The sequence below is a fragment of the Girardinichthys multiradiatus genome, chromosome 12 (assembly GCF_021462225.1).
Source record: "Girardinichthys multiradiatus isolate DD_20200921_A chromosome 12, DD_fGirMul_XY1, whole genome shotgun sequence".
In the NCBI taxonomy this organism is placed as follows: domain Eukaryota; kingdom Metazoa; phylum Chordata; class Actinopteri; order Cyprinodontiformes; family Goodeidae; genus Girardinichthys; species Girardinichthys multiradiatus.
In genome coordinates this window covers 14,200,851-14,427,634 of record NC_061805.1, presented here as the reverse complement: position 1 = coordinate 14,427,634, position 226,784 = coordinate 14,200,851, and the positions used below count along the sequence as shown (strand labels likewise).

Genomic DNA, 226,784 nt, shown 5'->3' with positions numbered 1-226,784 from the left:
GTTCTAAAACTTGATTGTATAATTTTAGTTTTATATTTTCTTTTTTCCTTTTCTGTGTAAACACCATTACTTTTGTTTTTTCTACTGAGAACTTAAATCCCCATTGATTTGCCCATTGACCTATTCTAATAATCTCATCCTGTATTTTCTTTTCAATAAGTTTGATATTACGACCCCTTTTCCATATAGCTCCATCATCTGCAAATAGTGAGCAACCGACTTCCTTACCAATATTTTTAAATACATCATTTATCATTATAGAAAACAATAACAGACTTATAATACTTCCTTGAGGAGTATCATTATCTTTTATATATTTACCTGACAATTCTTGACCAATTCTTACTTGTATTGTTCTATTTGATAAAAAATCTTTAATCCAGTTAAACATTTTTCCAGTAATACCCATTTTATTTAATTTAATTAATAATCCTTCAACCCACATCATGTCATAAGCTTTTTCTACGTCGAAAAATACAGCTACTACATTTTCTTTGTTTATTTGTGCTCTCCTAATTTCATATTCTAAACATAATGCAGAGTCATTTGTGCTCCTCCCTTTTCTAAACCCATTTTGATTTCTAGATATATATCCATTAATATTTAAATAATATGTTAATCTATTATTAATCATTTTTTCCATTATTTTACAAATATTTGATGTTAATGCAATCGGTCTATAATTTTCTGGTTTTGTGTTACCTTTTCCAGGTTTAACTATTGGAATAATTATTGCTTCCTTCCAGCTCTGTGGCAGCTCTCCCTCCTCCCAGACTTTATTGTATGATTCTAATATTTTGTCTTTTGCTTTGTCATTAAGATGTTCTATCATCGTATAGTACATTTGATCTTTTCCAGGTGATGTATTTTTTGTTTTCCTGGTTACAAAGTTCAATTCTCCTTGTGTAAATGGTTCATTTATTAATTTATTTGTATCTACATTATTTTCCATTAATTCTTTATATTTCATCTTTGTGATTTCCCTACCTTTCTTCCCCTCTTCACTAATATTATTTGAACTATGAATTTTACTAAATGTTTTAGCTAATATTTCTGCTTTTTCTTTATCTTCCGTTATAGTTGTATTATCTATGTTTAATATAGGATATCCATGTTCTTTTCTAATACCCTTCATTCTTTTAATCGTTTTCCAAATTTGATCAATTTTTGTTTCTCTCCCTACGGTATTACAAAGGTTTCTCCAATATTCTCTTTATGCATGTTTAATGATCTTTCTTACCTTTGACTGCTTTCTTTTGTACTCAATTAGATTCTGATAAATTGGGTTACTTTTTAACATTTTAAATGCTTTATTTCTTAATTTTATTACTTCACTACAATCTTTTGTCCACCATGGCACAATTGTTTTATCGTTCTTTCTTCCTCCTTTTTTTATTGATTCTTCTGCAGCCTGTAAGAATTTATATTTAAACTATTTATATCAATTGACTCATCTATTTCTTCCAATTTCTTTTGACTTAAATATTTAAATTTTTCCCAATCAGCCTTATTAAAGTTCCATCTTTTATATAATCCTGTATTCCTGTTATTTATTAATATTCCTGTTATGATTTTAATGGGGTCTCACGATCCACTGTTGTTTACGGTAGCTTATATTAGCGACACCGGTGTTTACCACCGAAAAAAAAAAAATGCCTGCGGCAATCCCAGCGTGCAATGCGGCGTGACGTCCATTCCCAAGCCCTATGAACAAAACGTGCTGAGCTGATTAAAAATTGTTTCTGTTATTTGTGATTTAGGAATTTTTAAAAACGCATTTTTAAACCGACGTGAAACTCTTAACAAAATAGCTGATAATATAAACTGAGTGAATTTATTCATAGAACATTTGCTTTGTGTAAAAGTGGGTAAGAAACAAATTAAGAATGCGGACCATGTCATTAATTATCAGATGTTCAAAATGCAGCATAACGCACTGGTGCAGATAATCCGAAGAGTTTATATTAAAGGAAATTGTACCTCCTGGTTGACTGGTGTAGAATTTACACCAGTGGATATCACAGGGAACACAAATGATCCCCCATATAACGAAACATACCCAGGAATTAATTTGATTAAACTACCTATGTCATTTCAGAGACATCAAATAGTGTGAAGTTTAGTATTTAAAAGCTGATTTGCAGGATTTCGACTCTAATAGAAAACAATTACATAAATGTAGGGCTTTCTTTTTGTGAAATGCGTACGTAAGCAATACTTCAATATTTGTGCAACTAAATAATTAAGACAAAAGCCTAAAGTAATTAAACTGTATTATAATGTAACATAATCTCCCTTTGGAGTTAATAAAGTCTTGTTGAACTGAATTGAATTAAATGGAATTGAATTTTGAAATTTCACTGGGAGGCGATCCCACAATTTATGACACTGTATGTGAAATACTGCCCAAAGTATCGGTATTTTTTTATATAAAATGTATATTCTGATAACTGCAAATTTAAAACATTCATTTTGCATAACGTGTTTTTTTATTTTATTTTTTATCTTTAGATGTTTTGCTGGGTCTCAATAATGTTCGAAATGCATACTAAACAGATGACCGCTAGAGGGCGATTATATACATGCCCTTCAAGAAATTCTTTCTTTCTTTCTTTTATGCTTTTCCTTTTATATTTGCTGAAATGCAAAATGATTTCAAACTCTATCATCTAAAATGCTTGATAGACTGATATCATTCTAAGGATTTGTGAGGTCAACCTGTAGCTTCCTCTGTGGGTTTTCATGAGAAACAGTAGACTGGTAACGTCCTCATTGACCCTTTCTGTTGCAGCCCATTATGCTCCATCGTAACTTATCCCTGCCTCATCTACCCAAACACACACCCCTCCCCATCTCTGCTGGCTGGCAATCACCATAATCAATTCTTTCAGTTAGCACTGTAGATGGGGAAAAAAAGCTTACGTCACAGTCATTATGGGCTCTATAAAAGCCAGAGTATTGCAGATTCACTGTGCAGACAACGAAGCTACATTCCCTGGCACAAAGCAGCATATTTCTATAACCATGACTTCTACTGGCTTTGACCCTTATCTACCTTCTACTTACAAGAGGAGAGTGGTTGTGCGCAATGCAGGATATGGAGCCAGAGAAGGAATTGGACCCAGGTCTGCTTACTCCATTTACTCAACCCCAATAACATCCTATGTATCTTCACGCAGAAGTTATTCAATACCCACCAGAGCTCCTTCAAGCTACTCCCCCATCCTTCCTACTGCAGCTGCCACTGAGCTGCGCCTTGAGCCAGCAGTCCAAGCTAGCTCTGAGTTGAAAAAGCTGAGGACCCAGGAGAAGGCTGAGCTTCAGGACCTCAATGATCGCTTTGCAAGCTTTATTGAGAGGGTCCATGAGCTGGAGCAGCAGAACAAGTTACTGGAGACGGAGCTGCTGCTGATTAGGCAGAAGCAGGCAGAGCCCTCTAATCTTCGGGCCCTATATGAAAATGAAATCTGCCAGCTCCGTGCTGCAGTTGAAGAGGCCCGCCATGAAAAGCAAGCAGCCCAGGACCACAGAAATGAGATGGAGGACGTGCTAAAGAACCTGGAGAAGCGCTATGAGGATGAAGTCCTTGGCAGGGAGGAAGCAGAGGGGCGGTTCATGGATGCCAGGAAAGGAGCAGATGAAGCCGTACCGGGCCAGGCTGAGCTTGAGAAAAGGGTTGGCAACCTCCTTGACGAGTTGGCCTTCCTGAAGCGCCTCTACGAGAGTGATATCGCTGAACTGCAGGCACAAATTCAATACAGTGTGGAGGTGGCAGTGGAGATGGAGGTCTCCAAGCCAAACCTCTCCTCTGCTCTCCGTGACATTCGGGGCCAGTACGAGACAATGGCACAACGCAACCTACAAGCAGCAGAAGATTGGTTCTGCAACAAGATGAGCGTAATGACTGTTGGCTCTACGCGCACTACAGAAAGCACACGCAGCGCCAAAGACAAAGCTGCAGAGTACCGTCGGCTGCTCAAAGACAGAACCCTGGAGACTGATGCCTGCCGGGAGATGATCCAGGCTCTGGAAAACCAGCTGCAGGAGGTGGAGGAGAAACAGAGTACTGAGATCTCTGCATTGCAGGTACACAATATTAACACAGAAAGAAGAAAAGTAGAGCAATTTGTAAACTGATTTTAGAAGTCAGGCTTTAGAGTGCTTTCTCTTTTTGCAGGACACAATAAGTCAACTGGAGGAGGAATTAAGGGCAAACAAGAACAACACGGCATGCTACCTAAAAGATTATCAAGACCTCTTGAATGTAAAGATGGCATTGGATATTGAGATTGCAGCATACAGGTAATTGCCCAACTCACAGTTGTCACAGAGTTTTATGCACTGCATTTTAACTGTGACCTAATGCTTTTTATTTTGTTTGCACTTCCTGTATCTTCCTTCTAGGAAGCTTTTGGAAGGAGAGGAGAGTCGCTTGAATGTGCCAAAACCAGGATCCTTTACAGTTTACTCTCAGACCATGGGTCCTGCTCCAGTGTATGGAAGAGTGCAGGTCTCTACGCAGTCTCTGTTGAGCTCTGCAGCTCCATACCTGCTGAGCTCTCGCTTGTATTCACCATTGCTTTGCACCGATGCCATAACTTCAAGCCAAGCCCAGCAGGCGGAGGCCAGCCCTCCTAAAGAGGAAGAGGAGGAGGGAGAACAGGTGGAAGAGGAGGATTGGGAGGAAGAAGAGAAGGAAATGGCTGATGAGAAGGAGGAGGAAGAAAAGGCTCAGGAGGAGGAGGAGGAGAGAGAGGAAGGGGTAGAGAAATCAGAAGAGGGAGCAGAGGAAGCAAAAGGAGAAGGTTAGAATTGCAATTTTACCTAACTGAAAATAAATAGAACATGTTTATTGTGCTCAACTGTTTCCTCACAGACGAAGGGGATCATGAAGATGAGGGCTAAGATGAAAAAGAGGAGGAAGAGGAAGAAGAAAGCCAACCTCAAGAGGAAGATGACACTGAGCAAAAAGAAGGTGATGAAGAGGCTGTAAAGGAGAAGGAAGAAGGTGGAAAAAAAACAAAAGAAAAGGTGGATACTGAAAAGATAACTGCAAAACCAACTGATAAGAAAGTTTAGACTGACGAGTCAAAGTGTTTTGGTGCTCAAAATGCAGAGATACCTCATTAAAAAGATGCAAACCTCATACACTTGGAGGTTTCGGTCATCGAGGCCTTTTTATGTTTTACTTGAGCCACTAACAGCATGTTTGCAGATGTTTACAGGGCGAAAGCTCGTAATGCAATTAATAAAGACAAGGGAAGTCAGAATAGACTTTGCTGTCTGCGAAATTGTTAGCAGGTGCTTTAACTGTCACCAAAATGTGTTTATCCAACTGTCTTTAGGAGCAATGTTCAGTTTAAAAATGCCTCACCTCAACTGCCCACTGAGTGCTTTGAGTCTCAAAATGTGCTGTATTAAACTCCAATAAAGCCTTGAAGCATTGTCAACCTGAAGGTGGCTCCACGTCTTTCATTTTACACTTACATAAACAATAAAGAGTCAATTCAAATCATCTTTGTCACACACAGAAAATTTATAACCACAAAATAATGCTCAATACCCAAGTTCTGTGACTCACAAACAAGGAAAACGATTTTGCATGTGTTTTTTTGGAGCTGCCTCCTCATTCCATGTTTCACACAACATGCCTCATTTTCAGCAGAGTGCTAATGGAAGTTAGTACGGAAAAAAGGAACGTAAATGGTAGGCAGGAGGCCTTAGCTTGCATCCACATTGATATATAGGCCCACAGTGGAAAGGGAGGGAGTGCTGGAGCAGACTAGCATAATCATCAAGTCAATCAATGCAGAAAAAAACACAGGCAGTAAAAAAACACAGGTTTATCAGACACTAATTTCCAGGTGTCAATATGTGACAAACAAAGCAACAAATTTCTGATAACTTGCACAATCAACGATTTATCATGTGTCAGTTAACAGGTGCATTTCTTCCGTCTTCATCTAAAGTCAGCAGATGGTTTCTGTGCTGACATATGTCATAGTGATCAGTGAGCTGACGGTAGTGTTTTTTCTACTGCTTCACCCACCACCCAACCCCCTTGTCCTCATCGCTGTCTATAAATCAGGTCGCTGAAACCTTTATGACTCAGCTTCTGCTGCACTGGAGAATCTGGCCAAGTGCCGATTTAAGCAGCGTGGCAAGATTTCATTATGAAAATGGAGAGAGAGGTGGAGGAGGAAGAAGCACTTAAACTTGACAGAGGACTGACTGTTTATCCTTCGTCAGTAAGATGGTGGAGAAGAGGGCATCTGAGGCATTTGCAGAGATTTTCACATACATAAACATAAAGATAACTTGATATTTCCCAAGTAAACCCAAGATTTATATTCACATTTGGACTATTCTGCTGTCCCTATTACCCAATTTAGATAAACATACATATGTGAGCATGAGTTTGAGCTTCTGATTGATGTTGGCTAAAGTTGCCTTTGATACCATCTTATCATTGTAACATGAACACAATCAAGGGTCTTGTAAAAATATTTAGCCCCCAGATACTTTCCCATTTTGTCAACTTACAATAACAAACTTCAGTGTATGTTGTCTAGACTTTATTTGAGGTGGAATTTCCTACGGCTCTTGAAGGCTTGATCACAAAAAAACATATGTGGGAGGAAGCATTTAGCAGGTCATGTCAGTTGTCGGCGCAGAGTTGAAGCCGAAGTACACTCTCAGTCAGTGTGGGGTCTCTTCAGCTTTAGTTACATGACAGGAAGAAAAAAAGAAACAGATAACCTGCTAAGAAGGTTAGAGTACAGGAGAAGATGCCAAGTTAAAGAAGTACACACAAACTGGAAGCTAACGCATCCAGAGTGAGTCCACAGCGAAGTGATTCAACAACGTGGACCACGCTAGGCTAGCTTTGCCTCCGTTTTGGGAATTGGTGAAGTCACTCCAACATGCTAGCCTTAAAATCCAGATTAACAGTGAGAAATGTATTTCTATTTCATCTCTTCAAGCACTGAAAGATCATACTTGCGCATGGACAGGTCCAGACATAATGTCAACGAAGTCACCTGTGACCTACCAGTGATTCACGAGTCTATATTGTCACCGGGAGCTCAGTCCCCTTCTTTCTTCTTGCACACAGGTTGATCGAGTGCAGGTCTGTTGTCTTCCGAGTTTGGTAAGCCTTGTTTGTAAATTTGTTTTGATTGACTCACTGGTGGCGTTTTCTGCTCGCATTGAGGCCTTTGGTCGCGTAATGTAAGCGTTGTGTACGGTGGCCGTGGGGTGCAAAACACTTTTACAAGTACCGAAACAAATTTACATTTCAGAAAACAAATTTACATTTCAGAAAACACTTTTACATTTCAGAAAACAAATTTACATTTCAGAAAACACTTACATTTCAGAAAATCAACCGGAAAGGGAATGTACCAACGCCGAGGCTGCATCCTTCGAAGGCCGTATTTGTAGGCCGATTACGTTTATTTGATCATCTTTTTAATTATTACCTTTTTATTCTCTTTAATTATTTAATTACCTTTATGCCACTGCAATGTACTTTTCCTATTATGTTTCTTTTTTTCATGTAAAGCACTTTAAATAGTGTTGCTTCTGAAATGTGCTATATAAATAAACTTGCCTTGCCTTGGGGCTGCTTCCTTACAACTCCTGCAGATGTGCCTCCCACTGTGCTCACAGGCTCAGGTGGCTTCGGGTTGTGCCTCAGTGCCTGCGGTCTCTGTCTTAGTGGGGAAACAGGTCCTACATCGAGGCCGGTGTTCCACTCAGCCCCCTCCTGTGTCTTGTACTATATCCTTGTCAGTGTGTGTGTTTTAACAAAGTACCATCTCCCTCCAGAAGTCGAACACTGATCTTCTGATATATGGTTTAATTATTAATCATTCTGTTGCCTTGCAGCAAGAAGGTCCTGGGTTCGATTCCCGTCCGGGGGTCTTTCTGCATGGAGTTTGCATGTTCTCCCCGTGCATGCGTGGGTTCTCACCGGGTACTCCGGCTTCCTCCCACAGTCCAAAGATATGCCTGTTAGGTTAATTGGTCACACTAAATTGCCCTTAGGTGTATGAATGAGTGTGTGCATGGTTGTTTGTGTGTTGCCCTGCGATGGACTGGCGACCTATCCAGGTTGTACCCTGCCTCTCGCCCATAGACTGCTGGAGATAGGCACCAGCTCCCCCGCGACCCACTATGGAATAAGCGGTAGAAAATGACTGACTGACTGACTATTAATCATTCTAGTTGGTTTCAAAAGTAATGTCAGCACAAAACAGCAGTCATGAATTCAGCATCTCGCACCACTGTTCAATTCAGTAGCTCTACGTCTACCACATTCACAGCAAAACCACTTCAGAATAGCCTCAGTGAACCATTTCAGGCCGAAGCTTGTGATGTAAGCATCACCAGCCACACCCAAGACCGATTGGGCATCACTAGTTGGGTGGGTCTGGACATCACACGCAAAGACATGACTTTGGTGCATCCCATCTACCGGGGCACATTTGACACAGAGCCTTTTCTTGGTGGGCAGGACCTGCTGAACAGGCTGGCCCCGCTCATTGACTGCCACAATGCCAACTTGAGGTGGAGGTGCCAAAACCACTGGGTGCAAACAGCAAACCATCCTTTGTGACCAACCAGGTTGCCAGCTTAGAGGAGCCCAAAGAACCACTCAGGCCCTCGTCAGAGCCGGTCATGGGCACCTCTGGGACACAGCTGCACCCAGCCACCCAGAAAACTCCTCCCCGCAGTCATGCATCGTTTCTTTTTTCTTTAAAGAACCCAGGTGTGAAAACTTACAACTCCAGAGTGGTGGAAGGTGTACACCTGGAAACCACGTTCATTCCAGAACTGCTTCTAGCATTCTGGCTAGGAAAATTATTAACCGGTAGAGAGCTGTATGACTGCTTGTGCCAAGAAGATCCGGTTTTAACTGAGGCACAACACAGCCACACACTCCTCTTATCAGACGGGCTCCGCCCTCTCCTTAAGACAGCCATAGTGTGCACCTCCAGTGTGCAGATTGGCATAAAACAGCTCTCCCATGCTTTCAGCATTGTTCCAACAGACCAAAGGGGGGTCACAATAACCTACGCCCATTACTGTAGGGGGCCATAGGAGCTACAAAGCCACACTCCACACCCTCCAACAGATGGCGTACTGCCAAGACACTCAGGTATCCATCCAAGGATGCTTAACCTGCTGCCAGTTTTTAGCCTTCCCAGCCTCTCAGTAAACCTCCGCTTCAACGAAGGGGGGTTGCATTACTTTGGTTCCACCTTCAGCAACTGGGTCGAACCAGCTCTAAAATTAGCAGGAGGTAACAAATTCCTCCTAACTGTGACATGCAGCTTCATTAAGTGGGTCGAAAGCTTGTCAGCACCAAATGACACCGTCATCCCAGCTGCTGCTCTTTTGCTGAACCAGATGAAGTTCTACATCGAACTCTCCTCCCCAAGAAAAGAGCTTGTCTCCATGTCCGGGAAAGGAGAATCCAGTGTGTAGGACCAGTTTATATAGGTGCATGTGTCAACACTCACACTAACATGCACTAACCACTAATAACTTTCTTCAACAGGAACTGTTAAAAATATAACTACCTTCCAGGACACAGTGTTAAACTGCAAGTTGCACACTATTTTTCCATTAACCCTCTGCATGCACTGCAGACCCTCACAGAAGTGATTAGGAATGATTTAATGGACACACACGTTGCCAGAGATTTCATGCAAAATCTTATTAGAGAGGTTTGTTCATCTGTAGACAGTTGCACCAGGGCACGAATACCTACTTGCCTTGTTCTGCTGGATTTAGTAGCAAAAATCCTAAAGTTCACCACAGCAGACACCTTGCAACCTCTAAAAACACACCTGACTGATAGCCTAAGTAGTGCAGTTCCATTTTTTTTTCTTTCCCCATCTAGATCGCTTAGAGACAGGAGTTATATTAAATCGCATCATCATTTGAAGGAGCTAATGTGTTTAAACTCAAACCTGTGTTAAACGTTGGTTTTTGTTAGGATAACACACTGCATAGTCGGTCACAAACCAGGATGGACCTCACCTTTATTTACCCATGGTTCATAGCCCTACCTATGCCAATGACACAGGCTGATTCCTGTGCTTGACTGGAATTTGATGACTAAGCTATGACCCCATTATTTGGTTATCTTGTTATTTTTGTTTCCTTTATTGTTGTTTCACTTTGTCCCAGGGTTAACAAAGCTGATGACCAAAATCATATACCGATCGAAGACCACGCTGACACCTGGCGAAGGTGAAAACCCACAGAGATTTTATTTCCAAGGAGAGGAGTTTCCCCTTGTGATTCAGTCAACTAAACGGTTCTTCATATTTTCCCCTTTTGGATGGATGAGAAGTTTACCGTTTTTCTTTTGAGTTGATCACGGACGCATGACCCCCTCATTTTTCTTCAGACCTAACCATCCTCAACTGGAGGAGAGAAGAAATCAACAAAGTAATTTGGTTCTTTTTATATTAAATTGGACAGGTGCATTCAGAGGTCTGGGCAGGATGAGGCATAGTTAAGGGGATTTAGAATCACCAGTAGTTAATCCAAGGTATCAACTTGTTGCATGCAATATTGATTGTTGTATGCTGGGCTGTTTTGATCTGCTGTGTGGCAAAATCGATCAGCAAGGTGCGTGTGTATGTTTTTGTATGGCTGATTCCAAATCAGCCAGGAGTTAAAAGTTGGACTTTTAAAGTTTTCCATTCAAAGCAGCTGCGGTCTGACCACTGTGTTGTTCCAGTTTTATTACAGGAGTTTTTCCACTGAGTTCCCACCTCCGAGTTTTATGTCTCTTTGTCCGAGATTCGGGGCAATCAGCTGATAGTGGCTAAGGGCGCAGCCCACCGTTTTACTAGCTGACCGCCGCAATCGAGCCATCACCACACCAGGAGGGATTCTCTTTCCAAGTTAACCCAAATTGCACGTTTTGTCCATAATACTGCTGGTTTCATCTTCATAGACACTCAAAGCACATGTATTTTCTTTTATTAATATAGTTAGGTAGTCATTTTTTTCCCCTTAGTGTAGAATAGTGCTTGTTAGTTAGGTGAAGGACCAGAATGGTGGTATATCAGAATTGTATGGCTTCAATAAATCTTCACATATATAATTAAGAGAAGTGTTTGTGTTTATTTCGTGGAGGAGTGATTTATCCGTCAACATAAGGTCAACGTTCCCCCACCTTCGGTGAAGTGGTTGATTAAACAGTGACATGGTTTTTGGTTAATAATTATTAATTATTAATGAGAATTTACTAATTGTAATTATTAAGGGCTTTGAGCCCATAATCACAACACCAGAGGACATCTCTGACTTCTATTCGGAAGTAATGATTTTGGTTAAGAAATTGTTTTTCGGAATTATGATTTTTAATTATAATTTTTTAATAAATATTAATTAATGAATAATCATAATCCTTATACTCCCATGAACCCTTGAGTACCCTGCAGAGGGTGTAGAGCTGGTCTAGTGTTCCACGGCCGGGACAAAAACCACACTGCTCCTCCTGAAGCTGAGGTTTGACTACAGGCCAGACTCTCCTCTCCAATACCCTGGCGTAGGCCTTACCAGGGAGGCTGAGACGTGTGATCCCCCTACAGTTGGAACACACCCTCCGGTCACCCTTTTTATGAAGGGGGACCACCACTCCAGTCTGCCAGTCCAGAGGCACTGTCCACAACCGCCACACAATGTTGAAGAGGCGTGTCAACTATGACACCCCCACAACGTCCAGAGACTTGAGGCACTCAGGGCAGATCTCATCCACCCCCAAAGCCCTGCCACCATGGAGCTTTTTAATCACCTCGGTGACTTCAGCCTGGGTGATGAAGAAAGAAAAAGTCCAACCCCGAGTCCCCAGCCTCGGCTTTCACCAGGGAATGCGTGACGGCAGGATTGAGAAGATCCTCGAAGTACTCCTTCCACCGCCCAATAATGTCCCCAGTCGAGGTCAACAGCTGTAAACAGTGTTGGCACTGCTTCCCCCTCCTGAGGCACCGGATGGTTGCTGGTCCAAACTCATTGTGGCATATAGGTGGCAACCACAAATTGATCAGGTAGGTAAATTATCTCTTTGAAATATTTCACTATAGAGTTACATACAGATTGCAGACTTGTTTTTCTCTTTCCACTCTCGACTATGTGCTTTGTTTAGATGGCAGATTGTCATCCATGGGGCTGTAGATGGGTATAGTTGGATGATTGTATTTCTGCAAGCTTCAAACAATAACTACAGCAGCACAGTGTTAAATATTTTCCTCCGAGCCATTGCCCGCTATGGTCCACCTTCAAGAGTCACATAATCAGAGAATCGAGAGACTATGGAGAGACCTGTAGCGAGGAATGACAAATGTGTACTATGATTTCTTTTATTTTCTGGAAAGTGAGGGCATCATCAATGTTGACAATGAACTGCACATTTGGGCTCCTAAATATGTTTATCTGCCTCAAATTAATTGAGACCTCCAACACTTCGTGGGCACCGGGAATCAACTTAGGTTGAGGACCGAGCATCACATGACTCCTCTGTAACATTTTGTAAGGGGTTGCCTATAACAGCAGAGACAGCAGTGGAGGACATCTTTGGAACTGCCCATGGTGGACAGAGCAGCACTACAAATGTTATGCCACCTGTGGAAGCTCCTGCCACAGCAGATTTGGAATCCTTCATATATTCTGCAGCACTCAGTGTCAGTGTTTGCTTCTGTAATCATCTCAATATTAATTTTAATGTTCTTAAAGTCAAAAGCAGAGAAAGAATACACAATAACTGAAGAGAGACATGCATAAATCTGTGTTGTAGCTGTAATACGTTTCTCCTCCACCAGATGGCACTCGCACTGTTTGCCGTTGTTTTTCTATGAACAATTACTGGAACGATTCTTAATCTATGAGTTGGCATGCATTAAGGACTGAATAAGAACCCTAAAATAGTCAAACGAAAAATTCATTATCACTGTTACTGCCTGTATTTCTTTCTTATTCTTCTTTATAGTACATGTCAAAGATATCTAGAGGGTAGTTTTTTGTGTCAGCTGACAGTTTTAGACATTAATTTCTCATGCAAGTAACAAAACAATGAAATTATATTTCTATCTCCTTTATAGAACACTTCTGTAAGCTTTTTCATAATTTATTTACAAGTGAAACAAAAATGAATATAATACAACTGAATCACCAAAAAGCTTATAGAAAATTTCTATCTGATTATTTAGTTTTTTATACAACTCATAAATGGTTCTGATAAAATGATCAACACTACTATCCGGTGTACACTAGCACAACTATTTCTTTCATTTGTCCCTAAAATGATGACAAAGTCCCCTATATCAATACCGGAATTATCATGTTTGTTATTATCTTGTTTCTGCTGTATTCCCTATAATCACTGTATTCTCCACCTAACCTGACAATGACTCAAAGGATTAAGATAAAAAAAAAAAGGTTATCTGTGCAACTGAACGCACTCTTGAGAATTCCTTAAAACCAATTTAGTCCTGATTTGTCTGCTTGCCATTGTTCATTACCAATAGGTTACACTGAGCCCTTCAAACAGCGCTGCAGTAAGGATGACACCTCATTTCTGAACAGCTGCAGAAGTGCAGAGTGGGAGCCTGGAGCATGTGATACAGGCTAATCAGTAATATTCACCCAGTAAAACATGAAGTAGAGGTTGACTCAGCATTTTCAGAGTCACAATGAAGCACAGAGAACAGAGGGACTTTCACCTCAGGTACTGGCCCAGATAACAATAAGAAACGCTCTCTGCACGCTTCTAGCTGGATTTGCATCATGACATCAAAATTATCTGGTTCTATAATCGGGTAAAAATCAAAGCATTTAATCCTAAAGTAGCTAACCCCATAAAAAGGTCCTTCAGATCACATCATCTCCTTGCTACAGCCACTCCTGTTCTACATGCAGACAGAAAACAGTGTTTCTCAAAAAAACCAAAAATAAATAAATAAGACATCTACTGGTGTCAGATATAGTAAAATGTAAAACTATGATTTGTAAAATGCTACAAAAATATTTTTGTAAATTAGTCCAATATAAATAAACATAATTGATTTTCATATTCTCTTGTTACTGTACATTTTTTAAGGCATAAAATGCAGTACTTTCAACCCATCCATATGTAATAGTCATAAATCACAAAATAATCTTATAAAGTTGTTATCTTGAATCACATTCAGCAATTGAAATAAACGGTCCCTGCAGTCTAAGGATTTTTCAGTCTGGTTCAGAGGAGTTTGATCATGAAAATAATAATAATAACTACAAGTAAAAAAATATTTAGTGCACTTTATATCTGACATCCATTTTTTCAGTCCCGACATGCTTGTCCAATTTGATTGTTAAAATTTTTTTTTCTTTGAAATACATAAATAAATTACAGTAATAAACATTGGGAATTAAAAAAAGGCAAAACAAAAAAACGTTATCTAACCAAAGTTGTTCATAGAAAAGTAACATTTCTTTTCAACACACTGTTCTGTATTTAATAACATTACAACCACCAAATGTCCACAAATAGCGTTTCTGTAGACCAGCACCAGTGCGAGCGCCATCTGGTGGAGGAGAAAACTATTACAGCTAAAACTCATTTTAAAATTGCATGTCGGTCTTCACTTGTTTCAATTATTGTGTATTTTTTTCTCTGCTTTTAAAGACAATAAAATTTATATTGAGATGATTACAGAAGCAAACACTGACATTGAGTGCCGCAGGATATATGAAATGCATCAGAAAAAAATATTAGATCTCTTTTCAGCACAGTCGATCTGTTATGAATTAGTGGTGTCTGCAGTTCTGATTTATAAAACAACGTGTTTGGCGTGACGTTTTAACCAGAAGTGTGACAAAAGCGGTATAGAAAATGAATGACATTTTAAAAGTCTAAAGATTTATGTCACTAGTTAATCTATTAGAAATAGACCTAAAATTAAATGTGATAACTGTTATGTATCACTATTCTTATGCAGAACAGTGATAACTGTTTTATATGTAAAGAATTAAAAATAATAATTACAAGTTGTTTTTCTCTGCTTTTATCTAGGTGCATTTAAAATACTTGATTAAGGCAGCTGGTCATTCTTTAACACTGAAAGTAATGTTTTTAAGCTTAGAATGATCTGCAGAGAAAGAATTATATCTCAACATTAAAGTCGCATATACATTTGTTTAAATGGTGAATCGGAGCAGAGGAGGCTGTTTTTCCTCTGCTATAATCAAACTGCTTTAACACACTTGAGGCAGCTGGTCATTCTAAAACACAGAAAATTGTCTTTTAAGTTTAGAATAATGAGACAAATAATTAGCTCTTACATTAGAGTCATATATAAGGTTGTTTAAATAGTGAAACTTAGCAGAACTCATTCAGAGAAAGCTGTTTTTCTCCGCTACATTCTGTTTTTAAAACACTTGATTAAGACAGCTGGTCATTTTAAAACACTGAAAGTAGCTAATGTTTTTAAGCTTAATGATGAGGGGACATAAAATGAGCTCCCTCATTAATTTGTATTGTTTTAAGCTTAGAATGGTCTGCATAAAAAGAATTAGCTCGCATAATATAGCTACACATTTAGTTGTTTAAACTTTGAATTTTTCATAGAGTTAACTATACAGGTCAATGGCTGTTTAGATTGGGTTTTACACCGTCTATTATTTGTGCACAATACACAGGAATAACACCTGACAATTATATCAGACTATTTGGTTTGGTCTGTAGGAGAGGGGTGGGGCGAAGTCAAACTGGGTCATTATAATGTCTTATGTTTCCTGGGAGTTGTTTGAATGTTAGGTTTAGCTTTTCTTCCAGAGTAGGGTTGAGTGGTCGGCCTCGGTTGGGGATAGTGTTCGTTTGGGTCTGGGCGGTTCCGGTACAGATAACGGTTCCTTGTTTTAGTTCTGGTTCCTGATGGTTCTCGGTTCCGTTTCTGTTTGGAGGAGGGGTGTCCATGGTTTTGGCAGGCGGGCTGACCGCAATTGTTATCCAGGTGGAGTGGTCTCGGCTTCTCAGTGGGTTTTGGTTTTGGCTCTGTGGGCTCTCTGCCTTTCATGGGCTTCAGTTTGGGTTTTCTCATCTACTGGAAGCTCTTTCTTGCTTTTTAAAAGTTTTGCATTAGAACAACCGTTTCAACAACAAGATGTTTTGAGGTAACTTCACACTGCATTTTCACAGAACATGCGAATTTCGAGTTTCAACTCATTTTTTAAATAATTAATTAATTTAGGTTAAGCATTGATTATTCAACAAAATTCTCAGCACCTTGACTGAATGAATCGTTTATTGCAGGACCATAAAGATCTCTCACTAAGAAATTTAAAAAAAAAGGACCTTTAATTTGAGCTCATTTACTCAGTTGGACAAACAATCTCACATTGGTAACTGCATTTTTATTAACATTTTCAGATAAATTAAAAGACAAAAAGATCTTTAATTTTTATACTTATATTTTCAGTATTGTTAAAATTGGTATTAAATGTCCCTGTATGGTTGTCTTGTTTTTTTCCACATAACTTTAGCAAAACCCTAATGTTGCAAACATTGACTGAGAACAAAACAAATGTGTAAAAAAGGCTGCAGATGTCACCTTGCAAAGAGTTTTGTCTCATTCTTGAAATCTTGTGTTACATGCGCTACACTTGTCTCTTTTTTCTGGCTTCCTTCACCAGCACAAATAACGTTTTAGTTCAGTTAGTGATTCTGGCTGTAGGAGTGAATGTGAGTGATTGTCTCTATGTTGGTCCGAGCCAAGGTTCACCCCAGCTCTTGCTGACAGGGTTCAGAAATATATTGGCTTTTCAAGTGTATGTCTGTGGGGATGTAGATTCTGTTAAAATCACAATATGCTTACATTTATTAGGATGATCTGCTGCAAATGTTGTGTGCTGTAACCACATCTTTGCAAGGCTGAGCATTTACAAAAGCCTGCGAGAGACAATTAAGTAGCTGCAGAGTATAGTCTACTGAATGCATTCACATACTCATCCAAATGCTGCAGTGTAGGTGCAGTTTAATCAATCCCAAGGTTTACTCACTATACGTTTTTGTACTTATTTACATTCTTAAAAGGGACCAGTAAATTAATTGTAATCGATTGCATGAATGGTCAGGGGCCAATAACACGCAAGCTGCACACAGACTGAACATTGGTCATTTGTCTGCAACATCTACCCACAGTGAGTTGCAGCATCATGAATCAAAGTATTTTTTTGCAATGTTTGGAGTACATTCAGGAGTCGAATACAGTAATGTCAGCAGTGATGTGGGGCATTTATTCAAGTGTTGGTGTCGGGGTCGAGGGTTTGGAGGTAGGACCAGAGCGCAGAACATGGCGAGGAGGCTGCATGGTGAGTAGATTTTAAGTTTAATGATTAGACGAAGACTTACAGACAAACAGGCAGAGTACTGAGTACAGGCAAGTAATCCATGGCGAACAGGCACAGGAGGCAAAACAGAAAACAAAGCACTAGGAGAAACTCGGGAAGATAACAGGGGAGTTTACGAGAGGAACCAGTGGGGAACAATGAAAACTAGAGAGCTTATAAACTGAGGGAAGTGGAGTGTGGACCAATGAGACAGCGAGGCAGGTAATCAGGGGAAACTTGTAACAAGTGTGGAACAGGCTGCAGAGAGGCTGAAGGAATGTGTCAGGTAAAACTAATGAGCAGGAGGAAAGCAGGGACATGAGGAACTGAGCAAAAACTAGACTAAATAACAAAACCAAGGGAAAACAGATCTATAGGAAAATGTAAACAAACACATGAACACAAGAATCAAGGAAGAATTAGCTTAGAAAAGTAAACTAACAAAAAACCCCAAATGGCAGATCATGGCAGTTGGAAGGGTTCATTGAATGTAAAGCTTCTGCCATTAGCAGCAGCTTTACAGTAACACCTGTAAACAGTTTGGGAAAAAGGAAATGAGGATCGGTCCCTGAAGACAAAGAGTGAAACTGTAATTAGGTGAAGTGTACCAACTTAGTTTTTCCTTACTGTAATAAGGCTAGCAGCAATTGGCTGAAGTTTAACTTGCAGGGGAAGCTGAAGACAGAAGGAAAGGCCTTGACTTATTTACACAATAGGTCAGGAAAGCAGAAAAGGCGCCCAGCAGCAAGGGCCTTTTTGTGGCTTGAAACTTAATTAGAAAACAAACTTTTTACAGTACCAATGTCCCTCCTTTGGTCTGTGGTTGTAGCCTCCTCTTTTTCTATTATTTTTATTGGGATGTTCTGCACCTGGTGCCAGACAGAGCTTCCAAATTATTATTGGAAACCAGTGTTAATGTAAAAACGGATCTGAATACTTTTGTAATTCCTAGCATTTCGGCAGCTTCTCTAACTCAACATTATCTCTTAAACATTCAGTTAATGAATAACAAAATGAATAACATAAAACCCGTTGCAGTATACAGATAAACTTTATTAGTATCAAAATCAACATTGTAATATATGCAATATTGTTAATCCTGATGATGCTGTTCATAATAAGCACATTTTTCTACCAGTACACTTGAATGCTGTTACCTTATTGCAACATTTATCACTCCTACTGTCTCTACAGTATGAGTAAAAAGGAAAACTATTGTAAATGTTATGCTCAGCTAGAAGTAGATGTAATTCAAAATAGACATTACATAACCACACTGATATTAAAATTTGTTTTATGATCTGAAACTTTTAAATGTGATGAAAAAGCAAAAGCAGAATAAATCTGTAAGGGAACAAATACTCCACACAGCACTGTTTGTACCAAATATTTATTTGTACCTGAGAGCTACGCTTCTAAATATTTTCTATGATAATAAATAAAAAATCCATATAAATTTCCAATGTTTGCACTTTTAAAAAAATCCTTCCCTGTCTTCCCTATTTTAGAAGAAAATGTCTGATGAACTTGTGTTGCCTGCTCCAGGCACCACACAATAAGGCTAGAGGGTAATCTGGAGAACCTGATGAACAGTTCATGGCTTTTCAAAACAAGCTCAAAATCGAAAACTGGACTTACGTAACAGGACTGAAAATAAGGTCCTGAAATGCAAATATTTTCTGCACTCTGGTTTCTTTTCCAATACTTGTTCACACCTGGAAAATGCAAAACTCAGAAACTTCCAAACTTTCCTAGACTTTTCAAAAGAAATGCAACAACGAGGTTTTTCCTGGAAGATAGATTTACAATTTTAAACTATAGTTCAAAGGAACTATAGTTTCAGATTTCTAGGGTTATTAGAAACTTTTATTTCAAACCAATGTTATTCTGAGTTTGCAAACAGTAGGTTATATACTTGTTTCAATTCAGAACACAAACCCTGGTCTCTGGGCTTTTAATTCTTTCATTTTAAGCACCTCACTAATACTGAAAATAGTTAACATTGAGTCTTCTTCACTCATTTGTAGCATTCACACCAAAGATTGCTGCCAGTCTGACTTGAGAGTGCTTGGTTATGGTGAATTCAGTAAAAAAGAGAAAACATTAGTTTTTTGAGTTTTAGCTGGCTTTTGACCAGTTGAGGGTAATCAAGCTGAAATTTGCCCATTACGGTGCATCTATAGTAAAAATGCTTTAAGAGGTCAACCAGACTAGAAAAGCTGTGTAAATAGCTGTATTAGACTAATGTGTTTCAATAATGTTCTTAACTTTGTGCAAGCCCTATTGGTGGCATATCTGTCATATTCTGTGATAGTGACTATGCAGCTGTCAAGTCATAGGACGCTGCCTCTCATTCTTTACTGCAGCAGCTCCTTTCAGAGAGCTGCAGTTTGTCACAATTCAGGACAAAGAGGGAACGTGTGTTCAATAAAATAGCTTCTTTGTGGAACAGACTAGATGCTTGTGATGATAACAGAAGAAACTACAATAAAACATAAAATGGGGAGTCAAAGAAAGGTTTAGCTGAGCCTGGCTCAATTACTGGATCTCCAGGATAGGAAGAGCAGTTTTCTTTTCTTTTTGCGGTCAGAAAACTGAGAAAGTACGCAATCATTTTGTAGGATCTGACCTTTTCTCAAACAAACACCAGAGGGAAAGCTTGTGCAGTTCTTGTTTGCACAGTATTGGTGCAAAACTAAGCTGCAGCAGAATGTAAAGGAGCAATGCAGTGAGCACACTGTTCTCTATGTCCCTGGGCTATGTTTCTGCTAAACAACCACAAGACTGTATTTACAAAACCAATATTCCCCAAATATATCACCGACTAATACAATGCTTCAAACAAATGAACATATTCAGACAGAAATATTATCAGACAGTGTATTGCCACAATAGAACAATTGAGAAAGCTTGTAAGATTACAATGACAAACCAGAAATGCACATATGCCTGTTTAGATCCAACACGGATCACAAAGAAAAAGCCAAATCTGTTTAGATAAATACAAATAAGCACAAACACTTTTCATGTCAATAGGTAAAAATAATGGAGTTTATAATAACAGCAAACACCAAATCTGAGTATGGAGACAAGAGAAAAGGCAGGTTTGTTCTGTTTCAGTATCTGGTACTGATTTAGTAACTGATAGATCATCATCATGTCGTATTTATTAGAGCACATAGAAAGAAACCATCTGATATCTTATCTCAGTGAGTCATTCCTCCTAAGAGTCCTTTCCACGAAATAAGGACTGCACCATGAGGTAACACATAAGCCAGAACAATGATCAGGCTCCTGGCGAGGTCTTTATAGGGAGTACTATGAAAAAAGTGGGCTTCCTATTACATGTGACCAGGGGTGAAAGTGAGCTGGTACGGTCCGGTACTGCATACCACTAAAAGATTCTAAGCGAAAGAGGGAAGAACGGCTGTCTGCTATGAAGCCGTCATCCAGAACCAGTTACGGCTGCAACAATTCACGAGCACACAAAGAAGAACAGATCCGCTACCAATAGGCAGTCTAAAACATGACTTAATCTGTTTATAAATATAGTTTTTTTCCCCCTCATTCCAATAGTTTCTGAACTGTTCTGCTTTCCTGGAGCCTCAATGCTCTTGCTTTGCTTCTCTCCCCTCGGAGCTCGAGGTTTTTGTGAACGGCCAGCCTTTAAAACGAGCACCGCTACGTTTAATGTCTGGCTGCTCGCTACAAATTACCCCAGTTAAAAGCAAAGGGAGAGAAACTAGTTGTGTTTCATGTTATTTTGCTGAATTACAACAACACAGTACAGCTCAAAAACACCGCTTATGACCAGAGATTTCACATACACTACGCGAGAGCGCATGCGCGCATACCCCCAAAACAGAGTGGTTGCCAAGGAGATCGGTGCATTCGATTTAATGGACTGGGAGATTTTACACAGGTGGTGCACAGACAAAAAACCGCCGCTTGCATTAGGACAGGACGAACAATAAATCACTTACCATCTACAGAAAACAACCGAACTGTCAAATTTTTAATTTAAAAGAAAAGACGGAAACTGAAGATGAAAAGTTATGAATTAGAAAATGGTTTATCATTGTTTCATACATGGCAGTTCTTTAACAATTGAAATATATATATATATATATATATATATATATATATATATATGTATATATATATATATATATATATATTCTACATTGTCAAGTGATTCTAATTTCTGCATATACAAACAGCCTACAGTAAAGTAAAATATATATATATATATATATATATATATATATATATATATATATATATATATATATATATATATGTATACCCCCAGTATGCCCCCAGTGCAACCCCTCCACCCCAGCTCCGCCCCTAAGTACCGGCAAGAATTTAAAACTACTTTCACCCCTGCATGTGACAGACCATGAGAAGTTCCCAATGATTTTTAGTAGTTTATTTTTGTCGTGGCTACATATCCTTGTACTGGATAGAGTGTGGTGGTGGCCTAAATTCTTTGTAATCGATAGATTTGTAAGTGTCTTCATTTGTTGCAGATACAGGTTAATGTTTCTCTGGGGCTAATGGCTAGTATGTGGGCTTTTACCATCTTAAAACATCAATCATCCATCAGAGAAGGTAGGTGGAGATTCTGCAATGAGAAACATAATACAGAAATTGACCTGTTCAAAAAGTCTGATATAAAGCAAGAAAATGTAAAAGTCTAAAAACAGTGTTTGCCTAAAATTATATATCAATTTATTTCAAAAATCCTGATCTATCCTTTTTGAACAAAACAAAAGTTGCCATAATGAAGTGCTTCTGGAAGGCACAGAAACATGTCACTTCCTATTTTATGTGACAAAAATATGTATTCACTGAAAAGCGCATTGGTTTCAAACTGGGATTCACCCTGTGTTTCCAGTTGGGCTAAACCAAACTACTCATAAGGTAAAAATATATTAACGTTTAATTCAAAGACAAACAAAGACATTACAAGGAGTGCTTCAGTTGGAAACTGAACCCAGATTGCAGAAATAACTTCACTTTGGGTGAATGTTTACCATACACTTGTTGAAGTTACAAGATATGTCGAGACATCCAGTAACTTCTCAGGGACATGTCAATAACATTGTGGTGATCAAAACAGACAGAAAAAATTTAGGTAAACTGTAAAGCATTTAGGGCCTGATCTTCAAAGATTCTAAATAGCAGGTGCTAATTTGTGTGTACTATAAATAAATTTCACATGCAATAAGTGGGCGCGTTGCTTGGGATTTTCAAAGATTGTGCGTCCAATGAATAACAGGTGTAAAACAGGTGTAGACTGCCCTATTTAAATGAGGAAATTGCGTGTGCTACTGGCTGGACAGGAGGAAAAGCAAACAGATCCTCTGCTGTGTTGCTAGAAATATGCAGGGATTGTTACGCTGCATCATTATAAATGATCCAGTTGCAGATTTTTTCCTTCTGTTCCATTTGCCCCTTGCTTTTCTGGACTGTTACAGTTAATTAACTTTTGTTGTGCAACTCACAGCAGGTTTGTCATCTGCCCTGACAAGATTATTTCTGTTATTTTGCTCAATGTAACTTGCAACAAATTGGCTAATCAATAATAACAATATTAGATAAAAATATGTCGGTTAATTAATAATTAATTCTTTTCGGAGACTCTCCGGGTTCTGTTGTTTTTTTGAGAGTATATATTTGAAGAGTTCAGAGTTTATTAAAAACAGCCACAATATTTAAGCCTGAATGTAATATTAGAAACAAAAAAATAGATTTTTGTAGGAGTTGGCAATCTGTATGTTATAGCTTGCTAATTTTAAAACATACTGTCACATAACTGTCCTGCAAAAAAGTTAAATCGAACATCTAGTATGTGAAAATAAAATTATTTTTTAATGATTTTAATAAATTCATTTGTTTGTTCTGCCAATATTGCAACAATACACTACGTGTTTGATTGTTTAAAATGTTTTTTGGTGACACAAAATAATTTTTTACTGCATAAACGAAACCTTCCCCTGGCATAATAAAACTGATCCAGCTCCAATTGCCCTGCAATGACATAAGGTTACTTTCAATCATACAATGTGTTTTGTTTAGTGACAAAGTTAAAGCATTCACTGTCTTTGTCACCACATGAAAAAGCTGCTTTAAAATGGTGATTTTTCACCTGCTAAGAAGGGATTTTAGCATCCAGTTTGCAAATGAAGGATTTAATCCGCCCTATAATGTCTTTAGTTCTTTCCAAATAATTATATTATCAACATCAAAGCACAGTGTGTCTTTTGCATGATGTGCGATTACAGGCTGTGCGCGCTTGATTAGTTATGTATCATTTCGCCATGATCAGGTATACAGATAATATTGTTATTGATACATTGAGGAGAAGAGTGTTAACATCCGAACCTGCTATCTGTGAGTTGCAGGCAAAGAGCTCAAAATGCCCCAGTGTGGTGCGATGAACCCTTCCTTCTTCCAGCTCAGTTGAACAGCACAGATCAGAAAGAGTCAAAAAATTAACATGACATGAATAGACAGTGAAAGTTAAAAGTCATCCTAGGCCATGACACAAACACTTATTGAATGCTGAAAAGGATGGATGTGAAGTCAGAAGCATTTATTGAGGAAACATACATCTTGTGTTAATTTATAACACAGAAACCCTTTCCTCTGAAACAAACATGTTCATTTATTTAAATCCAAATAATCTTCATTTCTCAACATTCTGCTAGACCAGAGAAAGAAGTCAAGGTAAAAGAAAATTTCAAGCTGCTTCCTTTCCTTACTTTTCTTTGTGAGGACATATTTGGTGTGAAGCTACAAACCTTGAGGGGAAGTGGAGGATTTATATAATGGAGTACACAGCCACCTCAGCGGCAGCTTAATACAAAGCAATGTAAATGTCACTCATCCTATATGACTCAATGCTTATTCAGTACACCAGCAGTTTTTAAATTATCCAATTACGTAGAAGTTTCAAATCAGCACTCTTGAACAGAACACAAAGGTAGCCTTATGCTGCAGCTTGTTCAAAGTTAGACTACTAATGCAGCCTTTGCGGTAACAAGGATTACAGCAGCCTTAGCCAGTATATAGCCAGTTTTATACAGTAGCATCTTTTAAAAGAAGCCATCTTTGTTGATTTTTGCAAACATGAAGTACTGGCACATTTTTTTTACAGTTAGAGCTACCAATCTGAGTTTTGCAGATATGTATTGATCAAATGCCCTGATGATGCATAATCAAGCTATTCTCCAGGAAAAATATGGTTTTTCATAATGTTTTACACAACGTTGTCAGAGGAAGGCAAAGGAAAGTTTTTGGTATTAAAGAAAGAGATAATTTTATATTATTTTCATACTGTTTCCTTTAGGTCATTTCCTTTTAAATATCTTTGTACTTTTTAGAAAAAATCTTTGCTGTGACTATACCACCAAAATACAGGAAAAGCAGAAAAGAAGTGGAGCATGTGCATAAAGCAGCGGTTAGACGAGAGATGGAGCTAAGACATCATTATTGTCGAAAGTGTTGCACTGATTATCTACATAAAATAGTAGTTGCTTTTTTAAGATTATTTCACAAGGAAATCGATTCCTGAAAAATATTGTTCCAAGACCCCTAACGGCTGCTTCCCATTTGAAAAATGGCCTAAATGCCAAAAAACGTTTGTGTGTTCAGAAATTCACACTGCTTCCATGATGACGATGGTGGGTAAATAAACAGCCTACTGTAGAATCACTAACGCAGAAGATAAAATAGCTAATTAACTACCTAATATCTATTTATAAGACTTCAAAAGGTTTCTTCACAAAGAGGAGAATGGTAGAAAATGCCAGATATTTGGTGCACTAAGCACATTTCCAGACATGTAGAGTAACTAAATAAATCAAATGGTGTTTGTTTGGTGTGTTTTATTTCTGTCTTCCACCACTCTGTAAGGACCGAGTTACTTCACTCCTTCACCAGTTTGTTTCTCTATGATGGAAGTCAGAGTTACTTTATTGCTACCAACTTCCATTTCATGTCTATGTGCTTACCATTGCAAATCTATTTATTTTTCAAAAATGTTATAATACACCTTTCTATTTATTGTGGTTCTAATCTTGTGAAAATGTTAGAAGGTATAGTTTTATTCAAACTATTTGACAGCTCGTGTGACAGATTGACCCCCCCCCCCCACACACACACACACACAAACACACCCTTCTACAACTTTCCAATTACATCACTTCTGACTTCTTGTTTCTGGTCAGAAGACATATATTAAAAATAATTAAGTGAAAAGCAAATGAATAATTAAGGAAATTGTTCAATTTAAAGCAAATGAATAATTAAAGAGTAGCTTAGTGCATTTAATTATAAACAGAAGCTTAAGCTTTTTTTTTTTTTTATCATCCTGTGTGTGTGTGTGTGTGTGTCTTGGAGCAAACCTCGAGCTTCAGCATACCGATCTTTATTTGATCTTTATCCATGTCAGAATTTCTCAGTTTGTCAACGATGCATTACTAGTTATACTTCTCTCTTTATTCAGTTTCTTGAACCCCTCCCTGATTAGAGATGTTTCACAGACCATCCCCCTTCTTTAAAAAAAACAATTCCTTCCAAAAAATACAAATATATAGTAGCTACACTTTTCGTTAAAGCTACACAACTTTCTCACCCCAGTTACCTTGGATATTTCTATGATTCCTTTCACCTGGCCTGTCAGGTTTAGGAGTTAATTTGCAAATTTTCGGTGTGAGCATGTCTCAGGGCTGGGGTTCTGGGACCCTCATCATCTTGTTTGTTCAATAAATGTTCTCTATCAATGCACATAATTGCCTTCATAAAATGGAGTTTAAACGAAAATTCAAAATGGAAGACTCACCATCACTTCCAGCTTCGTCTAATTACTCCTGTAATTATATTGAAATAAAAGACTCTATGTACTAATTAACTCTTTTCTAGAGCTAGAGGCAACTGTTGAGTATTAGAGTATAGAGTGATATATATGAACATACCACACTTTTCAGATGTTCAGAGTCTGAAAAAAACATATGCTTTCTCTTTTAATTCGTATTTCGTATCAGCTCTGTACCTCTTTCCGTTTTTCTATCAGCATAATATCGATAACATATATTATTTTTTCTGATCACACTGTGCTAGAAAGCTGAATTTCAAATACTGATCTTTATTCACCTCTGTGAGCTCCGCTTGCTTATTTTTAAAAATTATTTTATTATCAGTAGATTCTAAGTGTCAATCAAAGATTGACATCTTTAAAGAACAAACATTCTTATATTACCATCAAGTGATGTAGGAAAGAAACCTGCCTCAAACTAGTGAAATTCATAAAGAAAACACAACTGAGAGCGATTCCCTTGGACCACATTTTTTTGAAACACTTTTTTTTTTTTTTTCTTTTACTCTATAATTATATAACTATATACCTTATTCCATTTATCTTACCGGAAAAATACCAAAAGAATATACTGAAATTGGTGCTTGTTTGCTTGCCTTTATTGTGCCATTGCGATTTAACTTTTGTCTTATAAGTTTTCTGCGGTTCTTTAAAACTAACAAGTCAACCATTCTTTATACTAAATCCCATTACAGAGGATAACACCACATAGGTGGGTATGCAGTTTAGGTGAAATGTTAATTTAGTATGTTATTTATAATAGTAACAGGCATGAATTTTGCTTAATTCAACCTGTTTATATCCACACAGAAATGTTTTATTCTAATTCTAACTTAAATTTTTTGCATATGTGCAATTAAAACATGTTTGATTTACAACCAAGATGTAAGTTCCTACCCTAACTTTTAGGGCAGGAGCGAGAGAGATAGTAATGGTAAAAATACTAAGTCCACAGCTCATTGTATGCAGGCAAGTTACTGTCTTCTTCCTCATGTTACCCGGTGTATGGGGTTGTCTCCAAACGTGTCATTGTAAAGGAGGCTGTGGTTAAAGCTATAGGGGCAGATCTGGTTAATAGTTGAAGGGGACAGGTCTAATAGGTCAGTGACCTCTACCCAAGTGTTGACGGGTGGGGAAGAGCGTTGGAATCCGTTCCGATATTTTCCATCATCTTCTCTACCCAAGCGGCAAAATGGTATTGCTCTGCTATGCTAGTGGTAACATGACACCATAAAAAGTGTGCTTCCTTTACCATTTTTAACTCTCAAGAAGCCCTCCCATTTTGCTAGGCTGTAAAGAAGATATTGATCTTTATTTGTCTTGACTTGCTTCATCAGTGGTTACACTGAATAAAAATAATTAGTGAATGCAGCATCTTAACCCAGGTCTGTGAAAAGCTCAAGTAGCTGCACAGACAGAAAACAAAAAATTTAAATTGTTTGTGCTTCAGTTTTAACAAGAGATTTGCAAAATCACACGAAAAATTGATGCAACAAAAAGTAGCTTCAGGATTTCATATTGCAGTAATTTCTAAAGATTAACATTTCACCTAAACTGCATACCCACCAATTCATTCAAATACAGAAAACAACTTATGGACCAAAAACAATATGTGGTGTTATTCTCTCTAATGGGATTTAGTATAAACAGTGGTTGACTTCCTAGTTTTAAAGAAAAATTTAACCCCCCCCCCCACCAAAAATAAAAAAAGAAATGAATAAATGTAAATTATTACCCGTATTCTGAGTTGTGGGGTGGTTCAATTCAGTAACAAGACAATTCAGATTGCTTTTATGTGATGAAAACTTAGAAGACAAAAAGTAAATCGCAATGGCACAAATGTGGAGTGCTTGTTTAGGATTATGATGCATGCTCTCACTTCTGGGGAATTACTTTTCTTTTTGAATTTTACTAGTTTGAGGCAGGTTTCTTTTCTACATCACTTGATGGAAATTCAAGAATGTTTGTTCTTGCTCTTGTAACAAGAGCTCACTGAGGATCAGGGAAATTTAAAGAAGGAAACATTTGATTGACTACTGCAATGGGTTTTGGTAAAAGTAACAAGAAAAATAAGATCTAAAAAATCACTAACAAAGTGAGCATTGCATTTTACTATGTCTGCCTCAGAGAAATAATCAGATAACTGGCAAAAAAATGCTCCTCAGTTATCTTGTGAAACAAATGACAGTTGCAGCTTTAACCTAGCTAGGGCCTACAGTTTGTTTCAGTCAAAAACATAAATAATGTTTACTTGAAATCTCACTTAATTAGGCAAAGATCATAACATTTTATAATTGTACACATTTTTCTGTCCAACGTTAACAAATGATGAAGAAGGCAGCTGATCAGCAGTGTGCATGGGCAACGTTTAGCAGGGATGGGGGAGAGGTTGTCAGTTGACATTTCCCATAACTTTCAGGGAGTTTTTCTTTTTGAGCTCTCATAAAGTTTGAATAAAACTACCTTCTTAGATTTTTTTCATGTGGCAGGTGACTGAATATAATCCTGATCAAACCAAGATAATTATGAGCTACCTGATAATAGGAGATGTTTAGTTTTATTTGAATAATATAACCCCCATGTTATTAACACAGTGGACTGTGAGTGGACTACAGGAGGTTACTGTCAACAATTTGGAGCCTTTACAAAGATAAGGCGTGTATGAAGCGACCTGTGGTAAACGGCTCCTTTCTGTAGTTACAAAGGCCTGGGGTAAAGATACCAAACTGTGAATGGTGAAAGAGCGAAGCAGCTAGCAGTATTGAAAAACTTTTTTTTGAAGAATCACGAAATTCTTTCAAACTGCCTGCTGCATTAACTTCAAATTTAACCCAAAAAGACTGAATTTAAACTTCACCCTTAATCTTTAAAATATTTACACCTTCAACTGTTTTGACATGAATTTCATGAGTACATGAAACATCGAGAGGCTGTCAACACACTCATCGGTGTTCTAGCATTCTTTATGAGTGTGTATGTAGCAAAATTTAAACACCTAGAAATAATTACAGACAACATTTATTAGATATAATAATGTATCAATTTGTGATGTTATTAAAGCAACAGTAATAATGGTTGTTTCTTGTCAAAATAAAGTTATTAGCTAATGTTTTATATTTTTTACATTTTAGTTTTCATGTTTATGTTTGAATACTAAATACCATAGAAGGTAATATTTTTGCACAAGGGCATCATAAATAAATAAATCCCCGACGTAAACATAGGTCACCTGTCTTTTTTAACTAGAGCAAGAACATCTGTATCTTAAAATCTACAACACTGAAGGAAGGACAACTCTAAACAACCAGAGAGTGCTTTTTAAATCCTATAATCTTCCAGTAAAAAAGCCTGCAAATGCTTTAATAAGTGGTTAAACAACACAAGAAAGAAGAAACTAAGTATTGCCTTTACTAATAATTGCTACTTTGTGTGATTCAAGTTAAAATTTTAATAAATAAAAGTCCCAAATATGCTAATAAATATTTAAAATAAACTAAATACACAAATATGCATCACCTATTTAGTATGAAGTAAATTATCTACCTACACCTCTTCAGAGGCTACCAATGGAAACACACTTTGAACACACACATGCAATAAAAACAGACACAGGTAATAAAAAAGGCACCTGTTAGCCAGCATTTCAAGGATGAACAGCTAAAACTGTTTCACCGGCCTACGGCAAAATGTTATCAGGCAGCCAAACATATGTAAATGCAAACAGAAATCCTTTGAAGAAATGACCTGATGTTCCACTGAGAATGTGTGGTTTAAAAGGCCTTCTACGCATATCTACAGTTAGTGGTACAGTAAGTCTAATGGATTTAACCTGAGTTCATACAATCTGTTCGAAATACTAACACATTTATCTGAGGTTTTTATCTCCATAAAATCTTCAACTATTCTAATTTGTAAATCTAAATGTTTTGTATGAATAAAAGCTGATTTTTAACATAATGCTATTGACAGAAATCTTGAAACCTATTTCTAATATTTGTTTGATGACTTATTTACATATAAGCTCTGCTCCATTTTAAAAAGCTTTATCACCTGAAAAAAGAATAAAATATCATTCTTAGAAGTCTCCATCCTACAGAGCTGAATAGTTTTTGCTAAAAGCAAGGCAAGAGAAACAAAAGCTTTGCTCTAAAGTTTATAGGGAGATCTTTTTGTTCTCTGCTATCACTCTTTCAGCATCCACTCCCGATTCAAGTCGGACTCCCCGTCAGCATTGCTGACACATTTAGGCTAAGATGATGGCTCGCTTCCCCTCCTGTTTCATGTCCCCTTCCTTCTCTTTTCTTACAGAGATAGGCAAAAAGTGAAAATGGGTAAGGGTAAAACATGTACCCGCCAGCTGTTTCTACAAGGCCACACTGCCTCTTCAGAAGGTTCTGGATAAAAAAACAGACCCTACTGCACTGCTGCTGCTCCAGCTCTGCTGCAGAGCCAGAGTCCCACGGGCCACTCAAGAGGGCAGAGCCCCTTGATCCAAACAACTGGTCACTGTGCAACAGTAGGTTCAGACGCGCTTTAACCGGCCAGAAAGCCTGAAAGGAGCTGGGTGAAGTCACAACAGATCATCGTAGTCCAGTAGCTTAGAGTGCTGACGGCTTTTCCAAAGGCGGTACAGGCGGAAGTCGAAGTACATCTCAATCATCTCTTTGCCTGGAGGCACAGGACAGGAAACAGAAGGTAAGCTTACAATAGTGCACATGTGTAAGGGAAACCTGATCAGGATCACCCACAGTCAGGATAAGATTTCAATTTCAGATGATTTCAATATTTTTGTATTAAATGTTTTGCAAATATGCCTGGGCTGGTAACTGTTGCCAAAGCATAGTAGGGTTTTATTGGCAGAGGATGGTTTAACACAGGAGTCATCACGTGCACATGAGACCAAAATAAATATTAATTATAACAGAGAAAATAACAAGTGGGGCATCAGTGCTGTTTATCACTGGAACTCTTTTATTAAACGTTACCCAAAATCCTATGAGCTTGAATCAAAGCACTTCACTGGATGTTACTTCAACCAATCAGAATGGGCATTTCTGAACTTCAACATAATACAATTACGTTTAACACAATTGAGAGCATATTATTGTTCTAAAAGTCTAAAAGATCTATTATCTTAACAGGTTTGAGAAGTTTCCAATTTCAGTACCGCTAAGATTGTCCATCAGCGTTTACGTTTAAAGGTTTTCAGAGAGATGCCAAAGGGAATGCCACAGTGACCTGAGAAATGCAGTGCTGCCCCTCCTCCATCTGTTTTACACAATGCCAGCCAGCTGGCTGAAAGAGGGCTTGCATCTGTTTCCATTGCTGAGAAGAAAGTCAAATATGGCTGTTTGGAAATAATTACAATAGCACAAACATGGACAGTCATGGTGTTTAAACTAATGGGACTAATCACTCTACTGTAACACTGTTTAGAAATCTACAGTTATCAAGAATATCTTTTAAACAGCTGACAGCAGGCTTTACCCAGCCAGATAGCCCTTGTTAGACTTGTGTTACTCTAGAAAGGTAATTACTAGGTAAGAACTAACACTAAATTTAGCGTATGCCTGCTCTATATTTGATTCTGTGTGTAAAAATCAAGATAATATTTAAATGTTTTAGACAGATAATCAATATGGGATATTTTAGCATTGTTAGGAATAATATTATTCTTTTGAATAGAGTGGGGAGGAGAATTTGATCCATTGTTGATTTTCCAAATTTGCTCACAAAAGTAGGGACTCAAAATTCTTTTGGCAGTTTCACACAGAATATCAATAAACAAGTTAGAAAAATGCATCACATAAAAGTTCAAAATTGCATGTAAATTCAATGAGTGAAACAAGTACACACCAGTCCACAGGATCAGTTTGTAAACCTTTCACAACCATAGAGAGATTAAATAGCTGTCCAACAATAGTAGGCATTAGAGCTACAAAAGGCTTGAATGTGCTCAACGATCAACGAAAAGTTTCAGAAGAAAGGGGACAGTTACAGGAGTGATTATTGGAAAATGGAAGACATAAAATGGCCATCAGTAACCTTCAATCTGGAGCTCCATGCACTGTCTGAGCTCATGGGTTGAAAATGATCACGAGAGGGATGAGGGATCTGGTTACACTTAAATGGAAGGATCTTGTTAATGATCTTAAAGCAGTTCGACTCAGATCAAGGTCTAAGGTTTCCCAATGTGCATCTAAACTATTAAGAGAAGGCACAGTACAGACCAAATGTTTGGACACACCTCATTCAAAGAGTTTTCTTTATTTTCACGACTATGAATATTGTAGCTTCACACTGAAGGCATCAAAACTATGAATTAACACATGTGGAATTATATACTGAACAAAAAAGTATGAAACAACTGAAAATATGTCTTGTATTCTAGGTTCTTAAAAGTAGCCACCTTTTGCTTTGATTACTGCTCCACACACTCTTGGCAATCTGTTGATGAGCTTCAAGAGGTAGTCACCTGAAATGGTTTTCCAACAGTCTTGAAGGTGTTCCCAGAGATGCTTAGCACCCGTTGGCCCTTTTGCCTTCACTCACCCCAAACCATCTCCATTGGGTTCAGGTCCGGTGACTGTGGAGGCAAGGTCATCTGGCGCAGCACCCCATCACTCTCCTTCTTGGTCAAATAGCCCTTACACAGCCTGGAGGTGTGTTTGGGGTCATTGTCCTGTTGAAAAATAAATGATGGTCCAAAGATCTCAAACATGGACTCATCAGACCAAAGCACAGATTTCCACTGGTCTAATGTCCATTCCTTGTGTTCTTTGGCCCAAAAAAGTCTCTTCTGCTTGTTGCCTGTCCTCAGCAGTGGTTTCCTAGCAGCTATTTTACCACAAAGGCCTGATTCACACAGTCTCCTCTTAACAGTTGTTCTAGAGATGTGTCTGCTGGTAGAACTCTGTGTGGCATTGACCTGTTCTCTAATCTGAGCTGCTGTTAACCTGCGATTTCAGAGGCTGGTGACTCGGATGAACTTATCGTCTGCAGCAGAGGTGACTCCTGGTCGTCCTTTCCTGGGGCGGTCCTCATGTGAGCCAGTTTCTTTGTAGCACATGATGGTTTTGCAACTGCACTTGGGGACACTTTCAAAGTTTTCCCAATTGTTTGGACTGACTGACTTTCATTTCTTAAAGTAATGATGGCCACTCGTTTTTCTTTACTTAGCTGCTTTTTTCTTGCCATAATACAAATTCTAACAGTCTATTCAGTAGGACTATCAGCTGTGTACTGTATCCACCTCCTGCACAACACAACTGATGGTCCACATGTGTTATCATAGTTTTGATGCCTTCAGTGTGAAGCTACTATATTCATAGTCATGAAAATAAAGAAGACTCTTTGAATGAGAAAGTGTGTCCAAACTTTTGGTCTGCACTGTATGTTGATCAGGTTTGACCAGAATTTCACTATTTCATGTTATCTCAACCTATAACGTTTAAATGATGAGAAAACCTAAAGAAGATATCTCTACTAACAAGCATGGAGGTGGACTTATTATGCTTTGGGGCTGTTTTTCTGCTACTGGTGCATGGTGATATTATCACATTGAACAGGGTCATTTACTGTGAAATTTAGTATGAGAACACTGAAGATGGGTCTTGTAGGAATACACACTGCTAAGACAATGATGAAGTGGCCAATATAGCATATCTAGGTCATGGTGTGGTCTAGTAAGTATATGGACCTCAATTCAACGGGAAATCTGAAGAGGGAGCTAAGGCTTTAAGTTGCCAAGAAACAGCTAAGACATCTAAAGGATTTAGAGAGTTTCTGTAAAGGACTGGTTCATAATCTACAATTTTAATGCTGTGTTTTCTTGTAAAGGTTTCTCTACGAAGTTCTATGTCATGATTTAATGGGGGATCAAATCAAGACAGTTTCGGTTTCCATTTTTTTCATACTCCAATATAGTGGAAGTGTGGAATTTCAATAAGGGTTATGATACAGGTCAGTCGCACACCAGCACTGGTTGCAATTTGTTCTTAATATTAAGAACTCAACACAGCTGATCAAAAACACAAACAAAGTATTATCATTGAGAACCACAGGACAGGTTACAAAACCTTCCAAATATATAAACATTTTTATTTTGGTATTAAAATACCTCTGTAATAAAGACATATTTGTTGTAAAATGTGATGGAAATCATCATTGCAAGACATGTCTGGTGGCCATTTCCACAACATGAACGCAGTGATGCACATGGGATCAAGCTAATGAAAGCTTATTTAATGATTGTCAGCCCATTGATGAATGACTGGGCTGTCATCAGGGTTGCTGGAAGTAATTTGATTGTGGCAGGCAAGATCTGGGTCAGCTGGCTGCAGTGCATTGGTGTCATCAGTCATGAGCCATTTTTTAAACAGTCTGGACAAAATCTACACACTGATTTCTACATTAGAAGAGCTCACGTTGTGCAGTTTAACCACGCAGACCTTTAAAATAAAGTAAACAACCCCAGAATGGAAGTGATATATGTTTTGGTTCTTTGAACTGTTCTCTGATTGCTTTGCCAGTAGCACAGGCTACTGGAAAATGTAAAACATTAATGCTACAGTGATATATCATGAGAGTAGGATGTTTAAGTAGAAGCATGCAATGGTGATTTCCTCATCTCAATTTATTGAAACAAAAGCCATGGCAAACAAAACAAAAAAAACAATTACAGTTTCACAACGACATCTCATGCTGTTTACATGTAGATTTATTGTTTGCTGAGGCATGGCATCCCACTCTTTTTAAAGGGCAGCCCTCAGGTCATTGAGGTTCTGGGGCACAGAGTTACAGGTCCTTCTCAAAATATTAGCATATTGTGATAAAGTTCATTATTTTCCATAATGTCATGATGAAAAATTAACATTCATATATTTTAGATTCATTGCACACTAACTGAAATATTTCAGGTCTTTTATTGTCTTAATACGGATGATTTTGGCATACAGCTCATGAAAACCCAAAATTCCTATCTCAAAAATTAGCATATTTCATCCAACCAATAAAAGAAAAGTGTTTTTAATACAAAAAACGTCAACCTTCAAATAATCATGTACAGTTATGCACTCAATACTTGGTCGGGAATCCTTTGGCAGAAATGACTGCTTCAATGCGGCGTGGCATGGAGGCAATCAGCCTGTGGCACTGCTGAGGTCTTATGGAGGCCCAGGATGCTTCGATAGCGGCCTTTAGCTCATCCAGAGTGTTGGGTCTTGAGTCTCTCAACGTTCTCTTCACAATATCCCACAGATTCTCTATGGGGTTCAGGTCAGGACAGTTGGCAGGCCAATTGAGCCCAGTGATACCATGGTCAGTAAACCATTTACCAGTGGTTTTGGCACTGTGAGCAGGTGCCAGGTCGTGCTGAAAAATGAAATCTTCATCTCCATAAAGCTTTTCAGCAGATGGAAGCATGAAGTGCTCCAAAATCTCCTGATAGCTAGCTGCATTGACCCTGCCCTTGATAAAACACAGTGAACCAACACCAGCAGCTGACACGGCACCCCAGACCATCACTGACTGTGGGTACTTGACACTGGACTTCTGGCATTTTGGCATTTCCTTCTCCCCAGTCTTCCTCCAGACTCTGGCACCTTGATTTCCGAATGACATGCAGAATTTGCTTTCATCCGAAAAAAGTACTTTGGACCACTGAGCAACAGTCCAGTGCTGCTTCTCTGTAGCCCAGGTCAGGCGCTTCTGCCGCTGTTTCTGGTTCGAAAGTGGCTTGACCTGGGGAATGCGGCACCTGTAGCCCAGTTCCTGCACACGCCTGTGCACGGTGGCTCTGGATGTTTCTACTCCAGACTCAGTCCACTGCTTCCGCAGGTCCCCCAAGGTCTGGAATCGGCCCTTCTCCACAATCTTCCTCAGGGTCCGGTCACCTCTTCTCGTTGTGCAGCGTTTTCTGCCACACTTTTTCCTTCCCACAGACTTCCCACTGAGGTGCCTTGATACAGCACTCTGGGAACAGCCTATTCGTTCAGAAATTTCTTTCTGTGTCTTACCCTCTTGCTTGAGGGTGTCAATAGTGGCCTTCTGGACAGCAGTCAGGTCGGCAGTCTTACCCATGATTGGGGTTTTTAGTGATGAACCAGGCTGGGAGTTTTAAAGGCCTCAGGAATCTTTTGCAGGTGTTTAGAGTTAACTCGTTGATTCAGATGATTAGGTTCATAGCTCGTTTAGAGACCCTTTTAATGATATGCTAATTTTGTGAGATAGGAATTTTGGGTTTTCATGAGCTGTATGCCAAAATCATCTGTATTAAGACAATAAAAGACCTGAAATATTTCAGTTAGTGTGCAATGAATCTAAAATATATGAATGTTAAATTTTCATCATTACATTATGGAAAATGATTAACTTTATCACAATATGCTAATATTTTGAGAAGGACCTATATATCTCACAAACCGTGACAGTATGTTTCCGCCAACAATGGACCTCGCGAGGAGCATCAGGCTAGCTCCATGGACCTCTTTACTTTCCTGTCAAGAATTACATATTTTTTTCAAGAGCTAGTTTTATCTGGTGACAGAAACTGATACGAGATCCATAGATTTTGTTAAGTTGCGATAAAACTGTTTCCTATCTCCCCATGTATGCTGATGTAATGAGAAAGGTGTATTACGTGGGTTAAAATGGAATGAAATGAAGGGAACTTTGTGGAACAGCAAGTTCTGTCTAACTTTGAAGTATGTGTGTCATGTTTGATGCACTCCTGTTCTGAACAGTGAGTGTGTATTGGGATCAAGCATGTGGAAAACACAGTGTTCAACTGCGTCAGGTCTGGGTAAATTAGTTTTTTTGTGAAAACACAATGTTGTTTTCAATGTTTCTAGTATTTCCTTTATTTAGTGCTTTGAATCACCCTCCGAATGATATTACCGTACAAATAAACTTGCCATTTCTTGCCTAATGCTAGTTTTGGATCAATTTAGCGATAGGTAAACGTGCGGCATTCATGATGTGTGAGAGCTTCAGAACAGTCCAAAAGATCTAGCTTACCTGATGATCAGACAGTATATGATATTATCATAGTGTTTAGTGTTAATGTATAGTATGGGAATTCTGGAGCATTATTTTACTGTAGCATTGTGTTTTCATACATTACTGAAACACATAGCAGACATAATAGTGTAACCAGAGTATTATGAAACAACCACTGCACATTAAGTCAAGAGATAAGTTTGGGAATCACTGCAAGTTGCCGATCCACAGCGAGCATTAAAAGGATTTCTTTTTTCTTTTGTTTTTTAGTTCTTGATTATAATTTTAAAGAAAAATCTTTGTTAGAGAGTAACAGGTAATGTGCAGGAAGAGAAAAAGACACAAAGGAGGAGAACTACGCAAAGCGTAGTGGGTCAGTAGAAGATGGAGGCATGTACAGATGCGATAATGAAGTTTTATGAGCTAAATAATTAGCATGGCATCAATAAAAGTCAGAGAAATTTCTAATGAAGGACGCATGAAGAGTGTGGCATGGCACTCTTTTCATCACTAAGTAGCTTACTGACATTGATTAATGCTCTCTATAAACAGTCTAACAGGGTACTGCTGAAGTCTATAACACTAAATCAATAAAGTATGGCTTTTAATCTGTTCTTTTTACTGCGCACAACTCCTACAAAGCTCAAATGTACTAAGCAGTGTCTGTATATTTTATTTCTAAAGCTAGTGACTTCATGAGTTCCAAATGTACATGTGATGCTCTCACCCTGGGCAGACAGCTCTAGTGGGGACTTGAATTCAACAGACGAGGGTCTCATCAGCCTTTTTAAAGTCTGAATAAGCTGCAAGAAAGAGAAAGAGAAAAAAGGGGAGTTTAATAAAGAATATTTTCCTTCAAAGGACAGAAAACAGCAGAACCATCACTCAGGAAAAAAAAAAATGTTTGCTTTTTAAACATTTTTTAAAAGTGGAGTGTTTTTACTGTCAGTGTCAATAAGTTTTGAACAGTGATTAGCCTTAAAGGTTTAAAAGTCATAGAGAGAAATAGAAGACATTCAGTGATGTGAAGATTTACTGAACAGGAATTTGTAGCTAATGTTTTGCGAAGCTCTGACCTGCATATACTTTGGCCAAGTCTGATTTCTATTTCACAACAATATTTCAACCCATTTCAAAAAACTTCTTTTGAGCCTTCTTTCTCTTAGTCATTATTAGGGTCTCAATTCTAGAGTTGCGCCGCTCAAGGTGGCAGCAGGTTGGAATAGCTCTGTTATTTTTCATTTTGATTAATTCTTTTTAACAACTCAAATTCCTCTTGTGGTGGATAAAAATAGATTTTTTGAATGATTATCATCTCCGGTACCAGATGTGGTGCAGCTGAAAGGATTTCTGCTGATATAGAATAGAATAGATGTTACGGTTTGTGAGATATAGGACCCCAGAATGCAGACCAGAAGGCAGCATGACGGTAAGTGCAAAAGATTTAATAACAAAAAAAAAAAACTCACTCACTGCAGGAGGCAGGAACAAAACAAACGGACAGGCTAGACAGGCATGGCATGATTAAAAAACAAGACTTGAGCATGAAAACTAGACATGAGCATGAGAGCAAGACATGAGAATGAGACAAATGTTTCCGCAACGACTAACTGAACACGTGTGTATATATGGAGTGAAAACCAGGTGGAGCAGTGGAGACATATTAACTTGGACAGGTGAACCGAATAAACTTAATTGACAGACAGAACAAAACGTGGCTGCGTCAAAAACAAAGACTCTAATATACAAACAAAACCAAACTTGAACAAAACATGAACAAGACGACAAAACTAAAGCATGACCAGGAAAATAACAGAAGCATGATTCAAGATCTAAGAAGAATAATAACAAAAGAACGAGTCAAAACCTTAACTGTGAAAAACATAAGAAAAACCAGAAACCAAAAACCAAACAACCCCAAATCATAACAGAACCCCCCCCCCCTTAAGGGCAGATACCAGATGCCCACAAGAGTCCAAAATCAACCCAAACAGGGTGGGCGGTGGGGGCCTCAGCAGGAGGGCCAGAAACAAAAAAGAACCCACCAGGGCGGGCGGTGGGGGCCTCGGTAGGAGGGCCAAAAACAAAAACAGAGTTCAGGCGGGCGACCAGGAGGTCGTGCCCCAGCAGGCATGGAGTTCAGGCGGGCGACCCGACCTGCACCAAAGACGTGGAGGCCGACTGAGCAGAGTAGAGGACCTCCCGGAAACTCTGTGGAACTCCGGAGGCGTGGAGCCTGGCGAACCCTCAGAGGCTGAAGCAGAGCCTGGCGAAACCTCAGAGGCTGAAGCAGAGCCTGGCGAACCCTCAAAGGCTGAAGCAGAGCCTGGCGAACCCTCAGAGGCTGAAGCAGAGCCTGGCGAACCCTCAGAGGCTGAAGCAGAGCCTGGCAAACCCTCAAAGGCTGAAGCAGAGCCTGGCGAACCCTCAGAGGCTGAAGCAGAGCCTGGCAAACCCTCAGAGGCTGAAGCAGAGCCTGGCGAACCATCAGAGGCTGAAGCAAAGCCTGGCGAACCATCAGAGGCTGAAGCAGAGGCTGAGGCGTCGCCGAGACCCTCAGTGGCGTGAGCAGAGGCTGAGGCGTCGCCGAGACCCTCAGTGGCGTGAGCAGGAGCTGAGGCGTCGACGGGATCCTCAGTGACGTGAGCAGGAGCTGAGGCGTCGGCCGGACCCTCAGTGATGTGAGCAGAGGCTGACTTAGGGTCAGGCGTCATGTCAGGCTGTAGTGTGTCAGGCTGTGGTGTGTCAGGCCTGGAGTCAGGCTGCTCTGCAGCAGCGCTGTGGAGACCTGACGTGGGCTGCTCTGCAGCAGCGCTGTGGAGACCTGACGTGGGCTGCTCTGCAGCAGCGCTCTGGAGACCTGACGTGGGCTGCTCTGCAGCAGCGCTCTGGAGACCTGACGTGGGCTGCTCTGCAGCAGCGCTCTGGAGACCTGACGTGGACTGCTCTGCAGTCTCATAGTCCCTCTCCACCTGCCTGATTCTCTCCATCAGCTCCGGAGAGGAATACATGAGGCTGGTCTTCTTTAAGCTCTTTATATGGCGAGCACAAAACCTTAAACGCTGCTCCAGCTCGTCAGGTATTGCCTCAGAACACCGAGCTGTATCGAGCGAAGACGGCATGGGCGGAGCTGCAGCGAGCCTGGCAGACCGTGCTGTGGCAGACGAAGATGATGGCTTACTTGCCACAGCCCTCACGTCCGCTGACAGGGAAACCACCTCCTCGGCAGCCGAACCACAGGAAGGCGCTCCGCGCCAAAGTCTCTTGCGGCGGAGAGGGGGAGGGCTTCACTGGCGTATGAAGGGGAGGAGAAGAACGGCGACGAAGGGGACCTGTCCCAGGACATGTTTTCGCCAATCTGGATCCATCATAAGCCGACTGCGGCACTGACAGCACCGCAGAACGGCACAACGACTTCTCCGCCTCCCGAGACAGGAAAGTAAAGAGGTCCATGGAGCTAGCCTGATGCTCCTCGCGAGGTCCATTGTTGGCGGAAACATACTGTCACGGTTTGTGAGATATATAGGTCCTTCTCAAAATTTTAGCATATTGTGATAAAGTTCATTATTTTCCATAATGTCATGATGAAAATTTAACATTCATATATTTTAGATTCATTGCACACTAACTGACATATTTCAGGTCTTTTATTGTCTTAATACGGATGATTTTGGCATACAGCTCATGAAAACCCAAAATTCCTATCTCACAAAATTAGCATATCATTAAAAGGGTCTCTAAACGAGCTATGAACCTAATCATCTGAATCAACAAGTTAACTCTAAACACCTGCAAAAGATTCCTGAGGCCTTTAAAACTCCCAGCCTGGTTCATCACTAAAAACCCCAATCACGGGTAAGACTGCCGACCTGACTGCTGTCCAGAAGGCCACTATTGACACCCTCAAGCAAGAGGGTAAGACACAGAAAGAAATTTCTAAACGAATAGGCTGTTCCCAGAGTGCTGTATCAAGGCACCTCAGTGGGAAGTCTGTGGGAAGGAAAAAGTGTGGCAGAAAACGCTGCACAACGAGAAGAGGTGACCGGACCCTGAGGAAGATTGTGGAGAAGGGCCGATTCCAGACCTTGGGGGACCTGCGGAAGCAGTGGACTGAGTCTGGAGTAGAAACATCCAGAGCCACCGTGCACAGGCGTGTGCAGGAACTGGGCTACAGGTGCCGCATTCCCCAGGTCAAGCCACTTTTGAACCAGAAACAGCGGCAGAAGCGCCTGACCTGGGCTACAGACAAGCAGCACTGGACTGTTGCTCAGTGGTCCAAAGTACTTTTTTCGGATGAAAGCAAATTCTGCATGTCATTCAGAAATCAAGGTGCCAGAGTCTGGAGGAAGACTGGGGAGAAGGAAATGCCAAAATGCCAGAAGTCCAGTGTCAAGTACCCACAGTCAGTGATGGTCTGGGGTGCCGTGTCAGCTGCTGGTGTTGGTCCACTGTGTTTTATCAAGGGCAGGGTCAATGCAGCTAGCTATCAGGAGATTTTGGAGCACTTCATGCTTCCATCTGCTGAAAAGCTTTATGGAGATGAAGATTTCATTTTTCAGCACGACCTGGCACCTGCTCACAGTGCCAAAACCACTGGTAAATGGTTTACTGACCATGGTATCACTGTGCTCAATTGGCCTGCCAACTGTCCTGACCTGAACCCCATAGAGAATCTGTGGGATATTGTGAAGAGAACGTTGAGAGACTCAAGACCCAACACTCTGGATGAGCTAAAGGCCGCTATCGAAGCATCCTGGGCCTCCATAAGACCTCAGCAGTGCCACAGGCTGATTGCCTCCATGCCACGCCGCATTGAAGCAGTCATTTCTGCCAAAGGATTCCCGACCAAGTATTGAGTGCATAACTGAATCAGAATCAGAATCAGAATCAGAATCAGAAAAGCTTTATTGCCAAGTACGTTTTTGGACATACAAGGAATTTGTTTTGGCATAGTCGGTGCAATACAGTACAAATTAAACAGTACAAACATATCTACAATATAATATAAATATAAGTGCACAGTTTTAAGTGAGTGAGCAGTATAGAGCAGTATAAGATGCAAGAGCAATACAACAGTGCAGGTGATCATTGTGCAAGTAAAGCAGTGCAAGTAAGCAGGAGTCCAAGCTGAGCGTTAATGTAACGCATAGAGTTACAGGTGTCCTGTCAGCAAAAAAAGGGGGGGTGTGGGGGAAAGGGGGAATGTCAGGGTGGTTTCCGGGCTTTGTTAACCAGGCTGGTGGCAGATGGGAAAAAACTGTTCTTGTGGCGTGAGGTTTTGGTCCGGATGGACCGCAGCCTCCTGCCAGAGGGGAGAGTCTCAAAGAGTCTGTGACCGGGGTGGGAGGGATCAGCCAGAATCTTCCCTGCCCGCTTCAGGGTCCTGGAGGTGTACAGTTCCTGGAGCGACAGTAGACTGCAGCCAATCACCTTCTCAGCAGACCGAATGACACGCTGCAGCCTGCCCTTATCCTTGGCTGTAGCAGCGGCGTACCAGATGGTGATGGAGGAGGTGAGGATGGACTCAATGATGGCTGTGTAGAAGTGCACCATCATAGTCTTTGGCAGGTTGAATTTCTTCAGCTGCCGCAGGAAGAACATCCTCTGCTGGGCTTTCTTGATGAGGGAGCTGATGTTTGGCTCCCACTTGAGATCCTGGGAGATGATGGTTCCCAGGAAGCGGAAAGATTCCACAGTGTCAATTGTGGAGTCACAGAGGGTGATGGGGGCAGGTGGGGCTGGGTTCTGCCTGAAGTCCACAACCATCTCCACTGTCTTTAGAGCGTTGAGCTCAAGGCTGTTCTGGCTGCACCAGTCCAACAGATGGTCCACTTCCCATCTGTACGCGGACTCGTCACCATCAGAGATGAGTCCGATCAGGGTGGTGTCGTCCGCAAACTTCAGAAGCTTGACAGACTGGTGACTGGAGGTGCAGCTGTTGGTGTACAGGGAGAAGAGCAGAGGAGAGAGAACACAGCCTTGGGGGGAACCGGTGCTGATGGTCAGGGAGTCAGAGACGTGCTTCCCCAGCCTCACGCGCTGCTTCCTGTCAGACAGGAAGTCAGTGATCCACCTGCAGGTGGAGTCGGGCACACTCAGCTGGGAGAGCTTCTCCTGGAGCAGAGCTGGGACGATGGTGTTGAAGGCAGAGCTGAAATCCACAAACAGGATCCTGGCATAGGTTCCTGTGGAGTCCAGGTGCCGGAGGATGAAGTGAAGGGCTAGGTTGACTGCATCATCTACAGACCTGTTGGCTCTGTAGGCAAACTGCAGGGGGTCCAGGAGGGGGTCGGTGATGTCTTTTAGGTGTGAGAGCACAAGGCGCTCAAAGGACTTCATCACCACAGAGGTCAGGGCGACGGGTCTGAAGTCATTAAGCCCTGTGGTCCTTGGCTTCTTGGGAACAGGGACGATGGTGGAGGACTTGAAGCAGGCTGGCACATGACATGTCTCCAGTGAGGTGTTAAAAATGTCTGTGAAGACTGGAGACAGCTGATCAGCGCAGTGCTTCAGGCTGGCTGGTGAGACAGAATCCGGACCAGCAGCTTTCCGGGGGTTCTGTCTCCTGAAGAGTTTGTTGACGTCCCTCTCCTGGATGGAAAGAGCCGTCCTCGGCGTGGGTAGGGGGCTGGTGGGGGGGAACTTCAGGGTGGGGGTTGGAGGTGCCAAGGCCCCTCTTGAGGTTGGAGAGATGGGGGTGGTGGATTGTGGCTGCAGCTGTTGGGGGGCGTCGTGGGAGATGGTTGCAGGACTGTCCCTTTGTCTTTCAAAGCGGCAGTAGAACTCGTTCAGGTCGTTAGCGAGGCGTCGGTCGTTGATGGAGTGGGGGGCTTTCGGCTTGTAATTGGTGATTTGCTTGAGCCCTTTCCAGACAGACGCAGAGTCGTTGGCTGAGAACTGGTTTTGGAGCCTCTCAGAGTACAGTCGTTTGGCCTCTTTCACTGCCTTGCCAAACTTGTACTTAGCCTCTCTGTATATGTCTTTGTCCCCACTCCTGAAGGCCTCTTCCTTATCCAGTCTTAACCTTCTGAGTTTAGCTGTGAACCAGGGTTTGTCGTTGTTGTAACTCACCCTGGTGCATGATGGTACACAGCTGTCCTCACAGAAGCTGATGTAGGAAGTCACAGCCTCTGTGTACTCGTCCAGACTGTTGGTAGTAGTCCTGAACACATCCCAGTCTGTACAGCCTAAACACGCCTGGAGATTCTCCACAGCCTCACTGCTCCACTTCCTTGTCGTCCTCACAACAGGTTTGCAGAGCTTTAGTTTCTGCCTGTATGCAGGAATCAGGTGGACCATGATGTGGTCGGATTGGCCCAGTGCAGCACGTGGGACGGCGTGATAAGCGTCTCTGATGGTGGTGTAACAGTGATCCAGAATGTTGTCCTCTCTGGTCGGACATTTTATAAACTGTCTGTATTTGGGAAGTTCGTGGGTCAGATTACCTTTGTTAAAGTCACCAGCGACGATTACTAAGGAGTCCGGGTTGGTCCGCTCCACACTCAGTATCTGGTCGGCGAGCATGCGCTGTGCGACCTGCACGTTAGCTTGCGGTGGGATGTAAACACCGACCAGGATGAACGAAGCAAACTCACGGGGGGAATAGAAAGGCTTACAGTTTATGTACAGGTCAGTCGTACAGTATGTACATGATTATTTGAAGGTTGACGTTTTTTGTATTAAAAACACTTTTCTTTTATTGGTTGGATGAAATATGCTAATTTTTGAGATAGGAATTTTGGGTTTTCATGAGCTGTATGCCAAAATCATCCGTATTAAGACAATAAAAGACCTGAAATATTTCAGTTAGTGTGCAATGAATCTAAAATATATGAATGTTAATTTTTCATCATGACATTATGGAAAATAATGAACTTTATCACAATATGCTAATATTTTGAGAAGGACCTGTAACTCTGTGCCCCAGAACCTCAATGACCTGAGGGCTGCCCTTTAAAAAGAGTGGGATGCCATGCCTCAGCAAACAATAAATCTACATGTAAACAGCATGAGATGTCGTTGTGAAACTGTAATTGTTTTTTTTGTTTTGTTTGCCATGGCTTTTGTTTCAATAAATTGAGATGAGGAAATCACCATTGCATGCTTCTACTTAAACATCCTACTCTCATGATATATCACTGTAGCATTAATGTTTTACATTTTCCATTAGCCTGTGCTACTGGCAAAGCAATCAGAGAACAGTTCAAAGAACCAAAACATATATCACTTCCATTCTGGGGTTGTTTACTTTATTTTAAAGGTCTGCGTGGTTAAACTGCACAACGTGAGCTCTTCTAATGTAGAAATCAGTGTGTAGATTTTGTCCAGACTGTTTAAAAAATGGCTCATGACTGATGACACCAATGCACTGCAGCCAGCTGACCCAGATCTTGCCTGCCACAATCAAATTACTTCCAGCAACCCTGATGACAGCCCAGTCATTCATCAATGGACTGACAATCATTAAATAAGCTTTCATTAGCTTGATCCCATGTGCATCACTGCGTTCATGTTGTGGAAATGGCCACCAGACATGTCTTGCAATGATGATTTCCATCACATTTTACAACAAATATGTCTTTATTACAGAGGTATTTTAATACCAAAATAAAAATGTTTATATATTTGGAAGGTTTTGTAACCTGTCCTGTGGTTCTCAATGATAATACTTTGTTTGTGTTTTTGATCAGCTGTGTTGAGTTCTTAATATTAAGAACAAATTGCAACCAGTGCTGGTGTGCGACTGACCTGTATGATAACCCTTATTGAAATTCCACACTTCCACTATATTGGAGTATGAAAAAAATGGAAACCGAAACTGTCTTGATTTGATCCCCCATTAAATCATGACATAGAACTTCGTAGAGAAACCTTTACAAGAAAACACAGCATTAAATTGTAGATTATGAACCAGTCCTTTACAGAAACTCTCTAAATCCTTTAGATGTCTTAGCTGTTTCTTGGCAACTTAAAGCCTTAGCTCCCTCTTCAGATTTCCCGTTGAATTGAGGTCCATATACTTACTAGACCACACCATGACCTAGATATGCTATATTGGCCACTTCATCATTGTCTTAGCAGTGTGTATTCCTACAAAACCCATCTTCAGTGTTCTCATACTAAATTTCACAGTAAATGACCCTGTTCAATGTGATAATATCACCATGCACCAGTAGCAGAAAAACAGCCCCAAAGCATAATAAGGAACTGGGCTACAGGTGCCGCATTCCCCAGGTCAAGCCACTTTTGAACCAGAAACAGCGGCAGAAGCGCCTGACCTGGGCTACAGAGAAACAGCACTGGACTGTTGCTCTGTGGTCCAAAGTACTTTTTTCGGATGAAAGCAAATTATGCATGTCATTCGGAAATCAAGGTGCCAGAGTCTGGAGGAAGACTGGGGAGAAGGAAATGCCAAAATGCCAGAAGTCCAGTGTCAAGTACCCACAGTCAGTGATGGTCTGGGGTGCCGTGTCAGCTGCTGGTGTTGGTCCACTGTGTTTTATCAAGGGCAGGGTCAATGCAGCTAGCTATCAGGAGGTTTTGGAGCACTTCATGCTTCCATCTGCTGAAAAGCTTTATGGAGATGAAGATTTCATTTTTCAGCACGACCTGGCACCTGCTCACAGTGCCAAAACCACTGGTAAATGGTTTACTGACCATGGTATCACTGTGCTCAATTGGCCTGCCAACTCTCCTGACCTGAACCCCATAGAGAATCTGTGGGATATTGTGAAGAGAACGTTGAGAGACTCAAGACCCAACACTCTGGATGAGCTAAAGGCCGCTATCGAAGCATCCTGGGCCTCCATAAGACCTCAGCAGTGCCACAGGCTGATTGCCTCCATGCCACGCCATTGAAGCAGTAATTTCTGCACAAGGATTCCCGACCAAGTATTGAGTGCATAACTGTACATGATTATTTGAAAGTTGACGTTTTTTGTATTAAAAACACTTCTTTTATTGGTCGGATGAAATATGCTAATTTTGTGAGGTAGGAATTTTGGGTTTTCATGAGCTGTATGCCACAATCATCCGTAATAAGACAATAAAAGACCTGAAATATTTCAGTTAGTGTGCAATGAATCTAAAATATATGAATGTTAAATTTTCATCATGACATTATGGAAAATAATGAACTTTATCACAATATGCTAATATTTCGAGAAGGACCTGTAGGACCCCAGAATGCAGACCAGAAGGCAGCATGACGGTAAGTGCAAAAGATTTAATAACAAAAAAAAAAAAACTCACTCACTACAGGAGGCAGGAACAAAACAAACGGGCAGGCTAGACAGGCATGGCATGATTAAAAAACAAGACTTGAGCATGAAAACTAGACATGAGCATGAGAGCAAGACATGAGAATGAGACAAATGTTTCCGCAACGACTAACTGAACACGTGTGTATATATGGAGTGAAAACCAGGTGGAGCAGTGGAGACATATTAACTTAGACAGGTGAACTGAATAAACTTAATTGACAGACAGAACAAAACGTGGCTGCGTCAAAAACAGAGATTCTAATATACAAACAAAACCAAACTTGAACAAAACATGAACAAGACGACAAAACTAAAGCATGACCAGGAAAATAACAGAAGCATGATTCAAAATCTAAGAAGAATAATAACAAAAGAACGAGTCAAAACCTTAACTGTGAAAAACATAAGAAAAAACCAGAAACCAAAAACCAAACAACCCCAAATCATAACAATAGAATAGAATAGAATACCTTTTTTATCATTACACAAATGTAAAATGAGATTAAATGTACAAAAATTAGATGTACAAAGCTGCTCCTGTGCAGTGTGTCAGAGTTTAAGTAAAAATAAGTTATAAGTATGTAAGTATAATAATAAATATATAAATATCTAATATTTTACACAGATAACTATTATTGAACAGCAAATATTTTGCACAAATAAATGAGTTCAACAATTCAAATCAATATGAGTTCAACAGCTTACTCCCATCCCCCAACAGCTTAACTGTGGGGGTTCAGTGCATGTGTGAGTTTGGAGTGGTTAGGGCCCTTAGAAAAAACAGTTCTTTAGCCCTAGAGACTGTTTTTGCCCATCTGTGGGAAAGTTCTGTGGTCATCTGGCTTAGTAGTGAAACTGTGTATGGTACAGTATTAGATGGGTAGAAAATCAATGCTAGAGAAGTATTAAAGAGGGCACATACACAATGCAATATAACTCAGCAAATTGAGATTACATAATTTGGACACACTGATACATTATACACAATCATAGTGAGTAGAAAGTACACACCCTTTACATTTTACAGATTTTTGTATTTTGGAAGTATTTAGTCCAAGGGTCTGCAACTCCAGTCTTCGAGTGCTACTGCCCTGCAACCTTTGGAATCCTGGCTATTAATTATTCATTTCATATAGGTGTGTTAAAGCAGGGATGAATCTAAATGTTGCAGGCCAGTAGCATTCGAGGACTGGAGTTGTAGACCCCTGTTCTAGGGTTTTGGGGATGTAATCACAAACATTTCCATTGTGGCTTCATTTGTGTTTAAAAGTTTAAAATGAGGTTAGTACTGATGAGGTCAGATTGGTAAAGACCAGGGTCCGTATTCACAAAGCATCCTAAGAGGAAAAGTAGCTCCTAGTGACATCATTCTAAGAAAAATCTTAGAATTTCTCAAATTATATGATTTTTCTTAGAATTTTTCCTCGGTGTCAAAAGGCAGGACCAAACCCAATGTACAAACTCAGTCTTAAGTTACAGAGAAAAGAACACAAAAATAGTCCGTGATCCAAAGGGGTAGTTCTAAAAATGAGGCCATGGTCAATGTTCCAAAGTTCGAGACAAGACATAATCGCTGGTATGCTGACAGGAGTCGAGACAAACTAGCAAAGAAGGGAGGGAATCAAGATGATTAAATAGGGGACAGGTAATAAAGAAACCAGGTGAAATACATCAAGGCAGGATCAAGGAGACACCTGAGGAAATGAAGTCAAGAGACCATAATGAAGGCAACCAAAACACATGAACAGGCATGACACTCGGTAAGATATCTCCTCTCTAGCTTCTGATTGCAGCAGGTACCAGAGCTGTTCACATTCAAGGCTGGTGCTGAAAGCAGAGGGAACGACACATTGATCTGCTCGGGAATGCCTGTTTGTCTTGAACTGCATTTTTTGTTATATCTTTTAACAACCAATCACAGCTCTTAGAAGACAACATCACCCTGGCAAAAGGATCAACCACACCTCATTACTAAGATAGGAATTCTCTCCTCTTGCTCAGAGTTGCTCTCAGCAGCCAACATAATCACTATTAAGCTAGGAGTCTTTGCCAAGAATTTTTAGGCTAATATAAGAGCTCTCCGAGAGGACTCAGAGAATCTTTGTGAATATGGGCCTTCACCATTTACACATTAAATCCCTTGAATTTTAAGAGGGTGTATATTTTTCATAATTAACGATGTGTGACATTTCAAAAAATCTGTTTCAGTTTTGAACACCAGCAAATAGCAAACTGTCCTTTGGTGATTGTTTTTTTTTTGTTTGTTTTTCCTTACCTTCCTTGAAATTGGAAGACAATTTACATATTTAAAGTGATATAAAGAAAATGTTCATTTTCGATGCTTTAAATTCCCTAAAGGGTGCCAACAAATCTACCCCTTAATATGTTGCTCCAAGGACAAAACCCAAACTCATTACTGTCGAAGCCCCCGGGGAGCCATAAGTCCTCAAGAAATTTGCCAAGAAAGACCATGCCAACAATGCGTTACAGAAAAATTGTTGCTAAATAAATTGATATGAGTTAATAAATTTAGACATCTTTAATGTTGCCAAATGTTCCTGATTTTTGAAGATTCTAAATATTTTATTCATTGTGGTACTTTAATTCAGAAAGGCTTAACAATTAGCTAAGTCTTGTTCTTAGTATGTGCTTAATTCACTCAGGGGCTGTAGTTTCAGGATGACTGTTAGAAAGTTTGTTTCCCAAGATTTATTACATCTGTGAAACAAAACATAATGAACACCGACAGCTGCAGTAGATGGTATCGATTATTTCCCCAGAAGTCATACTCTGCTGAGAAATGGGCAGGTGTGAGACATGAGAGACTTTGACAGGTACCAGCAACTAAATGTCATGACGTGTTCGGAGGTGAAGAAGAATTCCTCCCAACATTGGTCTGGGGAGGAAAAAGGCATTAGTGGGCAGCTTGAAATGCCAGTACAAGTCTAAACCTATTTACACTGCAACTCTGACAGGATTTAAAAAATCAGTTCATAATATCTGATATCTTGAGGTCAAGAACAGTCCATGCTTGAATTGATTGCAATCCTTATGGGAAAGTGCAAACGTCTGGCAACATTTGTGGCATTGTTTTGGCTCAGTAGTTTAGTGATGGTGTTTGTTAGATGTCCCTGTCTCACTGTCACCAAGAGCTTGCCCATGAGGGCGTTTCTGGGTTTCTCTCAGAAATGATATAAAGTCTTGACCTTGCACAATAAATGCCATGAGACTAGTACCTTTGCACTATATGATTTTATTTTTCATGTCCTGTCCAGTAGTGTAGCACTCAGAATTGTCTGAGTGCCAAGGAAAAACCCAAAGATATGTGTAAGAAATTGCTTTTGGATTATTTCAAATGCAAAAAAAGAAGAAAGAAAGGGAGAGAGAGAGGTAGGGCATAAAGTTAAAGGGATAGAAGACATAAGAATAGAAGAGAGAAAGGAGGATAAAGAGAAAATACCCTAGAGGTCTGCTTCTATACCTGCAGAAAGAGAGAGAGAAAACCACATGGACACACAACAAACATATATACAGTATATATATATATATATATATATAACAACATCATCACTGAGAAGAATTCGGTACCATTTAAAACAAGATGTATGTAGTGGCAACTGTAAAGTAAATCTTTATATCTGTGTATCTGTAAACACTTGGATCCAAACAGCTGTATGAATGTATGAGTGAGTGTGCTTGTGTATGTAAGGTTTCTCCATATGAACATTCGGTAGCGGTCAAGTCAAGTCAAGTTTATTTATATAGTGCTTTTCAGCAACAAGGCACTCAAGGCACTGTACATAAGGAAAAACATTACAATGATACAGAAAATCAAGCAACAGAGGTAATTAAAAAAATAAAGAGAACAGAATGATGGATAAGAAAACAAAAGGAAAATTGGACTGAAAACTTAACTAATAATGGTTAGCCGCTCTAAACAAATAAGTTTTTAATCTTGATTTAAAGCAATTTAGGGTTTCAGCGCTTTACAATTTTTTGGGAGTTTATTCCAGATTAGTGGAGCATAAGAACTAAAACCTGCTTCTCCATGTTTGGTTCTGGTTCTGGGTATGCAGAGTAGATTTGAGCCAGAACACCTGAGAGGTCTGGGTGGTTGATACACTGACAACAAGTCTGTAATGTATTTTAGTGCTAAGCCATTCAGTGATTTATAGACTAACAGAAGTATTTTAAAGTCTATTCTCTGAGCTACAGGGAGCCAGTGTAAGGACTTTAGAACCAGGGTGATGTGCTCCACTTTCTTAGTTCTAGTGAGGACGCGGGCAGCAGCGTTCTGGATCAACTGCAGCTGTCTGATCGACTTTTTAAGCAGACCTGTGAAGACACCGTTGCAGTAATCAATTCTACTAAAGATGGACGCATGAATTGGTTTTTCAAGGTCCTGCTGAGACATTAGTCCTTTAATCCTGGAGAAGTTATTTAGGTGATAGAAGACTGACCTTGTTACTACCTTTATGTGCCTCTGAAGGGTCAGGTCTGAGTCCATCACTATACCCAGATTTCGAGCCTGACTGGTGGTTTCTAGCTGCATTAACTGAAGCTGTGTGCTAACTTTGAAACGCTCTTCCTTTCATCCAAAGATTATTACTTCAGTTTTGTTTTGATTCAAGCTGAAGAAAATCTTGGCACATCCATGCATTGATTTCTTCTAAGCATTTACCAAGTGCTTTTGAAGGGGTTCATGGTCACCTGGTGACATCGTAACGTATAGCTGTGTGTCGTCTGCATAGTTATGATAACTTACGTTGTTGTTTATTAAAATCTGAGTTAGGGGGAGCATGTAGATATTGAATAGAAGGGGCCCTAAGATGGACCCTTGGGGAACGACACGTGATTTTTGTGCTCTCTGATGTAAAGTTACCTATTGACACAAAAAGTCCCTGTCCTTTAAGTAGGATTTAAACCAACTGAGTGCTGTACCAGAAAGGCCGACCCAGTTTTCCAAGTGCTCTAATAAAATGGAATGACCAACAGTGTTGAATGCTGCACTAAGGTTCACCTGCACCATGTTAATCAGTTTTGTGTTCCACCTGTGCCATGCTCCATTTAATCACACCTGTTCAGTTAGTTGTCGCGGAAACATCTTTTCAAATCATGCTCAAGTCTTGCGTTTTCATCATGCCAAGTCTGTCTTGCCAACCTGCCCATGTCTGTTTTTGCGGTCACCATCTGTGAGTGAGTTTTTGTTTTTTATTAAATTGTTTTTCACCTACCGTCATGCTGCCTGCTAGTCTGCATTCTGGGTTCGTCCGTTGTTCACGTCCTGACAGGTTGTCTCTGAACAAGGGGCTTATATTTCGAGCAGAGAAAAACAAGAGTGTGATCTGATTTGCCTAGAGGAGGTCTTGCTGTAGAGATGTATTAGTCCTTGACATTTCCATAAAACAAATCCAATGTTTTGTTTTCTCTGGTAGAGCAGCTGACAAACTGTTGAAACGTTGGAAGTGTAGCAGAGAGTGAAACATGGTTATTTTACCAGAAATTGCCACAAAAGCATTGGGGTTTTGTGTCTGTAGCTTAGCAACAACTGAGCTAATGGCATCACATGCAGTGTCGGCAACAGCGAAAGGTGGAACGTAAACTGTTGCCAAAATAACACTGGTGTGCTCTCTGGGTAAATAATATGGACGAAAACTTACTGCCAACAGTTCAATATCTGGACTGCAGAGATGACACACAGTTACATGTCCTGGATTACACCATCTGTTGTTCACAAGTACTGCCAGTCCACCTCCTTTACATTTGCTGCTCCTCTTTAAATCTCTGTCTGCTCGTATGGTTAAAAAGCCCGGCAGAGAGACGCTGGAGTCGGGGATATGATCCTGCAGCCATGTCTCAGTAAAACACATAATACTGAATGCCCGGTACTCTGGCTGGGTCCTTTGTAGAGCTTGAAGTTCATCCAACTTGTTTCCCAACAATCTCACATTGCCCATCATAATCGACGGAAGAGATGGTTTGAACTTCCTCCTTCTCTCTCTTCTCTTAGCTCCTGCTCTGCATCCACGGCATCTCCTTTTCAACTCATCAGGGATTTGGGGTTGTAGTTGAAGTATTATTTGAGCTTTTGAGATATTAATCAGCTGCTCCCGGTTGTAAGAAACAACCCCGTTGCCATGGCAATGCATCATAACAAATGTCCAAAAATAGAAAGTATTAGGAAAAATCCTCCAAGCTGCAAAGCATCTGACAATTGTCCAAAAAAAAAAAAAAAAAAAATCAACTGTATCCACCACAAGAGGAAGAGTTCCCAAAAAAGAATAAATCAGAATCAAAAGTAACAGAGCTACTCCAACCTGCTGCCACCTTGAGCGGCGCAATTCTAGAACTTTAAATTGTAGCTTAAAATTGTAACTGTAAGCTTATGGACATTAGTTACTGGGTTTTGAGCTACTTTATTCTGGCCTTGTTCTAGGTCAGGTTTTTTTAGTGGGTGCACTATGCAACCCATAGTGCTACTGAGAAACCAGGATCACTTCAGAACTGGATGGCGAGCCCCAGCTCAAATGATGGAACGAACTGGTAGATAGTGACCCCACTGATCACAATAAATGAAACATTGAATGAAAAGACATTTTGAAAAGGACTAAAATACTATAAAAACTGGGTTAATTTATTTTTTTTAATTCTGAGTCTATTCTACTAAATCTTTTCCTAAAATTGTGCAATTTTGTTTATTGTTGATGTAAATGCAAACTTGGATCCATTATACTGGAACCAGTAAATGCTATTTCCTTTCTATAAACTGTGTGCACTTTCCTATGTTGTTATTCACAACCAGGGTCCCACGAATCCAGTATCCTCTGATTAGGCCCAACATCCTTTGGAAGATAGTGTAGTACTTGTGTAGTAACTGGAGCAACTTACCTTGCCATATCTGCTAACGGCAAAGAGGGACTAGAAAGCACTACATGCATGTTACATGCAGCTTTAAGAACCTGCTCTAACATACCTAAATCAAATGAATGGCTCATTACCGGTCCTCTGCCAAACTTGGTGGCATGCTGAAGAGGTAATGAACTCATTTGATTCAGCTGTGTAGGAGCAGGGATGTACCTACCTCCTTATAAAAATTGCGACAAGGACGTATTCTTACCTGCTGTGCTTGGACCCGTTTAGCAACAGCAAGCAACAATCTTTTCTTTGGCGATCTTTTCCCATCAGATGCACTAAACAGCAGGGCTATAGGATCTGCTTCAAAATTCTTCTTTTCTCGAAGATATCCCAACCTCTGACAACCTTTTTTCTTGCGAATTCAGAGGTTTCTTGTTCGAAGCAGTTTGCCGAAAAGTTCTCCGATCACAGCTGGCTGTGCTTGGTGGGACCAGGCTATCTGTCCCTCATCACTTTTCCAGCTCTGATCCAGGCAGCTCTGATCCTCTACACTTCAGGAAAATACTTCAGACTAATGGCTGCTGTCGTAGTATTGCTGCAACCACCAGCAATGCACCATTTCGCCATATTAATGCTGTTTTTAATGCAACTTGGCTTCTACCTGAACAATCTATCACTGACGCTCACACAATGAATGACTGGATAGTTTTCCTTTGAGGACATTTCCGAGCGACTTTGGACTTACATAATTTAACATCGAAATATGCCTATTTATGTCACAATTGTCTTTATCACATCTTTAATCCTAATATAATGCCAATGACTGCCCAGTTCCTTCTGTTGGGACCACAGCCATGGGTGATTTCAAACACAGTAGATCGGCCATAACACGCCGTCCACGCTTATGCATTTTAACCCTTTTATTAATAGTATTTTAAAGGTATGTGTTTGATTCTGGTGCTAAGCTATAAGCTTCTTTTGTTAGCTTAAACCGCTAACAGCTAAGAACAAGTGCTTGCCTGCTAAAGATAATTTACCCAAAAGGGTTGTTAGTTTTCAATCTAGTAAAATAATATTTCCCTAAATATTATTTTACTAAACTTGATTACTAAGTAACACAATTAAGTCCATTACTCAAAGATTTGGTTCTTATTAAAAATAATATTTCTTTAAATATTATTTTAATAAATAAAGGCAGCTAATTAAACACCACTGAGAATTGGTCATTCAGAAGGTTGGTTTTATTCCGCAAATCATTCTTTAAAATATTATTTTATTAAAACAATATTTTATCTGATCTTGCATTGTGAATGGTTGTGTAAAGGTGTACCAATTATTGCTTAAGTTAGTTCCAAGACTAACTTAACTTCATCTCCAGATTCTTCAAGATAATCCTTGGTTCTCAAACTTTAATTCTGCTTGGTAGTTTAGTTGGATTGTTTTAGCATAGTGAAGAGTTTGTTGATTGAAATATGTTTGACTTGAGTTGACTTATTATTTTTGTTAATAAATTCTTGTATTTTAAGAAATTGTGTGAATTCATTCCATGTTTGTGCAGAGTTTTGCTGTTCAGTAATGTAAGAGCTTGGCTCATCCCTTTTTCAAATTTCTCCTAATACCACCGCCTTATTGGGCTTGTATTTACAGAACAACCCTTAACAGACCAAAATATTATTTAATAAAATATTAAAGTTATTAATATTAATATTTAACAATAAATAATATATTCATAATCACAACACTTCAATATTAAGATATTTTCTTTCAATTTCTACATTTGTAGCAAAAGTATGCCACAGGCACTTTAAAGCAGACCAAAAGTGGCAGGTGTGAATACACCCTTAGAGTTCTACTTTTTGATCTCTGTTTTCTCTATCTACAGATACTCAAGCAGAGCAATTCACAGATATGCAATATTCATTAAATGTCCTTTACTCTTCATAGATTTAGTATCATTCCTTATTTAGAATTCTAATTGTGAAGGGCAAAATAGCAATTTATGTGTTTGCACCTCTAGTGTCAGTAGTGAAGCATGTCTGGAAGGGGCAGCATGTCTAAATATGAGCAGGGTAGTGGGTGGGCATATTTCAGGTGTAAGTTATTATGAGTGTGTCTCTGTATGATTAGTGTGCCAGTCTCTTTGGGGGAGAAAGAGTTGTGGAAGGAGCATGAGTGGGAAAGTGAATGTGTGAACATGTAATTAAAGCGAGAGAACGCATGAGCGTGTATGTGCAGCTTAATATAGTGGGTGTCAAGAACTCAATGGTCCCTATTCTTTAAAAGTCTTGTGGTTGCCTGTTATCTTGTTCTTCTCTGAGTGTCATCTGCTTGTATACCCCCATCCCTCTTCCCCAATCCTCACAGCAGTACAAGAGCTTCAGCAAAAATATGCTGCTAATGATGGAATTCATACGGTTGTCTGTGATTTTTTAAGAACATATATTATTGTATCTGATGGCAAAGAAACTGCTTATTCTCTCAGTCTTTGCCATGCAAATGCAGAAAAAAGCTTTGCAAGGTTCTACAAAGTCAAGGAACCAAGTGAACAGAATACTTAAATGATTTATCTGAACATGGTTACAGAAAACACCTTTGTCTCAGTTTGTGCCTGCATATTTAGAAGTAGGGGTAAGCAAAATGTAAATGTCTGCACTAAACTGTTGAGGTGAAGTTGACTTGTGTGTCCTCAATGCTACAAACAAACCTTTTCTCCATTAGCACTTCCCAGCACATAGCAGCCCATAATATGGATCAGGTTCGGCTCTGGGTTCAGTTTACTCATCAGCCTTCCGAGACGCCGCCAGAACCTGCTCACACAAGACAGATGTGAAATGCAGCAAAGTGAAATAGGTCAATCAAAACACTTGCAAAACTATTAATACACATCAAACGCATTTTGCTGGGATTTTATGAGATTAACCAACACAAGGTGAATAGTTGTTCCCACTTTTTCAGATAACTAAAACATAAAAACTCCATCCATTTTCATCCACTACACATCACATTTTGCTGAGGGTGTAAAGTTCAATTTGTGTTCCATTTTTGGACCAGAGCTATTTCTACCTCATGTTTGCTGTGTGCCCTGAAAACGTGAATTCTTTTGGCTTTCTTTTAACAACCAGTTTCATTTTGCCACTCTTCCATATGGGCCACATTTGTGTAGTGTACAAAAAGTGGCTGTTATATCAACAGAATTTTTAACCTGAGCTGTAAATCTATGCAGCTCTATGCAGAGTTCCCATGGTTATGTTGGCTGCTCCTCTCTTTTTTTTTTTAAAGTGTCCTGTCCAGCAGAGTAGCACTCAGAATTGTTGTCTGAGTGCCAAGAAGTTGCCCAACAGATTTTCTATTACAAGTGGAGCATTACAGCTAACGCTACAATGGTCCGCTTGATTGATATATATATATATATATATATATATGGACATGGAGACAGAAACAAAACAGAAGCCAGAAAGAGAGGTGGGGCAAAAAGGAAAAGGGGAGACAAGGAGAAAAGAATAGCGAGAAAGAAGGATGAAGAGAATACAAGGTAACACCCTAGAAGACTGCTTCTACACCTGCAAATGCATATATAACAGCAATGTTACCAAAAAGTGCACAGTATTAAGATGTGTTTAGTGGCAACTGCAGCTCAATATAGAACATCTGTTAATCTCTTAACACCTCAATCCGAACACCTGTGGGTGTAAGTGTGAGCAAGCTTCTGTATAAAAGATTTTTCCACAAAAATATGCAATAGCGAGTGTGAAGAGCCACAGACCAGCCCCCCCTGGACCCGAGATAGGCAGGGAGGAGATCTGACTCACAGACATCGAAAGCTTGTTAGTTAAAAAGCCACATGATTTATTGCCATTTTTAAAGTTTTATATTAAGTGTTTGTACTAGGAATTGTTTTTTTTTGCCAATAATTTTGTTTATATCTAGTTTTGCTTTATGTACAGTGGGGAGAACAGGTATTTCATACACTGCCGATTTTGCAGGTTTTTCCACTTGCAAAGCATGTTAAAGTCTTAAATTTTATCATGGTGTTGGGGTCATCCATTTTGGTCAGACACACCGACTGGGCTGCTCAGTTTGACATGTGCAGCTCAGCATTTGTCGCTACAATGGACATCGAAGCTGACATCATCAGAGCTATAAAAACAGAGGAAACAAACTTTTAAGCGCCATTTCCCAGCCGTAGGGAACCGCTACGCTCGGGGGCAATCACTGGAGAGATAGAAGCTCACGGGGAGGTTTACATTCCTCCACACTGGCCATTCCCGGAAGAGCTTGAAAGCTGAAAATCTGTCTGATACAAGAAGATCACAAAGATTCATATCCCGATGGAAGACCGTTACACGCAGACCCACTGCGCCACAACCCAAACAAAGACCCACTTCTGCTTGCTGCTCAGAGAAGACGACAGCAAGTAATCCCGTTCCTTTTATTGGTTCTATAGAAATTGCCTGGGCAGGATAAAGTAGGATAGTTAGGGTGATTTTAGAATCACTATTCATTTAACTCAATGTGCTTTAAGTTGTATGTTTGCATGCAATGCTGTATTGAAGTTCTGCGGACGTTTCCGATTGCTGTTTAACACTGTTGAACCCAGAAGCGTTTACTATGTTTTTAACAACTGAGCGCTGACTCAGTTAAGGTTAAAGTAAATTCTCAAAGCATCCTGAAGCTACAAACTGAGCCTTGTATATAGCTCATTGTGTTACAGTTTTTGGCCCTTTGTGTTTCACGCAGTTCCAGCTTTGGGGGGTTTTATGACTATGCTGATGAGCTAAGCCGCACCCGAAGGCGCTGCCTCTGCGGAAATCGTTGAGTTCCATCGTTTTGATCATCTTTCCAAGTTAATCCAAATTGTTGTGTTGTCCATACACTGCTGGTGTGATCTCCATCCACCCTCCTACTCATATCCTTAATTTTGATTATTAGTGTACCCCTTTTTGTAGAATAGTGGATGATTAGTCAGATGAACGCTGTTGGACCAGAATAGTTTGATTGTAAGAGAGACTATTGGTTTAATAAATCTTCAAATAGATAAAGAGACAGCGTTTGTGTTATTTTGTGTAAGAGTGATTATCTGTCAAGAGAAGGTTTGAATCCCACCATTCGGTGAAATGGTTGATAACACAGTGACATTTGGTGTGGTTTTGGTTAATATTTATTAATTATTAATGATAATTAACTTATGGTAATTATAAAGTGCTGTGAGCACAATAATCACATCACCAGAGTGTATCTCTGATCTTTATTAAGAGGAAAGGATTTTTGGTTAGAATTTATTTCTTCTAATTATGATATTTAATCATAATTGTTGATACATATTTATAATCAATAATCATAAATCCTAACAATAGTTACTCTTCAACTGTGAGTGATGGAATCTAAAACAAAAATCCAGAAAATCACATTGTGTGATTTTTCAGTAATTAATTTGTATTTTATGGCATAACATCAGTATTTGATCACCTAACAACCAATAAGAATCACAGGCCTGTTAGTTCTTCTTTAAGAATCCCTCCTGTTCTCCACTCATTACCTGTATTAAATGCACCTGTTTGAACTTGTTATCTGTATAAAAGACACCTGTCCACACACTATTAAACTCCAACCTCTCTTCAATGGCCAAGACCAGAGAGCTGTGTGAGGACATCAAGGATTAAATAGTAGACCTGCTCCAGGCTGGGATGAACTACAGGAAAATAGCCAAGCAGCTTGGTGAGAAGGCAACAACTGTTGGAGCAATTATAAGAAAATAGAAGAAGTTCAAGATGATGGTCAATCTCTTTCAGTCTGGGACTCCATGCAACATCTCACCTTGTGGAGCATCAATGATCATGAGGAAGATGAGGGATCAGCCCAGAACTACACGGCAGGACCTAGTCAGTGACCTGAAGAGAGCTGGTGTCACGGAGTGACAGTTTGGAATTTGTTTTATGGTTTCTTGTGATGGTTTATTTTGTCTAGATGTTTCTATTAAGTTTATTAGTTTGTTTTGTACCCTCTACTGCCTCCTGGTGTTTTGTTGTTCTCCTCCTTCATTAAATTTCCTTATGGTTGTTTCCTTTCCAGTTAATTCAGTCAGTGTGGTTAGGTTTGTTTCAGGTTTTCTTTATGGGTTCTTTGTTTGTTCTTAGGTTGTTATTGTTGTTCCTATGTTCCCTCTAGTTTCTCTGTTTACTTTAGTCATGATTATTATAGTTTTCTCATTCCCCATTTGATTATTTATCTTTGTCTATAGGTTTGCTTGGTCTGTGTTTCTGTTTATTGTTTATTAGTTACTTTGCCCATGCTCAGTCTTTGTATTTGTTTCACCTATTCCTTCTGCCTCCCTGCCTCCTTGTCACACCTGTTGCCTGTTTTCTCCGATTACCTGCCCTTTGTTATCTCTCAGTATATTAGTTGGTTTTGTGTCATTGTTTGTTGATGGTTCCTTGTGTTTGTCATACCCCGTTCTCAACCCATGTATTTGTGCTGAGTTTTTCCATGTTCCTGCAGAACCTATCTTGTAAGTTTTTTGGATCTGGACTTTTGTTTGTATCTGCAGTGCCTTGTTTGGTTTCTTTGAAAACCTCTGGAAATAAAACTGAAAACCTTTTACAACATGTTGCTGCCCAGCTCTTGTCTGCACTTTGGTCCGCCCGCAAACCACACTATGACAGCTGGGACCACAGTCTTAAAGAAGACCATTAGTAACACACTACGCCTCCATGGATTAAAATCCTGCTGCACACACAACTCCCCCCTGCTCAAGCCAGAGCAGGTCCAGGCCCGTCTGAAGTTTGCCAATGACCATCTGGATGATCCAAAGAAGGAATGAGAGAAGGTCATGTGGTCTAATGAGTAAAAATAGAGCTTTTTGGTCTAAACTCCACTTGCCGTGTTTATAGGAAGAAGAATGATGAGGAGAACCCCAAGAACACCATCACCACCGTGAAACATGGAGTTGGAAACATCATTCTTTGGGGATGCTTTTCTGCAAAAGGGGACCGTATTGAGGGGAGGATGGATTGGGACCATGTATCGGGAGATCTTAGCCAACAACCTTCAGGAATTTCTTTTGCTCAACAGAATCTAAAGGGCATTCGTGTTATTATCTCACACTGAATAGACCATTATTCAACTAAATTAGCTGATATCCACAAAGTTTTCAGACACATGGCTTTAAAAAACTTCCTCGAGAACATTGTCAGTTTTTCCAGAGTACAGCCATTTCTTTGTTTTTGTTTTTAAACTGTCTTCACATTTTAATCAGGAATGTCCAAATCCAAGGTATCGGCTTGGGCACGTGACCAGGGCATTGTTAAATATTTGGTAACAGAGTTCCTGACTGTTGTCATATTGCTGGGAAGGTGGGCAGGAAACAAAATGTATAGGAAACAGCGCCAGAAAAATAACACTACCCAAATAGGGCCAGAAAACAAAACAAAATAGGGTTCAGGTGGGTGACTCAAAGGTCATCCTGGCGAGACCCAGAGTTCAGGAGGACAGTGTCGGCAAAGAAGCAGCCTGCCTGGAGGCCGGCCGTGGGACCAGAAGCACACCAGATGAAGGTTCTTAGGACATCAAGCATGTCTCAGCTGAAACAATTTCAAAAAGTTATAGTTGATTTCTTAACCCCATGCTGGATCAGCATATTGATAGATTATTGTCGTTGTATTGTCATGGCATTGTCAGACTGGAGCTCCCTATCAGCAAATGCGGGTTTCTAAATTGATCCGTTTATTATGGGGGGAAGAAAAATCCATTTCTGATTTTAACATTATACATGTACAGTTCTTCTAAATGAAAAGATTATGAAATACAAGAATTTGAAATAAATAGGGGAAACCAGCAACTTGGTGGCATTATTTTTTAACTAGTTATAATCCACTAAAGGTTTATTTTTGTTTTAGTTTTTTAGTAGTTTAGGTAAAAACCATACAGGATCAGTCAAGATAGAGGTTATTGTCTTTAGATCAGAACATTTCAGAAAAAAACACTGGCATTAATTTGGGCTCCAGCTCAAATGTAAAGAAGCATGGTGTGATCATTGACCGGAGCATGTAATTTAAATCCTACTGGATTGAAATAAGCTTCTAGGGCACCATTCTTTGACTGCCACCTCAAATATTACTAAAGGTAAGACCACTATGTCCCAGAGTCAACCAGAAAAAAACTAGTACATGCATTTGTCACATGCATTCGTTGTTTTCTGGATGTCCTCAACAATCTGTAATAAGCCCACTTCAGCTGGAGGTTTCTTCCTGATAGAGGGGAGTAGTTCCTGTCTACTGTTCCCACATGCTTGCTCAGGATGATGGAGGACATCGAAGTGAAGATTGTATTGAATCTGATGGTTTCTTTAAGCAAAGGACCTTTGACTAATTGGTATTTTATGAACTATTAAATCGAATTGTGTCATGCTATCACAGGTTGGTCCTAATATCTATGTAACTGGATATGAAACTTCACCTGGCTGTTAGCTAGAACAATATTGGAAAGAATGGGCTTGAAATTCATAAATCTGGACTGAATAGGATTGTACATATTTGAATGACTGAACCTGCCAGTTTTGTAAAATGTCCCGAGATGACTATATCCAAAATACTTTAGATCCGGATTCCTAATTTGTCTGTTTATTTTCAGCTGTATTTCCTTTTTCTTTTGCCACAACTTTGCCCTATACGTCTAACTTTTAGCCTCTTTTTCTGACATTTTCTTCATGTGGACTTACATGGGATGGGACACATTGTTTTTCATATTCTTTGTTATAGTCTTGTATTCAGTGTGCACTAGCAGTTCACATAAGTGGGCTCTGAGCCAAAATCCAATAAGCCGCAAATGTGTCATTTTAAGGCTTTGAGGGGAAACTGTTTTACCCAGAACTCTGCTAGTATTTTGTTGTAATGTCAGTAAAGGCAGCCTCCTTGGAATAAAAATGGGGCTCAGCAACTCAATGAAAACAGGAAAGTTCCTTGCTGAATTCTAAACTAAATCAAGATGTGCTAAACATGTGGACTGAATGTGTCAATGTTGTTTTGACTTCAAAATAAAACTGAACCTAAAGCTCCAACCGTGTGACTGATGACTAATAACAGACTATTACTCCCTTACTGAGAGCATAATAATTATGGAACTTCTCTGCAAGATCCTATGGCATATTTTTCTCCCATTAATTTTGTAATCCTGTAACTTTCGATGTCAAAACCCAGATACAAAAACCTGTGCTTATTCAGTATTAGAAAAAAAAAACACTTACTGGACCATGTCTTCCTCTTTCTCTACCTTAGCAAATGTGGCCACCTTATTCTTCAGCAGGTAAAGATGACCCGGACCACCCTGAGAAAAGATAACAATGTTAGGATAGACCCATTTCACACTGACTGTGGCTTTTTTATTGTGTTAGAACAAACAGAAAAAACAAAGTAATAAGTAAGACGAGTATTTTTTTGGAGTGTCACTCATTACTCTTACTGATGAAGTGGACTTTTGAAAATGTTGCACAGCTGACATGTTACGAGCAGCATGAATGGGCAGCTGTTGTATATTTTCTTTTTATAAGGGAGAAAACAAATATTGTGATTAAAACTGTGATTTGTTGGGATGATGATGAGCTCTATGTATGTTTGTGAACCCAAAAAGTATTGAAGCAATTGGAATTGTTACTTTTGCAATGTAATGTTTTCTCCACGTTCGGTTCCATGAGACCTTCAATAACTATCAATAGTTTTGAACATATGATGTGCTGTTTAGTGTTACAATTGCTTAATATAAGCGGTGTAGTGAAATACATTTTTATCAGTTCAGAGCAGTGTTTGTGTGTGAGAGGCTTTGACTGTATGCAGTGAAAGATGTATATCCAAAAAGACTTATGAAAATGTAAATACTTTTATTGTCACTTGATCCTTAAAGAAATCTAAACTACTGTAAAAGATTTAATTGGTGAAAGTATCTAAACACTTTTCTTCAGACATAATTCCTCAGTCTATTCTAATTAATAAATATAATGAGGATAGACACATTACAGAATTTTATGTAATTTAATCTACAGTTTAGACATTTGTACTATAGTTTTTGTTTTATTGGAATCCATGTCTTATATTATTAGCTAGTGCTTTTAACAGCTGCATTGCCCTAGCTTCCAATAACTTTCCAAAGGTATATTTTGCTATGGTTTAAAATAGGGTTTTTAACTAATTTAATGTACAAATTAAATATAATTAATAAAAATGTTTTATTTATATTGTAAATTATTTAATAAAATTAAAGAAAATAAAATGAATAAAACTGCATCATGTGATTTCTGTTTCTTATCAGTTAGACTGGAAGCTTAGTTTACCACAAAGTATAACATGATGCAACATTATGGAAGTACAGGGGTTGGACAATGAAACTGAAACACCTGGTTTTAGACCACAATAATTTATTAGTATGGTGTAGGGCCTCCTATTGCGGCCAATACAGCATCAATTCGTCTTGGGAATGACATATACAAGTCCTGCACAGTGGTCAGAGGGATTTTAAGCCATTTTTCTTGCAGGATAGTGGCCAGGTCACTACATGATACTGGTGGAGGAAAACGTTTCCTGACTCGCTCCTCCAAAACACCCCAAAGTGGCTCAATAATATTTAGATCTGGTGACTTTGCAGGCCATGGGAGATGTTCAACTTCACTTTCATGTTCATCAAACCAATCTTTCAGCAGTCTTGCTGTGTGTATTGGTGCATTGTCATCCTGATACACGGCACCGCCTTCAGGATACAATGTTTGAACCATTGGATGCACATGGTCCTCAAGAATGGTTCGGTAGTCTTTGGCAGTGACGCGCCCATCTAGCACAAGTATTGGGCCAAGGGAATGCCATGATATGGCAGCCCAAACCATCACTGATCCACCCCCATGCTTCACTCTGGGCATGCAACAGTCTGGGTGGTACGCTTCTTTGGGGCTTCTCCACACCGTAACTCTCCCAGATGTGGGGAAAACAGTAAAGGTGGACTCATCAGAGAACAATACATGTTTCACATTGTCCACAGCCCAAGATTTACGCTCCTTGCACCATTGAAACTGACGTTTGGCATTGGCATGAGTGACCAAAGGTTTGGCTATAGCAGCCCGGCCGTGTATATTGACCCTGTGGAGCTCCCGACGGACAGTTTTGGTGGAAACAGGAGAGTTGAGGTGCGCATTTAATTCTGCCGTGGTTTGGTTTTATGTTTTTTGGATACAATCTGGGTTAGCACCCGAACATCCCTTTCAGACAGCTTCCTCTTGCGTCCACAGTTAATCCTGTTGGATGTGGTTCGTCCTTCTTGGTGGTATGCTGACATTACCCTGGATACCGTGACTCTTGATACATCACAAAGACTTGCTGTCTTGGTCACAGATGTGCCAGCAAGACGTGCACCAACAATTTGTCCTCTTTTGAATTCTGGTATGTCACCCATAATGTTGTGTGCATTTCAATATTTTGAGCAAAACTGTGCTCTTACCCTGCTAATTGAACCTTCACACTCTGCTCTTACTGGTGCAATGTGCAATCAATGAAGACTGGCTACCAGGCTGGTCCTATTTAGCCATGAAACCTCCCACACTAAAATGACAGGTGTTTCAGTTTCATTGTCCAACCCCTGTATATCTCCAATCTGTCGCTGCTGTCACTCACTTGGCAGAAAATGAGCATGTTCCAGATTCTGCAGCCTTTCCTGTAGGCACTCAGCTTCTTCTCTATCTCCTCTGGGGAGGGAGAAAGAAAGGTGTCACTTTTCTCACTCAGCTATCATGGTGAGAAACATAAATTGGACGTGCCTCAAGAGACTCACACAAACACGAGAGCACAAAAACAATGAGTCATCTCTGTGCTCCAGCCAACTGAAACTTAATCCAACCTCACATTCTGCACTTTTACAACAAGTCATTTTCACCTCTATTAATATTCGGACAGAAACATTCGCACTTACCAAGGATGTCATCAAAGGTGGCGTGCTCATGGTCCTATAAATAGAACATTCAAACTGAATTACTATTTAATCAACCAGCAAGAAAATTTCATTAAATTTGGCAATGTATACATTAGAAAGGTTGGCTTGATAATGAAAAAAGGCTGTTTTTTAAAACATCATTCTAAAAATTGTAAACTTTAATCATAATCGTGGCCAAAACATCTTTCAAAGAACAGTAATAAACTAAGGTTTATTTAAAACTTCTAGATATTCTATTGCTTTTCCTTGGTTCAAACTACTTCAAAAAAGCCAGACAAATCGAAACATAAAACAAGCAGACAATAAATTACTATAAGGAAAGTGGATACACTAGTTTTTTTACTCAACTAGCAATAAATGAAATGCCCCGCTACATCCAAGACAAATTAAATCATTGACTAAACTAGACTATGATTGACTGAGTTTATGTTTGTAAGTGTCTTACTAAAATGACTGGGTATTTATTCATGTTTATTAGATTCTGTTGTTTAGGTGTTTGTTACTCTCCTGGATTTCTAGGTTAGATGTTTTAGTTTGTATTTTCTTGTAGATCTTTATTCTCCCTGCTTAAGTTCTTTTGGTAGTCTCACTGTTTACTTATTTCTGTTCACCCAGATGTTTTCTGTTACCTCTCTGCACTCCATGCTCATTTGTGTTAATTAGTCACCATCCCTCAATTATCTTCAGCCCCTCTTCCACCAACTGCTTCTCTTTCCCTTCTGATTAACTCTCTGTGTTCATTGGTCCATTCTTCACCCTACCTCAGTTTTTATACTCCTTGGTTTCATTATTCTCCACTGGTTCATCCTATAATCTACCCTGCTTGCTGCCTGCACCTTGCCCATTGTCTCCACGATCCTGTCGTGTACTTTTGTAATTCTTATTGTCTTTATTAAAAATTGCATTATTTACTTGTGGCTCCCTCGCCATTGTCTGCATTTTGGTCCAGCATCCACCTTCTGACATTCAGTCACATTCAGTCTTCCTTCTTTCAGCTGCAAGTTGGCTCTGGGTTTTTTTTCTTCACCAATTCAATGAAACCAGAACCTGGATGAAATGTCCACAAGGCTTCCAGACTTCCTATGTCAGATGGTTTCTTTTCATACCCGAGAAAGTCAGGTCACCACCTGATTTTTTTGCTGCATCTCTGATCATTTTTAAATACAAGTTACAATGTTTTCCAATGATGCAGTGTTGCCACACCAATTGTGTGTCTACTTAAACATGTTTGCAAAGAATAATAGCAGCAATATAATAAGTCAGTGCACATCATCCAACAGTAACTTCAAATTGCTTTTGGGCCTGTAGTGAATCAACAGTCACTACTCACATATAGAATAGGAATGATGGAGGGATCGTCTCTCCGGATGATGTTGGGAACATATTCGGCCTTCGGCACCTTGGAGGATATGAGCTGTGAAATAATAACACACTTATATCATTAGCTTTCAAGAAGTGAAGTGTGTAATTCTGCTTTTTCAGTTTTTATTTTTAAAGGTGACCTATTATACTTCCTTTCGAACATTTGGGATAGGTCCCTTTTAAGGATTCCACATTTTCTATTGTAATCATTAACCCAAAGAGTGTGTAATTATGGAGTGTATAAAAACAACAACAAATCAATTGCCAAAATGTTGCACAACTTTGACAAATATAACGTGTAATAATATAATGCTCTGTTATTCAACAGAAAAAAGTCAGACTTTTATATCAATGATAGAGAATTTTGCAGAATTGTTTCAATTCAGACCCAATGGAGAGTTATTGAACAAGATCACCTTCCTTAGAGTCATGCACAAAAATCTCAAAAGCTTTTAAGACCGGACTTTGACTAGGCCACTTCAAAACAATAATTCTGGCTTTTCCAATTGTACTTGATCCGAAGGTCAAAAACGTATGGCCGACATTCTCCTTCAGGAATTTCTGGTAGAAAGCAGAGTTCATAGATCTATTCATTACAGCAAGTCACTCAGGTCCTAATAAGGCAAAGCAGACCCAGACCCTGAAACTACCACCTACATCTTTAGCTATTTTTATTAACGTACATTTTTTTTTCTTTCTGCTCTCGGTGGAGGAGGACACTTTTTTTCTGTCTCCCGCACACTCCCATATCTGCCCTGCTTCAGCTCTCTGTCTTGTCTTTCTTTTTGGAGCCTCTCTTTGCATATCTTCCAAAATTCTGAGTTATGGATTTGGTCAGCTGAACTCTCAATGCAATTGATAAAATTTTCTTGACGAGAAGACGGTGAAGGAGAACCCTCTTGTCACACAATGGACTCCTGACAGAAGTGGAGGATTGTGTGTCTGTCAATATTTTCAGTTTAGGATGTCAAAGATGTGTACACAATTGGATGTTTGATAACAGGATTTCTGCTTTTTGGAGTTGGCGGTTACCTGGCATATCGAGAAATTCAAAAAAATGTCGGCAGCTGTTCTGGCCATTGTAAGGCTGCCTGGCATGTATGATGGGATCTGCACAGCGATCAGCACTCGGACTGAGATTTTACGTGAGCTGAATTGCAGACTGGATGTGATCCTTACACAGGATCGCAGGCAGGTTGCGGTTCCTGGACTCAGGGGTGAAATGGGATAAATCTTGGAGAAAGTTGTTTGCTCGGATCTGGCAGAAAGGATCTGGAATTTGGCTGTTTGGATTTGCAATTGAGAAGCAACAACGAGACTCTTAAGGCAGACAGAAAATTAAGAGTCAGCCTAACCCAAACAATTGTTGTTATCTGAATCTGGCTCCCCTGTATGGCCTTTGATGGCTGGCTATCTTCAACTTCACCTGGAAGTTATGTAAACATGACGCTCTGCTCCCTCTGCCCCCTCCCTTCCCTGAGGACATCTGTGGACCTGCTCAGAACTTTGTGGCCGGTTGATGAACATTCCATCGTATCATCAAGGACAATGGTCTCTGTGACAGTGCTTCAAGGATTTACTTGCACACACTCACTTGCACACACACACATGCTCAAGATAAACATATGCACCCCTCACACCACCTTCAACCATGATGTTGTTTCGTATATGTTTTGCTTCTTTGTGCTGAGGTCTTTTTGCCATCTCAAACTGTGTCCTGCGAAGGATAAAGTGTGAAATATGGTTTTTATTCCCCAGCAAAGCCTCAGTGACCCGTCCCCCCATGTCTTGTGTCATGTTGTCTGTCTGGATGGGTTGTACTGGAATTCTAATTTCCCCTCGGGGATCAATGAAGTATTTTTTAATTTTGAATTGAAAACTAGTTTAATGATCTAAAACATCTGAGTGTGACAAAAAGCATAAACAGATGCAATTTGAAATGGGGCAAATACAGTCTATTTTCATAAATACAATAAATATGTTGGGGTAATAATGAATGAAAGTTAAAGTAAATATAAGAATCACCACTTCCTATGAATTGTCATGTTTGATGCAAACCTAAAACCTTCCTGACTTTGGGTTTTAAATGGACAACCGCCCATTTTGGGAAAATATGAACGTTTATTTACCATGATTTTTGGTTGGATGAAATCCTCTCCTTCGCAAGCTGCCTTCTCCATCTCTCTCTCCTCCTCCCAGTGAGCATCCTCATCAAGCCCTTCATCTAGAGTGCCTGAGGAGGTCTGAAGCTCCCCACCTGGCTCGCACACAGGAACAAAGGGTGAGATGAAAGGACAACACACAAACTGGATCAGAGATAAGGGTACACCCTTTAAAAGCATTGCACCTGTTACTTCATTTTTCCAGCACAGAGGGGAGGAACAGAGGAGTTAAAATAAAACAGTAGGCAACACAACAGCAGTCTCCTTATGCACCCAGCCACACACAGACATGACACCAAGCAACAGGCAGATGGATAGCAGGCTGCAGGATGAAAACTGCTCTGTGGTTGATGCATGCAGCCAGACAGAGCAAAACACTGAAAAGGCAAGAATCACAGAGAGTTACAGGACGGTGCATGTGCTAGTCAGTTCCTCTTAGGGCTAAAGTGAACATTTGTTTACTATGAGTCTGTGGCTCTGTGTGATCGCATGTGTGACCTGTGTGCATGTAGGTCAGTTTGAAGCATACAGTGCCCTACAACAGTATTCATATTTGTTAAACATGTTTTAAATTTTTTCACATTACCAACCACAATTTTTGATGGATTATCTCGAAATTGTATGTGTTGTATATTTAATTATTTCACTATCAATCCAGCTGTTTTGTGAAGATCTAAGAGGGTTGTTAGGGAACATCAGTAAACAAACAGCTTTATGGAGACCAAGAAACACAGCAGACAGGTCACGGATAAAGCGGTGGAGAAGTTTAAAGCAGAGCTAGGTCAAAAAATGATATCCCAGGCTTTGTATATCTCACACAACTGTAAACCTACAAAGACATGGCAGATCCACTAAAGTGATAGAGTAGATGGACACTTTTTCTTCAGCAGGACCAATCCCTTATGGAAAGATGGATGTAGCTAAATACAGGCTAATCCTGAAGGAAAATCTGTTAGAGACTGCAAGAGACGTAAGACGGGGGTGGAGGTTCATGCGTAAATCAAATTAGATATTTGTGGAGTCTGACTGAGCTTGAACAAGCGAAATGGGCAAAAATTTCAATTTCTAAATGTGCAAAGCTGGTAGAGACATAGCCCAAAAGAACTGCAACTGTTATTGCAGTGAAAGGTGGTTCTGCAAAGTACTGAGGCAGAGGGGCTTAATACAAGTGCAAGCTACAATTTTCCGATTTTTATTTGTAAAATTGTTTGTTCAGTCGTTGCTTCCCTTTACAATCCTGCTCTACTGTGTGGTGGTCTATCACATAAATATGCACTGAAGTCTGTGCTTTTAATGCACAAAAGATGAAAACGTTCTAGGGGTAGGAATGTTAGTGTACATCAATACTGCACCATGTGTCTATGAGCACTAAATGAGAAAGTGTGTATACCATGTAGGTTGTATTTCTGAGTACTTCTTAGTAATGTAACCGACTGAAAGAAAGAACATGGACTCACTGTCTCTGGAGTCATGAATAGACTCTGGCTTGACGGGAGTTGGGTCACTCCATGAGCGGCTGAAGCTCTTGGCTCGGCGATCAACGAAGGCTGGCAGGGTCGGGGGAAGAGAATCACTCACACATAATTATCAATAATGACTGTAAGCATACTGGTCCAGCACACAAAAGAACTGCAGTATTAAAGTGAATTAAGTGTTCTTCAAATATCTCTGGGCTCTGGGTCTTGTGTTAACACAGTTAGCACAGGACAAGTGGGTAGAGATGTAAAGTTATTATTTATTTGTTTTATGCTAAAACTAATGAAATGATATTTTACCAAATTATTTTGTCTTTTTATCTGTAACAGATTTCTACTAACAGAAAAGTAGCCTCAATTGATTGATTAAACAGTCATGTAAATAATTTTTACAGTAAGTAACAGAAATTTACTTATTGTGGGTCATTATAGATTAATAAAAATAATTTATCAATCATGGAGACTGACACAGATAAAAACATCCATATTAGGTCTTGATTCATTTCAAATTTTTTTTTTCTTTTTGCTGGGTTTGCCCCATTGGCTAACTTGACATATATATGATATCTTATAAAGATAATTTAGCATGGCTTTGAATGAACACTTCTCCAGTAATTGAATGGCATCCATTTTTCTTCATCAAGCCCTTTAGAGAAATTGAGCATTTGAATAAAAACTGCTGATGAACTGATTCATCTATCCACTTTGCATCAGATGGTAAAGGTAGAATGCATATACTGGATAAGGTCAATAACACCTGTCCGCGACAGTGTGTAGTAAAACAAAGACAGGGTGAAACTTTTGAATCCACGCAACTCAAACATTTGACAGTTTAGATTTGCACGTGCCTCTTGCTGGCAGAAGCCATTTAGAAAATCCAAGAAATTTATTTGCTTCCTAAATTACGTTACTATGAGCCTTTGAGCTAGGTTAGGAAAACTTTCCTAGTCAACAAAATTTCCATTAACTCAGATTACAATGGGAAAAAAATTGCTTTGCACTTTTGTTAATAATTTAAACCTAAGTGAAAGGGATCAAAATTGTCAGTTGTCTGCTTTAAATGGCAATGTAGCATACAAAGATTTGGTCAACCTAAATAAAAAAAATAAAAAATCCCTACAAATAAGAATAACATGTTTTCAAATAAAAGTGACCTGAAGTTGTAAAACAAAATCAATATGAATGACACAATAGTCACTTAAAGAGACAAATACTGGACACAAGTTGAGACACTTTGAAGTTGCTTGATATCAAAGTGTCTTTATTAGGAAGGACTAGGATCCTAATTCAAATACAAACTTTATCACATAGAAAATGTCTGCTGAAACATGCTGAAGTAAAAGTCATGGCCAGAAATTTGTACAGTGACAGACATGTTATGCTCTCCAAACTAGAGCATCCAACAACAACACTTTTAGATTTTTGTATAGATTGATGTGTATAAATTCAATACAAATAGCTTTATTGACTTAAAAACATTCATTTCAAAACAAAAACTATTTTCAGTGCCTTTGTTCCATGGAACAAAATGATCACCAAATGTGAAATTACGACAGAGTTCAGCTGAAATCACTCCATCGTTTTTATTAGCAGGCAGATTTCTATAAAAGATGGAGAAAAATGCTCTAAATCACTGCATTCTGATGTTAGTGATAAATATGTCTAATAAACAAGTGTGTGTAGACATTATCACTTTGCTTCAAAATTGCCTCACATGTTGGGAAACTAAAAGAACAAGTTTTCTGGATCATAGGGAGCTTCAAGGTGAAAGGTTCCATTGCAGTGAAGAACAACAGGAAAAGTCAGTACACCTCTCCTCCCAACTCAATTTTTTCCATATTATAATGCCACCAGTGCAGGGCTTACTTCATACTGGGAGTATGGGTGGTGACTCTGGTCTAGTATCAGGGAGAGGCTAACAAGTCTGCAGAAAGAAGAAAGCAGGTGTGGGAATATTGTTATTAAAATCCATATGTTTATTGTTTTAACAGGTATTAGAAGAATTCTTTTCAGGTGAAAGAGGAAGAGGAGATCGAATTGCATTCCCTCTACGTAAGTACTGGTGACCTCTCGGGTTTGCATGGGGTTCAACAGTTTTGTGCAAAACACATACCTCAGAAGTTATCATCCCCTCCTGTGTGCACTCTACTCTTTATCCTTTTTGGCTTCAAAGGAGCTGACTGCGTTTAGTGGAGCAAAAAAGGCCACTGTATGCATACAATCTGTTATTATACTTTCTGATCTAATAGAGTTTTAATGATTACATTTAATCCTCCTGTGATTATTTGCTAACTACCAGTCTTGCTTCCAGAATAAAAGATCCATCTGGAGAGGCGAGGGGTTTTCTCCAACAACTGACACAAAAAGACCTGGTTACAAGGTTATTTTCTTCGAAAAATCCTTCTACCAAGGATTGTTTGGGACATCTTGAAAAATCCTTTATCCAGATATAGAATCGTGAGAACTACCATGAATCCTATGTCATCCTGATATATTTCCTGTGTTGTTTCTCATCCGGTCACAGTTCTGCCAAAAAACTCTGCAATGACTCAAGAGAGGAGAAGTTTGGTGAAGATCTTTGCATCTTCAAATGTGGATGGAAGTACTTTCCCACAAGCTAAAAGGGACTGAACTTTTTGGATCCATTGCTAACCTTTGGTCACTTCTTGAAAAGCAGGTGGAAAAACAGAAGCCAACAAAAGTTACAAACAAGAAACTTTCGAAACTTGTATGCTAGTAGACTAAATGCTAACGAGAGGCTTTACATACTTAAAATGTTTCATTTTTTCTTCAGGTAACAATAGAAACATGTAGAACATTCTAAAAATGTTTTAGGCACAAAACATTACACTTATCCCACTGCCCAGACCTCAGGCCATGACTGTACTGTTGCTCGATGCAGAAAGCATGAATTTAGAGTGATAAGCATCTGTTCTGATGTTATGGTAAAAATCACAGCAGACAAATGCAAATCAAACTGACATCAACAGACACACATGCAAATAGATACACTAGATACACTCATACAAATGGTGACTTACTCTGGACCTTCACCCTGCGGCTGCCTACCACCCGGAGGTGTTTACGGAAATTTCTAAGGGTTTAAGAACAATATAAAAGGAGAACTGTCACAAATGTGTAACATAATCTAAAAATGAGAATATTTTAACTACAAACAACGAGATGAAAAGATTAGCTGGATTCTAGGTGTTAGGCATAGCACTTGTTTCACACATAACCTTTTTTGATCGACCTTCCGTTTACATGCTAATACATCAGCACATATTATGGACAAAGTAAATCAATGTAAACCTTAACTTTCTGTTCAATTTGTACTGAAAATCAGAATGTCCATTTCAGAAAACTTTACTTATTGTGTGTATGTATCTTTTAAAGTGTAAATTTAATTCGCTGTATTTATTATTTCTAGTAAAGCTAACAATTATTTAGTATGACATAACTAAATGAGTACACTAGCAAACTATAGCCACCTTAAGAGTCTTTATTTGTAGTTGCTCATCAGGTAAAGCTTTCACTAGCTGTTATGGTGCGTTCAGACCGAACGCGAATGACTTGACTGGAGCGAGTGATTTACGTGTTATCCCTATATAGAGGTGCGTTCAGGAGCAAAGTGATGCGAAGGACACGCTTCTAGTGATGCCAGCAGCATGAGTAGGGCGGATTGAGTGAAGTGAAACCCGCAATGGACGTGAAGCAAATTTCGCTGGAATTGAAAAATCTGAACTTTTCTGTCAATTAGTGTCGTGGCTATAGTCTTCTTTTCAGTACAAAAATTGTCATACAAGCACCAAAATCACAGCAGTTGCTCAAGGTACATCTATGTTTATGTAGGAAGTGATATTTCATTCATAAGCATTTCATTTTTAGATATGTCAGCAAGCCTAATTTCTAGGTCACTGATCAGTTGTTATTTAACTACATAATTATTCAATACTTATGGCTACCATGCTACCTTCTGTTGTCATATCAGCTCTTGCCTGGAGTATTTTGGAGGTCCTCATCCATATGTTTAGGCACAACATTTTTTATTATATTTAGAAGATGTGGACAGAACAATTTGGCAGTTCTTCTGGTGGCTATCTCCAAACTGGTTCCGTCTTTGGAGAATCTTGTGAACCCATGCACGTTGGTGCCGGCGACGTTCGCCTTTTCATAAATAAAGCACTGTCACTCACCCCATATTGAGTTGAAACCAGCAAGCAGTAGATAGAAGCTCCTCCTATTTGATGACGCGGTGAAGCGAGTGGAGCGTTGTTGCCCGTTGGCCAAGCGAATTGCTGGCAAAATGTCAGGTGAACAACAGCACCCAAATGAGGCGAAAAATTCACTGGAATCGCGCTCGGTCTGAATGCCCCATTATAGTTCTATGTTCACTTGCTTGCAATAAATCCTTTACCCTAGTTAAGGTGGAAATTTCAAGTTGGACCTTTTGGCTATTTGGCTGTAAAATTTGCCATATTTAAAGACCTAGGGACTCATCTTTAAAAGGTTTGTGTGCGTGCACCAATGGCCAGATGGCAAAGGGCACGCTACGTTGGACACAGCTCTGCCCTCCTGCGCAATGGCCTGTAATCCATCATTCTGATTAAAGGTGAAGCAGGATGTGGGTTTTGCCACACTGGGGCTGACCACAAACATAAAGCATCTGCTCACAGAACAAATTCAAACTCAGGCCTCTCCATGCACAAAATATACACTCAGAGGCACCCTGCGGAAATGAACAGATAGGAGAAATAAACTTGTCAGGGCAGAGGCTGAGATGACAAACCTGCTGTTGTGAATAGCAACAACAAACTGCAGTCCAGAAAAGCAGGAGCAGAACGGAACAGAACAGAAGATCACAATCAGCAACTGGATCATATATAATGATGCTGTGCAACAACCCCTGCATGCTTCAAGCGCCAGAGAGGATCTGACTGCCTTTTCCTCCAGATCTGCAGGGGGCACTAACAGCCAGCCAGTAGCACATGCAATTTTCTCCTTTAAATAGGGCGGTCTGCACCTCGTTTGCATTTGTTATCCATTGCACGTGCAATCTTTGTAGATTGCACCAACATGACCACTTATTGCACGTGCAATTTTTTTTTTGCACAAGCAATTTAGCGCCCCTTATTTGGGATCTTTGAAGACCAGGGCCATATTGTTGATAATAGTTTTCAACTTAAAGTTGAGTAAAGAACTTTCTAAAGTATGCTACAAAGGTGTTGAATGTTACTAAATAATAATGGCAATATGACGTCACATGTAAACCAGCACATTAATGATATTACGACACTTCAATCAGCAATGCCACATGTCCATTCATGTTTGCTTCTGTGGAATCCTGTTGTTTAGCTGTCTAGCTTTAGATTCAAGCTTTTGGTTTGTTCTGTCAAATTTGCCGTCATGCTCCTCATCAAAAATGGCAATATGTTTGCCTTTTTTATAGATGTGCGGTACTACAGTTATGGGAAAAAGATTGCCATGGTTAACACTCATACAAAAAAACTAAGTACACCTCATTATTGAGTGAGTAGTACCAATCTTAGGAAAAATAACTTAAATTTGTCTCTTTCTAGATGACTTTATCAGTCTTTCGCAACGCTCTGGACAAATTTAGGCTCCAATCTTCTTTGCTTCAGTAAATTGAACTTTGGAAACATTCTATAATACATAAGTTCTCTAATGTCTAACAACAGCATTTTAAGTTGAGCTCTGAACTTTGACTGGAGCATTACAACTACATTACTGTTATACCTTAGTTAAGATGCTTGACTGGCATGGTTTTTCATCACATTAATGTGATGGTTTTATTTTTCTTCAATTAACATTTGTTATATGTTCAAAATAGAGATGTAATTAATTAATTAATTACTCATGTTATGTCTTTATTGTCTTAAGCTTGTGAGACTTTGGGTGAGACTGCTTCTGCTACTGTGAAGGTCACCTTCTGGGTCTGGTTCTGCAACTGTAACAGAATAGACAAACAATAAGCCAGTCCTCACAATAACTTACTAAAAAGTTAATTTCCCACAGGTTGTAAATATTTTGACACCCCTCTGTCCTTTAGAATAAAAGAACTGTGCCAGTACATTGTGAAACTGGACAAACACTGGCGGAAACTTGACTTAATCATCTTTGTCATAATAATGCTTGGATAATATGATTTTTTTCCACAATAAAGATTTACCACCAAAGCTCTTTGAGGATAATCAGGGACCCACAGTGTTGACAAAAAATTATGTCAGTGGAGATGTAGACATGTTCATCAAATACCATTTTGTGAGATCAACATTCAATGTTGGAAATATGATTTCGGAGTATTGTCTGAAAAAGCCAGCAACAGAAAAAAAACTGTTAATGAAGTGTGAAAAAATATATATGTGGAATGTAACAAACATTGTTTTTTTAGTTTATTTTGAAAATGAAAAAGTGAGCGTGAGTGTGGATGTTGGGTTATTTAATGTGTATGCTCTCATTTGTCATCTACATCAATGTTTAATTTTGTAAAGACACATCCTGTTGTGACAGTAAATGGTATGACATCTTGTTGGGTTCAGAGATCAGACAAAAACAATCCTTTGTGAATGTTCCAGAAAGATGGTGCCCCACGTGTAGTTATTACTCTGTCTGTTTATAGTTTTTTTCCAGTCTCCATGCAAATTGTGTTGACAAACCAAACTCTGCTAAGATGAACTAGATAAACTAGAAAAAGAAAGAAGCTTGTTTTAAATAAACATAGCGAGAAGAGATCAGGGGTTTTCCCAATGTGGATGGTGCATCTCTCTGTCAGTAATCCATGTGTTTGCTGTCTGTGTGTGCTTTTGTCTCGCTGAGATAGCAGGTTTAGTGGGTGGGCGAAGATGAGCTGCTGCAGTCCTTCGCACCTGTGAGTGATCAGGATCATTAGTGGAGCTTAGAAGGAGCTGGCTGCCGGACATTCAATGCCTTAGTGTCAACTTTAGTGGTACCTCTAGCCCTCTGAGAGATGTTTATGATCATGTAAAACTTTGAAGAACTAACACTGACTTCTCCTTCTTTAAAGGTTATCTTCTAGATGCTTCCTGGTCAACCTCCTCTACGAAGCTCATGCGTCTGACCCACGCTGCTTTAAACAATAACCTTCTGGATCTCAGTCCCACGTCCAGAACAGCCAAGGCTCCTTGTTGGCTCCAATCTGAAAACCGGTCCGCCCTCTAACGAACCGCTCCACACACCGATCAATTCAGAAAGTCACCCTAGACTCAGTGCCTCCTCCCAGCCTGGATCATTGCCTTCACCAGTAAGCAGACAATTATTCTCATCTATTCACTTCTTAACCTACATGTCTACTCCACGTTCTCCCCTCTTTTCCCCAGTGGCGCTCCACACCGAATCGCTGAAGACTTCTAGATCCAGCTCAAAATCAACCTTCTACAATAAACTGTTAAAACCTAATTAGTCTCCTGGAGTTTCTGCATGTAGGTCAAAAAAACTTACAGGAACAAGAAACATACAAAAACTTCAGTGATATTCTGGTGAGCAATCCTTTCTTCTGAATAAAAAGGGTATAACCCAGCACATTATTGTCCCCTAAGTGGCTGTAGTGGAAACCATATATCTAAGTGGAACACAGTTGTTCAGAGGAGTTAAAACAGTATGAATAGCAGCACCTTGACTTGAATTTAGCTACACCCATTACAGATTCTTTAGAAAATAGCTTGTGATTTGTAAAACCTTAACTCTATATGTGGAAACATACAAATTAAGATTTTAATTTTTTTGCAAAAATCTTGTTCCTCCTCATTATCTAATATTGTGTATTTGTCAAGGAATGCGGTTTTGGAGCTGGGGAAAAGCACAGGATCTTGGGAGCGGCATGAGTCGAACAATTTACTTTAAAGTAAGCAAAGTTACAGAGTGCAACACAAGGAGAACATGACATGGACCATGGGAAGCATAAACAAGCAGGACAAGGAAGCACGAAGGAAACAGGCACATGGGAGGTAACAGGGTACATGAAAGTCGAGTGGAAGAATCCAGCCAAGAACCAGAAATTATTTACTGAGGGAGATGTGGTATGGGCAGAAACTTGAGCCATCAGAAACTGAATTTGAATTGAGCAGATTGAATCTGTGTTCATGTAATTCGAAATTAAATGTGTTGATTTGAAAATGTATTTGACCAAACTGTAACCAAATTTAATGGTTTGAAATTTCATTTGCTTTAGAAATCTATTTTGAAATCTTTTTTTTGTATCAAAAAATCAGTTTGACTACATTCACTTTCAGTTGTAAAATTATATTTCTGTTCCGAAATTTATTTTTTAAATCAGAGTCGCTCACATATTGTTAAATGGACCGCCATAATTGGAAATCATAATTAAGTTTAGAGGGTAAAACCTGTTTAGTATTGTTTCTCCTTTTTACCAATATTAGTTTATTAGTAAATGACTAACGTTCCCAGGGCCCCCCCCATAGGATTATCATGTTACCGAAGGGTAAATACCTAGCTACTTGGGTTGGGTACTACAGTGTGCTCTCTTTGTTTGTACCTTTCTTTGTCTTCTTATGATGTGGTCATAATATTGCTCCTATTGCTCAATAATTTAACACAAAGACGCTGACGATCATTATTACTTCTGTAAACAGTGTGATGCTATATGATGCCTTCATTCTCCTTCTGTGCATTCAGGTCGGTTTGGGGTCATGAACCGTTCACACTGAAGTCTGATGCAGGTCGTATTTAATTAGTAGTTTGAACAAACACACAGAAAATTTCAATTTTAAGAAAAAATAAAAATTGAGCATCAAGACAAAATGAAAGTAACCAAGGACACAAAGAAACAATCAGAGAGAAAGACAAATACTAAAACAGAAATAAACTACGAAACTAACAAATAAACAAACAAATCAACTAATAAGGCAGGATGAACACAGATAAATTAATTTAATGGCGCAAACTTTAAAAACCTTAATAATGAACTTAAAAGTGATGAAAATAGAAACACAAATAAAAACCTAAAGCCAAACACTGGTGGATCGTGACAGTATTGTCTTGTTTCATGAGGTGAACGTTACACCAATGTTGTTGAATATTTGTCCTTTTTTCATATGTATTTTGTTTTACAGACTGCTCACTCATCTTAGGAATCTTCATAGGTGAACTTCCTGCAAAACCACCTCAACATTAAAGACACAAAATAAATTGGATACCTGAAACATATTTTTAATGTTTCTTCATTTAGTGTTTGATTTACACACTTATGTAAACATTACTGTAAATAGATTATCTTATCACCGGCTGCACGGTGGCACAGTTGGTAGCACTGTTGCCTTGCAGCAAGAAGGTCCTGGGTTCGATTCCCGACCGGGGGTCTTTCTGCATGGAGTTTGCATGTTCTCCCCGTGCATGTGTGGGTTCTCACCAGGTACTACAGCTTCCTCCCACGGTCCAAAGACATGCCTGTTAGGTTAATTGGTAGCTCTAAATTGCCCTTAGGTGAATGAATGAGTGTGGTTGTTTGTGTGTTGCCCTGCGATGGACTGGCGACCTGTCCAGGGTGTACCCTGCCTCCTGCCCATAGACTGCTGGAGATAGGCACCAGCTACCCCGTGACCCACTATGGAATAAGCAGTAGAAAATGACTGACTGACTGACCTATGATTTCCTTGGTAAGCTTCTTTTAATAGCATTTTTTAAATAGTGCTGTGATAAGGTGTGTGACACTGGATGTGGCTGGGTCTCAGCCCCACAGCTCGTTATTTTTAATGAGCCCCACCTCTGTAGCCTGTTGTTCCGAGCTTTTGTCAGGAGGCGTGTTGTTTTTCTAACTTAATAATGCAAAGACTCTAGCCTTTATGTGTAAAGGTTAAAATGAACATGATTTTCTAATAACACTGGGGAGTTTCAATTGAAATTTGTAGGCAATATGAGAACTCTTCTCATTGCAGTACTTGAATTTAGGCTGGACACGCAAAACAAGAAGAAAAAAGGTGGAGACCTCAGCAGACACTCGGCAAAATAAATTAGGCACACAGTAAAAAAATTGTAACGCATATCTCAGGCCATGGTGGATGTGGAGTCCAAAGCCAAACGTGGACAGATTTAGTTTAGTTTAATTAAAACTCACCTTTTACATCCTATTTAGTCATATCTTGTTTCTCTCTTATTTCTTCATTTATCCACCCATCTATCTGTTTATTGATCCATTTATCCATTTACTGAGGCTTTATACAAAGAACAAATATTTAACAACATATAAATGTTTTATTAAAACCGTTGAGAAAGGCATAAGTTTTTAATTTGATTGGTAAAAACTGCTTACGGCCATACCACCCTGAACATGCCTGATCTCGTCTGATCTCAGAAGCTAAGCAGGGTCGGGCCTGGTTAGTAGTAGGATGGGAGACTGCCTGGGAATACCAGGTGCTGTAAGCTGCCCTGTGATGGACTGGCGACCTGTCCAGGGTGTACTCTGCCTCTCGCCCATAGACTGCTGGAGATAGGCACCAGCTCCCCCGCGACCCACTATGGAATAAGTGGTAGAAAATGAATGACTGACTGACTGGTAAAAACTGTATTGAATAGTTGAGTATAAGCCCTTTTTCCATCGAAAGCCCTGGGATTTAAAGCCCCGGGATTTGTTTTACCAAGGTAAAATGAATCCTGTGCATTTGGATCTCTTCTATATCTACTGCTCAGAAAGGCCATGGACCATTTCGACTATCAGCCTGATGAAATATGGGAAAGTTGTATGGGGACGTATACGAAGGAAAACAACACTACACCTTGAGTCCAGCAGATGACTTTACTCTCGTTAAAAGACTGTTAGCAAATAAATTTTTTTTTTTTGCTTAAGCTAACAAATTATAGTAGAAGATGAGCAGCTTTAGAGTTATACAGTTGATTAATTCCTCCCATTATTCATTGTGTTGCACTGGATCCAAAAGCAGGAAAAGTTTAAATAATTATTTTATATTAAATTTTTTATTAACCTGCATCTAGCCATGGTTGTTGCTTTACAGCAGCATGATTCATTTACATAAACTACTAAACACTAATTGACACACTTATTTTTCTTTTATTACCAAACTTATTTCAAATATCTACAGCACAAACAGAAAAATGTTTTCAGTAAAAAAATGTATTTATTAGAATAACAAATATACAAAAAGTAGAAGATGCATTGATAGTGTAGTAGACAATGTCAGAACACAAGAGTAAAGAGGATCATTGGGAGCTTTTGGGAAACTGCATCAAAACCTGTAGATGTGGTCTCTCCTCCTGCGGAGATGTCTGCATAAAACCATAAAAATCGAAAATAAGAAAGAGTTCATACTCCACTAAGTTAGGTTTACATGAAAAGCCAGTCTTAAGGCAATGTTAAGGTGACCAGATCACTTTTGGCACCCCTGCATCCGTTAGATACTCGATGTCTGCAGCCAGCAACATGGGAGAATAAATGTTTAAAACAACTGAGATGTTACAAACAGCTGGATGTTGTTTTGATATATTCATTAAAGTTTATATATTGGGAAATACATATCTAAATAGAAAACATTTTAGATTTTATTAGTAAACAAATTAACATTCATTACCACATAAACAGACTCAAAAGTACCAAAAACTGGTACTGTTGCGTGCCGGTATCGATTCCCAGGTACCGGGTATTGGTACCGTATCGTTTCTAATGTCAAAGGTACCCATCCATGGTAGTAGTAATGTCTGTTGTTGGGACCCCGGCCATGGGTTACAACATTAAAGTCCACTAAGAAATTTTCTGGAACTTTCAAAATAAATCACATTAACCTGCTTCCAGCATAGCCAGGAACAGGAGTAACAGCAGACTTCCAGTGACGTCACTGTTTGAATAAAACCCCGCTTTGCAACAACTGACCTCTTCCAAGCTGGTCCCCAGTGGAACTGGAAGGACCTGCCAAGACCTACAGCATGCACTGGGGTGGTTCGCAGCCGAGTGTGAAGCGGCTGGGATGAAGATCAGCTCCTCCAAGTCCGAGGCCATGGTTCTCAACCGGAGAAGGGTGGCTTGTCCTCTTCAGGTTGGAGGGGAGTTCCTGCCTCAAGTGGAGGAGTTTAAGTATCTCGGGGTCTTGTTCACGAGTGAGGGAAGAATGGAGCGGGAGATCGACAGACGGATCGGTGCACTGTCACAGTAATGGGGGCGCTGTGCCGGTCCGTTGTGGTGAAGAGAGAGCTGAGCCGAAAAGCGAAGCTCTCGATTTACCGGTCGGTCTACGTTCCTACCCTCACCTATGGCCATGAACTTTGGGTCATGACCGAAAGAACGAGATCCTGGATACAAGCGGCTGAAATGAGCTTCCTCCGTAGGGTGGCCGGGCACTCCCTTAGAGATAGGGTGAGGAGCTCGGCCATCCAGGAGGGGCTCGGAGTAGAGCCGCTGCTTCTCCACATCGAGAGGAGCCAGTTGAGGTGGCTCGGGCATCTATACCGGACGCCTTCCTCGGGAGGTGTTCCAGGCACGTCCCACCGGGAGGAGGCCCAGGGGACGGCCCAGGACACGCTGGAGGGACTATGTCTCTTGGCTGGCCTGGGAACGCTTTGGGCTCCCCCCGGAGGAGCTGGAAGAGGTGTCTGGGGAGAGGGACGTGTGGGCGTCTCTGCTGAGTCTGCTGCCCCCGCGACCCGGTCCCGGATAAAGTGGAAGACGACGAGTACGAGTAAGAGTTTGTTGATTGAAATATGTTTGACTTTGAGTTGACTTATTTTTGTTAATAAATTCTTGTATTTTAAGAAATCTTAATCTTGTCCTAATACCAACGCCTTATTGGGGTGGTGATCACAGGACAACCCTTAACAGACCAAAATATTATTTAATAAAATATTAAAGTATTAATATTAAATGTTAAACAATATATTCATATTTATAATCACAACACTGTCTTCTTCCCTCTCCTTTTTCTTTGTAACTCTTCTGTTCTTTTCCTCCTCTTAGCTTTACTCTTAAAGCAGTTCCTCCTCTCACATCTTCTATCATTCTGTCACTATACTAAAACAGACATAATCTAATCACAATTCTCTCCAAAAACATTAAAACATATAACACACTAAACATTTAAAATTTAACAAATAAGATTTTTGTTTCGACACATGTGAAGACTGTGGCACTAACGTGACAGAATATTCCTGTCATGATTCACACCTGTTTCTGTGTCTGTTAATAACAGACAACTGCACCACTGCTACAGAATCCACACAACAGCAATGGCCCAGTAATTATATCACTTTTTCTCAATAGTTTGCAAAGGGTTATGGAAAGATTGTTCCATCTGGCTTTGCAACTTGAAGTAAAAAAAAAAAAAACTTTTGGACAGTATTGGACAACTATTTTACACCAGCTTTTCAACAGCTCAAAAATACAACTAATACCCAAATTGTGCCCCCAAATCCCCAATGAGCTAGAGAGGAGGCGTCATGCTGAGCAGCAGCAAAGCAGAGAGAGAGGGATGAAATCAAGTTCATCACCTCTGCCCCCCACCCCGAGCAGTCCACCCCAGCCCCCCTTTACTTCCCCCTCTCCCTCACATCAGACCAGGAGAGGAAAGATCTGAGGAGGCTAAAGCAGAGGAAAGCTGCAGGACCAGACGGCATCAGTTGCAGGCTGCTGAAGACCTGTGCAGACCAGCTCTGTGAGGTCCTCAGCCACATGTACAACCTGAACCTCAGTCTGGAGAAGGTCCTTGTCCTGTGGAAGACCTCCTATGTGGTTCCGTTTCCCAAAACAACGCATCCCAAGAAATCGGCCCACTACAGACCAGTCGCCTTGACCTCCCACCTGATCAAGACCATGGAGATGCTCATCCTCACCCACCTCCGCACTGTGGTGAGACCCAGCTTGGACCCACTGCAGTTTGCCGACAGACCTAACATCAGAGTAGAGGACGCTGTCATCTACCTGCTGCAGTGGAGCTCTAGGAACCTTCCTAAAGGCTTTTGTAGCAAAAAATGCCCAACCATTAGTCCTCAGTAACCACAGGAAGGTTGCCCTGACATCCCACATCATAAAGGTCCTGGAGAGACTCCTTTTGGCCCACCAGAGTAAACAATAAAGCAATTTCCTTATAGCATCTGGAGAAAGCAGGCAGCACTGTGAATACGTTTATATTCTTTGATTTCTCCAGTGCATTTAGCACAATTAAGCGTGATTTGCTTTGTTAAAAGCTTCAGAAGTTTCTGACAAAGGAGAAGGTGGATGCCTCAACAATTGCATAGATCATTGGCTAACTGATAAACAGACCATCGTCTGTGATACTGTAGGGTTGTCTGACTAACCAGGTGGTTAGCAGCACCAGAAGGGACTCATGTGCTGCTGTACTCTCACCATTCCTCTTCAGTGCTGCACATGTTAGATTTCCAGTAGAAGTCAGAGTCCTGTCATCGGCAGAAGGAGTCAGACTACAAATAAATCAAGAATGGGTTGAGGATGAATATTTTCCATCATTGTTTATTATAAGAATGAATGAAACAATTGTCATCCCAGTTCCAGGACCGTACGACTCCACATCGCCCTACCTTGCTCTTCTCAGCACAAAACCTGTCTGTGCAAAGTAAAATAAACAATCACAGTTGAACATCATGTCCTCTTAAAACATTGAAATTGCAGTGTCCATATCACCTTCCTGTCCACAACTTTGGGGACAATTGCCATAAATTTAGTCCATGATTCAAACCACCGCCACAGCTTTCAGTTTAACCCACTCCATAAAATGAAGAACATAACTGGACAACCCAGAGCATCCTCTGATAGACACTATAATACTATAAAACTTCAATGTCTTCAGTCAGAGGCTTCATCAGAGCCGCTGTAATAAGACCGCTACAGGAGATCCCTCCTCTTCACAAACATTACCATCTGTAATGACTCTTTGAAGAAACTTGTGTTTCAATTGTGTCTTTTCAGCATACAGTTTTTCTGAATTTGAATTCGAATGACTTAACAAAAGAGTGTGTAATCCTCACCATAGTTTAAATTATATATGTACTATTAAATATGGAAGTGCATAAAATGTACCACACATATTTCAAAGATGTGACAGGACTTGATGTATCTCAAAATTTTCGTCACATTTAGCATTTGGCACTTGTTCTTCAAAATACCAACATACATGGCAAGATAGGAAACTGTGACCGCAACCTTTCGCAACCAAGACATTCTCTCCTTTCCCAACGGAACAAAAATGTGGTCTCTTGGGCTTGGTATAAGACCTTTTAACGTAAAGGACTTACAGTATGGTATCCTTTCATATTGGAATCCAGCCTATGGCTACTCCAATGTCTACTTTCTCTCATACTGCAATATCTGTTTGGATTGTTCCTGTATGTTTGTTGAGAATTGTAAACCCACACCTTTTTGGTGTTTTTTATTGTTCTGTGTTCTGTATAACAATAGCAAATTATGAACATCAATTTTGGGGCCTGGACTTGTACAATATTATCCATTCAGTGGTTATTTTCCCTGTTGATGGTGCTTGAAACTACAGAGGCTTGTAAAGGTATTCATAAACCTAGAAATTTTCCACATATTGTCACATTACAACCACAAACATAAAAAAAAATCTAATGGAATTTTATGTGAAAGACCAACACAAAGTGGTATACAATTGTGGAGAGAAAAAGTGGAGAGAAAATATACATTTCTTTTAATTTTTTTTTTTTACAAATGTAAGGATCATGATTGTTGATTAATGAATATTTATCAAAAATGATAATTAAAAATAATAATTCAGAAAAATAATTTTCTTAACCAAAAATCATTACTTACGAACAGAAATCAGAGATGTCCTCTGGTGTTGTGATTATGGGCTCAAAGCACTTAATAATTACAATTAGTTATTTATCATTAATAATTGATCATTATTAACCAAAACCACGATAAGCATCACTGTTTAATCAGCTGCTCCACCGAAGGGTGGGGGAACTTTGACCTTATTCTGACAGATAAATCACTCTTGCACAAAATAAACACAAACACTTCTCTTTATATTTGTGAACATTTATTGAAACCATATAGCCCTGATATAATTACTATGCTGGTCCAAAACTCTTCACTTAACTAAATATGCACTATTCTACAAAAAGAGTAAAACAACTATCTAACAATTATAATAAAAAAAGAAAATATAATTAAAATAAAAAGAAAATATATTGAATGTCTATGAAGATCAAACCAGCAGTTTTATGGACAAAATATGCAATTTGGGTATACTTGGAAAGAGAAGCCCTCCTGGTGTGCTGATGTCTCGATGTCAGCTATCAGCAGATGGTGGGATGTGCCCTTAGCCACTAACAGCTGACTGCCCCAAATCCTGAACAAAGGGTCATAAATCTCTGAGGCGGGAACTCGGTAAAAAAACCTCCAGTAATAAAACTGGGACAAAGGAATGGTCAGGCCACAACGCCCAGACCGCAGCTACTTTAAATGAAAAACTTTTAAAAGTCCAACTTCTAACTCCTGGCTGATTTGGGATCAGCCGGAAAAAAACATACACACGCACCTTGCTGATCGCATCCGCGCTCCGTGATTCAGCAACACTTGCACAGCAAATCAAAACAGCTCAGCATAAAACACTTCAATCAGTTTTGCATGCAACAAGTTGATACCTTGTATTAACTACTGATGATTTGCCCAGACTTGTAAATGCACCTATCCGATTTAATATAAAAAAAAGAACTAAATTACTTTGACGTTGACTTCTTCTCTTCACCGGATTGAGGATGGATTGTAGGTCTGAAGAAAAACGGGGGTGGGGACCAGAGTGTCACGCGTCCGGGATCATTCAAAAACGGTAAACTTCTTATCCGTCCAAAACGGGGAAAAAAAGGAAGAACCATTGAAGTCGACTAAATCAACAAGGAGGAAAACTCATCTCCTTGGAAACAAATCTCTGTGGGTTTCCATCTGCGCCAGAGTATAAGCGGGGTCTTTGATCAGTTATGAATCTTCTGACCTTCTTGTATTAGACAGAATTCCAGCTTTCAAGCTCTTCCGGGAATGGCCGTGTGGAAGAAAAGTTAACTCGCCTGCGAGTTTCCGGCATTTCGGATATGTGCCTCCATTGCGTCGTCCACCTGTGTGTAACCTAATCTCGGTAAAAATACAGCTGCTCTGTGATGGCCTCAGAGGTTGGTTAAGAGAATAATGGGGAGCAAACAGCATCAGGAAGTCCAAGGAATACACCAGACAGGTCAGGGATAAAGTTGTGGAGAGGTTTGAAGCAGGCTTAGGCTATAAAAAGAGTATGGCACCGCTGTAAACCTACTAAGACAAGGCCGTCCACCAAAACTTACAGGCCGAACAAGGAGAGCACTGATCAGAAATGCAGCCAAGGGACCCATGGTGACTCTGGACGAACTGCAGAGAACCACAGCTCAGGTGGGTGATTCTGTCCACAGAACAACTATTAGTTGTGCTCTGCACAAATGTGGTCATAATGGAAGAGTGGAAAGAAGAAAGCCATTGCTAAAAGCAAACTGCAAACATATGGAAGAAGGTGCTTTGGTCAGACGAGACCAAAATTGAACTTTTTGGCCAAAATGCAAAACGTTATGTATGGCAGAGAAATAACATTGCACATCATTAACACGGCACAAATTTCAGTCACTAGATGCGCAAAGCTGGTAGAGACATACCATAAAAGACTTGAAACTGTAATTGCAGCAAAAGGTGGTTCAACAAAGTACTGACTCAGGGGGCTGAATACATTTGCACAATGACCTTTTCAGTTGTAAAAAAAAGAAATCTTGTATAATGTTTGTTCCACTTCACAATTATATACCACTTGGTGTTGGTCTTTCACACAAAATTTCAATAAAACATACAGGTCCTTCTCAAAATATTAGCATATTGTGATAAAGTTCATTATTTTCCATAATGTAATGATGAAAATTTAACATTCATATATTTTAGATTCATTGCACACTAACTGAAATATTTCAGGTCTTTTATTGTCTTAATATGGATGATTTTGGCATATAGCTCATGAAAACCCAAAATTCCTATCTCACAAAATTAGCATATTTCATCCAACCAATAAAAGAAAAGTGTTTTTAATACAAAAAACGTCAACCTTCAAATAACCATGTACAGTTATGAACTCAATACTTGGTCGGGAATCCTTTGGCAGAAATGACTGCTTCAATGCGCGTGGCATGGAGGCAATCAGCCTGTGGCACTGCTGAGGTCTTATGGAGGCCCAGGATGCTTCGATAGCGGCCTTTAGCTCATCCAGAGTGTTGGGTTTTGAGTCTCTCAACGTTCTCTTCACAATATCCCACAGATTCTCTATGGGGTTCAGGTCAGGAGAGTTGGCAGGCTAATTGAGCACAGTGATACCATGGTCAGTAAACCATTTACCAGTGGTTTTGGCACTGTGAGCAGGTGCCAAGTTGTGCTGAAAAATGAAATCTTCATCTCCATAAAGCTTTTCAGCAGATGGAAGCATGAAGTGCTCCAAAATCTCCTGATAGCTAGTTGCATTGACTCTGCCCTTGATAAAACACAGTGGACCAACACCAGCAGCTGACACGGCACCCCAGACCATCACTGACTGTGGGTACTTGACACTGGACTTCTGGCATTTTGGCATTTCCTTCTCCCCAGTCTTCCTCCAGACTCTGGCACCTTGATTTCTGAATGACATGCAGAATTTGCTTTCTTCCGAAAAAAGTACTTTGGACCACTGAGCAACAGTCCAGTGCTGCTTCTCTGTAGCCCAGGTCAGGCGCTTCTGCCGCTGTTTCTGGTTCGAAAGTGGCTTGACCTGGGGAATGCGGCACCTGTAGCCCATTTCTTGCACACGCCTGTGCACGGTGGCTCTGGATGTTTCTACTCCAGACTCAGTCCACTGCTTCCGCAGGTCCCCCAAGGTCTGGAATCGGCCCTTCTCCACAATCTTCCTCAGGGTCCGGTCACCTCTTCTCGTTGTGCAGCGTTTTCTGCCACACTTTTTCCTTCCCACAGACTTCCCACTGAGGTACCTTGATACAGCACTCTGGGAACAGCCTATTCGTTCAGAAACTTCTTTCTGTGTCTTACCCTCTTGCTTGAGGGTGTCAATAGTGGCCTTCTGGACAGCAGTCAGGTCGGCAGTCTTACCCGTGATTGGGGTTTTGAGTGATGAACCAGGCTGGGAGTTTTAAAGGCCTCAGGAATCTTTTGCAGGTGTTTAGAGTTAACTCGTTGATTCAGATGATTAGGTTCATAGCTCGTTTAGAGACCCTTTTAATGATATGCTAATTTTGTGAGATAGGAATTTTGGGTTTTCATGAGATGTATGCCAAAATCATCCGTATTAAGACAATAAAAGACCTGAAATATTTCAGTTAGTGTGCAATGAATCTAAAATATATGAATGTTAAATTTTCATCATTACATTATGGAAAATGATGAACTTTATCACAATATGCTAATATTTTGAGAAGGACCTGTATATTTATGTATGTGGTTGTAATGTCACAATATGTGGAAAAGTTCAAGGGGTATGAATACTTTTACAAGCCACTGTATATCAAGAAGGGTATTAATTTAAAGGAACTTTCACAGGTACGGTTTAGTACCAGACAGGACAGGACAGCCAGGACACAGTACCTCTCCATCATGGTGGCTGTCTCCTGCTCTCTTTTCCATCTCTTTCGCTCAGCAATGCCGCGGAAAGCCCTGCCAGGACGTCAAAGGATTAAGTGGGTTTGTTGGGAAATCAAGTATGATTTTTTTTTAGCTACCTCTGAGGAAATTTTTTGTCTGAACCCAAAGTTACCCAAGGGGTTAGAACCTTTATAGAACGCATGTGCTTTCATGTTTTGAATAATCTGACCGAAATACATTGTACAAATGCAAAAAAGTGACCCTTTAAGTCCAGTTGGGTTTTTAGTGCTACCAAGATAAAATAGGGAAACAGAAAATGTTTTTAGTGGAAGTGGTTCTGAGTCAGTGAGGGCTTGGTTAACTCTGCACAATGGTTAGAGAGCAAAAGAGGAATGTTTCATCCACCAGGATACAGACACACACGGATCACAAAGCATGACGGGAATCTACAAGAAGAGACACTGAAGGAGAAACTAAAGAAAATGCATATCTTGTCTACTGAGACTGAGTGGACTGTTCAAATACAGGCACACTATATGAAGCACTGCATTTCTTGTAATAATTACTAACTGCCAGTGGTGAGATATCAAATGTTGCTTTATAATAAACCACCATTTTTGTGTGATAAGATTTAATGTGTATTGTTTCCCCATTATTCAATGTGTTGAATGATGTGGGTGTGCCTCTCCTAAGGAAGACAATAATGGCTCTGACAACACATCACACATAATGAGGATCATCTGTGACAGCCTGTGTCAGGACAGGAGCTGTGTCCTATGGGCCTGGTTTAGACTGACATACAGACAGACAGCTAGTGAGCTATGAGAGGACATAATTACTCAACTCTATATGCCGTCTATATTCTGCAATCCTCCATTGCTCTGCTTGTTCATTGCTATTAAATTACTTTTTTTCAACATGGACTCATTCTCTGTTCCTTCTCCTCAATCTGCCATTACCACATACACTGAATGGTATAACAGTGTAATTCAGACTGAAAACATATTCAGCTGTAGACCCTTACTAGATCTAAGAAGCTGGCGACTGCCACATTTTGTGCTGTGGCTAGACGCTACAGTAAAACTATTAGCATAAATGTTTCAAAGAATTTTTTCCTAATTGTTTTAATGTTTTAAATATTTTCTAATCTTATAGTTATAAAGTTATACTTAGGTGGAAAGCTACATCATTAGAAGTGATAAATTATACTGTATCAGGCATGAAAGACAAGAATACATTGCTGTTTTCCAGCATTAGAAATAAAAAAGAAATAAAAACGAAATCAACAGTTTGAAGCACTTACCAAGTTAAGCCTTGTTTTTATTGTAATCAGTCTAGACATTAGCATGCACAAAACTAAAAACCTCAAGGGAATAATTCATGGATTTTGTACTGAGGTTCTGGTGTAAAATAGGATGTACATTCATGTCTAATAAATCAGAATATGGGTTCTGATAAGGCTTATTTGTCTGATTAAAAATTACTTTGGAAAATAACCTATTAATACATAATAACCATAATTTTTAATAAGCACACATTTCTGAATTAAAAATATTTTTAATTGCTCTGATGCAATATTCTAATCTTAAAGTCTGTGTCTTGTATATTTTGTGTTTCACTTACTGACGGAGTGACTGAAGTAAATAGACTTTAAATAACATTCTAATTTATTGAATGGGTCTCTAAGCAGCTAATATGGCATCAACAGCAGCTAAATGTTTTGTTGTCTCCATTTAGCATCAATTAAGATTAGTTAGTCCTGAAGGCTAAGCTGTGATAGCATAGGATCTGGTTATACCACAGGGTTTTTTCCCTCATCCCTTGTCACTATCTCAGAACATTCCACTGTTATTTTGCTATCTTCTGTCATAAAGCATAGGTTGTTGTGTAGCATATAGCCCATATTTTCTAAAGAATCCATAAACACCATTTTTGACTCAGGCTTCAAATGTTGTCTTGACTTTTAACATCATCACAAGTAATGCAACGCAATAAAAAACCAGGGTTGTTAATTTGAAACTGTATCATGCTAACTAATAATCAAAACCATACAATACAGAAAAAAACATTATGCTAATTCTTTTGCCTGTATAGCCCAGCTTCAGCTACAACCACCTCTTGTTAATGGTTTGTGTGGCCGCATTTTGGGTACTTGGTACGTGGCTCGTCGGTGTTCCCTCAAAGGTGTTCAGGGCTCTCCTTCCCAATTCCTTCATATTGAGGTTGGCCAATATCACTGACACTGCAGATCCCAAGGCACAGCCATGTTTCTACCTGTAAAAACTGTTATTTTACAATTTTGAAATTGGTCCAATGGTTGTGGTACACGGACATAAGTAATAAAGGGCTGATCAGAATAAAAATGCATAATGTAAACAGGCCAATCGGAATATCCTGATTGGATTTGGCTCAATCCAAATTAAATTATATTCTGAATAAGGGGGGTGGCTAGTGCTGATTGTCAATCCGAACAGCGGGTATGCCAGCACTTGTTCGGAACATGTCATTTTGATTGTGGCAAACTGACCAGACTGCGCATGTGTGCTCCATGTCAGCGCGACACATTTCCACCTTTAGTGGCAAGATGCATAATCACGAAGAAAAAACTGGTCTGATGCCACATTAAGCCAGTAGCCTAATTGTGGAAAGCAATAATGCCTCAACCGCTCTCAGAACCTGGTACGACTCCATTCTGAACACTCAAAACACTCAGAACCAACACACTTCCATGTTTGTTGTTTTCTTTTTAACAGCACAGATGGATATAAAGCTTTTTCTTCCAACAACTGTGCGCATGTTCACCACGCTTTACTCTGAATAAAGCATGGTGCCTGTAAACACGTCATGAGTGGATTATTTAATTTTCCGCCCATATAAACAGCATATTTGTATTTATTTATTTGAATATGATCATGAAATTTTGTGCATGTAAACATTGTTATTGGAATCTGAGTGGTGTTCCAGAAGATTGATTTTATTCAGCAAATCATTCTTTAAAATGTTTTATCAAAACAATGTTTTATCTGATCTTGCATTGTGAATGGTTGTTTAAAGGTATAGTAATTATTGCCTAAGTTAGTTCCAAGACTAACTTAACTTAATTTCCAGATTCTTCAAGATAATCCTTGGTTCTCAAACATAAATACAGGTCCTTCTCAGAATATTAGCATATTGTGATAAAGTTCATTATTTTCTATAATGTAATGATGAAAATTTAACATTCATATATTTTAGATTCATTGCACACTAACTGAAATATTTCAGGTCTTTTATTGTCTTAATACGGATGATTTTGGCATACAGCTCATGAAAACCCAAAATTCCTATCTCACAAAATTAGCATATCATTAAAAGGGTCTCTAAACGAGCTATGAACCTAATCATCTGAATCAACGAGTTAACTCTAAACACCTGCAAAAGATTCCTGAGGCCTTTAAAACTCCCATCCTGGTTCATCACTCAAAACCCCAATCATGGGTAAGACTGCCGACCTGACTGCTGTCCAGAAGGCCACTATTGACACCCTCAAGCAAGAGGGTAAGACACAGAAAGACATTTCTGAACGAATAGGCTGTTCCCAGAGTGCTGTATCAAGGCACCTCAGTGGGAAGTCTGTGGGAAGGAAAAAGTGAGGCAGAAAACGCTGCACAACGAGAAGAGGTGACCGGACCCTGAGGAAGATTGTGGAGAAGGGCCGATTCCAGACCTTGGGGGACCTGCGGAAGCAGTGGACTGAGTCTGGAGTAGAAACATCCAGAGCCACCGTGCACAGGCGTGTGCAGGAAATGGGCTACAGGTGCCGCATTCCCCAGGTCAAGCCACTTTTGAACCAGAAACAGCGGCAGAAGCGCCTGACCTGGGCTACAGAGAAGCAGCACTGGACTGTTGCTCAGTGGTCCAAAGTACTTTTTTCGGATGAAAGCAAATTCTGCATGTCATTCGGAAATCAAGGTGCCAGAGTCTGGAGGAAGACTGGGGAGAAGGAAATGCCAAAATGCCAGAAGTCCAGTGTCAAGTACCCACAGTCAGTGATGGTCTGGGGTGCCGTGTCAGCTGCTGGTGTTGGTCCACTGTGTTTTATCAAGGGCAGGGTCAATGCAGCTAGCTATCAGGAGATTTTGGAGCACTTCATGCTTCCATCTGCTGAAAAGCTTTATGGAGATGAAGATTTCATTTTTCAGCACAACCTGGCACCTGCTCACAGTGCCAAAACCACTGGTAAATGGTTTACTGACCATGGTATCACTGTGCTCAAGTAGCCTGCCAACTCTCCTGACCTGAACCCCATAGAGAATCTGTGGGATATTGTGAAGAGAACGTTGAGAGACTCAAGACCCAACACTCTGGATGAGCTAAAGGCCGCTATCGAAGCATCCTTGGCCTCCATAAGACCTCAGCAGTGCCACAGGCTGATTGCCTCCATGCCACGCGCATTGAAGCAGTCATTTCTGCCAAAGGATTCCCGACCAAGTATTGAGTGCATAACTGTACATGATTATTTGAAGGTTGACGTTTTTTGTATTAAAAACACTTTTATTTTATTGGTCGGATGAAATATGCTAATTTTGTGAGATAGGAATTTTGGGTTTTCATGAGCTGTATGCCAAAATCATCCGTATTAAGACAATAAAAGACCTTAAATATTTCAGTTAGTGTGCAATGAATCTAAAATATATGAATGTTAAATTTTCATCATTACATTATGGAAAATAATGAACTTTATCACAATATGCTAATATTTTGCATGGCAATATTGCATCACTCTTTCCGTCATGGTTTTCAACCATCTTTGACTAATTTGTTTGTATTGTACATAGCCCATTAGTCTTCCTTATTCTTTCATTTTGTTTGGTAGTTTAGTTGGATTGTTTTAGCATAGCAAATAGTTTGTTGATTGAAATATGTTTGACATTGAGTTGACTAATTTTTGTTAATAAATTCTTGTTTTTTAAGAAATTGTGTGAATTCATTCTGTATGTGTGCAGAGTTTTGCTGTTCAATAATGTCAGAGCTTGGCTCATCCCTTTCACTTTTGTCCTAATACCACCATCTTATTGGGCTGGTATTCACAGGACAACCCTTAACAGACCGAAATATTATTTAATAAAATATTAAAGTCAATCAGTCAGTCATTTTCTACCGCTTATTCCATAGTGGGTCACGGGGAAGTTGGTGCCTATCTCCAGCAGTCTATGGGCGAGAGGCGGGGTACACCCTGGACAGGTCGCCAGTCCATCGCAGGGCAAAATATTAAAGTATATTAAATAATATATTCATATTCATAATCACAACAGTGGTTTTCCATTATCTATCATGTCACTGTGTGGGCGAGGAATTGGCAAACTGACGTGGGACCCTTTGTAGCTGCAGGCCCCCCCGGCTTGCAGTGAGAAGATGCCACAGCTGCCCAGCATGCACGCTGCACAGAGGCTGATAGGCTGACATGGCCTTTCCTCGTCTTGCTTGTGAGACAAGGAATATGGAAGCAAATCGTTACCATATTTCAAATGGAAAAGCATTTTCAGAAATGCTTTTTCATTTTAAGAATGTGGCTGCATTGTTTGACTCATAAATGAAATTAGTAATCAGTAATCCTATTTGCATTTTAATTTTCTTCTTCAAGACTGCTCATTCTTTCACTTAATTAAAATGAAAAAGAAAATGACGTGAGATTTATTTTTCAAAATGTACCCCAGCAAATAGATACCAAAATTCAATTTGAAATGTAAAATTTGTAAATGAAAAAGCATTTCCAGAAATGCTTTTTCATTTTAAGAATGTGGCTGCATTCTTTGACCCATAAATAAAATTAGTAATCAATCATCCTATTTGCATTTTCTTCTTCATGACTGCACATTTTATGCCATAATCAAAAAGAAACCAAAGCAGACATTTGTTTTCGTGGTCTGCCCGCAAAGTACTGCCCAGAACTCGAAAACGAAAAAGCATTCCAAGCAGCGGGCGCAGCAGAGTGACGTCAGCAGCCGCTCTTCCTCAGTTCCCTGCTGACCGAGCTACCCATCTTGTTCGGTAGAGGGCGCTGTGCACGTCTGCATTGCATTACATTGCAAACGTGCCGAGAAACTGATTGAATTGCAGCAGGGCCGAGTTCAATTTGTGGCAGTGGCAGGCAGAACTGGTAGTTCCAGTGGCAGGCTGTGGCATCCTCGTGGCAGCCTTATGGCCTGGGACATCCAGCGTGTTTTTAAGCATTATTTATCATTTTCTGTGAATGACAATTCAGAATAGCCGCTCGTGCTCTAAAATAAACCGGCTGTTTGTGCAATAAATCTTCGTTATCCTTTCAACACGTCACACATACACATAGTGCTATTTATTATCCATGTCAAGTAAATACAATCACCTTATGTTATGGGTCTAAAGCTGTTTATTAAATAATAATTAATAATGAAATCATCATGTAAAGGTAACAGGCTATAACAATGACATCCCGTTTGGCATCACTTCCGGTGGCAGCTCCACAGACACTATTAACAATAATGACAACTCATTTGCCGATAATCAGCATCAGCTTCCACAAAAACAGCGGCAACCGCATTGGCAAGCTTTTACGGCCGGTCTGGCACCTTCTGGCATCCTCGCGGAATCCCCTGCCACCCTGCGGCAGGCTGTGGCGGTTCCGGTGGCAGCTTCGGTGGCAGGCTGTGGCAGTTCTGCCACCGGAACTACCAGTTCTGCCTGCCACTGCCACAAATTGAGCTCGGCCCTGCTGCAATTCAATCAATTTCTCGGCACGTTTGCAATGTAATGCAATGCAGACGTGCACAGCGCCCCCTACCGAAAAAGATGGGTAGCTCGGTCAGCAGGGAGCTGAGGAAGAGCGGCTGCTGACGTCACTCTGCTGCGCCCGCCGCTCGGAATGCTTTTTTGTTTTCGAGTTCTGGGCAGTACTTTGCGGGCAGACCACGAAAACGAAAAAGCAATGTCTGCTTTGTTTTCTTTTTGATTATGGCATAAAATGTGCAGTCATGAAGAAGAAAATGCAAATGCAAATAGGATGATTGATTACTAATTTTATTTATGGGTCAAATAATGCAGCCACATTCTTAAAATGAAAAAGCATTTCTGGAAATGCTTTTTCATTTTCAAATTTTACATTTAAAATTGAATTTTGGTATCCATTTGCTGGGGTACATTTTGAAAAATAAATCTCAAATGTCTTTTTCTTTTTCATTTTAATTAAGTGAAAGAATGAGCAGTCTTGAAGAAGAAAATTAAAATGCAAACAGGATTATTGATTACTAATTTCATTTATGAGTCAAACAATGCAGCCACATTCTTAAAATGAAAAAGCATTTCTGAAAATGCTTTTTCATTTGAAATATGGTAACGATTTGCTTCCATAGAGGAAAGGCCATGGGGAGGGGCCAGTTCACCTCGGGGTTCTCTCAAATGGAAAAGACAAGGGGGGTGCGGGGTGGGGGATCCACTCTACAGCAATGGTCTAATGGAATTCAAATCAGTCACACCTTGAGTTTCTCAACAAAAAAAAACACATTTCATAATTCCTGCACATTTTTCTGAATTGTGTGAAAAGATTATAAGAATAAATGATACAAATTGTTTATGAGGTCACAAATGAATTGGTTTTGTCTTGACCACTGGTTGTAAGTGACGTGTTGGGGGATGGAAATATGTTTCTTTGTTAAGTGACAAATAAATGCAGAGATGGACCGAAATGGTCAAAGCCATCAGGTGCCCAATTCATAAAAAAAAGAAAAGAAGAAGAGGAGAAACCACCAAATGATAAAGGTATGTTCCCTCTGTATGATTACGGTGTCCATGTTATGAATGAAGGGCTAATGTTGGTATAATGTTTTCGTTTGTTAGCTTTCTTGCTATTATGCTTGCTATGCTTACAAAATAATAATTTGGTCTCAACTCAACAAACATGAGTTAATTTCACCATAATATCATGCTTTGTGGCAAAACTGTTACGAGTTCAGTTATTATTTATTATTATACTGTTTTATTATCCTGGGACCTATAATTAGGCATTGGATTTTTCATATCTTTAACATTAATTTTGAACATTTGCCATTTGCTACAACTTCATTTCGTGACAAAGCTAGTTTAACTAGTCATCACTAAAAGTGTGCCAAGCACAGAATTCGAGGCAGAAAATAACCCAAACAATTAATAAAAAAAAATTGTATTCATTAGATAAATTGAATTGTCCCTCCCTGAATTAATATAGCATGGAATGACAAACATTTAGCATGTAAGGGCATCAAACATGCCCTTACATGCCAAATGTTTGTCTCAAGAGACATGCAATTGACGGACGTTTTATTTTGTATAAGAGTTGCAATGCAAGGCACTTGGCACCACACTGCACTTTATAGGCCACTCTGATTATTTTGGACAGTAAAATGCTTTTGCAGGAAATCAAGAACCTCTCTGACCTGCCATCCAAAAACATGAGCCTCCTAGAGCTTATCACTTTTATGGATGACAGGGATCTTTTTGAGATCTACCCCAACTTTTGGACTGCTCTCAGGATTGCAATCACTCTGCCAGTCACTGTGGCTCAAGCAGAGAGGAGCTTATCAAAACTAAATTTGATTAAGTCGTACCTGAGGTCAACCATGTCTCAGGAATGGCTCACTGGCCTCGCGGTTATCAGTATCAACCACTCAATAGGGGAGCAGATCTCCTATGATGACATTATTGATGATTTTGCATCAAGGAAGTCAAGAAAAGTCAGGCACTCAGAGAGGGTCTTGCCCAGGGAGCAATTCAATGTAGAACCGCCTCTGCTCTCCCCTCACAGAAGCTACAGTCCCTTCCTGCAGAGTTTTCATAACTCCTGCCAGTCTTTGTTATATTAAATATTCTAAACCGCTCTCAGTGTCCGACTGAAATTTTGCCTGGTGCATTACAGTATCCTGCGATTTTTTTCAGTTCAAAAGAATATGAATGAAAAATGAAAATAAGAGTCACTTTTCTAAATTAATTTTCAGTATAGTGTATAGTATTGTTTCTGGGCATTCAGCATTTGTGAAGTAGAAAAAAGCTACTTCACAAATGCTGAATGCCCGGAAACAAAACCTGTTAGTTTAACAGATCCATTTTTTAAGGTTCCGCCATAGAAAACAGTGTAACAGGTGGGAGCGAAGGATTTCTTTCATTATCAAATTTTTTTAATAGTGGCTACATAAACTAATGATTTTAGACAAACAAGTGCACACTCTTGCACAGTCATGATGAGATGTATTTTTAGTGACACTTGCTGTCAGAGATGTCAGCATTTTAAGTCGTGCAGGCCAGTCTTGTTTAGGTGCAGCTAAAGGCTTAGTGCTTCACCTGTCATACTACACTGTACCTTCCCCGCACTGCAGCCGACTACTGATTACTGAACTCAAAACATCACACACTTAGTACTGCAGACACTAAGGGTTGTGGGGGTTAAGGACACAGCAGACTATAAACCACAAAGCCACAGGAGGAAAAGGGTTCAAGACATATTACCTAACTCACAGTGAGAGAAAAAGGCAGAGCAGCAAGAAAAAAACAGTGGAGGCGTTTGAAAGGGTTACTCACGATATGCTACAGTCGAGTTTTGGAAGGCCGCCAAAACAGAGAAAGAAGAAAAGAGAAAAGAAATAAAAATGTAGGAAAGGTTAGCAACACGGTCAACTAAAATACTTCACACACATATCAAGGACTGATATATATTTCAGTTCTCACCTTATTAAAAATATCTACAGGAAGCCTAACTTCAAATCTAATTCATAACCCATAGGAGCAGCAGAAACTTCATTACTGTCATTTTATATTAGTGGTGGCAATTAGGACTAATACTTTAATCAATGAAGATGTAATCAATAAAACTACAACCCCTCATGTAGAGGTGAAAGACAGGGGTGAGGCATTTTAATCAAAGGCCATGTCAGAGCCACATATCAGTCTGACCCCAATAGAGAAACAAGCAGATGGAAATGGACAGAAAATAGACCTGGAGACACTGACATACAGACAGAGAAAATGGGAGCGAACATGTTTTTGAACAGCATTAATAAAATATTAATTTTGGATATTCAATGGCTGATTTTGGACCATTTATTTTCCAAACAATTATGCAGTATAAAACTTCTATACGTTTTAAAAAGGAATTAAGTGCACATGTTTTTACTTATTGTCTATTTTCTCTAATTCACTAAGGGTCAAAACTAGAATTATGGGCTAAATTATGTATAAATACCCTCCCTAAAATTTAGTTGAATGTCTTTTAATGAACATGACTGGTGAAGAGAGGGGCTGAGCTGTCCACTGATCACCACCTGGTGGTGAGTTGGATCCGCTGGGGGAGGAGAAAGCCGGACATACTTGGCAGGCCCAAGCGCATAGTGAGGGTCTGCTGGGAACGTCTGGCGGACCCCTTGGCCAGGGATGTATTCAACTCTTACCTCCGGGAGAGCTTTGACCAGATCCCGGGGGATGTTGGAGACATAGAGTCCAAGTGGACCATGTTCTCCGCATCTATTGCCGGTGCTGCTGCCCGTAGCTGTGGCCGTAAGGTCTGCGGTCCCTGTCGCGGCGGCAATCCCAGAACCCGGTGGTGGACACCGGCAGTAAGGGATGCTGTTAAGCTGAAGAAGGAGTCCTATCGGCTGTGGTTGGCTTGTGGAACTCCTGAGGCGGCTGACGGGTACCGTGGGGCCAAGCGTGCCGCGGCCCGGACGGTGGCAGAGGCAAAAACTCGGACCTGGGAGGAGTTCGGTGAGGCCATGGAAAAGGACTACCGGTTGGCCCTGAAGCGATTCTGGCAAACCGTCCGGCGCCTCAGGAGGGGGAAGCAGTGCTTCGCCAACACTGTTTACAGTGGGGGTGGGGAGCTGCTGACCTCGACTGGGGACATTATCGGCCGGTGGAAGGAGTACTTCGAGGATCTCCTCAATCCTGCCATCACGCATTCCCTGCTGGAAACAGAGGCTGGGGACTCGGGGTTGGACTCTTTCATCACCCAGGCTGAAGTCACCGAGGTGGTTAAAAAACTCCGCGGTGGCAAGGCTTCGGGGTTGGATGAGATCCGCCCTGAGTACCTCAAGTCTTTGGATGTTGTGGGGCTGTCATGGTTGACACGCCTCTTCAACATTGCGTGGCGGACGGGGACAGTGCCTTTGGATTGGCAGACTGGGGTGGTGGTCCCCCTACATAAGAAGGGTGACCGGACGGTGTGTTCCAACTACAGGGGGATCACACTCTTCAGCCTCCCTGGTAAGGCCTATGCCAGGGTATTGGAGAGGAGAGTCCGGCCGATAGTCGAACCCCGGCTTCAGGAGGAGCAGTGTGGTTTTCGTCCCGGCCGTGGAACAATGGACCAGCTCTATACCCTCTACAGGGTACTCGAGGGTTCATGGGAGTTTGCCCAACCGGTCCACATGTGTTTTGTGGACCTGGAGAAAGCGTTCGACCGTGTCCCTCGTGATGCCCTGTGGGGGGTGCTCCAGGAGTATGGAATCGGGGGCCCTTTACTAGGGGCCGTCCGATCTCTGTACAAGCGGAGCAGGAGTTTGGTTCGCATTGCCGGCACTAAGTCGGACCTGTTCCCGGTGCATGTTGGACTCCGGCAGGGCTGCCCTTTGTCACCGGTCCTGTTCATAACTTTTATGGACAGGATTTCTAGGCGCAGCCAAGGGCCGGAGGGGGTCTGGTTTGGGGACCAGAGGATTTCGTCTCTTCTTTTTGCAGATGATGTGGTCCTGCTGGCCCCCTCTAGCCAAGACTTACAGCATGCACTGGGGCGGTTCGCAGCCGAGTGTGAAGCGGCTGGGATGAAGATCAGCTCCTCCAAGTCCGAGGCCACGGTTCTCGATCGGAAAAGGGTGGCTTGTCCTCTTCAGGTTGGAGGGGAGTTCCAGCCTCAAGTGGAGGAGTTTAAGTATCTCGGGGTCTTGTTCACGAGTGAGGGAAGAATGGAGCGGGAGATCGACAGACGGATCGGTGAGGCTGCCACAGTAACGGGGTTGCTGTGCCGGTCCGTTGTGGTGAAGAGAGAGCTGAGCCGAAAAGCGAAGCTCTCGATTTACCGGTTGGTCTACGTTCCTACCCTCACCTATGGCCATGAACTTTGGGTCATGACCGAAAGAACAAGATCCCGGATACAAGCGGCGGAAATGAGCTTCCTCCGTAGGGTGGCCGGGCACTCCCTTAGAGATAGGGTGAGGAGCTCGGCCATCCGGGAGGGGCTTGGAGTAGAGTCGCTACTCCTCTACATGGAGAGGAGCCAGTTGAGGTGGCTCGGGCATCTATACCGGATGCCTCCTGGACACCTTCCTCGGGAGGTGTTCCAGGCACGTCCCACTGGGAGGAGGCCCAGGGGACGGCCCAGGACATGCTGGAGGGGCTATGTCTCTCGGCTGGCCTGGGAACGCCTTGGGCTCCCCCCGGAGGAGCTGGAGGAGGTGTCTGGGGAGAGGGATGTGTGGGCGTCTCTGCTGAGTCTGCTGCCCCCACAACCCGGTCCCGGATAAAGCGGAAGACGACCAGTACGAGTACGAGTCTTTTAATGCGAGCCTAATAAATGACCACTCTTCTTTGCTGGTTGGTTCCCTGGCTCAGATCTAGTACATCAGATCTTGTTCTGTTGGAATATCCAACTGTATCCAAGAGATCATTGGGCTTGTCTATGTGTGGAGCTGCAACATTCAGTCATGCTTTGAGGTGTCAGTTTAGGAGTGGGGAATTCTTTATTAGTCCACAACTTCTCAGTTCTTATAGATGGTGACACTGGTGTCAAGTCACTTTATTTAGACAGCATATGTAAAAACAACAAGAGATGACCAAAGTGCTGTCCATCTTGTAGAATATCAAAAAACAAAAGACGGACATTCCAGACCCAGAAGACATCAATTTAGACAAGTGAATAAATATGTTTTTAAATGAGTTGCAGCAGTTTTGCGTTTCATGGTAAGCTTCAGTCTTGATGGTTCCCTGGTTGTTCCTGACCAGGTTCATTTCATCTGGGGGTAACAGTTTTGGTCTTCTTCCTTTACTTGGCAAAGTTGTAACACATCCATCTAACTTAGCTATCTAACTAACTATATATGTACAGTTGTATAAACTGATGATCTTGAAACTGCAGTTGTTTTCAAATGAACAAGAAACAATTAATCAGTAATCCTATTCTAAACAATTAAGGAACTCCAGTCCCATTTATTACAAGGTTTTGTTAAATAAATGTATACATACCTGATTCAGAATTTTGACTTTGTGTGGAATAGTGAACACCCCAAAAAATACAAACATGTGCACCTAATTTTTGTTTTTAAAAATCACTGTAGTTGTATGTTGTATAATCACTCCACCCAAACAAAAAGACATGATTCAAATATGATGAGTTCTTGTTAACGTTTGACCACAACGGTGCACCAAACAGGTCGTATCAACAAGATGGTGGTGCAGTAAGACAATGTGATGAACAGAGTAGGAGTTAAGGCGAACTTCCTGGCCATACTCACGCCTGCATGGTGGTGGTGGCTGTCTGAAAGCTGAACATGTTCTCCTTGGGGACCCAGCTATTATAACTGTCCTCTGTAAAGACAGAAAACAAAAGGAAGGCGATGAGTCAGAGAGCAGGGTATTTTTAACACAAGCCTTACAATCAGCAGAGGATACCAGTAAAAACGGAAGCTTGCATATATGTTCCTTTAACCTCTTTAGCCCTATGGATACCGGTGGGTCCAGCTGAGACACTCTGTTTTCTTCCGCCTCTAACATCAATTTGGACACAGCTAAATCCCTCACAAGAGGATGCTTTAATATTAATTAAACAATTTGCCAAAGCAGTTTTTCACAAATACTTGCGGTTTTACAGCAATTAAAACACCCAAGATCACGTTAAAGGTCTGGGACAGCGGGGACTCAATGCAACATAAAACCCCATTCTTTTTGCAGCAAACCATTATGTCAGTTATCATTAGAAACCAGACATGCATAGGTTCAAAAAATTGGATTTTGTCTTTGTTTTATCACAAAATAATCAGACACAGTAGGAGTAGCAATAGTGGTTCCACTGGAAAAGTATTACGTCTAACCTTTACATAGGTACCGATAGTTTGCATTTAGACTTTATAAGTGTGGAACTATTCTTTATTTCTGTTATGTAATTTCAGACAGAAATTGCTCTAAAACCCTTAGGGCCAGGTTAAAGTAGTGGGAAAGCACAGCAAGAACACAAGACGCAAGGTAATACACACCATACCATGACTTCATCTGAATGTAGAAGCAGTGTGTTAAGACTGAATCTATACTCCATCCAGAGGCAGGTAGGTAGCAGTCCCGTCCATGTATAGTTTAATGGATCATCAATAGGTGAGAGCACCTCTAAATAAGCACTTAGCACTTGAGGTACAGTTTCATGAAATAAAACATTTAGCAGGGATGAAATGGTTACAGATTTCACAGCTCTCACCATAGATTTTTCAATGTTTAGCACTGATGTTTCCAAGCAACATTACTTGTCAATTTTTTGTCTTACAAACCAAGCAGACCAACAGCACAGAGCTGCACGCTTTGTATTTCCTGCATTATCATCTAAAATGATGAGGACACACTCTTTGTTTACTTCCCATTTTTTTGGCATGTCTGCGATTGCTTCCCCATATGCTCTGCAGTATAAGATCCATGAAACTGCTATGTATGCACACTGCATAGTGAACACTGCATTGTTCACTATGCAGCGTGCCATGAGGCTAAGCAGGGATATCAAGCAACTGAATTTCTAATATATTTTAAAGACAATAGCAGTCACATGAGAAATGACAATGCAAGAGATAAAGAAAATTTATATTCTTCACCACAGTGATGGCGATAAATTCAGTACTTCTTTTTGCCTCGTTTCTGTGCCATGGAAAGTTACCTCGTTTATTTAGACTTTCCTCTACAGTGTGTACCTTCACTTAACCCACTTTCAGAAATGGGTGGGTGACTCTTGTGTTAGGCTATTTCTTCACTTAAAGTAATATTCAGACTGCTAAGTCTCCAAATGGAGACTGAACAGCTTTCCGTTTCTGCTGTAAAATAGTTCAAAATGGAACACATGGTAGAAACAGGATTTGGCACATTACATCACAATGTTCTATGGCAGACATCTTTAACAACATTTACAATTTTTACAGTGCAGCTAAAGTAAGACCTAGAAAATAGGGAGACAACAGAGATCAGGCATTGAGTGCAGTAAACTACTCTGACACAATTATTGAATAAATGCCATGATCGGCATTCCAACCTAATACTTGTAACCGGATCTGGACATTCCTCGAAATTATTAGTAAGACCAAATTAAATGACCATGCTAATAAAAACTTGTAAGTTTTGGAATATTATTCAGCTATAGTCCACCAGACACAAGCAGAAGGTTGCATTGGGGGACTGCATCATCAGCGGACCACCAAATAAATAAAGCATATTTTATGGTTACAGTTTGCACAAAAAAATAAGTATGAATGGAAGTAGTTTAATAAGTTTTCGGTATCATGGCATTACTTTTGAGAGGAGGTACGTTTAAGCCTAACAGACATGGTCTGTGGAACAGTATCTTTTAAATTGTTACTAGCGTATCAGATTTATCCGTATTGTGGTCATTATGAGCTTGCCTTTGAGTATGACTTTCTAACTTAAGCTGAGGATTTTTTCAAGTCAATAATATTAAATAACAACTAAACTATTGGGTAAACATTTTTAGCCAAATTTAGCCAGAATTATTCAGAACTAAATCAGAGCTACTGCAAGAGTCAAAGTTAAAGTTCTTTCTGTTGTCCATTGGTTAATTTTCTATCCACTCATCCAAAGATTTTTCTTTACCCCTGTCATTGGTGGATGTCCTGTCCTCACTGGATGTCCTGTCCTCACTGTACACCCTCTCTAGTTTCTTGCGGTACTTTCCTCCATCCTGTGGTGAGGTATCCAAGTCCAAGGATCGCTGGCTTTGACATGGGACACGGATGCAGGCCACACAGTTTGGGCTGTTCTCTTTCCTTGACCCCCCTTTCTTTATCCCCCAGTCACCGATGTTGCTGGCACTCCTCGAGCTCTGCAGAGGTTGTAGGGATGATGAAGGCCCCCCTTTTTGCTGGTTGGTATGGTGATGGCTAGTCCCATGATGGATACTGCGGTGGTGGCTACCACAAACAGCTGTAACTGATGGCTGGCTGGTGCAGGACAGGTTATAGATGGCAGGGCTGGAGGACTGGGGCACTGGCTGCTCACTGGGACCCTTCAATACCTTCAGCACCTCCAACTCTACAGTCTCCTCACTTCCAGGGCCCCCTAGAGTCATCCTACCTTCCCTTGTTATTGTATACATACTGGGTAGCTTCAAAGCAACTCTCCCTTCAAAGCCTCTGTCACTTGGTGGTTCCTCTGTGGAGAGGCTTCGCTCAACACAGAGTCTACGTTTTGACAGACCCAAAGGCACTTGAGCCTTGAGGATGTGGACCTGAGGAGCTGACTGCTGATTTGTCCTAGGATTGGGCTGATGGGACTGGCTGGTTTTAGTTATGGGCAAACTGTTGCTGTGTGGTGGCAGATTGTTGTTCTGCAAACGACCAATGTCTGGAGAATCACAGTCCTGACCGGGGAAGGTGTCTGACAAAAGATGATCTGCGCATGAAGAGAAAGAGAAGGGATGGAGAGAATTTAGAGAAGGCATATGAAATAACAGGTATTTGGTGTTGATCTTAAAACATGTTATCATACAAGATACATATCTAAAATGCTAAATGTAGACATAAAATGAGATAGTTTTTTCCTCTTTGGGAACAAGTAAGGGCTACGTTCCTGTGGGGTTCCAAGATCCAGATTGATAAGTAGGTGATTGCTAATCAACGTCATATATTGGTGGTAAGAAAGTAGAGTCAACTGTGGTACACATAGCAACACCAACATTAAGAACAGAGAACACAAAAAGCTTAAAAAACAAATGGGGCTCATGGAAGTAGAGAATCTTTTTCACATGTCCTGTCCTGTCAGCTTAGGCAAACAATACTATGTCAGACTTAGAACTTAGTAAAGGTCAAAGCCTGAGTAGTGCCAATGGTTGTCTGATCAGTCGGGGCTGTTTATCCCAAACTGGGACAGTAGCTCCAGCAAATACTAGCAACAAGAAAAAGATGGAGATCTGCCAGAACAGTCAAGATGCATCAAACCCCCGGTTTCAAACAAATAACTAAAGCTTGAAAAGTAAAACCTACCCCGGTGGTCAAAGGGCAGGTAGAGAACTTTTCCTTAGTTATTTGGTGAATAGTAGTGGATGTGGGGTGCAACAATTCAGCTCCTGAGATATGACAATATATGATATTGGGTTCACAACAATTGTTTTTATTGTGTCCTGTCGAGGCATTTCTGGCATACCATGTGGAGCAGATGGTTGCCCACATGTGCCAGACAGTTTTGCGTGCCATCCTAAAGGATATGTCAAGACAGCATGCTAATTGTGTGATTTACTTTATTAAGTAAAAGTTCAATCCAGCATCAAAGTAGACAGGCCACATTGATGTTAACGGTAACCTGCGTTTGTATGACCTTCAATTATTTTGAGTAGTTGTGTCTTAGTGTGTGCGTGTGCTTGTGGGTGGGTGGGTTAGCATATCTGTAGAAATAAATGTCTTTGTGTTGAGTGGATATATGTGAATGTGAGTTTGTCACCTAGAAGTGTACCTTTGTAATTGTGGCGAGAACGGTAGAAGCCCTACATCCACAGAAACTAACAGCAGCAAAGGAAAGGTAGACCCGGCTCAGGAAGGCTGCAGCTGTCTCAGGCAACCAGACATAAAGCATTGTCCAAGGGCAGCCGTATGCCCCGCACAGAAATAGGTCGCCAGCAAGGCACAGGAGCAGCAGCCCCCAGGCAAAAGAGGCACAAAGTGAGAGAAAGGGCACTGATTCCCCGCAACCAAGCCACACCCACACTCCCAGCCGCACAAGCCAAGCCTGGGAACTGGTCCCCCTGGCAGCCAAGAGCCCGCAACAACCCCCGGCAGCAAGACTGCCTGGCACTAGGGTGCTCCCCCCATGCACACAAGACCCATTTTCCCACATCCCAATGACCCTATTGATTTGTGGTGTTACATATGTGAGGGAAGAGAGGGTGGGCACCTGGGTACCAGCATGAATCCTCCTTTGTAGCCAGCTCTCCAACTGTCCAGGACCACAGACACCAGGCCCCAGAAATTTTCCCAGCCTCCAGACAGTTACTGTCCACCCAGACATACCAAAATCCTTCAGATTCCCTCCCAGCCCGAGACACTATTGTGGCCCACCCATGGCCTTGGGTTCACAAGAATGAGATAAGACCTGAAATCATTTAGCAATTATATTAGGAAAATTAAAACAAAAATTATTTTTTTTGCTTTCACAAAGAAAATAAAGGTTTCACAAACCACAAATGTGGTATTAGAGAATCTAATCAGTGTAGAAAATTATAGCCAATGTGGGGGTGTTCCATACGTTGTGAATTTTGGCTGCTCTAATTCTGAGGAAGACCGAATGCCAAAAAAGCACTAAATAAATAATTATTTTACTTTTTTTTTCAAAACAGTTGAAGTTTCATTAATTCTCAAGCTGTGTTTTAAACAATCTTACTTTAATGTATATTTATCCAGTGCTGGTTTAATCAGTCTAACAATTAATAATAATGCAGTCCAGACTCATAAAAAAGCTGTGAAAAGCCCTTTAACTCAATGATGATATGAAGGCTACTCTGACGGCCTGGTAGCACGGTTGTTGGCACCTTTGTTTTTCCCGTTCCTGTAGCCCTGGGTTAGATTATTAAATATCTAGCTGCACCTGAGAGGTGGGAGTGACATGAGTTGAAAAAGTTATCTCCTGCAAAGTGCCTCTCTCTCTGGGAGTGTTACTTGCCAACATATGTAACGTTTTTGTTATAAGTAACTTTTTACATCAAATTGCACATACCTTTATCATAATCTATGCAGGGCATTTTCACAAATGGTATGCACCATTAGTCATCTTACATTTAACTTTCTTTGTTAAAGAAACTAATCGAGCAAGCTAAGCGTCAACTGTGGACACTCTTCTCTTTGTTGGCAATTTGAGCCAAGTTGATAACACTACAAAGCAAATGCTGACACACAAGTGTCTTCAATGGTTTTGCAATCGAGTTTTGTTGACCAGCCTGACAGGATGTCTTTGTTGACACACAGCAAGGCAACTCTAGGACTACTTCCTTGTATACCGTACTTCAAAGTTAAAACATAGATAAAGGGTGTCAAGCGGATACATGGTGGTAAAAATCAGTAAAACTGGTTTTAAAGGAATTCTTAAAAAAAGGAGGGTTCATTGGTTAGTTTATCACTTTATCCTCTAAAACAAGCTGAAATGAATAAGGCTATAAAAGCAGAGCTAAGAGCATAATGGGTTGTGATTTGCTCTGTTCTGTTTTGAACAAAACAGGTCACAGACATCCCACTGAGATGAAAAACAACCAGAATGTGTCTCTTTTATATGCTCATACTTAGCAAACCTGACTACACAGCTTTGTGATTTCAAATGTCAGTGTTTTAATGCTAAACATTACACCATTTGTGGGTGTTTTTCTCTCTGTATTTAGCTTGACAGGTTAATTTGAAATTACGCTTTGCTGAATCATTCATTACTCCTTACATAATCAAAAAGGTTTTGCACTCAAAGGACTCTGACACAAAATGGCTGACAGAAAAAACGCTGCAGTGCACCGTAAATAGGCCTTGCTTGTTCAGCAGCAGGGACAATTACCAACAACCAACTAAAAGCAATTTTCTACCATTTTTCTGATGAAACCTGACAAATGTATGTTACAGAACTCTAAAACAACCATTGGTGCAGCAATTAAGAAGGTTTGATGATTTACTTATTACATGAAAACGGTAAAAAAAAAAAAAAAGTGTCATTTTTAAGTTTTAAATTCTTAATTTTAGAACAAGATAAAAAAACTAATCAGGTCCTTACCAGATCTGAAAATAAGGTCCCACATAACCAAAGATGAACAACAACACATCATGTAAATGTTGGCATTATGTTACACTGTGCTAATTTTAATTTACTAAAATGAAAACAAAATACAGAACCAGTGTGTAATTCACAAAGATTCAGTAGCTTTAAACTTCACTTGGAATAACTTTAGGTAATAATTTTGTCTAATACACAGCTATCTAATTGCCTTATTATAGCATTTCAATCATGTTCAGATCTAGACTTTGACTGAGCCACTCCAGCAACTTAATTATCTGTTTTCTAACTATTCTGCTGTATCTGGATCTTCATATTGAAAAGCTTGTTTGGTTTAATGTTTAACTGTAGGACTCAAAAATGTGTTCTTTTAATCTTATGATTCACTTGAGTTTTCTAGCTGACTCAAAAGCTGCAAGGTACTTCAATCATTTGGCTGCAAAACAAGTTCCACCACCATGCTTAATTGGGTTTACCAAACATGGTGCTATAAGCATAATGGCTAAACATCTCGAATTCACCATGTTAAATGTATTCTGACATGTAACTCTATGTTTTTGATTGTTTTTGGAAATGTTTTAGAATGAAACTGTTGGGATGGGTAGACTGATCAGCAACATTTGCTTGTCAAAGGCCATTGCTGATGTGTTTCATTCCTGGCATTGTGTTAACATATTCTCCAGACCAGCGAACTGTCCTAATCCCTGCTTTTATAGATGTTCCCAGATTTGACTATTCTGTGTGATACTTCAGTCCTATGTAAGCAGGAAGAGATCACTTTTTCACACACTGGTTTTCTGTTTTGCCCCTGGTTCTGATCAATAAATACTAATATGATGGAACATTTTTCAAAAGCTTGTTTTTAACAAATGTTAAAATTGGATAAGGACCATATAATACGCTATTAAGCATTGCTACATGATATCTTCTAATTGGATTATAATTGTTAGATTTAAAGTCTATGCATTTTTAGCCAAATTCATGTTAAAAATTGGTCGACACAGCAAACAAAAATGTTCCTCATTTGTTTCTGTAGTAACTCAACATAGGTTACAGTAGCAGTTTAATTTATACTGTGTGTTCCCTACCTGCTCCGTTGCGGTTCTCTGGATTTGTGTTGGACAGATATTCTCCGAATGCTCTGGCTGCTCTGTAGAGATAAAACAAAGGCAATAGTTAACCCGAAGGTCTCAAAGGATGCTTTGCACATATAGAGTCTGCCTGAGCTTTTTCTTTCAAACAGCTTTGCCTTTCATTCAGATTACACCACCTAAACAATCTCTACAATTATGAAGAATCTTTAGGGAAAGCTGGGGAATAGCTTGGTAGCTACAGCTTAACTCCTGTGATAGATGATGTGCAGCATGTTTCAGGTGTACCAGTACTGGATAAGGAACAGACAGGTTTAACTTTTAGAAAGACACTTAAAAGGGCTCAGTCCTAATAATCAAAAGCTAAATGAATCAGGTATTGGCTTGTTAAACAGCAAGGGACATTATTCTCAGTGGATACTGAAACCTAACAGAAAGTGAATAGTCAGATAAAAGAGCATTCTGAGATAGAAGGAAAGTTCTAAAAACATATTTTTTCCAGTCATAACTATACTCTGAAAACATACACTCATGTTTTAAAAAAGTACACCCTATTTCAGTTATAAGGTTTAAGAATCGAGTTTAAAAGTGTTTGATCTTCATCTGATTCTCAAGCTATTAACATCTAAACCTCATCTAGAAAACCACAGAAAAGGAATCCCACCATGTTGACATTTATTAATGATGAAGCACAAATGGAAGAGCTGTGTATAAAAAACTAAATCCACTCTATAATTGAATATGTTTTAGAACCACCTTTAGCAGCAATAACTCTCAGTAGTTGTTTTCTGTCTAACATTATTCTTTCACGTTACTGCAGAAAAATCTTGGCCCACTCTTCTTTACAACATTGCGTCAGTTCATTGATATTCACAGATATTAATTCCTACATAGCTCTGTTAAGGTCCCATAATATATTGGTACATGGACCTGGGAGTATAGAGTGTCGCGGTGTGGTTTTGGGGTGGACCAAAGTGCAGACAAGAGTTCGGTAGCAGCATCTTAAGTAAATCTTGAGCTTTATTCCAAATCCGTCAAAGCGTCACAAAAAACACTGCAGGTACGTAATCAGAATTCAGAGCCAAAAACTTACTAGACTTCACACTGCAGAAACGTAGCAAGGAACGAACAAAACCAGAGGGTTGTGATCGGGAGGAACCAGCAAAGAACACATGAACCAGACTAACTAATATACAAAGGGAATACAAAGGGCAGGTAATCAAAGGAACAGGGAACAGGTATGACAAGAGGCAGGGAGACAGAAGGAACAGGTGAACCTAATAAAACTAAAGCATGAGGAAAGGGACTAAATGAAAAGACAGTGAGCGGACCTAAATGAAACTATAGACCAAGATAAATTAAAGCATAAGAATCAAGAATAAACATGAACTGAAGTAAACTGAGAAACTGGAGGGAACACAACAACCTAAAAACTTAGCAAAACAGAAACCATAAGGAAACCCTGACTACAAAAGTAAACAAACCTAAACCAACACTGATAGAACAAACTGAGAATGAAGCAGAAGAAACGAGGACTAGAATAAAAGTAAACAATAACTAAAGCTAACCTATAAAAGAGGGACTGGAGAACAAAGATAAACTAGAGGAACAAGAGAATAAAGGAAACTAAACCGAGTAATTAATAACTAAAAGAGGAAAATCACTGACGAGAGGAGTAACAGAAAAGAAACTAATAAATAAGAGAGCGCAAGGGAACCAGAGAACTATAAATAATAATAATAATACCATTCTAAGAAAATGAACAGGAAAGCAACGCCAAGGGAACTAGGAGTAAGAGGAGAACACACAGGGGCAGAAGAAAAGCAAAACTGTCAGAAAACCACAAGCAACATGAATACAAAACACAAACAAGAAACATCTAGCTAAAAGTAAACAAAACCAAAAACAAAGTCCAAAATGTCACATCCTGACATAGAGTATGTATGGGGAGTGTGAATAACTGTATGACGTCAATTGTTATGTGTCTTTACGTTGGGTGAGTGTTTTTATGTTTAGGCATGACGGTGGGAATGTGTGATTGTGACTGTGTGACCTGTTTTTGTGTCAGGTTGGGTCTCGGGCTGCTCCCTCTCCTGGATCTTAGGCCCCCCATCAAAATGTGGGGGCCTAAGCTGATTTCTTAGGCGGAAGGTTACGTATGTCGTCAGTTTTCTTCCTCTAAGCAGACAGGCACTGATGCCCCAGGTTCTGATGGTCTGTCACTGATCTCGTAAGTCAAGTAAAGTCAGAAACATTATTGCTGTATGTCCCACTCTTGAGGTAAAACAGAGTTTGGTTCAGGACTACCGGAAGCCTGAAATTCGGAGCAATCAATCATTCACCGACTAAGTTCACTCAGTTGTCTCGGTAAAAATGCAGTAGATGAAATCAGATCCTCAATTTCGAGCCACAGTTCTTCATATGGCACACAGGTTGATCGTCTTTTAATGCAAATTATCAGCTGGGCTGTGTTTCTGGTCTGCTGATTCATCTGTAGGGTCTTTCTCCGTCCGATCTTGCTTTCTGGTCTTCTGCGAGAAAACAACTGCAGGTCTCTATTTTTTTCTTATAGTGCAGACAGCCTCACTGTCCAACCCTTGTTGTCAGGCTCCTCCATTATTACCCAATACTTGGTCTTGCGGCCACAGTGACATTTTTGGGCCATTTATTGGCATTCACGATACTTGCTGTCAGCTCGCAGCTGGCTTTCATCACTCCCTGTCAGCATACAGCTTTCTCCCTTATCTGCTCAACCTTAAACTTCACACAGCATCACATTTCCACTCTCAGCTTTTCGCTTTTACTTCAGTTGTAGTTAAAAATTGTTAATGGGGCGCGCGGCGCTGGTGGTGTAGTGGTTAGCACGCAACCACATACAGAGGCTATAGTCCTCGAAACGGCAGTCCCGGCGACCTTTGCCGAATGTCTCCACCTCTCTTTGCCCCTCCTTCCTGTTTGCCTACTGTCAAAAATAAAGGCCTCTAGTGCCAAAAAAATTCTAAAAAAAAAAGAAAAATTGTTAATGGAAAAAACAAAATGCACCTTAATAAATCCACTTAACAAGGAGAACGGTGAGAATCAGAGTGGCACTTTTATTAATTCTTGCAAGAATGGAGAACGAACAGAGGATACAACCAAACCAGGGTTTCAGTCTGCCCGTCCTGTTGTAAACAGGAAAACATAGACCTTTTATAGTCCTTCACAGGCTGAGAAAGTAGTTCATAATACAGAGGAGACAGGGAGATAAAACAGTCCTTGAGCATCAGATATCTAAAATGAGGTCAACATGATGTGAAGCCCCGGAGAGAAGAGACGTATCTTGTCATGAGTAAACAATCATACCAGAGTAGGGCCCTGCATTCTAGGTGTCTCTATGTGTGGCATGCTGAGCTGGCAAGGGTAGATCTAGTCTGAACTGGACATTTCATAGACAACAAGCTGATAGGAGACACATAGTGAATCAGATACCAAACAGTATGACCTATTTGAATTTTTCGACTATCAAAACCATCACTTCATTCTTTTTATTCATACGTTACAACTGATTAACATTATATCTCTTTCCTATAGTTGATTACAGCTCACAGTCATTATTCACATGTATTACTATTTATATATGTTTTAATTTGACAATCAAAGATCACTGATTACATTTAGTACTGTAGAAAATCATTATACATCATTTCATTAGTTCCACTTATAGCTGTACTTCTGTAAAAGATAAGAAGGTTAATATGTGACTATACAGGGCTCTTCAGTCTTTCAGTCCTAGAATGTGAAGATATACTCATTGTACTTTTTATTGATTTAACTGTGAGCATTTAATAATTGTATGGATTACATGGATTGTTGCATGGTAAATGGAAAGATCTCACCTCATTTGACAATAAATGTTTACATTTAACATTCCAATTGAGGCCTGTAGGGTCTCCTGGTGTTTTTGTGGTTTGATAGAGTGAATTTATCGTGACTTTCTCTCAGGGGAAGACTGCCAGTTTGCCTAAATCATTCCCACTTGTGATTAATGCTTCTTACTGTAGAATGAGAGACTTTACCCTGTCAGGAAATGCCATGATCACCCTTCCGAAATTGATGGGCCCCAACAATTGCTTTTCTAGCGTCCTTACTGATGTCTTTCCACCCTGGCATTATGTTAACAGACACCTGTAGGCTCCAGAGCTGACTACTGCATATACAGAGGTGTTCATACTTGCTGCTGCCAAGTTCATAAAGTGCATTGAATCTGCGGAAATTCCCCTTTATTTCCTATGGAAGCGGCAAGGATCTACCTTTTTCCACACATATCTTTTCCATATTTGCTTTATCAGTGTTCATGAAATAATTACAGTGTGGAATCTGGTGTGGTTGCATATTTTTGAGACTAAAGTCAAATAATTTTAGAACCAGGTAGATCACCCATAATATGTCCTAACCTCGACACCATTAAGAGGGTGTACTTTCTTTATACATTTAATGTAACTTGAAGCACTTAGAAATACCTGCTTCCTATATCTATTTAAAATGTACTCAATTTTTCTTTCAGTGAATTGTGGTAAATTGACAGATTCTTAATTGTTTAGTACAATAAAACCAACAACTGTTCCCTGGTGTGGAACAGCTGTAGTCACACACACATTTCTATGTAGATACAAATCACATCCAAACACACCTAAGAGCAGCAGCAAAAGTGTGAGTGTATGTGTACGCATGAGGGTGGGAACGTGTGATTGTAAATGTCTGCGCCTGTTTTTCTGTCAAGTTAAGTTTAGGCCGCCCCCTCTCCTCGATCAATTTAGGCCGCCCATCAAATGTGATGCCTATTTCCCCCCGTGTGACACTTTCTGCGGGTGGCTGGTGCCTCTGCCCACTGGTGCGTTGGAGGTTCTCTGTGTCTGGAGCTGAGTGCTGGCTCACTCCTGGTGGCTGCTTGGCGGGGTCTGGGCCCCCAGGCTCTGTCGGACCTCCGATGGGGGTGGGTGTGCTCTTGGATCTGCTCCAGCGTAGCCGGCGAGGCATGTGGGCTCATTGCTGCAGCTCTATGGGACTCACTTTAACTTCTGTGTGTCGAAGATGTTGACATTGTAGAACCTTGTGAAAGTGCTTGGGGAAGCCCATAATGCAGCAGCACATATGTCCTCGAGCGGAACCCCCCTCATAGCAGCCCAGGAAGCAGAGACGCTCCTGGTAAAGTGGGCCTTCACACTGACCGGCAGCGCACAGCGTGCACTGTAGGCGTGGCAGATGACATGCACAATCCAGTGGGAGAAACGTTGTCTAGAAAGAGGACAACCCAGCCTGGGACCACCATAGCACAAGAAAAGCTGGTCTGAGCATCTCACACCTGCCGTGGCCGCAATATATGCCTCCAGTGCCTATACTGGGCATAATAACTCAGACCCATCTTCAGATGCACCGGACTAAGGCTGAAATCGAGCCAACCTCAATGGCTGGTTACGGTGAGAACAAGACAACACCTTAGGCACAAATGCAGTGTTAGGCTACAAGGCGACACCAGAACCATCCGGACCCCATCGGAGACATGAGGGACTGACAGAAAGAGTATGCTGCTTGCATGGTTGCCCTCTTGGCTGAAACAATAGCCAACAAAAAGGCAGTCTTATACGAGAGCCACTTGAGGTCTGCTTGCACCAAAGGATCGAAAGGGGAACAGCATAGAGCTTCGAGAACCAAGAGCAGATCCCAATCAGGCACTCGCCGAACCAGTGGCGGGAGCAGCCTACGCGCACCATGCTGAAAAAGAGAGACCAGATCATGGCTCCCTACCGTTCGACCATCAACAGATGCATGATTACATGAAATTGCTGCAACATATACCTTAAGGGTCGAAGGAGAGCGAACCTTATCAAGCAGAGACTGGAGAAACTCCAGAATAGTGGGCATCGGACAGGAAACCAGATCGTCATTGCAGGCAGAACACCACCGAGAAAAAGACACCATCTGTTGTCATATTGCTGACGAGTGGAGGGTGCCCTAGCACTCAATATGGCGCATGTGACAGGGTCCAAACACCCAGTCAGCCTCCCAGTGGCCATGCCCACAGCTGGAGACGTTGAGGGTCGGGGTGCCATATCCGTTCCCCCAACTGAGACAGCAGATCCCTCCTGGTTTGAAGACACCATGGAATGCTGTGACACAGACTCTGAAGAAGCTGGAACCACGGCCGCGCAACCAGCAACAACCTGTGGCCCTCCCCGAGAAACCTCAGAAGAGCAGGCTAATTCAGCGAGAGGAGCGGAAAAGCGTACAGAAGAACCCGAGGCCAGGGATGAGCTAGCACGTCCTGACCCAGTGCACCTGACGCCCTGTTGGGGAGTACCACAGGGGGCAATGAGTCAACTCCTCCGTGGCGAACAGATCCACCTCTGTCTGACCAGAGCAGCTCCAGATGATCTGCACCACATCGGGGCCATACACATGACCTCCCGCATAGCACCGTCACTGGGCTCACTAACTGCAAACATCCTTTTCTACAAACAAATCCGGCATGGGTGGGGAAGAGAGCCCAGCTGCTGGAAGTGAGGCATCAGATTGACGTGTCTGCAACAAGGACTTCATCTCCGCCAACTCCGTCGACAACGGCTCGACCCTCGTGGCCAGGCCCTGGTCAGACTTGGACCGCTTCCTTCTGTCACAGAGACCGCGGTCTCATCACGGCACTTCGAACACTGGGGGGAGGCATCTGCCCAGAGGGAGGGAGGTCAGCATCATCCTGAGAGCACAACTGGGCCAATCAAGCCACCCTCACTGCATGGGGAATGAAACTACAGTTCATGCAGGGATTCTCAGACAGGTGATCCCGCCCAAGATGGGTGGGGCACAGGCTGTGGCCATCATCAGCCTGAAGTGCAGCCCCACAATCCATGCAGCAGTGGGAGCCCTCCATGTCCAAGACCGAAAACGAGGCACAGCCCAATTCAGATGGCAAAATATATAAGTTGAAATCGGGAGAGGGGGCGAAAACTGTTGTTGTCACCAGGTATAAAACCAGACAAAACGAAACAAAGCTTAACACCGTAAGCCGGACCACATGGTCGAGTGCACTGGGAGAGGCGAACATCGCTGCCATCACCAGATAGAGAGCTGAAAAATAACAGCAGCCAAGCTGCAATAGTACCACAACACAGTAAGAAGTAAGCAGTAAGAAGTAAGAAGCCATGAGCTGGGAGAAGAGGCGTGAACGATACCGTCCTCAACGAAGACCAACCTGTTGTAGCCCTAGGAGGGCGAAATACCATGAAACACCAGCCAACAAGCGTCAGGACGTCCAGGCAATGGGGAAGCAACAACTCAAGTGAACCTGTTGAGCACTGCAGCTCAATCTGACTGAAAGCATCTCCTTCACTTCATTCATAACTTGTTCATTGCTTGATGCTATTATCAAGTCATCAACCCAGATAATCATGATAGTTTTATGATGTCCTGTCTTCTTTGTATAAACACAGTGATCTGCCTGATTTTGCATGAAACCATTTTCAGTTAGATAATCATGCAGAACTCTGTTCCAGTTTCGGCCAGATTGTTTCAGCCCGTACAGAGATTTTTGAAGTTTACACACCAAATCTTTCCCTTCTTCATAACCTTCTGGTTGATCAGTGTAGATTTCATAATCGATGGAGGCGTGTAAGTAAGCTGTTTTCACATCCATTTGATGGAGTAACAGATCCTCCTGTACCGCTTTTTGCAGCAGTACTCTTACGCTTGTCAAGTTGGCTGTTGGAGAGAAAGTTTCACCATAATCTGTCCCCACCTTCTGACTGGAGCCCTGAGCTACAAATCTTGCTTTATACTTATCATTTCCTTCAATGTCACTGTCACTCTTAACAGAATAAACCCACTTACCCCCCACTGTTTTCTTGCCCTTTGGCAGAGTAGTTAGGGTAAAAGTGTTATTCTCTTTTAAAGATTGGATTTCTTCATCCATGGCTTTAATCCATTGCTTTGAGTTAACGGACTCCATAGCTTCTTTAAATGTGTGTGGAACACCACATGCAGCTCTGTAACAGTAATCTATGGTAATGTGTATCTCATCACTCTCACTGTTACATGTTACAAAGTCTTTTAGGTGACCAGGTTTTCTTCTTTCCCTGGTAGGATATCTTCCGCTGTCAGATTCATCAGTGGCTACACCTGATTCTTTGTAATTGGGCCCATCAGATGTGGCACTCTGTGAGTTTTTGTCCCTTACTACTGGCTCTTGAACCTCCTTATTTTTCATGTCTATTTCCTTTGTGGCTCTGTCAGCCATATGTTGTCTTACTCTGTCATTATAATTATTTGGTTCTATCTCATCGGTTTGTGTTTGCCTTTCCATATTTGTTTTGCTCACAAATTTAGCAAGTCTGTGCTTCTGGACCTTCTCAGTGTCGGGATGATAGACCAAGTAGGCAGGGCTGTTCTTATCATAGCCAACAAAAAGTCCTTGATCACATTTTGAATCAAACTTTCCCTTATTCTGTGGAACAGCGTAGTTCCATAGACATTTAGGTAGCTGACTTTCAATCAGCATGCATCTACCTATCTCAAAGAGAGTAAGCCAGCCTCTTTCAGCAGTGCCGTTTTGGTGAGGTGAGTATGGCGCTGACGTTTCATGCTTAATACCCTTTTCTCTTAACAAGGTTTGAAAATTTCTACATGTAAACTCTGTGCCATTGTCAGACCGGATACACTTTACCGTCCCGTAAGGGGCAACATCAGCTAGAAACTTTTCTGTTGCCTGCAATGTATCATGTTTTGTCTTTAAAAAGTACACAAATACTGCATTTCAATAATCGTCAGTGAATGACTGCACATATTTGTATCCATCAATACACTCTGTAGCTATTGGACCTGCTAAGTCTGTGTGCACCATCTGCAAGGGAGCCTTTGCTCTTGTATCAGGGTTTCTATTTCGGGTTTGTGCAAACTTTCCCTGAATACACACCTCGCACTTTTGCTCTGGTGTATCTGTTTTACCTTTAATCTGCATACCATTAACCACCCTCTGCAAACTAAGAATGTCGTCATAGTTGCAGTGGCCTAATATCTCGTGCCATGTCTGTATATCGTGGCAGGTGTTACACTTATCAATGTCATCAGCTTCGGTTGGTAAATAATACAATTTACCATGTACACTAATGTTAAACTTAGTACCGTCTTTGTGGGTTAGCATGTCCTGTCCTTGTTTAAAGGTGACTGTTGCTCCTAATGCTGTGGCTGACTTCACCGAGAAAATGTCCTGGGGATATGACGGAATAAACAGCGCGCCTCTCAGCATTGCTCTGTGTCGCTGTCCTACACGGTCGATCAGGAAGACCTCAGCATCTCCCCGCCGCTGAGTGACGCCTTTGCAGAGGGTTCCGTCTGCTAACTCCACGCAGTGCGTTTCAGGTTTGAAGGTGTGATCGAAGCTCTTAAATTTGCCTACGTCATTAATGATGTGTGACGTAGCTCCCGTGTCGACCATCAGACCTTTCTCCTTGATGCTGCGCGCTGACTGTTGCTGCTGGATTTTGACTTCTGCTTCCTTGATCTTGAAGGCATAATCCGCCGCTGCCGCTCCAGATCCGATGCCGCTCTCATCTGCGACTTTCCGCGCTCCATCTTGTTTGTCTTTGTGTCTACAGGTGGTATCATTGTGCGTGTTGCTCTTGCAATGACGGCACCACGTCTTTCGTCTGCATGCTTTTGCTCGGTGCCCTTTTGTTCCACACTTAAAGCACACGATGCCGGCATTACTATTTTCTCTGCTCTGTGTACTTGACCTGGTGTCCTTTCGCCCGACTCTTGCCACAGTCTTCATTATATTGTCAGTGGATTCAGCCGCGGTTAACTTTTCAGTGTCTTCAAAACTACGCAACTCTATTTTAAACTCAGTAAACGTTATATTGTCCTTGTTGTGTGTCACGTGTATTGCAAAAGGTTTAAAACTTTCAGGCAGTCCTTTTAAAACCATAGCAATCAATAAGCCATCGCTTAATGTCTCACCCGCGTTGCGTAGAGCCGTAATGGCGGCCTCTGCCCTGATGATGTAGTCAGTAACCGTTTCGTCGTTCCGCTTTTGAAAAGATGTCAGCGTGGTGTACAGGTGGATAATGCAGGGTTTACCCTTTCCGGCGTAGTAGTCCCTCAATATTTTAAATGCCTTTCTTCCATTATCGGGTGCATCTCTCATAATTAACGAGAGGCTTTTATCATCCAAAAGTTGAATCAGCTCGGCATATGCATCAGCATTTTTCTTACCATCTGCCGCTACTTTGGCTTCACCGTTGGGTTCCCTCAAAACGGTATTCTTCAATCCTAATAAGTGCAAGTGTCCGAGGACTTTAGTTTCCCAAAGTTCATACTTGCTCTCATCTCCGTCAAATATAAGTTGAGGTGACCTGCTTGTCCCTCGCTGATCCATGATGCTATCCCGCCGTTAGCACGCTATCCGTCGCGACTTTCTATCGGTGATAAATCATCAGAACAAAAATTCTCCTCGAGTTGCTCCTGGGCCGATAACCTGTTGAGCACTGCAGCTTCACTTGCGCTGAACTCGGAGGAATAATTTGATGGAGGCAGTGATTCTCTTTAGCCGCTGTGGCATATTTATTTAGTCACATTAACAGTGAACATCTTCTTCTCTTAAATTACATCTCAACGGAGGGAGGAAAAAAAAGAAACGTGACGACACAACATGTGTCTCTGACCTCTTTTACTTACGCCTCACAGTGGTGAAAATTAGGTACTACAACTCACTTGGTAATAATACACCTCACACACCTTAGCATTAACATGAGTACACAAATTGAATCTCCTAACAGAACCGCACACGAGAAGAAATAAGGAACAGAGTCTCGGATGACGTCAGCCTATATAGCTTCTGAGTGGTCATCTGGTGTGTCACAGGTGTGACCCTGTTGGTATATTTAGTCGAACTGCACATTCGCGAAGGGAATTCAGTGCTTTCAGCACCGCCCTCTGGTGGTCAGTAGGGATGAAATAGAACCACAACGCTCCAACAAGATGCCGGCCTCTACTAGCCTCCGTATCCTACGCTCCCGCAATGCATTGTGCTGCCGACGTCACATTTACAAGCCCCATCATTTTCTTTGTATTTACTTTTGTTCATAAACACTGGGCTGATTTAATGTTCTGCTAATGACAGAGGAAGATAGGTGACTTGCAGGATGGCCCTTAATGTTCACATTGATTTGACTAATTATGGCCTGTATCAATAATCACCCCACAGTGAACAGATGGAGACAGAGGGCCCCCTCCTTCAGCCAACGCTGCTCGTGAGATATACACTTATCTCAAAATACAATATACAGAGACAGACTGTAGGATGACACAACACAATTAAAAATGTTGCCGCTGTGGTTTATAACACATAACTAAGATGATGCATTTTGGCTTCTCTTGTCTGTTTGTTAAATATAAGTCCATTAGTGTCACCCACTATTGCAGAAGTGGGTGACACTAATAAAACATAAAACAGTCCCAAAAAAAGTGATAATCAACTTTAGATTTTTTTCAAGCTGATGACATTTTCTTCTAAATTTTCTATGGACTTAGTTTATAGCTTTGTGATGGTGCATTCAAAACATTGACTTGGTTCTTCTTCTGCCACTTGGAAATTAACTTGGCTGTATGTTTAAGGTTATTGTCCATTTGTAAAACCAATTTATACCCAAGCATTAACTTCCTGACTGTGTTAAGATGTTCCTTCAATATTTCCACACAAATGTCTTTTCTTCATGATGGATTTGCACATTGTTGTAATGCAATTTTGTTATGCTGTTGCATTCCTATTATTAATTAGGAGTGCACATTAACTGGTTGTTATTGTTGTTAACTTTTAAATATATATATATATATATATATATATATATATATATATATATATATTGGTTAAGCTGTTTAACTGTTTTGGACAGAGTGTAGGCCTACTTTAGGTTCTAAGTATGTACTCATTGACAACACAGGTCAGGACTCAGGACAATACCCGTAACCAAAGTGTTGCTACAGAGCTCACCAGTTCTCGAATACAAAAAAATAATATAGAGATTGATGAAAAGAATCCTGTTTATCTATCACAAGGTAGGCATTTTATCACCAGGAAGAGGGGGCAGCTTATGATTTTCGTGGCTTTCACAACATTCTAATCCAAATGTGCAACCCCTTAACACCAGTTGAGTTTTCAGTCAAGTCAAGTCAATTTTATTTATATAGGGTTTTTCAGCAACACAGCACTCAAGGCGCTGTAACCACACGTGCACAGTGCAACCACACATGAGCATAGAAAATCATAGCTTTTCCTACACTCTTTGTGTTGAAGGAAACTGAAATATCTTTCACTGCACACTCCTCTTGAAACTCTACTTAATTATACTCTCATAAAATGTGATTAACACTATGCCTGCTACAAATCAGAAAACAGTAATGTAGCTTAACATATGGAGCTGGTTTGCATATTCACTGATGTTGCAATGTCATGTTTATCATGGATTACAAAGGTCAATCGTGCCCTGTTGCAGCAATTTACAACCTACTAAGGAAAACTGCCAGAAAGAGCCTGTAAAACAGATCTGGCTCCAAATGACCCCCTCTTATTCCAAAAAGCAATAATAATCTGTAACCACAATATCAGTCAATACTTGATTTTTATTGTTCTTATAATTAGCATGCCAGAAAAATATACCATAACAAAACAGTTTATTGCAATAGAGAAAATATATTTTTATTTAATCATTTTTTAAGAATTTCTTTAAGGGGAGGCCCTTAAATATCCAGCTCCTTAAAAATATATCTTTACAGATTGAAATCTAATCCAGCCTTCATGTTTTTTTCCATGCATAAATCCAATGATAGTCATACTTGTCCAGCCTATCAGCACTTATGAGCAGCAGCAAGTGCCTACTGTTGGTCCTTAGATGACATTTTAGGGTTTTTGGAGACTTCTTTCAGTATTGTGTGGTCTTCTTTCAGGGAGAAACTGAGCTTTTTGTTGGCTGTTTCAAGTGTGAAATGGTGGATTTCAAGTTATTTTGAGATTTATTTAAACTCCTTACCAGGCTCATACACTTCTAGTCTCCTTTGTGAAGGTCTAAACAGCTCTTTGGATCTCACCATGGTGTCAACTCTCACTTCAACAGTCAGGAGTTCACAAAATTATATGTTTGAGCAGGGCAAACTTATTTCTTTACAAACAATATTATTATAGCTAGAAAGAAAAAAAAAACATTATTACAGCTACAATATTTTAAAGCAATGTTTAATATTAGGGCTGCACGGTGGTGCAGTTGGTAGTACTGTTGCCTTGCAGCAAGAAGGTCCTGGGTTCAATTCCCAGCCGGGGGTCTTTGGAGTTTGCATGTTCTCCCCGTGTATGCCTGGGTACCTGGGTTCTCACCGGGTACTCCGGCTTCCTCCCACAGTCCAAAGGCATGCCTGTTAGATTGATTGGTAACTCTAAATTGCCCTTAGGTGTGTGAGTGTGTGCATGGTTGTTTGTGTGTTGCCCTGCGATGGACTGACGACCTGTCCAGGGTGTACCCTGCCTCTTGCCCGTAGACTGCTGGAGATAGGCACCAGCTTCCCTGTGACCCACTATGGAATAAGCGGTAGAAAATGACTGACTGTTTGGGAGTTTTTTGTATGACTAAAATAAGGTGATCAACATACAACTTTGAAACAGCTGGAATTTTGATCAAGGTTATCAGACTTGGCACCTTCAGCTAATATCAGTGTGTTTTTAAACTACAGACACCTATACCATACCTATAACTACTTCAGAGCTGCTTCTTAAACTTTTGTGCAATTACAAAAGCTAAATAAAATATAATAACATTAAGAATATTAATCATAACAATAATCAAGATGCTAAACTGTAACATCAACGTAGAAATTTAATTTAAACATGGTTTGTTGACAGCTTAACATGGCAAACTATTTTCCTGGCTAGATCAGCTAACAGTGGCTACATCCATTTTTTTCTAGCCATCTAGGTGCTTTGCATACCCGTCCACTGTCCTGATGGACCACATCCATTTGTATTTTCAGTCAAGCAAAAGACATCAGCAGCATGTTAGAGTGAATGGAACAACTGCTCTGTCAATATACAGCAGCACTATCCTCAAATGCGAATTTCTTGTCACCAGTGTTTATCTAAAAGGACTGGAGAATCGAAAACGGTCCAGCCGAGAGAAAAACAAGTTTCCTTGCTCTGTGCAGAGTACCTAGGAGGATATTTCTCCTAACGTGACCTGCAAATATTGAAAGTGCAAGAGATAACCACACCATTCTGGTGAGCAAATTTACCCAAATTTGTATTTATTTTTAAACCAGCAATTTTTAGAGTACAACTAGCATTTTCAAGTTAAGCATACAATTAAAAAAAAACTGATGACAAACAAAAGAGCAGTTAATAAAAAAGTGTTCAAATAATGAACTGGACAATTATGTTCTTAAATTATTTTCAGTTGACTGGTTTCAGCTTCTCAGAAATCAATTTGGGTTTAGGAAGGCTTGGAATGCAGTTAGGTCCACTGAAAGGGAATAACTTGATTACTTAGAAAATCTGGCACATTTTCTGAAAAGATTAGTCTATTGAAGTAAACCAAGATTTCAAATGTAAAACAGTACTTTACAAGTACAAGTTAAGCTATCAACAAAAAGCCATAATGAGCATGATTGTGGTCCTATCTTTAAATAACCTGTTCAGTGAAGCCAAGGCTCCATCACAGAATTCGAATGTGAAAAAATAATCAATTAGCTCTGCTGGTTTAAAAAAAAAAAATCTGTTTGTGACCCCTAAAGCTTCTTATATGGCTTTCTGCCAGATAATCTGACAGATTTATGTTTTAGAGAGGGGTCCTGGATGTTTTACTGCTAATAACCACACTGGACCATGGCTGGAACTAATCTGTGCAGCAATGAGGACAGGGCTTCTGCTGGTCACACAGTCCTGTGGAAAAGAGGCCATGAAATCACAGATTCACTAAAGTGGAAACTATTAAGTTCTGAAAACTGTTGTGCCCTGCAAATTCTCCCAGAAGTGACTCAAACATTTTTGAATTATTAAAGGGGTCTTCAGCTATAAATTGCTTGTAATATTTTCCATTTGAGAGGCAAACAGAAGCAGAACCTGGCTTTGGTGATCTCTACCACAAAAGCTTTGTCATAAACAGGACAGGGAGGCGGTAAGGCTCATCACAAAGTGCGTCAAGGCTCTATGCATAACAGGAATTGTGCTCTGACACTTTGGCATTTGTCCATTATTTATTTATATATATATGACTTGTACAGGTCTAGGATTAGCTAACATCTCTGCAGACCCCACACATCCTGCACATAAACTGTTTGGACTTTTACCTTCGGGTCTGAATGATGTTTGTGTCACCAGCTGACACAAACAACATTTCTTTCCATTTTAAGTGTCTGAGCACTCTGACTGTTAAGCGTCAGATCAACATCATGCATATTTGCACTATTTCAACCACGTCTTTCTCATTAATAAAAACACTGTATAGATACATATTTATATATGTTTTATTTGCTTTTATATGTTTGGAAAAAACATGAGAAAAGCATGGCTATGATTACATGGCCATGTCATGATTCTCAAAATTCTCAAGTGTTTTGGTTTTGGTTGTAGTTTGTCTTTACATTTTGATGATGTTCTCAGGTTCCCATTCAGTGCTTTTCTCTGATTTCATGTTATTAGTTGCCATTTTTGGTCATGTCATATTAGTTCATGTTGTTGTGATCAGTTTCTTAGTTTTTCTTGTGTCTTGTCTTTTTGTGTTATAGAATTTATTTCTCTTAGATCTCTGTTTGTCTTTCTCCTCATGTCGTCTTTGCATTTCCTTAGACAGAAAAACTTTTTATCCAATTTGAATAAATAACTAACTTTGACTGCACTGTTCAATGGTTAGGATTAATTGGAATGTACGTACCTGACTGTTGTGAAGTGCCTTGAGACAACATGTGTTGTGAATTGGCGCTATATAAATAAAACTGAATTGAATTGAATTTCTGTTTCAGATCCATTTTTGGTAATTAGTCTTCCACCCTCTGCCACAGTGGCACGCAACCCTGCTTATTCAGATCACCTCCATGCTTATTCAGCATGCAGATCTGGACCTTATCCGTTTACATGCCGCCATATCCGCATAATAGTAAGAGATGGTACAAGGGATCTACACCAGCTCTGTGCTGGGCTGGAATCATGAGCCCGCCTGAAGCACATGCAAAAAGGTGTGGCTCTGATCCGAGACTGTAGCCTGATTGCGCCTGCCTTCTCCATTTACCAACTGGCTGGAGCGCAAGTCAATGAGCAAGCACATTGCCGGTCCATTGCGGTAAGTGTAAAAGTTGTTGTTTTAAAGGACTTTATCTTCTAGTGTTTTGATAAAAATGGTGGAATAATGTATGGACTTTGCACTTCTTTGTTTAGTTGGTGTGTAGTGTAAATTGAACACGTGCGTGAGAGGCTTGTTAGCAGAAGCTCACACGAGCCATGGGTTTTATATATTTGGACAACTGCTGGGCAGGTAAAGGATATTTACCTGCTGACACACACTGACCCACACATTCATTTAATTTACAATGATAGTTCATCCTGTTATGATTTTTGTCAGCAAACTGTCTTTTCACCTTCAAACATAGTGGAAAAAACTGTAGTTGGGTTAACAGTGTAAACGCAAGTATTTTGTCAGCATAGTATAACTACAAACAAGACAAAAAAATTCTATACAAAATATGGTTAGGCGGTGTGACAATATTAACATATACTGGTGTATTTAAAAAATACCAATAGTATCATTTCCACCACCCTGATATTTAAATTTTGCTGTGTAATGTGATATTGTTTATATTAATCCTTTAAATGAGTAGAACTGTTCATGCCATTATAAACATGAGTAAAACTAGCTAATGCATGTTTGTAAAATATACACTGCTCAAAACCTTTTCAAGAAATCGCTAACATGTGAGACTTCTGAGTAAGACTCGAGCGACAATGCACATGTATTACACTAGCTACATATGAGTTGACAATGCTGCAAGAAATTGTGTGTCTTTCTTGAAACATTGTGGAAGAACATTGTATAGAAGTTGAGGAAAATCCACAAGATTTACTCAATCAATATTTCTTTGAAATTGTAAACTGATCCAGAAAAAATATTACTGGGTGTAAAAAAAAACGTTCTTTTTGTACTTTTAACTAATTCTGCTTTTTTTCCACAGATTTCATGCTTGGCTTCTATTGGGAATCAAACAACAAAACACATCACATGGAATATTTTAGGACATATGTTTTCAGACAATGTTGTCAAAATGATCAATTGGAAAAGGGATGAAAAATAGGAAAATATTCAGCACCATGGCAGCAAAGTGTCTTCTTGTACGTATGTATCAGGATGACTATCTGTCCTTTCATGTAATGATTGTCTCATTCCTGATCATATCCATCCTTGTTTTATTGCCATTCCTTCTTTCTTTCGAAATCAGTCAGGAACTTCTTGCTTTTTTGTCTTCTTGTGCAGCAGATTTTTGCATATTTCATAAGAATCATTCAAATGGTGACACAAGCATGACATTTGGTACATGTACCCCTCAATGTCCACTCTTTTCATAAATAAGGCTCAGCTAGCCATGTAAAAATTGCTAACCAGTCTAATGAGAAGCATTATTTATGCGTTTTTATTATTTTTTATAGTCTATAATTGCTTTGAAAGTGTGCTTTGAATAATACATGAACCATGTATTATTCATGCTTGTATCACCATTTGAACGATTGTTTCAGGTCTGCTTCACTTTTCCTCACCACCAGAGTTATCTTACCACCATACTGTCTGGTTACACTCACCACTATTTTGTATTAAGTCAGCATATATGTCTGATTGCACAAACATTTAAAGCTCTTCCACCTGTCATTTACTTCAACCAGTCATCTGCCCATATTCATTGACAGTCAATATTTTCTATTTTCATTTATACAGGTGCAGTTTGCAAAAACCATCTTGTGGAGAAGGCCACAAATATTGAAATGAATGAACTGAATGAAGATTTGGTTTCTCTAGAAAGAATTCTTTTCACTAATTTGTCTTTTATGACCTGCTGAATCTGACTTATAAGAACTGGACAGAATTTAATTGTTTGTAAGTTAGTTTGAGTGTGAGTTTTACTGTACTGGACTGGAATGGGATAAATTGGTTAGAAAGGATTGATTTTGAAAAGAATAATGCTCAAATAAGGATTAAAGGCAATTGGCTTTTAGCTGATAATAGAATGACTGAAGCAAGTCAGGATCAAGACAGCAAAATAGAAGAAGCAAGTTTTTTTTTTCCTTTGCTGGGATGATGCTTGTTTGAATTAAGCTGCACAAATGCATTATCTCCAAAAGTATATTAAGTGATAATGATGAACATGTTAGAGCTTTCTTGTCATGTCGTACTGGCAGTGTGTAGCCTAGACCACTGAAACAAGTAGCCCATGGAGGTGTAAAACACAGTTAGAGCAAATTTAACTCTACAAAGAGGTACAGTAAGCGGCTGCATCTGTCATCCCTGCCATTTATGAGCTGATTTTTTTTAAACCGACATGCATTCATATGAAAGTTTCAGCGTTAAAAGAGCACACCCTGCAGCGCTCTACATGCATGTTTCTGTGCGGGTGTTCCGCCGCACACCTCGCCGACTCAGCCCGTCACTCACCGAACTTTTGCGGCCACGGAAGAAATCGCATCAGTCCTCTGGTTCTTCCTTTTGGTTAATGCAGTTCCCATCCTGAAGTGGAAACGACCCAGAGAGGAAAATGTAGTGCATTCCACAAACTGATCGACGACAGACAAAGGATAAACCCACAAGATAAGGAGAGAATAAAAATCCAGCGAATCACGACTTTTACCTATCACATGTTTGAACTAACTGCGCCTGTGGGGGACACACGGGTACAGAAAGGCACACGTTTAGCGCGCATTTCAGCGCAGCAGCTAGGGGATGAAACTGAGGTGCTCCGCGATTTCCTCTCCGCTCCTCTGATGCATCTGAAGCTTCCAGGAGGGAAGCGAGACCATATAAAGAGAATCAGCTCGCACGCCTGCTGCGTGCCATGAAAAGGTGCGGGGTGGGCAACTACTGCGTAGCAGAACACGCATGTATGTGTGTGTGTGTGTGTGTATATATATATGTATATATATATATATATATATATATATATATATATATGTATATATATATATATATATATATATATATATATATATATATATATATATATGTATATATATATATATATATATATAAAACTGAGCCTGAGCGTAGACAGGCTTTTAGTAATTGGATATTTTTAGAAACTAGGATAATCCTTTAAATATTAACTTTTCTTTAATTATTTAACTATTTTCCTCAGTTGATGAAATACGAAAATTGCCATATTTAGCAAAACGAAAAAAACAACTGTTTTTACCTGGAGCTACAGGCTCATACAACAGAAGAAATGCACATTTAACCAGGTGATTCTCTCTCCCCTCTCATTCTCAGTTCACGCACTTCTTGCCTCATTCACTTTCCTTGTTTCTGACTCCTTTCAGTGACTTTCATATATCCAAACTAAGTGGAAAACACCCCTCAGCCTGAGTTCACAAATCACTATGATAAATTAGCAAAACAACTAATAACTAAATCAGGAAATATAAACTAAAGGTCACCAATCAATTCTAAAACATCTTACTTTGGACGAATCCTTGTTGACACTGTAGCTCCACTTTCCCAAATCAGGGAGTTGTGCTCTTGTCTTCCTATTTGCTGTTCTGTTTCTTCATAAAAACTTGGTTTAACATTTGTGTCCTCACCTTTAGTAAAACAAAACGCATCAAAGCCATTTGGTTTTTTTTTAACCATTTTTTTGAATGTTGATAAAACCAGTAACGTTTCCTACAGCGAAACAAACCTTCATTACAGCCAGGATCAGCCCAGGCCAGAGCGGCTCCCTCAGCTCTTCTTCTTCAGCTCTTCTACTTCAGCTCTTCTTCTTCTACTCTGTCTGTAACGTTAACAGCAGCGCGACCAGCAGCTGCGTGAAGCTGACACCCCACCCACTTGAAAAATTCCAGCAAATAGACAGAATGGTTAGTGCTTCGTTTGTGCAGGTTTGTGCCGTTAAAATTTTCGTTTGTGCTGTTTTGGTTTATGAGATATTAAAGAATATTTTTTTTAGGTCATCCAGAGGTCACCATCCCCCCATTTTGCTCCAAATTGAACCGGAGTGGTCTACCTTTTTAATGCTGTTTGTGCCGCTTTTAAGCTATATAATTTTCTTTCAGGCGATCACTGACGACTTAAATCGATGACGTCTATGGCCTGCGCTGAACATCATCACCACCAAGCAAGCAGTTATTAATTTCGTGTTTTTCTTTCATCATGCAAGTTAAATTGTGTTTTTATCCGATGTTGTAAAATGTATGCCTTGTTATATTGTTTTGCACTTTATTCAGGGCATGAGGTGGGCACATGACCAATATATTCATAGTTGGACAGTATTTCCCATCCCATGCATGAAGCTAGTAAAGACATGGAGAGGTACTTTAGCCTAAATTAAGCTTTACCTTAAGTGGACAAAAGTACTTTTTTGCAGATCAGAGCTGCTGTTAGACTTTATAGGCTAACCATCACTGCTTCCAACAAACAATAGGTTTTCTACTTTCATGCCAATATTGAAGTTTTTATCTGATCAAGTTTTTATCTGATCAAGTGTTTACATAAATGCTGTCACCACTGTCACCTGATTGTTCTGCACGCCTAATTTAATATATATAACTTATACCTTACTGATAACTGCACAGTATTGTATTTTTCCTCTCTGTTATTGTAAATCCCTTTCAGCCTTTTTGTGATTGTTTTTTGCACTTTGTTTCTTATAGCTTTTAGTTTGGGTAAGTTTTCCACTTTTTTAGATAAATATGAACCTGTGTACTTTCATTGCCTTATGGTTTGGTGCTGACACACTCAAATGTTCCTATTGTGGAACAATAAAGGTTTTCTATTCTAATTAATTGAGAGAGGTAACCATGACTTCTGAGATCACGCATAACCAAGTTACTGTTTGAAAATGTAATCTACATTATACTTTCAAAGAAGAATAAACACTTCTGATTTGGAAAATTAACTTTATGTTATAAATCACCACAGGCAAAATATGGCATACTTAACCATCTAAGAACTTGTAACAAAGAACATTAAAATAGAACCTATTTCTGGTCAGGAATATCAAACCATGGCAAAATGTATTTGCCTTTTGATCTGGGCTTCTCAGAAATGTTCCCCCAAAATGTGTTGATTCACAGCATTCAGTCTGCTGTGTATAACACTGCATGTGGTTGTATTGTCTTCTTTTCAGACACAGTCTTCACTATATTTGCCAGGTCATCATAAAGCTCCCACACACATGGAGCTCTTCGGCAGTATGCAATGTAATGTCCCAGACCATCTTTAGTCAAGCTTCCCTTGAAAGCGATGACTCCTCTCAAAGAGAATGTCTTTCCTTGGAGAGCAACAGTGGGGGGAAATTCACTCAAAGGAAACTGAGTTGTGTTTGCAAGGTCAGTGTCAATCCATGTTATTTCTCCAATGCTGTAGCTGTGAGTAACAGTTCCAGCACAGAGCATTTTTCCTGAGGTGCTGGCTCCTGTTTTGAATTCAAGTGGACATTCTGATTCCTTCGGTAGTGGGCGAAGGCAGGGAGACTCCGGAAGGAAGAGTCCATTTTCCACTGAAATGTCAAGCTGAGCCATGCCAGAGTCCATCAGCACAGAAATGTCTGGAGAAACAAATGGTACTTCCCTTGTTGTTCCTTTGTTTAGCTGGCAGAACTGTGAAGAGCAGTGTTTTGAGATGTAAACGCTGGATATATTTCTCATTGTTTTTCCAATGACCGTGGAGATATTGCACTGGGCATCGATTTGATGGGCACCAGACATCAACTGGATTTTTTCAAACATTGCACTAAGCAGTTCTGCCCTCTGTGAATAGATCTTTGGGGTCACACCATCTGTAGCAATGGCTTTTACCAGCAGCAAGATGGGGTTGTCACTGTTGTTCCTGACAACATTTTGAAATGCTGAGCTGTCACAAAAAGCACAGCATAAGCACTGACAAAACGCATCAAATGCACATGTGTTCAGAACAGAGATTGTTGATTTCCCAACTCTAATAGGTTGATGCAGGTTTCCATTTTTTAATAGTCCCACTTTCACTCTTTTTGCCCCAAAAGATGGATCTGCATGGAGCCATTCAGTGCAGGAAGTGAGATAAGAAGTTCTCTTCCTTTTTTTGGGTGGAAGAATTAGTCCCCTCCAGTTTTCAACCACGTCTTCATCTGTTGGAGGAATGTTTGTGGTTTCATCGGATTCTACAGATTGGTGAGAATCCATTCTTGTCTTGGCTTCAGCACTGTGGGTAGTCATGGATACAGAGTTTGTTTCGGAAACTTTTGCTAATCCAGATGTTTCCTCATAATTTTTCGCTTTTGCAGAACAAATCCGCATATTTCCTTCAATAAAGGAAAGATGACGAGAAATAAAGCGATCAACTCGAATGGGTAAGTTCTCGTGTTTAAAAAGGCCATGCTTTACATTTTTGAATTCTGCTTCAACAGTGGCTGAGCTTGCTGTGAGGTTGGTGCTTTTGAAGAGGGGGACCATTACTCCTGTCCAAAGTGGTAAGTAACTTGCTAGTCTTATTATGTGTGGAACAATATCAGGGAGGAAATGGATGTTATCCCTATCCCCATTGGCTGCAGCGAGTGACCTGCTCTCCTCGCATATGTTTGATACCCAGCCGCGTAGGTCAGTCTGGATCTCGTCAAAAGAATCCACTTGATGCATTTCATTTGGATCTTCAGCTGGAATGATGATGGAGTCTTCTGTGATCTGGGTTTTTAGATATTGTTTGCACATCTCTGATTCGAGAGGGACTCCAGAACTATCATCACCCTCTGCCTCACTGAGGGCCACAACAGTGATGGCATGTATTAGCTGTTTTGCATGGTCCAAGCACTGTGATTGAAGAAGCTTTGCTATTGCCCTGACAAAGAAATCTTTGACACGGTGTGACTTGTTTTTCAGGCAGTCCCACTGACAGATCATCTTTATGCAGTGTGCCACATCAACCCTGATAAAACAAGGAGGAAGTTTTGCAGACTGGTTCCCAAGTAGCAAACGGAAGCATTCGTTAATGTATGTCTTCAGATCGGGGTAAGGAGTGAAGACCTTCACCAGAGCACCAAGAATAGCCAGAGAAAAGTCACTCACGGCTTCCTTTGGTATAGCAGCACCTGTACGAAGCCATTCTGTCAGCCATGTTGCAATTGTATTAATGTCGTGTCTCTCTGACAGCATTTGCACAACTGGGACTGAGCAGTTGTCCCCTGTCAGAACGCCTTGATATAAGAAGATGTGGCCAGATGTACCATTTGGTCTCACCAGTCTTCTCACAACTGAGCCAGTTGCGTCAAAGCAAACTACTGAGGGGCATTTTTTGGACAATGCCTTATACACATGTAGCTGTGTTTGACTCCAATAGTGGCAGAAGAACTTGTCTAGACCAATGTCTCTTATACTACCACTGTGAGGTGTGCTATATTTTAATAACTGCAAAGACAAAATGGGATCTTTGTCACCTAATTCCAAATCTCTTCTCTCCTGCTTAGCTTTTCGTAGGGTGGCCAAATTTGGAAGGTGACTTGGCTCAGCATCTCCAATATCCATCAAATCTGATGCCTTCGCTGACCTCCATACAGCCGGCTCCATCCTGCCCTCACACAGCTCTTTTGAAATCTGTGCACGAAGGTTTCCAGACATGAACCTCTTGGATTGCCCAGTGTGCAGGGAGATATCAGTGTCTTCGATGGAACACTGAAGCAGCATTGGGCTGTTTACCGTTGGCTCTCTAGCGCAAGTCATTTTAATATGGCCTTGACACTCTTTACATAAGCCTTTGATATCTATGTAGTTGCTTGTGACAGTTGGATAAACCTTTGCTCTCTGGAACACAAATGTACATGTGCTTTTGATCTTTTTCCAAATCAGATGGTTAATTACATGACTCCAAGTGCCAGTCTTCAAAATCATGTATTCCCTTTTGCCAGATGATGAAAACTTGTCATTATATTCCACTTTCTCAGGTACAAATTTGATCCATTCCTCAAAAGGAACTTCAAGCTGAAAACCTGAGCAGTCATCTTGTCCAGGAGAAATGGAGCCAGAGTCAAACTCTGTGTCCACACTGCTCTCACGATCACTTTCCTGCTCACTGATCTCCAAACACGACCAGATGTTGTGTCTGTTAGATTTTACAAAAGTGTACAGGGCTTTTGGAGACATCTTGTTTTCCAGCTGCTGACTTAATACTGTCCAAATAGTGGCAGCTGGAGTGGCTATTTTGCCATTAAGAAGGATAGCCTCTTTGGAAGTGCAGAGAACTGCAATAAGGGAATCCCTGTCTATTGATGGCTGTCGAGGCATCTAGTTAAAGAACGAAAAGGCTTTGATTAGCATTAATCAAAATATTATTCTGGCCTATATAATCTCCCAAAGCCACAAAACATTGATATTTCAGCATTCTATCACAACTCAAAAACTCGGTTTAAATTGTTTTCTCAAATCTGTAAGCCATTTATGCTGTGTTGTAATTATAGTATGTTTTTATTTTATTTTAAATGTTGAATTTTTTACTACTACTTGTCTTGTGAATTTTCAATTGAAGTATCTGTTCAACTTTAAAAATGTGTCTTAGTTCTGTGGAGTCTACTGATGTGCCTAAACATCGATGACTGAATATGAATGGAATAGCTGCAAAATGAAGCCTTGCAGAATCTTTGTTTCAAAATTTTTTTAAAGTCTGGACTTTTAAAAAACAGTGTTTTATCTAAAACCTAAACATTATTAGCTTACTTACCTTGTACAAGTGTAGTAAAACGTTTAAATTACCGCCAAAACAAGGTCAGTGGTGGGGGTCAGTACGTGGGTGGAGCCAATCCCTATGACATTGTGTGAGAACTTAGTATATCAAAGTTGCCAAGCGCTTTTAAAAATTCTTACATTTAATGTCAGAAATTAGAAATTAATGCTTGACGCATTTTAAAATTTTATTTAAACAAAAAGTAAATTACTTGGTTATGAACTTTGAGCCAATGACCTACTCGCACTTCCGCTTTTGTCCAGCGTACACGAGCTGAATTAGATTATTAAAACCACAACAGTAACACAGAACAGTTATTGAAATTATAAACATTATAGAACATGAAGCGGAACCTTGAATGCAAATGCTGAAGTGCAGCTGTGATTCATGAAGAGGAATTTGCCTGCTGGTGTGCATGTGCATGGTTTTATAACTCTGAATATGCCATTTTAAGCTTTGGGCATACATTTTTTGAATAAATTGTTGGGCTCCAGCCATTGATAAAAACACGGACTTAACTGTACACCATCAAATGCCTGTATGAACCTCTCTGCACATTTAGAAATTACAATGAGTTAAGTCTAACCCAGGCCAGGAAGGGGAGCTGGACTCCCTGTGACGTCAATAATTTATTTATGTTATGATTAAATAAATCTGTAACTTACACTGGTAAAGAAATCATTGGAAACACGCTCAGCACTGACTGGTAGGCCACCCACCATATTTCTTAACCAATAATAACTTATACAAGAGCTTCCAGGGGTGGTAAACATCCCAGGGGAGGGCTTAACTCCTACTCTCAGCACAGTGTAACCTTAGCCCAGTTTGATTAGACTTCATGAGGCCAGCGTCACACATTCATTACATTTCAAATGTCAAAGCAAATTTAAATCTCTAGAGAAAACTGTCAGCGACTGTCAGGCAGGGCCATGATAAATATTAAATTAATCATCACACATTTGAAGACCTTTCTAATGAGGACATTAATATTTAAAATCAAATGTGATCCTGTGGTGCTTTTATTAGAAATGTCCTAGGCCATATGGATAAACTGATCAGCCGTAAAATAATAACCCAGCCCCTAATACTGAATAAGGCATCCTTTAAAAACCATAAAATCTAATTCTTCTCTGGCATTTCTGGTTCATGCATGTAAACAAACCCCCATTTGATCAATATGTATTGCTGCTTGAGAGGAGTTGCACTACATAGAAACTTATTTAAAATCGCTAGCGATCAGGAGGCAGGTCTAGAGGTGGGGTACACCCTGGACAGGACTGTGGGCAGAAGAGAGGAATGTGGTTTCCAGACAGGTAGGTGGACAGAGCAGCTCCTCTTTGAATGTGAGTTTTCAGGGGAATCTTATTTCGGGGCTTGTTTCCCAGAAAGAAGTTGAAGATCTTGAAGATTGCACTACAGGAAACTGTAGTTGCCTCTCAAAACATTACAACTAAATTAGTTAAGCTTGCACTAGAGCTGAGGAGCATGGGATCCTAAATACAATGCAGGTAACAAGAAGATGAGCTTCAGGGTTGACATCTCACATCAATTTAATTCAATTCAGTTCAATTATTTTCCGCCAATTCAAAACACATGTTTCAGGGCACTTTACAAAGTTTATACAATCAAATTCAAATCAGGTACACACATTTCAATTGATCTTAATTATCAAAGAGTGCAGTCATATTCAGTTTATTGTTCAAATTGGTTAAAACGTTTTTCTATCTAAGGAAAGCCAGCAGAATATTCCACACTGATTCTAGATGTTTTTTTAAAAACATTTTATAATCCATGAAACCTTTGCTTTTTTTCTTGAAACAAAATAATGGAGATTCTTTATTGTTAATTTTCCATATAAGTAGCCAAAATCTTGTCTTTTTTCAAAATAAAGCATTTCTCATCTTGAAAGCAGGATGTAATCACCATTTCATCACAGTGTCCAGAACCAGAACAAAGCTAACACTAGTGCACCAAACTTTGCAGAGTTTGAACAGCAATGACAAATCAACATGTCCAACTTTTGGGTCTTTGACTATTGGGATCAACTTCTTTTCAATTACACAGACAACATTACCTATTACACACACAAAATCAACCACATTTGATGGTTAAATCTGGAGTAGAACTTCCTTCTAACTATTCCTTATCAGACTCCAGCAGCAGGAGAGTTAGTGCTGGGAAGTGATGGGTGTGCATACACGAGAGTCTTCTGCATTATAACTGTGTGACATTGAGCAGGATACGGTGGACTGCCTTTTCCACTGTATTTTATGTGTGGTGATGGCAGTTTCTCACTGCCGATGGATGGATCTGCTTTTAGGATATTTCCCACACAGACAGAAGTTAACCCCTGTTCATTTTTAGCTCTTGCCTTTTTCATTTCGACAGATTAACTCCATTACATTGGCGCAACAAACCTTTCAGAAGTAGTCTTTAAATTTATGGCAGCACACTTTGCTGTCACGTTTGCCGTTTTATAAATAATAACTAGCTTGTATGAAACATGAGCTTAAAACAAATATAAGCCTTTTAGTGTGATAGTAACTACTCACCTGATAATGCCTAGATTTTGAGCTCTAACGTGTGCAAAAGTCAAAGCGAATGCTTATCATTTTAAAACAATTCAACAGTGAATTCTGCAGTAAGTTATAGGTGATGAAACTTATATTGTAGCAACAAACAGGGATGTTGTGATTCCTTACTGAAGATACACTGCTTACTTTCTGGGCTTTGACGAGGTCCAGGAATTTTCATTTCTTAATTCTCATGCAGTCCTTGTTAGAATTAGTGGTATGTTTTAGGTCATTGTCATGTTGCAGAGTCCAGTTGTTTGCACCCATCTCTGATATATGGTAGAATTCTTGGTGGACTGTAATGGGCTGTCATGGGACTGGACTGGCCTGGTCTGGTCTGGTGAATTTGCTTAGACAGTGAGCCGTGGCATGCTGGCAAATGTTTTTAATCTCAAATAACTTGTAGATTGTCTTTTTCAGTTTAGACAACTTTATTAATCTCAATGGGCAATTTGTTTGTAGCATACCAATCCATATGTTCACCTCTAGCATGCATCCACCAACCATAATAATTAATCAATTGAACAAAAACATAGTTGAAAAAAACCAAACAAAAAAAAAAAAAAAAAAAACTTTTGTTATTGTCCATATTCAACAGCCTGAAAGTAGAGGAATTAAAGTATTTAGATTAGCGATTGGTTCTGGACTTGGGTCCAATATAATCTCGGCCTGAAGGCTGTAGAGTTGAATGGTTGATTTCAAATTCTTTTGAGACCATTTTAAATCTCTTACCAGACCAATAAGTTGCTACAATCTTCTTTCTGAAGGCCTCCGAGAGCTGCTTGGATCTCACCATTGTGTTAACCCTCACTTTAAAAGTCAGGAGCACCCCAAACTGAATGTGTCAAGTTTAAACATGACAAACCTTCAAAATGCTAAGAAACGATGTTCTAATCATGGGCTCCTCATGTAATCTGCCTGTGCATGATTTTACCCATTTTAAATAGCAAAACATGTCCTAAGTTATTCCTCATCTGTAATTGCATGTTCATTGTATTTTACAAAAAAATTAAAAAGTTTTTTTCTAAATCATCTATTGTTTATTTATATTGCTGAAATTTCTAATTATTTGTAAAACTGATGTTAGATATCCATATATCCAAATATGTTAGAGAAACACAGACAGAATGTTCTAATTTTTTAATGTCGGTCAATGTAAGAAAACATGCAATTGAAAATTATGCATATTCGGATCCAACATTGATCATAATGCATCCATATTTCACATAATGGAAAGTATGAAAATAAAATGTCAAACTACTGTTTGAGACCTTAAACCCCTTATAATATGAGTGGGAAATTAATTTTTTTGCAGTTTTTGCAATTTTAAATAATCTTTGATGTCGCAAAAATGCTTTTTGGGTTTTCAGGTCATTGGGTCAGAATTTAAATTTTGTGATCTTTGATCTGTTCTTGATGTTTCTGTTTAACCGAAGTTATTTATTTGCCGCAGATGCACTCACACCAACCTGCTGTTAGTGTGAAGCTGGCTCTGTTTTTGTGGCAACATGATTCTGCACTAGACGTCTTTGGAGAAGATAGTTCTGAATTATGCTGGAGTTCCTGAAGCCGTCATCTCTGCAACTGAATCTCTTGCCTTGAAGTTCTGGATGATTATTTTTAGGTGCAAAAAATTCTTAGCAGCAATTTCAAACTGTTTCAAAGCAAATGCGTAATTAACTAATTAACTAGCTGCAAATTTTTCTTAGAAGGTCATCATTGCTAACTCAGGAAGACAATGATTTCCAATATTTTGTTTTCTCTTTAAAAGCCATCAGTCTGCGGCTCATCAGATTAGCTGAGGGATTTCATATGGACCTGTGATGTAAAATTTAGAAGGTGCGTTTTGTACTAATTGAGGTGACACGTTGTCTGGCCTGACAAAAGGGTTTTCACATCCCTTTTCCACAACAGATCCTTTTGATAGCTTTTCCTGTATTCAATTCATCAATTCAATTCAAAGATACTTTATTGATCCCCGAGGGGAAATTAAAATTCCAGTACAACCCATCCAAACATACATCATGACACAAGACAAGGGGGGGACTGGTCACCGAGGCTTTGCTGCCCACTCACAGGCGCTGCCCTTGTTAGATGAGAAAAGAGGCCACATTAGGTAAGTAGAGGAAAAAAAATCATATTTCACACTTTATCCTTAGCAGGATACAGTTTGAGATTGCAAAAAACCTCAGCACAAAGAAGCAACAAGTTTACAAAACAACATCATGCCAGGAACGGTGAAGGTGGTGTGAGGGGTGCATATGTTTATGTTGAGCATGTGTGTGTGTGCAAGTGAGTGTGTGCAAGTAAGTCCATGAAGCACTGTCACAGAGGCCATTGTCCTTGATGGTACGTTGGAATGTTCATCAAACGGCCACAAAGTTCTGAGCAGGTCCACAGATGTCCTCAGGGAAGAGAGGGGGCAGAGGGAGCAGAGCGTCATATTTACATAACTTCCAGGAGAAGTTGAAGATAGCCAGCTATCAAGGACGTGCAGGGGAGCCAGATTCAGAAAAACAACAATTATTTGGGTTAGGCTGACTCTTAATTTTCCGTCAGCCTTGAGAGTCTCGCTGGTGCTTCTCAAAGGCGAATCCAAACAGCCAGATTCCTGGTCTTTCGCCAGATCCGGGCGAACAACTTTCTCCAAGATTTATCCCATTTCACCCCTGAGTCCAGGAACCACAACCTGCCTGTGATCCTGTGTAAGGATCACATCCAGTCTGCGATTCAGCTCACGTAACATCTCAGTCTGAGTGCTGATCGCCCTGAAGATCCCATCATACATGCCAGGCAGCCTCACAATTGCCAGAACAGCTGCTGACATTCTCCGAATTTCTCGATATGCCAGGTAACCGCTGACTCCAAAAAGCAGAAATCCTGATATCAAACATCCAATTATATATCTTCCACATCCTCGACTGACATTATCGACAGACACACAATCCTTCACTTCTGCCGGGAGTCCACTGTGTATCCAGAGAAAAACGTCCAGCCCGGACAAGTTGGGCTCTCCTTCACCCAGTCTTCTCGTCGAGAAAATTTGATCAATTGCATTGAGAGACCAGCTGACCAAATCCATAACTCAGAATTTGGAAGATATGCAAAACGAGGCTCCTAAAAGAAAGACAAGACAGAGCTGAAGCAGGGCAGATATGGGAGGGGTGCGGGAGACAGAGAAAAAGCGTCCTCCTCCACCGAGAGCTATACTAAAATGAAGCCAACTTTTTGGAAAATAAATCTAATTGAGAACTCTGCATCTGATGGATCTAAATGATTTCACTGTTTGTTAACATATCATGTTTGCATCGCGTTTTGTTGACAAGCAGTTTCACTAATGTTTTTTTTGCAGCACTAAAGGCAATTATTTTTCATTTTTTCAACAATAGGTAGACAGGACAGAGGGCAAATAGAGGGGGGGGGGGGGGGGGGGGGGGAATTTGGCAAAGGTTGCCGGTTCTGGGACTCAAACCTGGGACAGCTGCATCGAGGGCTATAGCCCCTGCACATGGTTGCACATTTAACCCCTACACCACCAGCGTCGCGACCTGCACTAATGTTTTTTTTTTCTGTATTTCTCATTTATATCTGTATACTTTCTAATATGAGATACAATCTTACAATGATGAGACCGTATCTCTACCTATCGCTGTGTTTATAGTTACTCTGTTGTTTGTGTAATTCTCCCAACAATGTTCTTTTGGTTATTTCTGTTCAACAACTACAATGTGTTTTTCCTTTTACAAATAAAAATGTTCCTCTTTTATTATTTTGACAGCGAGATAAAGGTTGAACACTTCTTTGGGGCAGGTGGTGAGTAGCAAAGGATTGTGGGGCTCAGCTTGGCTTGCAAGCAAGAAACAGTAGCGATGAAGAGAAATGGTGGAAACCACTACTCTGAGAAATACAAGAAATGTAGGAACAAGTTAAAAGATATGCCAGCAAAAGCATAAATTGAAACTCATGCTGGAGATTTATTAATGCATTAGTGCAGGACGAGCCATGGTTAGAATTTCCTTTCTAACTCTTTGAAGGGCAAAGATTTAAATTCTGGTGAATAAAATTTAATTGTAGCCCCAAATGACAACTGGGTGCAACACGTTTTATAGGTCTGTCGGTTCCACTTAGTTCTTCTTTTATTACACTTAACATTTAACAAGCAAGCTGCACTTAAAGCAGTCACTTAAATCATCAGTTTATCTTTATGTAACATGCATGCTTTTAACAGTCAGAATGTCCTAATTCAGAGGTTCTTACTCAAAATTATAGGATTTATGTATTGATTTCCTGAATTTCTTTGATTTGTACAGTGTCCTTGAGTGCTCTGAAATGCGCTTTAAACAAAATGTATTATCATAATTATTATTTATTTATTAATAATGACAGCCAATAAAATAATCAACCTCCAGCTCCTAATTCTTGATAATACAAAAAAGCCACAGTAATATTTATACAGTGCCATGCCTAGAAAAAGGAGGACAATGTAGTATATTCATTGAAATTCTGAGGTCTCCTTTGATTTTTCTTAGCATCTTTCACCAAACTTACCTAAGATCTGGTCTTATTAGTAAATATTAAAAAGAAGCATTTCATTGCCTGTGTACTTTGGTGACTTTAGTCGGAATTTAGGTCAGGATGATCTGGACTGCATCTCTTGAGACAAACCAGAGGTCTAAAGTACTCGCTGATAGAAAGCCTGGTCATTTCTGTTGACAAACCTTAATCAGAGAGAGAAACAGAAATGGAAGATCCACTGCAAGCAGTAGATAGGAAAAATCACATTTTCTTGTTTATTTTCACAATAAAAGTGAATATTTTATGCTCTGTGTGTTAAAGAAGTTATTATCTGTGTATTATAATAAACCCCAGGATCCTATACTGTGGTACTTATGCTTGTGTGATTCTAAGGTGGACCTAATGCTAAAACAGCACTGAAAATGCTCTTCTTTTTGTTTTATCACACACAATATAAAGCTTTCATTAATCAAAATCTTTTCAGTGTAGAAGTATTAATTTCAGGGTTCATTAGCCAAAGCATTTTACATTTGAACCACAAATAAAAAATCAGGAAAGACACAATGAAAAAAAGTGTAAAATACCAGCCCAATATAGCGGTGGTATTAGGACAATAGGAAAAAGGGTGAAACGAGCTCTGGCATTACTGAACAGCAAAATTCTGCACACACATGGAACAAAAGCACATATTTTCTTTAAAAAACCACAATTTATTAACAAAAATAATTTAACTCAAGGTTGAAAATATTTCAATTAAGAAACTCTATCATACTAGAACAATTCAACTAAAACTACCAAGCAAAATGAAAGAGTAAGAAATACCAATGAACTATATACAATATGAGGAAAAAGGTAATCAAAGATGGTTAAAAACCATGACCGATAAAATCATGCAACATTACCATTCAGTAGCTACGTTTACATGGGCTTAAGTAATCGGAATAAATGGTCGATTGGACTGAAAATGTGTCATGTAAACATGTCAGTCAGAATAATCTGATTGGATTCGGCAGGATCGGAATAAAATTGCGAAAATCCGATCGAGAGGGGTGGTTTATGTCGATTGACAATCCGATCCGCATGCATGTAAACGGTTGACAGGATCGAGTTATGAATGAGGCCAGGGCCGTAGCCAGACTTTAAAAAATACTGAGGTCCACCACTCATTATCCCCAGCACATCAGGTACAATGAAGACCAAAACTTAATTAATATGGAAGCATTAATTTAAAACATAAGTGACTTGAATGCGACATATATTTGTATGTGTGGATGGTTGTGTGTGTGAATCCATGGGGAGTGACATCATCTGAGCGAAAGGGTCTCAGCACAACCATGACTCACTGAAATGACATGAATCACACAGTCAACCCTGAATCACAAACACATTCAAAACACAAGATTTGAGCATATTTCTTAGCTTTGTATTCACACTCTCACCTGTCTCTCCTGACAAATAAAAAAAAAATAGACTAAAGTTATCCACCTGCCTTAGTCTGTCTTTATGTCTGAATTCATTTTAGATTTGACTCACTGCAATCTTTTTCTAAAAGAACACAAATATAATTAAAACTGCAAGCAGCACTAAAGGCCCTCGGAGCTCAGCACAGTTCGGCCTGTGCAGCGACCGCGGGAGCCTGGCATCGCAGCCTACACACCACCGACGAGGCCGCCGTTCTATTCCAAACATCGCCACTAGGAGCAGGCCCTTGCAGGCTTCCTGCTCGGACCTAATTAAAGCTTGCTTTATTAAGTAATACACAAATTTTGTAGTGAAACTGTAATTTTGTACTGCATTCTTTTGCAGTCAAATTTCGCCTGGATATCACTGTAATAACACATCTATCTGTGGTCAGTGGTAGTCTATAGTGAATGTATTAAAGGCCAGTCAGTTTTTGTTTGTTTTGAACAACACAGGGACATGGGTCTCAGCATCGCATCCTGGCAGGAGCGGATGGACAGCAGCCATCTATTTATCCTCTCTTACCTTCATCACTTCTTTGTCTTTTCATCACATTCTTCCCCTCAAAGCTGAACTTTGAAAAAAAGTTTGTGTCTTAATTTAATGGACAGCAACATTAGCTCTTGCAATAGAAACATCATTAGTCTGTCACAGCGGCTCTCAAACAATGTGCCAACACAAATCAAACCACGCCCTTAAAGGGCGGTAACTATTCCAACTAAACTTAAACAGTGTTATGAATGGTGACGACTAGTGAACTGTTATTTAGAAAAGAATGACATGGAAGAAGAATATTTTTAGCAAGTTACCACTGTTACATCTCACCGTCAGCCGCACTCTTCTTCTTCTGGTCTTTATTTTAGCGGTGGGGTATGCAAAGCTGCACTCTTCTTCGTAGACATTGAGTTTGGCTGCCTTACACAGTTGCAGCGCCTCCTACACTAACCTGGTGGAGCTACTCAGAGAACCACGCCGTTCGAAAATATTGTTTTGATATTTTTTTTATTTTATATGTAACAGAAAATTACTGAGGTCCGGGCCTCGGTGCCCTCAATGGTAGCGACGGCCCTAAATGAGGCAAACTGACCTGAGTGCGCATGTTCCCCCCGCATCAACGTGATGTATTTCCCCCTTGAGTGGCTAGTCACTCTGGCTAGATGCTAACAGAATATTCCAATCGGCAAGTTTATATTACACATTTTTAGTCGGATCGGCCATTTTATTCCGATTACTTATGTCCATATAAACTGTACAATCTAATTTTGTTTTTGTTTTGAATCTGAATACATTTTAATCCGATCGTAAAATGCTGTGTATGTAAATGTGGCTAATGTTATTTATGTTTGAGGACCAAGGATTATCTTGCAAAACCTGATAAAGGGTTTAAGTAAGTCTTAGAACTAACTTAATAACAATAATTGGTATACCTTCAACCACTAATCACAATGCAACATCAGATAAAACATCACTTTAATAAAATCATTTTTTAAAGAATGATTTGGATGATTAATTATTAATGGTGTTTAATTAGTCATCACATTTAATAAAATAATATTTAGGGAAGAGGGACGTCTGGGTGTCTCTGCTGAGGTTGCTGCCCCTGCGACCCGGTCCCAGATAAGCGGAAGACGACAAGTACGATATTTAGGGAAATATTATTTCCTAGATTGGAAACTAATAACCTTTTTGGACAATTGACACATAACTAGCACTCACTTAGTGACGAGGAACACCAATGGACTCAAAAGATGACACCGAGTCACGTGTAAACCTCTGACTTGACTGACACTAGCCATTAGCGGCTTCAGCTAACAAAGGAAAGCCTATGAGTTCATTAAAATCAAACATGTACCTTTAAAATACCAATGATAAAAGGATTATTAGCGGACAGATAGCCTGCTAGCACTTGAGTAACTGAGTTTTCTCAACACAAACAAGACCAAAAGCTGTGAAATAAACATTATTCAGATTATTTCATCCTAAACTAAGTTTCAATGCCCAAGCACCACCTCTTACATGTGCCGTTCCTAAGAAAAGATGTCCTAGGGCGACGAGTTAAGGCGTGAAGTTGTCCCGGTCATCCGCGTGTAGACTGAACTGTGCAACAAAGGCATGTTGCGGCTGCTTAGTAACTGCTTTGTGGGTAGCTTAAGCTGGGCCGGCATACTGGAAAGCGTGCAATAATGACGGCTCCTACACTGTCCTTTTCAGGCTGTGGGGAAAATCGCTTCACTCGACGTTAGAGACAGGGTCTCTGATGGGAACTTTCTGGTTGGTTCTATAGGCCTCAGAAAGAAAAGTCAAGCCAGGCTTGTTTTAATCACCCCGTTTCATATCAGCGCCTGATTATCTGAGCAGCTGATCAATACTTAACTTTGTTGCGCTTGATTGGCGGGTATTCGACCGTCAGATCGTAGTCACAATGGATCCAAGTTGAAGAGGTATGTCATCTCACCCGCAAAAAGGCCGAGACATTCATGTGCGTTGCCTCCCCTGTCTGGCTAATGATTGAGATCTGTTTGGAAGAGACCAAACGGAAGTAGGAATAGTGTTTTTGTTCAGGGATTCCAGCTCTGACTCCTCCTCTTCCTGGGCTGAGCTGGAAGTAGGTTAACATGTTTATTTTTAAAGGTGCAGAGAGGTTCATTCTGGCCTTTGAATGTGTACAGTTCAGAGTTCATGTACCATCCATGTGTTAATCCATGGCTGGGGTCCCAACATGCCAGAGAAATGATTTCAAATTCAGGGCTTTTGTGTCCGAGTGTTGCCAGCCAGCCCTTTATTATCAAACTCTTTCAATACGGAGATACATCCTTTCTAATGTCAAAATAAAAATCTCAAGCACAACTGGCTGTCAAGCTAAATTCACTGACCTTTATATTTTCTTAAACTCACTTCACCAAACCATTTGACATTCAGACAGCAACTGAAGAGCACTTTGAGACTTCGTATTGATGTGAGAATTGTGGTGTTTTCATATCAAGAGCTCTTAAACCCCTAGTAAAGGGTATGATAAATTACTTTGGAGAAACAGATATGTTAGAGGTATGATCTTAGCAACTATATTTCAACAATATTTAAATATAATGGGTGCATTAGTTTCAAACACATGCACAATGTTGTGTGGTTACACCTGACACAAAAGTAAGAAAATACAGACCAGACTTTGAATAAGAAGGGCATTAAACTCATCACTGCTTTTCATGTACTGCCAAGAATCCTTAATCATCCACTGTTTTAATGATTGTTAATCAAGGAAAGGCTTTTGAGGACACAGAGACCAGGTCAGCTCTGGCAGTGGATATTGTCACAGCTGTTGTATTTATTGTTGCTGCTACTGATTTTAATGTAATTGCAGAAATATATTAAATTGCATCCTGCCATATATTTGCAGATGTTTGCAGAGTGGTAAAGGTCAAAAGCTTTCTCTGAGGTGCCAACAAACCACAGACGGGGATAGGCGCCACTGAGAGTCAACATCAAGGCAGAAACAGAGCTGTAGTCTCAGTAACTTGTTAGCCTAAAACGGCAGCACCCCACAGACTCGCTCATCAGAAGCCAATAGGTAGAGCAGAGCTTTGTATTATACTACATACATCACATATTTAATAGCTGGGTTATATGTCAGCAGTAGCTCTTTGAACTTTTGCAGAAACTGTCCTGAAAAATAGGTACAAATTTTGAAGCAGTTTTTATTCTGAGAAAGGTAATATTTCTGACAAGTTTTACACTTGATTTTCTTACTGCATGAAGAAGGTGGATGTTTCATGAAAGCATACAGTACCTTACTACAGTATTCATACCCTTTGAATTACAGCAGTTCAGCCGTGATGTGACAAGAGTGTGGACCAGAATTGCAGTGGTGGCAGGAGTAAGGGATGGGCGGAGGGGGTTAATGTTGTGTAGGTGGAAGTAGGCAAAGCGGGTGATGTTTTTAATGTGGGTATGAGCACATAGAGTTGTCAAAGATGACACCCAGACTCTTAACCTGAGTAGGCTGCTGCTTACAGGGATAAATGTCAGATTTCCAAATGCAAGGCACCTGATTCCACCCATGTTTTGATCGATTGATTGATTTCATAGTGAAATGATAAGATACATGTGGCAACATCCCAAAATGTGTATATACAGGTCCTTCTCAAAATATTAGCATATTGTGATAAAGTTAATTATTTTCCATAATGTCATGATTAAAATTTAACATTCATATATTTTAGATTCATTGCACACTAACTGAAATATTTCAGGTCTTTTATTGTCTTAATACGGATGATTTTGGCATACAGCTCATGAAAACCCAAAATTCCTATCTCACAAAATTAGCATATTTCATCCGACCAATAAAAGAAAAGTGTTTTTAATACAAAAAACGTCAACCTTCAAATAATCATGTACAGTTATGCACTCAATACTTGGTCGGGAATCCTTTTGCAGAAATGACTGCTTCAATGCGGCGTGGCATGGAGGCAATCAGCCTGTGGCACTACTGAGATCTTATGGAGGCCCAGGATGCTTCGATAGCAGCCTTTTGCTCATCCAGAGTGTTGGGTCTTGAGTCTCTCAACGTTCTCTTCACAATATCCCACAGATTCTCTATGGGGTTCAGGTCAGGAGAGTTGGCAGGCTAATTGAGCACAGTGATACCATGGTCAGTAAACCATTTATCAGTGGTTTTGGCACTGTGAGCAGGTGCCAGGTCGTGCTGAAAAATGAAATCTTCATCTCCATAAAGCTTTTCAGCAGATGGAAGCATGAAGTGCTCCAAAATCTCCTGATAGCTAGCTGCATTGACCCTGCCCTTGATAAAACACAGTGAACCAACACCAGCAGCTGACACGGCACCCCAGACCATCACTGACTGTGGGTACTTGACACTGGACTTCTGGCATTTTGGCATTTCCTTCTCCCCAGTCTTCCTCCAGACTCTGGCACCTTGATTTCCGAATGACATGCAGAATTTGCTTTCATCCGAAAAAAGTACTTTGGACCACTGAGCAACAGTCCAGTGCTGCTTCTCTGTAGCCCAGGTCAGGCGCTTCTGCCGCTGTTTCTGGTTCAAAAGTGGCTTGACCTGGGGAATGCGGCACCTGTAGCCCATTTCCTGCACACGCCTGTGCACGGTGGCTCTGGATGTTTCTACTCCAGACTCAGTCCACTGCTTCCGCAGGTCCCCCAAGGTCTGGAATCGGCCCTTCTCCACAATCTTCCTCAGGGTCCGGTCACCTCTTCTCGTTGTGCAGCGTTTTCTGCCACACTTTTTCCTTCCCACAGACTTCCCACTGAGGTGCCTTGATACAGCACACTGGGAACAGCCTATTCGTTCAGAAATTTCTTTCTGTGTCTTACCCTCTTGCTTGAGGGTGTCAATAGTGGCCTTCTGGACAGCAGTCAGGTCGGCAGTCTTACCCATGATTGGGGTTTTGAGTGATGAACCAGGCTGGGAGTTTTAAAGGCCCCAGGAATCTTTTGCAGGTGTTTAGAGTTAACTCGTTGATTCAGATGATTAGGTTCATAGCTCGTTTAGAGACCCTTTTAATGATATGCTAATTTTGTGAGATAGGAATTTTGGGTTTTCATGAGCTGTATGCCAAAATCATCCATATTAAGACAATAAAAGACCTGAAATATTTCAGTTAGTGTGCAATGAATCTAAAATATATGAATGTTAAATTTTCATCATGACATTATGGAAAATAATTAACTTTATCACAATATGCTAATATTTTGAGAAGGACCTGTATATGACCTAGGTTTAATATAGAAACATAAAATTATGCCTCTACTAATCTCATTGCATGTTAAATTTATAGCACCAGCCACTTCCGATAGATTAAAATGCATTACAATGCAATAAAAATGTAACTTTTGGTAAAGAACTCAAATCGGGGTGGAGAAGATTGAGCTTAGGGGGCATGGGGGTAGATAAGGGGATATGGTGTGAATTTCAATAGCTGCTCATAATACTTCGTACCAAGCAGCTGACTTATGGAGATGGAATGTCACAGTACATCCTTGAGGAAGGTCAGGATCTTAATGAGACTGAAAATTAAACCAGCTTTAATGTGCAGATTGAAACATATTTCAGCAGAGGACACATGGATCCCTTTGCATCTTTCACAGATGCCTTTGCTTGTTTTCCATCAAGAAACACGGTAAGAGAATAGTATTCTTGAGAATAATACTCATTATTCTCAAGAATAATGTGTCTTGAGAATAGTACTTAGTAAATACTTATTTTGCTATACCAATAATCCCCTCATGCAGGTATTTTTCAACATGTAGGGTGTTTACCATGTAAGTGATAAGTCCAATTCAACCTTAGTAATGATGAAATACATCTACATGGTGATTTATCATGTACATGCTAGCATTAACCAATATATCTGGAATTTTGCTGAATTTACAATTCTGGCAGCTTTCAGGTAAACATCAGTTCTGGATTTGCACAAGCTGACAATTCTCTCCACTACTGTAGCACTAGGACGCAATTGAAACTCTTACTTAAATAATCAGTCTGTATTCTGTCTGTCATAGTTTAACTGCACTAGGGTAATGCAGCTGCCAAAATGTTATTTCGAGGACAAGTTTATCACAACACTGAACCTTGGTAAGTCAGTTTGCATTTATTTTATCACATGTTTTTTAGACGTAAAAAGCTACTTCAACTTACTGTTTTGTGGAAGGAATTAAATACTGATATTGTCATAGTCAGCAACCAGGAGACTCTAGAGTGGGCAACAATTACAGAGGCAAAGTTCAGATTTAACAGGTTTATTGGAAAACTGGGACATAAAGCGAGGTCATTGAGGGGTCCAGATCTTGCAGGGCAGCTCACTGCGGAAGAGAGGTATGTAAGTATGACTGGTAGGAGGAGAAGAAGAATTTCAGACAAAGTAAAGATCCATCTTACTGTTTTGTAGAGTTGATGTTTCCGGAAGCGATGGTGAGTCATGCCACAAAGACTGAGGCTGACAAGTGAAGCTGTGGTGCAGTGATGTAGGTACTGTTTATTCTTTTCTAGCATGTGGTGTGTGGAGCTGGAGGGTGGACAGGCAGGCAGATATCAGGTAGCTCCATAGAAAATGAGGACTTTTCTTAATTTGCAGGTAGGAAGTAGATGGAGGCTCTTGGTCGGGCAAGCACATTTAAGTGCTGTTCCCGAACACGATCTTGGATAAGAGCCACGGCTGGAAAAACCCTGATCTGATTCAGCAGGGAGTAATCCACTCTGAGAGAAAGAAAAACAAAAACTCAGGTAAGTGGTGAGGTCAAGATACACAGAAAAAAACAGAACTAAGTTTGCTGGTCTGATTACCACTCAGGTGAGGTCACCAAGGGATGCTTCAAACAGAGATTACCCGGATGCTGCAGAAACGTGGGCATTGTGTTTGTACTCAGCCAGACCAGATGACGACTCCAGTAAGTTGAGTTGTTGGTGCAGAGACACTGCAAGGTATTCTCCATCTTCTGATTGAGACATTCACATTGGCCATTGATATAGGGGTGAAAACCTGAGGAAAGTTTGGGTTGGGCACTGAGGGAAGAACAGAAATCCTTCCAAACCTGTGATACGAACTGGGGTCCTCTGTCAGAAACAATCTCAGCAGGGAGTCCTTGAATTCTGAAAACACCATGAATTAATAATTTGGCAGTCACAGATGCAGTTGGGAGCCTGAAAAGAGCAACTAGGTGACATGATTTGGAAAATCGGTCAATAACGGTGAGAATGACAGTTTTATTATGAGATGGGGACAAACCTTTAACAAAGTCGAGTGCGATGTGAGACCAAGGTCGACTGGGGCTGGGGAGAGGTTGTAAGAGGCCAGCAAGAGGTTTATGGGAGTTCTTATTGCAGGCACAAACAGGATCTTGTTGTTGGGCTCTGCAGATCCAGTCCTTAAAGTCCTAGTAGAGGGCCCCAACGATGCATGACTGCAGAATGATGGGTTCGGCCAGGTATGTATTCAACTCCCACCTCCAGGAGAGCTTTGACCAGATTCAGGGGAAGGTTGGAGACATAGAGTCCGAGTAGACCATGGTCTCTGTTGTCGATGCTGCCGCCCGTAGCTGTTGCCGTAAGGTCTGCGGTGCTTGTCGCAGCTATCCCCGAACCCGGTGGTGGACACTGGCAGTAGGGGAGGCTGTCAAGCTGAAGAAGGAGTAGTTGTGGTTGGCTTGTGGGACTCCTGAAGTGGCTGACGGGTACCGTGAGGACAAGCTTGCCGCTAGCTGGGACAGACAAAAACCCCGGCCTGGAAGGAGATCGGTGAGGCCATGGAGAAGGACTACTGGTTGGCCTTGAGGCAATTCTGGCAAACTGTCCGGCGCCTCAGGAGGGGGAAGCAGTGCTTCGCCAACACCGTTTACAGTGGGGGTGCGGAGCTGCTGACCTCGACTGGGGACATTATTGGGCGGTGGAAGGAGTACTTCGAGGATCTCCTCAATCTTGCCATCACACCAGATGGAAATTGTAAGGTCCCCTTTCGAAGAACCACTTCCGCCCAAAGATAACAGGTGCAAAAAAGATGCAGACCGCCCTATTTAAATGAGGAAATTGCGTGTGCTACTGGCTGGAACAAGAAGAAAAGAAAACAGATCCTCTGCTGTGTTGCTAGAAATGTGCAGGGATTGTTACGCTACATCGTTATAAATAATCCAGTTGTTGATTTTTTCCTTCTGTTCCATTCGCCTGTTGCTTCTCTGAACTGTTACAGGTAATTAACTTTTGTTGTGCTACTCACAGCAGGTTTGTCATCTGCCCTAACAAGATTATGTCAGGGCTTGCGAGATAGAGGACCCCGGAATGCAGACTAGCAGGCAGCATGACGGTAAGTGCAAAACGATTTAATAAAAAAATAAAATAAAACTCACTCTCAGAAGAGGCAGGAACAAAACAAATAAACGGACAGGCAGGACAGGCTTGGCATGATCCACAAAACAAGAAATGAGCATGATCTGAGAAGAAGGCATGAGCATGATTTGAAAATGATTCCGCGATGAATAACTGAACAGGTGTGTATTTATGGAGCGTGACCAGGTGAAACAAGAAGACAGATTAATAGGTGCAGGTGATCCGCATAAACTTAATTGACAGAAGAACAATACGTGGCTGGAGCAAAACAGAGACTCTTGAACACAAACTAACAGAAACTAGAAAAACATGAAACAAAAGCATAACCATATCCGAAAACCAAACTTGACAAAACATGAACAAGATGACAAAACTAAAGCATGACCAGAAAAAACAAACAGAAACATGATTCAAAAATCTAACAATAATAATAATAATAAACAGAAGAACGATTGAAAACCTTAACGGTGAAAAACATAAAGAAAAAACCCGAAACCAAAAAACCAAACAAACCCAAAATTATAACAGATTATTTCTCTTATCTTGCTCAACGTAACTCGCACCAAATTGGCCAATCAATATTAACAATATAAAAGACAAATATGTCTGTTAATTCATTTGTCTCCCTTGATCTTTTTATTGTTTTCAGAGACTCACCGGGTTCTGTTTTTTTTTCAGAGTACATGTTTGAAGAGTTTGGAGTTTATCATAAATAGCCACAATATTTAAGCCATATCAGAAACATAAAAATAGATTTTTGTAGGAGTTGGCAATCTGTATGTTATAGCTTTGCTAATTTTAAAACATACCGTCAAATAACTGTCCTGCAAAAAAGTTAAACTGAACATTTATGTTCGTAAAAATAAATTATTTTCCAATGATTTTACTAAATTTGTCTTGTTTTGCCAATATTTTTACGATATACAGTGTTTGATTGTTTAAATAGTTTTTTGGTGACACAAAATATTTTTTTACAGCATAAACAAAACTGCAATGACAACGTTACTTTCAATAATGCAATACATTTTGCTTAGTGACAAGATTAAAGCATACACTGTCTGTGTCACCACACGGAATAGCTGCCTTAAAATCGTGATTTTTCACCTGCTAAGAAGTGATTTTAGCATCCAAATGAAGGATTTAATCTGCTTTAACATGTCTTTAGTTCTTTCCTATTAATTATATTATCAACAGCAAAGCACAGTGGGTCTTTTGCATGATGTGCAATTACAGGCTATGCGCACTTGATCAGTCATGTGCGCATTTTGCCATAATCAGGTTTGTGCGCGTTCAACAGATGATCACTGTCAGCGACAGGGACGTGCACAGATAGACGCTCGGTGGTGCTAGAGCACATGCCCTTTCATCCTTTGGAGAAAAAAGTGCCCTCCTGAAATCTTTTTTTTTTTTTTTTTTACAGTGTATAGTGTGGGGCCCAAGGTAAAATTTCTGAATTTAAAGGCCTATAATACCAGTGCCCCACATTTTGAAAGCCCTTGCCCTTCTACTTCTGTGTGTGTGTAAAAATGATGATGTGATCAGAATATTTTATTTTCTAAATAGCAGACATTTTATCAGTTCTCAGGACTTGTAATCTCATTAATTTTTATTCTCTAAGAATACTTTCTGTCATATATCACACTGGCTACATGCAGAAGTATAGATGATTCTTCTTATAATCATATTCTCTGATGTTGGTTTCATTTTGACTATAAAAATGTTATAACTCATTTTCTAGGTATAGTTGATTTATGCTTTAGAATGGTCACTGGTTCCTCACATTTCTGAAGATAACTCATTTAGTGTGACCCACCTGGTAAATTTGGCAGTGTAACCTGCTTTGCTACAGCATAAGGTTATTTGGTGCAGAAGGCATTTTGTGATAAAAGTACAGAAAGATATAGTCAAGACAAACAAGTTGTCCTCAGTGTGTAAAAAGATAAAAAATGAAGGATAACGTAAGTTTCAAATTTGACTCAGGAAGTTCAGGTTGTGAATCAGTAATCTAACTTTAAATCAGTCTATGATAATTTTGTTGCCTTATTAATCTTAAGAATTTTGTCAAATGCATTCTTATTTTGAGTTTTTTTTTCCTGGGTGGTCATTTCCCTTCAACCCACAGGACAGTTTGTTTTGGGGGTGCTTAGTAATACATATAAATTATGTTCATGTTGTGCCTGTAATAAATCTCACAGTACAAAGGCAACCGACAGCTCCATGTGCCGCACAAGGTTCCCTTTTTTTCCACTTGAGCACCCGCCCCCCAAAATGTCTGTGCACGCCACTGGACAGCGATGTTACACTGGAATGATGTTGAATGAAGTGCTGCTAGGAGCTTCACCATAGCAAAAATATCATGGCTTTTGTTTGTGGTTGTCTCCAAATCAGAGCTTACATAATCCTACATAGAATCATCTATTCTCATCTATTTTTAATATTTTTTATTTTTGACAACCCTAATCTGTTGGCACGTGTACAGAAGATTCTCTCTCTCTGTCATCTGTCATTCTATCTATGCCTCCTTCTGGCCAAAGTGACAGCAGTTAGCACCTACATTTCAAATGTGCTAAATTCACACGCAACAATGTCACCCGTAAACCGTTTCAGGCTTTGAAAATCGCATTGTGGGTGGTAAGGGATGACATTTGCAAATCCTCCTCCCATGAATTTGCGCGTTTGAATTATTATCAAATGTTTTGCATATATTCATGAAGGTAGACAGGATAAAAACTTTGCGCCCGCAGTTCTGCAGATTTTGCACACGCAATCCAATTACTATCTCGTTTGTAAATCAGCGTTGCTGACGCAAACAGGTTTGCGTGCGGTTATGTACACGCGAATCTTTTGAAGTTTAGGCCCCAAGTCAGATTTTCAATCTACTTAAAACATTGCATAAACAAAGTCCTCTTTTTAAAACAACTTTTCAACAAAAAAATGTACTTTGGTGCTTTTTCTTCTATGGCTCATTTAATACTACTTATCTAACTGTAAACTTTCTACAACGGAGACGTATTTTGTTGCCAGCTAGTTTCTGTGTTTTAAATTTTGCATTTGATGAACAAAATTACATTTTTTTATTTCTCAACAATAACTTGCTGATCATAGCTAAAATGTGTCCAAACTACTTTTGCATTCACATATGAAAGAGCTTTAGGAGTTTTATGAATATGGAATTTTGTTTTCCAAAACCTAAGACAGTATGCATGCTAAATTATTTTAGTATTCAAAAACAGGTAACATCTTTTTAAAGGTCTAACATAGTTTAATATTTAATGCTAAGAAAAATAAATAGATAAACATAATGTTGTTTTTTTCTGCGCAGACTTCCACACAGCTGAGAGATTCCTCTGAGGGTGGAAATAGCTGATGTTTGTTGCTTCCTAAATACTTTGATTGAAATGATATTAGTCACATACACAGAGTGAATCAGAACTAATATCCAGTAATGAGCTGGGTGCTGGCCTCCTGTCTCAATCTGATTGCAGAAACACACACACACCACTTATATCTCCAACACTTCATCAAAGTAAGTACTTGATCAAAGTCTGAATTCTGAATTAAACAAATTACAATGAGTCACTCAGTCCTTAATTACTTTAATCACACCACATGTAATTAGCTGCTTCCATATATAGTATAGTGCTTGTCAAGCATATACACAATGATATATACAGTCCCTTGGAAAATAATTCCACATTTTTCACATTTTATCCATGTGCAGCCAAAAATGTGAAAATGATTTAAAGTTTACAATTAAATTTAGTTCTGCACCTACTGGGCTGTTCTAAAACATTATTATGCTTGGATCTTAAGCACTGTAGCTGTTTCTTTAGGGTTGCTGCTGTTCTGCTAGAAGGTACACCTCTGCCCCAATCAAAATTCTCTAAAAGCCTCTAAGAGGTTTTCATCCAGTGCTGTCCTCAAATTAGCTCCATTCATCATCCCAGAAATTCTAACCGGTTTCAAACACCCCTTTTAATGAAACAAGAATCTACAGCAAGATGCTGCCACCTCCAGGTTTCACCATAGGGGTGGTGCCTCAGGGTGATGTGCAGTGTTAGATTCCCCCACACAAAGAGATATGTACACTCACAGGCCACTTTATTAGGTACACCTTGCTAGTACCGGGTTGTACCCCCTTATGCCTTCAGAACTGCCTTAATCCTTCGTGGCATAGATTCAACAAGGTACTGGAAACATTCCTCAGAGAGTTTGGTCCATATTGACATGATAGCATCACACAGATGCTGCAGATTTTTTGGCTGCACATCCATCATGCGAATCTCCCGTTCCACCACATCCCAAAGGTGCTCTATTGGATTGAGATCGGGTGACTGTGGAGGCCATTTGAGTACAGTGAACTCATTGTCATGTTCAAGAAACCCTGCTGGAAGTAACCATCAGAAGATGGGTACACTGTGGTCATAAAGGGATGGACATGGTCAGCAACAATAACTCAGGTAGACTGTGACCTTGACACGATGTTCGATTGGTACTAAGGGGCCCAAAGTGTGCCAAGAAAATATCCCCCACACCATTACACCACCACCACCAGCCTGAACCGTTGATACAACCGTTGGATCCATGCTTTCATGTTGTTGACGCCAAATTCTGATCCTACCATCTGAATGTCGCAGCAGAAATAGAAACTCATCAGACCAGGCAATGTTTTTCCAATCTTCTATTGTCCAATTTTGGTGAACCTGTGTGAATTGTAGCCTCAATTTCCTGCTATTAGCTGACAGGAGTGGCACCCGCCTCAAGGTTCGACGTGTTGTGCGTTCAGAGATGCTCCTCTGCATGCCTTGGTTGTAATGAGTGGTTATTTGAGTTACTGTTGCCTTTCCATCTGCTCGAACCAGTCTGGCCATTCTCCTCTGACCTCTGGCATCAACAAGGCGTTTGCATCCACAGAACTGCTGCTCACTGGATATTTTCTCTTTTTCGGACCATTCTCTGTAAACCCTAGAGATGGTAGTGCGTGAAAATCCCAGTAGATCAGCAGTTTCTGAAATACTCAGACCAGCCCGTCTAGCACCAACAACCATGCCACGTTCAAAGTAACTTAAATTACCGTTTTTCCCCATTCTGATGCTCGGTTTAGACTGCAGAAGATCGTCTTGACCTAAATGCATTGAGTTACTGCCATGTGATTGGCTGATTAGAAATTTGTGTTAACGAGCAGTTGGACAGGTGTACCTAATAAAGTGGCCAGTGAGTGTATGTAGGCCAGGAGTTGCAATTTAATCTGAAACCAATGCACCTTGGTCAAAATGAGGTGAATTAGGATGTTTTTGGTAATTTTTTAATAGGTATTGGAATAAAGAGGGGAATACAAATAAATGGCATACATTTCCAATTTTTATTTGTCCTTTTTTTTTACGTGTCTTGTCTGGAAGAGTAGTAGTGGAAGGATAGTGGCCAGGTCACTACGTGATACTGGTGGAGGAAAACATTTCCTGACTCGCTCCTCCAAAACACCCCAAAGTGGCTCAATAATATTTAGATCTGGTGACTGTGCAGACCATGGGAGATGTTCAACTTCACTTTCATGTTCATCAAACCAATCTTTCACCAGTCTTGCTGTGTGTATTGGTGCATTGTCATCCTGATACACGACACTGCCTTCAGGATACAATGTTTGAACCATTGGATGCACATGGTCCTCAAGAATGGTTCGGTAGTCCTTGGCAGTGATGCGCCCATCTAGCACAAGTATTGGGCCAAGAGAATGCCATGATATGGCAGCCCAAACCATCACTGATCCACCCCCATGCTTCACTCTGGGCATGCAACAGTCTGGGTGGTACGTTTCTTTGGGGCTTCTCCACACCGTAACTCTCCCAGATGTGGGGAAAACAGTAAAGGTGGACTCATCAGAGAACAATACATGTTTCACATTGTCCACAGCCCAAGATTTGCGCTCCTTGCACCATTGAAACGGACATTTGGCATTGGTATGAGTGACCAAAGGTTTGGCTACAGCAGCCCGGCCGTGTATATTGACCCTGTGGAGCTCCCGACGGACAGTTCTGGTGGAAACAGGAGAGTTGAGGTGCACATTTAATTCTGCCGTGATTTGGGCAGCCGTGGTTTTAAGTTTTTTGGATACAATCCGGGTTAGCACCTGAACATCCCTTTCAGACAGCTTCCTCTTGCGTCCACAGTTAATCCTGTTGGATGTGGTTCGTCCTTCTTGGTGGTATGCTGACATTACCCTGGATACCGTGGCTCTTGATACATCACAAAGACTTGCTGTCTTGGCCACAGATGCGCCAGCAAGACGTGCACCAACAATTTGTCCTCTTTTCAACTCTGGTATGTCACCCATAATGTTGTGTGCATTTTAATATTTTGAGCAAAACTGTGCTCTTACCCTGCTAATTGAACCTTCACACTCTGCTCTTACTGGTGCAATGTGCAATCAATGAAGACTGGCTACCAGGCGGGTCCAATTTAGCCATGAAACCTCCCACACTAAAATGACAGGTGTTTCAGTTTCATTGTCCAACCCCTGTATATATATAAAACTAAATTAGAAACTGCTTTGGGATAATTTCATTTGCAACAGCCACACAGGCAGAAACGAAAAGGAAATAAAAGGAGCAAAAAAGAGAGAGAGGTCAGTCAAAAAGGAGAAATGGAGATACAACATACTTGAAGACTGCTTCTACACCTGCAGAAAAATATATAACAACAGCAATGTTACCCCTGGACCCGAGACAGACACGGAGGAGATCTGAGTCACAGACATCCAAAGGTTCCCCAGAGCAAGGGAATCCCAGGAGGACCACCACCGGGACTACCGCAGATGGACATCGTACACTCACTCACACTCCCCATACATACTCTATACTCCCAGGTGCAGGTACAGAGAAGACCAGAAGAGGGCCCTTGGGGAACCACCCGGCAGCCACAGTGCAGAAGCCCCACCGAGCTGCAGTGACGAGCCCAAAGGCCAAGCCGGCAGCCATCTAGGCAGCAGCAGATCCAGCCATGGACCCAGAGACCTGAGACCCCCAGGCACATCACCCCCCAGCAGAAGCCCAACAGAGCCATCAAGCAGCCACCGGGAGAGAGCTGATACACACCAAAGCACCCAGCACTGGACACCGAGAACCACCAATACAGCAGCAGGCAGAAACAGCCGCCACCGGCAGGGAATGTGGCGATGAGGAATTACTCGCTCAGCCCAAGACCCAACCTGACACAAAAACCGACACACAGAGTCACAATATCACATGCCCACCCTCATGCCTACAACATAAAAATGCTCACACCCACAAACCTAACATAAAGACACAGAACAATGCACGTCGTACACTCACTCAGACTCCCCATACATACTCTATACTCCCAGGTCCTGGTACTGATACCCCAGAGTGGCAACCGGCCCTTGGACCTAAGAGGTGGTCCCCTTCCTTCCGGGTTGGAGACAGGCAGTCCGCCCCAGCACCAGCCCAGACTAGTGCCGGCACCGCCTGAACCTGAATGACCCCAGCCCTGACCCCAACCCCCAGCTCCGACCCTAGCCCCCAACGTCCCCTGTCCTCATCTGGAGAGGGGGCCACAATCAAAAGAGGAGTCTACCTGGTCCAAACGAGCCCGCCAACCAGAGCAATCCCAGCATGAAACAGTCCCAACGCCCCAGTTAATTCCAATATCAACCCCAAGAGCCCCCCACCCCCTTTGAACCCCAACATGAATTTCCTCACAAGGCCACCTCCAACCAGGACACAGATATCAAACACATGTCCCTGAACCCAAACGCCACAAATCCCCTCCCCACAGGGGCACACCTTCACAGATAAGCTCCACCCCTGAAAAGCTGATGAAGACGTATCCACACTGTGCAAGTTCCATCCACACAGAGCCCCTCTGTGAAACAGAGAATGACAACTCTGAGAAACATTTACATATTTGGTGATGGAAATGCAGGCTGAGAGAAAAAATAGCAAAGTAGGACAAGAAAGGAAAGACCTTGGTTAAGGAAGGAACTGATTGTGTTTTAAAATGAACAGATTGTCTGGCACACTGATTGAGCTTCCTGCAGAGAAATGTGCCTTGCCTCCACGTCTGATGTCTTAGGGGAGCAGTTGGCAGGGTGACGACACCTACAGCACACTAGCATGTGTTGAAGCCAGAGGGATTCACAACTTCAGCTGTGCACTGACCTACTTACCTGTGTGACCTGCTTTGTTTTAAATAGGAAATGGATAATACAGATCCCCATGACAGCTAGAGAAAAGGCGAAGTGCGATGATGGAGGTGAAGACACCATTTGCAAAGTGAAGGACAACAAGTCAGTGGAGGAAGTGTATGTGTGGGGGATAGCATAGCCTATACAGCTTTTATTGGTTTTTCTTGTACTCACAAGTGTGTGACCCTGTGAATCTACTGGACAGATGCTAGCACTGAATGTGTAAAACTTAGTGTTGTTGGATATTAAATGTTGCCAAAAGAATATTAAAATTTTAAACAAACATGAAATTCACCAGCCCGATTGCTAAATAAACCGTGCTATTTTGATTAGACTTATCATCCTGCTGGAAGCCATTAGAAGATGGGTATGGTGTGGTCATTAACAGGTTGACATGGTCCAGCCTACTTGAGCAACAATACTCAAGTAAGCTGTTGTGTACAAACAATGTTTAGTTAATACTAAAACGTTTAGACAGCCAAGAAAATATCCCCAACACCATTATACTATTAACACAAGACAGTGTAGATCCATGGTTTCATGTTTGAAAGTAAGTAAAGTTTATTTTTGTAGTGCCTTTTACAGGTAAAAATCACATTTCACCAATTTAAAACATTTTTATAATTCATTCATAAATGAAAGACACAATAAAATAAAAAACAAATATAATAATAAATATAGAAGATCTTAAATGAGGCAAGTTTTATTAAGAATGACTTCAGCTGCTTTTTAAATGAGTCCAGACTGTTCCACAGAGGGTCTGAATTAGTGTATGAGGCTTTAATAGTTCAGTAATATGAAAAGGAGCTCTACCTTGCAGAGCCCTGAAAGTTAAGGTCAGGATTTAAGAAAGGATTCTAAAATTAACAGGTGAGCAGTACAAAAACATTAAAACAGGACTAATGGTTGGTTCCATTGCTGCAGACTTTAGGACCGATCAGGAGCTTTTTTACTGATACGAGTAATCTAGATAAGAAGCCAAGTAATTATTGCTCACAGAGTGTACTCCACAATTTTAAAATTCCCAATTTAATATCACTTCCAGTCTCATAAGTATTTCAATTAAATAAAGTTGGGGTTTTTTTGGTAGTATTTCTTTATTATCTATTTTTTAGACTAATGCAGTGTAACCAGGTTTAAAGTGCCCACAGTGGAGTTTCATGTTCTTGCCCCAAGGATGAGATCAAACCACTGACTGTTTTCTTGGTACAGAGTAACTCCATCTGTCATGTCAACAGGGTTATAACTCCAGCAGCCATAAGTGTGGGTGGAGTCAGTATGTTAGGAAATGCTGTTCAGGGTCCATTAATTACACCTATATTTGCTGTCTGATCACATAAACTGCTGCAATAATTTACATGCAGGTGACCCTTTATAATATTTTGCCCTGCTAATATTAATGACATTATTTAATGGCCATATTATTGTTTGGTTGTAATTGATTTGCACTTAAATAACCAAAGCTAACAATATACTAATGAAATGTTCAGCCATGTGCTTAAATCATCCTCAACTTTAAGTAAGGTTGCTCCTCAGACAGTCCACTCATTCTACACTGACATACACTGGTTGAATGGATTAACAGTGAATTTGTTTGAATGTTGGATCCTCTGCTGCCACCCTGTGGTTATTCAAAGGGTCTACATTTTAGGCACATTCGGACTAATCTCTGATTCATTTTATTCAGATCCATTTCAGTGTTTTGGGCTAAGAACCAAAAATGATCAGTTAGAATTAGGAAACAAACATTAGTTTTGGTTGAAACCCAGCGTATGGACAACAGTTAATTAAATACAGCTTTGGATTTATGCACTTTTTTAAAATGTTGCTAAGATGTTTTAATAATGTCTCACTACTTATAACTGTTATCATAACAAAGGCAATAAAGTGTTAAACTGCAAAAAATGGATCATTGGTAGCCAGGCCAAAGAGTAACTATGTGGATTTGTTAACTTGATTAAGATATTCTGGAGGAAAACATGGCAAACCAAATGCACTTTACTTTAAAGTCTGTAAGGTTCAATCATTCATTAACTTTAAAAACATCCGAGTCTTGTGTCTGTCAGAAGAGATGCAACATAAAACCTATTGACATCAACAAAGCAATTTGTATTAACAGAAAACATCTGGCTGTTATTTACTAAATTTAATTTAATTTTCTTTTATTTGTTTTGGTCATGCCTCATAACTCTCTATTACCTGCTGTTGCCTTAAAGCCCCATGCAGGTTTGCTGTCTTTCAGACGGACAGGCTGTTTGCTAATCATTTCAATAACACAAACACTGAAGAGTCTCAAGCCATAAATCCAACATCATACAGATTCCATGTACACCACAACGACAACATTCACAGTGGTTTCAAACAAACTTTAAACCTACCGAGGTATTATTTCCATGTTCTCTAAAATATTATGAAACAATAATGAGATTAACAACAGTCTAGGATTGTGTCTGTGTCTCAGGTCAGCAGGAGCAACACAGACCTAATAGACCCAATGTTCTGCTGAGTATGTAACAGTTTAGAAATAATGGCAGTCACACAAAACACACCATATTTTAAAGCACTGTTTCATTCACCTTTAAGTTAAACTACCAACTGAACTCATAGCAATTCCTGCCCAGACACTGTGGCACTAAGTGTTAGAATAAAATAGTTTATCTTGGCACACAAAATCAAACAAAATCAGCTAAACGTGTATGGAGTTATGACATAAAACTTTTTCTAAAACTATTCAGTGGTATGAGAAAACTGCATGTTTTTAACGGATAGTTCAGGTGTTTATATAGTAGACATACCTAATAAGGACACAAAGCCTCACTTAAAACAATCTGAACTTTTCCTTTAGGTTGAAAGAAAGACACATTGAATTTCAAGGATAAGATCTTTAATGGTCATGTCATTCAACTACCGTAGCCCCAAGAATGAAGAAATCATAAAACTTTTGTAATAATACCTTAAAGCATTTTAGAAAAACATCACATTTAAATGGTATGACACATTGCATACACTAAAATGCACATTAGGCTTGTACACATTAGTCTAATGGAATCATATGACTTACGAACCACCCAGTTTCAGATTAATTCAGGAATCAATGGGAAGCACCAGATCAAACTATACATGGAGAACCAGCTGAGGGAGCTGTCAATCTGTTCCCATTAAATCTGAGAAGAACCCACTATGACACTTAACGGTATCTAAAGTTGCCTTGAATTCACAGGAGTAACATACTGTATGTCCTTCTGAAAGGCTACCAACCAAGTAAATGTTTACCAGTGATTATTAACAACCACATCATAAACATTGCTGGGAACTAATAAGAGAATACTAGATTCAGAGTACCCATAACAAAAATACAGCCTGCAGCCATTTGTTAAGTGGCTGCAGGATGTCAGCTTGTAAATAACATATTCATCTCTGTCAGGACCTGTAGGCATGAATACGGTTTTGTGCCTCACCATGAAGAGCTACTATATTCCAGCAGAGTACAGGAGAGTGATAACATTTAGAGTATGAATGCTGAGCAATAAGATATTTTGTTTTTTCAACCTTGTTGGAAACCAGTAACTGATTTCGTCAAAATTAATAAGAACTAAACTCTGATTATATCGAAACAACTTCCAAACCTTCTCATGTGTTGAAAGTCAGAGCACTTTAATAGGATGATCTTGTGGACTTTCGTTTTTTACATTTTCTAAGTTGTAGGAAGGTTCATGGAGCTCTTTATCACTGGTAACCCAGTCCTCTTCGACTGAAGTGGCAAAACAGAGGAATAGTGATGCTCAGGCACACAAACTGTACACAAAGACAATGAGAAAGATATTGATGAAGCAGCACCAAATCATGGTTCACATAACTTAAAGGCATGCATTAAATTAGTGTTGTAAGCATTTTGCACCTTTTGTCAAATATTTTGACTTTAGAAAATAAAAAGTTACAACAACTTCATTTTCAATAACTTTATTTAGTTAAATTGTACAAATAACACAAGCTGCCCTTCATTCCTTGTTAGAGAAAGTAGACAAGCAAAGTAAGTGAACATAGCATTTTCCAACTCAACAATTTCTGATGTATTAAGCTGGAAGAAGTTCTGACCCATCCACGTATATATATTTTTAGACACACTGACTCCGTGGCTGTATTTGACTATGCTCAAGTGTTAGCAGGAAACCACTTGACCACAGATATAAAGTTGCATTTCCTCAGGATTGCTTTGGTAAGAGCCGCTGCAGTACTCTGTAATCTGAGCTAGGTTGGGGGAGTGGGAAGAACAAGTATTTGACATACTGCCGATTTTGCAGGTTTTCCCACTTGCAAAGCATGTAGAGGTCTTTAATCTTTTATCATTGGTACTTTTCAACTGTGAGTGACAGAATCTTAAACAAAAATCCAGAAAGTCACATTGTGTGATTTGTAAGTGATTAATTTGCATTTTATTGCATGACATTAGTATTTGATCACCTAACAACCAATAAGAATCCCAGCTCTCACAGGCCTGTTAGTTCTTCTTTAAGAAGCCCTCCTGTTCTCCACTCATTACCTGTATTAGGAGGCCTTCTTAAAGACCAGGAGGCTTTAGGCCTTGATTTTTAAAGAAGAACTAACAGGCCTGTGAGAGCTGGGATTCTTACTGGTTGTTAGGTGATCAAATACTTATGTCATGCAATAAAATGCACATTAATTACCTAAAAAATCACACATTGTGATTTTCTGGATTTTTCTTTAAGATTCTGCCACTTACATTTGAAGAGTATCATGATAAAAAGACTTCTACATGCTTTGCAAGTGGGAAAACCTGCAAAATTGGCAGTGTATATTGTGTATAACAATCACCGTGACTCTCTGACAATGAGGCTGTGCCTCAGGTGCTGTTAGTCATGACTCTTGGTGTCATTCAACGTGGGGCTGAAACATGTTCTCTATTTATATGGCGTTAAACAAGTTTATAATTGGCTTCATATTAGTATTGCTCCCAGTGATTAACATAGATTTGCTCATATTTTAAAAGGTGCTAAAATAATGCTGGGTTACCAGAACAAACCCTTCAAACATTCATTCAATAGATCTGACAGAATTTAGGTATTTTTCGATTTAATTGGATCATATGGCTTTCATAGTTACAAATAGAACCATTAACCTCAACATTTAAAACAATGGGCTTGAAAAGGTACCTATAAGCCAGACAATACTTGTTGTGCAAACATAAAATAATAGGATGATTAGAAAAACTGGAATGCTGAATGAATTGTACCTGAATCATAAACATTGTCACCACTCCTGACGCAGTGCTCAGATAGTTTGAAGCAAACCAGTTCCTCAGTTTCACCAGGCAGCCCTGCAAGTTCAAATGCACACATTAGGTTTTGTTGTTGGAGACATAGCTGTCACATAGACTGTACGAACTGGGCAACCGCACAAGGTGTTGCTATACTAGAGTGCCTCACGCCTGCAAATTGTTTTATTTTTTGTTTTTCTAATTAATGCATTTTTTGTGATTGCTTCTGTCAAGGACACATAAAAATGTAAAAGAAAATCCAACAAATATAGCAGGTTTTCATTGTTTGCTATGTCATTATGCCTCCCTGAGGAAGGAAGAGGGGGGGAAGCCAAAATGTAAGCTGCAAGAAAACGCAACCGATTTCGCAAGCACGAATCAGGTTCTGAGAAAAGGAAAAAATTTAAAAAGAAGGAGGAATTCATTAAGTCACTATGGGGATTGCTGGATAAATTTATCAGAACTTCCAGAGATGCGGTGGCTGAGCTGATGCCCGAAGCTAGCGCGTCTGAATATGTTAATGTGGTAGAACAACAACAAATTTTTTATAAGGAGTCGTGTGTCATTTTCATACTGATCCATTTAGCTGAGCTTTACCACACGATCAACTCTCTTTTTTTTTTCTAATAACACTGGGAGATATGGCAAAATGCTGCCCAAAAGCAATGTAATTTCTGGGCATTGTACAATAACTTTATACCATATTCGTTTGCTCTCCAAAATGGTGGGAAATACTCAAAGCAAAAGTTCAGAATCTTCACGGTTAAACCTCTGTCTGAAACAAGGTGGGAGTGTCGGGTAGAGAGTACAAAAGCAATACGCTATTAAACAAGTGACATGAAAGATGTTTTGCTCCAGTGTCAGAAGACTGTAACGACCCCAAAATTAAAAGTGAATTCAAATCACTGGCTAATGAGCTTTGAATTTATCATTTCCATGGTGATATGGTATAATATCTTGTTTGCCTTGTAGGACACTCCAGTCAAAAGACTTGCAGCTTGACGTGGCCTTATCGCAGCTATATGGATAAATGACTTCATGCAAAAATACAGAGACACTGAATTTGTGTCTGCAAAAGCTACTGCAATGGACATTTGCTTCTGATTTGGACAGCGAAGCTGTAATACGTGATGAAAATGAAGCTATTTCAGAGCCACAGCAGATGTATATATTGTAGTATTTTAATGTGAAAGTGGACCAGGCCCTCCCTGCTATCCATACCAGCTTTAAACAAATGCAGGAGTTTGACAAAATGTTTGGATTTCTTTTTGATGTGACTAAGCTGCATGAAATGGAGGAGACTGAGCTGCAAAGGCAGCGTAAAAGACTGAGTACAGCTCTGAGCATGTCAGCTAAACTCGATTCATAAAAACATTAATGCTTGAAATACAACATTCTCAAAATGTAAACTGATCTGTAATCATTTCCAGATCGCCATATGTTTGTCTGCTGACAACAAAAATGCATCTGAGTACTAAACAGTTGTCTACTTTAGTCTTTTAAAACACCTTTTTGTTGCTAGACCCATATGAATAGATCATGTGAAACAGATCCCAAATAAAAAAATAAACACTGAATTAAGTTAAGCAAAACATGATTCAAAACCCTGGCATATCTAGATTTAAAGTAATGTTACTTGGTAGGAAACAGAACAGGTATTTTCCAAAATATAACAATGTATAAGAAGTGAAAAAAACAGTTTTAATATACATTGTAATAAAATTGCATGTAGAAAAGTTTTTATAGTCTTCTCAATAATCAATGGAAAATCTTATACAGATGTTAAAGCAGCTTATTACTTGTTTTGGCATTTTTCTCTGTAGCACATAGTCATTCAGGCAGGAAGTCCTCCTTGCCATCACCATAATCTTCAACACAGCGTCTGTTCTAACATCTTCATTCTAACATTCTTATTTCATTCTACACTGCCAGAATCTGTATCCCTATTCTACTCCACCTATCTAGTATTTTAATTTTAATACCCTTAATATCCTTAAGATTATGATTAGTTACTGCTAAGTCAACGTTTAACTTTTTGACTTTATGGTATTAACTATGAACCAAAACAGCACAGAGTGCATCAATGAATGGGTTAAAGAATTATATTTTTCCAACAGGGGGGCTGTTCAGCCCTAAAATATTACAATTTATTAATTGTAGTCAGTAGTACAACTTTTCTTTACTTTATCATGCCATTGCAATGTACTTTTTTATGTTCTTTTGATTGTAACTGCAAAGTTGTAAAGCATTTATGTTGTTGTGTTGAATTGTGTTGTTGCTGTGATGTGCTATATAAATAATCTTGCCTCGCCATGCCTTAACAGTGTACAACAGTATGTAACACACCACCATTCAAATTTCTGACAACAATATTTCCCTTTTAATTTCTGTTAAAATTAACATGGTACTTATTAAATGTAGCAATACATACAGGGGTTGGACAATGAAACTGAAACACCTGTCATTTTAGTGTGGGAGGTTTCATGGCTAAATTGGACCAGCCTGGTAGCCAGTCTTCATTGATTGCACATTGCACCAGTAAGAGCAGAGTGTGAAGGTTCAATTAGCAGGATAAGAGCACAGTTTTGCTCAAAATATTGAAATGCACATGTTGGATGGGTGCAAAAACTTGTTATCACTCATGTAAAAACTTTGTGTTGCAAGGCACCTGCACTATGCCTTCCTCCCTGTGTGTGTGAGATCATTGTTATCTCTGTGTGAACCAGCCTCCTTTCTGTCTCACACACATACACCCTGTCTGAACTGTCTGTTGAACTGTGCATATAAATAAAGAGATAGGGTGTCAAAAACTTTGTAGTTTCACTGCAAAGTGGGCTACCCTTGCTGCAAGTAACTCTGACTGTATCGTTCTTACCTCTGAGTTGACTAAATAATACCTAACATTTATTGGTCCTTCGAGCCGGATTAATTCAATAACCTTATTTCTCTTTGCTTTAACAGTGACTCTGGGATCCGTGGGGGAAGCCTGACGTCGAGTGAAGCACCGCTGCACAGCCTCCATTAGCCGGAGTGGCTGAAAGTCCCGGTGTGTGTGAATTCACACCTGGCCAGTGGGTTATCGCCTTCCTCGGCACGGGTGACTCTCACAGGGTCCAGAGAGTCACCAAGAAGTCAACTCCGAGGTGAGACAGTTTTAAAATACAGTTCATAGGAAAAGTACTTAACAGTCGTTGGTAGTGCATCGCCGGTAAGGACGCTGCATTCGGAAGGTTTTATTCCACCGTGAAAGGAATAGTGACAAATTTGGTACAATCCCGCCGTGAAGGGGATTAAAGAAAACGACTGAGGATTATTCCCCTGCGAGGGAATAGAGTAAGCGCTATATAAATAAAAGAAGAAAAGTACTTAAAAGTCGTTGGTAGTGCGTCGCCGGTAAGGACGCTGCATTGGGATGGTTTTATTCCACCGTGAAAGGAATAGTGACAAATTAAGGTATGGCCCTGCCAAGAAGGGGGCCAAATAAAACGACTAAGGGTTATTCCCCTGCGAGGGAATAGAATAAGCGCTATAAAAGTAAAAAGAACGGAGTAAATTGAGCTCATAAAATAACACCAAGTTAACTTAGAAAAATTACAAGGTACCTGAAACTAACTGTGTGACTGTGTTGTGTGTGTATGGAGGACTAAGCATTTTAATAGAATCAGCAGGATTCTGCTAGTCCTGTGTTTTCTTTTGCCCAGATTAAAACTACGTACTGGTGACTTTGGAGATTCAGGTCGGATTTCATTCCAGAAAATTAACACCGCTGCGAATTAGTCGCAGTAGAAGGCCGTGTTAATGTCCTCTCCTTAAAGTCTCATGTCAGTGACCTTTTATCTGGGACATTTATACTATAATTAAACTAACATAAAACATAATGGAGAAGAAACAAAGTAAACTAATTGACTTAGAAGGGGAGGTAAAGTTTATGGAGAACTATGTAAAAGGAGCAGGTATGATCTGTCATAGATGGAATAAAAAATAAAAAACATGGGTTTTTGGGCAAATTAGATACAAAGGATGTCTTAAAATTACAAGGGGATCTAAAATTAGAAATAATGAAAACTAAAAAGAGAAAAATAACAAAGAACAATGGGGAAAGAACAGAGAAAAATCTCCGATTTAACAGAAATATGTACACGATGGCATAAAAATACGGATTTTCAGGTAACTTAATTATCACTGAAATCCTAAAACTACACGGGGATCTTAAACTGGAGATTATGCATTCAAGAGATTCAAGAGACAATAAAAAACCTTGCCAGATTATAATTTCAAAGGGGACTTTTCAGTCCCTGAGTGCACACAGTTGATAAACAGATTAAAACAAAAAGTTTAATTAAAAAAACAACAATAAGAGCAGCTTTTAACTGACATAGCCATAATACTGAGGCCTTAAGAAAAGCACAGGAAAAAACTTTCAACTTAACTGAAAACAAATAAAGGGGGCGGACCGCCACCCATCCCAGGTTAGAATACCAAGGTAGCCCCAAATTATAAAGACTAAGAGATGGTTTTAGAGGACGTGGTAAAAGAAGTTAAAAGAGGAGGTGACAATGTGGACAACATGGAAACTGTCCAACTGGACAACCCAGAGAACAATGACTAGAGTTGTTAAATAAGTAATCTGAGAGTAAAAGATTTTGTAGGCAAGCATTAGTGAGAAACAGGTGCTTTAAAAATCATTCTATGGTGTTATACTACCAACAATATCATGATAAAATGCAAAAGATTCATTTTACAGGGAAATAATTCCATATTTGGCTCAGATTGTTTGCATTCTTGATTTTTCCTCTTTGAGAGAAGTTACATTTCAGCTCTGTGAAACGACCTTGACAAAGAGATGCAGCTGTCTGAAAACAAAGATAAAACTTCTGCAAACAGCAGACGCCTGTCTCTGCTGAAACGTCTGATAAAGATTGTAACTCTACCCTGCATGTGTCAAACTCAAGGTCCGCGGGCCAAAACCGGACCTCTGAAGTTTAGTGATTCTCTAGAAGTAGAGCCTTTTAATATGGTGATTGTGTGCTTGAATGTTATTTTGTCAATCAATAAGCAGTTTTGTCTACATTCTGCCACAATCTGCCTTTTGAAAATGTTTTGAATCTTGCTCTTTATGTATAAAAAAAAAAAAGAAAGAAAAGAAAAATTGGCTAAAGTCTGCAGACACAAAATGAACTTGGATTGAAGCTCTAACTATGTTTATTTAATCTGAGATCTTCTCCAAATGCAACAGTATATGTCAGTCTACATGAGATACTAACAACTTCACCTACTGGTATAATATAAAGATCTGATTGAATATGTGAAACAAACAATGATGAAAGTTTTTCAACAGGTGATGCTCATCCAGGAGGAAGATGGTGTTCCTAGGAAATGCAGCTCATTCATTAACAATCAATTTTTCTCCTATAGGTGGAAGTTTTGCTGACTAATCATAGGCTGGATCTATGAAACATTATGTGCACAGACCAAATGACCAAGGTTCTGACTGACTTATGAACCTCACTGACCTGACAATGATAACATGACACCCAACAGATAACACCTTTAAGGTGGACCCACTAAGACCACCTTATTGATTCTTGGTGAATAAAAAAAAAAAAGAATTGAAGCGTTCAAAACAGACCTTGTGGAAACAAAAGGGGTTATGAGGAAACAATATGCATTTTAAGAATAATAGAAGTCAAATTATGTTCAAATTTTTGCAAATAAAAATGACTCTGACAGATAAATAAGTAAGTAGTGTGTGAATGTGTGTGAATGGGAATGACTGATTTCATTGTAATGCATCTTTGAGGGACCTTAAAAGCACTAATAAAGGTCTGATGTTCTGATGATCTTTGCCAAACTTATATCTTAATAAGGTTTCCAGAATCTTTTTCGAAAAATCACATAAAGATGGCAAAGGTTCTACCTGTATTGAAAATACTGATAACCATAGGAAAGTTCATAGATCTGTCTTCAATTTTTCACAATTCTTGTACAAACAGGTTATTTAAACTTTCATGTGGCCAAATGTCTGTGTTTGACTTTCTGTTTTTGTGAAATAAATGTCTTTCATGTTATGTAAAAATTAGAGTCCTCAACATTACCATAATAATATTAGGTCAGTTCTCTATGGTAAAACAAAAAGATTTTAACAGATGTTTAGACTTTTTCCAGTCAGGTTCAAAATGATTGAATTAGACTCAAACTTAACATAAGATGAAATGAACCTTAACAGAATTACTGGACTGGACTGAAATAGAAAAAACTTGAGTTAATTGAAACAAACTTTAGTTACTTGAACTAAATACAAAGCTGACTGAAACTGTATGTTGTATCTATAAAACTGGGTAAGATAAACTAAGATTATAAGATATAATATGCCCTTCATTTTTTGTGTTCATCAGTGAGTGAGTTTTTATTTTTTATTTTTAATAAGAACTAAACCAAGCATTATTTATAATAATAGCAACTACCAAAAATATTGATCTCATTTTTAAATGTAATAAGGACTTACTTTATAAAATATGATAAAAAAGAATAATAAGAATTTAGAAAAACAGAAGCTTTAAACCTCTGCAGGAACAGCACTGACACTGTCAAAGGTAGATCCTAATACAGGAATCTGGAAGCTCATTCTAGGATGGACAGTCAAAGTCCATCCAAGGACACATTTAGATGAGGCAGAGGGACAAATACAGGGCTTAGCTGAGAGCTAAGAGAGCAACATGCATCCTGCCTTAGCTGCTGTCCCACCTGAACTGTGGTCCCAATCATCAACTGATGTAGGGCTTATAAAGGGGTTCCCACCATACAAGGTTAAACTAATATCTGAAAAAAGGCCATTAGTCCGTCAATACCCCTTAAAGCCAGAAGCTGAAGAAGGTACTAAGCCAGTAATACAAGATATGTTGAAGTCAGGAATATTAAGAGAAGCACCTGACGCTACATGCAAGGCATATCACACTGACATCGCTATTATTATCACAGGCAAACATAACTCTAAAAAGATGTGCTCTTTAAATCCAAGTACTCTAATACCTACTGCAGAAGATGGAAAACCACATTCTTATAAAGCAAAAGTTGAAGAAGACACAAAACCCAGAAGAGACATTTCTCAAACCCTTATACCAGATTCATGTGTTGTGTTTGTAGATGGCTCAGCATCTAAAGATGAATATGGAAAGAATAGAGTTGGTTATGCAGTAACAACCATCGACAGAATAATAGAAGCTAAATCTCTACCCAATACATGCTCAGCCCAAACAGCAGAATTATATGCTGTAGTAAGAGCATGTGAATTACATGAGGGACAAATACTTACTATATACACAGACAGCCAATACGTTTTCGGATCAGTACATCACCATGATAAGATTTGGCAAAATAGAGGTTTTAAAACATCATCAGGGACAGAACTAACTCATTTCAACCTATTAAAGAGAAAATGTCAGATCTGCTATTTATAGACACAGACGTGCTGAAAGACGCCCAACAGTCAGCACCCAAGACAAAAATAAAGGCCTGGCTAAAGAGAGGAGCACAGAAAAAAGATGACATCTATCAGATAGAAGATAAACCAATCCTCCCAAAACATTTATACAACACAGCGGCTACAGTGACATATGGGAAGACCCACGTGTCAAGGGGGGAATATGTCACATCTGGTAAAGCATTAATGCTACACTATAAATGTTTCTGACTATGCAAAGAATTTTTGCAGATCATGCATAATTTGTTGCAAACACGGGGGAAGAAATATTGCCTAGTGGTAATAGATGAACCTAGTGACACATTTCTTCCCCACATATGGTATCCCACAGATTATAAGGTCAGATAATGGAACTCATTTTGTAAATAAATTAATAGAACTAAGTTCTAATGCATTAGGGTTTCAGTTAAAGATTAAGGAAAACAATGGAAGAAACAGGGAGGCCATGGCCCGGATGCCTATCCCTGGTTAAATTATGGATGAGAATAACTCCAAATCAAACTGGTCTTACTCCATTTGCCACCTACTGTACATCATTGTATAACTCCACCCACTGTGTTCTGAGCCTGAGATCACGTGACACCAAGTTGCTGATGTGAATTTGTATTTTCAAAGAAATAGTACATGGCAGACCGTTTTCTCTGCCCTCTGACATGAATGAAATAGAGAAAGCACAACAGGAACCTTCATTAGCTGAGTGGATGAATAAAATGTTGCAGACAAAAGAAGAACAAATGTCCAGTGGTCTGCCGATAATCTCTGCTCCTATCCCACAGAATGAGGCCTGGAGACCTGGTCCTGATTAAGACACTCCACCGGAAAGATTGGAGCACTCCTTGGTGGAAAGGGCCGTTTCAAGTACTCCTGACAACGCCCACAGCTCTGAAAATAGCAGAGAGGCCTTCCTGGATCCATAAAAGCCACTGTAAGCCAGTTTTGCCGTTACAGGAGCCAGATCAACCGACGGGGTAGCAGAGGAAGTCCGGGTTCAAAGTTGGCCCAGCGTCTCAAACCGGTGAAGAAAACAGCTGATCTGCGCCCAATTATAAAATGGCTCTCTGTAACATGTGGACAGGACTGATAAGCCTGAGCTTAATTCTGGTAGCAGGACTCTTTCTCTATCTAAAGCAGGATCCACAGGAGGTGATACCGAACCAGAAGAGATGGACATCAGACGGGACCCATCTCAGAACACTGACGGAAGAACATGACGCACATCCATTCCTACAGAATTTCTGGTATTGTTCATGGTGGCATATGCAACACTGAACCAGGTAGAAATGCACGAAAATGAAGGGGACGATTATGATGACATGTTGTAAATAAATCACATCAAAAGCCTGAGTGTACTCATACATTGTATTTCATAAAATGACCTTACAGCAGAAAATCGAAAGAAGTTGTTGCTTAAGTGAAATGAGAAAAAGTACAATGATGACATAAACAGGGCAGATTTTTAAATTCCTTTATTATGTTTCACTGTTTTCATTAAGTATTATTCTTTTATTTTTATGATTTCAAGTATTATTCTTTTATTTTTATGATTTCAAGTATTATTCTTTTGTTTTTATGATTTCAAGTATTATTCTTTTATTTTTATGATTTCAAGTATTATTCTTTTATTTTTATGATTTAAAGTATCATTCTTTTATTTTTATGATTTCAAGTATTAATCAACATTTAACTTTTAATGGTTGCCGAGGGCGGCGGGGCCGTATGAGTATTTCCCACAACATATAATCTGTTTACCGTCCGTGGGTTTTCGCTCATACAAAGTATTTTTCTTACTCGTTTTTATATTAAATGTTTTTACTTGTGATAAAAGGAGGGACTGTTGGATGGGTGCAAAAACTTGTTATCACTCATGTAAAAACTTTGTGTTGCAAGGCACCTGCACTATGCCTTCCTCCCTGTGTGTGTGAGATCATTGTTATCTCTGTGTGAACCAGCCTCCTTTCTGTCTCACACACATACACCCTGTCTGAACTGTCTGTTGAACTGTGCATATAAATAAAGAGATAGGGTCTCAAAAACTTTGTAGTTTCACTGCAAAGTGGGCTACCCTTGCTGCAAGTAACTCTGACTGTATCGTTCTTACCTCTGAGTTGACTAAATAATACCTAACAGCACACAACATTATGGGTGACATACCAGAGTTCAAAAGAGGACAAATTGTTGGTGCACGTCTTGCTGGCGCATCTGTGACCAAGACAGTAAGTCTTTGTGATGTATCAAGAGCCACGGTATCCAGGGTAATGTCAGCATAACACCAAGAAGGACGAACCACATCCAACAGGATTAACTGTGGACGCAAGAGGAAGCTGTCTGAAAGGGATGTTCGGGTGCTAACCTGGATTGTATCCAAAAAACTTAAAACCACGGCTGCCCAAATCCCGGCAGAATTAAATGTGCACCTCAACTCTCCTGTTTCCACCAGAACTGTCCGTCAGGAGTTCCACAGGGTCAATATACACAGCCGGGCTGCTATAGCCTAACCTTTGGTCACTCATGCCAATGCCAAACGTTGGTTTCAATGGTGCAAGGAGCACAAATCTTGGGTTGTGGACAATGTGAAACATATATTGTTCTCTGATGAGTCCACCTTTACTGTTTTCCCCATCCGGGGTGAGTTACGGTGTGGAGAAGCCCCAAAGAAGCGTACCACCCAGAGTGAAGCACGGGGGTGGATCAGTGATGGTTTGGGCTGCCATATCATGGCATTCCCTTGGCCCAATACTTGTGCTAGATGGGCGCATCACTGCCAAGGACTACCGAACCATTCTTGAGGACCATGTGCATCCAATGGTTCAAACATTGTATCCTGAAGGCGGTGTCGTGTATCAGGATGACAATGCACCAATACACACAGCAAGACTGGTGAAAGATTGGTTTGATGAACATGAAAGTGAAGTTGAACATCTCCCATGGCCTGCACAGTCACCAGATCTAAATATTATTGAGCCACTTTGGGGTGTTTTGGAAGAGCGAGTCAGGAAACGTTTTCCTCCACCAGTATCACGTAGTGACCTGGCCACTATCCTGCAAGACGAATGGCTCAAAATCCCTCTGACCACTGTGCAGGACTTGTATATGTCATTCCCAAGATGAATTGACACTGTATTGGCTGCAAAATGAGGCCCTACACCATACTAATAAATTATTGTGGTCTAAAACCAGGTGTTTCAGTTTCATTGTCCAACCCCTGTATGTTCTTTTGTGGTGTATGGGTTTTTTGTTTTTTTATTCCACAGATGAGCTGACTAACAGTATTGCTAACAATGACATGTTTTATACACTCTAAGCTGAGTATTCTTTGATAGATCTACATTCAAGATGAGAGCCAAAAAAACAGGTAATTGGTTTCTTCAAATTTGCAGCGTTATTGAAAGGTATGTATTTTTGTAGAAAAAATAAAGTGATAATGTGGAGAAAGTACTCGTATGTTCCTTTGCAGACAGGCGGGGACATCAGTCTTCATTATGAGAAATGTTTTAAGTAGAGAAATCAAGAATGTGGAATATTGTTCAGGGTCAGCCTGATATTCGCTGTATCCCCCTGTACTCCACTGTATAAAGATCTATGAGCTCCATAATTTCAGGATTAGTTAGTCATCATAAGAAGTGTTTGTAAACTAAAAATCAAGAATGTGGGATACTGTTTGTCCATTATTTGGATGGGGATATATCTATGGCAGGGCAGGGCAAAGCCCGACATAATCTGTTTCAACCCAATATAGGGGGAAGCTGTGGGATGTCTGTGCAAGATTGGGTCAGAAAGATTTAAAAAGACAAAGATAAAGGACAGAAACTAATCATAATCTTAAGGATATTAAAATTAAAATACCTGAGTTAACAAAAATATTAGTTTAATCTAAACATTCTACTTGTATGTTAGACCCAATCCCAACCAAATTATTTAAGGAAGTGTTCCCTCTGATTAGCAGCCCCATTTTAGATATGATTAATCTATCCATAGTAAATGGATATGTACCACAGGCTTTTAAGGTAGCAGTATTTAAACCTTTACTTAAGAAACCTTTGCTTGATCAAGATGATTTAATAAATTACAGACCTATATCCAATCTTCTGTTCTTATCTACAATTATTGAGAAGATAGTTGCTATTCAAGTGTGTGAGCATTTGCAAAGTAATGATCTGTTTGAAGAGTTTCAGTCAGGTTTCAGAGCTCATCATAGCACTAAAACAGCTCTGCTGAAAGTCACAAATGATATTCTCCTAGCCTCAGATAATGGACTTGTGTCTGTACTTGTCCTCTTAGATCTCAGTGCTGCGTTTGATACAGTCAATCACAATATTCTCTTAGAGAGGCTGGAATATTCTGTAGGGATCAGGGGAACAGCATAAGGCTGGTTTAAATCTTATTTGTCTGACAGATTCCAGTTTGTTCATGTAAATGATAAATAATCTTCAAACTCCGGGGTTAATTGTGGAGTACCACAGGGTTTAGTACTGGGGTCAATTCTCTGAACTATCTATACAGTACAGACCAAAGGTTTGGACACACCTTCTCATTCAAAGAGTTTTCTTTATTTTTATGACTATGAATATTGTAGCTTCACACTGAAGCTTCAAGAGGTAGTCCCCTGAAATGGTTTTCACGTGACAAGTGTGCCCTGTCAGGTTTAATAAGTGGGATTTCAAGCCTTATAATTGGGATTGGGACCATCAGTTGTGTTGTGCAGGAGGTGGATACAGTACACAGCTGATAGTCCTACTGAATAGACTGTTAGAATTTGTATTATGACAAGAAAAAAGCAGCTAAGTAAAGAAAAACGAGTGGCCATCATTACTTTAAGAACAATTGGGAAAGCTTTGAAAGTGTCCCCAAATGCAGTCACAAAAACAATCAAGCGCTACGAAGAAACTGGCTCACATGAGGACCGCCCCAGGAAAGGAAGACCAAGAGTCACTTCTGCTGCGGACGATAAGTTCATCCAAGTCACCAGCCTCAGAAATCGCAGGTTAACAGCAGCTCAGATTAGAGAACAGGTCAATGCCACACAGAGTTCTAGCAGCAGACACATCTATAGAAGAGGAGACTGTGTGAATCAAGCCTTCATGGTAAAATAGCTGCTAGGAAACCACTGCTGAGGACAGGCAACAAGCAGAAGAGACTTGTTTGGGCTAAAGAACACAAGGAATAGACATTAGACCAGTGGAAATCTGTGCTTTGGTCTGATGAGTCCAAGTTTGAGATCTTTGGTTCCAACCACCATGTCTTTGTGCGGCGCAGAAGGGATGAACGGATGGACTCTGCATGCCTGGTTCCCACCGTGAAGCATGGAGGAGGAGGTGTGATGTTGTGAGGGTGCTTTGCTGGTGACACTGTTGGGGATTTATTCAAAATTGATGGCATACTGAACCAGCATGACTACCACAGCATCTTGCAGCGGCATGCTATTCCATCCGGTTTGTGTTTAGTTGGACCATCATTTATTTTTCAACAGGACAATGACCCCAAACACACCACCAGGCTGTTTAAGGGCTATTTAACCAAGAAGGAGAGTGATGGGGTGCTGCGCCAGATGACCTGGCCTCCACAGTCCCGGACCTGAACCCAATCAAGATGGTTTTGGGTGAGCTGGACCGCAGAGTGAAGGCAAAAGGGCCAACAAGTGCTAAGCATCTCTGGGAACTCCTTCAAGACTGTTGGAAAATCATTTCAGGTGACTACCTCTTGAAGCTCATCAACAGGATACCAAGAGTGTGCGGAGCAGTAATCAAAGCAAAAGGTGGCTACTATGAAGAACCTAGAATATAAGACATATTTTCAGTTGTTTCACACTTTTTTGTTCAGTATATAATTCTACATGTGTTAATTCATAGTTTTGATGTCTTCAGTGTGAAGCTACAATATTCATGGTCATGAAAATAAAGAAAACTCTTTGAATGAGAAGGTGTGTCCAAACTTTTGGCCTGTACTATATGCTTCCAAAATGGAAGGAAAATGATGACAACAATCTTTTACAAATAATCATCTGAAAATTGTGAATTTGTACCTGGGCTCCCCGAGTTAATACTTTGCAGAATCACCTTTTGCTGCAATTACAACTGAAGACTCTTTGTGGAAGTCTCTAACAGCTTTGCACGTCTAGACATGATTTTTTTCCTGTATTCTCCTTTGCAAAGTAGATCAAACTCAATCAGTTCGGAAGGGGAGTGTTTGTAACACATGGACATGCATTGATCTAAACCACTCACTTGTATCCCTGGCTGTATATTTGGGGTCTTGTCCTGCTAGAAGGTGAAACTCTACCTCAGTCTCCAGTGTTTTGCAACCTCTTAAGCCTCTTTTCCATGGGCTCTACTTTGGTCAGCTCCACTCAGCCCTTTTTGTGACCATTTCCATTACTGGCATTTCCAGCCCGGTACTGGCTTTCTTGGTACCTGCTTATCAGCAGGTTTCATTGGGGGTGAGCAGTGCCAAAATGTGACATGAATAAACTGCTGTTCACTGATTGGCCAGAAAAAGCTCAAAAAACATAAGACGATGCTGCAGACTGGAGATGATGCTTCAAGCAATAACTCCACCCATCAGCGAGATTATAGAAACTGAGTGGAGCGAGATCAAGCTGTGCGTTGCTAAAACCATGAATAGAAAAGAAGAATAAAAAGGTTTTCCTCCAGGTTTCCCCTGTACAGGTCCTTCTCAAAATATTAGCATATTGTGATAAAGTTCATTATTTTCCTTAATGTCATGATGAAAATTTAACATTCATATATTTTAGATTCATTGCACACTAACTGAAATATTTCAGGTCTTTTATTGTCTTAATACGGATGATTTTGGCATACAGCTCATGAAAACCCAAAATTCCTATCTCACAAAATTAGCATATTTCATCCAACCAATAAAAGAAAAGTGTTTTTAATACAAAAAACGTCAACCTTCAAATAATCATGTACAGTTATGCACTCAATACTTGGTCGGGAATCCTTTTGCAGAAATGACTGCTTCAATGCGGCGTGGCATGGAGGCAATCAGCCTGTGGCACTACTGAGATCTTATGGAGGCCCAGGATGCTTCGATAGCGGCCTTTAGCTCATCCAGAGTGTTGGGTCTTGAGTCTCTCAATGTTCTCTTCACAATATCCCACAGATTCTCTATGGGGTTCAGGTCAGGAGAGTTGGCAGGCCAATTGAGCACAGTGATACCATGGTCAGTAAACCATTTACCAGTGGTTTTGGCACTGTGAGCAGGTGCCAGGTCGTGCTGAAAAATGAAATCTTCATCTCCATAAAGCTTTTCAGCAGATGGAAGCATGAAGTGCTCCAAAATCTCCTGATAGCTAGCTGCATTGACCCTGCCCTTGATAAAACACAGTGGACCAACACCAGCAGCTGACACGGCACCCCAGACCATCACTGACTGTGGGTACTTGACACTGGACTTCTGGCATTTTGGCATTTCCTTCTCCCCAGTCTTCCTCCAGACTCTGGCACCTTGATTTCCGAATGACATGCAGAATTTGCTTTCATCCGAAAAAAGTACTTTGGACCACTGAGCAACAGTCCAGTGCTGTTTCTCTGTAGCCCAGGTCAAGCGCTTCTGCCGCTGTTTCTGGTTCAAAAGTGGCTTGACCTGGGGAATGCGGCACCTGTAGCCCATTTCCTGCACACGCCTGTGCACGGTGGCTCTGGATGTTTCTACTCCAGACTCAGTCCACTGTTTCTGCAGGTCCCCCAAGGTCTGGAATCGGCCCTTCTCCACAATCTTCCTCAGGGTCCGGTCACCTCTTCTCGTTGTGCAGCGTTTTCTGCCACACTTTTTCCTTCCCACAGACTTCCCACTGAGGTGCCTTGATACAGCACTCTGGGAACAGCCTATTCGTTCAGAAATTTCTTTCTGTGTCTTACCCTCTTGCTTGAGGGTGTCAATAGTGGCCTTCTGGACAGCAGTCAGGTCGGCAGTCTTACCCATGATTGGGGTTTTGAGTGGTGAACCAGGCTGGGAGTTTTAAAGGCCTCAGGAATCTTTTGCAGGTGTTTAGAGTTAACTCGTTGATTCAGATGATTAGGTTCATAGCTCGTTTAGAGACCCTTTTAATGATATACTAATTTTGTGAGATAGGAATTTTGGGTTTTCATGAGCTGTATGCCAAAATCATCCGTATTAAGACAATAAAAGACCTGAAATATTTCAGTTAGTGTGCAATGAATCTAAAATATATGAATGTTAAATTTTCATCATGACATTATGGAAAATAATGAACTTTATCACAATATGCTAATATTTTGAGAAGGACCTGTATTTAGATCGATCAATCTTTCCAACAACTCTGACCAGCTTCAATTATCTCTACGGAAAAAAGGCAACCTCACAGCATGATGCAGCCAACAGCGTGTTTCACATGTAGGAAAATAGGTTGGATTTTGGTCTCATCTGACCAAAGAATCTTCTTCTCACTACTCGACTAATAATTATCCTGTCAGCATATTCTCCCACAACTGTTAGAAATAGATCTCTGTTGCTGATAAAATGTAAAAAAAAAAAATTAAACAGTATGAAAACGTTTGCAAGCCATGGTGTATTTTGTATCATACTAATGATTTTTTTCATTGACTACTCTCATATTTTGCCCGTTCTGCTTGTTTTCTACAGGGTCCTCTGACTGCCATTTTGCCCATTTTTCTGTTGCAGCAATTGACTGTCTTCAAAAATTTGTACCACAAATAACAAATTGTAATAAATATAATTTGAATCCTGATGGTATTCTCCAATTCTCAAATGTATGTTCAACAAAACTCTGAAGTTGCTATAAAGTTCCTTGGTATCTCCTAACCCTTCAGAACGCATGACATTTGGTGACTATTATAGGCAAGATGTAATAAAGACATATTTGGCCACTTTAGATTTATCTATGACCTACAGCAGGGCCCACTCAGATTAAATACCACACATTATTTGTGGTGTATGTTTGAAAAGTACAATTATACAGTGATGATATACAGAGAGTCACCTCTTCCCAGTTGAGCTGGTTGGTAATGTTGCAGGGGTCCATTTTGCAGCAGGAGAGTGGAGCATTCCCCATCCAGTCAGCTGGACCATGAACTCCGCAGCACTTAAACTGGAGGGGAAATACTTTTTACTTTAGCAAAATAGAAACAAATGTTAATGCTGACAGAAGCAAGTTGACTGTTTGCAAAAGGATCTTGAAGCTTTTGCATATAAACTACAAAACATGTTTTCCAATCAAAGTTAGAAGGTGTAAGAATTATGATTACTGATTAATTAATATTTATCAAGGATTATAATTTAAAATCATAATTTGAAAAAAAATTAATTTCTTAACCAAAAATCATTACTTACGAACCGAAATCAGAGATGACCTCTGGTGTTGTAATTATGGCTCAAGGCCTTTGATAATTACAATTATTAAATTATCAGTAATAATTGATAACTATTACTAGATGTCACATTTTAATAAACCGCCTCACCGAAGGTGGGGGAACTTTGACCTTATTTTGACAGACAAATCACTCCTGCTCAAAATAAACACAAACGCTTTCTCTTTATCTACGTAAATATTTATTCAACCAACCGCCCTGATACACCTCGCTATTCTGATTCAATGATCTTCACCTAATAAAGCGTCCAAAGGTTCCACACAAAAGGGGTAAAATAACTAACTAAACAAGATAAAACAACATTGAGTGTGTATGAAGTCAAATCAGCAGTTATGGCAAAACAAGAGAAAATATGGTACTGAGCAAACCTTTGGGAAGGGCCTCCACCAGACTACAGTCATAAAACCCCCAAAGTTGGAGCTCAGTGAAACACAAAGGGTCATAAATCTTTTCGGCAGCAACCAGTGGAAAAACACGAAGAGTGAAGACAAAGGAATAGTGAGTTTTCACCATGAGGGTCTAGCAGTCCAACTTTAAGTTCACCTGAGTCTGCGCTCAGGTGTTCAAAGACACTGTTAGACACGTACAGCGTCAAAGCGCGGTGGCTTTCACAGTCCAACAGCAATCCAAGTTTCAATAAAACATGGCATGCATATACAACTTAGAACACATTGGACTATAAGTGGCGATTCTAAATCGCCCTAAAACCCTACTCAATCCTGCCCAAGCTATGTCTAATAGAAATAAAAGAAAACGGGTTACTTGTTGCCATCTTCTTTAGAAAAGGGAGAGAGAAGGGGGGAGTAGTTACGCATCCGTAACTAAGTCAAAGACGCCCGGCTTTCCTCAATTGGCCTCCTTTGTCAAAGGTAAGAATTATGACGGACCGTCAGCAGTCGACTGGAACAAAACAAGGAGGAAGATTTCGTCTCCTTAAAAACCTCCGTGGGTTTTGGTCATGTGTTAAATCTACGTCTTTGATCGGTAAAGTAAAACTTACAAGCCTTCCTATTCTTGTAAGCTTAATTCGTAGAGTTTTCTGAAGGGTGGGGAGAATTGATGAAAACCCACGTGTGAGTTTCTTCTCCAGAAGGATGCGTGCTTCAGTTGCGTGGTAACCAGTCCCAGTTTCCAGCATGAAAAGCAAAGAGGTGAGGTCTCATATTTGTTATATAGTCCACTGTGACATCAGAGCTGCGACGCCCCTTCCTATCAGCTGAAATGCCTGCTGGGGGTTGTGGTAGCAGCTGCAATGTCTGATGGGAGTTGTAGTAGCAGACAAATGGTCCAAAAAAGGAACTTCAAACCTTTAAAGCTGTCGAGTTTTACCTGTGTCGTATACATCTAGCGGTATTTTTTTGCAAACGCGATGGGGAGCTTTTAACGTTCTGTCTTCATTTTCTGGGACATTATTACTGAAGATAAAGTCAGAGGATTATGTTCGCTTGAGATCAGATTTAAGTAATTTTAGAACCTGATAAAGTCAGATCATTTATAGATTATTAACTAAAATTGACAGAGGATTGACTTTCAGTTTACCATAACTTTAGCTATGCAGTTTCATGTGTGACAATTTTTAAAGCAACATTGCTTGTATTTTCCATAATTCTCCTTTTTTATTAAACTTCAGCCATGAGACAATTTTCTGAACTTTTCTTTTCTTATAAAGAGGTAGAATATTTAAAAGAAAACTTTTAATCCAATTAGAATATATTATTGATTAGCAATAAATGTAACCTTTTAAGTTGTAAAGTCCTTTTATGGACAATCATCCTATATTACATACCAAAGCACCCAAAGACCACATTCTACATGTAATGATGATTTAGTTAGCTTTGCTGTAGACACACAATGCAAATACAACATTCTGGCATCAAACAAAGGTTTTCCAAAATGAAATTACAGTTATTTCACCTTCACCCACCAAAGGTTGTTTAGGGCTCTCTTACATAATGGGAGGCCCAGTTTAAGTCTAGGTTTAAATTAGATACATCTACATAAATTAGATAGATTTTCTGTATAATAATTCGGTTTTTTAATAAAAATTTACAAGCTATAGAGATACACTGAGACAATTTAATGTAAAGGTTAAAAGAAAAGCCTTGTTTTGCTAAAACATTTTGAAAACAAAAGAATTTTTAAAAAGTGTCGTTAAAAAACTTGCATCTGAAATAGTTTATTAACATGAGATGTTTATCAGTTACCAGGAACTGGACAGCATCCAAGTCGTCTTTAATGGTTTTGTTGTTTTCTGAACTGGACTTCATACAGATCTCTAAGCTGTGGGTCAGGTCCTTTTCAAAGTATGTGTCAATCTGCACAAGACAAAAGCAAATATCACAGTCAGTACCAGGTGTTGCATGTTAGAAAAGTGTAGACAGCTACATATATCGGTTTTCACGATTAGACAACTGAAGCAATGTTGAAAGGAGTTCAGGCTTGTCAGTCTGACAAAAACTTTGTAATATAAAAAAGTAATCACATGGCAAATTACTTAAACATGTAAAACATGTAAGGTAAGGTAAGGTAAGGTAAGGTAAGGTAAGGTAAGGTAAGGTAAGGTAAGTTTATTTATATAGCGCTTTTCAGTAACGAGACACTCAAAGCGCTGTACATACAATTACAATACAATCACAAAGAACACAGAAAAACAAATCAAATGCTAAGAAATCTAAAAATCTATGAATCCTTCTGAGAAATCTAAAAATCTCTGGTCAATATTACAATGATACAGATAACATTAATAATCCTTTGGGTTTTACTGGTAAGAGCTGGTTCTAAACCAATCTCTCTAAAGAGGTAATTATATCATTAAGTCCTCTATGTAGGGGAAAGCATCTTGTGCTAAGAAGTCTCATCATTCCACTAAATTCTATATATAGTGAAGCTGGGTCACTGGTACAAAACAGCTTTAATCCACATTTTCAGGTGCTAATAATGTATTGCTTTTACTGGTGCTGAAGTTGAACTAAGTCATCTAATTAAGAAAGCTGGGTTATTGGTGTAAGAGCAGCTAAAGTCCAAGTTACTAATAATGTTTGGTTTTCGCTGGTAAAATCTATGAAAAGTAATGAAATCACACATTTAGGTAAAGTAAGATAGGAGGAAAAAATTCATATTTCAGACTCTATTCTTAGCAGAATAGAGTCTGAAACAGTACAAAAAAACCTCAGCAGGTGTTAGCAACACACACATAAGTAAAGATTCAACAAGTGTACGGTGGAATCTTGAGGATGTGAATGTATAAGTCTGAGTGTGTTTGCAAGAATTAGACTGTCAACACTGATAGAAGCGCTATTGTCCTTGAGAAGAGAGGTGGACATTTTATCAATCGGCCGCATAGTCCTATCAGCACACAGCTGGTAGGGGAGTGCTGGGGAAGAGCGTCGTGTTTATATAACATCCAGGAGATATTTTGTCGATAGCCAGTTAACAGAAGTTGCCAAGGCCACATTGGGAAGCCAGATTTAGAACAACAATAAATGTTGTGGTTCAGGCAGTTGTGAATTTCCAACTACCTTAAGAGTTTTACTGGTATGTCTCAATTGCGAATCCAAATAGCCAAATTTCTGGTACTTTCCGCAGATCTCGAGCGTACAACTTCTCCAGGATTATATCCTTTAACCTCTGAGTCCAACCGCTGCCAGGCTGCGATTCTGTTCAAGAATCGTGTCCAGCTTGCGATTCTGCTCTCTTAACATGTCAGTCTGAGTGTTGATCGCTCTACAGACTCCATCTAACATCGCAGGCAGCTTTGGAACGCTTTGAACAGCCGCCCACATTTTGCAAATCACTCGATAAGCCAGGTAACCACCAACTCCAAAAAGTAGAAATCCTGTTATTAAAAGTCTAAATATGTACACATTTTCTATGTCCTCGACCGACATTGTAGTCAGGCACACAATCTTCCACTGGGAGTGCTGGGAGGCATGCGGGAGAACCGCTGCATGCTCATCACTGTGAGTGTATCCAGAGAAGAACGTCCCGTCTGGACAAGAGGGTCTCCTTTACCCTGTCTTCACGTAGGAAAAAAAATTTTTTGACCAATTGTTGAGAGTCCAGCTGACCAAATCCATAATTTACAAGTTTGGAGGATATGCAAAGCGAGGCTCTGAGAAAAATACAGACAAAAGCAGAAGCAGGGATCAGCAGGGAGGGAAGGAGAGAAAATGCGTGTGTCTTCCACTGACACCAAGAGAGAAAAAAAAAAAAAAAGAGTAGTACATGTACACGTAAAATAGGTAAACATGAACCTTCCAGGGCATGCATTCTACTCTTGACTGGTCGGCTCAGCCCAATGGTCATTTGGGAATGTTACACCTACCCAGGGTCCATTCCCAAAGGAATGTATGGACAACACAGGTGGAAACTGGAGCTAAATGAGTCGAAGTTCCTGAGAAGCAGCTTTTGTCCCAGACTATTCTGAGATAAATGTTTCATCAGGTTGGTTGTTGGGACTCTTTGCACTCACCAATGAATCAGAGCAGCTAGCAGTGTTGTGTCTTCACACACCAGCCAAGAGACAGTTTTAAATGTATCTTTAGGAAATATCCTGTCACCAAGTCACAATCTGTTCCAGCTAACTAAATTTTTCAGAGATTTCAAAAGGTTTTTGCATTAATGAAAAACAATTAAAACATGTTTTAAGCTTCAAATGATTTTCTTAACAAATATATCCTATTTATGTATAAATATTTACAGTGTTGACCCTACTTTTCATAATGTTTATGATTTAGTTTGACATTTCAGTTTGGCTGGATATCAACTGTGGGCCAAATCTTGACTTTTTGAGTCCCATTCTGTCTTATAAGGGTGTGAAGTTGATCATTGTTGCCTTCTGTGTACCATCCTGCCTTTTAAGATCAGACTTTGGGTTCTCAATTGAAACTCTGCTGGCCTCAAATCCAAAGTTTGGAAAATACAGATAGGTCAAATTGTTTCTAGATTGTTATCTGAAGTTTCTCTTGATAGATGCTTTCATCCCATTTTTCATTAATGGCCGTGGTTTTGGGCAGACCCTTGAGGAAGCCCCGATCCCTTGAATGAGACATGGATTATATCAGGTTGCTTCACTGTTGGAACCACACAGGACTCATAGTTGATTAACAGACATATGATTTCCACATGTCACACATCATCAGAAGATGTTGTCATCACAGAAACCAGCATTACTCTTGTTGTCTACTGTCCATCATTGATTGAATTTCTGCCTTTTCATCTTGGTCCGCATTGGCTTCTCTGCTGCCCTTCTTCTAATAAGATCCTGCTCCACAAGTCCTTGGCTCTGTACACAAGCAGATACAATCACCTCTTGCCTTCTGCAAGTATTAATCAAAGCTATGTTTTGGCAACAAAACTCTGTAGCATATTCCTTTAGAGATGATGGCCCTAGCCATGCAGTTTCCTGCATTTGAGGCCATTTTGGTATGATGTCATGATATTTTTTTTTGGTGGTAGACACCATAGCTAACACAAAAAGACATGTATTTTAAGCACATCAGCCCCTGTTTTAAAACAATGAGTCTGCTAATGTGAATGACAGAGATAGAGTGATTTTGGCTGGAATCTGTCACAGGTTCACCTTTGCTGATAATATGACTGCACAAATGTGCCAACAGCAGTCCTGGTTTCCGCTTCAGTTTTAGTGGTGGCAAATAGCAGAAAGGTTGCTTTTAAGGAGAGTTGTACTTAAAAATCTTTACTTTCTTGTCAGCCATGGTTCGAGGACACGAAGGTAACCACACTGTCATTGTTGTTTTGCATGTAAAGGGCTTCTCAGGCAAGTATAGTGCTGCTGGTGAGACTGGATCCAAATCAACTATTTATTGCATCACCTAGAACTTCATGGAGAGAGACTCAACTCTTGTAAAGTTTTAGGGTAATCAAGAAAGTCCAGCAAGTGCCAGGAGGACTGAACTTAGGAATTGAGTTGGCGACAGTGCAGAAATTGCTTAGTTGTGGCAGCAGACAGGTATGAATGTTTCTGCACAGTAAGAAAAAGGCTTTTGAAATCTGGCCTCCTGTTGAAAAGGGCAGTAAGGAAGCTACTTCTCTACCAGACGGTAGATAGTCTACCAGATAGCCAAAAATAGTATAGCATTCTACAGGAAGCACAAGGATAAGACTGCAGAGGAATGGGCAAAAGTTATCTTCATCTTCCTAGGTGAAGTATCCTTAAAACATTTTGTGATAACTGGAAAAACAAATATCCTGAGAAAAGCTAATGCTACCATGAGTTCTTTGTCATGCAGACAGTGAAGCATCCTAAGATCACTCATGTAAACAGTGTCATTCACAATTCTTTAAAAACTGCCAGGAAAGAAGAATTGGATCAACATATTCCCCAAGAACAACTTGGTTCAATGGCCTGGAAACTCCCCTGATCAGAATTCAATTGAAAGCCTAAGATACTTTGCATAAATTTGATCTGTTTCTTCTTGTTTTCCCCATGCATGCGTGGTTTTCTCCTACAGTCCAAAAAGAGGACTGTTAGGTCAAGGGGTCTCTCTAAATTGCCCCTAGTTGCTGCGATATGAGTGTGTGAGCATAGTTGTTTGTCTTATGTTTCTCTGTGTTGACCTGAGATGGGAACTGTCCAGGGTGTTCCCCGCCTCTCCCCGAATGACCGCTAGATAGGCCCCAGGCCCCCAGTGAGCTTGCAAGGATTAGCAGGTACAGAACCTGGATGGATGGATTATGTATTTCTCACTAAAAGCCACTCACGTGTATTAAATGTTTATTATTGACTTCAATATAACACATACACTTCTGACAAAAACATCTAACACTAAAACTGTGAATTTGAGAAAAACAAAAACACAATTTCAGCCACTTCCAAAACTGCACGGTGACAATAGGTCTTTGGTGATCAATGAAACATTTAATCTGAATAAAGCCTTTTGCATTAAATTCAATCAAGGGGTATCATCACTAAAGCTGAAGTAGTAAACTTCACAAATCACAGCGTTTGTTTTAAAGCAAAAAAAACCTTGTGGTCAAGGTTGTAGCTTTTCAGGATATTTCAGTACACTTCATTTTATAAGATATCTGTTCGGTAATCAACAGACCTCCTGCATACATGTACAAAACTCTTCTACCTCCTTGTTGTAGACGAAGAACACACAGGCCATGGCCAACTCCACCAGCATTAGGATGAACAGCAGAACATAAAACTGGGAAACATAAAGTTGGATTATTTTCAAGCATATTATTTTATGTTTAGCTAATTTAGTACACATCAGGCAAGAATACCATTAATTTTTCACACTCACAGTGATGAGCATGCAGCGGTTCTCCCGCATGCCTCCCAGCACTCCCAGGTAACATACACAGGTAACAATGGCACCTGTCACTACGAGCGTGTTGGCAGGGTAGATGGGCCAGAAAGTGGTGACGAGATAGGCGAAGCTGGAGTTCATCATCTGGAATTCCCCAAAGGCCATCACGAAGGCTCCACACAGCTCCAAGACAGCCAAGAGAGACAAGGAAATGCTCAGCTTATGTGCTGGAAGTTAAGCTGGGTTAGACTGGCCAGAATCTATTTCACACCCTTTATTAACATCAACAAAGACGACCTTTTCTTGTTACTTCCTGAACAGAAAATTCACATATACAGGTCCTTCTCAAAAAATTAGCATATTGTGATAAAGTTCATTATTTTCTATAATGTAATGATGAAAATTTAACATTCATGTATTTTAGATTAATTGCACACTAACTGAAATATTTCAGGTCTTTTATTGTCTTAATATGGATGATTTTGGGATACAGTTCATGAAAACCTAAAATTCCTATCTCTCAAAATTAGCATATTTCATCCGACCAATAATTGAAAAGTGTTTTTAATACAAAAAACGTCAACCTTCAAATAATCATGTACAGTTATGCACTCAATACTTGGTCGGGAATCCTTTTGCAGAAATGACTGCTTCAATGCGGCGTGGCATGGAGGCAATCAGCCTGTGGCACTGAGGTTTTATGGAGGCCCAGGATGCTTTGATAGCGGCCTTTAGCTCATCCAGAGTGTTGGGTCTTGAGTCTCTCAATGTTCTCTTCACAATATCCCACAGATTCTCTATGGGGTTCAGGTCAGGAGAGTTGGCAGGCCAATTGAGCACAGTGATACCATGGTCAGTAAACCATTTACCAGTGGTTTTGGCACTGTGAGCAGGTGCCAGGTCGTGCTGAAAAATGAAATCTTGATCTCATCACAGACCATCACTGACTGTGGGTACTTGACACTGGACTTCTGGCATTTTGGCATTTCCTTCTCCCCAGTCTTCCTCCAGACTCTGGCACCTTGATTTCCGAATGACATGCAGAATTTGCTTTCATCCGAAAAAAGTACTTTGGACCACTGAGCAACAGTCCAGTGCTGCTTCTCTGTAGCCCAGGACTGGGGAATGCGGCACCTGTTCCTGCACACGCCTGTGCACGGTGGCTCTGGATGTTTCTACTCCAGACTCAGTCCACTGGTTCCGCAGGTCCCCCAAGGTCTGGAATCGGCCCTTCTCCACAATCTTCCTCAGGGTCCGGTCACCTCTTCTCGTTGTGCAGCGTTTTCTGCCACACTTTTTCCTTCCCACAGACTTCCCACTGAGGTGCCTTGATATAGCACTCTGGGAACAGCCTATTCGTTCAGAAATTTCTTTCTGTGTCTTACCCTCTTGCTTGAGGGTGTCAATAGTGGCCTTCTGGACAGCAGTCAGGTCGGCAGTCTTACCCATGATTAGGGTTTTGAGTGATGAACCAGGCTGGGAGTTTTAAAGGCCTCAGGAATCTTTTGCAGGTGTTTAGAGTTAACTCGTTGATTCAGATGATTAGGTTCATAGCTCGTTTAGAGACCCTTTTAATGATATACTAATTTTGAGAGATAGGAATTTTGGGTTTTCATGAGCTGTATGCCAAAATCATCCGTATTAAGACAATAAAAGACCTGAAATATTTCAGTTAGTGTGCAATGAATCTAAAATATATAAATGTTAAATTTTCATCATTACATTATGGAAAATAATGAACTTCATCACAATATGCTAATTTTTTGAGAAGGACTTGTAAAGTCAGAGGATCTCGCCTCCTGATGCTTTCACTGCCTCAATGTGAACTACAATTGGGCAGTACAATATAAACCTGGGATGTCCCAATCCAATCCACGGTGTGCGCACAGGTCCCTGGTCATGGCGTTTTGTCAAGAACAGCAAAACTCAGCTTCGATGCTTGTCATAGGACTTCTCCCCAGCAAGACACGCAGCTGTGTTTTTCACAGCTAATTTTAAAGTATCAGAGCCAATTGTCTTGAGTATGGATTGCTAAATCATTTTCTAGTTAAATAAAGATTATTTTGTAGACCAAATCTGGCTTTTCATCAACAGCTTGACCCAACAATCCCCGAGTGCCCCCTCCATGATCTTCTGATTAATAAACTGAGATTTATTTTTGTATGTGCCCCTATACATTTACGTATACATTCATTATTTACTGCATACGTGTGTGTATACATGTAAATATGTGTAAACACACCCACTTGAAACTAGTTTTCATTATAAATTAGGTGGTTGAGACAGACAGACAGACAGACAGACAGACAGACAGACAGACAGACAGACAGACAGACAGACAGACAGACAGACAGACAGACAGACAGACAGACAGACAGACAGACAGACAGACAGACAGATAGATAGATAGATAGATAGATAGATAGATAGATAGATAGATAGATAGATAGATAGATAGATAGATAGATAGATAGATAGATAGATAGATAGATAGATAGATAGATAGATAGATAGATAGATAAAATATATACACATACATATATAAACATATACATGACAGGTTGTGGCAGCGCAATGTGCTTGTTTGTTTCCCGCAGAGTAGCTGAATACTCTGGCTGTTAGGTGTTCATTCTGTTCATCAGAGAGACAGCCTGGGGGAAGAAACTGTCTGTGTGGTGGCTGGTTTTTGCCATTAGCACTCTGTAGTGCTGCCCTGAAGGTAAAAGTCTAAACAGTTGGTCCCTTGACTAAACTAAATTATGATGTGAAGGTTTTAGAAAAAATAATTAATGTCAGGCAGGTGGGCATTTATTTAATGCATAACTGGTAAATGTGTCCCAGGATAAGAAAATAAACATGCTATGTTGTGTTATTATGATAAACTGATCTGGAAAATTGTATTTTTAAATGTTCATGAAATGCTGGCAGGCAATACTGTAAATCACATAACTTAATGCTTAATAGATTAATAATGATGGAAAATTAGGTACCTTACTTGCATTTAAAAAGGTATATACAATGTGGGACAACGGAAAATACTTTAGGCAATGCAATAGCTGTGTTCTCAATCAGGGTCCAAGTCAATTCTTCATTTTGACAGTTTGTAACTCCATTTCATGCCATCACTATTTTTTTTCTATTTAACATTTCATACCTGTAAAATAAAATCACTTTTTACTATTTATCTGCATCTCATATACATTTAATAGTACGTAATTTAGGATTTAATTAGGAAATTTAGGATTACAGCATATTTTCATTTATTTTAGTATCTGATGTCACTATGCCTACCAACTTCCTGTTTGTAGGAAGTTGCTTAGTCAATTTAATCTATGTTTTAAAAAGTCATTTTAACCATATTAACTTTTTGTCATGTAAAGAATGCTACAAAGTAAAATGTTTCAAGTCAAAATCTACAGAAGCAATGCATTGCATTTGTCACAAGTAGGCTGGATTATTGGATCAGCACCACCACTGGCCTTTTAATATCTACTGTAAATGGACTGCAGCTGATTCAAATGCAGAAATCTAAACATGCTACCTGTTCTTAGAGATCTACAATGGCTATATAGCCAGCAGAGTCAATTATTAAATTCTGTTGCCTGTATATAAACATTATGTGGCCTGAGCAGTGAGATACCGATCCACAGGCATGCAATTGTACACTGTACCCTTTCCATAATGGTGGAACTGCCTTATGTATTTGTGCTCCAGTGCAACATAATTGCTGCCTACAGATTAAAGTGCACCCACACCCCCTTTGTTTAAAAAAGTGGGTACATTGTTATTACAATCGTATGATAGGGTCATAAAGTAATCTGCACGAAGGTATGTTTGTCTGATTCTATTTGAACATAATGTATGTGACCATGTCTACTTATATTACTGTGTTTTATGTAAGGTAGAAGCATGCTGTGTTGTGTTGTTATCTCTGTTTTCTCATGGCATGAAGGGCCTTTCTGTGTGTAGTTTCTATGTTCCAAGTGTGGGTTCTGCCTGGGGACTTTTTCCCCACAGTTCAAAAACATGCATGTTAGGCTGATTGGTTGCTTAATAGTGTGAGCATGGTTATCTGTCCAATGTCTGCGTTTCTCTGTGATGAATTGGTGACCTGTCCAGGGTGTACCATGCCTCTCACCCGTAGATCACTGGAGACAGGCATCAGCTCCCCCGTGACCCTGTACGGAAGAAGCAGGTATACACGTATGTATGTATGTATGGATGGATGGATTGATGGGTGACCTGTTCAGGGTGTGGCCCACCTCTACCAGCGGGTATAGACAACAGATGGTGGGATGTTCTGTTTCTTTGTACGTTAACCAAAAGAAAGAAATCTTGATTTGAATGCCTCCTTTATAAACCCAGTTAAACAGTTAAAACATTCCAAGTTGGTGCAGAGTAATTATCTGATGAGGGCTTAGTTATTTGCAAGATGAACAGATATTTACATTAAACTGGTGTGAAACAGCTGCAGTGTGTGCAGCCCTCACCACCTTACCCAGCAGAGGAAATGGAGAGACACCACCAGATGTTTCAGACAGCCAACACAGGAGCTATTCATCCTTCCTGAACCTCTGCGTCTGGGAGATCTGAAGAGAAAATGAATTTACAACACATTTCACAAACTGAAATTCTGTTCTGTTTTATTTGTCTGAAAAAAGGTGAAGTGTGGTACAATTCAGAGTTTTTACATGACATTACTGTTTGATATGGCAACACTGAGCCATGAACCACAATGGATCCCGTTGTTGGCCATGTTAATCATTATTATCTGTTCTTATCACCAGATGAACTATTTGTTACAAGTTTCATACTCAGTAAGGTTGTTTCTGGTAAAAGCAGCTTCCAGTTAGCGCTAGTTTTCCTCCCAGCAGAGCAACGTTACAGTAAATGATTGGAAGTTTGAAAATGTGGATTTTTTTTCCCTTCAGCATCTAAAATCCAACATGTTTCTTGCTGGGTTAATTTGAAGCTTGTCTGTTAGTTATTGTGTTTTATTGAATAAAAAGATGCATATGTTTTTCTAAGTCATAAACATAAAATAGGCCAGAAATCATAGGAAAGCTGATTATGTAAAGACTTACCTTAATTGCAGGGAATTATTTACCAATGTCCAAATGACCAAGTGGGGGAAGTTCATTTGACGTTTCCAGCATTCCAATGAATAACTGAGCCCAGCCAGGACTGGCAGGAGTTGAATCAGAAGGGAGGGACGGGCTAAGGGCTTTATCAATCCAATATTTACAGAAGCAACAATAAAGAGGCGGGGCGTCTACACTGCCAGCACCGCCAGACTGCTAACCTCCAGCAAGGCTGAATTAAGTTTTCCTGAATGCAGATTTCCATTACATCCCACCATTAGTAAAATTCACTTGCAGGACCAATTATTTTGATAACCTTGTTCACGAAGAAGGGATGTTGGTGTGTAAATGTAGATGTGTTCAGATAGCTGTGGTTAAGCTTGGATGGCTCTTTAAAACACAACTGATCAGTGTACAGTTCCACCTGACAGAAGTAGAAATAAATTATCTGTATAAATAGATTGAAGGAAATAAATTAATTCTAGAGCAACACAAGTGCCTTCCCTGATCCACTCTTCCAGCTTAATCAGAGAAACATGGAACTGGTGGTCAGGAACCACATGGCTCTTTGGATATAAAAGATAAAACGTACACACTGGATTTATGGCCTTAAAATCTTCCAGAGCTTCATTCCCAATACCTCAGGTAAAACAAATGAACACAAGTTAGAAGTTATGCCATGAGTTAGATTTATCCCTACTGAACATCAACAACCTTTTTTTTTTAAAGTGAAGACGTTCCTCCTGAGGCAGTCTCGTGTTTGTCTATTGTCTATTGTTTATACTATCAACCTCCAACTCTACCATATCCAACTACAGGAGGAAGACGGTAAAACTGTAAACTGTTACTGCATTAGACTTTACTGACCCTGCTTTATCTCTGTATTCTTGTAAAAAGCCTATTTTCACAAATATCCCAAAATATCGCTCTGGCCTCACAAATGAGAGCCTGCAGTCCTGTGTGAAGGTTAAAGTCCCATTTACAGCCCTGACATAGGGAAGAACATCATGGAGCCCTTGCCCTTGGAAAAAAAAAAGAAATAAGGAAAACAATTTATAGAAAAACATTAAAAAAAACAAAAAACAAACAAACAAAAAAAGCTATTTATGTCCAAAACCAAGCACTTTAATTTTTAACTTTACATTTTAACTCAAGAGAAACAATAATTCAAATAACATTCACTGCTGCTAGTCCCACTTCACTTTTTATATCTTGATGAAAAATCCCACACATCATCAATAGTAACGACTTCAAATTTAATCATACCTCATTCGGCATATTAATTGATCGCATTCTGTCCTGATTCCTAACATTCGTGCTGTTTTCTTGATAGATTCTTGTAAATCGCACTGAATTCTTGACAGTATTCAGGCAAATTAAGCCAAATCTCACGAATTAGCTTTATCTATCAACCGTGTTCAAACTGAATCTTGCGGGGTCATAAGTTAGACCAGAAAATTAGCAAAAACTCAAGAATCCTCACGAATCTTAAAAGTTAGCAATTCTAGGCGTTCCGTTTTATTCGTGGTCTTTGTGGAATAGTAGCTTAAAGTAGGACCTCTAATATGTATGACTATGTTAAAATGAAGTTAACTGAGCATTTTGTTGCAGGATAAAATGTGAAAATATTTTTATATAAACTTTTCAAGCTGACACTACTTATGATGTGCAGAACTAATACAGCTATCCAGTTGTTATATTTCTAAGCATGGAAGCTTATCAGTTCCTGGAGACTCCAGGTCATTTCCCCCCTGGACCAATATGTCCCTTCCTACTTCCATTTCACATCTGTAAATAAAGCATTTTGTTTAGTTGTCTTTCTTTGCAGTTAAGTATGAAGTAATAATGAATGAATAATAGTTTAAATTCCCAGGACCATGAGCTGGATGACAGTTAAATTAACACACAAAAGAATGACCACATTAGTGAAAGAACAGAAACTTTAATAGAGAGATCCGTCACAGCAGACTGAAGAACATACATTTCTTCACTCACATTTTTCCTGAAATAGATTAACAATTCTGACACAGTACTTATAGAACTGATTGGCTCATGTTAAACCTAATGGTAGAGATTCATGGCTGATCAATGCGAAAAAAAAAAAAAAGAATATCTGTTTAGAAACAAGAAAACAAGTAAAGGGTTTAAAAGGAATTGTTGAAGGACAATGAAGAACAGTGTCTACAGAAGTCAAAGAAGAACAATTAGCTGGTTAAGGTACTGAAACAAAAGCATTCGATGGTTCTAATGAGTTAAACTACACTTTTCTATGATTACAGAGACTCACTGGAGGATAAAAAAAAACAAAAAACAAGCAAGAACATAATTTCCTCACCAAAGCAGTTTTGTACAACAGGCTCCAAAACTGGATAGTCATTTATTAAAATGACGGCTGGTGCTACTTTAGGCTGTTTGTTGTGAACTTATTTGTGTAAATGTAAAATATTTGCAGTTTCTGTACTGTTGATCCAGAACTGTTCAAATGTTTTCATATGAAATGCATGTAATCAACAATCAAATACTATGATGCAAAACAATCACCAACAGGGGTTACATAAATGAATTATTCTGCAATACTGCACTTTCCATATGTCATATTGTTCTGTTGTTTGGAGGCTGGACTCCACTGACTTGAAAACAAAGACAAACATCTGAAAGCCTGTGGTAGACGTCTGCCTAATCTCCATCCCTGGATTCAATGCTTATTTGGAAGAGGGAAAAGTCAGTGTAGACAGATGTCCGGTTGGACAGAACATCTACTAGAACCTGGTGGTCATGTTGTGTTGCATGTAATAAATGGCATTACTTGAATCCTACGCAAAGATCTATCCCTGTGAACAAAAGGAATGTGCTGCACTGTTCCTTCCTATCATTCAATAAAAAGTATCAAACATATCCAATAATGGTTGGAACTGCAGCTTAGCCTTGACAAACGCCATCCAACAATCTACTTTGGCCAAAACGGACTTTACCATGACACGGCTGTATCCATTGGCTACTGAAGGTACCAACTTGTATGATGACACCAGTAATATTGCATGTCACCTATGTGGTAAAGATTCATATCCACGCAGTTTAAAGAGACTGACTATTCACACTATAAACTATAACAAAAGATCTGTATCTGATGTCATATCTAAGGTAGTCTTTTAATGGCTAATTAGAAAGTTAAAGAACAGGTTACAGCTACAGAAAGGAGTGGATTGCATCTTTATTGGTCCTAATTAGGCACTTCAAGGAGAATCGGTCTTTTCACATAAAGAGAACAAGCCATCAATTAAACAATTAGAAACAGTTGACATAATCAGTTTGTTCTGGAAGCCGTGCAGTGCTTCATCTGACTTAAAGGGTTCCTTCAGAGGTGTGAGAGCCACGATACAGCTAGACTTATTCAGTGCAACGAGGTAACAACAATAATTCGCAGGTTAATTGGTTGTCATAGCAGCTACATTTCAAGATAAAGTGGAGGTAAAAGGTAGTTAAACACCCCATTATGCTCTATAGTGAATCAAACCAAGTGCATAAACTGTTTTCAGCCAGGAGGGGGAGTATCAAAATTATACATGAGTAACACAGTACCTTAAAATTGAAATTCCCACGATGCAGGATTAGCAAAAAAAAATCAGAGTATGGCAGACCTATGGAGAAAACCAAAACTGATCATCTCAAACTGCTCCAGGACACGCCAACATCAACTGTAGCCTGAAAGTCCAGCTTTGATTTGAAATGCAGATTTTCTCTCAACCCTTTATTGAGCTTTAAAGGGAGGGACAAACAGTGAACTAATCTGTACCTCACCTGCTGGTGCCTTTTCCCCACTGTGGATATGTCTGCTTCAGTGTGTTGCTCACAGAGAATCAGTGGAAAATATGCATATATATATATATATATATATATATATATTTTGTAATTTAAGTCTTATTATTTAGCAGCAATAAGATCATTAGGTTGTAAATAGGTGTTCCTGTTTCCAGAGATTGCAGCTGTAAAGTTAGTTTGGGAAACCTGTTCATGAGTCGTTGTTGAATTTGTAGAAAGTGATTAAAGTTTGCAAAGGAAATAACATGGAATCTGTATAAAACACTGCTTTCAGGACCCCATTTATGGAACTCCTATATTCTGAATACTGATTGAGTTTTTATTCCTCAAACTGATTGGACAGTATGGACTTGATCATAAACCTAACTGTCCATCCAGAAGGCAGCAAAATGTTACACTTTCTTTTCCAAAATCTATAAATCACTGAGGCAACATCACTCTGTATTTGTGGTGTCACAGCTATAAAAATTGGACCTAAATTTACACTCATAATTTTAGATCACAAGAACTTAAAGGGTTAGTTCAGAATTTATCAAGTAAAGTTCTATTTAAAGGTTATAGGGAGCTGACACCTTGTTTCACCAATGATCTTCCTGTTGAAACTAGTAAGACGACAGCATGTAATGCATTTTTTCAAGAAAAACCAAGGCAGTACGTAAATATTTCTTGGCATCTACATTGAGTATTAATACAGATTAGTTGGTCCTGGAGGCTAAAGATAACGGGTAGTCCAACAGGAACCAAGGCCAGTGTGGATGTCTGCCAACTCAGAACAACTCCACTCAAAAATGTTTTTAACAGTTTGTGTGAATGCTCTTTTGTGAACCTTTAAGTCATCAGCAAGTTTGCAATGAAAGGTTACTAATAGCCAATAATTATTTACGTAGAATATGGAAGCAGAAGGTGCAGCATCACCAGTAAACGTCCTGTTGAAACACGTACTGAGAAAGCAATATGTGAAACGCTGATGGTCAAACTTACTACCTGAAGTAACAGCAAGGCAGTACTGAAATAAATAGTATTGCCTTTCCTATTTCTGACCTAAATAGCTTTCACTTAAAGATCTATACTATTTTAACACTGCTGTATTTTCCCATCACACATCTGTATGTGTTTTACACAGGAAGATGATCATTGGTACACAGCTTCCAACCTCCCGTTTTACTAAACATTAGAGTTTCTGTAAATAACCATCTAATGCAAACTTGAGAGCAGTTTAAAGGATCTGCTATCTTGTTTCAGAGTTATTTTTGTTCAGTAAAAGTCTGCTTTGGTCCTGGACCCTGTTAGATTACTCTTCAGCCTTGGACACCAAATAATGTGGATTTATTCTACATGATGACACTAAGACAGGTACAGAGTGCAGGTGGAATATTAACCGCTTATAAACCAACAGAACTTCTTTTTAAAGAAATCTCGACTACCTTTAAAGCTGTTTTTCTGTGCCGTTTTCTGTTATGCAGTTTTACAAATTCAATTTTCACAGCATGTAAAAACTCAAGCTTCTTTGTCAGTTTTATTTCACAGGATGACTAAGCTTTTTCCACAAGTGCAACCTCTGAAATGATTAAAGAACATTTATTAATCTTAAATCTTAGAGGTGTAAATACAGTGGTCTGCAGAGACCCCTTCTCCAAACTCCTGAATCATGATGTCAGTGAAGTCCACAAAGCATTTAACCTATAAACTTGATTACGAATGTTTTGTCGCCTCCTGCTGGTCAAGACAGTGTCTCAGTCAGCGGATAAGCTGTAGCAGTCCCACTGTGCTTCAGCTGAGACAGGACAGTTATAGATCACATCTTCCAGAGAACTAAAAAAAACCATAAAACATACTACCCATCTGACTTATCTGTTCATGCTGGCTGCTCATGTTCTCATGGCCCTCGATGTTAGACCTAGCAGGTCATTGGTTGAGTTTATTTCATTGTATGGCAGTCTTTCGTTGTTCTAATGTGCATTAAGAACCCTTGTTTGGAAAACCAGCATTTCTCAGTAAAATCGTTTGCGCTTGTTTTCCTTCCAGCGAGTGTAAACCATGAGTCCTACCACCACCAGCACACCCAGGCCCAGGACGGAGAACAGAAGGGTAAAAAAGAACTGGACTCCACTCATTCCTTCCTCTTCCACATCCACTGAGAGGTGAAAGAAGAAAAACAAATTTCAGCGTTAGGTTCAAAATTCCACTGAAGGATTATTTTCAGCCACTTCATTTAAATGTTTTTTTTTTAAACAGTTGTTTGTCCTTGTCCAGCTTCAACATAGAAATACTGGATATGCCGTGCTCTTACAGCAGTAAGTGTATATTCAACTGGGACAATCAGAGATCTGAAAAAGCTGCCTATATTGAAATGTCTGAGCTGTATCTACCTTGAAACTGGTCCATATCGTCCACCCGTGGGATGGTGACCACCTCTTCCTCCTCCTCCTCTGGAGTCCTCTCTACAGTCAGCTGGTACACTTTCATTGAGATGATGTCATGGTTATCTAATAAGCAAGCATGTGGGATTTTGACCCTCAGGTGATCAGATGAATGAAAAACTGCTGAAGAGCCCTTTAGTTTGGCTCTTACAGGAAGCTCCAAAACAGGTTACTATGGTTATCAGAGCATCCTCCAGCATGACAAAAATAAATAAACAAGAGTCTGTGGCTCATAATAACGATTTGCACTTACTTCACCGCACAAAGCCACATGTTGACATTAACTGGACTGGTCTTCATGAGACAGACTTTAATTTGTCACTTTAACGTCATGACATCCGCTAATAAGCATGCATGTGGTTGTGGGTTATCAGACAGGAACACGAAGACAGAGATGCCTAAAACTGAAGCTGAAGCTATGTTGTACACTGCTGAAAAAAATAAAGGGAACACTTAAACAACACAATATAACTCCAAGTAAATCAAACTTCTGTGAAATCAAACTCCACTTAGGAAGCAACACTGATTGACAATCAATTTCACTGCTGTTGTACAAATGGAATAGACAACAGAGGAAAATCTTTGGTGATTAGCAAGACACACTCAATAAACGAGTGGTTCTGCAGGTGGGGACCACAGACCACTTCTCAGTACTTATGCTTTCTGGCTGATGTTTTGGTCACTTTTGAATGTTGGTGGTGCTTTTGCACTCGTGGTAGAATGAGACGGACTCTACAACCATCATCAGGAGCATGACCAGAGGTTGTAGGGAGGTCATACAGACATGTGGAGGCCACACACAATAAATACTGAGCCTCATGTTGACTTGTTTTAAGAACATTACATCAAAGTTGGATCAGCCTGTAGTGTGTTTTTCCACTTTCATTTTGTGTGTGACTCCAAATCCAGGCCTCCATTGGTTAATAAATTTGATTTCTATTGATGATTTTTGTGTGATTTTGTTGTCACACATTCAACTTGGTACAGAACAAAGAATTCAATGAGAATATTTCATTCATTCAGATCTAGGATGTGCTATTTGAGTGTTCCCTTTATTTTTTTGAGCAGTGTACATTGCAAGTGATTTCCATAATTTATGACTGCATGATTTACGACTGCAGCTAGAACCATGCTCTTTTTTAATATTTGCTACCTGACAGGTCTCCAGTGGCAGAGGAAGCACCGAAGTAGTAGCCTGTTGGTAGCCTCAGTCCACTGATGTTGGCACATTCTCTCCATTCCTGTTTACCATCGACATCCACCATGACCTGAAGGACAGACAGTCAGCATGTATAACAGAGATAAACACCAACATTCAGCTCAGCACATTTTAATAGATCACATAATTAATTGCTGGATTTTATTAAAAACATTCAGAGCCAGTTTGTATTAAAACAGTGGTGTCAAGTTGAGAACGGCCGCAGAATCCTCAAAATGCCAAAACAATTCTACTGGGAAATATTTAAGTTTTACTTCCTCAACAATTAACTAAAGACACAATGTTTAATGGAAAAAAGATCAAAATGGTGGGGCATGTTTGCTTTATGAAAGAAAAAGGCCTTAAAATGTGCTAAATGTTCTGGGTCTATTTTCTTCATGCTCATACTTGCTCAGTGTGAGAGATTAGTGCAGAGTTATGTCCACTATTGCCTTGTCAGGAGGAGAGATTGCTGCAAAGTCAGTGACTCAATGCAATCAGACAAGTTTCCTTAGAAATCGTTTTACCTGTTTTACCAATAAGCAACTAGACGGGATTGTTTCATAACTAGGATCGAATTAGAAAGCATGTAGTTGAAATGAGTTTCTGTCTGTGTGACTGGACTAAACTGACTACTTATTCCTGTATGTAAATAGGATTTTTCCTCTAAAGTGCCTTGACACATTTTCATTAATTGGCTCTATATAAATAAGCTGAATCAGTGTTCTGAACAACATGAGTGAAATATGGATCACTTTCAGTGAAAATATTAGCTGTATTTAGCTAATTTAATGCAGTTTGCATTGGACGAAGTCACATCAGTAGAAAAAGCGTCCATCAACCATGTGAGCGGGCAGGTCTAGTTTGTTTGTCGCAGGCCTGTTAAAATCGCTCAGAGGACCCAAATGACCCCTGGCCTGTATAAAGGCCTTTAAATAAGGCAATCTGAGTACCTGAAACACAGTTAATAGGTAATATTTTTCCACTATCAGCAGCTGCCTGTAAAAAGTATCAGTAACAAGCTACTCCAGTTTGATTCATACCTGCCTAACCCCCCTTTCTCGTAAAAATGTTGCGTCAGTCAAAGCGCGCCATACCGTTAACATGTTTTTCGAGTATCTGACCAGCAAGAATGTGTCGTAAATTGAGTTGCGCGTCATAGCCGAGCATCCTCCAAGCTCGGTGGGCCGCCCATCACGATCATGGTCATACGACAGGGTTCCATTTCCCAGCATCACTGAGATGTATGGAAAAGTCCTCTGCAAGAAAGAAACAGAGTCATGGTTGTCTTCCCACCAGGAGGTCTACAATTACGATAGAGCTACGTCATTACATCATCATATCTGAGCAGCCGTCTAGCTTACTTCTCTCCAGAGATTATGCATGTTAAAACAAAAGCCCAGCAAGAAGGTTTTTGGATGGGGTTGATGCAGAACCAGTTTTCTTTGCCAGGAGTGGTGGCTGCTGTAACAAATGACTGACTCATGATGAGTTGTTTCCATTGAATCTCTGCTGGAGCTGGCTTAGTCAAAAAAGGTCAAACGTGCTTATACAGTACTGATGAGGTACCACAGGTGTATAAAGCCATTATGTTGGGATGATATAGGAAATATGAAATGAGTGGGTGATCATCATGCAACAAACGGCAGGTTGGCATGCTACCTGAGCTCCTGCTCGAGTCTTCTGCATATTCATTAGCAAAGAAAAAACAGATAAAACAGATGCATGTAAGAGCCATTTGAATCAGCGTATCTTATAAAGGATGTGAAGCGGAAGGATAACCATTCATGCTTTTTATTTGTATTTTTGTTTGTCACAAAGAAATCTGAAAAGTGTGGAGCGTATTGGTATTCAGCTCCCGTGAGTCAATACTTTGTCAAACCCCCTTTAGCTGTAGTTAGTTGTCTGTCTCTCCAAAGGCTGCCACAGATTCTCATCTTGATTTAGGTTTGGACTTTGACTGGGCTATTTAACATGGCTTTGCTTTGATCTGAACCGTTTTACAGCAGCTCTGTTTTCCTGCTGAATAAAAGCATCCCTTCAGCATGATGCTGCCACCACCATGTATTACAGTGGTGATGCTGAGCTCAGGGTGATGTAAGGCATTAGTTTTCCACCACAGAAACTGCTACAATGATTGCCAAAAAACTTACATTTTGGTCTCTACCTCAGTAGGTCTACAGTTGTGCCATCCTCTTTCCATTTTCAGATGCTGGACTCATCAGAGCTCAGCAATTTATTCAAAGCTTGAGATATAGTTGTATGATCTCACCCTGCTTTAAACGTCTTCACAACCTTCTCCCTGAGCTGTATCCTTAAAACAAGAAAACATGTACTTGCAATAATATAACAGAAGGTTGCAATGTTGAGCTCAATTAATTCACATTCTTAGTTTTTTTCTTTCAATTTCATAATTACTCTTTCCCAACCACGTTCTGTGAGCTTCAGCATCTCAGACACTATGATGTATATCAGTTTAAGCAACAAGGTCAGTTAAAGTCCATTCAAATATTTTCTTCTCCTAAAAATAAAAGAGAAGTCAAACATGGTGGTGGTAGTGTGATGATATGGGCTGCTTTACTCCTTCACAACCTAGATGACTTGCTGTAAAATTGATGGAACCATGACCTCCTCTCTACCCAAACGTCCTGAAGGAGAATGTTGGGTCTTCAGCTTGTGGCCTTAAGCTTAAGTTTGAGTTATGCAGCAGAATAATGAATCAAGGCACACAAGCATGACCACCTCGGAATGGCTCAAAATAAGCCATAGTCTGTACTGAATCCATTTGAGTTTCTGTAGGACTTCCTTCAACAGGTTGTTTCATGCTTGAAGACCATCTCATGTGGTTTAATTAAGCCTATTCTGCATAAAAATGAGGGCCAATATTCCACCACTGTGATATAAAAAACTCATTTTTATAAAAACACTTGATGGACGTTGTTGTTACCACTGTTAATAGCTAATAAAAACTTTAATAACTAATGAATTAGTCTCCAAAACTGATCAGAAACGAATCAGTGAATTCCCTTAAGAATTGCTGGACTTTATGGAAAAAAGTAATAAAACTTTCTCAACCCTTAATATACTGATGTACCAATACTAAGTGCAAATATGCTTGAGTACAAACAGAAAATACTGCAAATCAAGTTCACACTACTGTTTACAGCCTCTTTTCCATCTTGTAAAAATGTTTAAATAATGGTAACAATTACATACTGCCTGTTAGGTCCCATATGTTGTCTGTCTTATTGAGTTTCGCTGTTGTTGACATTTTCTGTTTCTTGATAAATTACTGAAATTGTTTTCCAAACAGCATAACCATGATGGATCTGCCACTATGTAGTTAAGCTACCATTGAGCTTTCTTTAAATATAACATCCTTCCTCAAAGATACAAGTCAGTTGAATGTGACCTACGTGTGTCGGGTGTGAGGGGACTGTTGGTCTGGTTGACGGCGACCAATAAAGTGTGGATTCTAACATCAGTAATGTGATTATTGGATTAATTTCACTGAAATGATGACTCCCCCCACACACTACAACAACAAAACCAAGCGATGGGATCACTAGACGCAGGTTAGATAGCTTGTGACAAATCTAATTTCACCATGTAGGGCGTGCCAAAGGAGAGCAGTGCAAGAAAGTCATAGAGGTCTAATTATGAAAGTGCTTTATAAAATATAGCAGAGAAACAGGAGACGTTGCATCAATAATCCATTTTTTGGTGATCTGAAACATTTTTATGTGACAGAAAAGCAAAAAACATGGCATCTGTAAGGAGCAATTATGCCATTTTGTCAAAAGTATTGGGTCACAAAATCAAAACAATTCTGGTGTTCCAATCACTTCCATGGCTACAGTTTTATAAAGGTTGGTATGGAGAAACTTGACTGGAATTTGCAGAGTCCGGACCTCAACCTCCTTGAACAACTTTGGAATGAGTTAGAGTGGAAGCTGCAATTCTGGTTTTTACACTCCTAACCCTTGTGGAAGTTGCTACTGCTGGCAATGGTGGGACCACCAACAAATTGGAACGTATAGATTAAGAATAGGATGTCATCAAAGTTATACACGGTGGACTTTATTAGGTGACTTCTGAAGGTAACTGGCTGAACTGGATTTTATTTGGGGGTATCAGACTACGGAGGGCTGAATAAAAATGCACATAAAATACTATTTGCATATTATTTTCATTCCGCTTCACATATATGGACTGTATTATGTTGGTTTCTCAAAAGAAATCTTAGGAAAATACCGTGAAGGTTTGTGGTAGTAACATGACAAAACGTATTTGTAAGGGCAACACTTGGATAGTTTACTTTGGACCTGATCTGACATGACTATTTCATCTAAAAACATCAATCTGAAACAAAGATATTTAGTTAGACCAGTAAGGTTTTACTCACATCGTGGGTCCTATCTGCATTTGGGTAAGTGTCCACAAACATTCCAAGTCCGACAAACTGGTTAATGTTGCCAAAAACGGGACCTGCCGATGTTGAAGCATGGCAAAACGTGGAGAGGGAGGAGTACACATAATTAGCAGCAGGCATCACACATCTGACAATGTTAATATCTCATACTGTAGCCCAGAGGGCAGAGGGTGCCCACTGATGTAATATTTACTAGACAAAATCAGACTTGATCATTTCTCATTGCCTGTACTGATGCTTGATGAAAAGGTTTCACAGACAAACAGAACAAGAGGAGCGTTCAATAATCATGATGAGTGAATGCAAATTGATCTGTTTAACTCTGTTGCTCATCTGCCATCAGGTATATGTATATGGCTTTATATGCTCTACAGCCATAACAGCTTCAACTTTTCTGGAAAGGCTTGCCACAAAGCTTAGGAACGTCTTTATGGGAATGTTTGCCTAAAAGCACATTTGGTGGTCAGACGATGTTGGAAAAGAAGCAGTCTCTGCTCTAATTGATCCCAAAGGTGTTCTATTCGACTGGAGTCAGGACTCTGTAGACCGGTCACGTTTATACACACCAAACTGCTTTCACTTTCACGCCTGACATTGTCAGTAAAATAATACTGGACACAAAAACTGCAATGTAAAGACTGGGGAAAAAAATGTTTCCTGCAGCTGCTTCATGTAGAGATAAAAAATGTAAGTTATGTAGTTGATGCGCTCCTGCAGCCATACCTCCAATAACTGGATGTAGATTATCTGACAATAAAGGGGTATATTTAGTACCATCTCTATCATTGCTGCCAACTTACCATTCTGCATGCGGTCTTTGGTTAACCAGATTGCAAGTCCATCCCCGTTTAGGTTTTTCTTTCCAATGCCGTGGATTTTAAAGTGAACTTTGAGCTCCCAATCCCTCAAAATGAAAGGCTAAACCGCAAAAGAAACAAAGATAAACAGAGGAGCAGTAAAAGTAAAGATATGTATAACCATTTAAATAATATATATATAGGTCCTTCTCAAAATATTAGCATATTGTGATAAAGTTCATTATTTTCCATAATGTCATGATGAAAATTTAACATTCATATATTTTAGATTCATTGCACACTAACTGAAATATTTCAGGTCTTTTATTGTCTTAATACGGATGATTTTGGCATACAGCTCATGAAAACCCAAAATTCCTATCTCACAAAATTAGCATATTTCATCCGACCAATAAAAGAAAAGTGTTTTTAATATAAAAAACATCAACCTTCAAATAATCATGTACAGTTATGCACTCATTACTTGGTCGGGAATCCTTTTGCAGAAATGACTGCTTCAATGCGGCGTGGCATGGAGGTAATCAGCCTGTGGCACTGCTGAGGTCTTATGGATGCCCAGGATGCTTCGATAGCGGCCTTTAGCTCATCCAGAGTGTTGGGTCTTGAGTCTCTCAACGTTCTCTTCACAATATCCCACAGATTCTCTATGGGGTTCAGGTCAGGAGAGTTGGCAGGCCAATTGAGCACAGTGATACCATGGTCAGTAAACCATTTACCAGTGGTTTTGGCACTGTGAGCAGGTGCCAGGTCGTGCTGAAAAATGAAATCTTCATCTCCATAAAGCTTTTCAGCAGATGGAAGCATGAAGTGCTCCAAAATCTCCTGATAGCTAGCTGCATTGACCCTGCCCTTGATAAAACACAGTGGACCAAAACCAGCAGCTGACACGGCACCCCAGACCATCACTGACTGTGGGTACTTGACACTGGACTTCTGGCATTTTGGCATTTCCTTCTCCCCAGTCTTCCTCCAGACTCTGGCACCTTGATTTCCAAATGACGTGCAGAATTTGCTTTCATCCGAAAAAAGTACTTTGGACCACTGAGCAACAGTCCAGTGCTGCTTCTCTGTAGCCCAGGTCAGGCGCTTCTGCCGCTGTTTCTGGTTCAAAAGTGGCTTGACCTGGGGAATGCGGCACCTGTAGCCCATTTCCTGCACATGCCTGTGCACGGTGGCTCTGGATGTGTCTACTCCAGACTCAGTCCACTGCTTCCGCAGGTCCCCCAAGGTCTGGAATCGGCCCTTCTCCACAATCTTCCTCAGGGTCCGGTCACCTCTTCTTGTTGTGCAGCGTTTTCTGCCACACTTTTTCCTTCCCACAGACTTCCCACTGAGGTGCCTTGATACAGCACTCTGGGAACAGCCTATTCGTTCAGAAATGTCTTTCTGTGTCTTACCCTCTTGCTTGAGGGTGTCAATAGTGGCCTTCTGGACAGCAGTCAGGTCGGCAGTCTTACCCATGATTGGGGTTTTGAGTGATGAACCAGGCTGGGAGTTTTAAAGGCCTCAGGAATCTTTTGCAGGTGTTTAAAGTTAACTCATTGATTCAGATGATTAGGTTCATAGCTCGTTTAGAGACCCTTTTAATGATATGCTAATTGTGTGAGATAGGAATTTTGGGTTTTCATGAGCTGTATGCCAAAATCATCCGTATTAAGACAATAAAAGACCTGAAATATTTCAGTTAGTGTGCAATGAATCTAAAATATATGAATGTTAAATTTTCATCATTACATTATGGAAAATAATGAACTTTATCACAGGGATAGATTCATATACTAAAACTACATGCATTGTGTCAAATTTATGCATCAAAATCAGGTTAGGGGGCATGGTTTCTTAACAGCTGTGACATATTGAAGCAGGATGTGGGAGATGAAGGTGTGGTTTGGTTGGGTAATGTTAAAACATGTGGTAGAGTTGCACTCTGAAAACAGTCTCAGGTGGGAACTTACAATCCGACTCCATACAGCTCCCTGTCTGCTCTGCATGTCTGGGGTCAGCCTCACATGATCAGGGGTCACCATGGCAGTTCCCATCAGATCCCACTGGGAGGAACTAGAGAAGCCTAGTCCTGCAAAAACAGTAAAGGAGCGCCTATTAACTGGAGATGCATCCATCAGGCTTTTATCTAGCCGACACCAATTCTGATTTTTCTAAGCACAATAATACCCATGAAAAATAAAGATGTGGGCTGCAGATTCTATTTCAAAATCTATAAGATAACTGAAGGAATCAGAATATTAACCCTATTTATGCACATGCCCCTAACAAACATCTGATTTTCATTAAACCCCAAAAAAGTGCATCACAGCACATGATGTGTACTTATTCACTTATATACCGTAGGTATGTTACCATCAGTAAATCTGAAGGCTGCTAACTGTACTCCAATTGCATGAATGCTGATAATGACACTGACTGTGGTGTAGCTTCTTAATTGCTCTTTTGTCCAACATAAGCATATCTGATTTACCTGAAGATGTGTAGAATAAATTTTAATCGGCCAAGCAATCACATTATTTTGTATTTTTATTAATATATGTAAATTATGTAAACCGTTTACCGCACTGATTCGTGTGAAAACTAAATCCAAATGAAACAAGATTCACTTTGTGTGTCGTGTAAACAGCAGATATAAGCTCTAATCTCTGTTTACATAAAATGCAAGAGATTTGCTGGTTTCTGTTTGGTTCCGTCTGCTGGTCTTTACTTAACCCACTAACCAAAAAAAAAAACACATTTTGCTGAGATTCAATACCAGCTCTGCCCTGTATTACAAGCGAAGAGGAGCCACAACCAGGAGATCAAAGTTCCGCTGGAGTTCATTATTATCCGCAGCAGATAATATGGCTGAAGTCATCAGACTACTAAACAAACAGGGGCTAAAACTCTAAGTTGTGAAAGAACTTTAAAGAAGTTTACAGCGGTTCTCAGCTGTCAGCTACCGCGTTCGCTGCCCGATGGTAAACTTACCTCGATACGGCTTCACCAGAGAATATTCCCGCTTCAAAAAATCCTCTATAAATACCTGGTCGTCTGCCGACGACAGCTGCGTCATAACACAAACAGTCATAAGCACGAATATTAATTCACGGAGGTTGTTTAATGTTAACATTGAACACACGCAACAGAAACTTCTTAATCGAGCCATGTTTAATTTGCTGACATTGGCTGCCATCTTTACACTCCCACTTTAAATGGATCACGTGATTCAAGGCGCGTCTGCGCGCTGGTTACTGGGGCTCATTTTGAATGACGGGTCAAGACAGCCGCCATGTTGGTCAGGGGAGAATGCACCGCCTTAAAGCATAAATTTAAAAAACATAACTTTTCACTTCCTATTAGTATTAGTATTAGTACCTATATATAAGGAACATATCCCAGACATGAATTAAAATGTATGTAATTGTATTTATTTAGTTATAAGACTTTAAAATACTTGCCCTGCGATGGACTGGCGATCTGTCCAGGGTGTACCCTGCCTCTCGCCCATAGACTGCTGGAGATAGGCACCAGCTCCCCCGTGACCCACTATGGAATAAGCGGTAGAAAATGACTGACTGACTTTAAAATACAGAAAACTGAGCAGTTTACTGCCAACGTAAATATCAATAGAGGTCATGCACATGATCTCATAGCTCAGGACCAGAGGTGGGTAGAGAAGCCAAAAAGTATGAGTGTAATTGAGTGTACCATTACCTCAAAGTATTTTTACTAAAGTTAAAGTGAAAAATAGTCACCCAAAAATGATTCACGGAAGAATAAAAAAGTATTTCAAATTCAGTTCAACTCAATTCAAAAATATTTAATTCATTCCAAAGGGAAATTCAATATTGTTGTGGCTCATATTATGTAGGTTTCTTTAAAGAGCCGTTGTAGATGCTGATGGCCGTAGGCAGGAAGGATTTCCTGTAGCGGTCTGTCTTACAGTAGATCTGAAGAAGCCTCTGACTGAAGACACGGTTGTTGTCAGTCTCATGAAGGATCCTCAGGGTTCTCCATAATCTTCTTCATTTTATGAAGAATCCTTCTTTGTGGTGGTGGAGCTGAGCTGGTTGGCGTTTCTCCCTGGGCTGTCATTGCAGTGGCGGTGATGTGGTGTTTGTGTGGATGCAGGGGCATGGTGAAGACTGCCGGCCCTGGGTGCATTCCACCACCGGGGTATCTCTTGCCGGGTGTGTTTGTCCAACCTGGGGTGGCATTTTGCTGGGCCCTTGCCATTGCGGCCCGCTGTGTGGTGGGGGGCAGGATGCGCCGGAGGTGCTTAAAGTGAAGCTGTGTGGAGCTGGCACTGTGTCTATGTGTCTTCAATGGCTTTTCGGAGTGGAGCTCATCCGCATGGATGTGGCGATAGGATTCATGGCATTTGGGATCGGGGGCATGTGTTTCAATATCTGTGTCCTGGTTGTAAGAGGCCCGGTGGGGGAATTCATGTTGGGGTTCATGAGGGTGGTGATATTGAGATTCGAATTCATTGGGGGATTGGTACTGTTTCATCCTAGGACGGCTCGGGTTGGCGCGAGTGTGGACCAGGTAGACCCCTCTTTGGTTCGTGGGGGCTTGGGTTGGAGTGGGTGGTCGGTGTCTGGACTTGCTCGGGTTGAGGCAATGCCGGCACTAGTCTGGGCTGGTGTGGTCTGCCTGTCTCCACCCCAGAAGGGGTCTAGGGTCTCTGGGTCCAATGCTGGATCTGCTCCGGCATAGACAGCTGCCAGCAAGGCCTGTGGGGTCGTCACTGCAGCTCCCTGGGGCTTCTGCACTGTGGCTACTGGGTGTTTTCCCCTAGGCCTCTCCCCGTGCACTTTTCAGTAACATTGGTGTTGTTATATATGTTTCTGCAAGTGCAGAAGCACTTTTCTAGTATCTTCTATTCTCTTCATCCTTCTTTCTCATCTATTCTTCTCTCCTTCTGTCCCTTTTTCCTTTTTGCCTGACCCCAGTCTTTCTATATATATATGTATATCAAGCGGTGCATGATAGCGTTATCCATAATGCTCCACTTGTGAACGTAAATCTGCCAGGCTTCTTCTTGGCACAACAATTCTGAGTGCTACTCTACCAGACAGGAGACGTTCCAAAAAAAAAAGAACACAAACACGATTGCGAAGTTTGTCAACGACATTACCGTGGTGGGTCTCATAACAAACAATGATGAGACTCATTACAGAGAAGAGGTTCACAACCTGACATAGTGGTGCTCCAGGAATAACCTCATCTTGAGGTCATAGTGGATTACAGGAGGTCCAGGAGGACTGAACACGCTCCCCTCTGCATACAGGGGAGCTGATGGAGTGTGTGGACAGCATAAAGTTCCTGGGCATTCATATTTTTACTAACCTCTCCTGGACTGAGAACACCTCCTACCTGGTGACGGTCTAACAATGCAATGGCTCTTCTTTCTCAGAAGGTTAAAGCTATCTGGACTTTCTCCTTAGCTTCTGACAAACTTTTCCACGATGGAAAGCCTTCTGTGTCTCAAAATAACAGTGTGGTACGGGAGCTGCAAGGCACAGGAGACTTAGCACGGGTGGTACAGACAGCACTGGGGATTGTGGGTTGCCATCTGCCAGACCTGGATTTGGTTTATGCTACACGAGTCCAAAAGAAGGCCAGACACATTGCCACAGATCCCACCCACGCGGGCTATGAGCTGTTTGTCCCACTTCCATCGGGATAGCGATTCAGCTGTATTAAATCCAAAACAAACAGACTTAAAAACTGTTTCTTTCCCAGAGCTGTGAAGGAAATCGACCCCTGTAAACAATCAATTGTCCATTTCATAACCAATGTCCATTCATAGGGTGCTTTAGCACAAACTGCACTTTATGTAAATATATCATGCTGTACTTTAAATACATCAACTTCATATTTCATACTTCTCTTTAGAGATGTTTTCAGCTGGCTGGTTCTCAAGAGAGTGACAATGGAGTTACGGAGCTTGAGTTACCCTTACCTGTGTGGTCCCGCCGGACCATGTAGCTTCCTTCCCATCTAAAGGAATATGTTGTTTGAGAATTACTTAACCTGTTAGTTGTGCTGACCTGTTGTCTGTTTTGGCACAGATTTTTTGTTCTTTGTTTTGTTTCTGGTTTGTTTGCAGATGTTTTCTATGCGTATGTGCCCTCGGTGTTTGTGTTATTTCTTTTGTAGAAGTGGTTTCCATTCATTTTGAAATGGGGATGTTTCTTTTGAAGGGGGGGTGTATGTAACACACTTTTTGGGCATTGTTGTCTGTCCTGAGTTTTACGACAGGTGGAGGTACTTTTACGGTTGTGCTGAGGAGACTGTATAGTTGCTGGAAAAAATAAAGAGAGAAGGGGCCAGGTTACACTCACATGTCTGACTCCTGTCAAGTTACTGGAATTAGGGCAGAACATTATTAACCCCTTTAGAATGCAATCCATTGGCTCGGGTCCATTAATCATTGTAGTAATAATGTTGTTCACCTAATTATGTTATTTATATTAATGTAAAATACTGTGGGAGAACAGCCAGTGTGCACTTAAGTGGGAGAGATTACAACACTTCTATATAGAACAGGTTTGTTGCAATTTGATTATTAGGTGCAGCACCTTGGAGCATCGTCTGACAATCAGTCACAGACAGTGTGCGTTATTAGATATAAATGAATGGGGTGTATTTTTTTGACACATGGTCTCAAAACATTTGACCACTGCTCGGAAAATAATCAACAAATGGAGGACATTTAAAACCTAGACTTCAGGGACTGTTCAATTTCTGTTTTCTCATGATTGCATCCTGGTGTGAGTTCAATCGATGGTTTATAGTTTCACAGCCTGAATGACTTACACCTACTTTAAGTTGGGCCACAAAAAACAGGAGCCATTTTTAATTTGAAATATAATTGAAATCTATTATGGGGCTGCAAGGGGGAACAACTGTCAGCATTAATGCCTCACAGCATGAAGGTCCTGGGTTTGAATTCCGGCTTGGGCCTTTCTACACAGCGTCTGCATGTATGTGTTTTCTCCAGGTACTCTGGCTTCCTTACTTTGTGATAGAATGGTGATCTGTCCAGGGTGTTCCATGCCTTGTGCCCACTATTACCAAAGAGCTCAAAAATAAACTTACTTACTTTATTGTGAGAGAGAATGCAGAGGCCTAATTATCCTTTGATAGCAAGAACTTTTAAAATGCACATCTCAGACTTTTTGATACATTTTTGAGTTTAAATATGAACAACAGCCCCATCTAGAGGCAGTAAATGGCCTGCACTTGTATTGCGTTTTATCAAGTCCGAGGACCCCAAAGCGCTTCACACTACAATCACTCATCCACCCATTGATACACACATTCACACACTGACAGTGGTGAGCTACATTGTAGCCACAGCTGCCCTGGGGCAGACTGACAGAAGTGAGGCTGCAATACAGTCGGCGCAATCGAGCACTCTGACCACCATAAGAAGCAAGGTGCGTGAAGTGTCTTGCCCAAAAACACAACAACTTTGAAGGATGGAGCAGAGGTTCGAACTGGAAACCCACCAGTTACAGGTTACAGGACGCACCATCGCAGCCCTGCTAAGTAAGGTGTGCTTAATTCAACAGCAGCCTGATAAAACACTCGTACATTCAAAACAATGGAAACCCATTTGCATAGTAATAAAGAAAATATTGATTAAAAACAATTATTGTTCTTTGAATCCAAAATAATATTGTTACATTTGCCAAATAAAACAGACTGTGTTGATAACATAAACATTTTATTTTGTACAACACACATGCAGTATATAATACAATTTTTGCCTTACAGCAGTGTCCTGTCCTGGTACAGAACACATCCATTTATAAAGGTCGGCCTACTGCTGTAGTTAGAGAAAACCTTGAGCACTGCGTATTTTCATAGAAAATGTAGTTTGTTAGTTGTGTGAATGAGTGTGTGCTTGGTTATTTGTGTGTTGCCCTGCGATGGACTGGTGACCTGCTCAGGGTGTACCTTGCCTCTCGCCCATAGACTGCTGGAGATAGGCACCAGCTTCCCCACGACTCACTATGGAAGAAGCACTAGAAAATGACTGACTGTGTATCAAGACATTCCATATTAAATGTAAAAAATAAAAATAGAGATATTTCTCCATATTACAGAATTAAGGGAGGGCTACGTGATTCGAAGTAAAATAATTTATTGCCAATTTGATTAACAATTTAGTGAATTTAGTGTGGTTTGGACTCAAAACAGACAAGATAATACATGATACAGCCAACTAACAAATAAGGGCAGGGGTATATACAGTTATAAATAAACAGTTATAAATAAATCAACAGTTAGATACACATTTTTAAAATGTATTAAAAAAGACCCTAAGCGAGACCAAACTTGCTAAACAAAGCAGATAATGAGGTTTTATGGCTTTCACTGACTGCGGATATGTGCTATTTAGGAATCGGGTTGATCTGGATGTAATACATGATCCTTAGCTGCATCAATCTTTGTCACTGTGTGTCCTGTTTTTTTTTTTTTGTTTGTTTTTTTTCCCCAGAACTCAACATGTATAAGTCCAGGAATAATATTAAAGTTGATCAGTTTTTTCTAATTATCTCAGAGAAATAACTCGGTAGTAATATTCTTCCAACCGTGTTAACCCCAGTCAAAAGCACAGCTAGAGTTGCATTTGAAAATTACAGATTTCCTCCCATTCTTTGTGAAAAACCTACATTCCTACGTTTTTCTCCTGCTCCTGCTTAACACACACTATGTGTTGTAGTTTACTACAGCCCAAAGCTTTGTAGAGTTTAGTGATGGCTGTCTTTATTAAGAAACTAGTGGCTAGGCCCTGAATGCAATTAAAGTCAGCTGCAGGGAAATCTGTCAGTTTGCATCTCTGATTGATAGAGTCCCGGAACCTGTAGTTCAAATAATCATATAATCAAAATTATTAAAAAGAATATTTTTTTAAATTGGATTCAGTATTTAAAAACTGGAAACTCCAGAGATGGCCCTCATGTGTAAATGAGAATGCTGTTAGCCCTTTTTTTTAATCCAGAGCTCAAATTGTTTATCTATTTCTTCTTCTTCTTCTACGGAAAAACTCATATTGAATATCAAATTTACCCATAGGTTTTTTCAAATGTCTTGCCATCAGTCCCCTGTCAGTATCCCACCCCTGGGATATTGTTGATCTAGTGTAGTGGTTGTATTTTATGGGAGATAATATGTCTTGTTTTTTTTGTTTTTTTGTTTGTTTAATTCCTTATTGTTCCTGTTTATTTATTTATTTTTTTTAGAAGGGGTGTGTATTAAATATGGTTTTGGCAGGATCTCTAAAAGTCTTTAATTTTTTGTTTCTGAGCAGGGAGATAGAGGAGAAAGATAGAGAAGTGTTAGTTAATTGTGGAGGTGTAGTATGTTTTGTTGACTGAGGTGGGTGCAGATGAGAGTTAATTGGTCCCCTGATGAACGATGGATTAGTTTTGAGACAGCTCTTTCCTGAGTGGGCTTCCTGGCCCAGACTGACCTGAAGGGTCTTGTAAAGCAGTGCAGCTTGGTTCGATTAATGAACCAGGAGGTGCCAGACTTCTGTCAGTATCCTGTGAAAAATTACAGTAACGCAGTCCAGAGTGGTGCTATTGCTCCTTGGAGACATACAAAAAGACAAAAGCTGGAATAAGAGAACAAACATGAGGTGTTTATGATTAATTTGAGGCCTGGGGTCCTGAGCATTTCCTGTATTACTGTGTCTCCAGGGAATGTATTACTCACATGCATCAGGAATGTTGGAGAATTCCAGCTGAACCTTGAAACCTGAAACATCGCTGTCTAGCGCTTCTCTGGACACCCACCCACCAATCACCATTTGTGTGTCCGATAATCCATGGCAGAGACGGACACATGCAGCTCAGGGCTGTGTAAGAGGCCAGAAACTGTGCCCCAGCTTACTGAGCAGAGAGGTGCGTGGAGCATGCTGGACACAGTCCCCTCCTGCTGTGACAGACATGAACTGTAATCCGTGCTAGCAAGGTCAAGAGATATTTTGATATCACCATGTTCACCATGAGATTTAGCTCTCATCTTTATTAAAGCTGTCCACACCTGTTGTAGTGTAAACAATACGGAGGGAATGTTTCCCAGGAGGAGGTAGGGAGGGCATCACTTCTTACCACTATGCACAGACTCCATGGTGTCAGCAGTGCCTATGTGTCCCAAACAGGCTGACCATTTTACTAATTTTATTTGATACAGTGTATCCTTTCACAGAGACCACAAATATATAGAACCTAACCCTAACCGCCTACACCATACATTTTGCATATCGATGGGAACCAGTGCCCAAGATTTGCCCTGATCTCAAGTTGAGCGTGCACACCTCTGGCCCTCACACTAATCTCTGCGGAGCTATCGAGTGGCAGGGGGGGACCACCGAGATATATTCTCACAAACCTAACCCCCAACCCTTTCGACTTTTTTTCTCTTTAAAGCGATATGGATTTTAATAAATGTAAACTTCTTAATTTGAAGAAGGTAATAAAATTCTCATTCTTTTGGCATTTAGCAAACAGCGATTTATTTGGTTATCATAATGGACCCGAAAAAGTTTAGCTTGCTTTAATGTCTGACAGCGCTAATAAAAGTTAGGTTTCTTTTAACACAGTGTATTTAAATATCTGATTTAAACTGTTCCTTTTTTTTCCAACTTAAAAGGCTGTTCGAGCTAATTCATCTGTGTGAAATATAGGCGATATTTTAATTTTGTTTCAGTTAGGGATGCAACTAACGATTATTTTGCTAATCAAAAAATCTGTCGGCTATTTATTTGATTAGTCGGTTAATATTCAAATACCCAAAGGTGCTCAATAGGAGATTTTTTACAACATTTGAACAAGGTGAAGCTAAAAATATGCCTCTTCAGGACTTCTGGACAGAGCATATTTACAGACAAAGAAAGTTTTTCATCTTGAATGCAAAATGTATATATTTTTTGTATAATTTTCGCTTAATTACTACTCTGACTGGGTTGTTCTTTCAGCAAATGGGTTGTTTTAAAGTCTGTATACACCAGTTAACGATTATTCGATTACTAAATTAGTTAAGGATTATTTCAATAATTGATTTATCCCGATTAATCCAATTAATACAATTAATTGTTGCCCTATTTCTACTTTCAGAAAAACATCATTTTGTGTTCACTTTAAAGGACGCTTTAGAAGACCGCTTTTTCACCTGCAGAAATGCATATATAACATCAACGTTACCGAAAAGTACAGTACTAATTAATGCAAGATGTATTTTGTGGCAACCACAGCTCAATATAGAGTATGTGTCTGTTAACACCTGAATCCGAACACCTGGGCGTATGTGTGAGCACACTTTTTATACAAGATTTCTCCATAAAAATATTCAATAGCGGGTGTCAGGAGCCACAGACCTGCCGCCAAGGCCCTGAGACACACACGGAGGAGACCTGAAGCACAGACATCCAGCATGGGTACCCTTGGACCACCACAGCTGGGACTTCCGTACCCCACTCCCATTGAAGAGCAGAGGAGAGCCCCAGGGGAACCACCCAGCAGCCACAGTGCAGAAGCCCCAGGGAGCTTCTGCACTGTGGGAGATTCCAAAAAACAAAGAAATCCAGGCATTTACCAAGATCTTAAAGCGCTTATCTGTTGCCGCCATTTTTTTTAAAATTAGTTATCACGTGAATAGGTTTGTGGTGTGATTTTAATTGTATTTCTTATTTAATGGAAACACCGCAATTGCAAAATTGTGTTTTTTTGACATTGGCAGAATATCGACAAACGTTTTCGCACATTTGTAATGGAAATGCAGCTATTGAGAGACGGCTAAAGTTTAATATTACAATCATCACAGCAAAGGGCGGCTACTTTAAGGAATCTAAAATATAAAACATATTTAAAGTTCTTTTACAATTTTTCATTTGCTACATAATTCCATATGTGATTACTCACAGTTTTAAAGTCTTCACTGAGAATCTACGTACAATGTAAATATTGTAAAGAAAACCATTAAAAAAGAAAGTGTCTAAAACTTCTGACCAGTAGCGTATATTTTCATTACTGATGCATAGTTATGTTGGATTTTGAGGTGATACATTAACGTTGAATTTTAAAAACGTTTTTATAAACTGTCAATCAAAATATACGTCACATCCACGTCTATAGCCCTTGCCTTTACCTGCAGGTGGCTCTTTGTCCTACCCTGTCACACTGCTGGACATCGATCCATCCCTGCTGAACATATCCGCATTTACAGGGATAAGTCAGCCCGATCTTGAAATGGAACTGGCCAACAAAGTGGAAAAAGACTTGGGTTTCCAAGTTCAAAAGCCTGACAGCGGATCTCGAAGGCGTCGCTCGCTAAAGAGCACAAATGAAAAATGAAAAAATGAAAACCTTCCAAAACCTGAGAATCTAGTTTTGAAACATGGAATGCCTTTCCCAACATGTACAGGTCCTTCTCAAAATATTAGCATATTGTGATAAAGTTCATTATTTTCCATAATGTCATGATGAAAATTTAACATTCATATATTTTAGATTCATTGCACACTAACTGAAATATTTCAGGTCTTTTATTGTCTTAATACGGATGATTTTGGCATACAGCTCATGAAAACCAAAAATTCCTATCTCACAAAATTAGCATATCATTAAAAGGGTCTCTAAACGAGCTATGAACCTAATCATCTGAATCAACGAGTTAACTCTAAACACCTGCAAAAGATTCCTGAGGCCTTTAAAACTCCCAGCCTGGTTCATCACTCAAAACCCCAATCATGGGTAAGACTGCCGACCTGACTGCTGTCCAGAAGGCCACTATTGATACCCTCAAGCAAGAGGGTAAGACACAGAAAGAAATTTCTGAACGAATAGGCTGTTCCCAGAGTGCTGTATCAAGGCACCTCAGTGGGAAGTCTGTGGGAAGGAAAAGGTGTGGCAGAAAACGCTGCACAACGAGAAGAGGTGACCGGACCCTGAGGAAGATTGTGGAGAAGGGCCGATTCCAGACCTTGGGGGACCTGCGGAAGCAGTGGACTGAGTCTGGAGTAGACACATCCAGAGCCACCGTGCACAGGCGTGTGCAGGAAATGGGCTACAGGTGCCGCATTCCCCAGGTAAGCCACTTTTGAACCAGAAACAGCGGCAGAAGCGCCTGACTTGGGCTACAGAGAAGCAGCACTGGACTGTTGCTCAGTGGTCCAAAGTACTTTTTTCGGATGAAAGCAAATTCTGCATGTCATTCGGAAATCAAGGTGCCAGAGTCTGGAGGAAGACTGGGGAGAAGGAAATGCCAAAATGCCAGAAGTCCAGTGTCAAGTACCCACAGTCAGTGATGGTCTGGGGTGCCGTGTCAGCTGCTGGTGTTGGTCCACTGTGTTTTATCAAGGGCAGGGTCAATGCAGCTAGCTATCAGGAGATTTTGGAGCACTTCATGCTTCCATCTGCTGAAAAGCTTTATGGAGATGAAGATTTCATTTTTCAGCACGACCTGGCACCTGCTCACAGTGCCAAAACCACTGGTAAATGGTTTACTGACCATGGTATCACTGTGCTCAATTGGCCTGCCAACTCTCCTGACCTGAACCCCATAGAGAATCTGTGGGATATTGTGAAGAGAACGTAGAGAGACTCAAGACCCAACACTCTGGATGAGCTAAAGGCCGCTATCGAAGCATCCTGGGCCTCCATAAGACCTCAGCAGTGCCACAGGCTGATTGCCTCCATGCCACGCCGTATTGAAGCAGTCATTTCTGCAAAAGGATTCCCGACCAAGTATTGAGTGCATAACTGTACATGATTATTTGAAGGTTGACGTTTTTTGTATTAAAAACTTTTCTTTTATTGGTTGGATGAAATATGCTAATTTTGTGAGATAGGAATTTTGGGTTTTCATGAGCTGTATGCCAAAATCATCCATATTAAGACAATAAAAGACCTGAAATATTTCTCGTTGTGCAGCGTTTTCTGTCACACTTTTTCCTTCCCACAGACTTCCCACTGAGGTGCCTTGATACAGCACTCTGGGAACAGCCTATTCGTTCAGAAATTTCTTTCTGTGTCTTACCCTCTTGCTTGAGGGTGTCAATAGTGGCCTTCTGGACAGCAGTCAGGTCGGCAGTCTTACCCATGATTGGGGTTTTGAGTGATGAACCAGGCTGGGAGTTTTAAAGGCCTCAGGAATCTTTTGCAGGTGTTTAGAGTTAACTTGTTGATTCAGATGATTAGGTTCATAGCTCGTTTAGAGACCCTTTTAATGATATGCTAATTTTGTGAGATAGGAATTTTGGGTTTTCATGAGCTGTATGCCAAAATCATCCGTATTAAGACAATAAAAGACCTGAAATATTTCAGTTAGTGTGCAATGAATCTAAAATATATGAATGTTAAATTTTCATCATTACATTATGGAAAATAATGAACTTTATCACAATATGCTAATATTTTGAGAAGGACCTGTATATGAGCATGAAAAAGTATGCATTTGGAGTCCTGTCCATCTTTGGTTCAACATACTTTTTCGAGCAAGTTTTCTCCAATAAAACCCAGTCCAAATATTTCTCCCGCCTCACAAATGAAGGCCTGCAGTCCTGTGTGGAGATCAAAGTCACATCTTACAGCCCGACTTAGGGAAGATCAGCATGGGGTTTCAGAAACAAAAGTCCCATTAAACAGGTATATACACTAGCATTTAATTTGCTATTACTTAAAAAAGAAAGTTTAGACGTGGGGTTGATGCAGTTTTATATTGTATATTGAAACCCGAAGAGGATGAGAGCACACTGAAATGGACTTGTTAAAAAACATTTCTAATTTTGTGTTTACTTTATTAAAACAACTAAGTTGCAAATATGATTTTTAAATTAAAGTTGGCTACGTTTTATTTTGATTTTATATAACTACGAAAAGGACTTAAAAATGGCTGCATAATTCAGTGTTTAATTTCTTTTAAAGCAGGCCTACACACACTCACTGTACTTCTGTTTGTGGAATTCTATTGTTGTAACAGGTAAAAAATAAAAATAAAATTTTGTATTAAAGTTTATCAGCTGTGTTGTCTTTTGCGGCTCCAGTCTGTGTTTCTCTGGTGGAATAGGAAGCAAAATGGCTCTTTTGGTAATATAGGTTGCCAACCCCTGGTATAGCATTAGAGAAAGAACAGCACGCTACATGTCTGGATGTTTTTCTCAAACATGCTGGCATGTCAAAGACAGAGAGAGCCAGAATCTGAATAAGAGCTGAGCAAATCTGTTAATTCAGAGGTTGCTTCTCCTTAAAAAGATTGACTTTGTTGCATGGTCAAATGCTACTCCAGAAAATTAGTAACAGTGTGCCAGCATCTTTTAATTATCCTGAAAGTGTTGAGTTTACAGTGTTGAACCTCTGTAAGTTTGAACAAAAGACAGGTGGATGAATTAGGAGTGCTAAGAGCTCTCCATCAGTTAAGCCAGCCTGTTTTAAAGGCATTAGGGAAAATCTGCTGTAACACAGATCATCTGCAAATATATCTTGTTTTTTTTCTCTGCGACAATTGTTACTTTCAGTATTAGCTGACAAAAAGTTTTGTTTGTCCAACAATGGTTTGTATTTTATGCATTTGCAGTTTAAGTAGAAAGCCAAATAAAAATATCCTGCAAAACTTTCCCAAATTCTGAGAGAACTTCAAATGTGGTATTCAAATAAACTTTTCTTTAAGACGTTACCTGTTGGCATGGATCACTGACTTGGTAATTTCTCTAGGAAGCAGTTTTAAGTCAAACATGTACAGTGGCAGCATGAATTACACCACTCCATCTAACACTTTGCATCATACTGGGTTGTAAGGTTTGGATTCAGCTGCTCAGCCATTAAAACCCATTCCATCAAGTTTTCTATGCACTTGTCTTGAGCCAATCTGAAGCTCACATGAAATTTGGAGGTCTGTGGCTAACATCTGCACATTCTGAACATCATCATCATCCACTGGCCCCAGTTCCAGGATTTTACATGACCTACAAACTCATGTCGCTGTTGAGTTGCTGTTGTTTCCATTCCTTTTCACTTTGACAGTTGAATATTTAATACTGAGGACATTTTAACTATTGGACTTATTGCTCTGGCATCATCCTATCACAGTGCAATGCTGGAATTCACTGAGCTCCTTAGAGTCACCCATTCTTTCACAAGTTTTTGTAGGATCAGCCCGCACGTCTATGTGCAGGTCTTTATACACCTGTGGTAATAAATTAAAATGTATTTATTTCAGTAACTCCATTCACTAAGTGAAACACTTTCTATAAATTAATCTCACACAGACTGATGTTTTCAAGCCTTTATTGATTTTCTGCTTACAGCAAATGAAAACATGACATTTAAGATTAAAATATTACATCAGACCAAAAAAAAAAAAAAACAGTTTTAATACAGAAACGTAGGCTTAATGAAAAGTCTGTTTAATAACTGCTTAAAGGTTGTTATTTTCAACAGGTACTTTTACAAACAAGCTGAAACGAATATTCTTTTTCTTTTTTTAATGTATCCTGTCGCGGCATTTCAGTCATACCATATGGAGCAGATGGTTACCTACATGTGCCAGGGCAGTTTTGCTCTACATGGATAGCTCAAGACAGTATCCTAATCGAGTGATTAACATAATTAATTCTAGATTCAATCCAGCATCAGAGTAGGCAGTCCACATTGATGTTATAGTAACCTGTGTTTGTATGACCTTCAACCCCTTAAATAATTGTGTGTTGGTCCGTGTGTGTGAAACGTGTATTCTAATTTTTTGCGTATGGGTTGGCTGTTGATGGGCCTGTTAGACTGAATGAGGATAGGCAGCATTTTCAAGCTTATGAGAAAGATTTTCTTATAATTCTTTTATGATGAAAACTGCACTGTTTTTGGCCACACCAGCAACCATCTTTCCCCACTACTGGGTTACAAGTGATGTTCCCACTTACACCCTACGGTGCCCATTCGGCACACGCCAGCTCCTTGCGAATAAGCTCGTTGGTTTGCATTACTATAGGGTGTTACTCTGTCTTTACCATTGTTTTAGTCAGTGTAATATTGTCTTTATTCTGCTTGTAGCCTTATCAA

At 40.0% G+C, this 226,784-nt stretch overlaps 4 protein-coding genes, 2 long non-coding RNA genes and 1 other non-coding gene across 11 annotated transcripts; 4 read left to right on the top strand and 3 right to left on the bottom strand.

Annotated features, from left to right (window-relative positions):
* Positions 1-2,981: 2,981 nt before the first annotated feature.
* On the top strand, positions 2,982-5,456 carry LOC124878257 (neurofilament light polypeptide-like). Its single transcript, XM_047382121.1, has 4 exons — positions 2,982-4,086; positions 4,178-4,302; positions 4,405-4,805; positions 4,877-5,456. Exons 1-4 carry the CDS (start codon positions 3,025-3,027, stop codon positions 4,903-4,905), a joined length of 1,617 nt encoding a protein of 538 aa, XP_047238077.1. The 5' UTR covers positions 2,982-3,024; the 3' UTR covers positions 4,906-5,456.
* Positions 5,457-23,977: 18,521 nt separating this feature from the next.
* On the bottom strand, positions 23,978-131,079 carry nsmfb (NMDA receptor synaptonuclear signaling and neuronal migration factor b). Of its 3 annotated transcripts, XM_047382406.1 has the most exons (17): positions 130,907-131,079; positions 130,714-130,785; positions 112,013-112,074; positions 106,782-107,579; positions 104,438-104,510; positions 100,518-100,523; positions 90,957-91,025; positions 74,392-74,444; positions 71,333-71,422; positions 69,843-69,970; positions 67,682-67,765; positions 66,331-66,364; positions 66,036-66,106; positions 63,629-63,708; positions 57,095-57,197; positions 38,001-38,076; positions 23,978-30,943 (listed from the first exon to the last, which is right to left on the bottom strand). In XM_047382406.1, exons 2-17 carry the CDS (start codon positions 130,782-130,784, stop codon positions 30,846-30,848), a joined length of 1,896 nt encoding a protein of 631 aa, XP_047238362.1. In that variant the 5' UTR covers position 130,785; positions 130,907-131,079; the 3' UTR covers positions 23,978-30,845. The 3 variants fall into 3 exon arrangements, with proteins under 3 accessions (XP_047238362.1, XP_047238363.1, XP_047238364.1); XM_047382407.1 differs by lacking the exon at positions 90,957-91,025 and having other exon boundaries at positions 130,714-131,059; XM_047382408.1 differs by lacking the exons at positions 90,957-91,025; positions 100,518-100,523 and having other exon boundaries at positions 130,714-131,059.
* Positions 78,172-78,787, top strand: LOC124878456. 2 transcript variants are annotated; one of them, XR_007040776.1, is made up of 3 exons: positions 78,172-78,317; positions 78,396-78,632; positions 78,709-78,787. It is a non-coding gene; the product is annotated as an uncharacterized LOC124878456 (long non-coding RNA). The 2 variants fall into 2 exon arrangements; XR_007040777.1 differs by lacking the exon at positions 78,172-78,317 and having other exon boundaries at positions 78,331-78,632.
* LOC124878648 lies at positions 81,651-81,769 on the top strand. Its single transcript, XR_007040834.1, has one exon. It is a non-coding gene; the product is annotated as a 5S ribosomal RNA (ribosomal RNA).
* Positions 131,080-132,587: 1,508 nt separating the features above from the next.
* On the top strand, positions 132,588-135,024 carry LOC124877491. Its single transcript, XR_007040546.1, has 6 exons — positions 132,588-133,598; positions 133,725-133,831; positions 134,270-134,417; positions 134,531-134,716; positions 134,836-134,843; positions 134,940-135,024. It is a non-coding gene; the product is annotated as an uncharacterized LOC124877491 (long non-coding RNA).
* Positions 135,025-165,423: 30,399 nt separating this feature from the next.
* LOC124877392 (leukocyte surface antigen CD53-like) lies at positions 165,424-197,167 on the bottom strand. Of its 2 annotated transcripts, XM_047380524.1 has the most exons (8): positions 197,041-197,167; positions 196,455-196,545; positions 191,951-192,139; positions 191,777-191,851; positions 186,884-186,994; positions 184,292-184,399; positions 167,808-167,891; positions 165,424-166,351 (listed from the first exon to the last, which is right to left on the bottom strand). In XM_047380524.1, the coding sequence occupies exons 1-8, from the start codon at positions 197,094-197,096 to the stop codon at positions 166,283-166,285; spliced, it is 783 nt and encodes a 260-aa protein (XP_047236480.1). In that variant the 5' UTR covers positions 197,097-197,167; the 3' UTR covers positions 165,424-166,282. The 2 variants fall into 2 exon arrangements, with proteins under 2 accessions (XP_047236480.1, XP_047236481.1); XM_047380525.1 differs by lacking the exon at positions 184,292-184,399.
* A 1,792-nt stretch (positions 197,168-198,959) lies between these two features.
* On the bottom strand, positions 198,960-212,920 carry LOC124878275 (VIP36-like protein). The gene is made up of 8 exons (XM_047382137.1): positions 212,701-212,920; positions 211,680-211,798; positions 209,707-209,824; positions 208,880-208,962; positions 205,572-205,733; positions 204,430-204,544; positions 203,226-203,342; positions 198,960-202,990 (listed from the first exon to the last, which is right to left on the bottom strand). The coding sequence occupies exons 1-8, from the start codon at positions 212,903-212,905 to the stop codon at positions 202,848-202,850; spliced, it is 1,062 nt and encodes a 353-aa protein (XP_047238093.1). The 5' UTR covers positions 212,906-212,920; the 3' UTR covers positions 198,960-202,847.
* Positions 212,921-226,784: the final 13,864 nt, after the last annotated feature.

Excerpts from the sequence above, each read along its gene's own strand:
- LOC124878257 (XM_047382121.1), top strand. The coding sequence starts at position 3,025 with ATGACTTCTACTGGCTTTGACCCTTATCTACCTTCTACTTACAAGAGG. Across the intron at positions 4,087-4,177 it reads CTGAGATCTCTGCATTGCAG|GACACAATAAGTCAACTGGA; the intron begins GTACACAATATT and ends CTCTTTTTGCAG. Across the intron at positions 4,806-4,876 it reads AGAGGAAGCAAAAGGAGAAG|ACGAAGGGGATCATGAAGAT; the intron begins GTTAGAATTGCA and ends GTTTCCTCACAG.
- nsmfb (XM_047382406.1), bottom strand. The coding sequence starts at position 130,784 with ATGGGAACTGCATTAACCAAAAGGAAGAACCAGAGGACTGATGCGATT. Across the intron at positions 112,075-130,713 it reads TCCGTGGCCGCAAAAGTTCG|AGCAGCCAGAGCATTCGGAG; the intron begins GTGAGTGACGGG and ends TTATCTCTACAG. Across the intron at positions 104,511-106,781 it reads GACATCCACCAATGACAGGG|AGGACAGTTATAATAGCTGG; the intron begins GTAAAGAAAAAT and ends CTGTCTTTACAG.
- LOC124877392 (XM_047380524.1), bottom strand. The coding sequence starts at position 197,096 with ATGAACTTCCCCCACTTGGTCATTTGGACATTGGTAAATAATTCCCTG. Across the intron at positions 196,546-197,040 it reads AATAATTCCCTGCAATTAAG|ATCTCCCAGACGCAGAGGTT; the intron begins GTAAGTCTTTAC and ends TTTTCTCTTCAG. Across the intron at positions 167,892-184,291 it reads ACCAGCTCAACTGGGAAGAG|GGCTGCCTGGTGAAACTGAG; the intron begins GTGACTCTCTGT and ends TTGAACTTGCAG.
- LOC124878275 (XM_047382137.1), bottom strand. The coding sequence starts at position 212,905 with ATGGCAGCCAATGTCAGCAAATTAAACATGGCTCGATTAAGAAGTTTC. Across the intron at positions 204,545-205,571 it reads ACTCGAAAAACATGTTAACG|GTCATGGTGGATGTCGATGG; the intron begins GTATGGCGCGCT and ends TCTGTCCTTCAG. Across the intron at positions 202,991-203,225 it reads CGATATGGACCAGTTTCAAG|TGGATGTGGAAGAGGAAGGA; the intron begins GTAGATACAGCT and ends TTCACCTCTCAG.